At 58.2% G+C, this 274,154-nt stretch overlaps 11 protein-coding genes and 1 long non-coding RNA gene across 35 annotated transcripts; 5 read left to right on the top strand and 7 right to left on the bottom strand.

The window, feature by feature from the left end:
* Nucleotides 1-108: 108 nt before the first annotated feature.
* On the bottom strand, nucleotides 109-21,161 carry TMCO3 (transmembrane and coiled-coil domains 3). 11 transcript variants are annotated; one of them, XM_055543070.1, is made up of 14 exons: nucleotides 19,956-21,158; nucleotides 18,670-18,749; nucleotides 15,476-16,045; nucleotides 14,577-14,756; nucleotides 14,068-14,259; nucleotides 13,710-13,838; nucleotides 11,571-11,663; nucleotides 9,463-9,649; nucleotides 9,265-9,382; nucleotides 3,593-3,788; nucleotides 2,263-2,413; nucleotides 1,634-1,713; nucleotides 880-1,016; nucleotides 109-716 (listed from the first exon to the last, which is right to left on the bottom strand). In XM_055543070.1, exons 3-14 carry the CDS (start codon nucleotides 15,917-15,919, stop codon nucleotides 698-700), a joined length of 1,926 nt encoding a protein of 641 aa, XP_055399045.1. In that variant the 5' UTR covers nucleotides 15,920-16,045; nucleotides 18,670-18,749; nucleotides 19,956-21,158; the 3' UTR covers nucleotides 109-697. The 11 variants fall into 11 exon arrangements, with proteins under 11 accessions (XP_055399045.1, XP_055399040.1, XP_055399041.1 ...); XM_055543065.1 differs by having other exon boundaries at nucleotides 880-1,029; nucleotides 19,956-21,156; XM_055543066.1 differs by having other exon boundaries at nucleotides 880-1,029; nucleotides 15,476-15,998; nucleotides 19,956-21,156.
* On the top strand, nucleotides 20,167-39,081 carry DCUN1D2 (defective in cullin neddylation 1 domain containing 2). 7 transcript variants are annotated; one of them, XM_055543080.1, is made up of 9 exons: nucleotides 20,170-20,394; nucleotides 21,686-21,821; nucleotides 23,120-23,337; nucleotides 24,206-24,289; nucleotides 25,269-25,437; nucleotides 32,072-32,202; nucleotides 36,246-36,328; nucleotides 37,608-37,704; nucleotides 38,371-39,081. In XM_055543080.1, exons 3-9 carry the CDS (start codon nucleotides 23,283-23,285, stop codon nucleotides 38,460-38,462), a joined length of 711 nt encoding a protein of 236 aa, XP_055399055.1. In that variant the 5' UTR covers nucleotides 20,170-20,394; nucleotides 21,686-21,821; nucleotides 23,120-23,282; the 3' UTR covers nucleotides 38,463-39,081. The 7 variants fall into 7 exon arrangements, 3 of the variants coding, with proteins under 3 accessions (XP_055399056.1, XP_055399055.1, XP_055399058.1); XM_055543081.1 differs by lacking the exon at nucleotides 24,206-24,289 and having other exon boundaries at nucleotides 20,167-20,394; XM_055543083.1 differs by having other exon boundaries at nucleotides 20,233-20,394; nucleotides 23,120-23,329; nucleotides 24,206-25,437.
* A 2,584-nt stretch (nucleotides 39,082-41,665) lies between these two features.
* On the top strand, nucleotides 41,666-63,930 carry ADPRHL1 (ADP-ribosylhydrolase like 1). Of its 3 annotated transcripts, XR_008701169.1 has the most exons (8): nucleotides 41,666-42,211; nucleotides 46,287-46,451; nucleotides 51,038-51,163; nucleotides 51,855-51,995; nucleotides 53,948-54,159; nucleotides 55,346-55,478; nucleotides 55,904-56,243; nucleotides 63,812-63,930. XR_008701169.1 is itself a non-coding variant. In XM_055543063.1 (7 exons), exons 1-7 carry the CDS (start codon nucleotides 41,998-42,000, stop codon nucleotides 56,059-56,061), a joined length of 1,149 nt encoding a protein of 382 aa, XP_055399038.1. In that variant the 5' UTR covers nucleotides 41,666-41,997; the 3' UTR covers nucleotides 56,062-63,804. The 3 variants fall into 3 exon arrangements, 2 of the variants coding, with proteins under 2 accessions (XP_055399038.1, XP_055399039.1); XM_055543063.1 differs by lacking the exon at nucleotides 63,812-63,930 and having other exon boundaries at nucleotides 55,904-63,804; XM_055543064.1 differs by lacking the exon at nucleotides 63,812-63,930 and having other exon boundaries at nucleotides 41,688-42,211; nucleotides 54,032-54,159; nucleotides 55,904-63,802.
* Nucleotides 63,931-80,572: 16,642 nt separating this feature from the next.
* Nucleotides 80,573-98,664, top strand: GRTP1 (growth hormone regulated TBC protein 1). Of its 2 annotated transcripts, none has more exons than XM_055543061.1 (8): nucleotides 80,573-80,724; nucleotides 80,970-81,121; nucleotides 86,127-86,285; nucleotides 88,813-88,937; nucleotides 90,268-90,364; nucleotides 95,160-95,335; nucleotides 95,404-95,589; nucleotides 98,382-98,664. In XM_055543061.1, the coding sequence occupies exons 1-8, from the start codon at nucleotides 80,678-80,680 to the stop codon at nucleotides 98,469-98,471; spliced, it is 1,032 nt and encodes a 343-aa protein (XP_055399036.1). In that variant the 5' UTR covers nucleotides 80,573-80,677; the 3' UTR covers nucleotides 98,472-98,664. The 2 variants fall into 2 exon arrangements, with proteins under 2 accessions (XP_055399036.1, XP_055399037.1); XM_055543062.1 differs by lacking the exon at nucleotides 98,382-98,664 and adding an exon at nucleotides 96,504-96,836.
* Nucleotides 98,665-99,449: 785 nt separating this feature from the next.
* Nucleotides 99,450-111,241, bottom strand: LAMP1 (lysosomal associated membrane protein 1). Its single transcript, XM_055543060.1, has 9 exons — nucleotides 111,031-111,241; nucleotides 106,158-106,279; nucleotides 104,324-104,540; nucleotides 104,052-104,210; nucleotides 101,891-102,066; nucleotides 101,301-101,426; nucleotides 100,723-100,789; nucleotides 100,479-100,649; nucleotides 99,450-100,300 (listed from the first exon to the last, which is right to left on the bottom strand). The coding sequence occupies exons 1-9, from the start codon at nucleotides 111,080-111,082 to the stop codon at nucleotides 100,161-100,163; spliced, it is 1,230 nt and encodes a 409-aa protein (XP_055399035.1). The 5' UTR covers nucleotides 111,083-111,241; the 3' UTR covers nucleotides 99,450-100,160.
* A 139-nt stretch (nucleotides 111,242-111,380) lies between these two features.
* On the top strand, nucleotides 111,381-126,117 carry LOC129624787 (uncharacterized). 2 transcript variants are annotated; one of them, XR_008701168.1, is made up of 4 exons: nucleotides 111,381-112,048; nucleotides 121,221-121,966; nucleotides 122,292-122,412; nucleotides 123,046-126,117. It is a non-coding gene; the product is annotated as an uncharacterized LOC129624787 (long non-coding RNA). The 2 variants fall into 2 exon arrangements; XR_008701167.1 differs by having other exon boundaries at nucleotides 122,292-126,117.
* A 136-nt stretch (nucleotides 126,118-126,253) lies between these two features.
* CUL4A (cullin 4A) lies at nucleotides 126,254-153,703 on the bottom strand. Of its 2 annotated transcripts, XM_055543053.1 has the most exons (19): nucleotides 153,550-153,703; nucleotides 152,862-152,977; nucleotides 143,356-143,459; nucleotides 142,548-142,617; nucleotides 141,605-141,678; nucleotides 140,546-140,708; nucleotides 140,229-140,318; nucleotides 139,129-139,211; nucleotides 137,434-137,501; nucleotides 136,866-136,984; nucleotides 135,222-135,414; nucleotides 133,954-134,058; nucleotides 133,603-133,713; nucleotides 133,442-133,527; nucleotides 132,778-132,885; nucleotides 131,459-131,572; nucleotides 130,678-130,956; nucleotides 128,276-128,428; nucleotides 126,254-127,466 (listed from the first exon to the last, which is right to left on the bottom strand). In XM_055543053.1, exons 1-19 carry the CDS (start codon nucleotides 153,701-153,703, stop codon nucleotides 127,371-127,373), a joined length of 2,286 nt encoding a protein of 761 aa, XP_055399028.1. In that variant the 3' UTR covers nucleotides 126,254-127,370. The 2 variants fall into 2 exon arrangements, with proteins under 2 accessions (XP_055399028.1, XP_055399029.1); XM_055543054.1 differs by lacking the exons at nucleotides 152,862-152,977; nucleotides 153,550-153,703 and adding an exon at nucleotides 146,038-147,284.
* A 364-nt stretch (nucleotides 153,704-154,067) lies between these two features.
* On the top strand, nucleotides 154,068-169,733 carry PCID2 (PCI domain containing 2). Of its 3 annotated transcripts, XM_055543057.1 has the most exons (14): nucleotides 154,068-154,242; nucleotides 157,128-157,217; nucleotides 158,610-158,683; nucleotides 159,684-159,751; nucleotides 160,847-160,886; nucleotides 161,986-162,040; nucleotides 164,051-164,154; nucleotides 164,686-164,761; nucleotides 165,404-165,545; nucleotides 166,867-166,967; nucleotides 167,923-167,996; nucleotides 168,136-168,261; nucleotides 168,998-169,121; nucleotides 169,345-169,733. In XM_055543057.1, the coding sequence occupies exons 1-14, from the start codon at nucleotides 154,207-154,209 to the stop codon at nucleotides 169,432-169,434; spliced, it is 1,200 nt and encodes a 399-aa protein (XP_055399032.1). In that variant the 5' UTR covers nucleotides 154,068-154,206; the 3' UTR covers nucleotides 169,435-169,733. The 3 variants fall into 3 exon arrangements, with proteins under 3 accessions (XP_055399032.1, XP_055399033.1, XP_055399034.1); XM_055543058.1 differs by lacking the exons at nucleotides 159,684-159,751; nucleotides 160,847-160,886; XM_055543059.1 differs by lacking the exons at nucleotides 159,684-159,751; nucleotides 160,847-160,886; nucleotides 161,986-162,040; nucleotides 164,051-164,154.
* Nucleotides 169,734-174,400: 4,667 nt separating this feature from the next.
* PROZ (protein Z, vitamin K dependent plasma glycoprotein) lies at nucleotides 174,401-184,112 on the bottom strand. The gene is made up of 8 exons (XM_055543056.1): nucleotides 183,648-184,112; nucleotides 181,276-181,439; nucleotides 179,007-179,031; nucleotides 178,506-178,619; nucleotides 177,317-177,448; nucleotides 176,950-177,035; nucleotides 175,692-175,809; nucleotides 174,401-175,055 (listed from the first exon to the last, which is right to left on the bottom strand). The coding sequence occupies exons 1-8, from the start codon at nucleotides 183,733-183,735 to the stop codon at nucleotides 174,454-174,456; spliced, it is 1,329 nt and encodes a 442-aa protein (XP_055399031.1). The 5' UTR covers nucleotides 183,736-184,112; the 3' UTR covers nucleotides 174,401-174,453.
* Nucleotides 184,113-186,503: 2,391 nt separating this feature from the next.
* F10 (coagulation factor X) lies at nucleotides 186,504-200,198 on the bottom strand. Its single transcript, XM_055541919.1, has 8 exons — nucleotides 199,542-200,198; nucleotides 197,340-197,500; nucleotides 193,329-193,353; nucleotides 192,276-192,389; nucleotides 190,912-191,043; nucleotides 189,105-189,346; nucleotides 187,850-187,967; nucleotides 186,504-187,165 (listed from the first exon to the last, which is right to left on the bottom strand). The coding sequence occupies exons 1-8, from the start codon at nucleotides 199,957-199,959 to the stop codon at nucleotides 186,504-186,506; spliced, it is 1,872 nt and encodes a 623-aa protein (XP_055397894.1). The 5' UTR covers nucleotides 199,960-200,198.
* Nucleotides 200,199-202,118: 1,920 nt separating this feature from the next.
* On the bottom strand, nucleotides 202,119-210,340 carry F7 (coagulation factor VII). Its single transcript, XM_055541888.1, has 8 exons — nucleotides 210,271-210,340; nucleotides 207,061-207,221; nucleotides 205,331-205,355; nucleotides 205,148-205,261; nucleotides 204,332-204,472; nucleotides 203,688-203,797; nucleotides 203,243-203,366; nucleotides 202,119-202,717 (listed from the first exon to the last, which is right to left on the bottom strand). The coding sequence occupies exons 1-8, from the start codon at nucleotides 210,338-210,340 to the stop codon at nucleotides 202,119-202,121; spliced, it is 1,344 nt and encodes a 447-aa protein (XP_055397863.1).
* Nucleotides 210,341-212,368: 2,028 nt separating this feature from the next.
* LOC129624782 (guanine nucleotide exchange factor DBS-like) lies at nucleotides 212,369-271,132 on the bottom strand. Its single transcript, XM_055543052.1, has 30 exons — nucleotides 270,635-271,132; nucleotides 251,716-251,799; nucleotides 251,108-251,222; nucleotides 241,249-241,339; nucleotides 235,777-235,896; nucleotides 234,001-234,117; nucleotides 233,474-233,623; nucleotides 232,911-233,035; nucleotides 232,492-232,606; nucleotides 231,402-231,521; nucleotides 230,876-231,067; nucleotides 230,292-230,483; nucleotides 229,795-229,954; nucleotides 229,074-229,147; nucleotides 228,382-228,455; nucleotides 227,078-227,144; nucleotides 226,464-226,579; nucleotides 225,309-225,378; nucleotides 224,198-224,290; nucleotides 223,956-224,048; nucleotides 223,395-223,520; nucleotides 222,404-222,625; nucleotides 222,232-222,324; nucleotides 220,617-220,695; nucleotides 220,413-220,479; nucleotides 219,512-219,630; nucleotides 215,651-215,772; nucleotides 214,499-214,611; nucleotides 214,330-214,433; nucleotides 212,369-213,900 (listed from the first exon to the last, which is right to left on the bottom strand). The coding sequence occupies exons 1-30, from the start codon at nucleotides 270,750-270,752 to the stop codon at nucleotides 213,815-213,817; spliced, it is 3,417 nt and encodes a 1,138-aa protein (XP_055399027.1). The 5' UTR covers nucleotides 270,753-271,132; the 3' UTR covers nucleotides 212,369-213,814.
* Between the last annotated feature and the right edge of the window lie 3,022 nt (nucleotides 271,133-274,154).

Genomic DNA, 274,154 nt, shown 5'->3' with positions numbered 1-274,154 from the left:
ATCTATGCGATCTCTCAAATAGTAAGGTAACAGGGGACACATCTTTATTTAAAAATATCAACGAAGATGAGCTCAACATAAAAATCTAATGAAATCAATAAATTTCAATTATTTATATTTTGGTCATAAATGATCTTTATTAAGAATGCATAGTCTCATGATTCAAAACAAAATACTTTAAAGGAATGGTATTCCTAATAAAAATTGACATGAAAGTGTTTTAAAATTGTAATAAAAAACAAACAGACATGTAAAAGACCTTTGTCTCTAGAAAACACAGACTTTAAGTATTAAAAGTAACTTTCCAAACTGTCAGAATTAAAAGCTCACATCACAGAAACATTTAATAAGTACTGACCAACAGATTACAACAAAAAGTTGTTCAATAAATAAAAAAGCCTCCTTAATTTTTTCCTTACCAAAAAAAACACACAAAGTGATGGAGTAACAACATGAAGTTAACGGTAATTTCAGGAGAAAAGGCACATCCAGGCACAACCGCCAAGTCAGCGTTACACGGAGGCAGCCTCCCCAGACTCTCCAGTGCGGGCACAGCAGGCCCAGGAGCGGTGACAGCCCCACCGGTCACCTGGCCGGGGTCCTCAGAGGCTGGACCGCCTCTCCGGCCGGGGCGCGCACCGGGCGACGGCAGCGCGCCAGAGCAGCGGGGCGAGGAGAAGGCTGAGCGTGGTCACGCTCAGGATGAGCAGGTACACCTGCGGGGGCGGGGCATCAGCGGGGAGGGGAGGGGCTTCCTGTGGTGGGGGCGGGGCACCAGTGGGTGGGCGGGGCTTCCCGCAGCAGGGGTGGGGCCATGGAGGGCCCGGGACCTCGACCTGCACCCCCAACCCCCGACCCCCAGCCCGGGGGCAGACTCACCTCTCGGGAGATGACTCGGGCTCTGCGTGCCCGGCTCCCCAGGACCAGTGCGAACTCGCTGACCTGGGCCAGCCCAGCGGCCACGATCCACTTGATGTACTGGCTTGTCTTGGGCAGGAGCAGGGACAGGACCAGGGCTGCCAAGACAAACTGCCGGGGAGGTGGGTCATGCGGCCCACCAGAGCGGCCTGCTCGGCCCCCACCACAGTGCCACGCGAGAGGACACTGAGCCACCCCCACCCCGGGGAGACCAGGCCTGCTGCCCAGGAGTATGGAGCAGCGGTCAGGATGGAACTGTCCTCTAAACACACTGTGAGGCCTGAGCAAAGCAGCCTGGGGGTGTGTGGCTCCTTCGCTGCAAACCCCTCCTCCGCCCTCCGCACCTGGGTCACATGTTAACACAGGCACTTCAAGAGTCTGAAGCCACAAAGGATACAAGTGGGAAGTGGCAAGATAGTTCTCCAGGGCCATTAAAATGCACATTTGGTACAAGACTGGGGTTTGTGGTTTATACTCAGGACAAGACAAAGTACAGAGTGAGGGTCCCCTGGAGAGTCCAGAGTTTCTCACTCCCAGCTTCTAAGACCCCATTTTCAACAGAGTCTGAGATGGAGGCTCACCCTGACCCAAGAAGCCCGAGCTATCCCAGTGGCGCAGGGTGAAGGAGGGGAGGCAGGGGTCACACAGGCAGGAAGCGGCGGGCGGGGTGTTGGGTAAACCAAAGACAGAGTGGACCTCACAAGCACGACCTCACCTTCATGACCACCACCGAGAGCGTGAGGACCAGCAGGACAGTGAGCTCGTAGAGCACGAAGGTGGGGAACACGTGAAGGCCTGCAGGGACAGGGCGGGTGACCCTCCAAGGCCAGGCGGTCAGACTCCCTGCACCTCTGCGTCCAAGACAGGAAGGGACAGGGGGTCTCCCCACCATCCCACCCAGAGCCCCGTGTGGCAGGCCTGGCCTTCAGGAACCAGGACCAAACCAGGAGCCCATTTACACAGCCACGCACTCGACGTCTCTGGGGCCGATCAGGCCCACCAAGCAGTGCCCGGCGTGAGTGAGGGGCCAGGCTGATTCCCCCATCCCACGGGTGTTCCCAGGGCAGCAGCCTGAACACCAGTTTGGGTTTTTTGTACTAAAATCAGAATTTCCCCCCACACTTGGTGTGGGTGCACTGATGTGGACCTGCCACCCTGCTAAGCAGGGGCCACGCAGGACCACCTGTTAAAAGCCCGTGTCCCTCAGCTCAGACCTGCCCTCCTCAGTGAAAGTCCCTCAGTCCCTAGCCTCCACAGGAACTGTTTTTGCCGCACAAATTGTTAGTAGAAACACGTGTGAGCAGACAAGACCCGGCGGGGGCATCAGCCCTGGAGGACAGTCACCTATGGACGCGAAGAACACAATGGCCAGAAAGTCGCGGACGGGCTCCACACAGGACACGACCTCCTCGGCGGCCGCGTGGCCCTGGGAGGACACCAGGGCTCCAGCCAGGAAGCAGCCCAGCTCCATGGACACACCCAGCAGCTCGGTGACCTGGGGGGAGGACACAGGCCATGCCGGGCACATGCGGCAGAGTCTCTGCCAGGAGGCTCACGCCAGAGGGGTCCCCATAGAACCCCACAAGCCAGTTCCTTGGCCCCTGCCCAGCATCCTGGGAGGACCCCGGGGAGGACACAGTGGCAAACGCCAGGCCACTGCCCACAGGCGAGGAGGAGCAGCCATAAACCAGGTGAAACCACCATTCGGGGAGACCGCTGTGGGATTTCTGAGTGAGAACAAGTATTTGTGATACATTTTCTCTATCCTGAATCAATAAACTGCCCGACTCCTGAGCATTAAAAACGTGGCATAGGAACCTGTGCCCACCCCCTGGCGCCTGCAGGAAGGGAGCAGACGTGTGTTTAACTCGGGTTAAACCAAGACAAGAGCAGCACAGGCCCTACAGACGACGATGCTGGAGCCCAAAACACGCCCGGGAGGGAGCAGACAAAGTGCTCACAGCCGCCACAGCTAACAGCGCGACACAGACGGCCGTGGACCAACAGCGCCCTCGGGCCTGGAGTCACGGGCCAGTCCCAGGACTGACTCCCTGCGCGTGAACGCTGACTGGCTGAACACGAGCTGGGTCGGCCCACGTTGAGGGGCGCAGCTGCTGTCCTGCAGGTAATGTCGCCACAACTCGGACTATTTACAGGGTCTCCTGGAACTCCGCCCTCCTTTACAAGAAGCCTGTCCCTCAGCTGGGACGTGTATGTGTAAGTCGTTCAGTCATGTCTGACTCTTTGCAACCCCATCGACTATACCGTCCATGGAATTCTCCATGCCAGAATACTGGAGTGGGTAGCCGTTCCCTTCTCCAAGAGATTTTCCCAACCCAGGGATCGAACCCAGGTCTCCCACATGGCAGGCGGATTCTTTACCAGCTGGAAAGGCTCCATCCAAAATCAGCCTCCATGCGAGCCTCTCACATCACAGCAGCAGAAGTTATGCTGCAAACTAGCTCGTTCTCATCAAACACGATGAAAACGATTTCACACTGACTCTTGCCTTAGGTGTAAGGCATGCAGGACAGACACTCGGGCACACCCCAGCCGGGAGCATGAGCACAACGGCGCACACATGAAAACAAGTGCCTCACACGTGCCAGCCGTGAGCAGCGTGAGCCAGAAAGCCCTGCCCCAACCACGCGCATGCCGAGAGGCCGGGTGTTACCGTCAGCATGAGGAAGGTGAAGGCGGAGACGCCCAGGACCAGGATCTCCTTGTTCCCTTTGCTCTCCACGTGCAGCTTCCGGCAGTAAGGGCCTACAAGATAGGTCCTCACCAGCAGACAGACGAGCAGAACGGCGGCGAGCGAGAAGAGGACCTGCCCGACCAGGGCCAGGAGCCGCAGGGCCTCCATGGCGACGCTGGGGAGAGAGATAGTCCTTATTCTCCCCAAGGCACACCCCAGTCCAGCGGAAAGACCTTCCGTTCCTTTTCAAGGTTACACAACAAATTACTCAGATCACACACATCTTTATTCCCAAATGCTGGAATAAAATCTATTTAACGTTAACCTCAGGAACTCAGTTACTTGAATCAAATATAGAGGCTGAATTGTATTGTGATCAACAAACACTCTGGAGCAGGTATGCTGTTCAGGATGCAAAGATCCACGGCTGACAGCTCATGTGTCCCTGCCAAGGGCAGGGGATAGAATTCCTCTCCAGGGTTAACCGCCACCTGAAATCCTGCATAAGGCAACCGCGCCCTGAACACCGCAGGCTTCCCGCCTGGGGGTGCCAGTCCTTCACCCCAAGCCAGAGCTCAGAGGCCCCTGTCACTCCGTCACAGAGAAAAGGGCTCTTCACAAAGCTCTTTAGAATAAAGGCAGTGTGACCAATGCTGCCATGAGCACTCACACATGAGCGTTTCTGTTTACTGCGGTAACACGTTCAGGTAGATTCATCCCCATCAGCGTGTGATTCAGGCAGGACCATGCTGCTGTCGCCCACAGGGGACGCCTGGGGACAGGTGCTCCCATTTCTGTGGGGCATACGCCCTGGCGTGGAGGGGCCGGGGCACATGGCAGCCCCAGCTTCACCCAAGAAACGCTGTACGTGCTGCTGCCGTTTCTACAGTCTTAACACAATGCAGGGGACTTTGCCTTGTCAGTAAAGTTCTCAGTCAACATAGCATCTCGTGACTAAACTGGAAGGAAATCAAGGGGACCAGGACCTGTACTGAATGAGCTTTAAATCAGGAAGATAGAAAAAGAACAGCTTTCCCAGTCTCTCTGCATGTGCTGTGGCTGTCTAGCCAGCAGGGGCCTGCTCCCAAGTGATGCCTGCGCTCTGCTGCGGCCCAGCACCCTCGGTTCTGCCTCCGTTTCGGGAGAAGGCCCCTCCTCTCCTGGGAGTGACTTACTGTACATCTCAAACAGAACTCAAGTGACCTCCAGCTAAAATTAAAATCCTTTTTCTGTCCAGAATTTTCTTCAGTTACCCTGAAAATCTGTAGCCAGAAGAAATAAGGTTGTGACTAAGGTTGCTCTTCTGACAGTTAAAGAACTTAGGGTCAAAGGGACAAACCAGTTAGCTTGCCTTCCTGCTAAACAGGCTCTGACGGCTGCATGTCCGAGGGTCGCGCTCGCGGCTCTGCGAGTCTCCCGTGGGCGACCCGCACACATCGCCCAGGAGGCAGGCTGCGCCCACCGCGGCGACCCGCACACACCGCCCAGGAGGCAGGCTGCGCCCACCGCGGCGCATCCTGCCAGTGAGGACACTGACGTCCCGCATGTGCAGGAAGATACCTCACCCAGGCTGTGCGGCTGGCTGATGGTGAGCTGGGGGCCTCCACCCCCTGGAATCTCAGGTAACCAGCTGCCCTTCCTACCCTCCCCATCGGGGTGAGCTACCTGGGAGTGGAGCAGATATCTGAATCACTTTTGGATTGCTGAGATTCAGTATAACATCTAGCGAAAGGCAAATACATAAAATATAAAATGCTTCCACCTGCCAACGGGCGATGAGGCAGGCTTGTCTGAGCTCCCCCAGGCCGGGCCCAGCCGGAGGATGTCCCCCCAGCCCCCACCACACCTCAACATGGGGCCTCTGGCTTTAAAATGAGTCAAGAATCAGAGACTCATCAGATACAAAACTCCAACAATCAGGAAAACCACAACTTGAGTGAGATTCCAACATCAAGACCCAGTCGTTGTTAGAATTATCTGACAAAGATTTTAAAGCAATTGTCATAAAAATGATTCAACAGTAATTAAAAATCCTCTTGAAACAAAGGGAAGAAAAAAACAGAAAATCTCAACAACAAAACGAAGTTTAAAAAAAAAGAATCAAATGGAAATTATACAGCTAAACAACATACTAACCAAAGCTGGATGAGCTGAAGAGCAGAGAGGCGACGCCGGGTGCTGGGACCCCGACAGAATCTACCCAGTCTGAACCAGACAGAAAACAGACTGATGAAGAAGCATCTCGGAGGCCCGTGAGGCAAGAGAAGAGCCGTGTTGGCCCCATGGGGTCCTGGGATGAGGGCTGAGGGGGACTGGAAAAGCACCTGAGGAAACCAGGGCTGAAATCCCCGAATCAGGCAAGAGACGGAAACCTGTGGCTGCAAGGAGCCGAACGAACGCCGTGCAGAGCAGACCCAGCGAGAGTCACAGACTCACAGGTTCATTGCTGCGGCCCCAGTGCATCCACGTAGAGGGAGGCCTCGTGCGGCAGGGCAGCAGTGGGATCAGCGGCCTCGCAAGAGAGGCCAGAGGGCGCCCGGGGACACGTGAGAGGCCAGCGGTCTGGGAGGACGCCAGCCTCAGAACCACGTGCGCCGTCAGCCCAACCGAGATGCCAGGACACGCTGTAAACCCATGTCTGAAAACTAAAACAAAAGAAGAACAGCTGGAGCGGAGCCATGCGCTGCTCCGGAGAAACGCAGCCCGAAGGAGCCAGTTCCCCGCTGGGCCGCCAGAGGGATGGGCAGCACGCACGACCAGGCCCTGGAAGGAAGACACCCCCCCGCAGACTAGATGGGAAACCGAGAGAGCCTGCTGCCCCCGGAAGGAAGACACCCACCCCGTGGACGGGCGCCCTCAGGACGAAGCGGGGAGATGCTCAGACGGGGAAACCGAGATAGCCTGCTGCCCGCAGCAGGCTAACAGCGAGACAGGGGCCAGAGTCCTCAAGCAGGAAGGAGACGCACAGAAGGGAGGAGAAGGAGGGTCAGATGGGTGAAAGACAGGAAGTATAGTCAGTAATACTTCTCATGAGCTTCAAAAATCCTATTTCAGGGGAATTCCCTGGCAGTCCAGGGCAGTCCCTGGACTGCAAGCTTTCACCGCCAGAGGCCCAGGATCAATCCCTAGCTGGGAACTAATATCCTGTAAGCTGCATGGCAAGGTAAAAAAAAATAAAATAAAACTTAAAAATCCTATTTAATTATTGAAGCAAAACTTTAAAAAGCCATCAGATAACAGTACTCAACGTAAGTAGAGAAAATACAAAATACAACAATTACATTTAAAAAGTAGGGGAGGAAAAAGCCCTAGAAGGAAACAGGATCCACATTTCACACAAGTCGTGGAACGTTCTCCAAGAAATGGTGAAATGCTAACAGCGGTGACCAAGTCCACGTGGGGACACTGACTCCCGAAGGGTCACAGAAGGGGTCACAGAAAGCAACACATTAAAAAGCACTCTAAACAAACTAAGACGGAACGCTTAAAAATAAGCAAGTGCCACTGGGATGCAAGGGAAATGGAAAAGGACAAGAAACAGAGACAACAAAATGAAACATCAAGACTTAAGCCCCAACGTGACAGTATTCACCTTAGACGTAAATGGTCTCAATACACCAACTGAGAGACAAAGACTTGCTGAGTTGATCACAAAAACATCATCCAAAAAAACATGGTCCATAAGAAACTTGCTTCAGATACAACAGTACAAGAGGCTGAAAGCTGAAGGAAAGAAAAGATGTACTGTGGTCTGCATGAATAAAAAAATAATCAGGAGGAACTATGTATATTAATATCAGATAAAGTGAATTTCAGAGCAAGAAAGATTACTAGAAACAAAATGACACTAAATATGAATATACCAAACAACAGAGCCCCAAACACATAAAGCAAAAGCTGATGGGGCTAAAAGGAGGAGCAGACAAGTGGGGTTACAACTGAGGTTTCCAACCACCTCCCTCAACAGGTGGCTGAACTACAGCAAGAATTCAGAAAGACTGAACAACGTGTGAACAAACAGGAATGACTGATACATGTGAGCACTCAACAGTGATAAAAAAATACACATTTTGTTTTCAAGCGACTCAGAAGCATTTACCAGATCATATCTGGGGCCAGAAGACAAACCTCAATAAATGAGAAAGAGCTGAAATCATACAAAGTGTGTGTTCTCTTGCCATGGTGGAATCAAACTAGAAATCAATAAAATAAAGACAACAAGAAAATCACCAAACACTTAGAAATTAAGCAACACATTTCTAAACAATCCAGAGATCAAATAGGAAGTATCAAAGGAAAAATCCTAAATGCATTTAACTGAATGAAAATAAAAATTCAACATGTTTAAATAAGTCAGTGCAGCCAATAGTGCTATGAGAGAAATTTATAGCACTAAATACTTATAGTAGAAAAGAAGAAAGGTTTCAAATCAATAATCTGAGTTCATACCAAGAACCTAGAAAAAGAAGAGCAGAATAAACCTAAAGCGAACAGAAGGGAAGAAATGATACTAAGGAGGGTAGAAAACAATGGAAGCGAAACCGCAGACAGACAGCAACCAGTGAAACAAAGAGCTGGTTCTGAGAAAGGGCTAATGCAGAATCAAAGAGAGGCAATCCCTGCAGACCTCAGACACCAAAGGGAGAGAAAGTACGACAAACGGCTCTACACTTATAAACTTGGCAGTTAAACGGAACGGACCAACTCCTCAAAAAACCAAACTAGCAAAATTCAACAATAGGAACAGATAATTCCAGCAGCCCTGTAATTATAAAGCAAACTGAATTTCTAATTCCAGAAAACTCTCAAAAAGGAACTCTCAAGACCCAGATGGTTTCACTGGAGAATTCTGCCAAACATTTAAAGAAGAAATAACAGCAATTTTATGCAATGTCTTCCAGAAAATAGCAAACAGAAGAGGAATGAACACCTCCCAAATAATTTCATAAGCCTAGTATTACTCTAATACCAAAAGCAGAAAAAGAGAATAAAAAAGAAAACGACATGCCAGTATCTTTCATGACACAAAAGTCCTCCACAAAATACTAGCAAATTACATGATGCAATGCATAGAAAGATTTATACACCAGAACCAAGTAGAATTTATTCTAGATATGCAATGCTGGTTCAACTTTCAAAAATTAATCAATGTAATCCACCATATAAACTGGGTAAAGAAGAAAAGCCATACAATCATATCAGTAGGTGCAGAAAAAGCATCTGACAAAATCCAACATGCACTCAAGACAGAACTTCCGAGCAACCCGGGAACTGATAAAGAATAACTACAAAAATCCCAGTTAGCATCACACTAAATGAAGAAAAGAATGAATGCTTTCCCTTTCAGATCAGGAAGAAGCAAGGACATCTACTCTTACCATCTTCATCAACAAAGTACTGGAAATTCTAGCCAGTGCAATAAGGCAAGAAAAAGAAAGAAAAAGCATACAGGTTAGAAAGGAAGAAATAAAGTGAATGCCCACAGCCATGGAGCTGGATCTGAGCCCAGGGGTGTGACGGCTGTCACTAAGCTCTGAGCCTGTGCTGCACAAGTTCCATGTCTTTGGGGAAAAGTGCTAAGCAGTGTTTCGATAAACAAATGATCTGAAGCCAGAAAAACAAACTGCGCTAAAGCACAGCATAAAGCATACCTGGCATGAGCACCAGCTCCCGCCTGGATGAGCGTGGGCAGGATGGCGATGAACAGCCCCAGCTGCACGTCCTGAGTCACCAGCATCCCCAGCAGCAACGCCCCATAGTCGATGTCGCCTGCTCGGGAAGACGCCACTAAGAGCGTGCGGACTCAGGTCAGTCAACTCCAGCATCACTCGGAACACACGCCCACCTACCTTCCTTGTCACTGCGCGCGCTGCCCACGAGGAACTTGGACACCAGAGGTGTGCTCGACAAGGACAGGCAGGCAGAGATAAAGACGCTCTGGGTGGGTCTGATCTGCAGAAGGTGGCCCCAGACCAAGCCGAAGGCCACCATGAGCAGAGTCATGTAGCAGGGCCCCTGCAGGGAGATCTTCCATACCTGGGGGAGCACAGGGGCGTGCACACACCTCAGCGCCCACGGCCCCGAGGAGCATGTGTGTACATGCCTCAGAGCCTATGGCCCCAAGAGACACGTGTGCACACGCCTCAGAGCACTTGCACGCACACCTCAGAGCCCACGGCCCCAAGGAGCACGCGCACACACGCCTCAGCGCCCACGGCCCCAAGCAGCAGAAGCGCCCCTGCTCAGGAACCAGCTGGCCCTGTAGAAAGCGATTCTGCAGTAAATGCAGGGCACAACACCAGGAAAACCGAGGTGCTCACACGTGACCCCTGAGCACTGGGCACTGCTGAGGACTAAGCACGCCCCCCCTCTCCGTGTGCACCCCATCCTCAGAACACAACTGGAGCTGAGGACCCCATGGCCCCTCTTCGAATGGCAACAGCGCCTGTCCCTGATCCTGGGGGTCAGGGTTGGGACACACCTGGGCGGCCCAGGTGGCTTAAGGATAAATGACACAATCCAGGGCACCCAACGGCAGAACAGAGATGTGTCCTCAGCCACAAGGTCCAGGAAGGAGCTCGCAGAGCCAGGCATCTCTGAACAGCCTCTAATCAGGCGTCTGGGAGAATTCACCCAAGGCTCGAGAGGGGCCTGCCCACAGTTACTAACACCTCAAAGCCCTACCAGTAATCTCCCACATGTACTCAACACAGCAAGAGAACTGTCAGCTCAGAGCCAACACACCGAGCCCCCAGCCTGCCTACGAACCAGTGGGCTGTGCCCCTGGTGCAGGTCAAGGGTCAGGGCCGCCAGGCGGGGAGCAGCCAGAGCTCAGTGGCGCTTGGGGATGTCGGAGCTGAGGGGCCGTCAGACCCCAGCTCACCCCAGACCCAAAGGCAGCCACTAGGGGCCAGTCCCACCCAGGCTCCTGCCCCAACTCAGGACACACACTTGCCCTGTAAGCCCTGCTTCAGGCTGCAGCGACAGGTGCAAAACCCCCAGAGCATCACAAACGTCACCCCGACAAAGACAGGGAAATGTCGCGGTGGGCGGCACCGCTCTCATTCAGCACTGAAGCCCTCAGTGCAGGAAGGGTAAATCGCAACACTCTGGAGCCAGAGGACGCCTGTGTCTCCCCAGTGTTCACGGCCTGGATGAGGACACCAGCGACTAAGACGGCCAAGCCAGGGACACGTGGGGGCCAGACGCTGGCCCCCTCGCTCCCACCTTCAAGGCAACACCATCTGCTGTGAACGTCTGTAAAACGAACACACGTGAAAACCCAGGGACCTGGGAGCTGCCCTTCCTGCAGCCAGTGGCGTCCATCACCACCCCATCCTGTCCCCATCAGCTTTTTCCTCCTACGTGATGTGTCTGTTCAAACACAAAGTGGCTTTTCATTAATTTACTTCTAATCTAACTCCATTTCCATTCTGGAATATGCCAGCTTTCCAAGTAATCGTTCTAGAAGCCAAGCCACTTAGGGGAACTGCAGCTTCCACTAATTTAATGCTTATTGATACACATGGTCCTAAACGTGCACTATTAATCTTTCAGATATTTTCATCTCACAGTGACAGAGCAGTTAAGTCAAAATCTGCCCCTCATTTAGGAATTAGAACCAGGAACTTCCCCTAGAGTAACACACTGAATTTTTAACCCCTATGGTATTTCAGCCTCTAGCAGAGTTGGACCCTCTTGGTGGGACCCATAAGTTAGTAAGTCTGAACGTATCCCTTCTAAGACCTGGTCTGGAATTAGACACATAAAAGCTAATTCCACTTATTCATTGTATTTTCACTTAAAAAAAAATTTATCTTTTGAAATTTATGTTCCAAAAATAACATCAAACTATAACATCATATTCTACTCTGCTGGGCAAGCACGAACGTGGACGCTGAGCACAAAGCATGTTAGGCTGGAGGGAACACCAGCACAAGCACACGGGCGCACTCACCTTCCTTAGCTTCTCCGGGGAAAATTCTAAGCCGACGAGGAACAGAGTAAAGAACACACCAAATTCTCCTAACGTCTCCACCTGCACAATCGACTGAAAAACAAGAGAGTTCAAAACCATGTAACTCAACGCATTTAAGATATTCACAGAATCGTCCTAACTCAGTGGGACTACCCCAAAAGCCTAGAATTTAAAGAAAAAAAAGAAAAATGAGTGACCTGGACTTCCTCTACATCTGAGAAGATCTGGGCTTCCTGAGTGTGGTGCTTTTCTTCCTTTTTTCTTGATCAGCTGGAGGAATATTTTTATTTATTTTCTAGGAACCAGCTCACAAATTCATGTGTTTTCAAGCTCATTAACTGCCACTACATTTCTATTACTTCCTCCCACTGGCTTCCTGTGGGGATGGGGAGGCACTAACGCTGAGGTTGAAGCTTAACTGATAAGAGTCTCACGTTCCCTGGGTCTGGTGAGAGGGAGTGTGGAATCCCCCTGGGCCACGGCGGGCACCCCCACAGGCCCTGATGGACGGGAGCATTCACCCCGTGTCCCTGCTCTATAGGAGAGAACACTGCTTTTGTATTTGGTGCTATACACATTATTTACATTTGAGGTTTTTGTGGCGGCCACCAACTGGTCAGTTTTTCCAGTGTTTCCTGAACACGTGACACTAGAGTCCGGGTGTTCGTGTGACAGTTGATGCCCTGGCCCCACTGGGCACGTCCATGGTCCACAGGCCGTGAACAGCAGCAACCCGGCCGCTTCTGCCAGCACCTTCCTCCTTTCACTCTCAACCTTCAGTCATTTTATTTTGAGTCAACCTTGTTTATGCTTTTTCCCGACACCATCTGCGAACCTGTGTCTTTTCATAGCGAAGTTTATTCCACGTATATTTGTTATAAAACATGTTTGCTCTTGCTTCTTTTACGTCTTCTGCTTTTCACACTTCTTTACTGCTACTATTTTTCCCCTTTTGAAAACTGGGCTCCAACCTGACTTTAAAGTAACATACTTAAACCTATATTCTTGACTTAGAAACTGAAAGTCTATTAACTCCCTATTAGGTAAGATAAATACTGGGGTACAGTTAAGTACAATTACACTTTCTCCATTACCCACTCCCACTTTTGGCTACTATGATCTTGGATTTTTATCTTACTATCTTTATCTATTATATTATTTTTCCATGGTATAGGTAATTTATCAAGAACAATTTTCAGAGTACCCAGTTGGATTTGATAGCCTTAATTCTTTGCTATTAAGAGAAAATGGAAAGGAAAATACGTCTGTGTCTCTACTGTTGGCAAGAGGGAGGAACAGGGCAGGAGGGGATTTTCCACCGACAGCCTTTATGCCGTCTCCTCACACGAAAACTGCCACTTAAAAGCCAAGTCATGAATGAAACCAGGCTCCCAGGAGGCGGCCACGCACGTCTCCCCACCGAGTCTGGGCTCTCGGCCGGCAGCACGGCCCTTCTCACCCGGCAGCCTGTCCGCGGTCAGGACTGCTCAGCGTGAAGGCCTCCCGCCTGGCCTGTGTGGTCTGCGGGGAGCCTGGGCTGAGGCGGGCGAGGCCGCAGGGCAGTGTCGGGCAGGGTGGGGACGGACGTGCCCTCCCATGCCCTGCGTTAGGGGTGCCGCGGCAGGGGGCCAGGATGCTGCTTCCTGGCTTTCTCTTTCCCTCGTGTCCACACTGTGCTTTCCTGAAAGGACACAAGGCCAGGGACTCTCTCCTCACTGCCAGAAGAGCCGCTTGTCGGCAAGCGGCCTCCACAGGGGCTGCCTGGGTCGCCCTATACGCCCCTGGTCGCACGACACCATGGCCTGATCACCGCTCAGCTCTCAGCTTCTCAGTGTGCAGAGTACTTAATCCAGCATATTCAGCTCCTTTCAGCATCTGAATAATCCAATCCACTGTATTACTGCACAGAGAATCTTTAAAACAAGTATCATTTTAAAGACGTGAACAGGGTCATTTTCTCTGGGCAACATGCTCACTCATTAATGAACAAAACGATGTTCCTATACTTTAGAGATTTCCTACTAAATTCTAAAGGACATCTCTGATGTGCTTTATAAGAAACGGCCACGTTCCTCGATTTAAGCTCAGCAGGCCCTGCACAGCAGATTCTGTTCTGACCTTGATGCTGTTGAGTCCGGAGGGCCCCAGCAGCACGCCGCAGATGATGTAGCCGAACATGGTGGGCAGTCCGATGGTGGTGCAGAGCCAGCCACAAGGCAGGGAGAGCATCACAATGCTGACGAGGTCCTGCACGAGGGCGAGACGCCGGTCAGCGGGGGAAAGGGGGCCGCCGGCCGTGGGGGACAGCGCCCTGCCTTCCCTGAAGGGGAGACGGAGGCAAGGAGGTGGGGTGTGGTTCGCGGCGCCTCCCGAGCATCCGGGGAGGAGCTGCGGCTCGCTCCCGGGGGTGTCTAACAACTACAGAACCAGAACACGTGAATCCGATCACGGGGGGCGGGGCGGGGGGCCAGGCTACCTTTATGAGGTGGTGGTCAGCCCGTGGGATGGTGGCATCCCGGGGACGCGTCAGGATGTACTGGTTGTTCTGGGAGTCGATGAGCATGCTCAGGCCCAGGTCCTCCTCCACCTCCCGCCTGCTGAGGTTCTGTTGAGGGTCGGCCTCCTCCTCCTCCACCCGCAGGACCGCCTCAAAATTGACCCCTTTGACCTTCAGGAAGGAACAATGTCACGTCACTGAAACCAGCCAGATGCGTTCAAATTCACGTATCCCACACAGAGAGAGACAGGAACGCCTCCAGGATTCTGTCAGGCGGGAGGCAGACGGGCCACCAGGGGCAGGGGTGCGGGGGTGCAATGATGGCCAGACGCCGGGCCAAGCAGGGGAACCAGTGCACGTCCCCGGGGCCACCCAAGTCCCTTTTGGGCACAGTGTTGCCCTCCCGCCTGCGCTTCCAGCCTGTGCCAGCACACACGTGCGAGCCAGCGCAGCCGCACACCCCTGCAGGGGGCACCGCGGCCACTCACCGACTTATTGTCATCGAAGGCATGCTCCTCGATCTCCAGCTCCAGACGGTCGGCTGCCCTCCGCACGTCTTCAAGGATCTCATCCAGCATGGACAGACTCTTGTTTCGATGCTGCATGTTTTTAAGGGCTTCAACTTGATGTTTTTCTGCTGCCAGAAGTTCCACATATTCTGTCTCCTCCTATTCATGCGTGAGAAATGAAGAGTGATGCTTATTAAGAAGGGAACCTGGCCAGCCCGCACACACCAGGAGCAAGCTCTCAGAGGTTCCCGGTCGCACACGGCAGGGAAGCACACAGGCAGGCAGGTCCTGGTCTGTGTCTCATAACAGACAGGCCACACCCGGGGGCTACGCACCCCATCACCTTACTGCTGGCAGAAATACCCACTTGGGTGAAAAAAAGCTTAATCATTTGTATCCTCTCACTTTTAAAGCTTGTAATAATATAGCCTTTCCAGGAAGATCAATAACAATACTTTGTATATTTAAAGTGTCTGCCACATAATAGATGGCGTAAATGATAGCTTTAAAATGTTATATAAATATTACATCTGATACAATAGTTTCTTTTAATTTTAAAAGTATCCTTTATCAAAGTCCTTAATTCAAGTGTATACATTTGTTTAAAGCTACCTTAACCCTTTGGTTTTCAGAGTGTGGGCCTTTAAGAAAATCAGCTTTTGCGCTAAAAGTTCTCATCAGAGACTTGAAACACGGCAGCAACACAGGGGGTTCTGCCTCCACGTGGGGTCACTGCAGAGCGCAAGCCGCTCTTCTCAGGACGCAGGGATTTCCCACGGGCAGGCGCCTGAGAGACCCAGCGAGCTCAGGTGTGGCCCTGCGCAGCGCGCTGGACCGGATCACAGCCCCGGGCGCGCCCGCCCCAGCCCTGGACCTGCCTTGATGGCCGCCTCCCGCAGGGCCTCCAGGCGCTGCCGGCTGCTCTCCTTCATGTTGGCCACGTCCCTGTAGTCACCTTGGAGCGCTCTCTGGAGGCCGTGCACGGCCTGGAAGACCGAGTTCTCGCTTTCATTCAGCTCTTTCTGGAAAATCTCAAGCGTGTGCACCCGGAACAGCTTCTCTTGGTCCGAGAGGCTGGCGTCCCTCTCCACCGCTCTGATCGCGTCCTCCAGCTTGTTCAGAACCACGGCCTTCTGGCGCAGGAGCCCGGAGAGCCTCCTGCAGCCATCCAGGACCCACGGCCTCCTCTGCGGGACGGCCGCCCCCCGGCCACGGGGCAGCTCGACGGCGGGCCCCGCCACGCCCTCCTGCTCCGCGCCGCTCGCCAGCAGCTGCAGGAACGGAAGCCACATCCAGAAGCGGCTCCTCCCCGGCACCTTCATGATCTAGCCTCAGGGACAGGGCCGGGCTGCCCAGGGACTCTGGCTACGCTGAGCGGGCATTTCAGATACACATGTTCAGCTGAAGAAGAGACGAACTGTCACATATAGTTGAAGGATGATTCATTGCTATTGAGATTAAAGTATTACATAATTACTAAAAGCTATCACTTTTCTGAGGAAAATGTTATTTTTCCTAGATGAATAGAAACACCTGAGTTATTTAAGGCATCTAGATTACAGTCAATACTGAATGTAGAGTACGGTGCCTGGAAGGTTACACCTGAATTTAAAAGCAATTTTTTAAGGGAAATTCAGCCTCATGTATGTACCACATCTACCACGTGCAAACGACACATACCAATTCCATTCAAGGCCCGGGGACACTACCCGCTTCCTCATCACAGACGAGGGGCCGGGAAGCAGCTCCAGGGCCAGAGGCGGCACTGAAGTGTCACCAGACGGCTTGGACCACCGTCCACGTCCCTGAGCCACCTGGACCTCGGTCCAATTTCCAGCCCGAGTCTACAGGTGCAAGCTAACAAAATGTCAAGGACAGAAAAGAAACAGTCATAAACCACAGCCACACTGGAGCATTTTCCCTGCCGCGGACCAGGCCCCTCCACTTCCTCCCTCAGGGGGGCCTCAGGCAGAAGCCTGGAACACCCCGCCTGTGGCGCGAGGGGCTGCACGGGGCCCGGTCTCAGCGCCGCCTGTGGGGTGAGGGGCTGGATGGGGCCCGGGTCTCAGCGCCGCCTGTGGGGCACATGGGACTGGACGGGGCCCGGTCTCAGCGCCGCCTGTGGGGTGAGGGGCTGGACGGGGCCCGGGTCTCAGCGCTGCCTGTGGGGCGAGGGGCTGGACGGGGCCCGGGTCTCAGCATCGCCTGTGGGGAGAGGGGCTTGGGGCCCGGGTCTCAGCGCCTCCTGTGGGGCGAGGGGCTGTGCCACCTCGAAGAGGCCTGGTGGAAGCGCGGGTGGAGGCTGTGCAGGAGGTGAGCAGAAAGGATGGCCACAGAGGCAGGCGGGCACAGGAGAGGTGCAGACGCGGGAGAACAGAAGGCGACCTGACACCCCTGAGCCGGGCAGCGAGGCCCGAGCTCTACACCAGGGAGAGCGCAAAGGCCTCTGTTTCCAGGACGCATGTGGTATTCTACAACGTGCAAATACTGTTCACTTCACTGGGAATCCTGGCTCTAATGAGTTTAATCTGGTTTCCCAGGCAAAGTAGATTAGACGCAGCAAAAATAAGAACATGCATTTCTAAGAATCCCAAACAAACCAAGAACTCAGAGCCAACAGAGAGCTCACGAAGGCACAAGAGGTTGCTGCAGGGCTGTGGCCTGTGGTCGAGTGGGGGCCGACTGTCCCAGGCAGACCCTGAAGAGGCCACCACTGAACAGGAGAGTGACCCACGTTCAGAATGACAGTCAGAAGTCACCCACTGAAAACTGCACGCTGGCCCAGTATTCTGATGAAGTCAGGAATCTTTTCAGTACGCATTTAGACCCTCTGGGTCCGCACGTCTCCCAGAGGACCACAGACTCTGGACAGCTCACTTTCCGACAAGCCAGGATACACAACTAGGGCTGTTTGCATTACTGTTTCCTGTGCAGTTTCAGTACAGCTTTAAGTAAATGTTACCACCTTAAACAAACCAACCACTGACCAATCACAGTGATACCAGCAATATGTGCTGATCTGTTATTTTATTGACTCACATGCTAAGATTCTACTGTTTCAAGGGAAGGAAATCAAGCTCAACTTCAGATGTGCACACATTCAGTATTTTTCAGAACCGAGACACAAATTTCAGATGCTGAGTTAATGGCACAGACCTAGACACACACGTTTTCTCCAAAGATCACAGAAAGCAAATCTCTTACAGATTTCAAACTTCAGAAAAATAAACTGCTGCACAGAGAGTTCGGGAATAACGCCCTTTGTCCACTGCGATGGCTCCTCCCGCGGACAAGTCCCTGAAGTTGGTTCTCCCTCCCCCAGCACCCAAGGGGCGCAGTCACTTTAAGGAGAAACCTTTGAGAATTTCAGTCGTAGTCATAGTGCCCACTGAAAAGAGCGTCTATCTTTTGATAGATGACTATGAACATGAAGCTGAAATTACCTATAGACCCTTAAAATGTGAACCAGGACTTCCCTGGTGGTCCAGTGACTGATACTCTGTGCTCCCAGAGAAAAGGGCCTGGGTTCAATCCCTGACCACAGGGATTGGTCCCCACAGGCCACAGCTAAAGGTCTCAGGCTGCAACAAAGGCTGAAGATCCCTCAAGCCACAGAGAGGACCCAGTGCAATCAAATAAATATTTTTTAAAAATATGAATCACTCCTTTTTCATAAACTTCTCATTTTACCTTCAAATTCAACTACCAAATCCTATGGACTACTAAATTGTAACATGTTTTCTCTTCAGTAAATGGTGTCATTTTGTTATTGCTATTTTTTTTAATAAATGGCATGTATTTTCCTTTTTAAAAAATTCTATTCACTTATTTGGCTGTCCCGGGTCTTAGTCGCAGCATGTGTGATCTAATTCATTGACCAAGGACAGAAGGTGGGTCCCCTGCATTGGGAGCCTGGAGTCTTAGCCATTGGACCACCAGGGAAGTCCCTGTTATTGCTATTTTTAATTATTAAAAACAGACACTTTGGACTAGTTTTGGTCTTATAATGAATTTTTAAAATTCCCACACCCAGCTGAACCCCTGGCCCTAAGTTGGGGGAGGGGGGCCTGACCTGGCACCAGAGCTCCAGGCAAGAATTCCAGAGCGAGCCTCCAGGGTCCAGTGGGATCAGGGTTGGCAGGTGCAGAACCTCTGGAAACAAGAAAGCAGGAGGGTTATTTGCAGTGGACGGTTTGTCATGAGCATTTTGGCCAGATTCCACCAGAGCGTCCAGGCAGAACACAGCGACAAAGAAGGAGGCAGAGACACCTGGGTGGGAGCGAGCTAACCCAACGGGACTCGCAGAGGATTTTACCCGAAAAGCCTATTTTACACTTTAACAAGTTAGATGATGTAAATTCTATTTGTTAAAAAATAAAGCACTTATAATCCTGTAAATACAACTCATGGTTCATTTCTAATCACTAAAAGAACTGGAAAATGAATTTAAAAAGCAAAACAGAAAGGAGAGAAAATTCTTACGGACAACAATAAATTTTAAAATATGTAACGCTAATTAAACTGTACAAAATCCAGTATTCTGGACAGGTATCAACCCAATCACTGGCACCTGACCTGTGGCTGGCAGCCACCCTCGACATCCCCTCCTCGGAGTAGCTCCCCGAAGTTGGGTTGGGGGCTGTCCCTGAGTCACGCGCTAACTGGGGGCCACGCTGTGCTTCCTTCTCAAGGGAGCCGGAGGCCGGGTGACCCCTGGACAAACACGTGTGAGCTCCCAGGTGAGGTCCCGCAGGAACCGGGGGTGCGGGGAGGGGGAGACTCCTCCGTACACCTGATCTGGCTGGGGTATGGGGGAGGGGGGGAGGGGGCTGTGGACCTTCCAAGCCCGCTATGTCCACAGCCCCCGCCCGCGTTCCCATCGCGCCCTCCCCGTCCCGCATCTGCCCTGCATCCGCCGCCAGGTGTGCGGGCAAGGAAAAGGCGCTCAGATGCAGCACCGTCCTCGGCACAAAGCCTGGGGGGGGCGGGACCCCGAGAATGGAGAGAGTGCTCAGGGGAGGAAGCGGGGAGACCGGAGACTCTGGGCGGGAGGAGCCCAGACCCCGGGGAGGGAGGAACCCAGACCCCCCGTGGAGGGAGGAGCCCAGACCCCCGGGGAGGGAGGAGCCCAGACCCCCCGGGGAGGGAGGAGCCCAGACCCCCCGGGCGGGGGAGCCCAGACCCCCGGGGAGGGGGAGCTCAGACCCCCCGGGCGGGGGAGCCCAGGCCCCGGGGAGGGAGGAGCCCAGACCCCCGAGGGGGAGCCCAAACCCTGGGGAGGGGGAGCCCAGACCCCCGGGCAGGGAGGGGAAGGAAGCCCTGAGGGCCGCACTAGAGGCCGCGCCGAGCAGCGCTCACCCGGACGTTCCGGCCGCGGCGCGTCCTGGGTCCGGCTCTCCGGAGAGGAGGACAGGGAGGCGACTTCTCCGCATCCCTTCCCAGGCGGCAGGGCCGCCCCCGGGGCGGGGCCCAGGTCAGGCGCCCAGAGGGCCCGCTCTGCCCGCCGTCTCCCGAACGCGCTCGGCGCCGACGCAGCCGAGAGGGCGTCCCGGCTCCTTTAAGGAGGTGGGGCGCGGTGTCCCCGGCCCGGGGCGGGGCGGCGTGGTGCACGCCGGGAGTCGGAGGCCGAGCGCGGCCTGGGTCCCGGCGGCCCCGGGCGGCGTGGTGCACGCCGGGAGTCGGAGGCCGAGCGCGGCCTGGGTCCCGGCGGCCCCCGGGCGGCGCGGGGCACGCCGGGAGTCGGAGTCCTGTGTCCCCGGACGTTGTCCGGGCTGAGGCCCAGGCGGGGACGGCGCAGGTGGCTTGGTGGGCGCGAGCCGGGGCGCTGTGGGGCGAGGGTAGATGGCGCTGGGGGTCGCCGGCGGGGGCAGGACTGGGTCGGAGACCGGCGGCGGTGCCCGGGGCGGGGGTCAGCGACGGAGGGGCTTCTGGAGCCTTCGGGTTGTGCTCTGAGGCGTCGTGGAGGCGCGGTAACAGAGGGGTCCCGTGTGCGGCAAGCGGGTCCCGGGCCGACGAGACAGACGCGGGTCCGGTGACGCTGGGGCCGAGGCCCGGCAGAGAGGCCGGCCCGGGCGCGGGGCCCCAGCCCCTTCTCCGCGGTCGGGGCCAGGCCGGGGGTCCGGCCCGGGAGCCGTGTGGCGGCGTCAGACGCTGAGCCCGTGGACGCTCAGCCGCGGCTCCTCGATACGAGCTGAGCGCTCCGCCGTGGGTGGGGCGGGGGGCGTCCAGAGGGGCGGGAGGGGCAGACCGGGGTGCCCTCAGGAGTCGGAAGGCGGCCAGGAGAGGACGCAGCCGGCTGCGCTGGGGCAGCCTTCGCCGTGCTGGCAGCGGGGTCCTGGGGAGAGGGCTCCGGGCAGGAGAGGGGGTCCAGGAGGGAGGTGCAGGGGCAGCGGCGGCGTGAGGACACCCTCCCGGTGGGGAGAGCCGCCGTGGAGGAGGAGATGGAGAATATCCGGTCAGAGCCGGGAGGGGTCCAGCAGGTCCAGAAAGCAGAGACCGCGCCCCAGCTCCCCGAGGGAAGGGGCTGCGTGGACAGGAGCCTGGCTTTCTGACGAGGTTGGAGGCGGGAGAGTGAACGGGGCACTTGGGTCTGACTCCTTGCCGCATTCCCCCCGCCCCCCCGCCCCCCACCACCGCCTGCTGAACCCAGAACCGTCAGGGTGACTCAGCTTACACCATTAACTGGGTCAGCCCCTTGGAAGCGACCCTAAGAGGAGATTTTGTTGTATTCGGTGTCTCTGGAAGGGTATTTTAAGGGCGTATCTTCATTCGATATATGGTCAGTCTTGATGTCCACATCACAGAAGTGGTTCTTCACAAGGTCACAGTTAAAAGGCTTCAGACCTTTTCCAGAGGTTAGAGAATTTATCTGATGTTTCTCCTAGATTATCCACATTTCTAATGAAAATTTTGGACATTTTAAGAGAGTAAGACAATGAAATGTAGGGAAAGCCCACCCACGTCCCTTAAAAGCCGTGGATAAGAATTTAATTTCCTTGGCATGGTGAGCCTTAGTGAAGTCCATCAGAGCTTGAAGTGTAGGCTTGTGGTCCTGCCAATTTATGAACCTTTATTAATTTATTTTTTAGGCATGACCTCCAAATGGCCCAGCTCCTCCTGGCACCAAAACTGAAGAAAGTGGTGACATGAACTGTCCCCTCTGTACTTTGCTTTGGCAACTGAGAAGCTCAAAGCTTAATTTTCAGCTTTCAGCTCATATATATGGTATGCGTGTCTGTATCTTATCTCTGGGTTTTTTGGTCTATTTTCCTCCTCCTAATTTCTTCATCTACATCTCGTTTTCCAGTTACACGTTTTTGTAAGTTACAACTTATTTTGTGTGCTTCTGTAAACTATGTCATCTTTTTTTGAACAAAACTGAGTATAAATCCTTTTAAAAGTAAAATTTTCCCCTTTGTCATATTGTTTTTTATAAAGTATTAGCATCTAGTAGATGGGTCTGGTTTTGTTTTGGGGGGACACTTTGTCCACACCATGCAGCACGTGGGATCTTAGTTCCCCGACCAGGGATCAAACCCGTGCCCCCTGCAGTTTAAGCGTGATGTCTTGGTCGCTGGACTGTCAGGGAAGGCCCTGGCGTCTGTTTTGATTTACAGCCTTGGTGAATCACTGTCATTTCTGCTGTCGTTTTCATCAGGTTACCTTCAATAAATAAAACCTTAACCATTCTGGTATCTGGAAGCATTGAAATACTATTTGGTTTCATCATGTGCTGTATATAGTGCAGTTACAGGGCAGTTTTGGTGCTCACTACCCATCCACAGCCTCTGCCCTATTTTTCCATTTTATTTTTGGTATTCACTACCCATCCACAGCCTCTGCCCTGTTTTTCCATTTTATTTCTGTCACATGTACATGAACTTCTCATTAGTATCTTTCCTTAATCACCAAAGGCTTTTTGTGCCTGCTTTTGAAACTTTTATAAGTTACTTTTCACACAATTTTTTGTTACCTGTGTGTGTTTTCATCAGTGTTCTGCTAATTTTAGACAGACGAAGGCTTAAAATAATGTTTCTAAATCTCAAGGGCCTTCTTCTGGTCATTAGGGCCTGAAATTAATTGAAGCTGAGGAGGACCCACAGATGGGCTGTGATGTTATGGTCAGACCTCAGGTTACTCTCTAGACTCACCTCATCAGATGGTACATGTGTGTTATAAAGGGGGATTTCACTGAGACTCGGAAAAAAAGCAGCATCTGACTTCCTGCAAAGGGAACCAGATAAAGATCAAAATGTATTTTGCATAGAATACTGATATTTCTAATCTGGGGGAGTTTAGACATTCCACATTTGTTACTATATAGATACTGTCGTTTGAATTTTCAGAAGGCTGTCCAGTGTTTTTATCCGATGGGCAACAAAGCTTTGTATTTCTGTAGTTCTGAAGTGCAGTCTGGTCACCCAGGAGAAGTTAAGTCCAGATACAATGTAGGTGCTGGTGATTGAGCCGTAACAGCTTTCTGGGCTGGCCTCATTGGCTTTCCTGCCTCTTTCGCTTCCCAGAGCATAAACTTAAATCATCTCAGAAGGACAAGGTCCGCCAGTTCATGGTATTTACTCAGGCTGGCAAGAGAAGTGCCGCCCACTGCTTAGAGCAGAGCAAGTAGACACCAGACCTGGCCACAGACAGCTGCTTCCAGTACCCGAGCTTGTTCACAGGGAATCCATGAGAACCTCCGTGGACAGGAAGAAACTGGAGCAGCTGTATAACAGGTACAGAGGTAAGGGCACCAAGGCGCCGCACGTCCAGGGCACAGGGGTGGTGATTGGGAGTTTCCCATGCCGTGTCCCAAGGCCTCCGACCGTGTGCCGTGTTAGGAGCACAGTCCTGTCCTTTGCTGATGGTCAGCTATACAGTTTAGTTAGTTTAATCGGAACGTGGCTGCTGATGGCTCAAGGCTGGGGTGGGACAAGGCGCACAGAGTCTAAAGGCTGATGGGCAGCGAGGCCTCCTATACGCAGCCTGGGTCAGCTGTGGGGAGTCACTGGTGGGAGGCTTGGTGTCCAGGTCAGGGGGCTACGCCCGCTACGAGAGTGCTTTTCCCCAGCACTTCCACTGGGCAGGAGTACCTGGTGAGAAGGCTGCTTGAGAACTAGTCCACATCATCCAAGTAGTTCTGACAGGAGGTGCAGGTCGCCCTGCCCGCCACGGTTGGTGGTGCCCGAGTCCTGCAGCAGTGCCAGTGGCAGAAGCTTCTGGAAGAGCTCTTGGCAGAGAACCTGGTGTTGTCAGTTGGAGACAGTGGTTGTTTTTATTGAGATCTAGATTAAAAAAATAACCAAAAATGGCATTCTTTTTTTTTTTTTAATCTTAGTTCAGAAACCTTCTGTGGTTAAAAAAAACAGGTTTGTACTTGTAGTTCTCCAAAAAGGAACATTGTTTTCTGTGTGCTTTAGATTTTTTGGCTAAGTTAATTACTAAGCTGATTTTGTAAGTTCTACGCCCTGCAGATTTTTTAAGTTATTCAGATATGTGCAGCTGCCTTTGCAAAAATATTTTTGTATGAAAGTTATCTTTGTCCTTTAGTTCAAGATTTAGGCCCTAAAAATAAATACATAGAGACTGTTGACAAACATCTGTCTTTGCAGAATGTGTGCACGTGGACAGGCGCTTCCAAGCTGCTGCAGCACGCCCAGAGGCGCCGCGCGTGACGCCTGTCAGGGTGGCGTCAGGTGAGGCCACGGGAGACCCAGTGGCCTGCCCTCCTGACCTGTGCCGTGCTAGGAGCACGGGCTTGAGTCGGAGCGTGGTGAGCCCCTCTGTGCCGTGAGCCCGCTCTCAACCTGGGAGCGTAGAGTTGGAGGGCCTTGGTGACTGCTGGAGCGGTGGGCCAGTGGTCTCCTTGGGTGACGACGTACGTTAGAGGTGGTGCTGAGCACTGAGGAGTCTGACCTTGTGTGGTGAAGAGTCTGCTGCACTTGACCTTGCTCCGAGTGAAGTGCCACGGCCTGCTCTGGCGCCTCCCGCAGCAGCAGGCGGACGTCACCGCCAGGCAGGCCGGGAGGCCGGTGACCTCGCAGGGCCTCACCCGTGTGCCCTTGCTGATGCTTTAGTGGGCTTCACTGTTTGGTTTTCCCATGGAAAATTGCTAACTTCCTTAGTTGTAGTTCTAAACTAGAAATTAGGGGAGGGGTAAGCCAGAATTTCTCAGCTGTTAAACGTGGGTGTATAAACTAAATGACCAAAAAACAAGTGCTGTGCAGTGGTATTAGCACTATAACAAATGAAATCCCTTTTGAAAAATACATTATCTTTCTTTCGCCGTGACAAGGTGGTAACAAAAACTTGAACTCCTGTGAATACTTCACTATGCAATGTTTTTCATAGCAGTTTGCCTTTGGGCAGGCTAAAATTCTGTAAACTTGAATTTTTATTTTACTCTAGGGAAATCAAAATTTTTATTCATGGTGACATTTTCAGAGAAGTTTCAGTGATTTTTTTTCCCCCCTGAAAACCCAGAAACCTAGATTTTAAAAATAGGAGTATTTTCTGGATAAATTATTATCTGTTACTATTTCTTTCATATATACTTGAAAATTGCAGTGCATTCATCAATTGATGCATTAAAAATACATTCTTTCCACCCATTTTAGTAATACTTTTCAAAATATCCAAGTTTTTAACTTATTTTTCCCTTAATGTTAACTGTAGACCCACAAGATGAAAATAAAATTGGAATTTATGGGATTCAACAGTTTTGTGATGATTTAAGCCTAGATCCTGCCAGTATCACAGTTTTGGTTATCGCGTGGAAATTCAGGGCTGCAACTCAATGTGAATTTAGCAAAAAGGAATTTGTAGACGGCATGACACAACTTGGGTAAGTAAACTGGTGTCAGTTTAAGCTTTTTCAGAAAGGAAAGTATTTTAAATGTTATTTTTCAGCGACCTGTAAATTTCATATCAATTTGTGTCCTTTGTATATTTTACAAATTTCTTGTGCATTTGTACTATTAAACCTTTAGTTTTCTTTTAAATTCCAATTAAGGTTTTGTTCAGTATTTTTATTCAGATTAATTCCTTTTGTTACACTTTCTCCTTTTTAATGTTTTCCTTCCAGTTTTGAGTTATCATAAACATCCAGGTGTTTTTGTTTGTTTTCAGCCATTTATTTCATAATACTGTGTACTAAGTGTATAATTTGCTGTGTTGCTGCATTAAGCATTAATAAAATGCCATTCTGTCTTTTGCGTGTAAAACTTCTCTGCTCTACCTATAGTTGGAGTAAAAGGTTCATTAATACCTTAAGATGTTTCTTACTTATTAGGTGAGTCAGAGAAGTACATGAAAGCACATAACATAAATAGCTTTTAACCATTAAGCTTACTGCACTGTTTCATGAAGTGTGTAGAAGCCGACCTGCTGACTTGCTGACACTCTGAGGTCTCAGTGTTGACAACTTAAACTCACTTATTTTTAGCTCCCAAAGGAGCTCGAAAGCCTTAGGTAAACATGTTCTAAGGCTGTGCAGACAGGGTGCTTGTTTTCAGTAAAACAAGAGGAGTCTGTCAAGATGATAAGTTCTATGAGACTTTATTTCTAATATCTTACCACATTCCAGGTAGTTGAATAAAACCAATTTAAAACCAACCAAACAGGTATCTTTATAACAGTGTTGTAACCGCACTTGTGTTCATATTCTTTGCACCTGGGAAAGCCTAGAAGAAGCTGCAGTGATCTTAGAACTGGCTGCTGCTGCTGCTGCTAAGTCGCTTCAGTTGTGTCCGACTCTGTGCGACCCCATAGACAGCAGCCCACCAGGCTCCTCTGTCCCTGGGATTCTCCAGGCAAGAACGCTGGAGTGGGTTGCCATTTCCTTCTCCAATGCAGGAAAGTGAAAAGTCAAAGTGAAGTCGCTCAGTCGTGCCCGACCCTCAGTGACCCCATGGACTGCAGCCTGCTGGGCTCCTCTGTCCGTGGGATTTTCCAGGCAAGAGTACCAGAAAGACTGGTTAAAAGAGCAGTCCATGACTGGTGGACCACAGTTACCCCACCTGTTAAAATTGCCCCCAAATAGGAGCTTTTGGAAATAAGTGCTTCTCACAGAGACAATTAATGGTATTTCTTAGACATTGCCTAGGAATACATCATACAAATAAAATTTTTAAGTTCCTATTAGCCTATGACGTGTCATAACTTTAAATACATATATTAACGATTTTGAGCATGGATCTTCCCAAAATGTTTTTAGATCATCTCACACCCTGTTATCTGGAGTTTACAGAATATAATTTAAGGTCACAAGTTAGTGATGGTCAGTGGCTTGCTCTCTCTCCACACCTCATGGGGCGGTTAAAGGTGAAAGTACCATTTAAAATATTAAACAAAAGTTTTATGAATGTATTAGTGAACTGTGCTGTGGAGAATAACCTGTGCTTCTAGGGACGTGAAGGACTATTTGCCTCTAAATAGTGCTGAGCTCTAGAAATACTCGGGCTTCTGTATCTGCTCTGTTATGATTTCCTCACACTTTTCCTGGCTGTTGACTCCTGACTGTGGTTAGAATACCTGCCTTTAACAGTTAATTCTACACCTTTTCTTTGGGTGCTTGAGGATTCTTAGATAAACTGAATAAACTTTATGAAATACCTTGACATTTTTAAAAACAAAAAATTGTGTGTGGGTCTTCCCTGCTGTACCCATGGGTCTTTTTATCTGTCTTTAACCCAGCACCACATATTCTTAATTGTTGCAGCTTTAGAATGAGTCTTGATGAGTTAGTAAAGTCTTCCCACATTGTTCATCCACTGCAAGACTGTTAGTGTCCTTATTTCAGCGGGGGAAGAAGAGTCTTTCCCACAAACGGTGCTGACACAGTGAGCAGCCTCGGCGCCTCCTTCATCCCGTGCCTGGAGGCTGCTGGGCGGACTGTGGCCCGTGCAAGACACTGAGGCCCAGAGCTTAGACAGAGGAAGAAACTATAACCTCGGGTTAAGCTTTTTCAGAAAAGACAGAAAAACTACTAACCATAAATGAAAAGAGTGGTAAGTTGGACTTGATCAAAGTTAAAAACAGCATCAAAAGATGCTGTTGGGAAAATGAAAAAGATAAAACAGTGGGAAAAAATATTTGTTCTCTCTTTGTGTATGTTATAATCACTATAAAAACATAAAATTCAATCTGAAAGAATCCAAGAAAAAAAGGACAAAAGGAAAATTAACTTGCGGTGGGACAGATAGCAAGCCCATGATAAAATGGAGGATTTAAGCTAAAAATGTTTGCATTTACATAATCACATTAAATGTAAGTGAACTAAATGCTAGGTGGGTTTTTAAAAGTCAGCTACTGTATATACTGTCTGCAGTAGATACAACTGAGACATAAGGGCACAGAACAGTTTGAGGGACAGAGTCTAAAGTAGTGTGCAAGCAGGAACCAAAAATAGGCTGGTGTGGCTGTTAATATGTTAGAACAAGCTTTAATGCAGAAAGTAATTCTACAGATAATGAAAGACATTTTCTTTTTTTTTTTTTTTGGTGGAAAAAGAAAAGGTGCTTTTACTCAGGAGGCCAGCAACCTGGGAAGATGGTGGGCTGGTGTCCTCAGACCACCTCTGAGTTGCTGGTTAGGGGACAGAAAATTGAAAGTGGAGTGCCAGTCAGCTCCAGCCACTCTCTGGAGGCTTGCCCTGCAGTGGTCGGGACATGTCATCTCCATGGTCTTCTGCCTCTGCCATCTATGGCCCTGGAGTCCTGTGGATACACATCCTGTGAGTTCCCGGCTCCCCAGCTCCAGCCCAAGGCAGGCAGAGCAGGATGGTATTAGCACCTGGATCACATTCCCTGAAGACCTCATATGATGTCTCAACTAGAGACATTTCGACACAGAGAAACCAACCGGCGTGTAGATGAGTGAGACAGCAAGGAGGGAAGGTCGTATGTAAGTGAATTAAAGAGCGAGGAGAAGAGGGAAGAGTGGAGGCAGGAGGAATCTGAAGACCATCTCTTAATGATAAAAGGTTTATCTTACCAGGACAGTACAGTTTATTTAAAGCAGAAATCAAAACTCTAAAGAAAATGATAGACATCTGCCAGCACAGTGGGGAATACATCTTCCTATCTTCTCATACACATCTTACCAACTGGTAGACTAAGTGGATGAAAAATCAGTAGTGAATAGAAGATTCGGAAAAGGAAATAGAACACTGCCCTTGATGTTGAGGAATACGTATTCTTTTCAAAAAGAACGCTTAGGAATATTGACATAAACAGGGCACAAGGTAAGATGCAAGTGTCCCAGAGTTGAAGTGATACAGCGTGTTTTCTGACCACAATAACAAAAAAGAGAGCTAGCTAGGTTGAAATCTGTATGGATACTGGACCTCTGAATAACCCTTGGGTTGAGAAAGAAGTTACGACAGAAATTAGAAAGCTTTTCGAGTGATGAAACTATGAGAACACGTGGGAGTCAGCCTCTGAGATGCATATTTTAGAAAGCTGAAACTCAGGAAGGAAAGCATCCATCTCAGCAAGTAGAGAAAAGAACAGGAGATTAAACTCAGAGTACAGACACAGGGAATTACAATTTTAAACAGGCAGTAATTTAATGATATTTTTAAAAAGCTATAAGTAGAAATGATTCATAAAGCCAAAACCTTGGTATTTGAGAAGACCAGTAAAGTAATGAATGCCACATATGGCATATAGAAAGAAAGGGGACGTCACTATAGACCCTGCAGATAAATGAGACTGTATTATGAACAACTTTATGTTTATAAATTTGAAAAATGAAATACAGCAGTTCTTTAAAAAATGACAACTTACTGAAATGGGAATGTGAAGACATAGTTCTGTAAATCTTAGAGAGTCAGAACCCATAATTTAAAATCTTTTCAAGGAGAACACTCGTGGCCATGATTGGTTCACTGGCACATCTTACCCAACTTTTAATAAAGAGAATAACACCAGTTTCACACCAGAGAAGAGTAAGGAAAAAAACACTCCTAGCATGTTTTGAGGCCAGCATAGCTTCGATAGTAAGACCTAGAAAGGACATGTTGAAAAGGGAAAATTATAAATCTCTCTCAGTCATAAGAATCAAAAGACACATATGATGAACAAAAATCCTAACCAGATTTTCAGCAAAATAAATCAAGCCTCCAGAACAAGTCAACCAAAAGTCAGGATAAATTGTGATGACAGGTCATTGTAGTCCAGGAGCGCGAGATCTGTTTCCCATCACACAGTCACCCAATGGGATTTCTTGCAGTAACAGAAAAGGGAGGACTGGCTGTTTTATCAGTGTGTAGCATGGCACTTGCAGTAATTAGCGGTACGTGGAGTGGGGCAGGATGAGAGCCGGGAAACACTTGGGTTTCCAGAACACTTGATTTATGGCAGAGGTAGCCTTTTAGAGATGTGGAGAAGGAATGGCTTTTCACAAAAGGGTCCTGAGGGAACTGGCTAGTTGTATGGGAAAACTCATATGGCTTCCCTGGTGGCTCAGATGGTAAAGAATTCGCCTGTAATGCAGGAGACCCAGGTTCAATTCCTTGGTTGGGAAGATCTCCTGGAGAAGGAAATGGCCACCCACTCCAGTATTCTTGCTTAGAGAATTCCATGGACAGAGGAGCCTGGCGGGCTGTAGGCAATGGGATCACAAAGAGCTGGACACGACTGAGCGACCAACAGTTTCGTGGGAGAAGGTTTGTCTTGGTCTCTGCCTCAGACTGTACATATAGTCAGTTCAGTGAGTTGTAGATCTCAGGGCAAAAGGCTGCAGGCAGAGAATACCTACAGCCGTACGGTAGCGCAGGTGGTAAAACGTCATCAGAAACCCCCGCAGACAAGACTAGTGAGTCAATTGTGCTGCCCTGAAATCAGAACTTCTGACCAGAAAGCACCAGGAGGCATTGGCATGGGGAAGGAGGGGCAGGGGCCGTGAGACGCTCTGCTGACCTGAGAACCCCCAAACAACAAAAAGGAGACCTGCTGAGAACGGACAGGAGACACGGCCACGCCCTTCACAGAGGACGCTTTCCAAGGGGCTAGTGAAGATACAGCAGGTACTCAGCCTCACTCACAGGGTGGGGTAGGGGGTGCAGACTAGGAGCACGTCAAACTAGGCCCTCCCAGGCCCTCTTCTAGGGCAGCTGGTGCGTCTCGCCGGTGGGCAGTCGCCCTGGAGAAGGGTTTGACAAGAATTGTGGACTTGTGGGTGGGTGTCTGCCTCACACATTCACGTGTGTGCCAGGATACACATACGGGAACCTTTAGCATTCTTCGTGACCAGAAAACTAGAAACAGCCAAAATGCTTCCCTGTAGCACAGCGGCTCGCAGTGTGACTGCGGTGGCTGAGACGGCGGCGATGAACCACCAGAGCCCACGTGTCGCACGCGTGAGCCTCCACACAACGTAGGCACAGAAACCCAGACACAAAGCAGAACTCGGGAGTTCCCATTTGTTAGCTGCAAAGCAGGGATAACTGATGGGCCCGCCAAGGAGCGCTAGTGCTGTGGTGGAGGCGCGGAGAAGAGCGGGGGTGACAGCCTGGAGGAGGAGGGCGGTGGTGGGAGGGGCTGGGGTCCCGCTCACCCGCCAGACGCCGAGCTCCACGCGGGCTCGGGGACCTGCCACACTGGGGCACGCGGGTCAGTGACGTGTGGCTCTCAGCCTCCTCCTTGCCCTGCAGTCAAACGACAGATTTTATGTTTCGTTGTTCTGAACCCTGCTTTAGTGAGGGCTTTTAATTATTCCTGAAGGTTGTTGACTTTTTGGAGGAAAATCCAGTTTTAAAGCGATAGAGTGCTTTTCCTGTGTTGGCTGTTCTAAGTCCAGCCCACTGTAATGAAGCATGCCCTGGACACTGGCCCGAGTCTGCGGGCCTGTCGCCTCCGGGATGGTACAGGCTGCAGGTCGGCTCAGCTCTGCCCTCAGCGAGGGCCCAGGTCTTCCCGCCCCGTCTCCATCATGCCCGGCTGCAGGGCTTATCCCTGGCTGTATTCCAGCCCACACAGCAAGGAGAGCCTTGCAGCTACTGTGGGTTTTCTTTACTTTTAATGACATCTCTGTGTGCGTGGTAAGTCTCTTCATTTATGTCCAACTCTTTGCGACCCCAGTGGGCCAGGCTCCTCTGTCCCTTAGATTCTCCAGGCAAGAACACTGGAGTGGGCTTCCATTTCATCCTCCAGGGGATCTTCCCGACCTAGGGATTGAACTTGGATCTCCTGTATCTCCTCCGCTGGCAGGTGGGTTCTTTAACCACTGCGCCCCCTGGGAAGCCCAGTGGCCTCTCTTCTAAGATGCAGTCCATGTGCCATATAAATCAGTGGGTTTGGTTCACAGAACGTGAGGTTATCACCACAAACAGGGCTAGCCCTTTCTAGCCCTTGTAGCCAGAGCAGGGACCTTAGCTCCGCCCTTAGGCCCGAGCCTCAGGCCGCATCGGAGCGCGGGGAGGCTGGAGGCCTGTCCGCCACCCGCGACGCCCACGTGAGGCTCTGTTCCTGTCCCAGGTGCGACAGCACAGAGCAGCTGAGAGCCCTACTGCCTGGACTGGAGCAGGAGCTGAAGGATGCGGTGAAGTTCAAGGCCCTTTACCAGTTCACCTTCACCTTTGCTAGGAGCCCGGGGCAGAAAGGGCTAGGTGAGTATACCTGCCAGACGCCAGTCAGCTCGAGAGGCCGCATGGGCATGGCCAGCGGGGCTCTGGGCGGGCCCCTCCTCTGGGGTCCCGACTGAGGGTGCCCCTTGCCACTGGGACAGTCCCACGTGCTCCAGCCCCTCAGCCTGCAGTCACTCCTGACGTGTGGAGCCAAAAATACGATTTTAAATGTGGAGTAATTTTCAGATGCTCTGCATTCTCTCCTATTGATGTGTAATTGTCTAATGGGTTAGAGACGCGGGCAGGTGACATTAATCTCGTCCTGGGCTGGGGATTTAACATTAACTTACTTAAACTAATTCTGATGCGTGTTGGATTATATTTTTCTTCTTCTTTCAGAGATGTATGATTTTGCCAAAATGTTACTTGCGCATTACCGTATGTGGTATATACAGAAAATCTTTAGCTTGTATTTCCGGTTTGAGGTTTTGGTTTATTTGAGGATTATAAAATCCGCTTATTTCTGTTGCCATGTCACAGAGAACCTCAAACTCAGGGTTTCGAGCAGCCATCATTTTTATGGCGTATGATCCTTTGGCTCAGGGCTCTGCAGGGCTCCGCCAGGCAGCCCTCTGTGCCACGCGGGTCGGCTCAGACGCCCAGCAGTGTTCCCGCTGCCGCTGGACGCCGCCCGCACTGGCTGACCGGGGCTCCCCTGCAGGGCGGTGATCCCGCTGGAAGGCTGCAGGGCTGCAGGCAGGGGAGGTGGGAGCTGCCTGGAAGTCCTCAGCATTGGTTCCATCTGAAGTCATCGCATTTGCCGTGCTTTTAAAATTCCACTGTAACTTCTAAGAGGTTGTAAATTAGTCCAAGTTAATCACCTGTTTTAAAGTTTTATAAATTTACTTTCTTTGGTCATGAAGTTCGGTGTGAGGAGAAGTATTTTGAAGCACTTTTGCAGCATGGAGCCCAGCATAGCCTCTATTTTAAGTAGCTTTGCCTGAGTATCAGGCAGCAGAAAAGGAGAAATTTATAGTTTATCCTGTAATTCCTTTACTGAGAGAAAAAAAAATCATTATCTTATCTACTTTATACCTATAGACAAATGAGATGTTTATCAGAAATCAGTCGCTGAAGAATTGGAACAGTTACTGATTTCGTGTCTGTGCTTCATGAGACTCATTGAAAGAACATAAAATCGTATTAAAGGGAACAATAGCTTCTTCAGGAAAATTATTACATACCTGGACACTTCACAGACATCACAGTTTATTTTAGAAGATTTTTTGAGGGTTTTTTACAAAAAGATAACAAAGCCGGTGAGTATAGGGGAGCAGAAGGGAGGCTTGAGGTGGGAGGGCAGCAACCCCAGAACTGATCCCCGTTGTTCTATCAAAGAAACGGGCACAAGGTTGTAAAGCAGCTGTTATTTGCTTTTGTTGCTCAGTGACTCAGTTGCTTCTGACTCTTTGCAACTCCATGGACTGCAGCATTCCAGGCTTCCCTGTCCTTCACTATCTCCCAAAGCAGCTGTACTTCAATTAAAAAAAAAAAAAAGTAATTTTACAGCTGTGAACCCCAGATGGAACAATTGATTTTACAGTTTCCAAAGTTTATGACATTGTCTGTCTTCTGAAGGGTTAAATATAATTTAAAGAGGTTGATTCAGGTGTTCCTGTAATTCCTAAAAAAGTGTGGACAGCAGTGGAAAGGGGTGGAAAAACAGCCTACAGGTCAAGGCTTCATCCCCTTCAGACCTGTGTGCCTGTTGTGTGGCAAGAGGGGCACGTGCCGTTTAGTGGCGGTTCCTTAGCCTAGCGCTGCTTCACTGCTGAGTCGTGTCCAACTCTTTGCCACCCCACGGACTGTACCTCGCCAGGATCCTCTGTGCATGAGGTTTTCCAGGCAAGAAAACTAGAGTGGGTTGCCATTTCCTCCTCTTTAGCCTAGTTAAAGTCACTCAGTCATGTCTGACTCTTTGTGACCCCAGAGACTATTCAGTCCATGCAGTTCTCCAGGCCAGAACACTGGAGTCGGTAGCCGTTCCCTCCTCCAGGGCATCTTCCTGACCCAGGGATCAAACTGGGGTTTCCTGCACTGCAGGCGGATTCTTTACCAGCTGAGCCACTAGGGACGCCCCCTAGTAGAGGAGGTGATTAACACTCCTTGACGCTTTGCTTTAATGTGAGATACTTGGCATGGCTTATACTGGCTAGAGTCTGTAATCAGCTGGCTTTGAGAAATCATAATTTTTGAGGAAGTAAAGTTTCATGATTATTAACTAATTTTTCCATCAGCCCAAAGATTCTTTTTTGACAGAATGATCATCTTTATGATCTAATTCTAAATGGAGCATCACAGACATAAATTTTACTTAGGAACATCTTATAATCATTTTCTTACTCAGGAGGTAGGGTTTTTCAGAGGTTATTAGAAAGAAAATAGCTGCTCTGATGATTCCTTTCATGGTCAGTAGATTTTGTTCTTGATCTCAGCTCTCACGTCTATCACTTGGAGTGTTGCGGTGGTTTTGCAAGCGGCCGGGTCCATCAGGACAGCACTCAGCGTGTTTACTGAGGTGATGCTGGGGCTCTGAAAATGCAGGCAGCTACTATGAGTTGTGTGCTTTACAAATATGCACATCGGGAACTTTATAAGAAGGGTTTCTAGGACCAAACGAACCCAAAGTTGACCAGATTTAATGTCTGCCATAAAGCTTTATTTTTCTCTCTTCCCCAGGTTTGCCTCCATTTCTCATTGTGAGACTTTCCCTCACTAAGATGAGTTTAGATTCTCCTCAGTGATAAGGAAGTAGACTCAGCAGGACGAGGGCCCACGGGCAAGGTCCAGCCAGCCTTCTCTCCTGCCTGTTCCTCAAGTTTTCTGACCACTGCTTTCTTGCTAGGACTCCAGGTTATTTCAGACTGAGTTATCTTGTGGACGTTAAACACACAGGAAATAGAGGCATTTTATTTGAGGTTGGCTACTACTCACGTATTCCTTGCTCATCCATTTCTAATGATTGACCTGGGAACCTCAGGTCAGAACTTCAGCTTTTATGACTTCTGTCCAAGTCGGGCCAAACCAGATTTAGATGAAAATCTTTTGGAAGGTGTTTAGTAGAATATTTTGCATTGAAAGCATTTGTTACCTTAAACATTTATTTATCGGCTTTTTACATTCATTCTCCTGGCACACACACATAAGCACTATTTCAGTGCAGGACTGTTGTATCATCTGAAAGCGATGAGCTCTAGCCAACCTAGTTGAAGGGTGTCAGCTTCAAAAAGTTACCTTCTCAGGCCCTTGATGTTCTGGTGTATCAATCACACAGAAATAAATCGACACCAGCCTTGCAGTGAGCAGAGAATGAGTCCCTCTCCTGCAGCCCTGACGCTCAGCTTCTGTGTCCGTGAACATCTCATCTCATGATGCAGCCCACGGCGTCAGTCTGTTTAGACATGAAATCGTTGCTACCGTCCAGCTGGGGGAAAATGAGGACATTGACTTTTACTAGTGACCAAACAACATGCTAATTTGTCTTGGCTTTATCTTAAGAAATCCCAAGAGTTTATGATACTTAACGGGATTGACTTTTGAATCAGATTCCATCTTAGTTCTTACCGTGGCAAGGAAGGTCTGTTTGGAAAGCACTGTGTCCCTTCCTTTCTAAACAAGTTTTTAACTTGTAGTTCATCACTTAGAAAGTGCGTGGGGCTGTTTTTTTTTTTTAATGGGTATATAAATGGTATGCATTAATCATATCCAGCTAATCATATCCAGGTCGGTCCAGGTGTCAAGAAAGCCCAGTACATGAGAAAAGCAGAGTCTTCATAATGGATTAATTAGGGGATAATTATTGACACATCCAGCTATACTAGTACACAAATCGTTTTCCAAAGCCATTTTCCCCAAGGTACCAAATAAGATTCAGCTTCAGGAGCTCTTCTATAAGCCTTAGACCTCATGCAACCATGGGTAAGACTGCCGAGTGTTACTAAGTGACACCAGCGTACCAAGAAGTGGTCACTGTGCTGTGTTAAAAGGAGTTGGGACTCACTGAGCGCTTTCTCTCTTTTTGCCAGATTTGGAAATGGCCGTCGCATACTGGAATCTGGTGTTATCTGGAAGGTTTAAGTTTCTAGATCTTTGGAACACCTTCTTGTTGGTAAGGGTCTTCCTGCTTGCCGGATCCCCATGTGAGGGATCAGCCAGGCCGGTTACTGTCCTAATAACCGATTGCTTGTCTGTGGGCCCAAGGAACCAGTGTCCCCAGCGGTGATCCCAGGGAGCCCACCCGCGGCCACACTCTGCCTCCCGCGGAAAGTGGTGCCCATGGGCTCGGGCCAGGCTGCTCGAGGCCACCTCCAGCCTGTGTGTCTGTGGTCCCCGCCCCAGGGTGTTCATGGGCTGAGACTGCTCAGTGACCATGGCCAAGGGGAGGGTGCGGGCTGCCAGGCCCGTCCCTGACTGCGGGAGGTGACTGTGTTGTCCTGCTCAGGGTCCCCCGCTCTGTGAGGACCAGTCCTTCTAGTGGAGGGGTGTGGGACAGCCCTCTAGCAGCAGCCTGGGGAAGGACCCCAGCATGTGCAGTGGGAGGCCCGGGGCATGTGGGGGGGCAGTGGGGGGTCCAGGGCACACGGCGGGGCAGCCAGAGGCCGGGCGTGCGGTGGGCAGCAGGAGGCCCGGGGCGTGCGGGGGGGCAGCAGGGGGGCCCGGGATGCACGGGGGGGTTAGCGCTGGGCCCGGAGTGCGCACAGGGGGCGCAGCGGGGGGGCCCGGGGCATGCGGGGGGCAGCAGGAGGCCCGTTCTGGGGGGACAGGCCTGCTGCGCGGGGGGACACACCTGCTGCGCTGAGGGACACGCCTGCTGCGCGGCAGGCAGCAGGAGCAGAAGAGTGATGCATCGCGTGCACGTGCTCTGGAGTGTGAGACGAGCTTGGGAGCCATCTGTGGACACACACACTCACGTGTGCAGAGACAGGCCTTAGGGGCCTGGGAGCCTCCGGGAGACCTGGGGCTGCTCTCCAGCTGGGGCCCCCGAGGAGCAGGGCGGGTCCTCCGGTGTCTGAAGCGTCCAGTGGCCGGGCGCGCCCACCCCTGCAGAGAGCCGCCTGGCTCACAGGAGGTGAGCACCTCCAGATGCTGCTTGCCCATGCTGTTTCTGAGCTGGTTTCAGGCTTGGACAAAGAGATTAAAAATGCTGCCTTTCTATTTGAAATAAAAGTCAATAATTTTTGTTTTATTTTGTGTTTCAATAAGTCTGCCTTCTGCAGCTGCACGTTGGCATCATGCAGCTCTTAACACTGACCCAAAGCGCTGTTGCTGGATTAACTTCCGACAGTGCTGGTCTGGTCCTCACGCCTGGTCACATTATGTCCTGAGATCACCAGGCTGAGAGCTCCGTCTGAGCCAGCGGTCTGCTGGTTTTTCCTCTTGTGTTTTAGGAGCATCACAAACGATCAATCCCAAGGAACACTTGGAACCTTCTTCTAGATTTTGGAAACATGATCGCAGATGACATGTCCAACTATGATGAAGAAGGTAGGCAAAGTCCACAGACCTCAGGAGATGGCCAGGGGGCAGGTGGGTCCCCGTTGACCCCTGCCCGACCCCATGTGTGAGACAGGAGTGATGAAGTGCCTAGTACTCACTTACTACGTCCTGTAAACCCCACAAGAGAAAATACCGCTCACATTAAAGTCAGGAGGACCTCTTCTGAGCTGAAGCTTTCACGGTGGGTGTGCAGAGGCCCCGAGGCAGGACCACAAGCAGGACGGTGACTGCGGCCCGCTGACCCCGTGTGGCCAGCGGTTATTCCATCACGCCGCCGAAGCACACAGCGGAGCCCCGCCTGTGTACTCACCTGAGCACGGCCACACCTGCTGCACTGTGGGCGCTGCCCGCTCGGAAAGAATGTCCACCCCGAGCCCCCTCTGCCCAGCGCGGACGTGACCGCGGACATGCTCAGCGGGGCTGGCAGTGGGTGCTGCTCACAGACGCGTGCACACCGGCACACAGCACCTGCCACTCCCGGCTGGCCAGAGCCGAGGAGGGTAATTCCAGCTGATCCATCACATGTAGAAGTTTAAAAAGTTTAAAATCATTTGAGTTCATGAGATATAAATGTTGGATTGTGAGAAAATCCTTTGACTATAAAAAATATTGTTCTAAAATGCCGATTTTTTCACACATTTTGCTTTCCTTTAGGAGCATGGCCTGTTCTCATAGATGATTTCGTAGAATATGCACGGCCAGTGGTCGCAGGTGATAAAGGCAGTCGTGTCTCGGCAGAAAATTGAGTTGGATTTAGATGAAAGGGAGCCTCGTCCTGCAGGAGATGCTGGCCAGCTGTGCCTGTCACCCATTTCCTCCTGACCAGTCGTGAGCCTGGAGACCCTCTTCCGCTGCTTAGAGAAGACGCCGCTGACTATTGGCGCCGCACGGAGACCCTCCGCGATCGCGGCCGGGCGCCTGGGGACGGGGCCCTAGCTCTGCTGTGGAGCCCTCCGCGTGACTGTGGAGGGGCGGGGCCTGTCTGCAGTCTCCCACCTTCAGATCACGGCGAGCCCTGCGCCCACACCCACTGGTTGTCTGGGAACCACACCTAAGAAACCGCCGGTCAGGCGGCCGGACACATGTCCTGAGAAGACAGTCGTAGACACTGAGGTTTTTAGATTTGGTGCCAGGATTAAGACATAAGTTTTTTGAATCATCCAGATTTATCAGCTCTGTTTCCTCTGGATGATCATGGGAATGATTTTACAGGTCGGCGGGCTGTTGAGGTTTGCACAGCAACTTCAGACCGTGTGCAAGTCAGCGGGTCTGCTTACTGCTAACAGTGTCAGTTCAGCTTCCTAAGAAGCTTCATAAAGTATGCAAGTATGCTTCTTTTTAAAAAATGTATTTTATTACATTTAAAAAGACATTTTTCTGTGAGAAATTATCTCTTTTGTGATAAATTTAAATTTAAAAATCAACTGTTGGCTCCTTTCTACGGTCTGTAATGTGAGCACTTGCTGTCCACCCTCCTGCCCTTCATGTGTGGTCACATTCAGAAGGTAAGACACACGTGGTTGTCCCCAAAATGCCACAAACCGAAAACCACATCACACGCACGTGGAGCGGAGAGTCAGCACCCTGAGCCGCTGGCCTCTGGCATGTGCCCCGCCACCCCCTTCCTTCCTGGGGGTCACGCCCAGCTCGGGGGCTGGGAGGGCGGCTGGCCTGCGTGCTGTCCAGGTGGGCGCCGTGACCCGCCTGCCCATCGTGGAAGTGGCTTCGTGTGGCTGTGTGAGAAGCGCTGGGTGGGCCACACCTCGAACACAGGTGATCACGTCACGGCACGCCCGTGGCCCCACTGCGGCCCCACTTATGAGACAGAAACTGCGGCAATTCACAGGAGAGGGGGTGCCCTCAGATTTGCAGAACGCGTGCCTAAAATGTGCGGTTTAGTTTGGCTTCCAGAAGCATGAGCCACCCAGACCTGTGTCCCGAGACCCAGCCGGGCGGGCGGTGTAGGGGTCAGCCCCTCTCAAGGTGCAGGGCCGAGAAGTCACTGACCTCTCCCAGCCCCACTGCTGTGGCCGCAAAGAAAACACAGGCTACCTCTACCCACAAGCCTGGGCTTCTTAGAGCTTTAACAGAAGCCTCAACAATCATTCAGGGTCCTTTGAGGGCTTTTGGGTTCTGACGTGTAAGAGTTCCAGAGAGGTTGCAGAACTCAGGCCTGTGAGACTCACGAGGTCCGCGGCACTGCTTCATCCTGAGGCTTAAGGCTGTGTGGGAAAGGCAGTCCGTGCACGAGGGCCTTCTTGTTCACCAGCAGACGCCAGACAGAGCTCAGTGACTGGACCGAGTCTCTCGCACACGGCCAGTGTCTGTCCTTCTATCATAAGCATTCCCGTCAGGCGTGCTGTGGAAGCGCCGAGCACTTGGAAACGCTGAAGTGCTTCTCTCTGGGGCCATGGTGGCTTTCTGCTCCGCCCCGGACACGCGGACACCATGCACTGGCTGTCCTCCTCCGCCCCACGTCGGGAGCAGCCGCCACACCCGGGGCCCTCCCAGCTGTGTCTGGCCTGCCGCCTCCTTACAGAATCGCGTCCCACGTGGACAGTCTGAACTCTCTCCTCTCCTTTCTTGGTGTCATGAGGCCTCTGCTGAGCATGCCTGCTTTAGGTGGGCATTACAGATCTCAGGACACAGAAACCTCAGGGTGCACAGAAGCCTCAGGATGCATAGGCGTTCCTTTGGCTGATAAGAACTGCGCCCGCCTTACCCACCGCCACACACACTGCACACACGCTGGAGACACACGGGCTCACCACCTGAGAGATGAACAAGCGTGGACGCCCCGTGCCCAACGAGATTCCTGGCCTGAGCGCCGCCTTCTGCTGTAGTGGTGAGGGCATGCGTGCCAGTCTGTGATGTCGGCTCAGTAGAGGCTCGCGAGGGCGGGTACGCACGTCTCTGGCTCCTGGCTCTGCGGGGCGGCCACCCCCACGCTCAAGGCACAAGGCCAGGGCTCACCTCCCTGCGTCCTCTCGGCTCACGTCGGCCGAACGGTGTGCAGTTGCCCTGAGCACCTCTGACGGTGCCTCTGCCTCAGCCACGAGTGTTTCTGCCCAGCGGTGCCCTTCTCCCCACAGCAGGCAGCTGGCAGAGGGCTGCCCTCAGGGAGGGAGCTTGCGTGCCCAGCAACCCGATGGCACTCACTGTGAGGCCCCTGGCTTCAGGGTCTCCCAGAACTGTGCCAGCTGGAGTCGTGTTCCAGAGCCTCACTCTCAACACGGGCTGCGAAGATGCCACCGTTCACTTATGGGCACCTTAGCATCTTAGCATCTTAGGATCTTAGCATCTTAGCATCTTAGCATCTTTCTGTTACCGAAACTTTATCAGATGTGTTCCTCACGTCCTGGTGCCCTGGTCTGACGTAGGACCGGGTCCTGTGGTACCATGGGCCTGGGGACACAGATGGCGGCTTTTCTGACCCTGGGCTTTAGGCCCAGACACCTGCTTTACACCTGGACCCCCCAGCCTCGGCACCGCCATGAACACTCCTCCCGTGGAACAGGGGTGGGGGCCCTGCATCCCACCCCACACGGAATGGCCTGTGTCTGTCAGGGAGGCATTGCCAGCGCTGGGCTGGGGGACACCCAGGTCACTGCAGCTCCATCTGCTTCTTCCTTCCCGCATGGCAGATTTCTATCATCAACACACTCCACAGTCACACGCCCTCCAGAAACCAAAGCCGCGCGCGTGACAGCTGAGTCCCAGCAGGGTGCTGGGTGCAGGAGCCAGGCATAGGGTGCTGAGGGCGACCCGTGTGATTGCGAGTCCAGGAAACGCAAAGACCCAGGGACAAGGCGGACGGGTGGAGGCCTGGGGGTGGGGGGTCGCGGGGGCAGAGGGGCCAGGGGACTAGGGGGTCTCAGCCTGGCTGCGGGAGGCCGACGCACAGTGTGGTTGACTGGATTGACCCTGGGTGTGGGGGTTCCACACCGGAGCTCTAGAAACGAGAGTGCTTCCTCCAGGTCACTGGGCAGACTTCCCCAGAGTAGCGGCTTCGCCTGCCCAGGGCTGTTCTGAGCCACAGACGCCTCCACGGAAGAGCCAGCTCAGTCCCGACCCTGTGGACAGACGCTGCTGCCCCACGTGGCTGGGGGAGGCTGTGAGCTGCAGTCCAGACGGTGTTCTCATTGGTGCCACCTGCAGAGACAGAGGAGGAGCGCCTGCCCCTCGGGAGGCTCCTGACAGCGGCACAATGAGCAGCCCGGAGGTCAGCAGGGCCGACTAAAGGCAGAGCAGCACGTCGGCCGCCCGCAGCCAGGGGCAGATATGGAGAAGTTTCAGGCTGCGATGCTGCTGGGGGCCGTCGGGGACGCGCTGGGGTTCGGGCACGCTGCCAGGGAGAGCAGCAGCTTGGGCACCAGGGTCCAGGAGGAGATGGGGAAGGGAGGTGGGCTGGACCACCTCGTGCTCTCGCCGGAGACGTGGCCGGTGAGCGACAACACCATCATGCACATGTCGACAGCGGGGGCCCTCATCACAGGTGAGGCTCTGCCCCGGGGGCGGGGGTGGTGGGGGGATCCCGAGGTGAGGGGCCCAGAGCCCGGGGGTCGCTTGCTGCTGCGGCCAAGACCGGCTCGTCACATGGGGTCCCCAGCAGACGGGGTGCGCCTCCACTGCGTTCCAAGACAGCCTCTTGGGCGACAGTGTCACTTTACTCTGCTCACCTGCAGACTCGGGTTCTTAAGCCAAGACTTTCCATCGTGTTTGTAAACATTCACTCGGCAAAGCCTGTTATTCAGAGTTAAATGCAATCAGAGGGCTCACTTTGGGCCCATTTGGGAGGAAACCTCAACTTCTCACTGTGAATAGTTAGCTTGCTTCTGAATTTATTTCAAAAAATATATAAAATAATAAGCCAGTTTGCAGTTGCGCTGATTAAGATGATATTTGGGGGGAGTTGCTTCTAAATCCCGATGAGTTGTGGTTAAAATGCCGTCTGCCAAACAGGGTTTAGCCTGGAGAGTTGCTGTAGGTTATCCTATGAAAATGCCATGAAGTGGTTGGATTTGGGGGAAACAGAGCTTCCCTAAGTAGCAGGTTGATTTCAGGAACACGTTTTTACTGAATTTCGGAAAAGCAGCGGGCGTCTGGGTGGGGCACAGTCTCCTTACAATTGCTGTTGAAAACCTGTCAGAGGGTGAGTGCGCCACTGCAAAATTAGAACCTGAGGCGGCTCTGAGTGGCTGGAATGTGTGTGTCACTGAGTGCTCACCCGCCAGCCGCGCGGGAGCCGGGTTTAGCCCGGATGTCACGGCACAGGAATGCCGTCGGCTCCAAATAGCAGGCGGAGGACGGAGCCTCAGATAAGATAGCGTCACAGCAGGTTGGCCTGACAAGCCGTCCTGAGTCTGCAGACTCTGAGATCCGGGGTGGGGCGGGGGGGGCAGGGTGTAATTGTGGGGCTTCCGGGCCATCTCTGGGAAGGCCCCAGGCCCCTCCGTGTCCCATCCCCGGGCCCTCCTCTGGTGCCCACCTGGCAGAGTCCCCGGCATGCCTCCAGCCTGCACTGTGGTCCCAGGACTCCCTGCCGTGGCTGCTGTCAAGAACGTGCTCCCCCGGGTTGGAGCAAGTCACATCCCCTTGGCAGGAATAGGGCGGAATCCGCCCGGGTGAAGCGTGTGGATCCGGAGCACATTGGTAGCAGGCCCAGTTCTGATGGGCTCGGGCGCAGCTGGACGCGGGCACCTCTGGACACATGCCCTCTGGCCCACGGGTGACCATGATGCACTCGGGCAAGTCTGTGCCCCAGAAATTGTTTTCACTCTCAAAACATCTAAGTTTAGTTTTCAAACAGCCCAACTTTTTTCTTTAATAACAAACTGTAGCTTGTGTAAGGGGCATGGCAAATAGATGGGGAAACAATGGAACCAGTGACAGGCTTTATTTGGCGGGGGGGCTCCAAAATCACTGCAGATGGTGACTGCAGCCATGAAATTAAAAGATACTTGCTCCTTGGAAGGAAAGCTATGACCAACCTAGACAGCATATTAAAAAGCAGAGACAGAGACATTACTTTGCCAACAAAGGTCCGTCTAGTCGAGGCTATGGTTTTTCCAGTGGTCATGTATGGATGTGAGAGTTGGACTGTGAAGAAAGCTGAGCGCCGAAGAATTGATGCTTTTGAACTGTAGTGCTGGAGAAGACTCTTGAGAGTCCCTTGGACTGCAGGGAGATCCAACCAGTCCATTCTAAAGGAGATCAGTCCTGAGTGTTCATTGGAAGGACTGATGCTGAAGCTGAAGCTCCAATACCTTGGCCACCTGATGTGAAGAGCTGACTCATTTGAAAAGACCCTGATGCTGGGAAAGACAGGGCAGGAGGAGAAGGGGACGACAGAGGATGAGATGGTTGGATGGCATCACTGACTCAATGGACATGAGTTTGAGCAAGCTCCAGGAGTTGGTGATGGACAGGGAGGCCTGGCGTGCTGCAGTCCATGGGGTCGCAAAGAGTCAGACACGACTGAGTGGACTGACTGAGCCACGTGCATCACGGCGCCAGTGGACCCTGACTGTGGGCCTGTCTCACCATGAGTGTTATCATCGATCCTCACGTCACCCTTCAGGTCAACTTTATTACAGCGGATTACACATAAAGGAGCTGACACAGAGGAGCTACGTCATCAGCCCAGTGCTGCCCAGCAAGTGCAGACAGAAGCCTGACAGTCTCGGCCTGCCTCTGGAGCCCTGACCCAACCCAGGGCTGCAGGACCTGCGCTGTTTCAGGGGCCCGACAGACCGTGGCTCTTCACATGATTTCCAAAGGCAGGTAGGGCTCGCTGCCCCAGGCGTGTGGCTGTGGGCTGGGCCCTGCGGAGCGGCGGGTGCGCCCAGCCATACCCACTCTGCCATGCCTCTGAGACAGGCAGTGCTGAACAGAAGTGGGCGCTGAGTGGAGAGTGGCGTCCAGGGCCCCGCAGGGCCGGCGGGCCCCGCAGAGTGGAGAGAAGTCCCGGCCCCACGATCCTCTCCCCCATGCTGCCTGTGGCGGCATTTGAAACGTCGGTATTACCAAGTGATCCAGATGGGTCTCCTGCCTTCGCTCCATCATGACTTCAGCCAGGAGGCTCACAGGGGGCTTTGTAGGTGGATCTGTCTAGTGGGGGAGACAGAGAAGTGAGTTCAATGGCCGCGTCAGCTCGCAGAGGAGCTCGGGCCAGAGGGCGCGAGGCTCTGTGGCTCTGAATTTGGTATCAGCTCCAGGATTTTGCTGCCGTTTTGCTTTTAAAGAACTTTTGTCTCTTCAAAAAGAAGTGATTCCAGAATAAAATGACTCATTTTAGGGGACCTGGAAGGGCCAGGCTTATTCTCCTTGGACTGAGACGGTAGAGGAGGTGACAGAGAGCCTGGTCTTGCCCCTCCCTGGCCAGGGCCACCCAGCACCACCTGCTGTCACCCGATGTCGCCAGGGTTACCCAGTGTCACCTGGCGTCACTGTCCATGGGCCAGACGGAATTCACACCCCCCAGCCCGGACCCCACCACACCCCCGCCTGGCTCAGAACTGAGGCAACATGGCGTGGCCCAGAGTCGAAACAGCGGCCAGACAGCACCAGGCCTCTGCCCCACTGCTGAGAGGTGGGGGTGGACAGGAGCCGCTCCCCCCGCAGCACAGCTCCCAGAGCAGCGCTGGGACCCGCGGTGCACCCCCACCCTGCCTGGACTCGGGCGTCTGCCCTGCCCGCCTGCACCAGGGCCGGAGGCAACCTGGGTTTTGTGCCAACCATGCTCCGCTGCCAGCTCTGTGTCCAGGGTGGGCAGGAGGGGGGCAACGTCCTTCTCCACCCCCATGGCCCCCAGAGACGGGGCTTCACCGGGAGGGCTGCACGCAGCCCTGCACAGACAGGGCCCGGTGCCGTCAGCCTCGCTGGCAGGCACGCCCTCTGCCTGCTCCATCCCATCTGCTCTCGTGTGACCAGGCCCCTGGGCCCCAGCTTTGGAGGGTGTGTGGTCTCTGTCCACCACGTTGTGGACTCACTTAATGGCAGAAATGCCCAGTTGTGATGAAAACCCATTCACGATCCCTCGCTGAGCCTACAGCAGGCAGACAGGGGCCTGACCCTGCAGTGGGGGCGCGTGAGGACATCTGGACACCGGTCAGCAAGCCCTCTGTGCCTGGCACCCCATCCTGGCACCCTGAGATCTCCAAGGACACACTCCAAGGACACGTCCCCAGACCGCCTTCCCAAGGGGTCGTGGTGGGGATGATGGGGATGGTGTGGGGGGGCGTGGCTGTTTGGCTGGAGCGGGGAGCAGGCAGCTGGGCTGGGAGAGCGGCTCTTGGCACCCTGGACAGGGGACACTGAGGGCCACAGAGCAGGTGGGTGTCGGCCCAGCAGGCCCCTCGTGGACAGAGCCATCGCTGTGCATGAAGACCCCAGGTCTTCCTAGACTCTTGTGTGTAACAACGAGAAACCGCAGCCTCTGAAATGAGATGAAATCCAAAGCGCACTGTGTCTGCAGTCAGGTCTCTCTGGGGAGCCGGTCCCAGGGCCTCCCTCCTGTGGTGGGGGCGGGCCGCGTGCTGGGGCTCATCTGATCCTCCCTTCCTCCCCAGACTTCTGGTGCCTGGATGACCTCTACCGTGAGATGGTGCGGCGCTACGTGGATGTCCTGGAGAAGCTCCCGGAGCAGCGGGCAGACCCAGCCACCCTGGAGGGCTGCTCCCAGCTGAAGCCAGACAACTACCTCCTAGCATGGCACACGCCGTTCAACGAGAAAGGTCAGGGGCTTCCCTCTTCCTCTGAGGAGGCGGGGCCAGAGGGCCTCTGGGACACGGCCCGGCTCGTCACCCCCAACAGGACCCCCGGGCATCCAGCCCCACCTGGGCACCAACCGGGGATGCAGGCATCTCAGTCACCACCCCTGGTTTGCCTTAAGGATAATCTCCCACTGCTTCCCTTTTAAATGTGTGCTCTTAGCCAAAACAAATGTCTGTGTCCATGATGATCCCATCTGGGGTGATGTTGGCAGGCAGCCTCTGCCCCTAGGGCTCTGCTGCTGGGGTCCTGGACCCGACCTCTGGGCTCACAGCAAGGGCAGGCCCAACCTCTGGGTTGATGCTGAAGGATACCATCAAGTCAAAGATCAGATCAGATTAGATCAGTCGCTCAGTCGTGTCTGACTCTTCGCGACCCCATGAATCGCAGCACGCCAGGCCTCCCTGTCCATCACCAACTCCCAGAGTTCACTCAGACTCACGTCCATCAAGTCAGTGATGCCATCCAGCCATCTCATCCTCTGTCGTCCCCTTCTCCTCTTGCCCCCAATCCCTCCCAGCATCAGAGTCTTTTCCAATGAGTCGACTCTTCACATGAGGTGGCCAAAGTACTGGAGTTTCAGCTTTAGCATCATTCCTTCCAAAGAAATCCCAGGGCTGATCTCCTTCAGAATGGACTGGTTGGATCTCCTTGCAGTCCAAGGGACTCTCAAGAGTCTTCTCCAACACCACAGTTCAAAAGCATCAATTCTTCGGCTCGATAAAGGACAGAAATGGCATGGACCTAACAGAAGCAGAAGATATTAAGAACAGATGGCAAGAATACACAGAAGAACTGTACAAAAAAGATCTTCACGACCAAGATAATCACGATGTTGTGATCACTGAATGTGAAGTCAAGTTTTCAGGTTCTTTCTTCTCTGTGTGTCCGGGTTTTTATGTCCCAGTTTTATGTGGACAGTTTTTATCGCTCTGCCTTTCAAACTCACTCATCTTTTTTCTGAAATGTCTAATCTGCTGTGTATCTCAGTCAGTGAGTTTCACTCAGACATTGCAGTGTTTTCTCTAGAACTGAGATGTAGGTCTTTTGTGTACCTACATGTCCCTACTTAACTTTTCAAAAGTATAGAAAAGAAAAGTGAAAGTGAAGTCGCTTAGTCATGTCCGACTCTTTGTGACCCCATGGACTGTAGCCCACCAGGCTCCTCCGTCCATGGAGGGGCATCAGGGAGCCATGGGACAGGTCGGAGCACTGGGTCCTTAAAAGAGGAGGGAGAATAGAAACGATGTGGAGAAACAGTTGCCAGAATTGTCCAAAGTAGATTTTAAAAGATGTGAACGCACATGGCCCAGAAACTCAATAAATTCCAAGCATAAGAAACAAACAAAAACCTCCAACAAGACCCACAGCCATCAAATCACTCAGAACTGTCAACAAAGACGGAGCGCGCCTCCCGTGTGGACCGCCAAGGTGAGGGCGGCGGGTTCCACCGGAAGCAACCTCCGGGTGCAGAGAAACCCAGTCAGACCGACGCCCAGAGCAGCGAGGCCTGAGCAGCCTCTGTGGGTGGAGCGGAGGAGTCCATGCCCGAGGGTGCCGGGGAGAGACGCCCGCACGTCCTGACCACCTGCACAGGCCACGCGGGCAACATTTCATCTGTGAAGGAAATGATGATGGGAACGCAGGCCCAGCGTGCTCACAGGGAGGCTGCCGACTTCATGGGTTCACTCCCAACCTCATAGCCTCACCCCCAACCTCATGGGCTCACCCCCAACCTCACAGGCTCACCCCCAAATTCACGGGCTCACCCCCAACCTCACGGGCTCACCCCCAACCTCATAGGCTCACCCTCAACTTCACGGGTTCACTCCCAACCTCATAGGCTCACCCCCAACCTCACGGGCTCACCCCCAACTTCACAGGCTCACCCCCAAATTCACGGGCTCACCTCCAACCTCACGGGCTCACCCCCAACTTCACAGGCTCACCCCAACCTCACAGGCTCACCCCCAACCTCACAGGCTCACCCCCAACCTCACGGGCTCACCCCCAACCTCAAGGGTTCACCCCCAATCTCACAGGCTCACCCCCAACCTCACGGGCTCACCCCCAATCTCACGGGCTCACCCCCAACCTCACGGGCTCAGCCCCAACCTCACGGGTTCACCCCCAATCTCACGGGCTCACCCCCAACCTCACGGGCTCACCCCCAATCTCACGGGCTCACCCCCAACCTCATGGGCTCACCCCCAACCTCACGGGCTCACCCTAACCTCACGGGCTCACCCCCAACTTCACAGGTTCACCCTAACCTCACGGGCTCACCCCCAACTACACGGGTTCACTCCCAATCTCACAGGCTCACCTCTAACCTCAGGGCTCACCCCCAACCTCACAGGCTCACCCCCAACTTCACGGGTTCACCCCCAACCTCATGGGCTCACCCCCAACCTCACAGGCTCACCCCCAAATTCACGGGCTCACCCCCAACCTCACGGGCTCACCCCCAACCTCATAGGCTCACCCTCAACTTCACGGGTTCACTCCCAACCTCATAGGCTCAGCCCCAACCTCACGGGCTCACCCCCAACTTCACAGGCTCACCCCCAAATTCACGGGCTCACCTCCAACCTCACGGGCTCACCCCCAACTTCACAGGCTCACCCCAACCTCACAGGCTCACCCCCAACCTCACAGGCTCACCCCCAACCTCATGGGCTCACCCCCAACCTCACGGGTTCACCCCCAATCTCACGGGCTCACCCCCAACCTCACGGGCTCACCCCCAATCTCACGGGCTCACCCCCAACCTCAAGGGTTCACCCCCAACCTCACGGGCTCACCCCCAACCTCACGGGCTCACCCCCAACCTCATGGGCTCACCCCCAACCTCAAGGGTTCACCCCCAATCTCACAGGCTCACCCCCAACCTCACGGGCTCACCCCCAACCTCACAGGCTCACCCCCAACCTCATGGGCTCACCCCCAACCTCACGGGTTCACCCCCAATCTCACGGGCTCACCCCCAACCTCACGGGCTCACCCCCAATCTCACGGGCTCACCCCCAACCTCATGGGCTCACCCCCAACCTCACAGGCTCACCCTAACCTCATAGGCTCACCCCCAACTTCACAGGTTCACCCTAACCTCACGGGCTCACCCTCAACTTCACGGGTTCACTCCCAATCTCACAGGCTCACCTCTAACCTCAGGGCTCACCCCCAACCTCACAGACTCACCCCCAACTTCACGGGCTCACCCCCAACCTCATTGGCTCACCCTCAACTTCACAGGCTCACCCCCAACTTCACTGGCTCACTCCAACCTCACAGGCTCACCCCCAACCTCATGAGCTCACCCCAACCTCACAGGCTCACCCCCAACCTCATGGGCTCACCCCAACCTCACAGGCTCACTCCAACCTCACAGGCTCACCCTCAACTTCACGGGTTCACTCCCAACCTCATAGGCTCACCCCCAACTTCACGGGCTCACCCCAACCTCATAGGCTCACCCTGAACTTCACGGGTTCACTCCCAACCTCATAGGCTCACCACCAACCTCACAGGCTCACCCCCAACTTCACGGGCTCACCCCAAACCTCACGGGCTCACCCCCAACTTCACGGGCTCACCCCCGACCTCACGGGCTCACCCCCAACTTCACGGGCTCACCCCCGACCTCACGGGCTCACCCCCAAACTCACGGGCTCACCCCCAACCTCACGGGCGAGCTTGCGTTGGCAGCGGTGTCCGGATGTGGCGGAGATTCCAGGGTGGGGGGTGTGCAGCGGTGTGGCCACTTCAGAACCTGGTTCCGCAGTTTCTCACAATGCTGAACATTCATGCGATGTATGAGCTCAGCGTTCCTCTCAGAGATGTTTACCCAAGAGAAGAGAAAGCGCCCATCCGCACGAGACTTGGTCATCAATGCTCATAGCACCTTTATTTGTATTAGCCTCAGACTGGAGACAACTCAATCGTGCATCAGCTGGAAGTGGACCAACCAGCTGAGGTCCCTCCACCCACACGGTGGAGCCCAGCTACGGACACACAGCGCAGACAAGTCTCAGCAGTTACGCTGCGTGAAGGGAGCCGGGCAAAAAAGGCTACTTTCTACATGACTCTGTTTGTATACGTTTCTGAAGGGGGCAGAGGCACACTTTGGGGTGACAGATGCGTGTGCAGTTTTTCCTTGGGTACCGGTTTCCGGGGAGTATCATGTAAGACAACATGCATTTGTTAAATACACGTGGCCGGTTGTCCGTCAGCTGTAGCTCAGGGAAGCAGCTTTTAGGAAGGGGGCAGACATGGCTGGGCGTGCACCGTGGGCGGTTCTGGCTCCTGCGTTTCCCAGCCGGGGCACACTGGGAGCGGTCCCCACCCCAGCTGAGAGCCTCTTTCGTGGCTGCGTCTGTTCCAACACGTGCCCCTATGCAATTTCTTTCGTCTCTCATCTTTGTCAGGAATGTGGGCGGGGTCCCTGTCTCTGAGTCACCGACACTGATAAGCGTGGGCACAGACCGCTGTGCACGTCCAGGTTAGGCGGGGTTGCAGGCAGAGGTCTGAACGCGGGTTCCCCACGCAGGCTCGGGGTTCGGCGCTGCCACCAAGGCGATGTGCGTGGGGATGCGGTACTGGCAGCCGGAGCGGCTGGAGACGCTGGTGGAGGTCAGCGTGGAGTGCGGCAGGATGACGCACAACCACCCCACAGGTGACGGCGCGGGGGCGGCGGGCGGGGCTCGGGGTGCCCGGGAGCCACGCTCTGGAGTGTGCCCCAGCGGGGGGTGGGGCATCCATCCTGCCTCTGTCCTGAGCGTGGCCCTGGTGGGCAGGGGCAGGGGGTTCATCCTGGGCCTCTGTCCCGAGCGTGGCCCTGGTGGACTGACAGGGGGTCCATCCTGGCCTCTGTCCTGAGCGTGGCCCTGGTGGGCAGGGGTGGGGGGGGTCCATCCTGGGCCTCTGTCCCGAGCGTGGCCCCGGCAGGCTGACAGGGGGGTCCATTCTGGGCCTCTGTCCCAAGCATGGCCCCGGTGGGCCGGGGGTCCATCCTGGCCTCTGTCCCGAGCATGGCCCTGGTGGGCAGGGGTGGGGTGGTCCATCCTGGGCCTCTGTCCCGAGCGTGGCCCCAGCGGATGGACGGGGGGTCCATCCTGGCTTCTGTCCCAAGCATGGCCCCAGTGGACAGGGGGTCCATCCTAGCCTCTGTCCCGAGCGTGGCCCCGGCGGGCGGGGGTTCCATCCTGGGGCCTCTGTCCCGAGTGTGGCCCTGGCAGGCGGGAGTCCATCCTGGCCTCTGTCCCGAGCGAGGCCCCAGCAGGCGGGGGTCCATCCTGGCCTGTGTCCCGAGTGTGGCCCCAGCGGGCGGGCATGGGGTCCATCCTGGCCTCTGTCCCGCATCCCAGGCTTCCTTGGGTCCCTGTGCACTGCCCTCTTTGCGTCATACGCTGTCCAGGGAAAGCGGCTGGAGCAGTGGGGGCGAGACATGCTTCAGACGGTGCCACTGGCCGAGGAGTACTGCAAGAAGACCATCCGGCACCTGGCAGGTGAGCCGGCCCCCAGCAGCTCCATCCACACACAGGGTGAAGTGGCCAGGCCCAGAGGGAGGGGGCTCCGTGTGACAGGCGGACCTCAGGTCTGTGGTCTGTGGTGCCCCCCGGCCGCAGGGCTGGAGGCCTGGTGTGGGGACCCTCTCTGGCTTCTTGAGACGCAGGTCCCCTCACCCCCAGCATCATCCATGAGCCAATGCCCCCCGGCCGCAGGGCTGGAGGCCTGGTGTGGGGACCCTCTCTGGGTTCTTGAGACGCAGGTCCCCCTCACCCCCAGCATCATCCATGAGCCAATGCCCCCCGGCCGCAGGGCTGGAGGCCTGGTGTGGGGACCCTCTCTGGCTTCTTGAGACGCAGGTTCCCCTCACCCCCAGCATCATCCATGAGCCAATGCCCCCCGGCCGCAGGGCTGGAGGCCTGGTGTGGGGACCCTCTCTGGCTTCTTGAGACACAGGTTCCCCTCACCCCCAGCATCATCCATGAGCCAATGCACCCGGACGCAGGGCTGGAGGCCTGGTGTGGGGACCCTCTCTGGCTTCTTGAGACGCGGGTTCCCCCTCACCCCCAGCATCATCCATGAGCCAATGCACCCGGCCGCAGGGCTGGAGGCCTGGTGTGGGGACCCTCTCTGGGTTCTTGAGACGCAGGTCCCCCCTCACCCCCAGCATCATCCATGAGCCCATGCACCCGGCCGCAGGGCTGGAGGCCTGGTGTGGGGACCCTCTCTGGCTTCTTGAGACGCAGGTTCCCCTCACCCCCAGCATCATCCATGAGCCAATGCACCCGGCCGCAGGGCTGGAGGCCTGGTGTGGGGACCCTCTCTGGCTTCTTGAGACGTAGGTCCCCTCACCCCCAGCATCATCCATGAGCCCGTGCACCCGGCCACAGGGCTGGAGGCCTGGTGTGGGGACCCTCTCTGGCTTCTTGAGACGCAGGTTCCCCTCACCCCCAGCATCATCCATGAGCCCATGCACCCGGCCGCAGGGCTGGAGGCCTGGTGTGGGGACCCTCTCTGGCTTCTTGAGACGCAGGTTCCCCTCACCCCCAGCATCATCCATGAGCCAATGCACCCGGCCGCAGGGCTGGAGGCCTGGTGTGGGGACCCTCTCTGGCTTCTTGAGACGTAGGTCCCCTCACCCCCAGCATCATCCATGAGCCCGTGCACCCGGCCGCAGGGCTGGAGGCCTGGTGTGGGGACCCTCTCTGGCTTCTTGAGACGCAGGTTCCCCTCACCCCCAGCATCATCCATGAGCCCATGCACCCGGCCGCAGGGCTGGAGGCCTGGTGTGGAGACCCTCTCTGGCTTCTTGAGACGTAGGTCCCCTCACCCCCAGCATCATCCATGAGCCCGTGCACCCGGCCGCAGGGCTGGAGGCCTGGTGTGGGGACCCTCTCTGGCTTCTTGAGACGCAGGTTCCCCTCACCCCCAGCATCATCCATGAGCGAATGCAGCTGCACAACGATTCAGAAAAGCTACCAGCGCCTCTGGAGCTTGGATGTCAGGCCATTAATTAGGGGCAATGAATGTCCTGTCTCCTGACTTTGCAGGCACAGCATTGAGTTAATAAAAACACTCATGTTCAGAATTTCCATGAGAAGCCACTTTGATCTTGCGATGGCTGCCTTACTTCAGCCCATCATCAAGCATCATTTCCCCTCTCCATCTTCCCTGCTAGTGTCTCAAAGCAGCTACAATGTGAGCATCTTTTAATTTTGGGAGCCATCGCTAAAGCCCCAGGCCCTCCTCCAAGCCCATCTGGGCTGGGGCACGGGCTCTGCCTCTGGCCCTCCCCATCGCTGCCCATGGCGCCCGGCTAGACGGCCAGCACAGCCTGCTTCCTGCTCTTTGTGTTTAGAATACCGGGCTCTGCCTCTGGCCCTCCCCGTCGCTGTCCACGGCGGCCAGCTGGACGGCCGGCACAGCCTGCTTCCCCGCTCTTTGTGTTTAGAATACCGGGCTCTGCCTCTGGCCCTCTGCCCACAGCACCCGGCTGGACAGCCGGCACATCCTGCTTCCCGCTCTTTGTGTCTAGAGTACCAGGAACACTGGTTTTACTTTGAAGCTAAGTGGCAGTTCTACCTGGAGGAGAGAAAAATCATCGAGGACACGGAGAACGAGGCCAGCTTTCCCGACCGCTACGACGCAGAGGAGAGGGAAAAAGTAGGCTCTTGGGCCCGAGATGGATGGGGTGGGAGAAGTGGGGGCCACTGCCCTGGGTCCCAGGCCAAGTCCTGCCTACCGCCCCCACCTGTGGGGAACCAGGGAGGTGAGCTGAGGGAGCGTTTGGGGGGCTGTGGAAAACTTCATGCAGGAAGCCCGTTTGAAATGGCTACTGCTTTTATCATTTCATCTTCTTGAATACAAACACAATTTGTGCAAAAATAGTCCATCTCACTTCATCTCTTCTGAAGACCAGGGATATAGGGTTGTCTAGGATGAATAAATTGGTGCAAACCAGTGGCATTCCCCATGCTGAGAAAACCCCTGAAGTGGCTGAAATCACCGGGATCATGATTGGCAACACAAGAGAAAGCCTGTGTAGCTACAGTTTAACCAAGACAGACATTTATTATCCTCACATAAAGGGTATTCAGAGCTGGTCAGAAGTCTCTTACAGTGAGGAACTGAGGATCTTCCTGTTTGGCTGCTCTGCTATTCTGAGAACTTGCCTCATAGTCCAAACCGGCTGCTCCGCTCCAGCCAGCACACCTGTATTCCAGGTGTCAGGAAGGTGTGGAGGAAGAAGCCGCATCCGCCCTTTTCTTTTCAAGTGCTTCCTACTGCCCTTTCATTTATCTCTCATGGGTCCCCTGATGCAGAAAGACTCAGTCACACTGTTCTGGAGACGCTGCTGCCTCCAACCAACCTGGCTTTGTTGCCAAGGTGCAGCAGTGTGACCTGCCCATGTCCATCTCCCTGGCTGTGTCTGGCCCCTGCCCCTTATCAGTTTTCTCTCCCAGACAGAGGGACCTGCCCTGAGGCCCCAGCCGCTTGAGCCACCGTTGCTCCCACTGTGTCCACCGACTGGTCTGCAGCCCAGAAAACACCCACGACCCGCCCAGCCTCACTTGTCCCCTGCCCCGCGCAGGCCGCAGTGACGCCCGGCCACAACATTCCAGGCCCCTTGCCAGCCGTCTGCATCACAGAATTCACCGCCTTTGTCTGCGGGACGGCTGGGGCGTGAGAGCCCTGGGAAGCAGGCCTTTCCTGCCCACTGTCCACCCGCAGCTGGGGGCGGGGCCTGGACACAGGGGTGTCACATCAGTGCAGGGGTGGGCCGGGAACTGTGCCCCGAGGCCCTCGGCATGGCCCGGGCCAGGCCTCTGACCCGTGGTGCCTTCCCCAGACCTACAGGAAATGGAGCTCTGAGGGTCGCGGGGGCCGGCGGGGCCACGACGCCCCCATGATCGCCTACGACGCCCTCCTGGGAGCCAAGGGCAGCTGGACGGAGCTGTGCTGCCGCGCCATGTTCCATGGAGGTAAGGGGCCGCCTGCGGGCCTCCTGCTGGGAGGAGCACCCACCTCCCCAGCACCAGGGGGCCTCTCCGAGCGCCCAGGGGTGCCCAGTGGCACCTCTCAGGGCAGGCAGAGGGGAGAAGGGGGCAGCGACCTGGGGCCTCGGGCGGGTAGGGAGGAGGAGGCTGGGAGGAGAGGTCAGCGGGTGGGGGGCACCGTGAGGACATCACCCCTTCAAGGCTGTCCCCTGAGTGCTGGGCCCTGGGCTGGGAAGACCTCTGCATGCCGGGGGTCCAGCCGTCCAAGGAGCAGGAGGGGACACCCCGCCCCCTCACTGGGCTACAGCCGAGGTCAGGGCAGAGGCTGAGACGGCTCAGCCCCCTGGTGAGGGGATGCGGGGCTGGGGGCGGGGACCACGGGGCAGCTCTGAGGGTCCTGCCTCTTCCAGGTGAGAGCGGGGCCACCGGGGCCATCGCCGGCTGTCTGTTCGGGCTGCTGCACGGCCTGGACGCCGTCCCCGCGGGCCTGTACCGCGAGCTGGAGCACCAGGAGGAGCTGAGGCGCCTGGGCGAGGCACTGCACCGCCTGTCCTCGCAGGAGAAGTAAAGCCTTCCCCGCGGGGCACACGCAGCCCCGTGTCGTCTTAACCCGCCCTCCGGGTTCCCGGGGCCTAACTGCTGCGTAAAATGCATTGTTTGTCCGATGAGCGTGTCCTCCCTGCCCTGGCCGAGCCTCGTGCCTTACTGATGTCACTCTGCGTTCAACAGCCTCAGACCTCCGAATACAAGGTCACGAAGGGCCTCTTGGACACTCGGTGTATTTTATTCTGTTGCAAAACTAACGCTCTCTGCTCACTGACTGGACAGCACTAACCGCCACGGCTCAGCTAGGACGGCCTCGGGCTGCAGGGCGTCCCGCACGGCCGCTTTCTAGCTCTTAGCGGGGCCTGTCCACCCCACACACCGCTGGGTTCCCAGGCCCGGGGGGCAGCCGCTGCGTCTGCATCCTCGCCTCAGTGTGTCCAGACCAGGCGGAAGAGCGGCCCCCAGCCCGAGCCTTCGGGGCGCCCCACACGCTCGTCTAACCGCCAGCCCACGTGTTTAATCACATCAGCGCTTAACACCAACCCCTCTGGGAACAAGTAACCGAGGACGCCTGGAAACGGGACGCCCGTCCCCAGGCTCGCAGATGAGGACAGAGCTGGGCCTGCTCCCTGTGGTCGGGCTTCTCCCCGAGGACACTCGCTCTTGTTAAAAATAACCCTGACCACAGCCTTGGTGAAGCAGCGGCTAGTGTGAGCAGAACAGTGGGTGGCGGCTGACACATAACACGTGCTTCACCAGCTTGGCGGGCCCGTCATGGGGTGGCAGTCCCCATGGGGCGAAGGCTTGCTGCGGAGCAGTCAGGCGTGTCCCCTCCAGACACGCGCGGCACTCACCCCAAGCCCCGGGCCGCGGTGACCCGGGGCGTGTTTCCAGCCGAGGCCACGGGTGGTGCTCCACGGGCCCGCAGGCCCCTGGCTGTGCTGACAAGCCCGTGGCCTCACGCGCATCGCGACACGGGGGCTCCACGCCGCAGCTCTGAGCCACCGAACTAACCTCGCTGCTCAGGACACTCAGCAGTCAGAGTCGGGGGAGGGCAGGTGCCCCGCCGTGTGGGTGCAGGCAGGGCTGGGGGTGTGGAGATTAACAGAGTCATCTTCCAGGAAGGGAAGCCGGCTAAGGTGAGTCGACCCTGGCCCAGGTGCACAGGACGTGTTGGGCTTCCACGTGGCCTCTATGCCACGTGCCCCGCCCTCCCGTCAGAGCCGCGTGCCCGCGCCCCTGTGCCCAGGGACTGGGAGCCCCTGGGCTGGAGCCGTGGGGCCTCCACTCTCCTGACGATGCAGGAGAACTAATCGCCTCCATGGGAGTCAGGCAGCGAGTCTACTTACAGACTGATTATAAACTAAAACACAGTGATTCTCAGGCTCATAAAATTAGAGAGAAATTCGTTCCCCCCACTTCCTTTTCCTATTCCAGGGAAACGCAAATCTTGAAAAGAAAAAAATCATAAAAGGAAAGAGAATCCCATATGTACTCAGATGTTCTAAAATGTAATAGTTGCTGATTTCATTTTTATTAGAAGGGGGATACGTACACAGCTTTAGAAACCCAGTCCATAAATTGGGGTGTGGGACCCAGGATCCCTCAGACCCTCACCCAACTGGTGTCACCAGGGTGAGAGGTCACGGTGCCTACACGTCCTTCCAGAAGGCTCTGCACACATACAGTGAGGGTAAGCGGGGTGCCACACACGTGCATTTGTGTGATACACACACACACGACTTCTCTGCACAAATAGGAATCACACATTACCTGTGACTTGTTTTGGGTGTTTTTCACTTGACACTTTTCTGGACATTTTCCTAGACCATCACAGATACATCACTCTCCATCTCTTCAGCTCTTGCCTGAAATTCCATTGCCCTGAATTTGGTGGCCATTTCCCTCCTGCATTTGTACTGCACGCCTGTGTTACGGCCCCACGGCCGGTCAGGACGTGGGTGTGAGAACCACAGGTTCACACCCTGCACCACAGCTTCAGGGAGGGACCCTCCAACAAGCCGACCCCCACCCCCAGCCCCCTGCCTCCCTGACCGCCCCATCAGTTATGAACCCAGCACCCGGACCAGACGGAGGGAAATACCAACCAGATGCCAACTGACAGAGCAGGAAGCCTCCAACTTTGTGCTCCACCGAAAAGTGGAGTTTGAAAACTCCATCCCCGAGACTCACCCCGAAGGTGTGAGGGACTCCTGGGGCGACAGGGGCAGCGCTGACCACCTGGGTTAAGACGCCCCCTGTCTTGACCTGTTCCCGGTGAAGGAGTAGATATGACGTGAGCGCCCAGTGTGGCGGAAGGAAGCCAGCCTTGAGCCTTTCGGGGGCTCCAGCGGCCAGCCACCCGCTCAGCCTCGGCTTCCCTGGACGGGGCTTACGTTCCGGGGCCGAGCTGCAGACAGGTGATGGCCAGGCTAAGCCCACGTCAGCTCCTTGGGCTTCTCCTCTCCCCTGCCCGCCCCCACACACAAGCGAGAAGATGCTGGGCCCCAGATGCAAGCAAGGAGACGCAGGCCCCCACACGCGAACGAGGAGACGCGGGCTGGTCCCCCCAGACACCAGCGAGGAGACACGGGCCCCCAGACGCCAGAGAGGAGACGTGGGCCGGTCCCCCCAGACATGAGGGAGGAGACGCTGGGCCCCAGACGTGAGCAAGGAGACGCGGGCTGGTCCCCCCAGACGCCAGCGAAGAGACATGGCCCGGTCCCCCAAGATGCGAGCGAGGAGACGTTGGGCCCCCAGACGCGAGCGAGGAGACGCGGGCTGGCCAGAGCCTGACCACAGGCCAGCCCTGCAGCACAGGCAGCGGCAGGTTACCCTCGACCCAGAGCCTCACCCACCCCGCCAGGGCTCACGCGTCCCCCTGGCCCGGGGTGGTCTGCTTTCAGGGCCCTGGAGGCCCTTGTCAAAGCCAGTGGCTTTTCTTCCTCCCTGTCCTTTCCCATTTGTTTTCAAGCACTTCAAGCACAGAATCGCAAACAGCTCAAGGAATCCACGTTCCCTTCGCCCAGCTTCACCCACTGTTACTGTGCTCACACTGGACCCCATTTACTGCAGGGACTTCTCTCCCTCTCACGACATGCAGACACACAGAGACACCGGCAGAGATACACACAGACAGACAGATAGACACACAGACACACAGATAGACACACAGACACACACAGACATGTCTAGAGACACACAGAGACACACAGACACACAGACACACCTAGAGATACAGACACGCATAGAGACACACAGGCATGCACAGAGACACGGACAGACACAGAGACACACACAGACACACGGACACACAGACACACACAGACGCACACACAGACACACACAGCAGCCGTGGTCGCTAGGCATGAGGGGTGCGTCCCCACAGCACTCTGCTATTTAACTCTCAGATCCTGAAATAGTATCCGGCCCTCAGGGCTGGAGGCAGCCTGTGCCCAGGAAACCTTTCTCTCAGCGGGGGACGCGGGGGCGGGGCCCTCCAGTCGCTGCCCCAACACACGCCCACGTGCGGGGAGCCGGCCCAGGCCAGGCAGGACAGGGGCCCTGGTCGGGGGCGTGGCCCCGCGGGCGCTGGACGCCGCTGCCTTTTAGGACAAGGAGCGGGTGCAGGACCCCGGCGTCCTGCCCATCTGTGACGGCCGCGGGGGCCCGGCACTGGCCAGGGGGGCGCAGTGTCGCCGGCGGTGACTGGTGATCCTGTGTTTCAAGTGACCTCTCGGGAGCCTGAGTTCCTGACAGGACCACACTGGGCATGTCTACTGCGGCCCTACTGCTTCCACTGGCCCCCGGAGAAACGTGCTCCGCTCTCCTCCTGGGATGGGCTTGCTCACGCCCACCCCGGGGCTGTCCTCCGGGCAGCGCTGGGCGGGCCCCTGTGATAGGCAGGCTGCAGAGGTCCTGGGCTGGGAGCTGGGGGCCGGGGGCGGGCCGCGGGAGGGCGCGGGCAGGCGCAAGCGCAGAGCGCGGCCCCTCCGGCGGGCTCGGAGCTCAGACGCCGGTGCCGCCCCGCCCCGCCCCGCCGTCTCTGCTTTCAGCCGCCGTCCCTGTGCCCACTCGGGCCTCGGTGCCTTCAGGGCTGGCCTGTTGAGGAGCCTCGCCCCCTACGTCGGGGTCTGAGGCTGGAGAGGCCCCGCTCCACGAGGTTCTCTCGGTGGGTCCTGGGCAGCTGCGTCCGCTCCGGGAACCTGCCGGAAACGCAAGTCCAGCGCCTGAGACCAGCCTCTCTGGGTCCTGGGGCCCGAGGCGAACGCGCGGAGACGCGCTCTGTGAGAGTTCACGGCGCCGCGGTGAACACAGGGTTCCCAGGAGAGGTCCGCGGACGCGTCCAGCCCCCTCCGCCTGGACCGGAGCAACTCAGCCCGAGATCCGCTCCCAGGCAGTGGGCGTGCGCCCGGCTCACGGAGGACCCCACGGCTGTCACACCGCTATGGAAGCCCCCCTAACGGCCCCTTAAGAGAAGTTTGTGTGCAGCTTCTGAAAATAGAGCTCTCGCTTCTGCAAAAATAATAGAAGTACGAAAAGAAAGTGTGTTCGCAGGCTTGCGTCCAGCCTCTGTGTCTCTGCCCGCTGTGTGTCCAGCACTTTCCCGCCGCAGCCTTCTCCCAGCAGACTCAGAAGTGCTGGTTTCCGAGGCTGTGCCCGCCGCCCCCAGCGTCAGCCACTTAGCGTGTGTCCCGGCCCAGTAATCTTCGCCCTGTGCAGATCATCTCCGGGAATGAGCGGCCAGCGGGGGAGGGCTGGGCTGCGATTCTGGGCCGTCTTTTCCAAACGACCAACTGTAGAGGCTGGGGCCCCACCAGGGAGGAGGCTTCAGCAGCACTCAGCGGACAGGCTCAGGGGAAAGTGTCCCGTCTGGACGTCAGACTGAGACCCCCACCCCAGGAATCCTGTAGAGGCACCGCCTGCAGGTGGCCAGGCTGGGGTGAAGGGTCCTTGGGGACAGGGCTGCAGGGTAGGGCTCAGGCCTTTCAGTCTCGGGGTTTCTCTGGGAGTGTTTCTTAGGGGCTCGGGAAGGCGGCCCCCGTGGTGACCTCAGCCCTCCTCCCTTGACGCACAGCGAAGTCCACCCACTCCAGCTCTGCGGCCACCACTCCATCATCCCCGCCCCCATCACTCCCACCCTAGTGAGACCCTCCAGCACCTGAGTCCCACTGTCCACAGCGGGCAGAGTCTCAGACCTGAGGACGTTCCCCTTGGGGCTGTGTCAAGGCACGGTGCGGTTAGAGGAACCAACAGAACCACAGAATAGAAACTCCTTTTGCTTTTTCCTACCTTATGCAAACAAAGCTCATCCAATTCAGTCACTCAGTCACATCTGACTCTTTGTGACCCCTTGGACTGCAGCACACCAGGCCTCCCTGTCCATCTCCAACTCCTGGAGTTTACTCAAACTCATGTTCATTAAGTCAGTCATGGAGTCCGTGATGCCATCCAACCATCTCATCCCCTGTCATCCCCTTCTCCTCCTACCTTCAATCTTTCCCAGCATCAGGGTCTTTTCAAATGAGTCAGTTCTTTACATCAGGTGGCCAAAGTATTGGAGTTTCAGCTTCAGCATCAGTCCTTCCAATGAATATTCAGAACTGATTTCCTTTAGACTGGTTGGATTTCCTTGCAGCCCAAGGGACTCTCAAGAGTCTTCTCCAACACCACAGTTCAAAAGCATCAATTCTTCAGTGCTCAGCTTTTTTTATGGTCCACCTCTCACATCCATACATGACCACTGCAAAAGCCATAGCCTTGACTAGACGGACCTTTGTTGGTAATGTCTCTGCTTTTTAATATGCTGTCTAGGTTGCCGCTGCTAAGTTGCTTCAGTCGTGTCCGACTCTGCAACCCCATAGACGGCAACCCACCAGGCTCCTCTGTCCATGGGATTATACAGGCAAGAACACTGGAGTGGGTTGCCATTTCCTCTTCCAATGCATGAAAGTGAAAAGTCAAAGTGAAGTCACTCAGTCGTGTCCGACTCTTAGCGACCCCATGGACTGTAGCCTACCAGGCTCCTCCATCCATGGGATTTTCCAGGCAAGAGTACTGGAGTGGGGTGCCATTGCCTTCTCCAGCTGTCTAGGTTGGTCGTAGCTTTTCTTCCAAGGAGCAAGCATCTTTTAATTTCATGGCTGCAGTCACCATCTGCAGTGATTTTGGACCCCCCCCAAAATAAAGTCTGTCATTGTTTCCATTGTTTCCCCATCTATTTGTCATGAAGTGATGGGACCAGATGCCATGATCTTAGTTTTCTGAATGTTGGGTTTTAAGCCAACTTTTTCACTCTCCTCTTTCACGTTAATCAAGAGGTTCTTTAGTTCTTCACTTTCTGCCATAAGGGTGGTGTCATCTGCATATCTGAAGTTATTGCTATTTCTCCCGGCAATCTTGATTCCAGCTTGTGCTTCATCCAGCCCGGCATTTTGCATGATGTGCTCTGCATACAAGTTAAATAAGCAGGGTGAAAATATACAGCCTTAATGTACTCCTTTCCCAATTTGGAACCAGTCTGTTGTTCCATGTCCAGTTCTAACTGTTGCTTCTTGACCTGCATACAGATTTCTCAGGAGGCAGGTCAGGTGGTCTGGTATTCCCATCTCTTTCAGAATTTTCCACAGTTTATTGTGATCCACAGAGTCAAAGGCTTTGGCATAGTCAATAAAGCAGAAATAGATGTTTTTCTGGAACTCTCTTGCTTTTTTAATGATCCAGCGGACGTTGGCAATTTGATCTCTGGTTCCTCTGCCTTTTCTAAATCCAGCTTGAACATCTGGAAGTTCATGGTTCATGTACTGTTAAAGCCTAGCTTGGAGAATTTTGAGCATTACTTTACTAGCATGTGAGATGAGTGCAATTGTGCAGTAGTTTGAGCATTTCTTTGGGATTGGGATTGGAACGAAAACTGACCTTTTCCAGTCCTGTGGCCACTGCTGAGTTTTCCAAATTTGCTGGCACATTGAGTGCAGCACTTTCACAGCTTCATCTTTTAGGATTTGAAAATAGCTCAACTGGAATTCCATTACCTCCACTAGCTTTGTTCACAGTGATGCTTCCTAAGGCCCACTTGACTTCACATTCCAGGATATCCGGCTCTAGGTGAGTGATCACACACACCATTGTGGTTATCTGGGTCATGAACAGCTTTTTGGTATAGTTCTTCTGTGTATTCTTGCCACCTCTTAATATCTTCTGCTTCTGTTAGGTCCATACCACTTCTGTCCTTTATTGTGCCCATCTTTGCATGAAATGTTCCCTTGGTATCTCTAATTTTCTTGAAGAGATCTCTAGTCTTTCTCATTCTATTGTTTTCATCTATTTCTTTGCATTGATCACTGAGGAAGGCTTTCTTATCTCTCTTTGCTATTCTTTGGAACTCTGCATTCAAATGGGTATATCTTTCCGTTTCTCCTTTGCCTTTAGCTTCAAACAAGGAAGGCCCGCGTTAAAAAAAAAGAAGAAGAAAGTGTGAAGACCGCAGGTGCAAGCAGGTTTTCCAAAGCGCTCTCTCCAAGCTCTGCAGAGGGCCGGGTCAGAACAATGGCCAGTTAACAGACAGGGACGCAGTGGCCCAGAGGGGCCCTGGCGACCCTGACTCTTGAAGCAGAAGCAGGGACGACTAGAAGCCAAGCCCCTCGGCACCCAGGCCCCATTCCTGGGCTTCTTGGGGTGTTTTAAATGGGATCGTCCCATAAGAAATGTTGTACGGGCTCACCCTAGAAAAACGAAGATAAAATCTGTGACGATTCATTCTTTCCCTGCAGCCCCAGGAGCAGCAAGGTTTGCAGCAACAAGACGCCCATCGACGTCCAAACCCTGAAAAAGAAGGTGGGCCGGGTTACGTGCAACCCGGCGGCGCGCGCCGTCCTCAGCAGCCTGCTGCTCTACCTGACCGACCGCGAGGACGCGGCCCCGGGGCCTCTTGCCGCCCGGAGGGCAGAGGGCAAGGCTAACCGGGCCCCCGAGCCCCAGGACGCGCAGCGGCGGCCCACGCGCTTCCAGCTGCTCCAGGCCAGGTTCATGGGCAGCGGCCGCGAGCCCCGCCTCAAGAGGACCCGCGAGGTGGGGCGGCTGATCTTCAAGGACAAGCAGGGCCCTGGAAGGAGCCTGGTGGCCGCCACCATCCACAAGCTGCTGGAGAAGGCCGGGGAGGCGGCCGGCCGCCCGGCCCCCGGCAGGGAGCCACCGGGCCGCGAGAAGCCGCGGGCCCTCCCGGCTGGGAGGAGCTCGGTGAAGAGCATCCTGAAGATGTTCCTGGCCGCGGAGGAGAAGCAGGCCGCGGAGCAGCCTCCCGCGGAGCCGCCCGCAGCCGCGGGGGGCCTGGCCGCGAAGGCGAAGGTGAAGGCGGGTGGGCGGAGCGCGGCGCTGGCCAGGCTGCGGGAGAAGTTTGCGCAGAGCGGCGGCCTGTGCGCGGAGGCCGGACTCCTGCCGCGGCGCGCGGAGGAGCGCTCGAAGAAGCGCCCACCGCGGAGGCCGCTGCACCGGCCGGAGCCGCGCGTATTCCGCGTGGCCACCCTGGCCAGCAGCTGCCTCCGCGCGCCGGCCGCCCGCCTTCTGGCCTGCTCCACCGAGCCCGCGCTGCCCTTCAGCGTCGCCACCGTGGTCTGTGGGCCCCGGAGCTGGCTGTCCCACGGCACCCGAGTAACCCACACGGGCGTGGGCCGTGCGCCCCGAGGGGAGACGGGCACCTCCGCCGACGCGGCAGAGACCCCCGGAGAGAGCAGAGAGCCGGGGTGGCGGCCCCCGCCGCCCTCCACACGCCCGCTCGCAGCTTCCAGGGACGGCCTGGAGACAGGGCTCCCAGGTGTGGAGGCCGAATGTGTCCCCCCGGCAGCCCCCGCTGCCGCCTCCCCCGGGGGCGAAGCCCATCCTGGCCGCAAGCCTGCGAGCTCCGCGCTGGGCCCAGCCCGCCCAGGTGGTCAGGGGGCTGCTCAGGGGGCCAGGGGAGTAAGCCTGGGGTCGCAACCAGGACTCTCCGGAGGCCACGCGGGGGCTGGCCCCGAGGTCACCTTGACCGTGTGCAGCTCAGAGGACGAGATGGACACAGCGAGTGTGGACTGGGTGCCGGAGCCCCTCTTCGCCGTCCAGGAGAGTTTCCCAGAAGAGAAGGCGCCGGGACACATCCCCCCACTGGCCGCACTCACCGCACCCTCCGCCCAGGCCGCGCGGCGCACACAGCCGGCCATGGAGCCCCCACAGGTCACAGTCAGACTCCCGGTGGTCCACACGATGCCGCCCCCTCCCGCCACCCCACAAAGGGCATTAGGAGACCAAGGCTGGGGTCCTCTGAGCGGGGTCAGTGAGACGGGAAACCCAAGCGCCCCACATTCCCCCACGGCCGAGAGCAGGAGCCGGGGTGCGCCGCCTCAGGGCGCAGGGGCGGAGCCGAGGCTCGCAGCCGCACAGGGTACTGCTGCCCGCGGTCCAGACCTCCCCGCAGCCGTCTCCACGACGGAGCCACAGAACAGCTCCCTGGGAGGAAAGGACACCAGACCTGGGCCTGGGGCCTTACAATGGCTCCTGAAGCCCAAGGACGTGCGTGGGGAGGACGCGTCCCCCCTGAGTTCTGAGCCGTCTCGGCCGTCAGAACTGCAGGAACGGCCAGGCAGCGACGCCAGTGCCTGGGAGAACCGTCAGAGGGGCCACACGAGCTGTGCACCCGGCGGCCAGCAAGCACCGGTGCCCAACAGCAAGAGCGGGACGCGTGTCCCCACGTGGCCAGCGGCACCAGCTGGGGCTGGAACGAGGCCCGAGAGCCTGAGGCCCGTGCACAGGAGCCCCCCGAGGGAGCAGGAAGGACCCCGGGGGGCCCCGCCACGCCTGGAGTCAGCTGGGCACGTGCCTATAGCTGCAGGGAGCGCCGGCCGTGATCTTGGTGAGAAGAGAGCCTCCTCCTCAAATGAAAAGACACCGCCCGGTGTCAGAGCCCCCAGGCGGGAGCCGGTGGGCAGCCGCTCCCAGAGTCCCCCAGCCCCGAGCCCCAGAAACTTGGCAGCTGGGCAGCGGGAGGGTGGGGGGGCTGGGCGGCCTGCAGGCCCGGGTCTCGTGGGTGTCGTGGCCGAGGAGGCTGCTCACCAGCCCGGTGGCCACAGCTCAGCCTTGGGGTCCCCGCCCGGTCCCCCTCAGGAGGCCCCCGGTGCACCGACCCTGGCTGTCCAGCCCCACCTGGCAGCTCCGGGTGAACTGGCCACTGGTGGAGTGGCCACAGGCGGAGTGAAGGTGGAGGCGGGAGGCAGGGTCGCCGGCACCGCGCGGCAGAGGCCTCAGGGGGACAGCCTGGAGCGCCCAGCTCCAGTCCCAGGCCTGCCGGTGCCCCAGGGGAGCCACGGGGCAGGGACTGCGAGGCCTCAGCTTCCTGAGCAGCAGCAGGCAGCGCGCAGGGCGGGCCCCTCGTCCAGTGAACAGCTTCCCCTCGGTGCTGGGCCTTCCCGCCAGCCCGGCCCCTCGTCCACAGCAGTGGACGGGCCATGGGGGGACAGGGCGGCCCCGAAGCACCCTGACCTCCAGGCTTCCGGGCAAGTGGAGGGAGGAGAGCAGGCTGGTCTGGGCACGGGAGAAAGGCGCCGTGGACGAGAGGAGGGGTGCCCAGGGGCTGTGAGTCGGGATGGTTCTGGAAGGAAGGGAGAAGGCCTTCGGGGTGAGAGGTCCGGCTTGCAAGGGGCCAGGGAGGCTGGGAGTAGGCCCCGGGAGGAGGCTCTCGGCAGGCGTGCCGGGAAGGGCCCAGAGCTCCCGCGGAGGCAGCAAGCGGGGCACGCCGGGGGTCTCCTGGAGGAGTGGAGGGCCCCGACTGCGGAGAGCCAGGCCCTGTCCCCCTCGGGGAGCCCCACGATCCCAGCAAAGGCCCAGGCGAGCCAGACGGTGCCCCCCAACTCAGCACGGCCCGCGAGAGGCTCGGGGGGAGTGACACTCACAGTGGGCAGAAACGAGGCACCCCAGGTTCCAGCCCCCAGGGGTGGTCAGGGGGGCCCCCGAGCGCTACTGGGAGAGGAGCAGAGTCCAGCATCCCCCAGCCCCAGGGAGGGGGAGATCCAGGCACCCTCCAATATCCAGGAGGGGCAGAGCCCAGCAGCCCCCAGCCCCCAGGAGAGGGAGATCCAGGCACCCTCCAGCATCCAGAAAGGGCAAACCTGGGTGGCCCCCAGTCTTAAGAAGGGGCGGAGCCAGGCGGCTCCCAGCCCCGGGGAGAGAGAGATCCAGGCACTCTCCAGCATCCAGGAGGGGCGGAGCCAGGCAGCCCCCAGCCCCCAGGAGAGGGAGAGCCAGGCACCCTCCAGCATCCAGGAGGGGCGGAGCCAGGCAGCCCCCAGCCCCCGGGAGGGGGAGATCCAGGCACCCTTCAGCATCCAGGAGGGGCGGAGCTGGGTGGCCCCCAGTCTCAGGAAGGGGCAGAGCTTGGAGGGGCAGAGTCCGGCAGCCCCCAGCCCCCGGGAGGGGGAAATCCAGGCACCTTTCAGCATCCAGGAGGGGCGGAGCTGGGCGTCCCCCAGTCTCAGGAAGGGGCAGATCCAGGCGGCCCCCAGCTACAGGGAGAGAGAGATCCAGGCACCCGTCAGCATCCAGGAGGGGCGGAGCCAGGCAGCCCCCAGCCCCCAGGAGGGGGAAATCCAGGCACCTTTCAGCATCCAGGAGGGGCAGAGCTGGGTGTCCCCCAGTCTCAGGAAGGGGCAGATCCAGGCGGCCCCCAGCTCCAGGGAGAGAGAGATCCAGGCACCCTTCAGCATCCAGGAGGGGCGGAGCCAGGCAGCCCCCAGCCCCCGGGAGGGGGAGATCCAGGCACCCTCCAGCATCCAGGAGGGGCGGAGCTGGGTGGCCCCCAGTCTCAGGAAAGGGCAGAGCTTGGAGGGGCAGAGTCCGGCAGCCCCCAGCCCCCGGAAGGGGGAGATCCAGGCACCCTACAGCATCCAGAAGGGGCAGAGTCCGGTGGCCCCCAGCCTCCGGCCAGCACAAGGCTCTGCAGTGCCCACACCCAAGCTGGGGAGCAGCCTTGCGCCCCTTGGCCCTGCCCAGGAGGGGCCCCCAGAGGCCCCCGGGCTGGGGCGCAGCCGGCGCAGGCCACACCTGGCCAAGTACCGAGCCCAGAGCTTCAGTGACCAGAGGTCCTTTGAGCTGTCTTTTAGGCCAACCATCCTCAGGGCCAGCGACAAGTACAGGCCTCCGAAGTGACCCCGAGTGGCGTCAGGGGTCCAGGCCTCATGGGGTCCGGGCACGGCTGCTCCAGCCCCCCCAGCCTGGCCAGAGCCAACAGACACGGGGAGACAGCTCCCTTGGACGCTGACCCTCAGAGCCGTGAAAGGCCGTTTCCAGTGCTGCTTCCAGGTGACTCCAAGGGCGCTTTCCCTCAGGACCTGCTGAGGAGCGGGACCCGTCACCAGCCCATCTCTCCCACGGCCGTCAGAGCAGCATTCGCGGGCCTGTGAGTCCTGCTGGGGCCTGGGCAGGCACTGGCCCTGGGGCCGCCCACCTGCAGGGGCTGGGGTCAGAGGAGGCGTGCGCTGGGCTTGGGGTCAGCCCCCCGAGCTACAGACCCTGCAGGCCCCTTAGCAGAGGTGTGGGGAGCCCAGCAGAGCCCCGGCCTGACCCTTCTCCCACAGGCCCACCTGCTCAGACCCAGCGCCTCGGCTGGGGTTGGGGGGTGCCCGCCCCCTACTGCGCCTGGTGGCACCATCTGATTTATCCTTTTTATTGATTTATACTTTGGTCCACAAAGGATCTGAGGCAACGGTTGGCAAAGACAGACGGAGGAGATAAAAACGCTGTGTACACTCTGTGTTCCCTTTTTAAAACGAGAAGCAGGAGGGGTTTGTCACTATTTTTAAACAGGCCAGAACGGCCACTGAGATGCCGCCAGTCACGTCCCTTTGAGTCGTGGAAACACGACCTGAACCCCCAACCCCACCCCAAGCCTGTGACCCGAGGGGCCGCCTCCCACGGCCCCCACTGCCGGCAACACCGTCCTCCCAGCAGCCCCCCAGAAAAGAACAGAGAGACCCCCGAGGACTTGCTGGGGGTCAGTGTTCAGCTGGCCCTGGACCCCCGCCTGGACCCCCAGGTCCTTCAAGCTTGGCTGGTGGAGGAAGTGTTCGCACTGCAGGCGTGATGTCTTTTCTACAGAAGAAAGACCCTCGAGACCCCTGGGCTGAAATAACCATTGCGGCAGCGGGTGGGCGGACGGGTGGCCGACATTTGTATCCGCGTTTTAGCTGACGTGCTTTCTTACATTGAAGTAGCTCGTCTACTTTGACCTCGATTCGGCGCTTTCAGGCTCTGTTTACAGACCCGCCTGTGAACCCCATGCGTGTATCCGCGCCCTGCTCGCGGAGAAGACGCTGGTGCAGGATCTCGGGCGTGCGCTTTTATTTCAGGCACCCGTGGGAACAGCATCGCTCAGGAGTTTACGGATTCAGCACCTGTATTTGTGTAGCGAGGGCACCTTTGCCCTTTGGTCCTGATTTTTTAAATATTTGATTACATATTAACCGTCAGCTGTTGATTCAGTGTTCCTTATTTTATCCTCCTTTGTATACAACTTAACTCTCAAATGATCCATTAGGCAAGAATTAACTAAATATATTTTGTAGTATTGTTTCCTTTGAATCTCTACTAACTTTATTCAGCTGGAAATCATCTTGAGAAAGGAAATAAAACACGTGGCTCGTCACACACCTGGTCCTCACTTTTCTGACAGCTGTGGGGGAGGTGGGTCTCAGGTCAGGAAGCAGGAGCAGAGGCTTCTCGGAGGGGGGTGCCCTGGGGGCTCAGACGAGGCCAGCGGCCATCCCAGGATGTGCAGGGGGGTCCTGGGGGCCTGGATGAGGCCAGCGGCCATCCCAGGACGTGCATGAGGGTCCCGGGGGCCCAGACGAGGCCAGAGGCTGTCCCGGGACTCAAAGGGGGGTCCTGGGGGCCCGGATGAGGCCAGCGGCCGTCCCAGGATGTGCAGGGGAGCCCCGGGGTCCCGGACGAGGCCAGCGGCCATCCCAGGACGTGCATGGGGGTCCCGCGGGCCCGGACGAGGCCAGCACCTTCCTGGGACTTGCAGGGGGCCCCCGGGGGCTCAGACGAGGCCAGCGGCTGTCCCGGGATGCACAGATGCCCGGTGGGCTGGGCAGAGCCCAGGTAGAGGAAGGGCCGCCCCCGGGAAGCGGGGCCCTGGGCAGGCAGTGGCCACTCCCCTGGGACATCCAGGGAGGCTGCAGTGCCCAGAGCAGGGCCTGGGGTCACCACCAGGGTTGGCAGGGAGGCCACCAGTGGGAGCCGGGCCCGGTGGTCCAGAGCCCAGTGCCGCGCGTGGGGGCCGGCCTGTGTCCAGCCTCTCCTGACGCGCTCCTTGGTGCCTGGAGACGCAGGAGACAGGGTCCCCGTGTCCCCCTCCTTCTGCACAGGAAGGGCTTCTCAGAAGAGCAGGTGTGACCATCCCCGAGGCCTGGCCTGGCTCAGGGGGTGCCCCCAGGGCACTCAGTGTGTGGATCCCCCTGCGGCCTGTGAAGGCACCGGGCCTTTTCCCTGAAAGAACCGAGAGCCTAAGGAAACTGGCTTTTCTCATATCCACAGAAAAACCTGATCAAGCGTTGATCCAAGAAAACAAGTGGGAGATTCCATTGGAACCACCCGAGGACTGTGGTCTTTCAGAAAGCTCTAGGACTCCGCCTGTTAGAGGTCAGAGCACACGTGGGGAAGCTTTTGAGACAAAGGGTCATGGTCACAGGACCCAGCTTTGCAGGTCGGGAGCGTCACCGTGACCCCACACGCGTGCGCGCAGGGGGCTCTCCTGGAGGTCTGCTCAGAGCAGATGCTCGGCCTGGACCGCAGGGACGGAGGAGCCCCAAACCTGTGAAGCAGGAACCCCACTCCCCCCGCCACACTGAGAGCCGGCGTGGTTTCCCGCGCGGCCCGCCACCCCGCGGTTCCCTGGACGCCGGCTGGGTCCTGCAGTAGGTTCATTTCGTCCACTATCCACCCCACAGATTCGGGCTCAGCCCCAGGGTCAGCAGGCAGTGCTGGACCCCCAACACCCCCACTTCTGTAAACTGGGGTTCCCACCACCCAGGGGCAGCTCCCGAAGCCGACAGAACACCTTGCTCCCACAGCCCGCTTTCTAGAAAGGTGGTGGGTGAGTGGCCGACGACGAGGCCGGCGGGCCCAGACGGGACAGTCCTGACCGGCGGGCCTCCTGCCCCCGTGCAGCGTCGGCCCCCGAGTCCCCAGCGCGGCGCTCTCAGCCCCACGTCTCGGGCTCCTGCAGGTGGTCCGATCCCAGGCAGGACGGGTGAACTCACTGGCCGCTGGTGATTAACTCAGCCTCCGTCCCCCCGAGGTCAGGGCTGGGACCACACTCTCCGAGCCTCTGAGGGGAGCAGTGCTCCATATCCACGTTTGGGGAGACCCTCCGGCTCAGCCACAAGTTAACCTGGGCTCGATGCCTCTAAAACAGCCCACCTGCCACACATCAGACACACAGTACGTCTGCTTTAACTGGTAAAGAAAGAGATGCTTTGACCAGATGGAGAAGGCAATGGCACCCCACTCCAGTACTCTTGCCTGGAAAATCCCATGGGTGGAGGAGCCTGATAGGCTGCAGTCCATGGGGTCATGAAGAGTTGGACATGACTGAGTGACTTCACTTTCACTTCTCACTTTCATGCATTGGAGAAGGAAATGGCAACCCACTCCAGTGTTCTTACCTGGAGAAAACCAGGGACGAGGAGCCTGGTGGGCTGCTGTCTGTGGGGTCGCACAGAGTTGGACACGACTGAAGCGACTTAGCAGCAGCAGCAGCAGCAGCTTTGACCAGAAGTAAAGAGCATCCGTGTTGGATTCCGTCTGCTGGAGGTCCAGTGGTTAAGATGCTGCACTTCCAATGGAGGGGTCGAAGGTTCAATCCCTCATCAGGGAACTAAGATACCACAGGCTGCTTTTTTTTTTCACCCGTGGAAGAATGGATCCCTGACTTGTTTGACGTTCTTTGTTCTGACAAGCCACAAAACTGCAGAAAACTGTGCTTCTCCAGGACGGATTCCTAGCATAACCCGGGAGGATGGCTCCCACCTACAGTCTTCAGCTGGCTCAGGCAAAACTCTGCTCCTGTTACAGGTTCCATGTTGGTTATATGAGACACCTCTGACCAGGGGGCGGGTCTCCCCCACCTCCAGGGTCGCCGCCTTGGCAGAAACCCGGGTGAGGCCCAAAGGGGTTTAACCGGGGCAAAATCAGAGGGTCGTGGGTGCTCAAGCCAGGAACCTGGATGGAGCCCAGGCACACTCGTGCCACTCATCACCAAGCCGCAGGCCAGGTGGGGTCATGGCAGAGGTGTGGACGCACTGGAAACACTCGGCCAGGGAAGAATTTCAAGTCTTTCAGAAACAGCCTGAAGGAGCCAGACAATAAATGCTGGCCTCCATGCTCGCTCTGCCAATGGACGCCAACAGTGAGACAAGAAGTTCTGACTTTCTGGGCCCCGGCGGCCGTGGTGACCGTGGAAGATCACAGGCACCCGTCTGTGTCACTGTTTCCTAAGTCAACCTAAATTCACCTGAGACTCTCACTTCTTTGTCTCCCAGTGTCGGGAGGCAGGGAGAGGATGCCCTGCCCGCGTCCCAGTGACGCTGCTGACCTGCGAGTCCTGGTGACCTGCTCCAGAGCCCACAGTCCCCGCCAACCCACTCCGTTGCCCACGGTCCCCGCTGACCCGCCCCGGCGCCCATGGTCCCCGCTGACCCACGGTCCCTGCTGACCCACCCCCGCGCCCGCAGTCCCCGCTGACCAGCCCCAGCACCCACCAGCCCTCCTCATCTGCCCGTCCCCGAGTCTCGGGCTGAGGTCACTGGGCGGAGGGAAGGCTCAGACCCGCTGGGCACAGACTCAGCTCTGGGACGGATGGCCAGCGTCACCAGAGGGCACTGCAGGCCCAGGAACTCTGCAGGGTCTGGGTCCCACCGCCCCCCAGGGCGTGCAGATGCAGGGGGCTTGTGGGGTGGGCGACGGCCGGGGTGCTCGAAGCTCATCTGCTCGTCGCACAGGGTGCAGGGAACCCCCTCCCTGCAGCTGATCCTGCTCGGGGCCAGGACTGGCCCCCGCTTGGTGAGGGGCCACCCCAGTGTGCCCACAGGGCGGGTGGGGGCAGAGCGGGGGTCCCTGCCTCTGGGGGTCGTGTGGACACAGTCACTGCTCCCCTGCAGCCCCTGTGCATAAGGGTCTTGTCCATAGATGGGCCGTAAGGATGGACTCCTGCGGGGGGGCACCTCCTCCTGTGATTAACTCCAGATCTCACTGAGGCGCATGGAGGCGGGTCATCTGACACTTACTCCCGTTCTGAGAGGGGCCAGGACAGGCAGGGCTGGGCGATGCGTGAGGGTGGCTTGAGGATTCAAGAGTGGCTCCAACGTCGTATAGAATGACAGCCCGTTAAATAGAGTGTGTGTGTGCACGTGTACACGCATGTACAGATGTGTAGGGTATATGTGCATTGTACATGTGTGTGCATGCATACCTGCTGTTCTATTCCCTACACGGGTTACAAAGTCTGGAAGGAAATATGCTCCAAAGTCCAGCCCGTCGGGGCTTCTGGGAAGTCGGAGCAGGAGGGGTTGGAGAAGACACAGGACCAGAGCCCACAGGGGGCAGGGTCTCAGCCCTGCAGGCAGGGAGGTGGTCTCGGGGCCACCACAAGCTCTAGCAGAGGTGTCGCTCCCCCGGGACTGCGAGTCTGTGCTCCCCCAAACCCCCAAGCCGCACCCCAGCCTCACAACAAACCCAACAACCAAGCGTTCTCCAGCCCCGGAAACCTCCCGCAAAGGTGGGTGGCCAAGAGAGCAGTTTCCTTCTCCGGGATCTGTGGGCAGAACGTCCAGCTCCGGGAACTTGCCGGGAATCTGGAAGGAAGACCCCAGCACAGGCCTTGAGACACACAGGAGAAGTGAAACTCCTGTCTTCTCCACGAGAGGAAGTGGCATCGTGCAGACCGGCTCCCGGGGGACATTCCCCACAAGGGGACCCTCCTCCACATCCGCACTTCAGAGACGGGTGCAACCCCAAGAAGGCATCGGAATGCAAACCTGCCCAGAGGCTTCAGAGAGTCTCCCAGCATCTCAGAGAGGGAGGGACACACCCTCTCTGTGCTAGGGAAATTTTATTTATTAAATTTAACTTACTGGAGTGAAGTCGGTCACAGTGTTAATTTCTGCTGTGCAGTAAGGGGATTCAGTTACACACACATTCTTTTTCACGCTCTTTCCCATGATGATTTATCCCAGGACGCTGAATACAGCTCCCTGAGCTGTGCGGTAGGCCCTTGTGGTTCACCCACTCTGCTTATAATAGTTTGCACCTGCTAACCCCAGCTTCCAGTCCTCCCCTCCCCGCAGAGGAAACTCTTCCAGTAAAACGTATGGTCCAGACTTGCTTTCGCCCTTCCGGCCATCACCATGTCCCGGATGAGACCCGGTGGCTAATGACCACTCACAGAGGCCCCGCAGGACCTGCTCTTGTGTCTGCCTGAAATCCTGGTGTGACCCTGGCTCCGGCACCTGTGTGTCTCTTAAAGTGAACGCTCTGGGGTCGGCTCCTGGCGTGGGGCGCTGACACGCACCAGGACATCCCACGGCCTCAGGGTGCCCACACCTGACCAGCTCCTGACCTGGGACGTCCCGAGGCCCTCACCCTGAGACCTGAGTGGAGAGCAAAGTGGGACCTGGGTTCGAGCTGCTGCCACGGTGCAGACGGCAGAGGCTGCGCTCAGACCGTCAGGACAGAGCTCAAGACTGTCCTTCCTGGAAGAACAGCCTTCAGAGAAACCCTCAAGGCAGAAAGATCACCTTTCCTCTCGGCCAGAGGGAACCAGGTCACAGTTCCAGAGGCTTTTGGGACAGGGCTGCCAGCCGGGACACCAGTCACACCTGCATGCAGACACACGTGAGCACGCGTGAGCTGGCGTGAACGTCAGCAGGCCCCACACTCAGTGACAAGCACGCCAGCCCTGTCCCAGGTGTATGCGCATTGGGTTTCTCCGAATGCCGTGCATCTGGGGTATTTTCTCTTTATATTATTGCTCTGAAATCCCAAAGTTGAGAGCCTTGCCATTTTTCAAGAGTAGAAATATTTTTGAACGTGACCATGTTTGGAGATGGGGCCTCTAAAGCGGGGATTAAGGTCAGATGAGATCATTAGGGTGGCCCTAATCCCATCTGACCTGTGTCCTCGTGAGAGGGGATCGGGACACAGACGTGCCTAGGGGCCCACCACGTGGGCACACGGGGAGGCGGCCGGGTATGGACCAGACAAGGGGTCTGCCTCCACTGCGGCCGTGGGCCCGGCCTCCAGGGTGGGGAGAAATGAGCTCCTGTTGTTTAAGCCACTGGTCAGTGGGGCTCCTGTGATGGAAGGAAGATGAGGAGGATGGGCCAGGGACGCCTGCCTGGCCTGAAGTTGGGTCTGCCAGTTCCCCAGCACCTCCCAGAGGGCCTCCCAAAGCTGCTCCCTCTCACCTCCTGGGGGGGCCTCCTAAACCTGCTCCCTCTCCTAGCCGTCACATCTGCTACAAAAGCTCCCTGTGGTCCCTGTGTGTCCAGGGGCTTCACGACATGGTCCTTCAAGATGCTCATTGTATCTGACAAAGATGTGTCTTATTTAGAAGCAACACTCTTAGAAACTCATCTCCTGAAGCAAATCCCGAGCTCAGGACACAGCCCAGAGCCCCAAAATGCCATCTGTAGTCAGAGAGGGAGGAGGCAAAACAAACAGCAGCGGGTGACCAGACAGGACGCCCGCAAGGGCCTCAGCTTTACAGTCACTGCCCCCCACCCTGCCCTGCCCCCCACCCCTTCCCCCACGCACCGCCCCCCTCCCCCGCCCCTCCCCTCCAGCGCCTGCGTAATTACCCAGCAGGGCAGGAGCACTTTGGACCTGTCAGCTCCCTAGACCTGTTTTTCTTCTTCAAAGGACAGGGATAGGACTTGCTGCCCGGCTTGTGGGCCCCTGGGGGTGGGGTGGGGGGTGTGGTGGCCTCAGCTCTGACCGAGCAGCTTGGGCGCTGGCTCAGCCTGAGGTTTTCTCCCCTTTTCTCCCCATCGTCCTGCGCACGAGCTGGCATGGCCGGACCAGCGGCTGCTGTTCAGTAGCTCAGTCATGGGCCCTGGCACCAAATCAGCCTGAGGTTTTCTCCCTGTCTTTCCGTGCACGAGCTGGCATGGCCGGGCCAGCAGCTGCTGTTCAGTAGCTCAGTCACGGGCACCGGCACCAGCTCAGCCCAAGGTTTTCTCCCCCATCCTGTGCACGAGCTGGCATGGTCGGGCCAGCGGCTGCGGTCCAGTAGCTCAGTCGCGTTCAACTCCTTTGCGACCCCACGGACTGCAGCCCGCCCGGCCCCTCTGTGCACGGTCCCCACCTACAAGGCGAGCTTCCAGGACCTGAATCCCACCCCTGCAGCCCTGGGGAGGGTGCTTTGCCCTGAAAAGAGGCCCACTCAGGGAGACCGTGTGGCCTGCTGTGCCTGGGACAGTCCAGTGCCCCTGTGGTCCTGCAGCGGGAGGCTGATGGCCCAGCCCCTGGGGGAAAGCAGTTGGAGGTTCATTTCCCTGTTGAACAAACTCCAAGACAGGATCAACAGAACAATTAAGGGAGGAGGCTGGGCCCTGCCAGACCACACGTCTCTGATTCCTGAAGTCAGGAGACCTCTGGACCACACGTGCACAGAAAGTCTCCCTGGAGACCAAAGGGGGGGGTCATGTCAAGGGATGTTCTACCCAGACGCCTCTGCGGTAAAACCACCTTGTCTGAGAGATGTGGGCACACGTGGAAGGATCCTGAGACAGACCAAGTGTGGACTGTGAACCAGGCAAATCAAAATGGCCACAGGAAACCCAGAAGAAAGAGCCCGTGAAAGTAATTCAGATCACGACGAGGGCCCACTCAGTGCCTCTGAGTGCCTCCCTGAGTCCCCCACGTGTCTGTCCACGCGTACTGGACTCTTTTTCCTCTTAACAAACATTTTACTTACGTAACTGCTTTCTGTCTTTGTGGGAATTCTTTTTGCAAAGCCGAAGGGCCAGGGCCTTGTCACTGACCCCGGGGCTAGTGGTTAGGATCTGGTGCTCACTGCTGGGACCCAGCCTCAGTCTCTGGCTGGGAACTCAAGCCTTGCTCCAAGCTGCCGCAGGCTGAGGCCCCCGAGATCAGTCACCCCAGACCCCACGCGCAGGGATGAGGAAAGGGTGGAGGGGACGTGGAGATGACATGCCCTGAAGTCCAGGCTCCCAGGCTGGTGCTACGTGGAGATGGGGTGTCTGGTGGGGTCACTGTAAGCCTTGAGGCTGCCTCACATGGGTCTTTTCTATGCCCACCACCCAGTCCCTAATTGTGTATCTGTGACCCTGCCAGGGACCCACATAAGCACCTCTGAGGACCCTCTGAGCACGTCTGTCCTGCTGTCCCCACAGGCCTGGCCCTGGAACAGTCCTCTGCTGCCCCAGTGGCTGGGACACGAAGTCTCTTCTTTACCTTTCCAAGCCAATATGAAATATTCAAACCGACATGAAAAGACCCCTCTTCAGTGATTCTGCCTGTGATCCCAGCCATGGTTTCCTTTTCCCTCTTGCTGGAGTCTATTTAAAGCCAACTCCAAATATCATATCATTTCACCCATAACTATTCTTCAGCCAAAAATAAACAAAACTTCGTACTTTGTGGGAAAGGGTGTGAGCAGCGTGCTGCGACGCTTCCCGTGGGCGGTCTGGGCGCTGGTGGCTGGCCCACCCCGACCTGTGGGGACCCTCCACCATCCCCGGGGCTTCACTGTGATCAGTGCTGCTGCCTGAACACCCCGTCAGTCCTGGGGGGACAGGCACCCCCAGAACTAAAGCGCTCAGACAGCACATCTTATCCAAGCGGCAGCAGCTCCTGCAATCAGGCAACAAGAACTGGGAGTCCCGCAGGAAGACAGGGGCCTGGGGTGGTGCGTGCACACCCGGGTGGGGGCCCTCGGGCCTCTTGCTGAGCCTCTGCCGAGGAGCCAGGCCTCGGGCCAGTGGTTCTCACGTGGGGCCTGCAACCTCAGCGCTGCAAAGCTGGCTCCTCACACAGCCCGGCCGTGGGACGCCGGGGGCCCTGTGGGCGTGCGCCGGCTTGGGGGGCCGTGCGGGCACACCCCCGCCCTGGGGGAACGACTGGGCGCAGCCACCTCCCTGGCTGCAGACGTGACCTGCCCTTGCGGACAATCATCGGCTTTGAAGGAAGGGCGTCTGGCCAGCGAGGGTACCCAGGACACTCAGGGCAGCGGGTATTTGGAGTTTGGTGGAGGGGCACCAAGGACACGGGTCTGGCTGCCTCTTGCTCCTGAGGAGGGGGCTCGGGCAGGTGCTGGCGGCAGGGCTGGCAGCCCTTGAAGGGCCTTCTGGCCGTGACCGCTGGCTGCCTGAGGAGGGGTCCTTCCTCTCTGTATCTCTCCTGCCACGCTTCCTGGACAGGCCTCCTCTTGTCTAACGCTCACCCCCGTCTCATCTGGCCCCAGCTGCCCCGGTCGGGGTACTATCACGTTCAAGTCCAAGAGCATGTGTCCGTGGTCTGCGTTTCCTGTGGGGCTGGGATCAGGCCGGTGTGCGGATGTGGCAGGACACAGCGGCTGGAACCCACCAGAGACGGCAGCCGTCAGGAGGAGAGGCCGCGGGAGCCTGCACCACCAAGGCTGTGGGGGCGCCTGGGCCCGGGGCAGGGGGCACGTGCCAGACGTGCTCTTGGAGACGGGGAGGAGGAACGTGTGGGCCCCACAGAAAGGACTGGAGAGGGTGCAGGGAGCCACCTGCCCCGGCCAGAAGCTGCCCCGTCCAGGGGCACAGGGGCTGGGATGGGCGGAAACAGGGGCTTGGGGGCACCGGTGGGCGGTGGGCTGCGTGCCCCATGATTTCTAAGACCAGGATGGGTCGATGCCAGGCCCCGCGCTGGGGAAAGGGCCAGTCACCATGCCTGTGGACTGGAGTCTGCAGGAGGCACCTGGGGCGAAAGCCGAGGAGGGGTCTTAAAAGGGTTCTTTCAAAAGCAAAGCCAACTAGGCTGAGGGCCTGGAGAACTTCCCCAGAAGCAGCGAACGGGGGGCCTTTGTGGGCATGTTTCCCAAATTACTTTCCAGGCTCCTTGCTCAGCCCTCCGACGGGATGCTCCGGAAAAACCAATGCTAAGGGCCGGGCAAGTTCACAACAGCCCAGCAGGCACTCGCCACCGGAAACGACATCAGAGTCCCAGGGAGACACTGTCCCCAAGGGGCCGGGCCTGGTGGAGTGGGCCTTGCAGCCCATGGGTCCATGGCGTCAGTAGGGTGGTGCCTTTCCAACGCGCCTGACTTCTGCTGTTCGGAGCCCAGTTCTTAAAAAGAACTCTTGGGATGCCAGGGAGGCTATGAAAGTCCCTTAAATCTTAAAGGACCTTAAAACCCTCTTATCCCACCACGTTTCCAAAGTAAAACTCAAAATGCAGTTTGTGCACATTCTCGTGGCCTCCCAGTATGAGAAGCGGTTTTCAGGCCATCCAAGGAAACACCAGGACGCCGCGGGGCCTGGGCCAGGGCTGCCCTGCGGGCACGGTGGGCACGGCGTGGTGACCACCGTGTTGGTGTCTGCAGGCGGGTCCCTCGGAGTAAAAGGTGCGCAGGCCAGGCGGCAAGTCTGTTCCCTCCAGCCATGACTCACGCTCCCCAGATCCTGCGCATCTGTGGGGAGAGGCCTGGGGGGCGCCTCTGCCTCCTCTGGGACCGGAGGGGACGCGGGCACTGTCAGCCCTGGTCGCCCCAGACGGCCACCGGGCAGGGCATGCCCACCCTCCCGTGTGCCCAGCCGCCGGCTCAGTGCGGGGGGGTCAGCTAGGGCAGCGCCTGCACCCCTCCTTCCGAGCCTGGTTTGGGGCGGTGGGAGGCAGGGACAGGCTGATTCCGCCGGGGTGGGGGAGGGGACGGTGGCGCTCATTAAGATCCACTTATTTGCGTGTTATTTTCAGGAGGAAAGTGTAGGCTGAAAGACAGCAAGTTAAAAATAAGACTCGTTTTCTGTAAAAAGAACATTAAACCAGCGGTCACAGGTCAGGACGCCGGCCTTTGGACCCGCGGGGCACGGAGGCCTGAACGGCTGTCAGAAGAATCTAAGCTGGACTCACCTCCTCCCACCTTGGCTGCGGCAGAGAAGCCCCGGGGTGCGGAGCGGCGGGACCCGACGCGCCGGCCGGGCCGTCAGCCTCGCCGGGCCCAGGTCCCTCTCCCCGCCGGGGGCCATCCCCGCGCCCCTGCCCCGCCCTCCCCGCCGGGGGCCCATCCCTCCTCCCGCGCCCCCTCCCCCCGCCCGGGGCCCCCATCCCCCTCCCTCCCCGCCCCGGGGGCCGGGGCCCGGCTCGGCCGCGCCCCTCCCAGGCTCCGGGCTCCGGGCTCCGCGCGCAGGAGCAGGTGCAGCCCCTCCCGCCCCCTCCCTCCGGGCCGCGCCCCGCTCTCCGGGTCCCCAGACGTTCCCACCCCTCCCCTCCCCCGCCCTCCTTCCCCGCCCCCAGCCCCGCCTCCCGGCGCCCGCGGCCCGGCGGAAGGACGCGAGGCGCCCCGAGTCCTGGGAGGTGAACCTGGCACCCCCAGCCCCGCGGCCCGGGCGCCGCCTCCCGCCCCTCTCGGCATGGAGGCCGCGGGGCGCGCGCAGACGGCGCGGGACCGTGTCCCCAGGTAGGCGCGCGGGGTCGGTGCGCCCCTGGCCCGGGCGCGGGCGCGGGCGGCGGTGCGGGCGCCTGCGCGCCCCTGGGCGGCCCCTGCGCTGCGTGCGCGCCCGCGCTCGGCCCGCCGCCTCTGCTGCGGGGCCGGGTGGGGGGCAGGGAGCCCGCGCGCCCCGCGCAGGGATCGGGCGGCTGGGTGCCGAGGGTCCCACGTCCACGTGCGCGCGGAACTTGACTCTGGGCCTTTTTGTGCGGTAGGATCGATCCGTATGGGTTTGAAAGGCCTGAGGACTTTGATTATGCAGCTTACGAAGAATTTTTTTCCACCTACCTGGTGATCCTCACCAGGAGAGCCATCAAATGGTCCAAACTTCTAAAGGGCGGCGGTGGTGTCCAGAGGAGCATGACCGGTGAGTTCGGCGCCTGACCCAGCGGGCACGCAACAAGTCATCCGGTCCTCGGTGCCGTGCGCTCGGGGGAGCTCAGGACTTGGGGTTCCTTCGAGGCCAGGGGCGCTGTCCCCATCCCAGCCGTGCCCCGCGCAGACGCACAGGTGAGGGCGCTGCGCGGTCCAGGTGCGAGGCCCTCTTTCCTCGCCTGGACGTGGGGCCTGCTCGCCTTTTGAGACGCTTGGCGCCCGTGGCCCTCTTTCCACAAGAAGCCGGGTTTCCTGCTCCTCAGAGCGAGCGGCCAAGGTGGTGCTCCCGCCGGCCTCCCTGCCCCCTTCAGAGAGAAAGCGGGGTGGGGGGTGCTTCGTGGACCCCTCAGCTCCTCCCCTGCTTCTTCCCCGCGCCAGGCTGTGCCCCGGGGCCTCCTTCAGGTCTGGATTGGAGCGCCTCCTCCGGGAAGCCTTCCAGTCTCACCCCGCAGCTCCACACTTCCTGCCCTCTCCTTGCCTCTCTCTGGTCCTCCACATGTGGGTCTTACTTATTTTATCCTTAGTTTTCCGCCCTGGGGTCAAAGATCCCTCTGTGCCGGCTGGGTTGGCTGGATGGTCCCTTAGCTGTTTGTTGAATGAATGAATGAACTGTTTGCCTGCCTGCTCCCTAGCTGAGGATACAGAGGCCAGACCTGGCCACAGGAGGTGAGGAGTGGGCAGGAGTGTGCCCCCGGGGGCCTCCTGACACAGGGCGTTAATGACAATGAAGGGGTGAGGATAGGGGTCCCAGCCGCAGGGGGCTGAGCTGTGTGACCAGAGCATTGGGGTGAGAAGAGGAGGGCCAGAGGTGGAGCAGGGCCCGCGCCAGCTCACAGTGGGCACACGGGGCATGGCCAGGGGAAAGAAGTCAGTTTTTAAGCAAGCGTTGGGGGGAGGGGGTCAGATCAAGCTTTATCTGTAAAGAGCCACCCGTCGTTGAAAGGCAGGTGTCTTTAGTTGTATCGAGAGCCATGCCCCCCTTGCTGCTGGGCATTAACGTGCTTCCCAGCCGACTTTGGCTTCATTTTTTTGTTGTGATTTGTTTTTTAAAGTTATGTACAACTATGTAAAAATACAAAAACAGACTTAACTTTTGCACGTGGGAGAACATCTTGGTCACACTCGAAGGTGTGAAGTGACCTGAGTTTCTCAGCTGCCCAGGCCCCGGGGGTGGCTGGTGACTGTCCCCCGTACCCCCAGGAACAGGGTGCACGATTTGCTTCCATGCAGGAGGAGGCCTCCTGTCCAACAGGGACCCAGAGGCCAGTTAACGCCGCAGAAAGTCACTGCAAGACGTGAAGGCGCTCGCGAACCTTTGCACGTGACACACGCGTGGACGTGCTCTCCCCTTCGATTCTGTCACTTGCGTCTTGCCGTCTTTTCTTTGTACAGTGACAGTACTCTAGTTCTGTGTCTTTCCTGCAGAAACCGTTGCTGCTCAGTCGCCAAGTCGCATCCGACTCTTTGCAACCCCATGGACTGCAGCACGCCAGGCTTCCCTGTCCATCACCAACTCCCGGAGTTTACCCAAACTCACGTCCGTTGAGTTGGTGATGCCATCCAACCATCTCACCCTCTGTCGTCCCCTTTTCCCGCCTTCAGTCTTTCCCAGCATCAGGGTCTTTTCCAATGAGTCAGCTCTTTGCATCAGGTGGCCAAAGTATTGGAGCTTCAGCATCAGTCCTTCCAATGAATATTCAGGACTAATATTTCCTTTAGGATGGACTGGTTGGATCTCCTTGCAGTCCAGGGGACTCTCAAGAGTCTTCTCCAACACCACAGTTCAAAAGCATCAGTTTTGGCGTCCAGCCTTCTTTATGGCCCAGCTCTCACGTCCATGCCTGACCGCTGTGGAGACTGCTGAACGCTGTGTCTGTTTCCAGTGTTGCTCTCCCAGTGGGCTGGGAGTGGAAGCCATCTCAGTGCAGAGCCTCCCGGACCTCAGCTCTCTCCCTGGACTTCTGTGGTCACCTAATATGACGGTTCTGTTTTGTTTCTGCTTTTGCCCAGGGCTCCCCTGTGACTCAGCTAGTAAAGAATCCGCCTGCAATGCTGGAGACCTGGGTTTGATCCCTGGGTTGGAAAGATCCTCTGGAGAAGGGAAAGGCTACCCACTCCAGTGTTCTGGCCTGGAGAATTCCATAGACTGTATAGGCCATGGGGTCGCAAAGAGTTGGACAGGACTGAGTGACTTTCACTTTCACTTCACTTGCCTTTTTGGAGCACATATGGACTCTTTCTGAAAATTTAATTTGGCTTTATTGAAACTGCCATTGTTTCTTTTTTTGTTTTACGTTTTTAAATTTATGTAATGTTTGTTAAACTTTGTAATTATGGCGTAACAGGTTTAGGAGCAAATATACTTGATTCCTGGTGAGCCTTGGCCTGGGGGTGGGGTTCGCTGCCAGGTGAGCTGGAGGGCATAGTGGCCTGGTGTTCTTTCAGGAAATCTGGTGAGGCGCCTGTGGGCTCACCCGGTTCTGTGGTCCGGGGTGTTGCCGCTGAGCTGGTGCGGCTTCCGGGTGTGAAGGCCGGGGTTCCCACAGCACCCGTGGCACTCCAGGGGAGTGGTCAGGCGTAACCAGGAGTGGATTTGTTAGTCAGGAAGCGGGAATACAGTTTCTTCCTGCCAGATGCTCTGGGCTGGCCAGAGTGTCCACGGCTGTGTGACGTCCCGTGGGAGGGAGGCCGTGAGGGCCATGGGCCCCGGGCGGGCAGTGGGAGCTCCATCTGGGGCCCCGACCGTGACCCCGGCGACCGCACCTGGAGGGCCGCCTTCGCCCCGGCTCCTCAGCCGTGTCGGGCCTTCAGGCTCTGCTGTGTGTGAGCTCTTCTGAGAGGACTTGTGTCCACGTCTGCAGACGAGTGTTGAACCTCAGCCTGCTTGAGGGTGCTAGCTGTGGGTCCGTGTTTTCTTTTTGTCAGTGAGCAGGTCCACCAGGAGCTGCGATCGCTCGCTCACTCTCAGCACTCGACCTGGCTGGCCGGACCCGGGGAGCTGCCTCTGGGCCTCTGTCCATCCTGGCCTGGAGGGACGTGATGGGAGGAGCTCTTCCGGTTTGCTTCCTCTCCTGCCCCGTGGGTGAGGGGGTTAGCACCATCTGAATGAGAATGAAATTGCAAGACATGTTTAAAGACAAATATAAAAAAAGCCCTGAGAACCTGCTTAAATCCTGGGGCAGACAGCTGGGAGTTAATTCTTTGGGGTCGAGCTTCTCTTTAAAAAAAATTTCCCACCTGTTTCTGCGGCATAGTTTACACTCCTCCGAATGTCGGAATGAGGGGTGCATCAGTCCTGCCCTTGCTCTGAGGATGGGAGGACCATTTTCTTTCTCTTCCAGAGAAACTGAGTAAAGTCAGATAACAGGCAGTGAAAGTAGCAGAAGCCCTGATCCTCTGAAACTTCTGGACGTTGTTGCTGTTCTTACAACCTCCCGGGAGTCTGGAGCCCTGACTGTATTCCAGGCCCTGGGCTTTGTTTCCATTTTGCAGGAAATTTTCCATTTTCCTTCCATTTTGGAAGGAAACCGAGGCATGATCGAGGTGTGGTCTGCCTAGCCACGTCCGACGCCAGAGTTGGGGGTTTAACCAGCTCGCACTTCTTTTTTTAGACTCTTTGCAACCCCATGGACTGCAGCCCACCAGGCTCCCCTGTCCCTGGGGTTCTCCAGGCAAGAACACTGGAGTGGGGTGCCATTTCCTTCTCCACACTTTTTATACTTTATATTAATTTTTTAAAACTTTGCAAATGAAGTTCACTGTACTTGGCGTGCAGCCCTGTGAGTGTGGACAGACGCACAGTCAGATAATCCCCACCATGTGCAAGGTTTAGAACAGCCGGTCGCCTTCAGGGTCCCCTCCTGTGTGGTTCTGGGCGCTGACCTGCAGGCCCGGACGTGGGTGAAGGCCTCGGCTGGGGGAGCAGGCACTGGGAAAGGCCACAGGGCTGCAGAGGGGTCCCGAAGGTGTGCTGGCCTCGCTCTCCCTTCTTCTGGTTCTTTGGCTTCTCGCAGGTGTTCTCTCAGAGCGACGCCCAGTAGTTCTGCTCGTGGCAGCGTTCGTGGTGCTGTGCCGTCTCGTTGTTTTTATTTCCACTCTTTGACGTCCGTCCGTGGAGTTTCCGTGAATGTCTGTACGTCTTTTCCTTCTCCTCCATCTCAGTGGGAGCGGTCCCTGCCCAAAGCTAGGACTGACCCTCCCCTTGCAGTTGAGAGAGGATTAATTCAGGGCACCCCTGGGCATGCCGAGCCCTGAGATGGTGTGTAAATAGTAGGAGGCTGGAGGGACGGTCCGGCTGAATGATTGCTGTGTTTGATAGACGGAAATATCACGTCCAGTAGCGGGGTGACCACGTCACGCTGGCCGAGACATTCTGGCCACGCGTGATCCTCCGGCTGCATGGGTGCCTCCGAGTTGCAGAGGGTTCTTGGCTTTCTCTGCCTCTGGCGGGTGGTGTTCACGTCTGTCCTTCCCTTCCTCTGCACCTTCCTCGTCATCCCCCAGCCTCTGCAAACTCCCATCCCGCGCGCCCTCCCTAGAGCGGCGGGTGCACGCGGCCTGGCCTCTGGGAGGCGCTCTCAAGAGCTCGTGGACTGGTGGCTGTCAGCTTGAGTTACAAGACTTCAGCAGCAGCGCCTTTTTCACTTGTAACCTAGGACACTGTCCTGTAATTTTTTTCTGTTCAGTACAGCTGGTGCCTGAGCCAGTGCCGACCTGCGTTCAGGGCCGTGGCGTCCTCCCAGGCTGCGGGGCGGGCCGAGTGGGGGGGACGGGAGGTGGCCTGCATCCCCGCACTGCTGCTGAGGTGGAGGCTGGGCTGCTGCGGCCCCCCGACCACTCAGCAGGAGGGGAGAGCGGACTTCTGTAGGGAGGACCTGTACCTGTTGTCGAAACATTCCTGTATTGCCTCTTTCGTGTCTGACTTACTGATTTGTGAGAGCTGTCCATGGAAACTCTTGGAGGGGGGCCCGTCTGAAACTGCCCTTTCCCTATCTCAGTGAAGCGCTACATCCGCAAGGGTGTCCCGCTGGAGCACCGGGCCCGTGTCTGGATGGGGGTGAGCGGAGCCCAGGCCCGGATGGACCGGAACCCTGGCTACTACCAGCGCCTCCTGCAGGGGGAGCGGAGCGCCAGCCTGGAGGAGGCCATCCGGACAGGTGACGTGGCCCCCGGGTGGGGGAGGCCCCCGGGGTGGGGCGGCCCTGGGGTGGGGGTGCCTCCCCCAGGGGAAGTGTGTCTGCACCCAGACTCCCGGTCGTGATGGGGATGAGAAAACCTGCGCTGTCAAAGGCGCACCCCTGATTCCCATTTTCTCAAAGGACAAGCAAAACGGGGGCTTATTTGACGGGAGGACAATGATCAGAATTGGTTCAGAAAATCCTCGAGCGGGCAGCTAGGTGGTAAGGAAAGTGGTAGAAAGGGTGGGTTTCTTCTGCGAAGAATCTGTCCAGGGGTGTGAGGAGGCCGCTGCAGAGCGAGCCCTCTGAACAGACGTGGGCTGGGTGGCCCTGAGGACTCGAGATGCAGCTGCAGGAAGCTGCGCGCTGCGTCCGCTCTTTGTGCCGATGCCGAGTGTCCAGAGGCGTTCACGCCCTGGGCGCCGTCTCGTGACCCCAGCTTCCTCGCTGGCCACAGGCTCTCACAAGTGCAGAGTCCTCAGAAAAATGGTTAACCTGCGTTGAACAACTAGATCTTTAGGAGAGACATCTGCTTGTCCGATTTTGCCGGCTTCTGAGAACGACAGAACTAAACACACAGGACTTCATTAAGTGGTTGGTCACCGTACACGTCTGGGAGGTTGGATTGACTGGGGACAGCGAGGAAGCGGAGTGTCCCCAGCGTAAGGAGCAGGGGTCTCGGATCCCAGCACCGCCGCTGAGCCTGCCGGCCGCACCCTGACCCCCCAGAAAACCGTGGCCGGAGGGCTTGGGACAGACGCTGTCGTGACCTGCGGGGAGCGTGGGTTCCCTCCGCAAGCCCAGCAGTGCTCACGTGGGCAGGGAGAGACCACAAGCGACAGGTGGCTGTTTGTCTGGAAAATGAATTTTAAAGACTCTACTTGGTGCAGAGTTTTTGGATACTTTTATTTTTAATTATGGTGAAACATACACAACGTGCAGTTCACCATTTTATTTTTCCAAGGGGAGCCTCTGTCCCTGTTACACACTAAGCCCCCAGCCCTGGCTCCACCGTCTGCTCCCTGTCTCTGACTCTCCTGGACTTCACGTGGGTGGAATCAGGCTGTGTCTGTCCTTCTGTGTCTGGTTGATTTCACGGAGCACAGTGTCCGAGAGGCCCAGCCGGGTTGTGTGTGCGTCAGAGCTTCCGCCCTTCCTGAGGCTGAACCAGATCCTGGGTGTGTCCGTCTTCTGTCCATGGACACCCGGGCTGCTTCCACCCCCTGGCTACAGTGAATTCTGCCTGAACCGGGTGTCAAGTAATTCTCCGAGACCCGCGTTCAGTGCTTTGGGGACAGAGCCCGAGGTGGAGTTGCTGGGTCACGCAGCCGCTCTGGCCTGCGGTCGGGGAGCCTGCCTCAGTCCTGGTGCAGGCTCAGTAGAGCAGGTGCATCGTGCACCTGAGCCCAGACGGGACGTCCAGCATGCCTGCCTCCGGTGCAGGGGCCAGGGAGAAAGATTTCAACATCTGCTAAAGCGTCTCATCATAAAGATCGTTACACAGGCGTGAGCACAGTCGGTCAGTCTACTCTGAATTAGTGAAAAACTCATTTCCCCCTGATAGGTGCCAGTTTGGGGAATGTTCAGATTTCCAGGGAAAAGAAATCTTTTTTTTTAAAACATATGATTGGAAATTCCAAGCTTGGAGGCAACCAGTTTGCTGTTTGGCTCAGATCTGGTCTTTGTGGGCAGGTGCAGGGCTGGGGGCCCGAGCTTGGGGGCAGAATCCCCGTGGCCACCGGGAGGCCTTGCGTTATCAACGGTGTCCACGAGTGTCCCTTCGCCGACACCGCCACTCTGCTCAAGGCGGGGTCAGAGGGTCTCCATCAGCCACCCAACTCTGCCCTGGACACAGGTTCACAGGAATGTAATGGGGGGCAGGGAGAGGGTGGCGGAGGTGGGAGAGGCCGCCAGGCACCCTCCTGCAGACAGAAGTTGGTGGTGATGAGTTTATCTGTGCTGTGCCAAGTCACTTCAGTCGTGTCCGACTCTTTGCGACCCCATGGACTGTAGCCCACCAGGCCCCTCTGTCCATGGGATTCTCCAGGCAAGAGCCCTCCCCCAGGGGACCTTCCGGACCCAGGATCGCCCCGCGTCTCTTAGGTCTCCTGCGCTGCAGCTGGTTCTTTAGCGCTAGAATCTTCCGGGTACTTTTCCGTTTTGTCTCTTTGTCTCCAAACGGGGCTCTCAGGTGTCCTGCCTGCTTCTGTTTTCAGTCATAAGAATTGGGGAGAATTTCCAAAGCTTTACGTAAAGTGCTCACGCTTCACCCACACTTCGGGGCGTGGGGACCGGAGGAGACGCTGGGGACCCAGCAGCCTGGCCTCGTCAGAGGAGCTGATGTTGTTGCTGATTGGAGAGTAAGGGCTGCGGGGCAGTGGGGGCCCTGGCCGGGCTGCTTGGGGCCCTGAGCCACCTCTGCTCCTGAGTCCAGTCGACGGTGGAGGCTGCTGGGGGCCCAGGGTGGCCTCTGCTCGTGCCCTGAGCGCTCTGTGGGTCCCCACAGACATGAACAGGACCTTCCCTGACAACGTGCAGTTCCGGAAGGACGCGGAGCCCTGCCTGCAGGGGCCCCTGTACAACGTGCTGCTGGCCTATGGGCACCACAACCACGGCGTGGGCTACTGCCAGGTAAACCCCGGGCCCCCCACAGACCCCGGTCCCCCAACAGACCCCGGGGCCTCGCCCAGCCGGGGCTCCCACATCCCACACAGACTCCGGGGCCTCTCCCAGCCGGGGCTCCCACATCCCGCACAGACTCCGGGGCCTTGCCCAGCCAGGGCTCCCACATCCCGCACAGACCCCAGGGCCTCGCCCAGCCGGGGTTCCCGGGCCCCCCCCACAGACCCCGGTTCCTCGCCCAGCTGGGGCTCCCACATCCCGCACAGACCCCGGGGCCTCACCCAGCCGGGGTTCCCGGGCCCCCCCACAGACCCTGGGGCCTCGCCCAGCCGGGGCTCCCACATCCCGCACAGACCCCGGGGCCTTGCCCAGCCGGGGCTCCCACATCCCGCACAGACACCAGGGCCTTGCCCAGCCGGGGCTCCCACATCCCGCACAGACCCCAGGGTCTCGCCCAGCCTGGGCTCCCAGGCCCCCCCACAGGCCCCGGTTCCTCGCCCAGCCGGGGCTCCCACGTCCCCCACAACCCGGGCTGGGCCTCTCGGTGGGGGCAGGAGGGAGCAGCTGTGGACGTGTACACAGGCTGTGTTTACAGGACGTGGGTGACCAGTACCCTGTCGCCTTGGAGCTGATGGTGTGCGTGTGTCCACGTGTGTACGTGTGTGTATGCACATGTGGGGAGTGCATGCAGTGGGCCGGCCCGGAATGCAGGGCCTCCTCCGGAAGCTGGGCCTCTGGGCAGCGGGGCGGCGCGTCAGGTGGCGGGGATCGGTTCTCGTGCCCCCGGAGGTGCTCTTTCTGCAGCATCGCAGGGACACGCGTCCACAGCCCAGACCGTGAGCGGAGCTGGGTCGGGAGCCGATCCTTGGGCTGCCGTGCGCTCTGGGGGCTGTGGTGTCTGGGGGTGTGTGGGCAGGAGGGCGGGGCTTGGGGGTGGGGTCCCCACACTCCAGGCCCCTAAGCCAGAGGCCAGGCCTCCTGAGAGGACGGCTGGGTATTCAGAGCCGTGGGAGGCGGTGCCCGAGCAGCCCGTGTGGTTTCTCCTGGTGAGAATTTCACGAGGACGTGCCCTGCCCGGTTCTAAGGCAGAATCTAAGAGTCAAGCCTGAGTGCACATGTCTGTCGATGGCAGAGCCGGCGAGGCCAACGCTGCCCTGGACAGCCATTCCAGAATCACGCGCGTTCTAGGGAAGGACAAGGAAGGCGGGGAGCTGGCGGGCGGCAGCTGCACGGCTGCAGGGCCTGGGGGTGCAGCCGGTGTCAGCGCGGCCTCCTCTGAGTCCAGGGGATGAGCGTCGGCGCGGGGTGTCTCATCCTGGCGACGTGTGTCTGATTCCAGGGGATGAACTTCATCGCGGGGTATCTGATCCTGGTGACTAAGAGTGAAGAAGAAGCCTTCTGGCTGTTGGACGCCCTGGTGGGCAGAATACTCCCAGGTGTGTGGAGTCCCGCGGTAAGAGTGACTTGCTTTCTGGTGTTGCCGTAACGATCCTGCTGACAAGTCGGGGCGTGATGAAACATAAGGCGTCGTTTGAGAGCTGAGGTTCTCAGTCTTCCTGCAGTTGAGTTGAGGTGAGACGCTCACAAGATGTGGGGGCCCAGCGGAGCGGCAACCTCTCCCCCCACCACCACCACCCCGCGGGCAGCGCTGTCTCAGCCTGGACACCGCTGAGCCATCTGCTCAGTTATATCAGAGACCGAATGACGATGGAGGTGTCCGCCGTGACCACTTCCAGGCGTCGTCTGGGGATTTGGGGAACTTCAGGGAATGAAGCCTAAAAGCCTGGCAGCGACAGTAACTGAGAGACGCAGGTTGGGGCTGGGAAGGGCTGACCTCAAGAAACAGAAGCAAGGCTCCAGGTGCTCCCACCTAGTGGTTCATCACAGACTTAAAGTCAGAACATGTCGTTTCCAGTGGTCATTAGATTCAGTCAATACAGCAAAATGGGTCTTGCTTCAAAAACAAAGGAAACCTCCAGATGAGCAGGCAGGACTCGGGGGGGATCACCGTCTCACTGGGCTGGGGGTGGGCAGGGCTGTGTGAGTCCCCGGGCCTCTGGGTGCACAAGCAAGGTCATTTTGGCACGTGCTCATCCTGCAGTTAGCTGCTTCTGTCTTCATTACGCCAAAGCTGCACAGACACATCCTCGTCTCAGAAGTTCCGAGTGCAGCGCTGACGGAGGGTGAGCTGTGGCCGCTCTCCTCAGGGGTCCCCGTCCCTCGCGTGCTCGCTGCCCATGCTCAGCAGGGTGGTGTGTGGGTGTCCAGCTTCTTGCTCTGCGTTTGCGGGCATACAGGTGTGCAAGCACTCACACGGAAGAGTGGAAGTTAATGACGGAGAATGACAGAAAGATGAGCTGAGACGGAAGCTGGTTCTTTGGGAAAACTGTTGAAATGCACAGACGTCTGACAAGAGTGATAAAGAAGGGGGTGAGGAATCTAGAAGTGGAAAGGGCGCCGGGATTGGAACCTGCAGGGACTCCCAGGAACCGCAAGACAGCCTGAGTACAGTGACGAGAAGAATGGATGGTTTGAGAATACAGGCCAGCAGAGCTGGAAAGAGGACATCTGAAAGGCCAAATGCAGAGAAAAACATCTCAGTAAAACTCGAACAGATAATTCCCGATCTTTAAAAAGTAAATCCTGAAAACAGAGACAGATGAACTCATCAACTCGTGTCGTGAGGCTGGTGTAGCCTTCCTGTCGTACAGACCGATCTCAGGAAGAACACGAACACAGATCTCGTTGAAATAATACTGATGTCAGCCTCTGGCGTCGAGCAATGGTTATAGAGTAGTATTTTTTTAAATATATGACTCAACATGTGGATGGATTAATTCATATATTAAGGATGGATAGTGGCCTAATCACATGGAAGGGTCACTGGCAGGGCCAAGCCAGGAAGGGCTGGAAAGAAGTGGTGGTGTTTAGCCCCTCAATCCCGTCTGACTGCGACCCCACGGACTGTAGCCCACCAGGCTCCTCTGTACTCCAGGCAAGAGTACTGGAGTGGGTGGCCATGCCCCTCTCCAGAGCATCTTCCCGACCCAGGGATCAAACCAGGGTCTCCTGCACTGCAGGCGGGTTCTTTGCCACTAGGCCCTGGGGAAGTCTGGAGGGGAGGGTGCTCGAGTTGCATTAGGTGCTGTGACGGTCGTTAGGTTATCGAGGGATAATCAGGTGTGTCCATCTGTTGTACTCGGTACATGAGTTCTATTGAGGAAAAGACTGTTAAAACATCATTCCGTGACAGTTGATTGCCTATAGAGAAGAAAACAAAACTAGACCCTTATTTCAATCCCAGGTAGATTCTAGACGTGTGAAAAAGCAAAACTTTGAAACTCGAAACGAGTCAGAGAACAGTATGATTCCAGAGTAGGAAACAAGTCCTTGAACAAAATTCAGAATCATTTTAATTACGTTAAAATTGAAAACTGATTTTGACACAAGACCCAGTCTGCAGAGTAAAAAGGGATCCATAGAATTAACGTGTAAAGAATTCCCAAAAGTCTAGGTGGATACAGGTCGACAGAAAAGAAGGTGAAGAATAGGCGTGACAGGCAGTTCACAAAATAGAGACCTGCGTGGTCTCCGAGTCGGGGCGAGGCCACCGTGGTCTCCCAGGAGCGGGGAGGCCAGGTCTCAGTGCCGAACGAAGCTGGACGTCTGCAGCGTGGGCACGGCCACCGGAGGCCGCCCCCCAGTGCCCACGACACTGCAATTCAGAGCCGTCAAGTCGAAGCAGAGGCGGGGAGAGCGCAGCTCTAACGAGGTGGGGACTGCAGGGTCCCAGGCCGCCTTGCTGGGCCCCCGGGCTCTGCCACCCCCAGAGCAGCATCGGTGTCTGTGTTTGATCTGTCGCTTGTCAGTCCCCGCAGACCTTCACGTTTCCCCTCTTGTCCCGAGTCGGCAGAGGCCTAGCCGCCCACCCGCAGACACGCCGTTTCCCCGCAACTGCTCGCCTGGCGGTGGGTGAGGAGCCCAGAGACAGGCCAGGCTGGGGGCGGGAGGAGAGGTCCTCACGGGAGTGCGGGGGCCTCTCCCAGACCTGTGACTCCCCAGCAGTGAATAGTCGTGTTAACCTAAGCGTCCAAGCATCGTCCTGCTGGGGCTGGAGGCGGGAGGATCGGCAGGGACCTGGGCCCAGACCCACAGCCCATGGGCAGCAGGGGTCAGCACCGCCGGCCCTTGGCTTCCCTGCGACCTGCTGGTCGAGCGCTCCAGGGGGTCGGAGTTCGGGACCAGCTCAAGATGGTGCGTCCGGCTCGTCTTTACCTTGGAGACAGGTAGCAGCCTGCACTTGGTCGCCTCTGCTGCGGGGCAGTTGGCACCCCAGCCTGGCTGTCGCTGTGCGTGTTGACCCTTTGTTCCCTTAAAATCTATACCTGGGCTTCCTGGGTGCCTCAGTGGCAAGGAATCCGCTTGCCAATGCAGGAGACCCAGGAGACACAGGTTCGATTCCTGGATCAGGAAGATCCCCTGGAGAAGGGAATGGCAGCTCACGCCAGTGTTCTTGCTGGGAGAATCCCAGGGACGGAGGAGCCTGGTGGGCTGCCGTCCACGGGGTCACACACAGTCGGACAGGACTGTGCGACTGAACCACCACAAAATCTCTAGCGACTGAGACCTTTGTTTCTGCAAAGGCCTAGATCACAGGATGACCTAGACCTAAAATGGCTTGTCTTACATCAAAAAAGTTATGCCCGAGTCTCTTCCTCCAGGGACGCCTGTCTGTCCTCCGACTCCTGAGCCTGCAGAAAAGCCCTGCTGCACCCACCCCCAACGTCAGGGACGGTGGGGGGGCGTCTGGGATGTCACACCAGGGAGGAGTCCGTCCCTTAATGAACGAATGCATCTGCGTCCTGAAGAGCTGGTCCCACCTGTTTGCCCTGTGACATGGGAAGTGGGTGGCTCCCCCGCCGCAGCTGGACAGCGAGGCCCAGGGCGGGCGGCGGGGCTCATCCTGGGGTGGTGACTCTTGGGGCACCGCCCCAAGCCCTGCAGCCGCGCTCATCCCCCTGACCCCGGGCTGACACCTCCAGGCTGTGTGCAAAGGGGGCCCCTGGGAGAGGCCTGACTCGGGCCCTGGAGGGGAGCCTGGACTAGGGACCCCTGAGAAGTTTCTGTCTCTGTGCACAGACGGGAACCCGCAGATGGGGCTGGCCGTCGGGGTTTGTCTGCGTTCTTGGCCGACCGGCAGGAGGGTTAAGTGACCCTCCAGTGACCGGCTCGGGCCCGTGGCAGCTTTGGGGGGTGACCTTGCCTCTTCTGGGAGCTGCCATAAGCCTCTGTAGCGAAAGTGAGAATGTGCTGGGCTCGCACTCTGCAAATCCGCTCGTCTGCCCCGCTGAGCCACTCAGGACTGCCCCCCACCCCCACCCGCCGACCGCCTCCGGGGCCAGACTGGGCGCCACTGCTCAGGGGCGGAGGGGGCGGCGGGCTGGACTTGCGGCCAGGCGGGGTGGGGCTGTGGGGGCAGGGGGCGTGGCAGGGAGGGGCGCCCCAGGCCCCATGTGTTAATGACCCAACAGCTTCTCCAGCCTTGGGCTCAGTTTAGCCTTGAAAACCGGTGATGTGACTGTCATGTCCGTGCTCATGATGATTCTGTTTTAACGAAAACACTGAGCAAGAATGTCTGTCCCTTTGCCTCAGTGAATGGGCAAGCTTCATTATACAGATCGCTTGCCAAGCTCTTACGGCAAAGGTCAAGCATGAGGTTAAATACAGATCACTTGCCGAGCTCTTACGGCAAAGCTCAAGCATGAGGTTAGATACACCATGATGATGATCCACCACGATGAGAAGCCAGAAAGTTCCTTGGCAAGAGAACGTCCATTTCAACAGACAGACGGGCCGCGGGCGTGATGGGTACCAGCAGGGGCCTCACCATCCGCTTGCTGGCCCGGCTCCCGCTCTGGGCGGGTGGTCCTCTGGAAAGGGTCCCAGGGGCCCCCACCACCACCTGGCCCGGGGGGCACAAGCTTGCGGCCATCCGGCTGTGAGACCCGCGTCCCTGCCCCGCCGCCCCCACAGCCGATCACTACGGCCCCTCGATGCTGGGCCTGTGAGACCCACGTCCCTGCCCCCTCGCCCCCACAGCCGATCACTACGGCCCCTCGATGCTGGGCCTGTGAGACCCACGTCCCTGCCCCGCCGCCCCCACAGCCGATTACTACGGCCCCTCGATGCTGGGCCTGTGAGACCCACGTCCCTGCCCCCTCGCCCCCACAGCCGATTACTACAGCCCCTCGATGCTGGGCTTGAAGACGGACCAGGAGGTGCTCGGGGAGCTGGTGCGGACAAAGCTGCCGGCAGTGGCAGCGCTGATGGACGGCCACGGCGTGCTGTGGACCCTGGTCGCGTCCCGCTGGTTCATCTGCCTGTTCGTGGACGTCCTGCCCGTGGAGGTGAGGGCGCGTGGCTGGGCCTGGGGTCGGCCGCACGGCCGTGCGCTGACCCGCCCCTCCCTCCGCAGACGGTGCTGCGTGTCTGGGACTGCCTGTTCAGCGAGGGGTCCAAGATCATCTTCCGGGTGGCACTGACCCTCCTCAAGCATCACCAGGCCTCCATCCTGGAGGCCACCAGCGTCCCCGACCTCTGTGAGAAGTTCAAGGAGATCACCAGGGGCCGCTTCGTCACCGAGTGCCACAGTTTCATGCAGGTGGGTGTCAGCCACGCTGGGCCGCCGGGAGACCGGCACGCTCGCCCCGCGCCGTCGGCTGTGGGGGTTGCCACCTGGGACCCCACCTGAGCACATCAGGCCTGCTCCTTGGCTTCTCCTGGGCCTCCCTGACGTCCCCGTCGACGCTGGGCCCACCCTCCTCAGCCCTCCCCGTTGCCTTCTCTCCCGACCTGGTGGGGTCACACCTGTCTGTCCCCTCTCGTTGGGTTCCAGGCCGGTGCAGGCTGTGTAGGCAGCTCACCTGAGTTGATGACCTGGGTGCTGCATCCCACAGGCCCGTGGGGGAGGGGCGGGCACTGACCCCGATGCCTGGCCCATAGTGCCCTCAGCCGCCCTGTGGAACGGTGGTGGCGTGCCTGCCGCCCCTAGGCTGGCAGCCTCTGAGCCTCCCTGGGCCCGATTTCCTCAGAACCAGCCCCTCAGCCCTCAGGTGGCCTTACTGCTTGTGTGGCTGAAGCCCTGGGCCCAGGCGTGGTTGCCTCCGAGAAGGGAGCCTGCCGTCCCCACGGGAGCCCAGCCCGGCACATGCCGCCCATGGCCCCATGGCCCCATGGCCCGGCCTCTGCTGGACCGCGGTGTGGACACTCAGACCGTGTGGCTTTGGTGTCTGGCTCTTGGGCTCAGTGCGACGCTTCCGAGGAGCAGCAGAGGGCTTCCAAGGAGGAGCCGGGGGCTCCCGAGTGCAGCGGGTGCCCAGTGAGGGCAGGCGGCCGGCCTGCCTATCCCTGACAGCTGCGTGTCCACTGTGGGGTGGCTGGTGTTCTGGCCTGGACGTGCTCTGGGCCCTGTGAGCCGAGTGGACGCAAGGGGATCGCAGAGAGTGAGGCGGGGGAGAGTCTCCCCACACAGCAGAGAAAGTGCTGCATAAAGAAACTTGTCTTTACACACAGCAGGTGTGACCGCTCCCTGCACGCTGATGGGAAGCGACCCTGCTCTTGTTTCCTTGGGGGTCTCTACGAACTTGTGTATTTCTGCAACACTGCAGTTTATGCATCAGAGTGCTCTCAAGTCCTGTCCCAGAACATCTAGAATCTCCTAGATCCCACGTGGAAGCTAGGAGCACTGTAATGGGAAGAGGTCAGCTGAACCCTCCAGAGTCTGTTCTCTGGCCTGAGTCACCCGAGACTTGCTCCCAGGGTCCCCCCCCGGCCCCCAGGCACCCTTCCTTCTCCTTGTTGTCAGGCAGTTTCTCTCTCACTGGAGACAAGTCTGAGCCCCTTCCTGCTTCCGCTTCTCGAGTCTGGTCTCTCCAGGCCCCGAGTAGGCTTCAGGGCTGCTAGGAGAGTCAGCAGTTACAGGGTCGGAACTCAAAGAACTCAGCACAGACAAGAAAAGCGAAAATAGCCAACTGGACCACGTGGGGCTCGACAGCGTCTGTGCAGCAAAGGGAAGCGGTGGTGGATGAAAAGCTGACCCCCCCGAACTGGAGAGTGCGTGTGCAGGCCACATCCAGACACACGGAGACCTCAGCTGGACACGGAGCTGAGGGATCCCGTTTAAAAATGGGCAGAGGGCCCAAGCAGACAGTTGTCCAAAGACATACAGGTAGCCAGCAGGTACGTGAAAGGGTGCTCACTTCCCTCATCATCAGGGAAACGCAGATCAAAACCCCGTGTGACCTCACACCCGTCAGAACGGCTGGCATCCAGAAGACCACAGACAGTGACTATCGGTGAGCGTGTGACCAGGGAACCCTGGCGCAGCGTTGGCTGGAGCGTAAGATGGCACGGCCACCGTGGGGAAGCGTGGAGGCTCCTCAGAAACTGGACAGAGCGCCGCTGTCTGACGCAGCCGTCCCACTGCGTGTTTCCCGAGAGGAAACGGGAGCAGGACCCGGGGGGGCCGCCCACCCGCGTTCCTGCCGTCACAGCAGCCGCAGCGTGGACGCAGCCTGCAAGGCCGCGCGGTGCATGGGGAGCCAGTGTGGCCCACCCACACGGCGGGCTTCCCCTCAGCCTCCAGAGGGAGGGAGAGCCCGGCACCTGCTCCACCCGGGAGGAACCTGCAGACGTCATGTTCAGCGATCGTCATAAGAGGACAAAACCCGATTCCACCAACGCTTGGCCCCTCGAGGAGCCAGGTTTATAGAGATGGAAGGGGGCTGGGGACGCAGTGGGCTGGGGGAGGAGGAGCCGGAAGGTGACGCCAAGGGCACAGAGCTGACCTCAGCCCACACCTCGCGCGGCTCAGGCGCAAATGGGGTGGCTTGAGCACACGCGCGCACAAAACTAGTGGAAGAGTGGAAACGGGATGTCACCCTACTTTGATTCTGTGGCTCAGAGCCTCTGACTTCGGAATCAGATGTTTCCTTCACGGACTGGACACAGCGTTTAAAAAGTGACTCAAGTGTAAGCGGGCAGGAGCCCGTGTGCTGTCTGGCAGACGTCCCGTCTCAGGCACTTTCCTGAGCTTTGCAGCGGCTGAAACCAAGACGTGGCCCAGCCTGAGGCCTGACATTCAGGGCTGGGCCAGCTGCACGCACACCGCGGGACCCCCTCCCTCCCCTCCCTGGTCCTCAGAGCGCTCTGCTGAAGTCCCGGGGGGCGTTTGGGGGGCACCAGCGGCCTGCTCTTGCTCAACCCTGCAGTAAGCCCTTCTCTGCTCCCTTTGCCCTGCCCTCCAAGGAGGAGGGCTCCCCTTGCCCTCGTCCTCCTGGTGGAAGGGCTGCCCTCGCCCTGCACAAGTGACCTTCCTCTGCTCACTAACCGCTGGCCTCAGCCTGGCCAGCACCAGGAGCTGGGAAGGTCTAAACGAACCTGTTTCTGTTTCAGAGAATATTCTCGGAGCCCGGGAGCCTGTCCAGGGCCAGCATCGCCCGGCTGCGGGAGCACTGCAGGGCGCGGCTGCTGGCGCAGGGCTGAGGCCTCGAGCCGTGCCTCTGGCTGGCGTGGTCACTGACGACTGAGCGGCCCTCCTGTGCTCTTCCCTGCGAGCTGTCGTGTTGTTTTTAAATATATATTTTTACCTGAGACGCTGATGTATATAAAACGTGAGGTGCGTGTCTTGTGTTCGTTACACCAGCTCTTGTGAGCCTGCAATCTAACAACGTTTATAAATGACTTTTTGAAATTGTTCTACGAGCGGCATGTAAACCAGGTGAGAGACTGAGGGGCTGCGAGTCAGGCCTGGGCCGTCACCCCTGACCCCGGGGAGGAGGCGCCCCAACGAGGCCCCTCCCCTTGGGGCTGGAGGCCACGGCGCTCCACCCTGCCCCGGCCCTGTCTCTCTTCCTCTGGAGATGCCACCTCTGGTGAGAAACCCCACCCAAGCCAGCTGTGCCCTGCACAGAACACAGGGACGGGGGCACAGGCAGGGGTGGGGGAACACTGGCGTTTCCTGGGAGACCAGCTGACAGGTTCGCCTTCCTGGGAGCCGACCAGCGGCACGTCCCCCAGCAGAGGCTCCAAACCCCACTGTCCTGCGGAGACTGACCCTGCAGACAGGAGCTGCTGGGCTCTGCTTGGCTCAGCCCAGTGCCGCCCACCTCAGGGAAACAGGTGTGTTGGGAGCTTTGCTGCAGGGCAGCCGGGCTCTGCCCTGCCCTGCACGTGTAAGGGGCCGCTGCCCAAGGCCACCCACACGCAGGCTGCCCTCAGCCTCGCCCCCGAGGCCAGCCTCTGCCTACCCTGGCCTGCGCGCCCCTCCTCGGCCACCAATTCGTAGGACCAGGTAAGGAACCGTCTTACACAGAGATCTGTCCCCAGAAAGTGGGCTCCCCTGCTGTGTCTTAACCGAATACCGACTTTCTCGAGTCGCTGGCCTTGGGGCAGCCCCCCAGGCTGACCTGCTGACCCAGCTCACCTGCCACTTCTCACGGGAGCCAACAAAAGCACGAGGAAGCCCAGACAAACACGTTTTATTAGCATCGTTACGGCATCGCGTCCCAGAGGGGATCCTTGGCACATAGCCCACTGAGCTGCAAGTGATGAGCAGAGCAGAACGACTACTGAACACGGTGCGGACAGAGGATCACCCCAAACCTCCAACAGAAAACGGAAAATCACTTTACAAAAAAGTAAAAATAACACCCATTTTTCTATTTTAAAAAGTGCCAGCTCTCAAGAGGCAAAGCGTGGGGCCCAGGACCCAACGCCGGGCACCCTGAGGTTTGCGGGCTGGGCCGGGTGCCGAGTTTGAACTCAGGAGCCAGGTCTGCGTCTCGCCCTCCACACTCACCACTCGGCCGCCGCCTTCACCAAAGCCTTGGACCAGACCCTCCCTCTGTGAGGCTTGTGTCTGAGTGAAAAGCCCCAACACCAGGGTCTCGAGAAGCCAAACCAAAGTGGAGCCTGTGCCCATTTAGAAAAGCTCTTACCCCCCCACCCCCTTAAGAGTCCTACTTTGGTAAATATTAACGTTTAACCAGTTAGCAAAATAGTTAACCCAGTTAGCAAAATTAACACCATCATTTCCATAGTTACTCTCTTGTGCATAGTAAGTGTTGCCAGATGAACTTCATGTTGGATAAAGCAGATTTGAAAACCAGTTTGCAAGGAAGTGCCCCCGACAGTGATCTAAGCCCAGGGAAGCGGCCGGGGCTGTGCCCGCGGCTAGATGGTCTGGTAGCCGGCGTGGCTCCTCTTCCGGCCGATCAGGTAGGCGAGGAGCACAATGAGGACCAGCCCCGCCAGGGCGCCGCCCACGGCGATGGGGATCAGCATGCTGTTCTCATCCAGCTGGCACTCCTCCACTGCAGGGCGGACAGACAGACAGCCGATTCGCCCTGCTGCGCCCACAGCTCTCGCGGGGAGGCCTCCCCAGCCCTGCTCAGAGGGTGGTGGGAGCACCGCGGCCGGGCTGGCCCTGCGGAGTCAGGGACGCAGGCAGAGGACGCCAGGGGCCCTGCTCCTGACCGGCCCCCTACTCACCAGGCCCAAACTTGTCCCCGTCCACACGGAAGGCCTGCAGCCACACTCGGAACATGTTGAGGGAGAAGGTGCTAGTGACCTGCAGGCGCTGCTCGGCGTTGCACTTGTACGAGTTCCCCGCCGTGGCCTGCAGCGCCCTCAGCGAGCTGTTGGTGGCCGTGAAGCTGCCTTCTGCAAAGGCAGAGGGGTGAGCACCCTGGGCACCTGCAGGGCACATGGGGTGGGGTGGGGCTGGGGGTCTCACCTTTGGCGTCGGGCAGGGTCAGGTTCAGCTGGACTCCTTGAAGGAAGACCCTGCTGGAGCTCTCGTTCTAGAGAAGAGGACAAGCACATGGGCCCCATCAGACCGGGGGGGCGCCCCCAGCCGCAGGAGACCGCACGGTGCTCGGGAGTGACAAGGCAGCCTGTGGTCTCAGGAACAGAGCTCCAGTCGGCTCCTTACAGTCCCTGCCCAGAGCAGAGCCTGCTAGGATAGGGGCTGACAGAGCCACACTCCCCAAAAGCCAACACTGAACTTTCTGGGAAAGCTTTCTCGGGAGAAGCGCCGCCCACCGCAGTGAGGCGCGCATCCTCCAGGGCCACGTCTGCACGTCCCCACGCTCCTGCTGACTGGACTCGTCCCGGGCAGGTGTCCAGAGCAAGGGCGCGGGGACAGCACCCGAGGCCTCAGGTCTCCCCGGCCCCTGCAGCGCTACCAGGTACCGTGAGGTTTCTGCTGATGGACGCGGGCTAGGGGGCTAGGGGTCCTGCAGACGGGGGGGCCTCACCACTGCTGCAGGGCCAGGGGTCCCACACACGAGGGAGCGGTGGGGGGGCCCTCACCATCACGAACTGGAGCGCCAGGAGCAGGAGGTTCTCGCTGTGGAGCTCCAGAGTTGCCAGCGTGGCGGAGCAATTCCCCCCGAAGGTGGTCTTGTTGGGGTTGACATTGAACTCTCTGGTCACCGTCTGCAAGAAGAACAAGAGGTCAGCTCCCCTCCCACCAGCCCCCGGGCTGTGAGCAGAGAGAGGCAGTGGCTTCAAGGCCTGTTCACAGGAACAAATCAGAAGGAAGACACAAGTCCGCGCAGGGAAGACCACTGCATGCAGACGGCTTCTGGTACTTCCGGCAGCCTTCCCCGGCTCTCATCCCTGCAGAAGGGACGGGCCTCCATCTCCCAAAGCCACCCCAGACACTTGGCCTCGAGGAGATCGTCATCTCCAAGAATGACCCGAGACCCCTGAGTACCTGGTGGACACTCGGAGAGCCCGCCCCCTCTCAGGGCTGACACACCTGCCCTGAGGAGATGGCAGCTCCAGACTCTGTGGCCTCAGGACAGCCGTTGGATGGGGTCCAGCCGAGCACCGCAGGACACACTGCCCACGACCCGCCCCAGGACCCAGTGCGGGGAGCGGGGCTCTGGCCGGCCCACCTTGCTGTCCACCGTCCTGTAGGTGACGTTCAGCTGCAGCCCCATGCTGGCCAGCAAGCAGGTCCCGTTACTGCCAGAAACGTTGTACCTGGACACGGCGGGGCTCGCGGGGGCTGGGCTGGGCGTGGGCTGGGGTGGCGTGGTTGGAGTGGGCAGGTCCTGTGCACAGCGCGTCTCTGCGGGGACAGTGGGGTGAGTGTGCGCACCCTCCAGGGAGGCGGGGCTCCAGAAACGCTGGGCAGGAGCAGGCTGCCCCCGGCCTGGTAGGCGCTTGGCCGCCCGACCCCTGCCTGCACTCCCAGCTCCTCCTGCTCCTGGAACCCTCAGGCCTCAGCGGCCCCTCACCCACAAGAACATCCTCTCCAGCAGAACAAACCTCCCATGAGGCCAGGAACAAAACCTCAACTGTGTCCTATGCTGTTGGGACGGTGTCTCCAAGACCATTTGAAACGGTGACAGTTCACACACACTGAGCGCCTGTGCGCCGCCGGGCTGGACACGGCCCCAAGGCAGCAGCGCCCAGGCCAGGCGGGGACAGACAGCGGACACGCACCACAGGCTGGCACCAGCCCGTGTCCCGCAGAGGCAGCACGGGCAGCCCCCGCGCCAGGCTCGGAGCCGAGACCCGTGCCCAGGCCACCACTGCCGCAGGCCCGGGCGGGGCAGGAGGGGCCGGCAGGGCAGGGCAGGAGGTCACACCTGGCGGACGAGGGGGCCACAGGTGGGCCTGGTGACCCCAGCGGGGAGAGAAGCCTGTGTGGGGGGCTGGTGGCGGGGCCTCACGCCTGTGCCATCCGTCCCTGGAGAGAGTCCGCCACGGGACCGCTGACAGAGGGGGCAGGCCCTGCGTGGGGACCAGGCTACGTGTGGAATCTGTACCCTCTGCCGTTCTGCTGTGAACCTAAAACCGCTCTGAAACCAGTACTCTAAACACAAGGCAAGTGTTCACCTTAACAACAACATCAGTCTCTGTGCCTGTGTTCAGAGGCCTCAGGAGCAGAAGGCGGCCATGAGGTGAAGCGTGTCCAGGCCGGGCAGGTCAGGGGACCAGACGCCGCTGCCCAGCCTGACCTCCCAGGTCCGCGCTGCTTCCCTCTGCTGAGGCCCACGCTCAGCTGCTAACTGCAAACCCGGGCTCCTGAGAGCACGTGACCCACTGCCTCGGGCGCCCCCGAGCCCCCTGGACCCTGGCTCGTGCCCACAGCCTCACGCGCTTGCTGCCGTAGGAGCAGCCAGGACCCTCCGGGCTGGCCTGACCGGGGCCACGTGGAGGCCTCAGGATCTGCCCCTCGGCCCTGTGACTGGGCCTCTGGCCACACATCTCCCGGTCACGTGGGGCTTCCTTCAGCCCCCGCCCCGCCACGAGCGTGCCTGTGGGGTCAGGGGCTGGCAGGCTCCTCTGAGGGCCAGGCGGTGGCTGCTGCGGGCGCTGGCTGTGGGTGCCGGGCCCCACCTGGCTCCACTACGCAAGCGCAGGAGCGGGAGCGGGAGGGCGAAGGCCCGTGGCTGCTCCCTGCAAAAGCTCAGTCCCAGGCGCGGAACCTTATTTTCACCTGTGGTGAAACAGTCTTTGGATTTTTTTTTAACCTTAGATTTCTGATCACAAACAGCAACCTTCGTTCCTTGGCTGTGCAGAGCCCAGAAGGCCTCGCAGCCCCACTGGAAACAGGAGGGCCCAGGCCTGCTGCCGGCCACAGAGAGGGCCACGGGGTTGCCAGGCAGTCCAGAACCCGGCCACTCTGAGCCACCAGGCAAGGCTGGCACATGGAGCAGGGTGGGGGGATGCCACCCTCCCCCCAGGCAGTGATGGTGACCTGTGAGCTGAGCGGCAGGATGTGGGGAGTCGGCAGCAGAAGACAGCGTGCTGTGCAGCGCCCAGGGTACTCTCGCAGACTCCTAGGCCCCCACGACTCCCGAGAGGCCAGCACCGTCACCTCACAGGAGGAGGACGCAGTCTTCCTGAGTGGCACCCTGGGCCCACCTGCCTGAGTGGGACTGTGGTGGGCGAGGCCTCTGTGTGGAGACCGCCGCCCCGACCCCATCCACTCCATGACGAAGGCAGAGGGTCCACCTGCTTTGCCCTGGACCCTGCTTGAACCCATCCTCAGGGAGGAGGGCACCTTCCCCACAGTGGGGGCCGGGGCCTCGGCGGGGTCCTCACCCTCTCTGCTGAAGTTGCTGCTGGACAGGTAGGCCTGGATGGTGGCGTCTCGGAGCGTGACCGTCACGCTGTCCATGTTGACCTGAGTCTCGCTCACACACCGGTACGTCTTATTGATGTCGGCCTTGATGTCGGTCGCCGACGCCACAGTCTTGACTCCTGTATTTTAAAAAATCAGTTTTTAACGCCCCGAACTGCTTGCTTAAAAAGCAGTTTAGATATTCCCCAACCCAATTCTCTTCACCTTATCACCGGTTCACACTGGTTCTTACCTGTGGAGCTCGAATTGGGGAAAGTGTCTGTGTCTGACAAGTTATAAGCAAAGCGCATCAGCTGGACCTCGTAACGTGTTGCATTTCTGGTGAAAATGAGGGTCAGCGTGTGGCCTCTTCCAAAAGTGATCACGAGACTGGAGTCAGAAGCATTCTCTTTTCCACAAGAGCTGCTATTTGACACTTCCGCACCAACTGGGAGGTCAAAGGACTTGTTCTGGAACCAACACGACGATGGGTCACTTACTACAGGGTTCAGAAACAACCACAGCTTGGAACCCAGACCCTCTCCGCCTCAGATGCCACTACCAACGCATACACTTGTCATAAAAACAAAAGACAAAGCATTTTATGTCAAGTGACAGCCCGAAAAGTAGTTCAAGTGTAAGATAAGGATGACCTAATTACTAACATTTGCTTCACCGATGTAATTTTACTTCACACGAGAACGAAAATAAAGCTATCACATAAACTGAAATAACTCATGCTAGGCTCCAGGATGAGCTGATACTCTCAGACCTTCGTGACTGCTACAGAGCTTATTTAAAGAGCATGTCTCTCTAAACAGAGAGAAGATGAAGTTTACTGCAGAATTGTTTGAGTGAACTATTATAAGCAAAACAAACAACTACAAAACCACCAAAGCCCATCTCCATGATGTGAAGTGGACGAGTGGCCAGCGAGCAGCTGTCCTGCAGACAGACCACGCTGTGACAAAGACACGGTTCGTGAGGTGGGAGTCACGTTACTGCAAACAGATGACCCCACTTGTGTAACATGAATAACACATAACGAAACAATACTTAAAAATTCTAACCCAAAAAAAGCGAAGTAGAAATTCAAAGGTGCCCGGACGAATCTTTACAATGAGAGGCAGCTCCATGGACAAGTCCTGCAGAGCTCCCTTCTGTCTGACAAACATCATTTACATCAAGAGGAGTCGGCAGCTGGCATGTCCAGGCGGCTCCAAAGGACCCGCTTGTCCTCCTGGCAGTCCTGGGCCCCCACTGCTCTCCAGGCACCAGCAGACAGCGTGCCGTGGACGTGGGGATGGGTAAGGAAGAACAGTGCTTCAACAAAGCACTGACAGCAAAATCTCATGGAAGGACATATGTACAAGAGCAAATGTAAATGGAAGAAGTGCTGCAAAGCCCACAAACAGGTGATTAACAGAGGAAGGATCAACAGAGAGGGAGAAGGGAAGGGCTCCCCGCTCCGGTGTTCTTGTCTGGAGAACACCATGGACAGAGGAGCCTGGCGGGCTACAGTCCATGGGGTCGCAGAGAGTTGGACGCGACTAAGCACGGCACAAAAAACAGAGAAGCGCTGCGTATCTGTCAGAGAAGCGCTGCGTATCTGTCAGGGGCCTCGGACAGCAGCGAGCAGCCTCACTCTGCAGGAGCACAGTGCTGTCTTAACAAAACCACAGGGACGCCCCCGTCAGACCAGTGCAGTCACGCTGCACCTCCCACGCGCATGCGCGTGTGATTCCTGCAGCGTGACAGTTCATCTAAAGCCGAGCCAACAGAGCCGCACACCAGGCTCAAAAAGAACACGAGGGCTCGGGTCCAGGCGATGGGCGAGCGCTCAGTGCGGCTGACACAATACAGCGCTGCGTCCTGGCGATAAAATACAATCGTGAGGAAAACTGAAAAAGGCTCAAAATGAAACAGCGAAAGCAGTGCTCACGACGTCTGTGTGACTGCAGCCGCAGCGTGCACAGAGCACCCAGGCAGCAAGGGGCGCCGCAGTATGCGACACGGAGCACGCACGCGTGTCGAGGAGCAGGCCCAGTGCGCGCGCACAGCGGGGTGCGGGGCCCGGGCTCTCCTACCTGGGGCCCACTCTTGGTGTCGTAGCTGGTCAGGAAGGTGGCAGAGAAGTCGGCCATGATGCAGGCGGTCCCGTTGCCATTCTTCACCACAAACACTGCCGATGCGCCGTGCACGAGGCCTGCTGACTCCCAAACAGAGAAACCCCCACGTGACTCTTTGGAAGTGTCTGTGGCTTACAGTTGCAGCAGCGTGGCTGTTACTGGGAAAGCCGCTTAACTGCCAAAGAGACTGGGACATGCAGGTCCCAAGGGCTGGGTCCGCAGGGCTCTGTGCCCCCACACCACCGTGACACTGCCCTCTCGAAAGCCACCCCCTGTGTGTGCCAATCTGGGGTCACCCCGGGCCTAGGCGGCCTCACGCCGGTTCCTCAGAGGACCTCTGGGAGGCGGGGCAGGGTCCTGGAGGAAGGACTTGAATTTGGAACCAAACGCTCACATTCTACAGAAATGGTGGACCCACACTGCAGCTCAAGAGCTGCCTGATTTACCTGCTGACAGGGCAGGAAAAGCCACAGACTCTAAGATCAGAGTTCTTTACCCACTTCCAGAAGGGCCTCAAAACACAGTAACTCCATTGGCTCTGGACTTGGCTGTGCGACCTTAGGACCCCACACCACCTCTGCAGGCGCTGCCAAGTGCCCGAGGGAAGGGTGGAAGGAGCTGTCGCGCGGGGCCTCCAGCCTGTGCGTGACCGTGGCTCTGAGCCAGGGCCAGGACCACAGGCCACAACCCGAGCAGGCAGCTTAGCAACAAGTGCATCTGATCAGGGGCACAAAGGTTAAGTTTACAGCCATGCACTTCAGCACCTGGTTCTCTCACAGATGGGCAGGAACAGATGTTCTGACCCTTCTAAACCCAAACAGCTTTCAGCCAGCACAGCTGTGGCCACGTGCCAAGAGACACACCTCCGTGTTTCTGCAGCACAGGCCCCTGCACGCCCTTCACCAGGACAGGACACACCCACCTGCCTCCGACGGCTCTAAGGGTGAAGGCAACCCAGGCGGTGCACTCCGGAGCAGCAGCTAGCTTCCCACATGTGGCCCCTGCTGCTCATGTGTAAGTGACTCCAGTGAACCCAGTTCCCTCCACCCTTGTGACTGGCACCAAATAAAATCCTCAGAGCAACTACTGCTTAGGCCTAAAGCAGGGAGAACAGACAGAATCCCCACACTCCGCCTGTAAGCCTCAGGTAGAAGAAACGTCAGGCTGGAGCCACAGGGAAAAGCTGCTGCACAAGGACGAAGCCAACCAGGGCATCAAGGACACTCTCGTCTGTGTTGATTCACAAATTTTTAAGCTACTCCTCAGAATACTCAAGGAAGATGACACTAAAATCATTTCCAACGAATGAATACTGCTTTTTTAAAAGGAGAGAAAACCCCACGATTCACTTCTGACACAGTGACGGTTTTAAAGATGCCTCTGAGAGTGACAGAGTAAATGCACAAGAGCCGCTGAGACACCAGCCAGGCAAACGCAGGTCCAGCAGCAGAAGCAAAGCCCGGGCACAGAAGAGGGGCAGACACGGGACACCGACCAGCGCCCGGCGCACAGAGACGCCCCAGGCCTGGGCGGCCCTGCCCGGCCCGGCCCCAGAGTCACGTGCCACTACGCGCTCCACAGGCTCGCAGGCCAGGCCACTGCTTCCCTCGTCAGCTCCTACCACGCCGCTCTCCTGTACGAGTTCCTTAAATCACCAAACGCTTCCTACTGACTCAAAGCCCTTCACTAGAAAACACTTCACGTTAAATACCTTTTCAATCACATAATTCCCTCATTTAGTAATAAACAGGCTGAGGGCCTGAGCTTTCAAAGAACAAATAAATATTACTAAACAAACCTCAAACAGCCTTCAGCAGCGCTAGAGACCCACATGTATTCTGGAGAGACCCAAAAATTTTTCAATTAAAACAAGAAACCACAAGCCAATTTTGGTCAAAAGAAAAATGTCTGCGACAGCATTATAGCATAAAATTGTAAGAGAATGCGTGTATGCGAATGATCAGAAGTTTCTTTTTAACTCTATAAAAATACCACTTTCTCAAGTCCGAATGTGTCAGTAACTTGAGGAGTGTCCCTCCTGAAGGTCAGAACCTGCACCACCAGCAGCCCTTCACTCAGGACTCGCCGCCATCCTCTCTCCAGGGTCCCATGAGGAGTAAGCACCTTATTCCTTCAGAAAACTTCCATCCGGAGACATTCCAGTCTCTAAAACAAGCTGTGGGAACACGCCTGCCTGAGTTGAGAGCTCAATCTTGAAGCGAGTCCTCCGCCACTCCCGGCCCGATGAGCTGGGCTCAGAGGAACCACCAAACCCTCAGTTTAGGCACCGGTAGAGTGGAAGTAAGTGAGCCGGCACGAGCGCCGTCAGAGCATCAGGTTAGCTGAAGCCAGCGCAGCACTGAGGACGGGGCCAGGGCCTGTTCCTACCGGCGTGTTCAGCGCCACAAGGCTTCGCCTATCAAGCTCATCGCTGAGCCCGTGGCACCTGACACAGACCGTCACTAAGTGTTGTATTTAATGAGCGCCTGTGCTGTGCTCTGCAGGTAACTGAGTTACTGTGACCATTTTGATAGATAGACACTATCAGGACTCCCTTTCACAGATGGGGAGTCCAAAGCAGGGAGCAGGTGACCGTCATGCTCGAGGTCACACTGCCACGACAGAGCAGAGCCAATCTGGAACTGGGCCTGCTGACTCAGACCACGTGCCTGCCGAGCTCACCACACCTGAACACTTTCTCTCCAACACTCAGTGAGCAATGATTATGTTTCAAATTACAACATACTCACTTGAGATGTGAAAGAGATTGCCATCTGGAGGAACAAGTCAATAAATTCTTCATTAACTTTTTAAAAGAAATCACTTTCTAATCTAAGATCAATTCTTTTTATAATCAGTGATACATAACCATGTATGAAGACTTAAAAGAAGAAAAAGACAGACGGAGGACCCATCCCTGACACAGAATCACAACCTCTAAGACTACTGTGTACATTTCCGCACACCTGACATGCATGTTCTGCTAGGGGCGCTGCTGTCAAACTGGACGTCTCTTCGTGTAGGTCCTGAGCACTTAATGTGACGCCCAAGATAGGCTGTAGGATAAGGAAGATACAGGCATAAAAATAATCACAACAGTAGTGTAGGTCATACACGCATGGAGTCAAGTCTTTCAGGACACACAAGCAAAGGACTACCATAGCCTGGCATGGATCTAACAATATAAATCCAAAATTATGGACCTAAAACATTTAAACTTCCAACCTAGTGAAGAATTCGATCGCCAGCCAGCCTGGGTAACTGACAAACTCCCACAATCGACAGTAACAGTATTGGTAAAAAAAAAAAAAAAAAAAATTTCCCTCTATTTTGTAAGCAACAGCTCATCATTTTGAAAGCGGAAGGTCATCCGGTGACATCAACGGTCAAGAGTCCCATTACATAATACTTGATCTGTGTATCGAAAAGTTTCAGTTCACACTTGCCTAGCTTTCTACAAAGTTATCAAATGAAGCTTAAATTTCTAGTTACTAATGCAGGATGACTTTGTAATTTAGAACTCAGAAACATCTTTAGAAAATGCTTTTTGGTGAAGTGTATTAAAATAAACATTACTTTAAACAGATCCAAATCCAAGCTCTTAACAAACCTTTTTTAAAAAATGGATTTTTAATCAAATATAAAATTTAAAAGACATGACAAAATGGATATCAAAAAAGTAATTGTATGCACGATACTCCAAGCTATCAATGTAGGGAAGTTACGGATTTTTCTCTTCATCAGGTGAGTTTTTAAAACATGAAACACAGTAACAAACTTGTAAGGCTGGCAAGCTCTTCTCATAAAGAAAAGCCAGTCGTCCTGACACGACCAGACCCGTCCCAGCAGCTCCTCACCTAACTCAGGACACCTGCCAGGGCGCGCAAGGCTCCAAGTTTGCTGCTGAAATAAGGTCAACCTTTTCGGCTGGTCTTGCAGCTCAAAGAATGCATTTTACAACAACAAGCAAAACAAGAACCTGAAACCAAAATTCATTCTGTCACCAGCAACAGGATTTCGGGCAGATGTCTCGAATTCCCAGCAGGTAGGGGTGGAAAGTGCCTCTGTGTCTGCTGAACTCTAGGGCGCTCCGCCGCCACTTCTCAAACCCTAGCACGTTCATCTTCCCGTCCCATGGGAACCAGGAGACAAAGTGCCACACAGAGTGTTCTCAACAGCCCTAACGTCAGAGCAAACCAGGCAGTGATTCCTGTTCAAGTCAACACGGTTTCTCTCTCATTAGGACAAATAAATGAGAGCAAAATCCCTCAACGGCGAAAACACCCGCAGCCACGCACGCCGCTCTTCTGACGACGCCTGGCTAGAAAGGAGCACGTCCACTGTGACGCCCAGGCCCTTTGTCCACTGCTGGGTCCCTGAAACTCCGCGGGGTAACGAGGTCGTTATAACCTAATGAGAACGCCCGGCGGGCGAGCGACGTCAGAGCACAGGTCAGCGCTCCGTGCCGGCCCGCAGGGCCAAGGGGAAAGCCCGCAGGACGGGCTCCCGAGGCCGGGGTCGCCGCCCGCCCCGTCCCCCGCGGGGACCGAGGCCCGCGCCGTCCTCGTCGCGGCTGCAGCCGCTCGCAGCCCTCCGCGACCACCGGAGCCCCCAAATGAGGGGGCGAGCCGCAGCGCAGAGAAGCCGCCAAGTCTCCGCCAACGGCCCCCAGAAGCGGGCTCCGGGGACCCGGGCCGACGCCGCCCCCGGCAGCCGGCCCCTCCGGACGGACAGCGCTCCTGGAGCCCCCGCCCCCGGGGCCGCCGCGGCCCCTCACAGCCGCCCCTCAGCCGGCGGACCCCGAGCCCTGGGCCCCCGCCCGGCCTCTCACCGAACAGCAGCAGGAGCAGCGGCCGTCGCCGGGCGCCGCCGGGGGCCGCCATGGGCGCGAGCGGGAGCCGGGCGGGGCGGGGGCGGTTGGGCCGGGCCGGGGACTGACCGGGCTGGCGAGAGGGCAGCAGGTCCCGGCGCTGCGCCCGCGGCGAGAAAGAGACCCCGCAGCCGGCGGCGCCCGTCACGTGAGGCCGCACCGCTCCCGCGCCGTCACGTGACCCCCGCGATCTCGCGAGAGTGCGCGAGCTCGGGCCCCGCCCCGCGTCCTCCTCGCACGTGACCAGCCCACGGCACGTGACCGCTGCGCCACGTGACGCGGGTCACGCCCACGACCCCGGTCTGGTCTCGGGTCGCCGAAAGCGGCGGGCGGGCGGGACGCGGCCGGTCACCTGCCCACGGAGCCGCCGGGCCCGGCCCGAGCCTGCGGGAGGACCAGACTGCGGCTCCCCGCCGCGGGCCGGGGGTGGGCGCGCCTCGGCGTCGGGGGCGCTCCTGGAGGAGGGCAGGGAAGTGAACACTTCCTGAACGTCTCCACGAGGGCGGGGTCTTCCTGAGGGTCTCCACGAGGGCGGGGAAGTGGACCCTCTTCCTGAGCGTCGTCTCCACGAGGGCGGGGAAGTGGGCACACCGGGAAGCACTCAGAGCTCGGGCGTAAGGAAGGCTGACACAGTCCGGGGTGAAGGGGCCGCGGAGGGCTCGGTGACTGCCAGCTGCGACCCCTCCTAGAGCGTCCCAGAGAGGCCGGGCGGGGCAGCCCTAATCCGCCCAGAAAAAGAAGCCCCAGCCCGCCGCTTCCACAGCTTTCCCCAAGTTCCTCTCTCCGACGCCCTGGTTCCCCGCTCGTGTCGGGACTGCAGGGTCCTCTTTGCTGGACTGCTGTCCGGCTGCGCCGGCCCTTTGCGGAGAGGCGGCCGTCCTGCTCTGTCCACCCCGCCCGCTGCGGCCTCAGCGCCTCGGACCACCAGCTCGGGAGCCGCCTACCATCACCCCGCTCAACAGGCTGTGATTCCCGTGAGGTTGTGTTGTTGACTTGTCTGCTTTTTTGTAGGTTTTGTTTTTTCCTTGTCATTTCTTCCTTTCCGGTTTTCCCGCGCTTCCCTACCAGCGTCTAACACACAGCTGAGAAAGTCTGGCACTGAAGGGCTTGAAGACTGCAGTGTGGCTTCGCTGATGTCTTGTTTAGGCGCTTAGGGGCCGTTCTGGATCTTTGCTGCTCTTTCGCACAGGGAAGAGTTTCAGCGGGGCCTCAAGAGAAAGGACATTAGGAGGCTGACGGAGCCCCAAGCTTGTTGCGTTTTTGTTGGCTAAAGAAAAGATGCGCAAGCTAGAAGTTGAGAGCTGTGCTTTATGCCTCTGACATTTTTAGGACCTCAAGCTTGGGGGACATCATCTCAAATAGCCCAGAGAAAAAGCCAGGGTATATTGGAGTTTTTGCAACAAAGGGCAGGTAGTCCAAAGGTCAGAAGATTATTGTTAATTAAGGAAAACCAGATAAGCCAAGTTAAGGAACTTAAGTGCCTTTTTCTGTGAGGAGATGCAAGAGTCTGGCCTCACTGAAGTCTTGCCTTGATCTCCACCCCAGCTCTCTGGGGCCAGTGTCCTGTGCTTTGCCATGCTGCGTTCCCTCAGGACTCATCGGGCTGGTTGCAGTGCAGGATTGTGGGGTGGTGGGCGTGTCCCCAGGCTGCACCGTCGGGGGTGGCTGCAGTCACAGAAGGGTGACGGCTGAGACATCCTTCATTGCTGATTTGGCAGGCTGCGTTCTTAGTCCACGGTTTGTTCTGCTCTTCGGGGCAGGAATCTACTGCTACTGAAGAGTCGATTCGCTCGCGGAGGTCTTGTTAGGTGTTTGGCAGCTTTCCGGGTTCTTGTTAGTTGCTGTTCTGGGGGGGGCAGAGTCTCAGCGGCATTGCTTGAGAGAAGTGCTGTCTGGCCAGGCGCGCCGTGGAAAAGAGCTGCTGATCTTCCGTCTCTGTGGCATCACGGTGACGTCCTTCAGCAGCAAGTTTGTAACCGGATGTTCCTCCAGTAGGTCGTCATTTGCACTCACGTTGTCCTTATGAAATAGAGTGCTAAGCTCAGGAGTAATTGGTTAATTCTAGAACATTGCCCTTTTCTCTTGAACTTCCTGATGGTGAGAAACTACCAAGTAATCTTAGTATGAAAACAAAAAGACCTATCAATTGTTGCTTTCCTGGCTTGGAAGCCTCTTCCAGTGTTGAGATAACGTTTTACCCTCTGAATGTGGGTGCAGAGAAGCTGGCTGCCCAGGAACCGGTGTTGGGTGGTGAAGGGCCTGCCCTGCCCTCGCGGGTCGGGTTGGTGGTGAAGGGCCAGCGCCGCCCTCAGGGGGTCGGGTTCGCACCCTCAGCTGTGGCTCCCTCTGCCCCCTCGTGCCTGCACTCTCCTCGCATCGTTCTCTGCTCCTTTTGGAAACTGTGCGCTACCCAGAGTCCTTTCAGCAGGCAGTTTTATTTTCTTAGACCCTTCAGAGCCCATTTTTTCTGGGTCCAAATGCATAATACATGCTGCGTTTAAAATCTTCTTTTTAAAGACCCAAAGAAGTTTGTTTCAGCCAAAGGACAGAGCTTTTAAAAACAGCAGAAAATGAAAGACTTGTCAAAAATTCTATGGTGCTATGTTTTTATACAGTATGGGAAATAATATGGAGGGATTTTCTTGTTTGGTATTGTTTTTTGTTTGAATCCTTAATTAGGGCTGGATCTGTTTTTTTTTGTTTTGTTTTGTTTTCTTTTTGGCTGAGCCCGGAGGCTCTTGGGATCTTAGTTCCTCAACTAGGGATCAAACCCATGCCTCCTGCAGTGGACACACAGAGGCCTAGCCAGTGGACCGTCAGGGACCCTGATCTATTCTGGTTGAAGGAAGGATGTGGAAAACCACAAAGGACTCCACACCTTGTGAATTCTTTTGGACACAGCCTTTTTATTTTTGTTATTTTTAAAAAGTATGTATTTGGCTCTACCAGGTCTTAGTTGCAGCATGCAGGATCTAGTTCCCTGACCAGGGATCAAACCCAGGCCCCCTGCGTTGAAGCACAGGGTCCTGACCACTGGACCCGAGGGAGGTCTCAGGATGACGGCTTTAAGGATCGGCTTTGGTAACAATGAGCCGTGTAAGCTCCCAGCTGAAAGGCAGGGCCTCTTCACCCGTGAAATGACCCGCCTCCAGCACTGGGAGGGCCAGTTTCCCGGAGGTGTGGGTTCCATGTCTGAAGGAGAGGAGCGATGGTTGAAAGAACGTGGAATCTGTGCCTTTTTTCTCTTTTGCTCTAGGCTATACTATTTCTTGAGCTTCCCAGGTGGTGCTAGTGGGTAAAGAATCTGCCTGCCAGTGCAGGAGACTCCGCTTTGATCCCTGGGGTGGGAAGATCCCCTGGAGGAGAGCATGGCAACCCACTCCAGTATTGTTGCCTGGAGAAGCCCATGGGCAGAGGAGCCTGGTGGCTACAGTCCATGGGGTCGCAAAGAGTTGGACACAACTAAGCATGTACAGTTTATTGTGATCCACACAGTCAAAAAAAAAAAATTCTGAAGGAGATGGGAATACCAGACCACCTGACCTGCCTCTTGAGAAACCTGTATGCAGGTCAGAAAGCAACAATTAGAACTGGACATGGAACAACAGACTGGTTCCAAATTGGGAAAGGAGTACATTAAGGCTGTATATTTTCACCCTGCCTATTTAACTTGTATGCAGAGTACATCATGTAAAATGCTGGGCTGGATGAAGCACAAGCTGGAATCAAGATTGCCGGGAGAAATATCAATAACTTCAGATATGCAGATGACACCACCCTTATGGCAGAAAGTGAAAAACTAAAGAGCCTGTTGATGAAAGTGAAAGAGGAGAGTGAAAAAGTTGGCTTAAAGCTCAACATTCAGAAAACGAAGATCATGGCATCTGGTCCCATCACTTCATGGGAAATAGATGTGGAAATAGTGTCAGACTTTATTTTTTTGGGCTCCAAAATCACTGCAGATGGTGACTGCAGCCATGAAATTAAAAGACGCTTACTCCTTGGAGGAAAGGTTATGGACCAATCTAGATAGCATATTGAAAAGCAGAGACATTACTTTGCCAATAAAGGTCCGTCTAGTCAAGGCTGTGGTTTTTCCTGTGGTCATGTATGGATGTGAGAGTTGGACTGTGAAGAAAGATGAGCACCGAAGAATTGATGCTTTTGAACTGTGGTGTTGGAGAAGACTCTTGAGAGTCCCTTGGACTACAAGGAGATCCAACCAGTCCATTCTGAAGGAGATCAGTCCTGGGTATTTGGAAGGAATGATGCTAAAGCTGAAACTCCAGTACTTTGGCCACCTCATGCGAAGAGTTGACTCATTGGAAAAGACTCTGATGCTGGGAGGGATTGGGGACAGGAGGAGAAGGGGACGACAGAGGATGAGATGGCTGGATGGCATCACCGACTCGGTGGACGTGAGTCTGAGTGAACTCCGGGAGTTGGTGATGGACAGGGAGGCCTGGCGTGCTGCGACTCATGGGGTGGCAAAGAGTCGGCCACAACTGATCGACTGATCTGATCTGATCTGATAAAAGGCAAGAGACTTGGGGCTGCTGGATGTGAGATTAGTGTTAACGAATAACACGTCAGAAAAACAGCAAACCGCTTTCAGCTCAAAGCTATGCTAACAAGCGGGGAAAGAGGTAAGACTCCTACCCCGAGATCCTTTAAAAAATCCACCTCTGGACGCTGTGGGAGAGGGAGAGGGTGGGAAGATTTGGGAGAATGGCATTGAAACATGTAAAATATCATGTATGAAACGAGTTGCCAGTCCAGGTTCGATGCACGATACTGGATGCTTGGGGCTGGTACACTGGGACGACCCAGAGGGATGGAATGGGGAGGGAGGAGGGAGGAGGGTTCAGGATGGGGAACACATGTGTACCTGTGGTGGATTCATTTTGATATTTGGCAAAACTAATACAATTATGTAAAGTTTAAAAATAAAATAAAATTAAAAAAAAAATCCACCTCTGCTTGGGGATACTCTGGGTGCTCACAGCTTCTCTCTGCTTAACGCAATGAGAACAACTTTTGGACACGTCCGGGTGCCTCTCAGAGAACTTCTTTTCGATGGATCCCTTGAAATTTTTCAAGCACGATAGGCTTCCTTTTAGACAGTTACAAAAGAGGAACTCTCCTGAAAAAGAACCAAAACTTGCTTTCTTAGAAAGCAGATTCAGTCCAGCAGTCCCAGGTCATCTGCAGCAGAGAACATGTGTGACTCCAGTCACGGTGGGTTTCCAGTTCCATGCCCCTGGTCTCGGTGGGCGGTCCTCGAGCCTCAGCTTGTTGGAGAAACGAGACGTGGCCTCCCAGGGCCTCTTCCTAGTCACAGACGCCACAGGTCGGGAGCTGAAGTCCATGTGAAGTCGCTTCTGCGCTTGTAACTCCTGGTTTTAACTCACATCGGTTCTGTGAGGCCGGCCTGCAGCACAGTGGCCGGGAGGGCTGACTGTGGGAGAGGGTGTGGCCCCGGAGCCTTGGGGAGAGCTCGCGTTCCAGACAGATGCCCACTGTCCTTCTGAAAGCATCAGTCACTCAGTCGTGTCTGACTCTGCAACCCCATGGACTGTAGCCCTCCAGGCTCCTTTGTCCATGGGATTCTCCAGGAAAAAGTACTGGAGTGGGCTGTCATGCCCTCCTCCAGGGAACCTTCCCCACCCAGGGATCAAACCAGGGTTTCCTGATTACAGGCATATTCTTTACTATCTGAGTCACCTGGAAAGATCCTTCAGAAGGCGATCGTATCAACCAGCTAATCCAGCGCTATCTGCTCTTAATGACAAAAGGGAAGGTTAGGACCAAGATGGAAACCTTAAGATCACAGTGACCAGGGACTTCCCTGGAAGTGCAGTGGTTGAGACTCCGCGCGTCCACTGCAGGAAGCATGGGTTCAATCCTTGGTTGAGGAAGTGGGTTCCCACAGGCCTCACAGTGCAGCTAAAAAACCCCACGAATCAAAAGAGACGAAACATAGTGAAGACAAATCCCTGTCTCCTCCATGACAAAAGGTAGTTAACACGGATAGTTGGGTGTTTCTACACATTACCAAGACTTGAAAATAAAATGAGCAAGAATTTATGTAAGAAAAGACCATGATTCCATCTAAAAAGAAGCCTAAGGCCAAGGTGCTGATGCCTTTTGTTTCTCCAGGTGGAGCCAGCTGAAGGTGACTCATTCATTTCCTTTTTCCTTGTAACCTCTGCTTTTTCAAATCAACTTTTTGAAAATTAGGGTATATGAAATACACAAACCACTTTAGGTGTGCGGTTTGATGAGTTTTGACAAATGCCCTGTGAATGGAAGTCAGAATGGCTCCAGTCTTGCCAGGAGAGCCTCCAATGGACTGGAGGCCTAGGAGGAAGGGGAGCTTGCGCTCGTCTCAGCCCTGATGGGGTCTGAACTCTGACCTCTCCTGGTCTTGACCCAGGCCTCCAGAACGTCTGCACAAGGTTCCAGAAACTCAGGACACTCATCGAACGCCCACCCTGAATGACTGTGACAGCCGATCGCTCACAGACACGCCCTTCCTCCTTCTGTCGGTCAGTCTTAACTCGTGCCGAGCAAGCTTGTGACTTTCCGCGCCTGTAAGCCTTCTGCGGTTTCTTGGTCGACAGCAGACACCCATGAAACCAGCACCCTAGTCAAGACAGAAAGCATTTTCTTCACCCAGAGGCCCTCCTGTCCCCGTGTGCTTGTCTGCTTCTGCCACTGTTCTTCAGGCGTGTACCTTGCAGAGTTTCATGCAGATGGAATCACGCGGTCCCTGTTTTTCCGTATCTGGATCCGTCTGCGCTGTGTGAACCACCAGTTCATTCCTCTCGTTGCTAACAGCGGCTTATTCCAGAAGGATCTGCCAGTCTCCTACCCGTTCACCTGTGGAAGGACCTTGGTTGCTCCCGGTGGTTTGGTGGCGTTATACCTCGGAAAGGAGCGGCTGGGTCATGTGCTCACCGTACGTTTAGCTTTAAAAACAAACTGTCCGGTGCTTTCCCCAGGTCTCTGTACACCGTGTTCCTAAGTTCCCACCAAGAGTGGCTCCACACCCTTGCCGATACTTGGTATGATTAGTCTTTTAAATTTTAAAGAATTGGAGAAGGAAATGGCAACCCACTCCAGTATTCTTGCCTAGAAAATCCCGTGGACACAGGAGCTTGGAGGGCTACAGTCCATGGGGTTGCAAAAGAGTTGGACATGACTTCGTGACTAAACAACAATATTTTAACATTCTGAAAGTTGTCTAATGCTATCTCATCGTGACTGTAATTTGCATTTTGTTGATGATTACTGAAGTCATGGGTCTTTTCTTATGCCTATTAATTCACATACCTTCTTTGGGTAAATATTCAAACTTTCTCCTGTTTTTAAAAATAGATTACTGGTTTTCTTGTTATTGAATTACAAGTGTTCTTATATATTCTGGATACAGATACTTTGATGTATTGTAAATATTTACCCCATTATATGGCTTGCCTTTTTATTTTTAAATAGAAATAGTACCTTTTAAAAAGCTTTACATTTAATGAAAACTCAGTTTATCAGTATTTTTTATGCTTCATGCTTATTGTATCCTAAGAAATGTTTGCATATCCCAACATCATAAATATTTTTCTGTCATTTTTTTTTCTAGAAGGTTCATGGTTTTAGCTTCTACAGTTAGGCATATGATCAAATTAAATTTTGAAGGTAGTGTGAGATAAGAGTTACTGTTCATTCTCCCCATGTGATGAATGAAAAGACTTTTCTTAACCTACTAAGTCACCTTGGCATCTCTGTTGAAAACAAGTGGACGTACTGTGATGCTCCCTGTTCCATTCAGACGATGTAAGTGTCTTCTTGTCACCAACACCACGACGTCTTCACTACAGTAGCCTTATAATTAAAGTCTTGAAATTAGGTAGAGTAAGTTCTCCAACTGTTCTTGTACAAAATTGCTTTTGCTATTTGAATTTCCATAATCATTTTCCATAATTCCATAAGCACTTCCATAATTCATAAACATTATTCCATAAGCATAATTCCATAATTATGCTTATTCCATAAGCATTAAAAAGCAGAGACATTAGTTGGCCAATAAAAGACATTACTTTGCCAACAAAGGTCCATCTAGTCAAAGCTATGGTTTTTCCAGTAGTCATGTATGCGTGTGAGAGTTGGGCTCTAAAGAAAGCTGAGCACTGAAGAATTGATGCTTTTGAACTGTGATGTTGGAGAAGGCTCTTGAGAGTCCCTTGGACTGCAAGGAGATCCAACCAGTCCATCCTAAAGGAAATCAGTCCTGAATATTCATTGGAAGGATGGATGCTGAAGCTGACCCTGATGCTGGGAAAGATTGAAGGCAGGAGGAGAAGGGGACGACAGAGGATGAGATGGCCGGATGGCATCACCAACTCAATGGACATGAGTTTGAGTAAACTCTGGGAGTTGGTGATGGACAGGGAGGCCTGGTGTGCTGCAGTCCATGGGGTTGCAAAGAGTTGGACACGACTCAGCAACCGAACTGAAACTGAACTGATGCTGTGCTTAGTCGCTCAGTCGTGTCCAACTCTTTGTGATGCCATGGACTGTAGCCCACCAGGCTCCTCTGTCCATGGGATTCTCCAGGCAAGAAGGCTGGAGTGGGTTGCATGCCCTCCTCCAGGGGGTCTTCCTGACCATTTGTAATGTCCTTTCTCAAGTTAAGGAAATTCCCTTCTATTCCTACTTTCCTGAGCATCATTTTTAAAATCAACAAGTGTTGAATTTCATCAAAATCTTCTTAATCTATTGAGATGATTTTACGTTTTGCTTCTTTGTTTTTTAGATTTTCAAATGTTAAACCAATCTTGCATTCTTGAGGAAAACTTCACTTGTTTTGTATATTATTGATTTTATATATTGCTGTATTCAAATTGCTAATATTTGATTGAAGGATATTGGTCTGTATTTTCTTGTGATATTTTTGTCTGAGTTTTCAATCAGGGCAATGCTGGGCTCAGTAGTTGTGAGCTAGTCCCTCTTCAGTTTCTGAAAGGCTGTGTGAGATTCTTTCTTTCTTGACAGTTAAATGGAATTCACCAGTATGGTCTCTGGAGTTTTATTAGTGGAAAGGTTTAAAATGACAAATTCAATACCTTTAATGGATATGGATCTATTTTTATTTTCTATTTCTTATTGCGTCCACTTGGATAATTTGCAGATGTTGTGGAATTTGACCATGTGATGTAAGATGTACAATTATTGGTGTAAATCGATTCATAATGTTCTCGGTAGGATCTGCTGTCTTCTCCTTTCATTCCTGATATCGATAATTTTTTTTTCTCTTTATAATTAGTCTAGCTAAAGGTTTATCGGTTTTGTTGGTCTTTTCAAACAACCAGATTTTGGTTTCATTGATTTCTCTATTTGTCCTTTTTCTGTTTTTGATTTCTTCTTTTACCTTTATTATTTTTTTCTTCTATTTACTTTGGATTTAAATTGCTCTCCTTTTTCTAGCTTTTTCAGGCTTAGGTCATTGTATTTAAAACTTTCATCTTTTAAAATGTAAGCACCTGAAGCTACGAATGTCCCCTAGGCACTTCTTAAGCTGTATCTTACAGATTTTTGGTCTGTTGTTTTCTTATTCATTCAATTCAAAGTATGTTCTAATTTTCCTTGTGATTTTTCTTTGACTCATAGATATGTAAAGTGTGTTGTTTATATTATCTGTTTATGTCAGAATTATTGGATTATTTATTTAGAAGTGCATTGCTTAAGTTCCAAACAGTTATTCACCACTTAGCTCCCTGTTGGACTTCTCCCTGACTGTCATTGTGATCTAGGACATGTTCTGCACAGCTTCAGCCCTCTTGCTGCAGTGGGACTGGCTCTGTGACACCGCGTGCTCCCCTGGGTGAGAGCCCCCGCACCATTTGAAGAGCGTGGTTCAGTGTAACGTCCTGCAGTTACCAAGGTTGGGTCGGTTGACGATGTTTCGCGTCCTTCCTGTTTTTCTGTCTCCTTATCAGCCACTGTAGGGAGAGTGTTGAAACCCTGGCTGTTGCTGGGCTGTCTGCTGCTTCCCTCGCTCTCGCCTGTGCTGGGAAGCTCCGTCACCGGAGATCTATGGTCTTAGACACGCTCTGACGAGTGCCTGTCTTTATGAAATGCCTTCTTTGTCTCTGCAGACACTCCGTGTCCTGATGAGACGGGGAACCGAGCTCTGTTCACAGAGCGGAAGAATGGACTCTGCAAACTCGCAAACATTCAAGCGGGCAAAGTTTATTTCAAAGGATAGAGATACAAAGCCCTCAGCATAGACACTGAGAGAAGGTGAAGAGCCCCCAGAGGCGGGAATAGCAGCAGCTTTTCTGTCTTCATCAGACTTGATCTGTCCGTCCTTGGCTGGCCCGGGGCCCGACGCCTGTGATTTCTGACCAGTGAGTGTAAGCGTGACATCCAGTTTGTTGTCTTTATGGCTCTCTTTTGGGTCCCAGTTCCTCACTTTCTCCCGACATAGTGACGCCACCCCTTGACCCTTTCTCAGGACCACACACCATTACTGAGGAGCCTGGCGTGCTGCGATTCATGGGGTTGCAAAGAGTCGGACACGACTGAGCGACTGATCTGATCTGCATGTTTAAGAGCTGACGATCCACCAGGAGTTTCTCTCCTTGATAAACTGGACAGCAGTTAATGATTGTCTTGCCCTGGGTCTGAAGGTTTTATGACCCTGCAGACCAGGGAGCCGTTCCTCTGAATGTGTAGGAGCTGAAAGAAATGCAGCTTTAGGCCAGTGGAGCCAAAAACGTTTGTGCGTGAGACCTGGAATTGAAACGGAAACTAGAGGAAGAGCCAGGCTCTAACTTCTGCACTAAGACTGCCTGACACTGAAGCCTGCTGGATACCAAGCTCGCCACGCAGCTTTGCGGGGGTGTGTACTTGTGGGCATTTATGTGTGTTCGCACAGCTGCCTGCATGTGTGTGCTCTTGCTTTCTGTGTGATTTCATGTGATTAGCTCTCATGGTAAAGCTTTTTTCACCTTTTACTTTGAACCCATCTGTCTTTATGTGTTAAATGACTTTCTTGTAGTGACATATACCTGTCTGGGTCTTAATTTTCTATCCGGTCTGAAAGCCTTTGTCTTTTAACTGACGTGTTTAGATAATGTGATTTGTTCATTATTCCTGTTCTCCCACTTTCCTGGTCCACTTTGGGCAGATTTAAGATTTATACCAAATTTGTTCTTCTTACCCAGGAACGGCCAGTGTCTGTCCCATCCGTTGGCCGGTGGCTCTGTGGCAAGCACCGTTGTGCTGACTGGAACGACCCCACAAGAAGCAAGCGTTATTATCTTTTAGAAGATAAGAAAATTAAGGGTGAGAGCACAGGAGTAGTTTTCTTAAGGGCACCAGATGGAGCAGAGCCAGGCTTGACCCCTGGGCCACCTGAACCAGCAGCCCCAGCCCATGACCCCTGCTCTCTGCCACCCTGGGGCCTCCGTGTGGGAGGCTGGCGGCCTGTGCAGCTCGGTCGCCATTTGCAGAGCGTTGATTCCTCAGTAGGGGCCCTTAAAAACTTCCTCAGCTTTTTATCTCGCAGCTTCCCATGTGTCTGTGTCTGCACCTACTTTTATACACTGCCCTCCTGTCTTTGCAGGAACACATACAGGCACACAGGTAACACTCATGCAAACACACATACATGCCCATGAGTACATACACACACACTCAGACACACAAACTCGCATACATGCAGATACACAAATACACACCAGTCACAGGTACTGCAGCAACCAAGAGACGTGGGGGCATCCTGTGCTGGGAGCCAGGGGGGACGCACAGGACCACCCACCCGATTCCAGAGAGGGTTGGTAAAGCCTCAGCACACGGTGGCTGTGGAAGAACGAAGGATGGCTTTTATGTAAAGTTTTTTAAAAAATAACAGACAGCAAGTAACTGACTCCAGGCAGCTCATGAAGCAGGAGCTCTTTACCGTCTCTCTCTTCACAGAAAAAGTTACAACCTGCCCTGTACTCGGTGAAAGAGGAGAGGACTCCAGACACGTGTATTAGTGCCCTCAGAACTTCAAGAAAGTATCATAGCCATAAAAAAAAAAAAGAAAACAAAACAACAGTCTTATTAAAACTGTGAGCACCAGGACAGAGCTGACTCACTGGAAAAGCCCCTGATGCTGGGAAAGACTGAAGGTGGGAAGAGAAGGGGGTGGCAGAGGATGAGATGGTTGGATGGCATCATCGATTCGATGGACACGAGTTTGAGCGAGCTCTGGGAGACGGGAGGACAGAGGAGCCTGGTGTGCGGCAGTCAGTGGGTTTGTAGAGAGACAGGACTTAGCAACTGAAGAACAGCAGCCAGAAAACAGGAAATGACACCCTGATCTAGAGGCCACTGTGGGGAAGGCTGACCAGAAACAGTGGGAAGTTCACGGAGCGGAGGTGGCGGGCGGGCAGGCCTGTGGTTTTCCATTCAGGATCTCCTGACCCATGCACTGCACAGATTCCTCTTACAGAAAGTGAGAGCAGGACGATGCAGGGGAAGGCGCCTGGCAGGACGTGAGTCAGGAGTCTTCACTGAGTCCTGTCGGCACAAAGGAAAACAAGCCCCACTGGAGTCTTGTGAAACAGAGAAACTTGGGACAGGATTTCAAAAGTTCTGTGGGAAAAAGCCCAGGTTACACAACGCAGTCAACCTCAGAGCTGGAGGCCAGCAGGCCGGGGAGCCAGGCCTTCTGCGTGCTGAGGGTCAGGGCTTCAGCGGGAGCTTCATGGGCAGCCCGCTCTCAGGACAAGTGCAGCGGCCAGCAAACCAGACGAGCAGCGATTCAGGATGCCGTCCTCTCATGCCTTCCGGCCGATAAAGCCCTGGAAGGGCCACCTCAGTGTAACGAACCAGGAAGACAAGGGGAAGGCAGGCTGGGGTTCGGGGAGGGGGACCCCAGCCGAGGAGGGAGGGTCGCATGGAGGGAGTTCTGAGGAAAAGGTCTTTAAGGAGGAGCTGGGTTTGTGCAGATTGTTTAATAAGAAAATTGCTGATCATGGTGATAAGACAAAGTTCTGTGGGGTTTTTTTGTTGTTGTTAACAACAACAGCATTAAAACTTGCTGTATTTTTATTTTAAAATGCCCAGGGAAGACAAAAGGCTGGACAGCAGTCTGAATACAAAGCAAGTTAACAGGTGACAAGAACTTGGCGTGTCTGCTGGTGTTTGGGAGGAGACCCACTCGTCTCTGTGCCCAGAGCCTCAGCTGTCCCGAGTCGGAACAGCACTTCACTCCTGGGCTCAGGGGAGCGAACAGGCCACAGACGCTGTCTGTGTGTTTGCAGCTTTGAGACCAGACGTGCAAAGTCTATTATATATACACACAGTCTGACAAGCTGTTGGAAACTGGAAGGGAGGAATCACGGGGAAGAGCGTGAGTCTTCATTTCTTCATTTTCAGAGCAGACGTTCTTGAGAAGCAGTAAGTTCATGAGCCAAGAAGACGGAGGTTTGTATGACTCATGATAAAGATCCCTGTGAAGCAAGCAGGGAGGACACAGCTGGCTGGGCTGGGGGCCCTGGGCTCCCTGGGGTGGGCCGACCCGCACTCCCGGGGCAGGGTGTGGCCGGTGGGCTCCTTCTGTTTTCTCAACAATCCGTGAGTAATTTTATTTACGCATGTTGTTTTGACAAAAAAATGCAGGAGGCGTGAAGGGTGTGCAGCCAACAGGTTCCCTTGGCTTTGCAAGTCCACCATGGGGCACAGCTGCTGTTACACACACGTGACTCTGCACACGTACACACACACACACACACACACGTGTGCGGGGGTGCTGTGCCCCCTCCATGGCCCTCCCGTCACGGTGGCTGTGACGTCCGCCCCATCACGTCTGGACCCGTCCAGGGGACACAGCACCACACTCCCTTGCGTCCTGTCAAAGGACGTTCAGGACTTTTTTCTGAACGTGCTGTTCCGGCATCAGAACTCCCTCCCCGCAAGTGTCAGGGCATCGCGGGGACGTGGATTTTGGTGGGTCAGAGACACAGGCGTCTTGGAACACTGTGCTGGTCAGTTTCCCTGAGGGACCATCACCCTGGTGGCTGCGGGCCAAGCACCGGAGTCCAGGGGCAGCACGGTCGCTCGGTGGTCCTCCTCCTCTTGACCCATCCGGTCCAGCCTCCAGCTCTGACCCCATTTCAGCTCCCGCTCCAGACCAGCCCCTGCACACCTGCGCCCCAGGAGCGCCCCCCAGACCAGCCTCTTCATGCCTTGCGCCCTCCAGGAGCGCCCACCTCCCAGCCCCCCTGACTCACCATCACACCGGGCTGGCTTGTAGTTCTGTGCACAATGAAATATTCAGCACTGCCTTATTTTTACTCTCAAATTTGCCAATGTTTACTTAAAAGCTTTTCCCCATGTAGATTTTTAAGAATGCCATTTACCTTTGTTTTTTAAAAGAGGGATCTTATAAGTCATTAGGCTTTTTTCCACTCCAAATAAGATGCACCTCAGATATTCTTATTCCACATCCAGTTTCTTTCCTGCTGTAACTTGGGAATCATCATGTCTTTTTAAAGGGGCTATCTTTTTTAAAAAACATTACTTGGCCGTGCGGGGTCTCCGTCCCGGCACGCGGTCTCTGCTGCGGCACGCACGACCTAGTTCTGAGCAAGGATGGAACTGGGCCTCCGCGTCGGGAGTCTCAGCCTCTGGCCCCCACTGGGACGTCCTACCGAGTCTGTTTTAAAGGGGACACCTTCCTTCGAGTTCAGGGGGTTTTCTGCCTACCTTTCCCTTCTCAATCGTTTCCTCCGTGTGTTTCACTTCGCTGGCCTTTAAGTACAGTAGACAGGGCCAGACGCGGGGCACCGCGGGTGAGACTGAGCTCGGGCGGAGGCGCCAGGTGCCATCACCGTCCTGGGGGGGCTTTAAGGGCTGAAGGGCGGGGAGCGACATGTCGGGTGCATACCACAGCTTTATTAATGTGATTTTAAGGCCAATTGAAACTACTTTTATTCAGAGTAAGTCTACATTAAATTACAGTATCAACAATTGAGAGACATCGAACTTAAAAGTCTAAGAAGCAGAAGCTACTGGTCTCTGATGAACCATGTGTGATGAACTCACAACTGAAAATTTACAAAGAGGGAAGAGGGCACGCAGAGAGGGAGGGCTTCCATCTGGAAACCCACGAGATGTCATGTTTTAAACACGCGTGTTTCAAAAAGGGAGAATCTTTTAATAATTTAGCACAAAAATCAAATGATATAAACTTGGTATATTCCAGAAAATATTGCTTTCAACACTTACACCATGATCAAAATTCCTTTGGTAGCTTTTAATCAAAACAAAACATGCTATTATGTAAAATATAAAGTACTTTTAAATGTTCTCACAAAAGTATCTTTGTTGTGGTTCCCACATGAACCAGCGTCCGCAGCGTGGGTCCCCTATGCACACGCATGACGGCAGGGCCCACAGGGCCACCTCTGCGCCGCGTCGCTCTCCTCGAGGCGCTGACGTGGTCACACGGAGGACAGCCGCCGCCCAGGGCCGCAAAAACAGAACCAGACTTGACTGTTGCCATCGTACAAACACGCGGTTAGAAAAAGTAAAACAGCAGTCGCCCCTGGGCCAAGAACAGGGGCTGCCAGGCGCAGCCTTAGGGCGGCAAAGACACAGCGCTCCCGCTAAACCCACACAGGGAGAGGACGCAAGCAACACAGTGGGAATGAAACAGAGACAGGGACGGGCTCGCGGCGTCACACACGCCAGAGCGACCTCCTCTCCACGAAGCAGAGGGCTCGCGAGGAGCCTCGTCCAGAAACCAGGCCTCACAGGTTAAAACTTGGTGCAAAGGAACAAACAGAAGCCACTGAGCGGGCTGCGGAATTCATCAGCTGGGACACTGCAGGTTCCCCCCCGACCACCAGTCAGGGGCACCCGCTCTGGGCCTAAGAGCTTGTGTCGGGAGCGCACAGTGGTCCTGCAGGGACGGGAAGCAGCACGGAGGGTCTCACGCCTGCACACACACGCGCGCACACACACAGGACATCGGCTCTGGCACAAGAACACTGCTTACAAAGGAGACTGCCTGCCCGCCCAACCTCAGCCACTCTGCGGAGCCCTGGAAATCCTTAAACGCCTAAAGGAACAGGAGGAAGCACTGGAGGGAAGACACGCCACCTGCGAGTCCCGGGGCCCCGAAAGTGGTCCAAGGACCGCCCTCTCCGAGTATCCCCGAGCGGCCGCACGGCTCGGCCCCGGGGCCTGGGCGCAGTGGAGTGGGCTTCTCCCTGAAGGGGCGTCCTGTGTGTCCTGGGCGCGGGCGGGCCTCAGGCCACGTAGTGGTACTGGTTTGGGCTGTCTTTGTCCCTCTCCATGTAGTCCCTGTCTATGAGAGACTCGATCCGCTTCTTCAGATCTCCAGGCTGGAAAAGAAGAACAAGGGCCCCAGTCACAGGGCGTCCAGCTCACCTTGAGTGAGTGGGTCAGGGTGCACGTCTGAAGCACGTGGGTCAGGGCACATGTCTACACACATCTGGGCAGGACCAGAAGCTCACAACAGAACGACTCAGACAAAGCTCCCTGTTTCAAAGAACGTCAACATCGTAGCGCGAGCCGATGTCTTCCGAGCAGGCAGCTGTTGGGGGCCCCTCAGCCTGCAGAGCGTCCTGTGAGGAGACTGCGCCCTACGCTGTGCTCTCGTCACCGGGGGACACCACACGCAGCCCGGTGCATGCTGTCCCCCTGAGAGAAGGGGAGGCCCGGCCCTCAGGGCGCAGCGCTCCGCCCCAACAGCTGCAGGCCTCGCCCTGTGGCCTCTGCTGGACGTCCGGGTCTCCTGGGCAGGGGACCCCGGCCCCCTCCCACCCGCCCTGGGCCTGCGGAAGCTCGGGGAACACACGGCCCTGCTGGCCCGTCCACGGCCTGGTCCACCTGAGCTCAACGCCACAGTCACCGAGAACCAGACGCCCGCTGGGAGCCCTCAGACACCGGCACTGGGGAAACTCCCGAGGCAGAGAGCCTGGGGCCGGGACCACGGCGGGAGGAGGGGAGGGCGCTGCAGCCACCGGGGCACCGGGAAAGCTGCTCTCTCTCCGCACTCAGAGGGAGGCCTCTGTGGCGAGTGACCAGCGACGGCGGGGAACAGACAGCCGACCCCAGAAGCCGTGAGACAGGGACGCGCGGTGCCAAGGGTATGCAAACGCAGCAACTCGACAAGCTGATGCCCGCTCACCTTGACTGGGAACTTGAGCTGATTGTACAGCTCGGAGACAAGCAGGTTGTGGCCCAGCGTCTTCCTCATCTTCATGATCCTGACGATGGCGGCGTCGATCTGGTACTGCCGGTCCTGGAACACGCGCTCCGTGGTGCTGACCTGCTCCTCCACCTGCGGGAGAGGGCCCGCCGCCCGGCTCAGCACCGGTGCCGCCTCTGGGGGGCTGCTGAGCTCAGGGCAGAGGGCAGGCCAGACTGCGGGGGCCCCTGTGCTGCTCTGCCGCTTTGTTCCAGTGAAACCACTGAACTTCAGCACCAAAATCAGTGAATTTATAGGAATAGTGACACCAATTAAAAGGCTTTGGGTGCTGGCTTTGAAACAGAACTTAAAAAACAGAAACGAGAAACTGCCCGGTAATATGTGACCCTGATTTCTAACAAAACTGACAGTTTAGTAGGTTGTGAGAGAACCCACTCATGTTTTAAAATAGGAGGGTGGCTGGAATGCTTTCTTGATGCTAAGATAACTTCTAGCTGCTCAGAGAACTATTTCAGGGGAAATTTGAAACATACAGACTACTGGAACAATAGAAGTAAACATTCTTTAAAATGTGGGTCAGAGGAAGGTCTTCCTTAAGCTGACCCTCAAGTCAGAAACTGCAGAGGAACAGATTGAAGCTCCCACTGTACTCACGTGGGGAGAACTCTCCCAGAGTGACAGAGCCACCTGCCACCAGTCCCCTCCCTTCAATGTAAACAGAGCACTCCCTACAAGCCAGAGGGGATGTTACAGTAAATGTGCCAGGGACTCGAGATCAAGAATTCATTAAAAAGACGAACGAGCACCAGCGGCGGCCCACGAACGAGCGGGGCAGGACCAGCGGGGCGCCGCAGGCGGGTGGCCGAGAGGCGGACGCGGCGGCCCACGAACGAGCGGGGCAGGACCAGCGGGGCACCGCAGGCAGGTGGCCAAGAGGCGGACGCGGTGACCCACGAACGAGCGGGGCAGGACCAGCGGGGCGCCGCAGGCGGGTGGCCGAGAGGCGGACGCTGGCACTCCCTCTCCAGTCTCAGCCCCGTAGTGCTGATATGGCCACGTTAAAAGACGAAAAACTGAGGATTGGGACGGCCACCTAATTTGTACGAGCTTCTAAATGGCATCAAGATGCTCCGGGGACTCAAAGATAGTCGCACTAACTTGGCCATGAACCACTCCCGTGCCCCCCCGGGGGGAGGACGCAGGCAGGTGGGAAGGTCAGGACCCCCAGGAGCTGGAGACTGGAGCCTGGCGCGTGCTCGTCAGCAAAGCTCACGTCCTCTAACCCGGCGAGTCCAGGGTGAGGAGCTGAGACTCGAGACAGCCAAACCAGGAGCTGAAAGCACGAGTGCGGCTGGGCGGGCACCTCAGCCGAAGGAAGGCCGGGCCCGAGGTGCTGCCAGGCTCTGCACAGGGGCTCCATGCTCTCGGAGTCAAGTCACACGACGTGCGACTCTGCACACGTAAAATCCCAGTCCTGACCTGGGAAGAGGCCCAGCTTAAAAACTGTGTGCGTGAACGTTACAGGGCATGGTCCCCAGAAGAGAGTTTATGTGTGTGCAGCGGAGGAAACGCTGCCAACTCCAGGAGAGCCAGCTGTGGACCATGGAGGTGACAGACAGGCCACCCGGGAAGGACCGCCTGAGTGCCCGCCAGCCCCTCGTCCTTCTGTGTGACTCAGTCGTGAGGAAGCCGGAAAAGGCTGAGGGCACCCCGTGACAGGCGTCTCAGGTCACCCACACAATCTCCACACCAGCCCAAACATCGCTCAAAAATAAAAACACAAAGAACATTTCTCTACGTGTGCTCTGAACGTACTCCCAACTAGGCAGCACAGAGCGTCCGGGGGACAGCACCCCCAGCCCCTGCAGCTGCGGGAGCAGCTGTGAGGCCCGTGCAGTCAGCGCTGGCGCTCCCTCTGGACGGAGCTGCTTCCCGACAAGGCCACGGTGCCCATCTGCTGGACCACAGCCCTGAGGTGCGAGGGCTCCTGCAGCAGGGTGCCCGAGGGCAGCGGCCTGGAGCCGTGACGCTGGGGAGCCTGATCAAAAGTACAGATGCTCGGCCTGAACACGGAGCCCAGTGGCAAGGCTGAGAGGATGGCGGGGGGTGGGCAGAGCTGTTAGGACAGGTCACCAGGTTTGGAATGAGGTGCTCCCTACGTGGACAGAAGGTGGGCTACCAAAGACCTCAATAGGACACGTTTGTGCAGACAGGAAGTTACCTGTTAGACGCGTATCCTTCTGAGTTTCACTCCTGAGTATAGAAGTAGTAAGAGCTATGCTAAAGCATCTCACAGACACAGGTGTGTAATGAGGGTCGAGAAGCTCTTATAGACCCACAGTCCCCTGTAATCGGGGAAGGCGGAGGAAGTGGATACGTACTGTCTCCTTCATCTGAATCTGGTTGATCTTTATGCGAAAGAGCTTGTGCTTGAACTCTGCGTTGAAGAGGAACTTGTCTCCATCCTCCACCTCCTTCCCTTTGGGGCTCTTGAGGAGGACGCGGGCTTTGCCGCAGGCCAGGGACTGCAGCGTCCTCCGCAGCTCGCTGTCCTCTATGCCTGTGGCCATCCTGATGTCCTCGAAGCTGAAGCCGTCCCCTTCATTGAACATGAGCAGCACCAGCGTCTGGAACAGGGACACCTGGAACTCCTTCTTCCCCTGAAAGAGCAGGAGCCACTCAAGTGTGTCTGCCAGCCTGCGGACACCTGGTGAGCCTGCCTGCAGGCGTGCTGGGACGGTACTGGCTAGTCACCAGGGGAGGAGGCGCCCTGATGAGCCTGCGTGCAGTGTGCTGAGATAGTTACTGGCTAGTCACCAGGGGAGGAGGCGCCCTGACGAGCCTGTGCGCGGGCGTGCTAAAACACTCCTAACGAGAAACCAGGTGAGAAGACATCCTGATTAGCCTGTGTGCGGGTGTGCTGAGACACTCCTAACTAGACATCAGGTGAGAATACATCATTAATTTTATTGATTAAAGTATTAGCCCTTCGACCACTTCATTTTACTGACTTTGAAAAGCCAGTATTGAGTTATATTGAATAATCCCTTCCTTTCTACCTTTCTTCCTTTCTACTTTTCTACCAAAGTCTAATGGCAATTTAAGAACATTCTTTTCACAAATGTGCTTCAAAACATAGAAAGTGACAGACAGAGGACTTGCCTCCTTGAACTCCGCTTTCAGCACCGCGTGGCCCAGCGTCGTCTGCCACTGAAGCTTCCGCCCACTGTGCTTCCCCAGATAAAACGTCTTAAACACTTCCTGGAGCTTGATCATCTGTCAGCAAAAGAAAACGAGTGTGATTTTGCTGCACACGCTTACTCTGACACCACCATCGGCTCAGTGTGCAAGTTCCTAAGCCACCGCTGGGCCGAATGAGGCCTGCTCCGTGCGCCGACAGCGGCCACCTGCACGCAGCCTCGTGCTGCCGTCATTTCAGCACCTCCTTCCGGGGCGGCGGGGCCTGCACCCCCTCCCGAGCCCCGCAGGCTCCCTCGGCCCCCTGCGGCCTCTGCGCCCAGGCGCACCATGGCCCACGTGGCCAGAGCCCATGCTCTTGTCCGGCCGCGTCTGGTGGGATGACCCTTGCTGCAGCTCCTCCTGTCCCAGGGAGGCCCTGGGACTCTGGCCCGTCCCTGCCACCCCTCCATGCCTGCCCAGTCCTGCAGCGCCCGCATGTGCAGGCATGCCCTGGGCGGAGAGAGGGGTGAGAGACGAGTGTCAACCAGCAGGGACAGACGGGGCGTGGAGGCTTTCCGGGGAAGAGCGTCTACTTGCAGGGTCACACCAGCCCCGGGAGTGTGAGAGCGCCGGGCTGAGTGTGGGGAAGGGTGCAGACCCGTCCCATCGCGTGGGGAGATGTGGGAGGGGGCGCTGAGTCTGGGACAGCCGCGACGGTCCTGGGGTGGGGGGACTGGAGACACAGGCTGGAGGCTGAGAGGGATGGAGCTGGGGCTTCCGGGGAACATGTGCATTTGGGGTGCAGGCAAGAGGAAACAAAGGAGAGGACGCAACAGACACTGGCTAGAGGGCCAGAAGCGGGAGACTCCAGGAGACTCTGCCCTGGGAACAGGAAGGGCGGATCCAGGCAGCAGCACGTCTGCCCGGGTGCCCGGGCCCTGGGCCCAGCTGTCCTCCCTGGAGGTCCTGGGCCCACGCCGGCAGGCACACCCCACCCCCCTCAAAGGGCCCATGTCAGCCACACACACGCTGTCCCTGCCCTCTCAGGGCCTGGCTCTGGTATGTCGGGTGGGAGCATCAGCCAGCCAAGGAAGCCCGAGGCTCCCACACAGGAGCTAAACCAGCGCCTTCGTGACAGGCAGCCGGCGGACAGAGACAAGGAGCGTGCACTGTGAACGCTGCTCCCAGAGATGACACAGATGGTCAGGGTTTTCAGCGAGCGTGTGACTCCCACACTCCCCGAGGTGCGTGGGCCCTGGGGCACCAGTGTGTGAAAGCCGGGCCGGCTGGAGAGCGCTCACCTCTGGAGTCAGGTGCACCTCCATGGGTGTGTATGTCGGCCAGTAGCCCATGGTCAGTATGTTCACGGTCAGGTCTATGGAGCCCGGGTCACTCTGATTCTGCATGTACTGCAAACACAAGAAACCAAGACACACGGTCACTTTAGAAGAGCACCCAAAAGAATTAACCTCTAGACACTGAGTGACCCCATTTCCAGGCTACAGCTCACCTTGTGTTTTCATTCGTTTGAGTCCCTGGAACACAGCCCACTGGAGCCACACACCCTGGTCTAACGCCACTGGGAAGGTTTTTCTTTAGTTTTGTCCCAAATATGGGTCATTAAACTCATTTAAGCCGGAGTTTCAAGTGCACTTTTAGGAATTACTTTTCTTTTCTTTTTTTCCAACTGCATCACACAGCTGGCAGGACCCTAGTTCCCAGACTGAGGATTGAATCTGGGCCCTCAGCAGTGGAAGCCTGGGGTCCTAACCACTGCACCGACAGGGAATCCCCAGGGGTTATGTTTCTTTTTCATTTTGAAGTGTTTTGAATATGTGAAACATTAACAGTGTAATTTTTAAAGACAAAGATTTTACATAGTTCGTATACTTAAGTACAAAATCACGTCACAGAATTTAAAATAGCGTATTTTTTAAAAAGCTGTTACACTTGAACACAACTTGCCTGCTTGAAATGAACCATGATGTCCTTGGAGAGCTCCATGTCCTTAAACATGCCCTCCAGCTTGCTGGTGAACGCGGCCCCGCACTCTGGACAAAGCGGATGGCGGGTGAGCATCAGGGAGGCCCTGCGTGCGGGCGCTCACCCCACCCCCAGGCGCTTACCGTGCTTCAGCTTCGACAACATAGATTTTTCAGCATCGACGGAGGCACTTTTTCCAACCAGGAGTCTTTTTGCTAAATCTTTTTTGTAAAATGCTTCAAACACATCTTTACCTATTTATAAGCAAGCAAGAACCACGTGAGACATTTGACAGTTGCCGTGAAAATGTTCACCTCAGCGGCTGACTAAGCCCAAGAGGCGACCGCATGCATGTGTGAGCCAGCTCTTCCCGCTGAATCCCCACAAACACCCTTGCTCCGTCCACAGCAGCCGCCACCCTGGCCCTGTGTCGATGGGCAGGGGAGAGACGGGCTGGCGGGGCACTGCGGATGCACGCCTGGAGCCCAGCTCACCGTGGATGAACCGGAACAGGATCATGACCTTGTCCAGCATCCGCTCCAGCTCCTCGTCCGTCGCCTCCTTATTCCCTGCTCTCAGTTTTGAGTCTACGTGCTTTGCTGTAAGAGATGAAGTTATTTGAAAAATAAGCATTCACTATACAATACAATATATATTCTAAATACAAAAAGGAAGATCTTTAATTTCTCCAAGAAAAAACTGAACATAACACTTGGAACTTTCCCAAAATGACATGTTATTATGTAACAAAAAGGCAAACACCTGATGTTCTAAGATCTGTGCTTTCAAGGCACCTGAGAACACACCCTGTGCTCCCACACTGGAGCTTCCTGGCACACGACTGCTCCAGAAACCGGAGCAGCCCACCAGCAGGATGTGCTGAGACGCGGGCAAGGTTTCCTTACGCGGAAGCACTCCTCTCAGGGCCGACCCCGCAGGGACAGAGTGGCTCTGCCTGCCCTCCTGCTTTTGAGACGCACAGGCCACCTCGACCTGCCCGAGGGGAGAATCCGAGCTCCCGAGGGTCTGAATGTGTCTTTAGAGAAACCAGAGTCTATAAAGTGGCCAAAGGCCAAATCAAACAGGTGCATTTGAGCGTCTCCTCCCGTTGGCTCTTCTTAGCTCTTCCCCTTATCGTTCTTTATCCTGCACGTTGCAAACGTGCACACTTGTATTGTGACCTCCACTTTCCCACCGGGCACCTCCAACAGCTCTGTACCACTGCCTCACACCTCCCTGCCCGCCGCCTCTGGACAACTCCAAAAAACTGCCTCACTGATGAGACTCCATGAATCCTGAGTATATTTTGATGCTATCATGAAATAAGTATACAAAGGGATCATTTAAAAGAGATGCCAATCAATCCCACCATATTTTACACTGACTGGAGGATACAAGGTCGGGACTGAATAGCCATCTCCTATCACACGCTGTCGAGAGGTCAACAGTTATCCTCCTAACATTCCTACACGACAAACCCAGGCCAGTTTCTGGGCAGGAGGAGCTCTGGGGCCGGGACTGTGCAGGCGAGGATAAAGCCGCTCGTCTCGTCCTGCTCCTGTGACGTCAGGCTCCATTTCATCACGAAACTACCAGCACACGCTCCCAGTGGAGACACCACGTGCTCACATGCGGATCCAACACGCAGAGCGCACGCTGCTGTCTGTGGTTTCCGGAAAGGCTGTCCCTTTAAGGCACAGTCCATCCTCCCCGCGAGGCGCCTGCTCTTGGGGAAGCCTCTGCGTGAGTTGTGCTTTCCTACCGATCAGCTCCGCAGGCTTATTGGGCCTCTTGTTGATGAACGTCTCGAAGGACTCTTTCATCAGGTTGATGAACTTCTCGCTCCGCTGGAAGCACACGTCTATCACGTGGTCCACTCGGTCCTTGAAGTCCAGCAGGTCCTGCACCATGTCTTTGTCCTTTTCAGGATTGATGACGATCGTTGTCCCAAAAGTCTGCAAAACACAGCAGGTCAGCAACAGGGCTCTGATACAGCAGCTTCTCTCCTGCTATCGAACAATCACGATGGCTTAACACATTAATCACTTCCAGTATTCAATGCTTGATCACTCCAGAAGTCTCACAAATGTAGTCCACATTCGAAAAGTTAAGTGGGTATGCCAACTAACCTTTAGGGTTACAATTCTGCTTCTGGAAGAACTTTTACTTATAACTCCCTCAGAAATTAATCCTCTTAACCGTCTACACCTATTTGGACTTTCTAACTATAGTTCTTTTTCTTTCACTTCTAACTGTGCTTTAGACTCTGCTTTTCAGCCTGCGTTTTTATTTAAGAAATGCTATTTAAACACGACTAGAAGTCTGTATGACAATAACAGCTGGCTATCGGACCACACAAACTGCTGGCTTCCACAGGACACACAAGGAGCTCCATGTCAGGGGCGCACATGGGGGCAGACACTGGCGGGAAGGCCCGGGTGAAGCGGCACAGAGGCTTGGGGAGAGGGCCCGGCACGGCCTGCAGGGGTGGGGGGTGTCACAGCTCACTGTCAGCAGACACTTGGGCAGGTTCACAATCCAACACGTCCTGCCCAGACTGGACGCTGCAAAGCTGCCCTCCTGTGTCAGGACCCGTGCCCACTCTTTCAGGACCCCTGGGCAGCAGAACCCTCAACCCCCACAGCCTCTCCTGGCATAAAGCCCAGCACTGGCCCGGCCTGAGTCACTCCTGCCTCTCAGCTCAATACAGCGGCACAAGATCTTGGGGGTGTGTGTGCGTGTACAAGCTTTCCACGCGCAGGCCCGACTGTTCCCGTCGTCTTTCTTACTGCGTTGAAGCTTCTTCCTGATGGTTACAGACCCGTGTGCAGTGAGAAGAGTGAGCGTGTGCCTGTGCGCTCAGCCTGGTCCCCAACGCTGACACACGGGCCCCAACCGAGCAGCAGCACGACCAGGCCTCGGCCCGACACAGTCTACGCCTGCTCGTCCAGATGGACCACAAGTCCACCTACACCTCGCCGGGTGTGCACCACCCAAGCCCAGCACCACACGGATCACTCCTGTTGCCTTTTTATAACCGAAACATGCATAAATCCCGGATTTGTAGGAAACAAAGCCGCATACACCCTGCCCAGACATACCAAACTGTGTAACAGTTCCCACTGAGCCATGCCTGAAATTATGTTTCAACAGTAGATTCACAAAGGCAACTTTCTGAAAATCACAAGCGCAGCATCCCACTAGTGCTTACGCTGACAGCAAAGCGCCAAACGGCAGCTTGTAAACGCTCGCCCGCTGCTACTCATCCCCAAGGCCGTGTGCGCAAGGGGCCCGGAAGGCGGTGGGCAGGTCAGCCAGGCCCCCCGACCGTGAAGGAGCCGAGGCCGCTCTGTGGCCCGGGGCCCAGGCGGCCCCACGAGCCCCGCCCGCCCAGGGCCGCACACACCTTGATGTAATCGCTCCAGTGCTGGAGCAGCGCCTGCTGGCCGCCCCGCACGCGGCTGAACAGCTGGAACATCTGCGTGAGGTCCGGCACTCGGTTCTCGTCCAGCAGGTGGTCCAGCCCTGAAACCACACGGCAGCGTGAGCTCTGGCGGCAGGTGGACGGGGCACTGAACCCGCACCGCCAGCCCCGGGTGTGCGGCCAGGTCTGCTCCCTCCCCGGGACCGCCGCGCAGGCAGGAGGCAGCCGTCAGGCCCGCTGGCTGTCCGCCACACGTCCACGCTTGTGGTCAGCCCAGGCCTGAGCACAGCGAGGCTGTCTGCCCGCCAGAGGCGGGGGTCTTTCAGCCCCGACAGACTCCTGTGACTTTAGCTCGAACGGTGCGTGCTCCCTGCCCACTCCTTCAACACAACTGGTAACCAAGGCCCCCCCGGGCTGAGGGCCACCCCCTTCGATGACTCATAGTGACTGTGTTACAGCCAATGGCCCCACGTTGTCACCGCGCTGCTCCAACCCTCTTACTGAATGCAGGACAAGCGGTCAGTGCACACACGAGCGGTGGGAAATCTACCTTTCTGCAGAATTGCTGTTAAATGTTCTCCCAAGAGCTGCTTCTCCACACAGGCGATCAGTGGTTTCCTGGGGGGTGGTGCACAAGGAGCCCATCAACCACGAGGGACGGGACCACGCCAGCGCTGACCCGGTCTCGGGCCGCTGAGTCCAGCGAGGAGGGCGGCAGCAGACGGGGCGACCACGCACAGAGGGGCTGCCGGCGGCCCTCACGCTCCGGCCAGCTGAGCTCCAGTCCCTGGGGCTCCTGGACTGCTGCCCTCAGTCGCACCCCACTGGGTCCCACAGCCCCCCCCGCCGCCCCAGCGGCCCCTCTGTTCTCACTTCCACCTGCGTCCTCCCAGGATCACACATCAAAACTCGACTCCCTACAGTCTGGGAGTGTCACATGCAACAGAGAACCTGACATTCTGGAGACAGGCGTGTGGGGCTGTCCCCTGCACAAGGGGACACAGCGCCCTTGTGGGGTCCAGGCCTCTGCTCGCTGAGCTCTGCTCTCAGAGATCAGAGCCCTACTGCAGTCCCAGGACTTACTAACCTTGGGCCCACTCGAGGGACTTCTCCCTGCACCACCTCACGTGGCCCTCACGGCAGCCCCGACAGAGAGAGGCCGCAGCCACCTGGGGTCCGGGCACCGAGGGCTCAGCTTCGAGCCGTCCCAACGCCCTGAGGAGGGGGCGTGCAGCCCGGGGCTCGTTTACTGGCCTCCTGAGTCTGCTTTCTATGAAAATCACCTTTTACTCGATGACCTTTGAGTCATCTGACGCTGCAGAAGCCACCTCAGTGCTCCTCAAAACCCTAAGTCAGGGAACCACCCTTCTCTACAAGTCCTCCGCTTAGCCTGCAGTCACTTCTCGGTGAGATGGGGAGAGTGGGGCTCTTCTGCAGCACCTGCACCCAGGGGCGCCTGAGCCTGCAGGAGCAGCCGTGGGGCCGGGCACCAGGCGCTGCAGGCTGAGGCGTCCCACCAGACAGTCTTCTGTCTCGCTGCACCCATCCCCGAGGTCCCGGCGGCACCTCCAGCTCCGCGTGTGGGGGCAGCATTTCTGCTCCGGCCCTCTGTGCTCTCGAGCTGTCACGCTGTCCCTTCCTTTCACTGCCCCCCCCCCCCCCCACAACCAGCCACCACAACGCACACAGTTTAGCACTTTCCCTCTTAAGACATCTCTCTTTTCCATCTCCCACGTTTATGCTCTGACCTTCCTCACTTAAATAAACATTATGTGCCTGACACAGACACTCAAAAAACTTTCCCTTGAACTTCTCCCTAGATACTCATCGATTTAGAGAAAAAAATTAAGTGAAATGAGAAAATAATGGGACTTAGTAGCAAAATAATTACAGCTACATCAGTACATCAGATATCCAACCAAAGTTTACAACCAAAACTGCCTACATTCAGTGATACCCCATTAACATTTTTATAAATGACAGATTCATAACGTAAATTAAAAATGGTAAAGAGACACCAAGTATCTCTGTCTGAATCACTCCTCTGGATAGGAACTCAAGACAGGCGACTTGGTCAGTGTAACTTACGACTGCTGAATAATCACGAGTAATAAGCTGCTCGAGGACCAAAAATACATCCAGGGTCAGAGAGCAGCGAGCGAGTCTGTGAGACACCTGTGTGTGGGGAAGTGGAGGGGACGTCGTCCCCAGGAGGCCACCAGATGGAGCCCGGAGCTGCACTCACTGTGTGCTGTGATCCAGGTATGTGATCACGCGGTCCGCCTCCTCCTCCAAGCGCTTACTCACGTGGTCAAGATACTCTGGAACCTTTCAGAAAGAACATTGAAACACATCAGCAACAAAACACATTCTTCATGTGACCCAAGAAGTTCAAACACTGCTTTAGTAAAACAAAAAGCAGAATTGCACACAAGCCAAACTGGAACACCGACTGATGGGAGTGGGGAAGGGACACGGGGCCCGGGCTAGGTCACAGCACCCCGTCCACGCACGGTGCGGCCAGCGAACACCAATCACACGCTTTCTCCAGAGGCCCCAGAGTGGTTGCAGATCTCAAACCACACTCTGAGTTTCCGGGGGTGAAGGGCGCCTGTGCTGCCCCCTGCCTGCACAGCAGGGGCCCCATGGCAGGGGTCCCTGAGGCCCTGGCGCGGGGTGGTGGCCAGGCCGCCCTCCGACGTGAACTGCCCCCCAGCCTGTGCTGGCCCCCGGGCTTCCTTTTGGGTTGGGCTCTAAGACCCGAGAAACCAGCTAGAGAGGTTTTGGGGTTTGATTACCATCACCTGGTATTCCCCCATGGCTTTTAGGGTCATTTTTTTCAATGTCTCACACAGATGAAAACTGTTAACATATCGGGTTTATCTTTCATATTTAAGCATTATCTTTAGAGAATTCCTGGCGTTCCAGTGGTTAGGACTCCACGCTTCCACTGCAGGGGGCACGGTTCAATCCTTGGTCTGGGAACTAAGATCCCGCAAACGGCTCAGCACAGGCACCCCGCCCCCCAACACACACACACACACACACAATTATATTTTATCATACTCTTTCATCTTGAGCTCCTTTAGGTAAATCAGAAGCTGCTTTTCTGGCTTTTTTAATGGGGGGACAACAATGGAAAAGTTTCTAAAATAGGGGGAGAAATTAAACCCTCAAAATACTAAGAAAGAACCTCATTACTGGGAATTGAAACTAGATTGTAGCTTTCAGGAGATTTTCAGTGGAATGTTCGCCTGTGTGAAAAGACAGACGCTTAGAAATCACACCTGGATACACATCTGTGAAAACAAAGTAAGGCGTTTCACAAACGTCTCGGCGACTCACCTCTCTTTCTTGCATTAACCTCTGGCCTTCTGCAGCATATAAACAATTCGTTTCTTCCAAAAATTTCAGTTCAAATGAGTCTTTATATACCTAAAAAATGAGCAGAGTTACTGGCCAATTATAGCAAAGCCTCTCATCCTGAAGGCTGACCCCACGGCGAGGGCGGCTGGCTGCATTGCCACGGCCCTGCTGGGGGTGGCTACGTTCTCGCCCCGGGTGGAAGGGAGAACACTTCTGCATTTTCAGCAACGTGTGAACGGTGTGGTCTCCACCGAGGTCTGACCCGTCTGTGGCGTGGGGTCGGTGGCTGGGCCCACCTGGAGGTCGGACAGCATGCCCAGCAGGCTCCGCAGCAGGCTCCGGTCCACCGCCTCGCCGCTCCGCTCCCGCTCGATCAGCAGCAGGATGCCATCAATGGTTTTCGTCTGGACCATTTTATCACTGATAATGTGGTTTCTAAACAGCTCTAACCCCATATCCCTGCACAAACAGAAAAAGCAAGACGTGTTAGGTTCACTCTTGACAAATTTTGGGTGAAGCTCCAGACACACTTACTTGCTAACTCGCTAGTGCACACGTCAACTTCTTTTAATTTTCCTCTTTGACAGTCTGGCGCACCTTGTGCTTCTTCCCTCATCCGGGTGGCCTGTTTCCTGCGTGAGTCAGTGGGTCCCCCCACCCTGCCCGGGGCCCCGGGGTCTCCTGTCCTCGGTGTCCCCCCAGCCCGTGCTCCAGCTGCTGCGTCTGTCTGCGCTGCAGGACCACAGAATGAGGATGCAAAGCAGAGCCCACCACCCGTCCTCTGCCCGTTGCCCAAGGAATCAGGAGGAAGTTTGGCCATGGCCGCAGGCACCCTCTTCTGGAAGCTGATATCTCGGCTCGGGCTCTAGCAACTCCCACTCAGCCAGCAGGACACGCCCTCACCCCCTCCGCCGCCCACAAGCCATGTGTCCCGGGCACAGCACCCGAATCAGGAGTGACTGTCTGTGTGGATGGAGGCCAGGAGGGCTGCGGATGAGCTGGGGCAGGCTCCCGCACAGGCTGAGCTGCTCGGGAGGCAGCAAGTGGGGACCCGGGCAACAGGGGCGCAGGGTCCCGCTCACAGGGCCCCCCAAAGGCCCCACGTGAGGAGCAGGGGGAAGTCAGGCCCCCGTGCTCAGCCTCCCCAGAGGAGAGTGAGTGGTGGAGACTGAGCCTGCTGGGCCTGTCCCGGGACTCCATCGCCCGCAGGAGACCACATGGGACTGCCAGCTGCCAGCTCGGTGGCCACCCCTCAGAGATGGATGCCCCGGGCTGAGGTCCACCAAGGGGCCCAGGAGGCGCGGAGGACAGACAGACGGTCGGGCACACGTGGCAGCCACAGTGCAGACACTCACCAGATGGAAGGCAGCGTGGAGTTCTGTAGCACGTACGTGCGGTCCAGGAACAGGAAGATGCTCCGGATCATGATCTGGGGGCAGAGGGCCAAGTCAGTCCACGCCAGGCCTCTGAGCGGTCATGCTGCTGTCTCAGATCTAACACGGCTGCCTCACCAAGACCCTCTCAGGATTGACATCCCTGAATCTAATTGTTCCCCTTGGTGCTGGCTTTTCCTCTTTCATCCAGAAAATCTGACGAGGGATTTCAGAGCACTCGGCCTCCGAGACACATGTGAGCTCAGTCCCTTCCTCACTGATGTGCTCAATGCCCTTAGCCTGGGCTCCAGCATTCCTTCCTGGCACGTGGGCATGCGGCCCTCAACTGGCTCTGCAGGCTCAGGGGGCGTGGGGGCCCAGGACTCTCCTCTCAGGGAGCTCCCCAGACTCTGTCCAGGAGCTTTGCTCACACAAGTAAACAGAACCTTCCTGACGGACATTCGCCCATTTCTACCACTCACGCAGTGCTTGGCCTGGAAGAGACTCTCTTGCTGTCACCACTTACCTCCGTTAGGAAACAAAAGCGTCCAACCCACTCGGGAGAGCTACTGACATTGCCCTTGCTCCCCCTCTCCTAACTCTCAGCCAGGCCACCCTGAAAACTCACACGCATAAAGCCAAATTAGAATCAACACAGCCACTAAGTCTAAGCCTGGCTGTCCATAGGTACTGGGAAGCCCTGGGATTCGGGCTTGATTCTCAGGCACAAACTGAGATCAAGGAAAACTTCAGAGGCTCACCAGAGTCCCAGGCCCGGGGCTACTGGTGTGTGTGGTCTGAAGGCCCTGAACAGGACAGACCCCAAGCCCCGCTCACGACCCGCCTGCCCTGCCCGTGCACCGAGGCCGGCACAGGGAGGAGGCGCCCAGGCCGCCAGCATCGCAGAGGCCGTTGGCAAGCTCACCATCTGTCTGCAGTGGTCCTGCCAGCACGTGTTAATCTTCTTGAGAAACAACACACTGTCTAGTGAGTCTGTGCAGGGCTGCTAAGGAAAGCTTCAGAAAACAGGCTGATTTATTGCAGTTTTTACCTCTTAATTTCAGCTCTCTTCACCACAGACTACCGCATCTATTTAGTACTCAGATTACTGAAAGACCAGAAGCTCAGAAGCCACAAGTGTGGTTTCTGAGTCCCCACATGCCCCTGCGAACCGTGATGCACCTGCCTCATCCCTTCACGCCCGCCCTGTACCCTTGCCCCCTGCCCGGGTCCGGCCCCGGAGGGAGGAAGCGGGCCTGCTGCCAACAGCAAAGGCCCAGGGGGGTCTCAGGCAGCGAGGCCCTGAGCTGAAGACCACTGCGCCCCCAGCTGCACACTGTGAGTAGACAGGCAAGGCTTGCTTCATGTGGCCAAGTTTGTGGCAACCGGTTATAAGCCACAGAAAATCAACAAGAGTTTTAAGAACAAGAATAAAGAATAGCAGAACTCAAACTTTAAGATATTTTTTAGAATGTTTCCTAAATACTTCAAACCAGTCTTAAGAAATGGACACTCTCACTTAATCAGCAAAGAAGTTTAAAGGTAAAAAATTCCACTTCAAAAAAATCTGTTTTGTATGATATAAATGCAAGGTTTTGTTTCCATAAATAAAAGATAATTTTAAAAGTTTTTGTTTTAATATTAAGGATGTTCGTTCATTCTTTATTCTATTAGCGTTCAGTTTCAAAATATTTAGGTAATGAACAGGAATCGCCTAAATAAAAAAAGGATATTCTCTGAACTGAAGGATCTGTGCTTGGACGTGGCCTTCGCAGGCCTGGCGCAGCTGCTGGTAGAGCGTGGGGGACACTTTGTGGGAACAAAGGTTTTCAACAGCCTGAAGACAAAAGGAATAACCAGTTATTCGCTACGAATGACAAACTTGTTCTTTAAAAAAGTGTATTTGTGCAAACAGCTATAATCGCAACAGAAAGGCGCCCTTCAGCACGCACACAGGCTGCACCGTCACAGTGGCTCAGGGCCACCGCTGCTGGGGCGCCGGAGACCAGCAGAGAGCTCCGCAGCAGCAGGGGCCCAGAGCACGGGCGCGGCGGCGCCCCGACGCCCGCCCGAGGATGGGGCCCCGAGGGGCCAGGCTTCTCCCGACGCCCCCAGGCTCCCTGCCCAGCAGCCTCTGGTCCTGGCTGCACTCCACTCACTTGAGGACCAAAATGGGCCTGAGCCCACAGGCCCTTGTCTGCGGTGGGGCTGCAGGGAGGAGTGAGCCAACCCCGAGGATCACAATGTGAAACCCGCCCAGAAACACCTGCTCCAGACTCCGAGACCACCCACGGCAGGGGAGGGGGCAGGAGACCCAGGGAGACGATCCCACGGCAGGGGCGGGGACAGGAGATCCAGGGCTCCAAACTCTGAGACCACCCCTGACAGAGGAGGGGACAGGAGACCCAGGGAGACCACCCATGGCAGGGGGGAGGGGACAGGAGACCCAGGGCTCCAGACTCTAAGACCACCCCTGACAGGGGAGGGGACAGGAGATCCAGGGCCCTTCAGGCTCACGAGTGGGTGACGGTCCAAAAGGAGCTCAAGGACCAAGGTCCCAAGTGTGGGGCGACTCTTAAATTTGGCTTAAATTAATGAAGAAACAAGTGTTTGTGGCGGAAACAATTTTCATAGAATATTATCGATCCACATCAAAGAAATAATACTTGTATATTCTTACCAGTTCTAATAAAATTTTCTTTCAAATCTCATGTACAAAATCAGCATCTGATCCAATCCAAATATGAAATACTATAAAGAGAAATGCAGTGTTTCTACTGCCTATTTCTGAACAGTTTAAAAAAGTATGTGGGATATACAGAACGGACACATTTTAGAATCTCTACTCAAATATAAGGGCAACTTACGTTTTTATAGCGATAATAACTATGTAAAGAAATACATAATATACAAAACACATGCATACTTATAAGGTTCAAAAGAGAACATGGAAAAAGAAAACAAGAATACCTTTCCCTTACATTCTGTGCGTTAATGAGAACAACGGGTTCCCATCCACGTTTTCTTTCTATATCCTTCACTTCCTTTCTCAAACTTAATGGTTTTATAATTCACTCCAAGATCTACTGTCCTTTTCCCTCTTAAAAAAAAAAGGGGGTATAATGTCCTAACAAAGACTTTTGTTCCAGTAGTCATTCAGTTCAGTCGCTCAGACGTGTCCGACTCTTGCAACCCCATGAATCGCAGCACGCCAGGCCTCCCTGTCCATCACCAACTCCCGGAGTTCACTCAGACTCATGTCCATCGAGTCAGTGATGCCATCCAGCCATCTCATCCTCTGTCGTCCCCTTCTCCTCTTGCCCCCAATCCCTCCCAGCATCAGAGTCTTTTCCAATGAGTCAACTCTTCGCATGAGGTGGCCAAAGTACTGGAGTTTCAGCTTCAGCATCATTCCTTCCAAAGAACACCCAGGGCTGATCTCCTTCAGAATGGACTGGTTGGATCTCCTTGCAGTCCAAGGGACTCTCAAGAGTCTTCTCCAACACCACAGTTCAAAAGCATCAATTCTTCGGCGCTCAGCCTTCTTCACAGTCCAACTCTCACATCCATACATGACCACAGGAAAAACCATAACCTTGACTAGACGAACCTTTGTCCGCAAAGTAATGTCTCTGCTTTTGAATAAGCTATCTAGGTTGGTCATAACTTTCCTTCCAAGGAGTAAGTGTCTTTTAATTTCATGGCTGCAGTCACCATCTGCAGTGATTTTGGAGCCCAAAAAAATAAAGTCTGACACTGTTTCCACTCTTTCCCCATCTATTTCCCATGAAGTGATGGGACCGGATGCCATGATCTTCGTTTTCTGAACGTTGAACTTTAAGCCAACTTTTTCACTCTCCACTTTCACTTTCATCAAGAAGCTTTTAGTTCCTCTTCACTTTTTGCCATAAAGGTGGTGTCATCTGCATATCTGAGGTTATTGATATTTCTCCTGGCAATCTTGATTCCAGTTTGTGTTTCTTTCAGTCCAGTGTTTCTCATGATGTGCTCTGCATAGAAGTTAAATAAACAGGGTGACAATATACAGCCTTGACGTACTCCTTTTCCTATTTGGAACCAGTCTGTTGTTCCATGTCCAGTTCTAACTGTTGCTTCCTGACCTACATACAGATTTCTCAAGAGGCAGGTCAGGTGGTCTGGTATTCCCATCTCTTTCAGAATTTTCCACAGTTTATTGTGATCCACACAGTCAAAGGCTTTGGCATAGTCAATAAAGCAGAAATAGATGTTTTTCTGGAACTCTCTTGCTTTTTCCATGATCCAGCGGATGTTGGCAATTTGATCTCTGGTTCCTCTGCCTTTTCTAAAACCAGCTTAAACATCAGGAAGTTCAAGGTTCACATACTGCTGAAGCCTGGCTTTACAAATATAATTATTAAAAATTAAGTTTTTACCTTAATACACGGAGAAAACATATTTCCTTTGGTAAAAATCAAGACACACTCAGTGGTGTGTGCCCTTCACGAAGGGCATCTTTTCGGGAGCACCTCTGAAGCTCCAGGTCCTGAGGCGCGTGTCAGTGTCCTCACAACGGCCTTTTCCGGGCTGGGAGCTGTTTGGCGGATTCTGTAACCAGCTAGCTCCCCCTCGTATGTGCCCTGTTTGGCATGTGCTCACTATTTACATAAAGTCCACTGAGGCTGTTTTTAACTTGGAATCTGGAGCCAAGCCCCGAGGCGCAGGCGGGCCGGGCGCCGTCACCCAGCCTCTGCTGACTCACTGCTGGCGTCCTCGTGTTACAGGAGCCCGTCACCTGCTCTGCCCCCGCGGGGGGGCCGGCGGGGCAGAGACGCTGCAGGCCCTTCTCCCTAGAACTAGTTCAGGAGGTTTAGTCACACTTGGAAATCTAGAAATCCCTCTCTGGGTGCACGAAGCCCCCTGTGGGGCCATGTGGGCAGCACAGGTCTAGGGGACGCAGCGCCCAGAGAGGGTGAGCAGGACCCGGGTCCCAAAGGCAGCAGACCGAAGGGGTTTTCCTCGGCCAGCTGGGCAGCCCGTCAATCTCCCAGCCCTGCCTCCCTCCCCACAGCGCCACACCCGCTCTGCACAGGCTTATCTGTGTCAGGACAGACGAGTGTCCCAGCAAAACACTTCCCCCGAGAGAGCGCCTCCCACATCCAGGAGCAAACCAGCTGGAAGGGGGAAAAGTGAAAAACAAACACTGCCCTCCAGGCCCGGGGGAGACCGCGCCCCCGACCCTTGCAAGGAAGGAGCGGCCTGGGGGAGACTGAGCCCCAGGCCCTTCCACTGGACGGAGCGGCCAGGGGGAGACTGCGCCCCCGGCCCTTCCACGGGACGGAGCGGCCCGGGGGAGACCGTGCCCCTGACCACTCCACCGGATGGAGCGGCCCAGGGGAGACTGCGCCCCCGGCCCTTCCACGGACAGAGCGGCCGGGGGAGACCGCGCCCCTGACCCTTCCACGGACGGAGCAGCCAGGCCCAGCCCTCGGCCTCGGCAGTGAGCTGCCTCCTCCAGCCGCCCCGCCCTGGTCACCGGAGTGGGTGCCAGGCGTGTCTGAACGCTACAAGCCCACCGCACGGGATGCTGTCTCCCCAGGTTCCTGCCCATGAGAAACCAGTGAAGAGCAGCGCAAAAATGGGCCTGAGTATGGAGCGAAGGATAGGGAGGCCCAGGAGACTCCAAGGGGACAGGACGCCCACCCTCCCAGCCCCAGTCCCAAGCCGGGATGTGATTCCCTCATACAGAAGACCGACTTCCAGGAGTGACCAAGTTGGTGAATTACAGAATCCTTGCTGTTAAGCCTAAGCTATCTGAACTTGAATACTGCGTTTCTGAGTAACTCGTGCACTAAACTCACTCTCCATTACTTCACGCTCTCCAACAGGCCATCAAGTAAAGTGTCCACCCATCTCCCACTTTCCGGGCTCCCTTGCTCTCTTGAATCCACCTTGTGGATACACCAGCACCCGAGTCCACCCCACTCTCCTTCCCCAAGCTCAGTAGGTACAGGGGTCACGGAGACTTCACTCCAGGACTCAGCACCAGCAGCGTGGCTTTTCTCAAGTGCAAGTTCCCTGTGACAGGTTTGAGTCTGAGCATCAAAACCAGCCTGAAATCCACACAGATCAGACTCAAGATTGCAGAGGGGGAGGGGGGATGAGAGGGATGCCCAGGAGCTGGCGGTCGGCAGATGCAAACTCTTACACTTAGGATGGATGAGCAACAAGGGCCGCTGTGGAGAGAGCCACAGCCAACCTCCTGGGACAGACCACAAGTGAAGGAACATTAAGAATACATATGTTACACACGTGTGTATATATAAGAATATATACATAACGCGTAAGACCGCGTGTGAACCTGGCTCGCCACGCTGCGCCGCAGTCAACAACATCTCCATTGTTTAAAAAATCAAAAGCAAAACAAAAATCTAGTCTGAAATCAACACACAGCCTTCCCCGAAACTCTTCTTGAAAACGTTCAGGTTCCCACGGTTTCACTGAGCTGACAGGTAGGACTAAGACACAGACACCCAGATACACTTTCTCCAGCGAGCTGGGATTTCACACCTAACTTCAGAGAAGATCTATGTATGCAAACTCTCCTCCTCCTCCTCGCGTCACAGGAAGAACTGAGTGGGGTGTGGATCTACTGGCTCATCATCATGGTCAGAACATCCCTTCCCAGCAAACAAAGGCCAAGTGAGGAGCGGCAGGTGGGCTGAAGCTGCCCTTGGCCTCCGCAGAGGCCTCTGCAGGCCTGGCTGCCTGCGAGGGGGAGGCCAGACCTGCTCTGGGGAAACTGGTCAACATCAAAACAAGAGGTGCTCCCTCCAACATCCCGAAAACCTCCTCAAACAGAACCAACCTTGCAAGCTCTGGTGAGGACCGTTAACAAACAAAAGATTCTGGCAAAGTGCGTCCCACCCCAGCACAGAAGCTGGGGCTCTATGCTGAGGCCCCAAGGCGAGCACTGTCCACGCCGCCAGAGCCCAGGGTAACGTCCCCACCACGCCACCGACTCTCCCCCCAACCTGCACCACATGACCTGAGCGGCTCACCCTGTAGACACACACCACTCCTAAGTTCGGAGCGGCCAGGTGCCCACCCGCGCACCTGCCTCCAAAGGGCGGCCACTGATCCCTCAGGCCCTCCAGAGATGCCCCCCAGGAGGAGTGGTGCCACTGTGGGGGGAAGCACCCCGAGCCTCAAGGTCCCAAGACACACCACCAGGACACCTGGAAACACCATCTGTGATGGTATCCAAGGTAACCACGATGAAACACATCCTGGGTAAAAGTCCAACCAAGAAAACACTGGGCAATTGATACCAGACAGTCAAATCTCCAGGAAAAGAGCAATAATGAGCCCTAGCTGGAAGATGTAATGCTTTACTAAATTAAAAGCCCCTGAGTTTGGCCACGTGGTGGGACACTTGCTTCTGGCCCAGACAAAGCAAAGGAACAAGCCTCACCTGCTACTGAAATAATACACAAAACTGCAGTTTTCAAAGCACTGCACACTGGGTTCTGAGAGGCAGTGACCTCGGCAGACAGAAGACAGACAAGCACTGACCACTCGGGCGTCCAGTGTCCAGGCCGCAGAGCGGGCGCCCTGAGCTGAGGACTCAGGAAGGTTCTGCGTTGGCAGCGGGGCGGTTAGTCCCGGACAAAACCATGCTCTAGTCCTGCCTGGCACACCTACAGGCAACAGTCTAAAAGGTCAAACTGACTCCAAATAAATTAACCAAGTCGGGAACAAAACTCAAGAATGTTCACAGGAACACTAAGCATCCAGCACACAAGTCAGAACCCACGGTGTCTGCATCTAGTCAGAGCTGCTGCACAGGCCAAAGGGAGGAACACAACTCACTGGGGAGAAAAAGCAACCATGCCAGGCAGCCGGAATGAAGGCTTGGCAGATCAGGACGCAGAGGAGATGGAACCACGTCCACACGCCAAAAAAGTTGAGTACAGACAGAGAAGATACAAACCAGATTCAAACTGAACACCTAGAGAGGAGAACAACGCAAGGGAAAATCACACTGGATGGCACGAACGGCAGACTAGACGCCGCAGCAGAAGAGTGAGCTCAAGCAGGTGGGTAAACTGAACAGTTTCATATCCACTAAGGAAACCTGTAGTTGAAAATCCTTCCACCAAGAAAGCCAAGATGGCTTCCCTGGGGAATTCTCTCAAACATTTAGGGAGAAATAATACCAACTCTATACAAAGTCTTCCAGAAAATGTAAAGGAGGGAATATTTCCGATTCATTTTTTGAGGCCAACATTACTCTGACAACAAAATCAGACACAGACATTACATGAATATCAATATCAATATCCTCTGTTATCACAGATACAAAAATTAACACACGGTTGGCAGACTGAATCTAACAATACATAAAAAAAAGGTAATACTCATGACCAAGCAGGATTTATTCCAGAATGAAAGACCAGTCTAAGATTTGAAAAATCAATCAATGTAATTAGCAAACTAAAATACAAAAATCAGACGACCACCTCGACAGTCACAGAAGAATTTATCAAAATCCAACATGTATTTCTGATAAAAGTGCTCAGCAAAATAGGAACAGAGAGGAACTTCCTCAACTTGATAATGCGTATTCCGGGAAAACCCACGGCTAGCATCGCATGATGTTAAATGATGAAAGACTAACAGCTTTTTTTCCCAAGACCGAGAACAAAACAAGTGTACCTGCTCTTCACATTCCTATTAGCCATCAGAGGCTCTACTCAGTGTAATCAGGCAAGAAAAGGAAATAAAAGGAATGTAGATTAGAAAGGGAGAAGGGAAGTTATTTCTATTCATAGGCGATGTGACTGTCAGTATAGAAAATCCAACGTTACCTACAAAAAAAGCTACAGAAAAAAGTGCAATCAGCAAGACATAGCACAACAGATCAATGTATAAAATCATTTGTATTTATACACACTATCAAGAAATCAAAATTTATACCACCTTTTATAACACTATAAAAATATGAACCGCTTTTAGGGATAAATTTCACAAGACCTATGCAATGAACTAGAACACACTGTTGAGACCCAACTAAGCGAGAGCTGCCCTTGTGAGCAGCTGGGGTCAGTGATGTCAAGATACAACTCTTCCCACGCTCACCTAGAATTCCACAGAATCCCACCCAAGATCCTAGAACGCTTTTCTGAGAAACTGGCAAACAGATTCTAAAATTCATACAGAAATACAATGGACCTAGAAGAGCCAAAACAAGTTTATCTAAAAAAGGATAAAGCTGGAGGGCCAGTGCTCCAGACTTTGAGGCTTCAGGCTCTCATCTGGACAGCAATTTCTGATGAAGGGACAGAGCAGCTCGCTGGGGGAAGCTCAGACGCCTCGCCACGCGGCACTGGACCAAGCGGACATCCACAGGGAGGACAATGAGCTTGGAGGTACAGCCCACAAGAGATACAACTACTCACCTGCAAACAGATAACACACCTAAGTGTGGAACTGAAACCCCTGAAATGTCCACAAAGAAATAAGAGAGAATCCACACCACCTTAGATTAGGCAAAGACTTCTCAGACAGACACTACAAGCACAATCCATAAAAGACCAAATTGATACAAAGACTTCCTCAGAATTTAAAACTTCTGCTCTCTGAAAGCCATAGCTAAGAGACTCAAAAGGCAAGTTGTAAACTGGGAGAACATAAGTGCAAGGCAAATATCTGAAATAAGATATGTACGCAGAATACATAATAACCCCAAACACTCGATGGTAAGAAAATAAACAAGACCATAAAAAATGAGCAGAAGATGTGAACACACACTTCAGTAAAGCAGGTATAAGGAATGGCAATGGGCACAAGAAAAGATACTTAATATCATTAGGGAATTGCAAATTAAAACCAAGGTGAAATTCTGCTGCATACCAAACTAGAACAGCAAAAATTAAAGACTGACAATACCAGACATTGGCATAGACATGGAGCATCTTAAACTCTCACACGGCACTGGCAGAGACAAAAACTCATGACACCACTGTGAAAAAGCTATGAAATGTCTTATGAAACCCAGATATTCATTAACTCACGATAACCAACTGTGGTACCCAGAGTATTCAGCGACAAAGAAACCAGTTACTGTCAAAAGGCCCACACCAAATGCAGAAGCACTACCCTAAGTGAAAGGAGCCAGGTACAAGAGACTGCAAGAGGCACAGTTCCATTCAGATGAGGTTCTAGAAACGGCAGAAGGTACCAACAGACAGCAAGTCAGTGATTGCCAAGGGCTGGGAGTGAGGAGGGGTGGCTGGCCGCACAGGGGCCTCCGGGCACTGTCTGTGGTGACGGAATGTTCTACAAGTGGACACATCTGTTAAAACTTACTCAAGGACACATTCCATATCTTAATAAAGTGGTTAAAACACACAACAGACTTAAAGTTAAGACAAAGAAGGCACATATGTTCATCAAACTGTCAACAGCAGTCTTCTTTGGGTGGCAGAAATATCGGGGATTTTCATTTTCTTCAATGCACTTTTTGCAGTGTCCATAATTTTTATAACATAATTGCTTATGTAAACATGAAAAGGTTTTTACTTATTTTTTACAATTATCGAACGTTAAGCTCTTTATGTCATATTGGGGTACAGCCAGTTAATGACGCTGTTGGAGTTTCAGGTTAACAGCAAAGGGACTTAGCCACACATACACATGTATCCACTCTCCCCCAAACCCTCCTAGAAAAAAAATTTAAACTCAAGTCTCTTAATAGAGAAGCTATATATCAATATAAATGCTATTCTATTACCTAAAACGTAGGTAAGAGTTTCGTATATAACATAATGGATAATAATTTGCTGCATATTTGGAAAATGTTAAAAGTCCTATGGCTCTTAGAAACACATTTCTCTCCTATAAATGGGTTAAATTTAAATACCTTTCAACAGCTTAAGCCTGAAAATGAAATAAAAATCCCACAACCACCAAAAACAGAAAACATTCCTTGACTCGGGACAGGATTCCGCAGAACTCCTACTGTTCCTGTTGGAGGCAGATACTCGGATTCTATTACCTCCTTCTCTATTGTCTCTGAAACAACACTGGGGACCACAAAATCCATGGCTGCGTCACGTTTCACCGGAGCTGGACTGTTGCGCTATTTAGACCACTATAAAAAAAGTCAGGTAAGTGGGAAACAGGATGCAGGGACGGTTTCCGTCTCAGTGAGCCTTCTGTAAAGCTCTGCTCTTAGCCGCCTGTGGACCTTACTTACCTGGTAGAGCTCTTCCAGGTTGTAGCGGATGGAGGTGCTGCTCTGTATGGCTCTCACCGCTTCATGAAGCTTCTGCCAGGTGTCCTGAGTGTAGTTATCAGGCAATTTAGGTCTGTCTGTAATTGCAGACAGAGTCAGTAGGTAACGGCACCCATGCCAACAATCACACGTCTTCAAAAAACCATTCTACAAAAAAAGTACTTCAAAGGCACACAGCTAAGGAACGCAGGACATTGTTTTCCCAGTACAAGGTACCGTGTTTATAAATCTCTCGGGTTACAGACTCTGCAACCATCCCACCTTCGTTTTGCTAAGTAAACACATCGAATACTGATGACCAGTGTAAGCGGATGTAGAAAACATAAAAATCTTGTTCTTTTACTTAACGAGTGGACTTCCCAAACGGGAGGACGCGGAATAGTTACACTCTACTCAACACTGGAAGTTGCCCGAAACTGCCCCCAGTTGGGAGGACGCTGAGGCGGGAGCTCCTGACCGGCCAGAGGCGCGGGCTTGGGGGCCGCGCCGCCGCAGGGCCGGGGCGAGCGGAGGGGGTGACCACGCCGCCCCGCCGAGAGCTCCGGTCCCGCCGCGCCCGGCCCGGCCCGGCCCGCCGCGACCGGGCGACCGCGGATCGCGGGGCGGCGGCCGAGGGCGCCCCCGGCCCGCCCGCCGGCCCCGCACCCACCTCGGAAATTCTTGATCACGAGCTTCTTGGAGCCGCCGGCACCGCCGGGCTTGGCGGTGACGGCGGCCGCGGCGAGGGACGCGGGCTTGGTGAGGCCGTTGGTGTGTCCGACGAGCGCCGAGAAGCTGCCCTTCCGGGGGGTCTCGTCAGCCATGGCCGCGGCCTCCGCCCGTCCGCCGCTCGCCCGGCCCGGCCTCCGCTCCGGCCTCCCTCGGCCGCGCTCCCTCGGCCCGGCCCGGCCCGGCCCAACCGCCGCCTGGCTCGCCTGCTATGCCCGCCCGGCCCGACCCCGCGCCTCAGGTCCCGGAGCGCGCAGGACCCCGACCCGAACCGACCCGGCCCGACCCGGCCGCAAGCGCTCTGGCGCCGCAGTCCGCGTCCGCCGCGGCCCGTGAGGAACCCGCAGCAGCCGAGGGAGCGGCGGGGCCGGGCACCCGCGCGCCAATGAGGCGGTCGCGCGAGGGGGTAAGGGAGTCGCAGCGCAGCCCCCGGCCGTCCTCAGCCCGGGCGCGCCGCCATGCCGGCCCGGGGCTCACGTTCCGGCGCACACACCGCCTCCGGAACCAACGCGCGCGGAAGGCGGGGCCGGGGGCGCGGGGTCGGGGCCGGACCGCGGCCCGGAAGTGACGTGCGGCGGCGGCGGCGGCGGGCGCGACCATGGCGCACATCACCATCAACCAGTACCTGCAGCAGGTAAGGTTCCCGGTCTGCGGACCGCCTGCCGCCTGCCCGCCCGCTGCCTTTTCTCGTGCGCTGCAGTGGGAGCTTGGGGGTTCTTTTCGCCGGCTGCGCCCGCGCCGTCGGCCACCGGGCGCAGGCAGACCCGATGTGTGTCCCGGGGGCCGGCCGCGCCCTCGGTGTAGGGGCGGTGGGAGCTGGGGACGGAGACAGCTGGGGTCCGCCTGCAAGCGGGCCGCGCCCCGCGGACTTGCGTCCTTCGGTAATTGTGTCTCAGGGCTGTGTCCACACAGCCTGTAAACGCAGGAGCACAGCGCGAACACAGGCATCGACAGATTCAAAGCATACAGTCTTTGCTGGAAGCAGGGCTTCCCTGATAGCTCAGACAGTAAAGAATCCGCCTGCGATGCAGGAAACCCAGGTTCGATCCCTGTATGGGGAAGATCCCCTGGAGGAGGGCATGGCAACCCACTCCAGTATTCTGGCCTGGAGAATCCCATGGACAGAGGAGCCTGGTGGGCTACTGTCCATAGGTCCCAAAGACTCAGACACGACTGAGCGACTAAGCACAGCATAGCATAAACACTGTAAGGGCTTCCCCGGTGGCTCAGACAGTAAAGAATCCACCTGCAATGCAGGAGACCCAGGTTTGATCCCTGGTTCAGAGAATCTCATGGACAGAGGGATCTGGCAGGCTACAGCCCATGGGGTCGCCAAAACTAGGACACGACTGAACGACTAACACAGCCTTTCCTCTGAGCTATGCTAATTCGCAGGGCTAGAAGCCTGGTAATAGGATTAAGGAAAGGCGGGGTGGGGGGCGGGGGGCGGTTGCGGGGGGCGGGGAAGGGGGTGCCGGGTGTGTGGACTTTAAAAAATATTTGAAGACTGCCAGGACTTAGGAAAGGTGTGTGTTTGGGGCACCGGAAGGAATCAAGACTGATTCCCAGGTTTCTAGCTTGACAATAGATGAACAGAGCCGATTTGGAAGTAAAAATAAATTATTCTGGACATGTTGTGTTGGAGGTGTTTGCTGACAACCAGGCAAAGATATCTAGTTGGCAGTTGAATATAGTATAACAAGATTGGAACCGTTAACTTAATGGTTAATGGTTCATTGAGAAAACTGGTTAAAACAAGAATCATGAAAATACAAATACATGCTTTTGTTTTAACTTAAAGTTTGCAAATATAATACATTCGTTTGCAGTCTTCTGGTTGATGCCTAAGACTTTTTCTTTAAGGATATGTCTACTTTGGCCTTATCTTTGCAGAGTTAACATTTTCCAATATCAGTTTTTATATGAAGTTGAATAAGAACACAGACATTGGAAAACCAGTGTGGATGTAGAATCTCTCTAGAAGTTTATGCTTTTTTATATCTTTTGCATATGAACATTTACTTTCTGTGCGTTTTATACCTCCCATGACTTCCGTGCGCACACCCAACTGCAGAGCTCATATTTTTATATCTCTCATGACTTCCGTGCGCACACCTAACTGCAGAGCTCATATTTTTATATCTCCCATGACTTCCGTGCGCACACCTCACACCTCACTGCATGGCTCATATTTCTGTACCTCCCGTGACTCCCGTGCGCACACCTCACACCTCACTGCATGGCTCATATTTCTATACCTCCCATGACTCCCGTGCGCACACCTCACACCTCACTGCAGGGCTCATATTTCTGTACCTCCCGTGACTCCCGTGCGCACTCCTCACTGCAGGGCTCACCCCACTGCAGGGCTCACCCCACTGCAGGGCTCACCCCACTGCAGGGCTCACCTCACTGCAGGGCTCACCTCACTGCAGGGCTCATGTTTCTGTACCTCCCGTGACTCCCGTGGGCACACCTCACTGCAGGGCTCACCTCACTGCAGGGCTCATATTTCTGTACCTCCCGTGACTCCCGTGGGCACACCTCACTGCAGGGCTCACCCCACTGCAGGGCTCACCCCACTGCAGGGCTCACCTCACTGCAGGGCACACCTCACTGCAGGGCTCACCTCACTGCAGGGCTCACCCCACTGCAGGGCTCATGTTTCTGTACCTCCCGTGACCCCCGTGCGCACACCCCACTGCAGGGCTGGGCAGCTAGCCTGCCACCACCACTATCCCTAGGAGGCCGATCCGTTACACATCCCACTTCACAGAGCAGCTTGAGTGACTCTGTAGGGTCACTGGGCAAGTAGGTGATACAGTCAGACCAGGAATCGTGGCCCCAGAGTCCATGCTCTGACACCAGGCTCACTATCTCTGTTAGCCCAGGGTTCACCCATTTCTTGTCTCAGTCAGAACCTGCCTATTCCTTTGCTTCCAAAGTTTATTGTATCTTGAATTTCAGGGACCCTGACAGCTTGGACTTAATTCACACCTTTGCAGCCTCCTGGGCCGGGGCCACCTGTGGACAAGTCGTGCGTCTTGCGTTTCCCGTGGTCTCTGATAACTTCCATTGGCTTTTGGGTCTGGGGTTTGATTTCACCTTCATAAGCTCATAAGATCTGTTCGTTTCTTGGATGCTGGCAGAACACATGCAGTTCCTTTCCGTTTTGGACATATGTGATCTTCAAGCATTTCTTTTTTGTAAGCTGTATAAGTGGATCTTCAAATGTTTATTAGTATGACTGAGTAAACTGGACTAATTAATCCTCTTTAGTAAGCAAATAATAAACCACTGGCTGATTCTGCTTTTTCATTGTTTTTAACGGTAAGTCACCTGTTTGCCTCCAGAAGATCTCATTTCGAGATGCAATGACTGTCCGCTCACTGTGGAAGGTGCTGGTCACGCCTCTGCCCTCTCACAGCAGGGGCAGTGCTGCAGCGTGTTGTCTCGGCCCTTCTGGGGTTAAGCGTTTCACTTTCCACGTAACAGCTCTTTTCTCTCCAAATGCTTCAGGTCTGTGAAGCCATTGACACCAGAGATGGGGCGTCCCTTGCAGAGCTGGTGTCTTTCAAGCATCCTCATGTTGCGAACCCACGGCTTCAGGTAGGTGGGAGGCCACGCACGCATGTGTCTGAGAGGGTCACTGGGTCACCACCTTCCTAAGTTTAGGGTGTGAGTGGGAAGAATACTGTTGCCACTCTTATTTGAAAATCGCCAGGTTCCTTCACAATTTACCTAATTTCAGTTCATTTATTGAACATTAATGGAGCACCGTGCCTCAGAGCCTGTGTTGAGGTTTGTGCTTCTTCCTGCCTGTAATTGCCGCAGGACTCTCCCGGGCTCAGACAAGCGCAGCAGGGTGGCGGGGTGATCAGCGGACAGGCCATGGGCTCGGACTCGGGCAGGCCTGTCTGTCCCTGAAGCCCACAGCTGTGCGGTGGTGCTCCCAGGGAGGTTTTACGCCGCCTGTGGCTATGGAGGCAGACCTGGGCCCACAGAGCCTGCAGCATTTCCTGGCTGGCTCTTTATGTGAATGTCTGCCAACCCCTGCTCTCAAATGTAAGCATCCTTGATTCGGATGATAGATGGCATCCAAGTAGAAGCTTCTGTGGAAAGCACTGTTGAAACCTTGTTGAAGTAATGCCCACTTCCTCGTCGATTGCCATTATGCATTGGAGTGTGTTCTATCCGGGAGCTAAACTTTTCTTTTGAAAGAAAGTGCGTGGAGTCTTGGTGGGTCTCAGGTTCAGCTTGCTGGCAGGTAGCCCCTGGAACACATCTGCTGGCCCATATGTGACCTGAGGCTGATCCCTTCATTACAGAACTCCGCCTAACCTCCCATCAGCAGCTCCCTTTACTGGCAGCCTTTGTCCACCCAGTCATTTCATCAGAGATTGTGGAGTGGTGACCTTTCCTGTGTTGTCATCGCCCCTCTCAGATTTATTGACATAGATAAGCAAATATAGTTACCGTGCCAGAGTAGCGTCCCCGAGTCCCTTTCTTGTTGTGTAAGCCGTCCTGTTACACATTATTGAAAATCTGGCCACTGAGAGGAGCGGGCAGGTGACAGGTGAGTGTCTGCCATCTCCCAGGATTCCTGAGTGGGCAGTCTGTCAGCAGGAGGTGAGGACCCCCCCATCTCCCCTCTCCCCAGGCATCATCTCCATCTCCTTCGACCTCACATGACCTACTTACCTTTGTTAGGCACGTAGTATCTGCCTAATAAATACACAAAGACATCTGTGAGCATGCCTGGAGTGCTTCCTGACCTATGGTAGACAAAGCAGACCATGTGCCTCTCCTGTGTGCAGGTTGGGCTTGATAGGCGTGTGGAGGTAATGAATCGCTTTTTGAATTGCTAAAGTGTGAAGAGCTTCTGCAACTATAAAGTGTAAATCCTCTAGAAACAAAGGTTTGTCTGAATCTCTTCCTTCGCATTGCATTCTTTCTGTCCCAGTTAAGTTTCTTTTTACCGTTTTTCTTATTGGCATGCAGATGGCCTCTCCAGAAGAGAAGTGTCAACAAGTCTTAGAACCGCCTTATGACGAAATGTTTGCAGCTCACTTAAGGTAAGCCATGGGTGAGGTAGGAAACAAGCCAGTCTGGAGGTTGCTGGCTTGATTAGGGGGGTTTTACACCGTCTTGAAGCATTGAAAAATTTCCTTTGAAAAAGTAGAAAAGTATGTTTGTAATTGCACTTTGGTAAAACCTGTGAAAATCTTGTGAGGCTTAAAAGACTTTAAAATTTAATAAACTTTTCCATCTCAGGGACCATGTGTGTTTTAAAAGTTAGTGAAATGGTGATCGTGTGTCTGTGTGTCTTCTGTGTGATGCTCGAAGAAGCATTTGATGCTCATTCCACTGGCTGGGTGGTGGGCGTTTATTCAGAAGGGTGTGCAGCCCACCATTGACTTGCATTTTTCATGGAAATGCCTGGTTTTTAACCTCTTTGCCTTGAACTGGAAAAGAAACTGGATCAGAGCGGAGCAAATGAAATTTTGCTTTTTATTTACACGTCATGTCTGCTATTTTCACCTCTGAAGCCTCGATTCAGGCCAAGCCGTGGGTCCTAAAGCGTGTGGTCTGGACTGCCCTCCTGCCGACATGGCCCGCCAGTGTCTCTGGCAGAGGACTGCAGGGGCGGAGCAGGCCTGGCCCCCCTGAGATCTCTGGACGAGTGGGAGTGCCACTGTGTTCCTGAAGTGTCTTCCTAGATCTGTGCCGTGTGCGATGAGGCTCGGGCTTGGGGAGGGACTGACTGATGCTGACGCTGCAAGCGGGCACCTGGGTGCAACAGCCTCGCCCACTGACGCCCGGGAAGGGCCACTGGCTCGTTAACAGCGGAACCTCTGCAGCTCAGCTTCTCCTTCTGGGACTTGAGAGGTTTCCTTTTTCACCCAGCGGCCTCCTGTGAGCTTCTCTGTGATCTGCTAGCAGGAGCTCCGGCTTCGCTCTGGGCCAGTAGAGAGCAGGGCGTCTGTGGCGGCCATGAGCGCTGTGGCCGCGTGGCTTGCACCCGGCTCTTGGCGCTCTGCCGCTCGTCCTCAGTCCCTGCTGCCCCCTCTGCAGGTGCACGTATGCGGTGGGGAACCACGACTTCATCGAGGCGTACAAGTGCCAGACCGTCATTGTCCAATATCTTTTGTCGCGTGCGTTACTGTTCGGTGTGGGACAGATGCAGCGGTTACCTGGGGGCTGAGATCTCGAAACATCAGACCAGTTTGAGTCATACCTTTAATCAGGGAGAATTAAAACCTTTTGGAAGAAAAACTCATTTAGCTGCTCCACTCAGGTACTTAAATTTAGTATGAGCTTCCACACTGGTGTCCATTCACTTGCATAGTAGGGAAGAACCTTGGTTATGGTTAAGAGTTTTATCTAATTCTATTGTGAAGAATAGTATTTTGTTGCCTTTAAAGCAATTGCGTGTAGTTAAGGGATGAGTTAGTCCCCTTGTGGAAATGGAAGAACTCCCAGATCCAGGCGGGCCCAGGGAGGAGTGGACCCTGCCGAGGCCTTGGTCAGGCGGCTCTGTCCCTCATTACTGCAGGGATGTCTCCTGGCTGCGGCTGTGGCCAGTGGGTCACATCTGGTCACGTTATGTGCCTCTCCAGACTTTAGTTGGTTTTTTTGGCCTCACTGCGTGGTTTGTGGGAACCTAGCTTCCTGACCAGGGATGGAGCCCAGGTCCTGGCAGTGAAGGTACTGGGCCCCAGCTGCTGGGCCAGCGGGGACTCCCTCTAGCCGCCTGCTCCGTGGTCGTCTTGTCTAGTACACACAGAACAGAATTGGTTACTGACCAACTGAGTCTCGTTTGAATTAAAGAATTTTGTAATGAACAAAATAGACTTTGTACTAGAGACCCTAACCACGTTATATGTAACTTATGATGATCGGGACTCAGAGAAACCAAGTAAAATGTGTGAAACTGCCAGTTTAAAAAATCTTCATACAATAGCATTTTGTCTTACTTTGGGGAAAAGCTGTGTAAAGTCAGTGTATTTACTTATCGCGAATGACACTCAGGTGTCTATAACGTGGCGCATGTGTTTCTCCCCTTCGAGAGCCTGCTGCTGTGGCGCACAGCCTCCTGAGTGGCGCACGGCCTCCTGAGTGGCGCACGGCCTCCTGAGTGGCGCGGGAGCCCTCCCAGTCAGAACGCGGCGTTCGCCATCCTTTCACTTGTAGCGCCGCCTGAGCTTTTTATTAGGACCTTCCTTAACATAGCACATCATTCCTGCGAGCATTTCAGGCCCACAAAGAAGAAAACTGGTAAGTACGAATAGAAAGAGCTGCAAATGAGCAAATGGCTTTCTTTATCAAAAGCAGAAGTTCTTAATAGATTTACTCTAAATAAATGTGTATTGTGTTTTCTGTGTTGGTATTTGATATTGGGTGTTGACATAGGATGATATCAACACAGATACTGGAATTTTAATAGTCAGTGTAAACTTAAATGGCAGGTCAGCCAGATTATTTCCAATGTTTTCCTGTAAATATGAAGTATTATTTCAGCCATTCCATGCCCCCAAATATGTATTAAATACTACTTTTTTTCTTTTGTCAATTTTGATCTTACTTGGGCTTCCCTGGTGGCTCAGCTGGTAAAGAATCGACCTGCAATGTGGGAAACCTGGGTTTGAACCCTCAACTGGGAAGATCCCTTGAAGGAGGGAACGGCTACCCACTCCAGTCTTCTGGCCTGGAGAAGTCCTTGGGGTTGCAAAAGGTCGGACGCGACTGAGCAACCTTCCCTTTCACTTTTCGGTTTTAAACTTGGATAAAAGACATAGATCAACTACAGTCCGTTTGGGATGACAGATACAGAATACTTGCGTTATCTTAAACTGTCTTGTGATTTATTAAAAGTCTTGGTAAATACTGAAATTTTGTTTATACTAAAGTAACTGAAGGCTTACAGATACCTTTTACAAAAAAAAAAGTTTTGACTGAAGATCTGTCTTACACATGAGGCTGACACCGCCAGCTGGATTCTAGAAGTCTTTTGACGACATCTGTCTGCTCCTTGCCTTGGGCTCTGTTAGGAGATCATTCTGAACCACGCGTCTTGTTTTCATGGAGCCGTTTAGGTGGTGGTGGGGTGACGGAGAATTCCTGGCCCAGCATGGGGTGGGGGGCAGTCAGGGTTGAGCCCCTGGCCTCTGGGGAGGCTGGGTCAGTGGGTGCGAAGCTCTTGCAGCCAGACGCACAGACCAGGAGGGGCCGCGGCTCCTGGAAGGAAGGGGACGGGAGGACCACGGCGCCGTGGGGGGGGGGACCTCTGTTGCAGGTGGGGGCCCTGGGTGTCCCCAGCTCTGGTGAGGGAGCCTCTGCCCTCAGAGCCTCACGCACACTTCCTTTTGCCCCATAGGGCTCTGCCTGTCATGTACGCGGTGGCCCTGGACCTTCGAATATTTGCCAATAATGTAAGTGCGGTTTCTGTCACTGTTGTTTTAAACCCAAACTCACTGTACCTGTTGCTTAATTTTACGTCACTCTTCCCACAAGTTTTGAGGGATGCGTGGGGTCGAGACACGCCTGGTGCAGAGCAGCAAAAGTGGGGCGGCTCGGCTTGCTGCTGAGGACCTGTCCTTGTCTGCTGTGAGGACACGCCCGGTGCCGCCTTGGCGGACGCTGGGGAGCCAAGGGCCTCGGCTGTGAGGAGGCAAAGGCCTAGACTTGACGTGTCCATTTCCTGGCAGCATCAGCCAGTCAGGGAGCAGCAATTCTTAACTCTTTGGTCCTCACATCGCTTTACCATTTCAAAGGCTGTTGCTAACTTCCAGTTCTGGACAAGTGGGTGTAGGCACGTGTTTCCTCTCCCCGCTGCTGGGAACTTTAAGGCTGGTGAGGCTCTGAGAGGTTAGAGGGGCAGAGCACCGAGCTCCCTGCATGTCCTTCTTGTCTTCTGGGCGTCCTGGGTCCAGGAACAGCAGGCCGGGTCCCAGATGGGACTCCACGCCAGCCGTCTTGTGGTAAAACCCCTGGAGCAAGTGCGAGTGCTGAAACAGACGTCTCCGCAGAGAAGTGGAAGACGTAAAACGGCCCCGAATGGAAGCCGTGGAACTGAAGGGACGTACACAGAAGCCGTCAAGGGTGCCCAAAGCTGCTGCTTGTGTAGTTTACATCGATCTTTAGTGTACTTACACCCCTCAAGTAACGAACCTTTCACACGGTAACATCACTGACTTCCTAAATAGAAGGGAGCCACTCGGATTCTCGCATCTGCTTCTGCGGTCCCTCTGCCAGGCATCGTTGTGGTTGAGTGTGTGAAGCCAGACTGCTTCACACAGACGTGGGTGGAAGCGAGAGGCCTGTTCTGATAGCCTTTCCAGGTGATGGCTGACGTCCTTGTCTGAGCGGCACCTTTTCAGGTGCCAGGAGTGGTTTTTACTGCTGGTCATGGTGTGGCCTCTGAGGCCGGCAGTGTGACCTCCAACCTCAGCGGTGCGGATGGATCTTCCAGCCCTGCCCGATTTTGTGATGTCCAAGACTGATCACCTGGAAACATTTCAGTCACTGAGCTGCTCAGACATTCCAAATGTTGACGTATTTCGTTATGTAAAAAACGAAAGCCAGGAAAACTCTACACTTGTTAGTCTCTCCAGTGACCTCCTCAGAGGCGTTTTGAAGTAATGCAAAGCTGCCAGGCTCTTGGTGGTCAGTACAAGTGTTCCGAAACTCTGAGTTGTCCTTGAAAGTGCAGATGTTGTCATTGGCAAGTACTGTCAGGGTTTCCCGGGGGACAGGCCTGTCTCCTTCACCTTCCAGAGACTCGTGCTGGCTGGGGGCCCACGCCGGCCGGCCAGGCTCTGCGGCTGTCTGTTCCCCGTCCAGCTCACAGGCCAAACAGCGGCCCTGGCGCTTTACCTTAAAAAGCAGGCTTGCTGTGTGCGTGCTTCCTGCTTCATCACGAGGAGCACTAACACCACGTGTGTATTCAGGGACCAAGACTCACTGACACATTCACTGCATCGTCACCGACTCTGAAGAGACGCTCGCTGTGCTGGTCGGTGGAGGGGGACGCGGGCCTGTGTGCTGCAGACGCAGCGGCCGAGCTGCTTGGGGCCACGGGAGGGCGCCCACAAGGCCTCCTGCTGCCTTCTCTGTGCCGCCCCCTCCGTGTTGTCTGTCGTCAGGGCGTTTGTGCCAAGTAAGAAAAGGCTTCTTAGCAGCACGTGGCTTGGGCAACGCAGGCTTAAAAGCTTGGTGACCAGTGCACTGGTTTGACTGGTTGAAGAGCGGTTTGGCCTGTAGGAAGTTGGCACGAGCAGTAGACGCCGCAGTTTCGAGAAGCTGCAGCACAGCCTGGGGGTCTCTTCGGAGCCTGGGGGCTGCCCCTAGGTTGTCCGTTTTCACTTCTGGCTGTGTGGTGATTTTCTTTCTAATTAAGAATCAAGAGGAGATGAAAAGTGAAGGCTTTTGCTTCCTGTCAGGCGGACCAGCAGCTGGTGAAGAAGGGGAAGAGCAAGGTGGGGGACATGCTGGAGAAGGCGGCCGAGCTGCTGATGGGCTGCTTCCGCGTCTGTGCCAGTGACACGTGAGTCTGGGGCGGGCGGCCACGGCTGTAACCCCATGGCCACGGTCGTTTCTGCTTTGAATAATCCATTGCTTGGTAAGGGATAAGAGAAAAGAATCATCTCTCATGCTCAGCACACATTGGGCACTGCGCCTCTGGGCCCACACGGCCGGTGCGCTGGGTCTCACGCTTTGTGAAATTCGTGTGTTGTGTCTCAGTGGTTCATGATGTTGTAATGACAAGAGAAAGTACTTTCACCACGTGTCACAAATGCTTGATAACAGTCTGCTCTTAGACAGCACCGCTGCAGACTGAGCAGTTTTCCTTTGCCGCCCGCCAGGTGCTCAGCCAGTGTCGGAACTCCTGGGCATCTCTCCAGGTTTACCTGTCAGAGGAGACGCCTTCTTTTGTAGTGTTAGGTTCTTTCATGACTTTGACTTGAACTGTGGGGTTTTTTCTCAGGATGCGAATTCGTTTTGGAAGTTTGCTTTGTGATTTGTACATAAGATTTTTGTTTCCTGTGTAACCTTTAAAACGTTCTTTTCCCTGCAGTCGTGCTGGCATAGAGGACTCCAAGAAGTGGGGAATGCTGTTCCTGGTGAACCAGCTATTCAAGATTTATTTTAAGGTAGAGTCTGCCTGAATTCTGCCTGTCTTCCCAGAGAGCGTTTCTGTCCCTTGTCAGCCGGCCTGCCAGGCCTGGCTTGAGAGTCAGTCCCCACCGGCCATACACCGTCCTGGGGCTGGTGTTGGTTGAGGGCCTCTGGGTGCAGGGACTGTTGTCTCTGCTCTGCATGCGTCATCTGTGTTCACCTCCACCCGTTGAGGCTCCAGGGAGCCGAGTGCTGGCACCTCACGCAGGTCCGGGGTGACGGCGGTGGGGTCAGTGCGGCGGGCGCCCGCGGCCTGGCCTGGGCAGCTCCAGGGAGCCGAGTGCTGGCGCCTCACGCAGGTCTGGGGTGACGGTGGTGGGGTCAGCTGGGGAGCGTGTGCGCCAGCGCCCTGCAGGCAGGCGCCCCACGGCCTGGCCTGGGCGGCTCCAGGGAGCCGAGTGCTGGCGCCTCACGCAGGTCAGGGGTGACGGCGGTGGGGTCAGTGCGGTGGGCGCCCGTGGCCTGGCCTGGGCGGGCGGTGGTGTGCTGTGTCCTTAGTGAGCCCTCAGGTCTGACCACGTGACCCCACCTCAGGAGGCGTGTCCTTAGCGACCAGGGGTTGGTGGCTGTCCTGCCTGTTTATCTGGAAGACCGTCTGGAGTAGATTCTTGTTCTAGATCAACAAGCTCCACCTGTGTAAACCGCTCATCAGGGCCATCGACAGCTCCAACCTGAAGGACGACTACAGCAGGGCCCAGAGGGTGACCTACAGGTACTACGTGGGGCGCAAGGCCATGTTCGACAGCGACTTCAAGCAAGGTGCGTGGCTGCCGCCCGCAGCTGGGGCCCAGAGCACCTTCCCGCCTTCCGGTGCGGAGGCGGGCGTGGTGTCCACCGCGCCAAGCAGCGCTGCTCCGACACCAAGTCCGTTCCATGAAGGAAACTCCCGTTTGTGTTTCTTGCTCGGCACCAGGCCCCTGAGCCCGTCACCGCTGTGTCCTTTCCTGGGGGAGGGACCCACGCACGTCTGTCCCACGTGTGGGCCGTGCTCCGTGCTTCCCTGCGGCCTCTGCGGGTCCTGGCGGCACAGCACGTGGGGACTGGGCAGCTCGTGGCTCGGCTCCAGCCTCGGGGGACGTGCCCTTGTGCTGGTGTCAGCCTCGGCGCCTGTGGCTGGGGCAGCGGGTCAGTGCCACATCCGAGCTGCCCTTCACGAAACCACGTAGTATGGTTTGTGTCCTTCTCTTTCTCAAGATCAGGTGGCCGTTTATTTTATTTTTCTGAAAGTTTGGAGTGGCCAGTATGTGGTGGTCCCTTAGGATTGTTCTCTTATTCTCAGATCAGACTTTTAAAACTCACTTCCTTGACAGTTACTCACACGCGAAGCCACGTGACTTCAGGCACCACATGAGACGTAAGAGCCTTTTCACTCCGCGTGTCAATAGCCACAGAGGCTCTGATGACAGAAAGAACAGCTCTTTCATAATGAGAGCTCTGTTTTCTTATTCCGTGGGGTTGTGCAGACCAACTTTTCATTTCCTTTCACAGAGTTTTCAATACATCAGTTCAGTTCAGTCTCTCAGTCGTGTCCAACTTTGCGACCCCATGAACTGCAGCATGCCAGGCTTTCCTGTCCATCACCAACTCCCAGAGTTTGCCTTCAATACGTATAACTTTTGAAAGACGACTTTCCTTGATCGGTCCCCCTACCTTTTTCTTTCCCCTAAAATATGAAGCGTTGGAATAGCTGAACAGCAAGAGAGTTAATCCACAGTTGACTCGTGGTCAGTCCAGTGTCCTTGGTTATTCTGCATTCGTGATCAGCAGTCACAGACGGAGCAATATCGTGGTGTTTACCATTGAGAACACCCATGTGCAGGGCACCCGTGCAGAGCAGACCTGCCCTGTTCAGGTCAGCTGTACACTCGGTTGCAGTCTCAGAAGGCATTGGTTAGCTTCTCCTCTGAATCTTCACTGAGTGCTCTCTTGGATATTTTTGCATAGCTGACCCTGTGGAAAATGATCTGTTAATGTTGATGGGAGACATTGTCGCCCCTGAAAGCTTTGGGCCCTTGTGTAAGGGTGGGTGTGGCACCAGGCATGGGCGGGGACTGCTGAGGTGTCTGTGGCGCCCCTGCAGCCGAGGAGTACCTGTCCTTTGCTTTTGAGCACTGCCATCGGTCCAGCCAGAAGAACAAAAGAATGGTCCTCATTTACCTGCTTCCTGTGAAGATGCTCCTGGTAAGTGGTCTGTCCAGCTCTCTGGGGGCCTGTCCCCTACAAGGAGTGCGTAGTCATTTCACAGCGTAGCCCATGTATGGTGGGTCTCGCGCCGAGCCACATGTGAGAGCACCCCCAGAACAGAGGAGGAACAAGCCTCGGGTGTGACCCGAACCACTGTCTCTGTGACTGACATTTCCAGATCCTTCTAGAAAGGCTTGACTGGTTTTGTTTCCTTTTTCCTAAGATTACCTCACTCAAAGGTTTAACATACGTGAGACAGGTAAAATACGCATGTTATGTCTGTTACTCCTGAAAATCTAGAATAATAGAGCTGGATTAACCAAGAGAGAGAAGATCATTCCAGCCTGTCTGGGTGTCTCACTTGCTCACTGAAAGTTGTTTTTGGCATTTGTATTAAAAAAAAAAAAAATAAAAAGACATGTAACTTGCAAGTTAATTGACTAAAACATTCTAACAGTGATAGAGCTTCATTTCCTCCCGTTGAAGTTTCTTAAAAACTGTCAAAGCAGCACACACACAGTTAAAACTCACCCAGCTCTGGACAGCGTGTGATGGGGAGGAGAGAGTGCCCCAGCCCTGCCCGTGGCTCACCCGACTTTGTGGAACAGCCAGTCTCGGGTTTTCAGCTTGTTGTTCTGGAAGCTGGGTCTGAATCCCTAAGTCGTAGCCTGGTTGTTCCCTCAGGGGCCACCTGTTCTGTGATCTCTAACAAGAAGGTCGAGGTCAGGGTCACACGTCACTGTTGGCAGAGCCGTGTTGCTCCAGGTTTTCTGATGTGTGCACCGGCGTTTGTCTGTTTCCAGTTGACTAGGAAGCATTTTTTGTTCAGTTACTTAGGAAGAAAGTCTGAGAAACACAGGTTAAAAGTTTTTAAAACTTGGTAAGGGTTTTCTCAAAGACAGTTCTGTTAAAAATGAGAAGGTTCTTATTCTGGAAAATTACTCTGTCTCAGGGCCACATGCCAACCATTGAGCTTCTGAGGAAGTACCATCTCATGCAGTTTGCGGAGGTGACCCGAGCTGTGAGGTAGTTTCTTCTCTTCCCCTGGGGACCGCTTAGAATATAAAGTCTGTGCAGAGGCCCGCGTGTTGCGAGGGAACTAATGGGGTCCTGTCTCCTGTCCTGGGCGGTGCCCTGCCTGCGTCTGCACGTCTCTGTGGCCCAGCGAAGGCAACCTCCTCCTTCTGAATGAGGCCCTGGCCGCGCATGAGACCTTCTTTATCCGCTGTGGCATCTTCCTCATCCTCGAGAAGCTGAAGATCATCACCTACAGGAATCTCTTTAAGAAAGTGTGAGCACAGCCTTCCTTCCTGATTCCATGGGATGAAGTTGATCTGCAGCCCTGGGCCTTGGTGCTGGTGCTGTCCAGGGGTAGGGCACAGGGTCCAGCTGAGGGAGGGGTAGCCCAGGGCCCAGGCGAGGGCGCACCCAGGTGAGGGAGCGCGCAGGCCCGGGGGAAGGAGTGTGCAGGCCTGAGGGAGCGCGCAGGCCCGGCTGAGGGAGTGGGGGCAGAAGCTCGGGCTGTGTGAAGAGAGGACTCGGACAGGAGTTCTGGCACCAGCCCTGAGCACGCACCTGCACGATGGTCAGAGCGTGGCACTGCTGCCTGTTTGCGTTACTCCTGGCCCGCTGAGCCTCCCGCCTCTCCTGTGCGCCAGGGAGTTGTTCTCTTTGTGGAACTCGGAAGTGGGCTCTTGTCCGAGGCCTGGTCGCAGCAGGATCTCGGTCAGACTTCTGGTCCAGGTTAGCGAGGCCCTCAGGGCATCAGATCCCTGACAGTCCCCTGTCAGGCGCATCCCCACTTGAGGGCTGTTGACGTGTGAGAATGGAATCGTCTGCGATTCGAGAAGGTGCTCAGGCAGGTGTGTTTGTACTGGCGGCTCTGTGAACGGGAACGAGTTTCACCCGGAAGCTTTGTTTTCCGAGGCTCCTGGCGGGCGGGAGGTGCTGTGTCCCTGAGCAGAGGTTCTCCTGCCCCCTCGGTCCTTCTGTCCCGCCAGCAACAGCCTGAGCTCTGCCTCTTCCAGGTACTTGCTGCTCAAGACCCACCAGCTGTCCCTGGACGCATTCCTGGTGGCCTTGAAGTTCATGCAGGTGGAGGACGTGGACATCGCTGAGGTCCAGTGCATCCTGGCCAACCTCATCTACATGGTGTGTGGGCTCCGTCCAGGCTGGGGGATCTGGTACCCGCCGTGTCCCCAGAGGCCATGGTGGGGCTGGTGTGTGTGTGTACACGTTCGTTTTCCTCTCGGCGAGCTGACTGCACCGTAGCTGGGGCGGTGGGGGTGGGGGGTGCTGTGCCCCGGCTCCAGTTCATTCTCCCTGACAGCCTTGACCTTCAGAATCATGAGCCCCCGTCTCTCCCGTCCCCCAGGGTCACATCAAAGGCTACATCTCACACCAGCACCAGAAGCTGGTCGTCAGCAAGCAGAACCCTTTCCCTCCGCTGTCCACGGTGTGCTGACGGCCCAGCCCGAGGACAGGGCAGGCTGGTCCTGGTCCTCCTCCCGCCCGGAGCGCGTGCTCTGCAGCAGAGCCTCTCGGGTCTCCTCCCGGGAATGGCGTCGCCGGCATCTCGGCTGATGAGCGTCCCGTCACCAAGGCCTGGGACTCGCCCCAGTGCTGCTGCCTCAGCTGCCGGGCTGCTGGCGACACCCCCTGAAGGCCACTCCATCTCCCAGGCAGCTGCCGTTCACTTCTCAAGAGGACTGTTTGTGAAGGCGTCTTTGTAATTGTTTCTATTAAAAAAAGGTGTTTATACAGATGGTGTATTCTTTATTGTATTATCCAGGATACATCTAATTTTATGTTAAATTTGAACACTTTGTGTGATCAGAATGTTTGGTTAACTTAATGTTCCTTTTTACAAGCTGAACTTGATTTAAATTTTCCAGGTACTATAGCTATTTTTTTTTCAGATTACACACGTTTCCTCTGTTTATGCAAAACTTACTAAAGAAGAAAACTTCAAAAAAAAAAAAAGAAGAAAACTTCATGGACTAGAGTGGCTCATCTTTGCAAAGGTGCCGAGTGTGGAGGGGGCTGTGGCCTTTGTGTGGAGAGGGGCCACCGTGGGACACGGACCCCCGTCCCTGAGGCCTGCCCGAGGCCTGCTGTTTGTGCCCCGCATCTGCCCCTCCAGAAGCCAGACCAAGCATCCCGGTTTGCTCTGAAGTCGGCAGCGTGTCCTTGGCTTCTCCATGCAGCCCGTCTGGCCCATCTGGAGGGCTCTTTGGGGCTGTGCGACCCACCCTGAAGGCGTGTCGGCCCCGGGCTCTCACCTGGTGCTTGGTGGCCTCTCCAGGCTGATGGAGCTGGGTTCCAAGAGCGAGGACCCCAAAGAACCAAGTGGAGCTGGATCCACTCTGAGCCGGTCTCCTGAGTCACAGGGTCACCTCCGCCCTGGGCATGTCCAGACTCGGGTGTGGGGATGGGGCGTGCTAGGGATGGCCTGCCGCCGGTGTCTGGCCACCAGCCTCCCTGGTCCCACCAGTCCCCTGAGCGGGAGAGCGTGGCCTGGGGGAGGCGCAGACGCCGGGCTGGGACAGTTGCTCCGTGTTTCCTGGGGTGCTGTCCTCACAGCGTCCCTGCTCCTCAAGGTTGGGCGCAGCCTCCAGCAAGGATGAGAGCCGCGTCCTCCCTGGAGGGGAGCCTGGACTTCTGTGAATGTGCCTGGATCTCGTAGTGTGGAAAGCTGGGTGTTCTCCACACTCTCAGGTACTTTCTTGACCAGTAAGTAGTGACACTGAACATCAAGGAGTGACAACAAACGATAACATGAGGTCAACGTCGTACTTGGCAAAACAATGAAAGAAACAGAACCTCAGGCACGGGTGTGCTGCGTTCCCACTGGTTTGGAAGCCCGTGCAGAGTGGTCGGCCTGGCCTTGAGAACACTGATGCCAAAGAAGCAGACAGTCTCTGCCATCTAATCACATTCCCTTTTCTTGAGTTTTATTGTTTTGATTTGCTTGCCTCACCTGATTTGTAACCATTTTATTAGGTTAACACGTGGTGGATGAGCAGTTTCCATTCTGTGTCTCAGCTGCCCTGCAGGCCTGCAGTGTTCTCAGCAGTGGACTTTGTGTTTAGTGGAAGTGAAAATGTTAGTCCCTCAGTCGTGTCTGACTCTTTGTGACCCCATAGACTGTAGCCCACCAGGCTCCTCTGTCCATGAAATTCTCCAGGCAAGAGTACTTGAGTGGGTAGCCATTCCTTTCTCTAGGGAATCTCCCCGACCCAGAAGTCAAACCCAGGTCTCCTATACTCTGCAGGCAGATTCTTTACCATGTGAGCCACCAGGGAGGTACAGCCCATAAATACTGCAGGGAGAGCCCTATGTCTGCCTGTGCTGTCTGTCATAATTTCCAGATATGGTTTCTCCTCCAGCAAATACAGATTGTATGGCAAATTAATGTCAGCAGCAAGACTGCAGGTGTTTTTGCAGGATTCATCATGAACTCCTTATTACCAAATTCAGACTTAAATTGAAGAAAGTAGGGAAAACCACTAGACCATTCACGTATGACTTAAATCAAATCCCTTATGATTATACAGTGGAAGTGAGAAATAGATTTAAGAGACTAGATCTGATAGATAGAGTGCCTGATGAACTATGGAATGAGGTTCGTGACATTGTACAGGAGACAGGGATCAAGACCATCCCCATGAAAAAGAAATGCAAAAAAGCAAAATGACTGTCTGGGGAGGCCTTACAAATAGCTGTGAAAAGAAGCGAAAAGCAAAGGAGAAAAGGAAAGATAAAAGCATCTGAATGCAGAGTTCCAAAGAAGAGCAAGAAGAGATAAGAAAGCCTTCCTCAGTGATCAATGCAAAGAAATAGAGGAAAACAACAGAATGGGAGACTAGAGATCTCTTCAAGAAAATTAGAGATACCAAGGGAACATTTCATGCAAAGATGGGCTCTATAAAGGACAGAAATGGTATGGACCTAACAGAAGCAGAAGATATTAAGAAGAGGTGGCAGGAATACACAGAAGAACCGTACAAAAAAGATCTTCACGACCCAGATAACAACAATGGTGTGATCACTCATCTAGAGCCAGACATCCTGGAATGTGAAGTCAAGTGGGCCTTAGAAAGCATCACTATGAACAAAGCTAGTGGAGGTGATGGAATTCCAGTTGAGCTACTTCTAATTCTGAAAGATGATGCTGTGAAAGTGCTGCACTCAATATGCCAGCGAATTTGGAAAACTCAGCAGTGGCCACAGGACTGGAAAAGGTCAGTTTTCATTGCAATCCTAAAGAAAGGCAATGCCAAAGAATGCTCAAACTACCGCACAATTGCACTCATCTCACATGCTAGTAAAGTAATGCTCAAAATTCTCCAAGCCAGGCTTCAGCAATACCGAACCATGAACTTCCTGATGTTCAAGCTGGTTTTAGAAAAGGCAGAGAAACCAGAGATCAAATTGCCAACATCTGCTGGATCATGGAAAAAGCAAGAGAGTTCCAGAAAAACATCTATTTCTGCTTTATTGACTATGCCTAAGCCTTTGACTGTGTGGATCACAATAAACTGTGGAAAATTCTGAAAGAGATGGGAATACCAGACCACCTGACCTGCCTCTTGAGAAATCTGTATGCAGGTCAGGAAGCAACAGTTAGAACTGGACATGGAACAACAGACTGGTTCCAAATAGGAAAAGGAGTACGCCAAGGCTGTATATTGTCACCCTGCTTATTTAACTTCTATGCAGAGTACATCATGAGAAACGCTGGACTGGAAGAAACACAAACTGGAATCAAGATTGCCAGGAGAAATATCAATAAGCTCAGATATGCAGATGACACCACCCTTATGGCAGAAAGCGAAGAGGAACTCAAAAGCCTCTTGATGAAAGTGAAAGTGGAGAGTGAAAAAGTTGGTTTAAAGCTCAACATTCAGAAAACGAAGATCATGGCATCCAGTCCCATCACTTCATGGGAAATAGATGGGGAAAGAGTGGAAACAGTGTCAGACTTTATTTTTTGGGGCTCCAAAATCACTGCAGATGGTGACAGCAGCCATGAAATTAAAAGACGCTTACTCCTTGGAAGGAAAGTTATGACCAACCTAGATAGCATATTCAAAAGCAGAGACATTACTTTGCCAACAAAGGTCCGTCTAATCAAGGCTATGGTTTTCCCTGTGGTCATGTATGGATGTGAGGATTGGACTGTGAAGAAGGCTGAGCGCCGAAGAATTGATGCTTTTGAACTGTGGTGTTGGAGAAGACTCTTGAGAGTCCCTTGGACTGCAAGGAGATCCAACCAGTCCATTCTGAAGGAGATCAGCCCTGGGATTTCTTTGGAAGGAATGATGCTAAAGCTGAAACTCCAGTACTTTGGCCACCTCATGCGAAGAGCTGACTCATTGGAAAAGACTCTGATGCTGGGAGGGATTGGGGACAGGAGGAGAAGGGGACGACAGAGGATGAGGTGGCTGGATGGCATCACTGACTCGATGGACATGAGTCTGAGTGAACTCCGGGAGTTGGTGATGGACAGGGAGGCCTGGCGTGCTGCGATTCATGGGGTCGCAAAGAGTCGGAGACGACTGAGCAACTAAACTGAACTGATTCATGTAAAACCACAGTTCTCCTTTGCTAGATTTCAAATCCTGGGCAGCTGATGGCCTTAGTTTGAAGAGAATATCACCGCACTTTGTGAGTTTAAACACAATTCAGATTTTTAAGTCTAACAATTCAAAAACACTTTCTTTCATTTCTGATATTACACTTGAACCCAAGAATTAACTTTTTTTGGTCAGTCTGCAGATGCACTGGCCCATTTCTCTGAAAGGACCTTGGCAAAAACAAAGGAAGGCAATGGAGGAACAGTAGACTGAAATCCTACCGATTTTCCTGTCAGAAGAATGTATACATCACAGTTGTAACCCTTAAAACAATCCCCCCTTCCCCAGCAGTGGGTCCGGGTGTGCATGAGCCTCTGGATCCCACCTGCCCTCAAGGTCCCACCCTGGCGTCCGCGGAGCTCAGCCGTGAGGGCCGCTCCATCCTCGGTGAGGCAGACACCTCCTGGCTTAGATATGGTGGCGGAAGTACACAGCACAGCCATCTACGCGCTCTTGCAGTCGCTTGGCGGCTCCTGTCTGTGGGGGAGGGCGGCTGCAGTCTGGGTGGGACTCCCTGGTGTGGACGCTGCAGGTTCGGGGCCGCTCCGCCCTCTTGGGGCCGGTGGACCCTCCACGCAGAACTGCTTGCCTGCTCCCGCCCCCGACGTGGGCCGTGCACAGGCCCTAGTTCGCCTTCCTCCCCTGCGCGCTGCCGGGTCCCTGACCTCCACACCCCCGCCCCCCGCCCCAAGTACAGCTGGGAGGTCGCTGTGCAACTACCCCCCCCCCCAACCCAGAGTCGATGCTGTTGGATTGAACCCCGGTTCCCCAGCAGGTTCAGGAAAGCACTGTTCGGGGTCCACTTTTATTGTTGGACGCGCCTCCCTCCCTCCTGTGGGCTCAGTTCAGACGAGGGGTCCCGGAGGAAAGGCTGTCGGCGCCCACCGCCCACCGCGGTCACCCGGCACCGGTTCCCCATCACGCCCCTGACCACGGTCGCCTCTCGGACTGGCTCGGCTCGGCTGCTGAGTGACTTGGCGGAGCCAGAGCGCGTATCTGGGGACCTTGATGAGCAGCAGCGGCCCGGGCCCCTCGGGGGGCGCGGCGCCCAGCAGGCCGGTGAGGAACCAGGCGCCCCGGTGCTCCCGGACCACCGCGCCGCCCGCCACCCACCGCGCCGCGCCGGCCGCCGCGCCCTGCTCGCAGCTGGTCCGCGTGGTCACCGTGGCATTGAGGGCCCGGCCGCACTCCGCGGGCTCCACGTGCGTGACCCGCAGCCGCAGGGGCACCATCTCGCGGCCGCGGAGTGTCCAGCCGCCCAGGACGCCCGGCTGCGGCAGGAGGACGCGCTCGGCGAAGTCAGCGTCGGCCGTGCAGACGGGCCGCCCGGCGTCGGGGCAGCGCACGGGCCGCGCCAGGTCCAGCAGGGCCACGTCGTTGTGCCCGGTGTCCGCCTCGAACCTCGTGTGCACGTGGACGCCCCTCACGTGCAGCCGGACGTGGGAACCTGGAAGGAGGCCGGGCAGGGGCTCAGGGCGACTCCGCCCGCCTCCCCCGCGTCCCCGCCCGCCCTGCGCCGTCGCTGCCCAGGGACCGGAGCGCCCCAGCGGGGGCCTCTCCCACACTCTTCTCTGCAAAACCAAGTGAGGCGTCCTGGGGGCGCAGCGGGGACTCAGTAAGGGCAGGTTGAACAGGTCAGAAGAAATTAGGAAGAACCTCTGGGAGTGAATCAGACTTGCCTGTTCAGGAGTCATTTTCTAGGCTGATGGGCTGGTGACTGAAAAATGTCTGAGGAAGGAGGGTAAAAATGCATTCAATATTGGCGGGTCCTAGGGAGCACTGTGGAGCAGTTCACAACACAGCCCCGGCGCAAGGACGGAGGTCCGAGTGCTCCACTTCAGTGTCAAACTAAGTGCCCCAGTCCTCGGCTGTCAGGTTCCGCGTTGCCGGCGTGCTGTGCCCAGAATTCCGCTAGCTAGTCCCTGTTGCTTTGCCTGTATGAGTGATCTCACCAGAGGGAAGCTAAACCGAGTCTGTATTTCATTAGAAGCAAGAATTCTAGATTAAAGGCTTCTTTTTATTTCTACACAGGATAGTTTTGTTTCCGGCGCCATCTTATAAAACCGAATGACAAGGTACTCACTCGTTCTCACGCTGATGTTCGCGTACAATAGCGAGCATGTTGCTGTTGTCAGCGCAAAGTTGTCCTGTATTAGAACACCCCCGCAGAAGTCTTTTCCTTCGGAATTTGTTAGTTTTACCTTTAAAAACCAGAACAGACAAGAAAGAGTTAGCCTGCCTTTGCAGCATTTGGGGCAGCACAGTGTTGTGGTTGAGATTGTGGGGCGCGCACCCTCCAGCCAGCCCAGCGCACCCCCCATTACTGAGGCCCCGTCAGCGCGCGGAGGGCGGTGGGGGCGAGAAGGGGAGAGATGAGCGAGGATGCGCGGGGTTGGGGGCGGGCAGTCAGCAAAGGTACAGTTCCGGGGAGACCAAGCCCCACCCCAGGCTCGCCCCTCACTTGAGCTCCCCACCCTCGACCCTTCCAGTCCTGGTGGTCACTGAGCTGTGGCTGTCGCTCGGCCAGGCCTCCACGTGCTTCCACCTGGCTGGACCCGCGTGTAAGCGTCAGGTGAGGGAGACGCGTTCCGCACCTGCACACATGTGCGCATGCGCACGGACAGGGGGCCGAGCGCAGCCCGGTTGCTAGAGCAACCTGTAAAGCTTTCTGTCAAGTGATGGTCGCTATGGTTACTGAGCACTTGTGATCCACTGGTCGAAGCCAGGATGTGCTGCAAGTGACAAATGCTGTACGCTGCACGTCCGAGAGCCGAGGCTTCGGTAGAAGGAGGAAACGCACATATCTCAGCTTTTAAACTATTCGTTGCGTGTTGAAATAATATGTAGACGTATTGAGGTAAGTAAAGCACATCATCAGAATTAATTTCACCCACTTTCTATGCACGTGGCTGCTAGAAAATTTAAGTCAGGTCTGTGGCCAACGTGGTGTTTCTCTTGACAGAGCTAAGGAAGAATGGGGTGATCTGTATTAGAGGCCTGGGATGCAAGGAAAACGCAAAATGTAGGTAAAACCAAACCCACATTGGTGGTATTACTAAAAATAGTGCTTATTTTGTGGAGTTACCAGAAAAGCAAGAAAAGAATAAAATACTGGTCAAAGTAGCAGATGAGCGTAAAAGTGCTTGAAATAGTTTGGGAGAAGGGTCAACATAACTTCGTGTGTTGCTAAGTTAAAACATAAGACACTGAAGCTGTGAGTTCAGCATGAGAAAGTGCTTTGAAGTGCAATGTGGAGGTTGTAGATAGTTCACCTAAATCAAAGAAAGGAGAGATGACAGACGGGTGAAACGTAACAAAAGATTAAAATGTGTTTCTCTTACCTGCCACGGGAAAGGCAGAAGGTTCTGCTGGCTTCGCTGGGGCCTCTGGCAGCACTCAGAACCGAGGGTTCCACACGCACACCTGTCTTCATTGTGGCGGCCACATGGAAAGAAAGGTCAGTGCCTCCCAGGGCAGGTGGTGGGGTGACGGCGGCGCTGACCCAGCCTACTCTGTGGTGCCCATTAGGTCGAGATACTTCGTGTATATGGTGGGATTCCATACCTGCTCTCAGACATGGTGGTGGGGGGGAGCAGGTAGGGAGCCTGGCAGGGGCTGGGAAGCCCCCTTCCCTGGCCCTGACCAGCCGCAGCAGGGGAAGTAGGCTTTCAGAGTCACTGCAGAGGAAGGCCCGGGGGGGAGGCTCACCGTGGGGGAGGCAGGACCTGCGGTCTTGGCCCAGTGTGTGGCCCCTTGCACAGCTGCACGTGTAGGACTCTGGTCCCGGGTAGCAGAAGTGCTGACACCCGTCCAGCCTCAAGGGGTGACATTCGCTTTCAGCTAAAAGGAGAAGAAGGGGAAAGCAGAAATGTTACCCTGGAAACAGCCATTCTGAAGTACCCTTTTTAGTCCATCCTAAAGGAAATCAGTCCTGAATGTTCATTGGAAGGACTGATGCTGAAGCTGAAACTCCAATACTTTGGCCACCTGATGCAAAGAACTGACTCATCTGAAAAGACCCTGATGCTGGGAAAGATTGAAGGTGGGAGGAGAAGGGGACGACAGAGGATGAGATGGTTGGATGGCATCACTGACTCAACGGATGTGTTTGAGCAAGCTCTGGGAGTTGGTGATGGACAGGGAGGCCTGGCGTGCTGCAGTCCATGAGGTCGAAAGAGTCGGACAGACTGAGCTGAACTGAACTGAACAACTATCCTTGAGCGTGGGGCTCTGGCTTTTCATTCCAAACGTGCTCATGTGAGCGCTTCCATTCAGTTTCAGGAACGAGCGGAGCGGGAGCCCGCCGGGCCCCTCACAAGGATCCTCGTGGCCCCTCTGTGGGCTCACTTCCCACCACGGCAGCCAGATTTCTTAAGGGGCTTCTTCGAGGTGGGGGTCGGGACGGGGAGGGGACGTGTGTGAGGTGAAGCTGGGAACCCTGCTCTGCGCGCTGTACTTGGGGTCTCCTCCCAGCACCGGGTTGAGCTCTCAGGGAGGCCGGTGGAGCAGAGCGCAGGCAGGTTCTGCGTTATCATCGAGGACGGAGTTCACTTCTGCATGGAGGGGTCTCTGGCTGCTTTGACCCCCGCTCCCCGCCGCCCCAACCCGCAACGTTTAAGGGACACCAGGTGATGAGCTGAGGACGGTCTTGCACCCACGACCCAGGAGTCGGGCCCTTGGGGGAGGAGCGGGGGTCCCGGGAAGGGGCGGGGGTCCCGGAGAGGGGCGGGGGTCCCGGGGCAAGGGTGGGGGTCCCGGGGAAGGGCCGGGGGTCCAGGGAAAGAAGCCCCGGGCGGGGTCCGGGGGAGGGGCGGGGGTCCGGAGGAGGGCCGATGGTCCCGGGAGCGGGAGGGTGTCTGAGGGAGGGGCGGGGGTCCCGGGGAGGGGCGGGGCTCACCGAAGGCGCAGTTGGGGCCCTCGAAGCCCGGCGCGCAGGTGCAGGCGTAGCCGCGGATGCTGTCCTGGCAGGACCCGTTGTTGAGGCAAGGCTGGGAGGCGCACGGGGAGCCGCCTGCGGAGAGGACGCCCCTCGTGGGTGACCCCCTGAGGCCCCCGGCTCAGTCAGTCCACCTGCCCCTCTAGGACCCATGTTCTTGCCGAGAGGCCTCCTGGAGACCCCCGGTCACCGTGGTCCCCAAATAGCACCCGCAAGCCTTGCCTTCCACAGCTTAATCGGCTTCTGGCCATCAGCACAAGGCCTACGGGAGCTGGGGGAGGGGGCGAGCTTCCCTCTCCCACGGATGGGAGCCCTTCCTTTGGGTCAAGGTCCAGGAGCCCAAGGCTGGGCACTGGGAATCCTCTGGCCTTGAGTTCTCAGCCCTGGAGAGCGGGGTTGATGCTTCCTCCCATCAAAGCAAAAAGCAGAGGAGGCGGCGAGCCGGGTGCAGGGGACACTCACCCATGTATGTCCTCCAGAATTCATCCTGTCCGAGGGAACATAAGGGTGTTAGAAATCAAACACCTGTTCTTCCACCTTCTCCTGCGGCTGAGCTTGAAGGTAAGAAAATGCTGACTCTGCTCACTTAGTAGAAAAATGCTGCTTGAAACGAGAATATGAACTTCTCTACATCTACTTCACTTAAGTGAAGAGAGGTCGCTTAGTCATGTCCGACTCTTTGTGACCCCATGGACTGTAGTCTGGCAGGGTCTTCCATCCATGGGATTCTCTAAGCAAGGGATTGAACCCAGGATTGAACCCAGGTCTCCCGCTTTGCAGGCAGACTCTAACCAGCTGAGCCACCTGGGAAGCTACAGCTACTTAATGCCCTCTTTAATATATGTTCTGGGCTTCCCAGGTGGCTCAGTGTAAAAAATCCACCTGCAATGCAGGAGATTCGGGTTTAATCCCTGGGTCAGGAAGATCCCCTGGAGGAGAGCATGGCAACCCACTCCAGTATTCTTGCTGGGAAATCCCATGGACAGAGGAGCCTGGCGGGCTGCAGTCCATCGAGTCACAAGAGTCAGACAGGACTGAGCGACTGAACATCCACCGCAGCGTGTGCTCCACGAGCTGCTTGGTGTGGATTTGCTGCGACCCACTTGGGGAAGGGAAAGTGTCAGTAGCTGAGATGCAGCGCAGACCCCACGGCCCCCCGGGCGCCTCCCACCCCGGTGGTCTCCAGGGCCCCACTCCGCAAGTGCCGGATGCAGGTGTGAGAAATTCCCACTCCTTTTTCTGTTTTATAAGCCAATTCAACAATGATGGAAATTTGCAAATTGCATATAGGAGGTGTTGTTTTCAGGCAGGGAATCTAAAGGTAGGAGACTACTCAGACTTAAAGCCTGGAGGTAAGTGCATGAGCAGGCCGCACACCATTCCCGGCTTCCAACAGCTCGAGTGGGCTTGCAGCCTCAGGGGACGAGCCCAGCTTTCCCTTCACCAGTTCTATGAAAAGTTTCTCCCAGTTCTATGAAAGATAGTCTATTTCAGAGGAGTTTTCTTATACATGGGCATCTGAGAAAATATATTTTAAAGCAGTTAAAAAATATATTAAAGAGAGGCTTCCCTGGTCCCATGGTAAAGAGTCTGCCTGCCGATGTAAAGGACACAGGTCCCATCCCTGGCCCAGGAAGATTCCACGCGCCTCGGAGCACCTAAGCCCACGTGCCCAGCGACTAAGCCAGTGCTCTGGCAGCCTCGGGCCGCAACTGCTGAGCCCAGGAGCCCAGAGCTGTGCTCAAGAGGAGCCACTGCGACGAGGAGCCTGAGCACCGCAAGGGAGAGGGGGCCCGCCTGCCACAAGAGAGAACTTCACTGCAGCCGTGAAGACCCGCCACAGCCAAAAATGAATGAATAAACAGACCTTAAAATATATGTGGTGGTGGTCTGATCGCTAAGTTGTGTCTGACTCTGTGACCCCATGGACTGTAGCCTGCCAGTCTCCTCTGTCCGTGGGATTCTCCACACCAGAATACTGGAGTGGGTTGCCTTTTCCCCTGGGATATTCGCAATCCAAGGATCAAACCCAGGTCTCCTGCACTGTAGGCAGATTCTTTACTGAGCTACGAGGGAAGCCCCCTAAAAAATATATATATGTGTGTGTGTGTGTGTGTATTCAAGAAACAGGTCAACATTTGTTCAGAATCAACTTTAAATATTGCTGCCTTGATATGTAAAGCATATTACATGTTTTGCTGTTCTGAGAATTTACGCACAAAAATTCAGCCCCTCTGTCTGCCTCTGGCAAGCCTCTGGGTAACCGAGACGGGCGAGGTCTTGGCCATGGTCTTTAGTGTACGTGTCTTCCCTTCTGATCCAAGGTGCCGATTAGGAGAGGTGCTCTTCCTGAGGCCGCGTCCTAAGGAGGGTTTTTGTGCTGTTCTTGGTACACTGAAACCACCTCATCTCTATTAAAAGTACTAAATTCTGTGAGTCCTGACAGGCTGAGCGACCTCTGTGAGGAGTCCGGCTGCTCGGGGTGCTAGCTTGCTGAATCTGAGGGGAGAGTTTAGGGACTTTAGGAGGACTGAGCTGCCCTCGGGGTGCCCCACTGACAGGCTGGGGAAAGTGAACTCCCTGCAGTGTCCGATTCCTCGTCTGTACAACTGGGTTAGATCAACCTCCCAAGTAGGTGAGTAGGTTCCTTAATGGAGTCTCTCTTGGAGAACACACCCCCCGAGGCAGCAAGTCATGGGAAAGCGGGTGAGTGTGTGGCGGGGATACGCACAGTGGACTCTTTGTCTTCAAACACTTCTCTCGCCTCCTCGTAGACGCAGATCTCCTCCCAGCACTCCTTCTCTAAATGCCCCTCGAAGAGCTCTTCCAAGAGGTAGGAGCCGGCTCGCCTCCACCTGGCCAGAAGCTCGTGCGCTTTCGATGCAGGAAGAAAGACTGCAGGGCGAGACGGGAGTGCAGGTGCCTCAGCGAGCGGGGCTGAGGCCCGGGGGCCAGGCTCCAGGCGATGGCATGCAGACCCACGAGTGGCCCTTTCCTCCTGCTCCTGACGACACCGGGCCCCAGCCCTCCATGTGCAGCCGGATGAGCAGGACAGAGCTTAAAACAGGAGGGCGGGAGCCCGAGAGGACGAGGCGGAGAGCAGGCTGTGTCCTCCGGGCATCCTCTGCCAGGACGGGGGCCCTCCACTTCTAGCTGGCCACACGGCTGCATGGCCAGACTCTCCTGGTGCTAAAGGAGGCTGAGTGACTGAACGCTGGCCACCAAGATGCAAACAGAAGGCCCAGGCTGCACCTCCTGGGAACCTTCTTGAAAAAAGACAACTGGTGTGGCCCTTGGCCATTGCTTTCTCCCTCCCCTCATCCTGCTGCCTGGGACACAGATGTGATGGCTGGAGCTCTAAGCACCATTCTGAAATATGGGGACCAGGGCCACGTCAGGGAGGACTGTGTGGAACCTTCTTATAAAGACTGTGGTTATTGGATTTAGGGCTTCCCTGGTGGCTCAGCTGGTAAAAAATCTGCCTGCAATGTGGGAGACCTGGGTTCGATCCCTGGGTTGGGAAGATCCCCTGGAGGAGGGAACGGCTACCCACTGTAGTATTCTGGCCTGGAGAATTCCATGGACCATATAGTCCATGGGGTCGCAGAGAGTAGGACACGACTGAGCAACTTTCACATTCCCTAATTGAGGATGATGTGCAAAGACCCTATTCCCAACTAAAGGTCACACTCTGAGGTTCTGAGAGAACATGAAGTTTAGGGGCCACTGCATAGATGGCGTCCACAGGTGAGAAGATGCTTTGTGACGTGATGTCCTGCCTCCCCAACAGTCTTTAGCCGAACGTTTTCCACATCAGTGAAGTAGTTCTCCTGAATCAGTCATTACCATTTTAGCTGTGGAATAACACCTTTCCAATTTACCTTCTTCTGTCCTTACTTGTTGGCATTCTGCTGTGAAGGAGAACTCTTCTCCAAATGCTTTGTGTTGATTCGTTTGTTTAATGGATTTTAGAGTGAATATACCTTAAAGTGAATACTTTATTTTCACTTTATATTTAATGGGTTTTATATATTAAAATCCATACTTACTGGGTTTTAAAGTGAATAGTCAAAAAAAAAATAAATAAATAAAGTGAATAGTCAAGCGAATACACTTCCATTCCAGAAGTCCTCTCCGATTCCTTTTCACGTTGCCTGAGCACCTTGATGTCTCTTGTTTCCTCCTCGTATCTGTATTGCACGTCTTCTGTGTTCTCTGCCTGGTAGCAAGGTTTTCGTGGGTCTGATTCTATTCTTTTTCCCGCAGATTCACGGCTGTCTTGTTTCCTTGTGTGTTGGTGGTTTCCTTTTACCATGTTTGGCCCGCGGGTTTAGACAGGAGCCCCATTTGAGAAAGACCACGTCTCTGCCATCGAGGTGGATGGGACACGAGATTACTGCCGTTTCCAGACCCCAGTCCGACAGCAGTGACTGAATCTCAGGAGGAGGTTCTCTACCAGTGGCCCTGTCCCCTCGGGGACTGTGTCTCTTTCCTCCGAGTGGTGCCAAGGGTGGCCTAGGCTGGGCGGGCGTCTCTTCCTGGGTCCACTCGGGCCATGAGGAGGTTATGATCATTTTAATAATATACTTATCTAACTGACAGATCCAGAATACTACTGTTTCAACACACAATGATTGTTAAAAGAAACTAAATTTGCGTTCTGATTTCTGTGCTAAAGCTGTGCAGTCGGGTGTATTTTGAACTCCCAGCAACCTGACTTTGGCCACCAGTTGGGGGGAGGCATCATGGCCACATGGGCGGCGGGGGTCCAGGGTCCCCCATCTGCAGTCGCTGGTTTGGGTTCAGAGGTTAGTATAGGAAGGTTGGGGTGGGGGGGAAGGGGCCCTGAGCAGGGGCTGTGGAGGGGCTGGGGTCCCCTCGGGACTCCCCGGAAGCTGTGCCGCATCCTGTCCTGAGCCCCAGACCTGGCGGCTAGCTCTGTCTGAGCCCCTGGGGACCCCAGAGGACATGTTTACTTCCGACATACTCGTCACAAACAGCACTGAGACCAGGAGCTGGACGCAGACCACCCTGGTCCTGCCGGGGCCCCTCGGCTCCCAGAGAAAGCCCCCGAGTGCCCACCCGCTGCCCGAGAGCACCTACCTGTCGGCCAGGCGGCGTGTGGGGCGAGGAGGGCCAGGAGCCCAAGGACGGCGAGCGGTGGTGGGACGCAGCCGGCCATGGTCAGCATCGGCCAAAGTCCCCGCCGGCTCCACGCGCAGGGCGGCCGCGTGGGGGCAGGGAGCCCGCCCCGCAGAGAGAGCCTGCCCTCGGAAGACCCTGCGTCAGCGCGTTCAGGGTCCTGCGTGCAGGCTCCACTCCCGCGTTTCTCTGTTTAAAGCAGAGAGGGGAAAAGACGGAGAAATGGAGTCCAAGGCAGAGGGACGCGGCGCTGGCTCGTGGGGGCGGAAGTGGAGCGGTCAGCGTTCCCGCGAGGGTGGGGGGAGGCGTCACCTCCGCCTGGTGCTGAGAATGAGGGCTGGCAGAGCGCAGAGCCCTGGGAGGACCCGAGCACAGTGGGCGAGCAGACTGCGCCCCCCGGGGAGGGGGCTAGGCAGACCCTCGGGGCAGGGCCGGTGGCCTCACGAGGTCCACAAGGCCGGGCCGGGCCCGGGTGGGGAGGCCGGGACTGCGGGTCTTCTGTCAGGGGCGGGGGAGCCCAGCACCGCCTCCCGGGGAGACCAGCTCCCCTGGGGTGCCAAGTGCCATGTGGGGACACGTGCTGAGAAGCACGCTCAGCACCGCGCGGGCACCAGCACGCTGACTATCCCAGGGGACAGCAAGCGCACAGAGTGGTCAGCCCGGAGTCCACCCGGGGACACTGTCTGTCCGTCTCAGTCCCCGTCTCCATCTCTGGGTCTCTCTCTCTCTCTGGCTGCCGGTCTCTCCTTCCGTCCCTGCATGCCCGGGTGTCGGGTTTGGCCTGGTAAGGTCCCTGGAGAGAACCCCACGCACCCCACCCTGCACCCTCTGTGTCTCCCTCAGACTCTCCTGCTGGGTATTTCCCGGGCTGTCCCGTTCTCGGATGCGGGCACCGTGGAGGCCCCGCAGAACCTGCTCTGGGCGTCGTCTTGGAGGGCACACCCCCACGTGGTGATGACGTAGCCTGGGGCCAGAGCTACGCTGTCCTGCCTGAAGTTTGGGACGACCTTCCTCGGGGCTCTGGCCCCTGTCGGGGTGGCACGGCGGCTGTCATGAGGGCCCATCTAGAATGGAGCCCACCCTGCGGCCCGGAGGGCAGGGGCTGCACCTGCTGCAGGCTGGCCCCTGGAGGCCTCAGGGACCCTGCAAGTACCAGTCCCTGGCTCTGGGCCCCTCCACACCCCTCTGTGCTCCTGTGTCCCCTCCATGGGACCGTGGGTGCAGTCGAGGGTGCCCCACTCTCGGGAGGGCGGTCAGACCCTGTTCCCCATGTTTCCTCTCTGTCAGCTTCCTGCTCCTCTCCATCCCAGAGGAGACTTCCTCGGAGACGCCCGGTGGACCGGCTGTCCTGGGGCGCAGGCCTGGCTCGGGTCCACCTTGAGACCAGCCTCGTCTCCCTCCAGAGGGAGACGCTCAGACCCGGAGGCGGGTCCTCCCAGGCCCAGAGTCAGCCCTGTGAGGCCCAGAGCATGCTCCCCACAGCGTGGCCCGAGCCTCCACTGACTCTCCTGTTCCTGCAGGGATGGCTTGGCCTGCAGGTGGTGAGGGCCCTCCCTTCCCAGGGCCTAGCCCCCTGCCCGCTAACCTGCGGGCTCAGCCCCAACAGGGGGAGATGCAAGTGTGACAGGAGCCAGGTGTCCCCGAGCCGTCCTGGGACTCTGAACTCCACTGTCCAAGAAACCCGGGTTCACTCTGCCGAGAGGCCCTGCCCCCACCATGCCAGCCTGGCCTCCACCGCCCTCTCTGTGGGGCCTCCCTTTGCGGAGGTCAAGGCGGGACACTTGGGAACAAACCCTCTGGTTTGACCATTTCTGGGAAGCCTGGTCCCACCGATTTTTCCAAACTTGCAATATCTCCTGTTTACAAAACTGTCTGGTGACCCCTGGGGACTTTTGGGATGGAACTTTGGAACTTTGCTTCGTTGGGTTACGCAAAAGGCAGATGGCTCGGGAAACACACAGGCCCCGCTGAGCTGCCGTATCTCTGAGAAGCATGTCTGACTTTCCTGACTGTTTGGGTGGCCCCGCTGAGGTGCCATGTCTCTGAGAAGCGTGTCTGACTTTCCTGACTGTTTGGGTGGCCCCGCTGAGGTGCCGTGTCTCTGAGAAGCGTGTCTGCCTTTCCTGACTGTTTGGGTGGCCCCGCTGAGGTGCCGTGTCTCTGAGAAGCGTGTCTGCCTTTCCTGACGGTTGGGGTTGAGGGCCTGGAGCTGGTGCAGGTGGGTGGGCTTGGCCTGGGGACGTGACCATTAGAGGAAGGGCCCCCCTCTCGCAGACCCCGGCATGCGCCCTGCATGAAGGGGCCCTGGGGGGCAGCAAGGACTCATCAGAGCCGGGTTAGTGCTCTGGACACTGCCTGGACCCGGGACTTCAGAGCCCCAGCTAGGGACAGTCACCCTGGGGGCATGTATGGGACTCCAGAGTCTGTGGGGCCTGGCTCGGGGAATGCGATGCTGAAGCCGGTCAAGAACAGGCCGACAGGTCAACGGCAAAGCATCCTTGCAACAGGAGGCCCTCTGAGCCCCTCTTCCCAGGGTGCCTGCCTTTCCTGGGAGGGCCCGTGAGGGGAGACCCCGCCCGACCCAGCCCCCAGCCCAGCTTCCAGATCCTCTGGAGAGTCCTGAGTGGCCTGGACGGCAGCTTGGGGCCTCTGAGGACAGAGAGATGCACTGGAGACAGGACAGGCTTTGAGGCTCCTTCCCGGAGCTGGGCCGTCCTTCCCGAATCCCAGGGGCACTCCCAGCGGGGGATGGGAGGGAGCCCGGGGCTGGTCCCTGGAATCTCATTTCCGCTACCGAGGGGCAAGAACAGACCCAGACTAAGGAGAGGACACAGGTCTAATCAGGCAGGGAGGGAGCCCGCTCAGAGCGGAAGGGGGGGGCGGGACCGTCCAGGTGGCGGGGGCTTCGCTGTGGCTGTGGCTGCCCGCGGCCCCCACTCTGGCCTTCATGATCTTGTCGATCCACTTGAGGAAGTTGGAGACCTTGGTGTAGACGCCGAACTTCCCCTTGCGCGCGCACCCTTCGCCCCAGCTGACGATGCCCGTGACGAAGTAGGTGTCCTTGAAACGGGTGACGTGGGGGCCGCCGCTGTCGCCCTGGCAGGCGTCCTCGGGCTGGGTGTCGTAGCCCGCACAGAACATGTTGGGCGTGATGGTGAAGCTGCTGGACAGCTTGCAGGTGTTGCGGTCCACGTAGGGCACCTCCAGCATCTTGAGCGTGGACGACAGGCGGCCCTTCTCGTGCGTGCGCCCGAAGCCGCTGACGATGCCCGTCTTCTGGGTCATCAGTGTGGCCTCCGCCCAGTCTTTCTCGGGCAGGCAGGCGGGCGCCACGTTCCGGCGGAACTGGATGGGCGTCTTGAGCCTCAGCACCGCGATGTCGAAGTCATAGGTCTCCTTGACAAAGCGGCTGTGCTTCACAGTCATCTGCACCTCGTGTGCCATCTCATCGCCCTCCTCCTGCTCCGTGTTCCGGTCGCCTGAGGACGGGACAGGGCCATCAGCTCGGGGCCAGCACATCGCTGACACCTTAAAGTAGTCGTGATAGTTTCTGCTTAAAGACTGGCACGTGGTCACTAGACAATGTGAAATATAGGCGAGAAGCACGAGGCGGGGCTTCCCAGCCGGTGTCAGCGGTCACCCTTGTCCACGCGTGGGTGGGACCAGCCACCTGGTCTGAACTGCCAGACCCCTCCAGGCCACAGGGCCAGGTGGGCACGGGTCAGAACCCATATGTGCTGTTCTCAGACTCAGAATGAAGAAAATAACTGAAAATCTCTCCTGAGTATTGCAAAAACTGATTACATGTGGAGCTGACAGTATCTAACATTACCGAAATGAGGTTCACCTGTAAACTTGTAAAATGTGTAATGAAAAGGCAATGTAACTAGCAAGTTAGGAATCATGGATGTGGCTTTCACCGGGTGCTCACGGAGCAGCTGAGACCTGGCGGAGAAGGGGGGTGATCAGAATTAACCCCCAGACGGGATATGCAGGCCACTCAGACCGCTGGGGGTGCTGGCGGGCTTCCTGCAGGAGGGGGCCCCTCTTCCCCTTTCTCCCCCCGCCCAGGGTTTCAGGGCTTTAACGCCCCGTGTTTCCAGCGTCTGTCGGTCCCAGTGTCTGACCAGGAGGAGGGCGCTGGGGGCGTGGGCGGCACTCACCGACCCTCACCGTGAACCTCTTGGCCTGGTGCAGGCAGTGGGCAGCCGTGAGGATGTAGAACTCGTTCAGGATGGTGCCCCCGCAGAATCCCTCGTTCTCCTCGTTGACCAGCAGAGCCTGGGGAGGGGCAGGTGCCGGGGAGCGTTACCCTTAACCGGCCTCCTCCACGCCTCCGCCTGCAGTGGGCCTCCCCGCAGAAGGGCTTGTGGGGTTTTCAGGCTGGAACAAGGCCCTGGGCAGTGCCCCCGTGCCCACCCCCACGGGCTGTCCTGCCCAGTTCTGCTGGTTCTCGGAGTGGGCCCACCGTGGACCCCAAGGTCCTGCCAAGTGCCCAGTGCTTTGGGCTCCAGACTTGCCTGCCAGGCCCTCCTGGTCTTTATTCTCCCCGCCCTTCCTGGGTGGCAACATTACACTCTGGAGAAAACGCCCTGGTGCCTTCAGACTGACACTCAAAATGCCCAAAGCCGCTGTGACCCACAGCACGCTCTCTGGGGATGGTGGCTGGTGTGGCGTGTCCTTCCACGGGGTCGTGACACGTCAGACAGACGCAGACCCAGCATGCAGCTGTGGGCCAGTGGACGTCATCACTGAGGACTGTCGCAGCTCTGGGAACGTCACTTGTAGGAGAAGCCATCCTGGCTCTGGACACTAAAACCCCGAGGTCCAGGCAAGGGATCCGGGTAGATCGAGGCCCCAGTGAAACCCACTCAAGTGAACAGCAAGTCGTCTTCAGTGCGTGTCCGGCGTGGTGTTTGGGACACGAGCTGCTAACCCTCGCTCACTGTTTACCTGAAATTCATATGTGAGGGGAGGCCTGTGCTTTCACTTGCTAAGTCTGGCAACTTTAGTCCAAATTAACAACCAAAGAGTGATTTTTTTACCTTTGGAAACAAATGGATATACGTTTCGCTAAGGCACCATCTGCCTCATCAGGACTTAGGTGTTTGGGTAAAAGAATCTTTCAAATTAGAAGTGAAACAAGGAGAGAGACTCTTTTTGCCTCCTGTCAAACCCAAGAGCACACACCAGCCTCGGGGGCCTCCCCTGTGCCCACAGACCCCACCCTATGGCCCAGACTGGAGCCCCTCCTCTGCCTGGTGGGGGGCGTGGCGACCGAGAGGCCGGAGGCCCAGCCTTTGCAGCCCAGGCTCCTCAGGCAGGGCCCGATTGCCCGCAGCAGGCCCTCAACCACCTGCAGTGCCCAGCAGACGCCTCCCCCGCCCCAGCCACCTGGCCTCCAAGCCCCGCAGTTACCTGCCAGGGGCACTCGCCCTCCGCGCAGTCCCTGCCGCCCACTATCCGGATCAACTTGCTGTCGTCCTCCCTGGCGCTGGGCTCGGTCCTGTTGAGGCCCAGCAGGTGCAAGGAGCTCTCTGTAGGGCTCAGGTCTGTAGGGCCGTACTGCTCCAGCTCGCTGGCGTCAAGCGCGTCCTCGCTGGCGTGCATGGCCCACCGCCGGCTGCGTCCCTGCGTGAACTTCCCACAGGGGAAGGGCTCTGAAAAAAGCGCATGAGCTCAGCCAGGCGAGGAGGACACAGTCCACTCCATGGGAGGAGCGGGCGGAGGAGCGTGCCTGGGGATAAGGCAGGGCCCACAAGGAGTCTTTGTGGAGTGGGGTGCCCTGTGTCCTGCTGGGTGGGGGTGGGTCATGGGTGGAAGCCCTGACCTCTGGCTGGTCAGTGCTGAGGGGTCTCAGGGCCTCTGCAATCTGCTGGGATGCGTGCAAAAGTCTGTGGGCTGTGGATGAACAGAGGACCATGGGGCAGCGGGTGACATGGCTGGTGTTAATAAATCTAGACCATGATGGCAGAGCAGGGGAGCTGGGGGGCACAGTGCCCCGAACCCTGTCAACTCTGCCATGTGTGTTAAACATAAGGAGATCCAACCCGTCCATCCTAAAGGAGATCAGTCCTGAATAATCACTGGAAGGACTGATGCTGAAGCTGAAACTCCAATACTTTGGCCACCTGATGTGAAGAACTGACTTATTGGAAAAGACACTGATGCTGGGAAAGATTGAAGGCGGGAGGACAAGCGGACGACAGAGGATGAGATGGCGTGCTGCAGTCCATGGGGTCACAGAGTCAGACACAACTGAGTGACTTCACTTTTTTTTTTTTTAACCAACAGAAATGTCATCTCACTGTCCTCCAACTGCTGAGAGGCTCGGTTGGCACAGTTGCCTCTGCCCTGAAGTTGCCCACCACCCCAGCCTGCGGCTGGACTCTGCATTCCTAACCACCCCCGGTGGTCAGGGCTACGGGGCCAGTGGGAAGCCTGCTGGAGGCCGGGCTGACCGGGGCCATGGCCTCTCAGGTGCTCTGGCCCAACCCCACCCCACATGAGGGGAGTCCCAGTCAGACAGGACTTCCCCCGGGGTGTGAGACGGTGGGGAGCAGCTCGCCCACCCCCAGGACCCCCAGGACCCGGGCCCTCACTCAGCCCTGCCTGAGCTCCTGGGCCGGATGCGTGGTGTCCGGCTTTATCGAGGGAAAAGACATTTCCGTCTGACCCACTGCAGCCAAATCGGTTCTGGATGGCCCCGGGTTCTCCCCTGGCCCTTGCACCCCATCCGAGGCTCCTTGGCCGGCCCACAGGTCTGGTGCTGGTAACTCTAGCCTCCCAAACACACGTCCTTCCCAGGGTTCCGGGCACCATGACAGCAGCTCCGCAGTGTGCTGGGGCCGGACCGTGTGCAGCCTCGCACACCACTGTCTCCAGAACACGCTCCCCACCTGGGGGCTGGCCCTCACCACCCCACACACCTGTGCACCCCCCTCCCTGCACCCCCTCTCTGCACCTGTGCACCCCTCCCCACACCCCACTCCCCGCACCCCCACTCCCTGCCCCCCAGTCCACTCCTGAGTACCCCCTCCCCGCACCCCCACTCCCTCCCTCCCTGCACCCCCCTCCTTGCAACCCCCACTCTGCACCTGTGCATCCCCCTCCCCACACCCCCCTCCCCGCACCCCCACTCCCCCCTCCCTGCACCCCCAGTCCACACCTGAGTACCCCCCACTCCCCACAGCTGTGCGCCCCCTCCCCGCACCCCCCCACCCACCTGTGGACACGCAGGACTTGCTGTCGTCGCCCAGCATGTAGCCGTGGGCGCAGGAGCACCGTACCTCGCTGCGCTCCTCCCTGCAGAACTGGTCACAGCCCCCGTTGTCCAGGCTGCAGATCTCACGCGTGGCTGCGGGGAGGCGCGCAGCTGAGGGTGCTGCCCGGCCAACGGGCTGGGGGGCCCCGAGGCCAGGCCAGCACCCTGGGCAGACCCTGTCCCTCGCACCGCTTCCCGTGGGGTGGGGGGCCTGGCTTCCTGAGGCCCCGGGGAGCTGCCGAGAAGGCCTAGGGGCAGAAGGTCTCAGGTTCAGCCCTCAGAGGGGCGGGGGCCTCTGAGCAGAGCTGGCGGGGCCGGGGGGTCCCCTCTGAGGCCTCTCTCCCCCGCGGCATAAAGGCCCTGGGGTCCGGCCTCCATGTGGTGGGAGGAGGTGCGGCAGCCGGCTCCTGGACTCAAGCCAGCTCCAGCGGGCCGTTCATCGTGACTGAGTGACCCGGGCGGGTTACCTAGACCCGCAGTCTGTTTACCTGCTGGTGAAGGGGTGGAGGCCACACGCCTCCCAGGAGAGCGCCCAGGTCTCGAGAGGCGCTGGGCACAAGGCACCTCACAGCCGGGCGGAGGGGCATCACCCGGCCTCCAGTGTGCTGGGCATCAGACTCCTGACACCCATCAGCCCTGCTGTCCTGGCACCTGGCTTTACACCTCACCCTGGGCTTTGATGAGAAGCTGCTCACAGGGCAAACGTTACAGAAACTTCAGAAAACATGCCCGCCAGCCCCTGGGTCAGCCAAACGGTTTGGGGCGTGGGGCAGGGGGGCCCCCTGGACAGCAGAGGGGCGGAGGCACGACTGATATTCCCGCTGGGGAAGTTCTAAAGTGTCCAGTCTGAGAGCGTGCTCTCAGGATTATATGTTCAGAAATGAAAAGCAGACGTTCAAAGCTTTCTCCTTAGGGAAAACTGGTCTACTACTCACCCAATTTTTGTTAAAAAGTAATCCCTGTATTAGGAAAACTCAGCGATTTTTCCATGTAGTATTACTCGTGTCAGATTTGGATAATCCCGGGCACTCAGCACTCACATCGCTCGAATTTCCAGAATCACAAGAAGCAGGAGAGACGTCAGTTCCCACATTAAGGGGCCCGCCCTGCACGAATGTTCACTCCGCAGCTGCTCAGAGGAGCAGGGACTTGCCTGGGGTGCCCTGTCCCCCACCCAGGGGCCGTGATGCGCTTCCCGCTGCTGCGGGCAGAACCTGCAGAGCCAGGCTGAGCCACGGTGGCCGCGGGGCCTCCCGGGGCCTCTGGCCCCCGCTCTCCACCCCACCAGGCAGCTCTGACCGGAAGGCACAGCAAGAGGAACTCACAGAACTCGCAGTTTTTGCCTTCAAACCCTTCCGCACAGGTGCAGGTGTGGTCCCCGATGCCGTCTTTACAGCGGCCCTGATTCAGGCAAGGGTGGCCTTCACACTGGTCTCCATCTGCAAAGGAAGCACTTGGAGACCAGCGCTCGCAGCCAACGCCCCATGTCAGGGAAGCGAGCGCGCTGTGCTGGTCTTGGCACACGTTTTCGGGCAACTCGAGTGAACCTGGGGCTCTTCCTGTTTTCCTGCAAACAAGTTGTCCTGTCTGGACTTTGTTACCCAGCCCTCTTTGCGGCCACACGTGCGTGGGGCATTTATCTAGCTAGATTTATCTAGCTAGACTGAGTGTTCCAATTCGTGCTGGGACATTTGACAGTGCTTTTCCGAGCAGTGACAGCATTTTTACATCAGGGAGAGGAGCCCTGGGCTGGGGAGTGGGTACCGCAAAAGGAGGCTGGAGGCTAGGTGATCGCCGGACACTTGTTCTGGACTGAGCATCAACAGGCAGGGTGTCTGGTTGCGTGAGCCAAACGTCTGGGTGTGAAAGGAGAAGAGAGACCCCTGCCCAGTGCTAACACGGCTCTGCATTTCTCGGCACATGTGTACACTGTAATCCAGGGATAGGTCCAGTGGTCATTGTGAGAAATCTGAACACGGTCAGCAGAATGAGAACGTTATTATAACTCATACCACTTCAGATGCTACAAGCATTACATCAAGATGGTTACCTTATGAGAGGACCCAATATTTCAGATTCTCTTCTTTTGTTTCTACCTAATATACTTAATTGCCATGGAATTTGGTATCCTCAGATGGGAATGAACTGATTTAAATGTATATAATTAACAAAACTAGAATTAAATAAAGTTACCGTAAAAACTATTTTACAATAACTATTCGGGAAGCACTCAGAAGGGAAAAGTCTCAGACGAGTAAAATTTACACCTGAAAGGAAAGGAAACTCAGGAACCATCTTCAAAATTTGAATACAGTCTCTCCCGTCTAACTACCCTGATGAGTCCTTCTCAATTAGGATTAAAATAGAAAAGTTCTCACCTTTATATTTACTCCAGAATTCATCCTAAAAGGGAGAAAAGATTTTAAAGTGCATTAGGGAAAACAGGCATTTCATACCAGTAGCAGCCATAATCTGATAACTCAAGTGAATGGCCTATTTCCCAAACAGAGACCATTTTGTGGGGCAAACTGCTCTAGAACTATTCAATCTTAAAGGGATTTTTCTTTCCAGATCTCCTGTATTTGTAAAGCTGTGGCTTCGAACACTTTTTTTTTTTAATGCATGTTGGTGTAATACATTATTCTATCCTAGCATCCATCTTCTTGCTTGCTAACAATTGAACCCCAGTGGCTGGAAAACACTTTGTAACACTAACTTACTTTCCTAGCTTTCATTGTAGCAAAATCACTAATTCTGTGATCACAATCAAGGTTTTCACATCATTTGTTTCAACTGTAATTCGAAATTACTTTTCTTGAACCGTAGAAGTTTCTATATGTTTTGTTTGTTTGTTTTCCACTAATTTCCGTTTGGAGAAACTTTGCTGAAACAAGAGCAACTGAAGTAAAATCTCTAAAGCAAGGACTTAGGTTCAGAAGCAGATCAGAAACTTTATGCATCACATTCAAACTCTGTAACAAATTCACGAGGACGAGCGCCCGCAGCGCTAAGGCTTCCTTCCAGCCGCAGCGCGTGTCGGGAGCTCGCTCTGCAGCGCCGAGTCACGCCGAGCGTCTCCCGGGCTCACCTGCCGTTCACATGCCCTCTCCGCTGAGAGGTCTGCTCGAATCTCTCGCTCACTGTATTTTATTGGACTGTTTATTTTCTTCTCTTGTGTTGTGGGAGTTCTTTATAAAGTCTGAGTGCAAATCTTTTGGCAGATATGAGACTTGCAAATATTTTCTTAGTCAGCAGCCTGTATCTTCATTCTGTTAACAATGTTTTCACAGAGCAAAGGTTTTAAATTTAGCGTAAGTCCAGTCTACCTATATTTTCCTTCATGGATTATGCTTTTGGTGTCACATCTAATAATTTTTGCCTAACTTTGTGTCATGAACATTTTCTCCTAAAAGTTTCCTGTTTTATCCTTAGAGCTATGTGATGCATTTTGAGTTAACTTTGTGTAGTTGTGAGAAAAAGCTGACCTTTTTTTTTTGCATATAGATGTACAATTACTCCAATACCATTTTTGAAAAAGATTTCTTTTCCCCCTGAAATGCTTATGCACCTTTGTCAAAGATCAATTGGCCATATTTGTGTGGGTCTATTTATGGGCTTTCTATTCTGTTCTATTGATCTGTATTTACTCCTTTACCAGTACCACACATCAGTATCTCTGTGAGTAATGTATAATACATCTTTAAATCAGGTAGTGTGATTCCTCCAACTTTATCTTCTTTCTCAAAACTGTTTCAGTTATTCTAATTCCTTTGCTTTCCCATATTTCAAATTTTAGAATCAGCTTGTCTAAATCTGATGGAAGTTTGATTTGCATTGCATTAAATCTATATATCAAATTGGGAGGAATCAATCTCTTAATATATTGTCTTTCAAACCATGAGCAGTCTATGTCTACTTATTTAGGTTCTCTTTCTTTCAACAGCATTTTGTAGATTTCAGCATATAGATCGTGTATGTTTTATTAGATTTACACATGGATATTTTTCTTTGGGCCAATACTAAGTAGCATTAATTTTTTTTAATCTTTAGTTTCTAACTGTACATTACTTGGGGAAGGAAATGGAAACCCACCCACTCCAGTAATCTTGCCTGGAAAGTTCTTTGGACAGAGGAGCCTGGCCGGCTGCAAGGAATCAGACGTGACTGAGCACGCACACATGTAAGTTACCACTACATAGAAATATGATTAATATTTGTGTGCTGACCTTGTATTTTGTGACCTTGCTAGACACATACATTTTAGGAGTTTTTTTTAGATTCCATGGGATTTTCTATGTAGATTGTCATGTCACTGACCAATAGGGATAGTTTTATTTCTTCTTCTTAACTAATTGTTAAACCTTCCGCATGGCTAGGGCTTCCAGCGCAGTGATGGATTAGGAGTATTGGGAGTGGACATCCTTGCCTTCTTCCAGTATCAGGGAAAGCACTCAACTTTTGGTGCGGTTAATAGTCTTCATCTTGTTGAAAAAGGTCCTTTTTAGCTGTAATTTGGTGAAAGTCTTTGCAGTTATGAATGGCTGTTGCGTCCTCGCTGCAGCTTCTCTGTATCAGGTGACACGACAATGTGGGCTTTCCAGGCGGATTACACCGAGCGAGTGAGGGAAAGCTGCTCAGTCACGTCCAACTCTTTGCGATCCCAAGGACTGCACAGTCCATGGTATTCTCCAGGCCAGGATACTGGGGTGGGGAGCCATTCCCTTCTCTAGCGGATCTTCCCAACCAAGGAATCTTACTGGGGTCACCTGCATTGCAGGCAGATTCTTTGCCAGCTGAGCCACCAGGGAAGCCCCAGAATACCGGAATGCATAGCCTATCCTTTCTCCAGTAGATCTTCCTGACCCAGGAATTGAACCCAGGTCTCCTGCATTGCAGAAAGATTCTTTATATATATATATATATATATATATATATATATTTTTTTTTTTAACAGCAGGTGGGACAAGGCAGCGTGCCCATCCTGCTCTCCAGGGTTGGGAACAAGATTTAAAAGGAGAGGCCCATTCCAGGGCCTGCTCCCTTTCCTTATCCACTAGGGTGAAAAGCAGCGGCTGCAGGCAGATTCTTCACCAGCGGAGCCGCCAGGGAAGTCCGCACGACTGATCTTAAATGTTGAGCCAGACTTGTGTGCCCTAGATAAACCCACTTGGTCATCATCTAGCCTTATAAATCTGTATCTGTATTTATTCTGTATGCATATCTGTATCTGCTTTATTCAACTTGCTAATAATTTGTTGAGAATTTTTATGAGAGGCTCATGTGAAGTGCTGTTATATAGTTTTCTTCCTTTCTTTCTCCCTCCCTCCTTCTTCTGTCTTTGTGGGGTTTGGTATCAGAGTAAAGCTGATTGAAAACTAACTTACAAGTGTTTCCTTTTCTTTTCTAGAAACGAATACACAGAATTGGTGTTATTTCTTCTTTAAATGTTGGTGAAACACCCAGTGACGCCATCTGGGCCCTGACATTTCCTATTCAAAGGCTTTTAACTAAGAAGTGGAATCTGCAGATACCTCCGTCATATTATGTGCTTTGGTAATTCAAGGTTTTGAGGAATTGGTCCATTTCCTCCAGATTGTCCAAATTCCATCCAAATTCGTGCATAGAATTTTTCATAGTATTCACCTATTATTCTTTTACCATATACAAGGCCTGTAGTAATGTCCCCTCTTTCATTCTTGATATAATTTGTGTTCTTTTTTTATCCATCTTGTTAAATCTTACCAGTTTTATTTATTTTCTCTGTTATTTTGCATGTCTTTAATTTTACTGATTTCTCCTCTTTGGGGTTTGCCTTTTTGTGTGTGTGTCTTAAGGTGGAAGCTTAAAGTGTCATTGTGAGAACTTCTTTCCCAGTAAGCACAGTGATTCTATAAACTTCCGCGTAAGCGCTGTTTAGCGGCTTCCCACAGATTCTGTTGTACACCCACTTTGTTCAGCTGAAAGTATTTTCTAACTTCACTTGAGACTTCTCCTTTAACGTGTGGATTACTCAGGGAACTCCCTGGTGGTCCAGTGGTCAGGATGAGCTTTCACTGCCGAGGGTGCAGGTTCAGTCCCTGGTTGGGGAATTAAGATGCCAGAGGCAGTGGGGCATGGGCAAAGCAGACGAGCAGCTCGACACTGTGAGAGTGTAAGGCTGGCAGCTGTCGGGAAGTACGGAAGCGCGTTTGGGGAACGAGGCTGAGAAGTGCAGAGCGTGCGCGCCTGCTGCTGTCAGCCGCCCTTGTCACTTAAAGGGCTGCCTGGACCCCTGGCATCCGCCTGGCAAACGCCCGGGGACCCTGTGTGCAGCCCGGCCCCTGAGCTCATGCCAAGACCCAATGCCTCGCATTTCACCGGCCCCGCGCCCGGGCCTCACGGCCCCTCACCGTCTGCTCTGCGTCCTCGAAGACCTCGCGGGCCTCCTCGAACGAGCAGGTCTCCTCCAGGCACTCTCGCTCCAGGTTTCCCTGCTTCACCTCCTCCAAGAATGAGTTGGCCCTGCGGGCTCTCTGCAGGACACGGTGGGCCTGGTCCCGGGGCAGGAACACTGGGGCGGGAGAACAAGGCTGCCACGGGCTCGCCACGTGGCCACGCACCGCCTCCCGTGAGCAGCGGGTCAAACGGTGCCTGGAGCCGCTGCCGCCGGGGGCCCGCCCGCCCCGCGCAGAGCTCCGCACCTGCTGGAACTCTGCCCTCCTGGAGGCCTTGGGCCTGCCCCTCCTGGGCCGCCCCTCCGTTCTGGCCTGGGCTCAGCCGTGCCCTCTGCCCCTCCCCAGGCCTGAGCTCTGTGCTAGATGGGGAGTTGTGACTTGCTTTTGCACCATCTACAGTTGAAAGCGTGACTTGTTTCAAGCGCCAGGACACACAAACCCACGAGTAAAACAAGTTTCAAGAAATGGTGCTTACTATTATTTTCTACAAAATAGTACCTGTTACAAAATTTCCTGCTTGAGTCTGTCCCGTTTCATTAAAAAACAGCTAACTTGATTTCGTGACTCACAAAGGAGTCGTGACCTGCCCATGACAGGGTCTGGGGGTCCCTGGTCCTCCCTGCATATCTGTGCTCAGCCGTCCCCACGCTCCCGCCACGTCTGCCCCCTCACCCGCTCCGCCCCCTCTCCACGGGAGGCCCTTGGCTCCTTCCCCTGGCGCTCTGCCTGGGCTCTCTACCTCTGTTCTGCTGAAGAATTTAGTTTCTCACTAAGACAGATGACTCAGGGTCATATATTTGATATGTTTCTAGTCCCAGCTGATATTTCCAGTCCCAGCTCATGTCCTGAGCTCTGTGTTGGCAACTCTCCCCGCAGTGACTGTCCCCCTAGTCTGTCTCAGAGTTCCAAGCTCCGCGTGTCGGAAACTGAAGCGCAGGACTGCAGAGTCAGCCGTCTCAGGCGGCAAATACATCTTGGTCACCGACTACCGGGTACTGGTGAGTGGAGGTTGCAACCCCTCTCTCTTAGGGTTATTTTAGAGAGTGTATGGAACTCCTAAGTGTTTGGTTGTCCTATCTCCAACTACTTTCTCTTCCAACCCCGCCCCCTTCCTTTAATGACAGCTGGTTTTCCTAGTGGGGCCAGGCTCAGCCTTGTTCTCTGTGGGCCCCTCCCCACACTCCAGACCTCTCCACCAGCAAGTGGCTGCTTGGAGATACACCCCCCCTTCCCCTGCGTGGCCACCCTCCTGCGCCACTTGCCTCTTTCTCTCTCTTCCCTCTTTCCCAGCCTCCTGGGCTCCTGGACTTCTGCCTCACCCAGCAGGCAAGCACGCAGGCAGGTCTGGGGCTGCTTCTACGCTCTCTGCTCTCTGGCCTCCAGGATGGGCCCGGGTCCTGGGAGGCCCAGAACCCCCTCTGTGCAGTCTCAGGTCAGGCAGCCCCTCCCCGGGCAGAGCCAGCCTGAGGGGCTGGCACTGGCCCTTGTCTCTTCCCTGCCTTGGAAGCCCCTCTCTGCCTGTGACCCCTCTGTTCCCCCAGACAGAGGGTCGCCTCCCTGCCTCTGCCTGTGACCCCTCTGCTCCCCCAGACGAGGGGCTCCTCCCTGCCTCTGCCTGTGACCCCTCTGCTCCCCCAGACGAGGGGCTCCTCCCTGCCTCTGCCTGTGACCCCTCTGCTCCCCCAGACAAGGGGCTCCTCCCTGCCTCTGCCTGTGATCCCCCTCTGCTCCCCCAGACGAGGGGCTCCTCCCTGCCTCTGCCTGTGATCCCCCTCTGCTCCCCCAGACGAGGGGCTCCTCCCTGCCTCTGCCTGTGATCCCCCTCTGCTCCCCCAGACGAGGGGCTCCTCCCTGCCTCTGCCTGCTGCTACCCCTCCCCGGGTTCCTGTCCTCCCCCCCGCCCCTGTTTCTCTCTGTCTCTCCCCCTCTCTTTCTGTCCACGTTTCCCTGTGCTCTGATCCGCGACTGACTTCCCACCCACGGGGAGACACACCTGGCCCTGAGCCCCCCAGGCTGAAACCACAGCCAGCATCTCAGGCCGAGCTTACACAGGGGCCGTGCACCCACTCTCCACTCAGGAAGTTCAAGGGCATCGCCCAGATCCTCTCCTCCCCTCCCCTGGGGCCACCTGCAGTCCGCAGGGTGAGGGCCACTTACCGCTCCCCGCTGGCCGCAGGAGGCCGCCCAGGGCGGTGCTGAGCAGGACGAGACACAGCAGACCCGCCATGGTGGGGCCCTTCCGAGGACAGCCGTGAGTCCCCGCAGCAACAGGCCTCCGGGGCAAGGTCCGCTCGCCCAGGCTGGAAGGTGGCTGGCGCCCAGCCTGCTTATCACAGCCGCCGGTTGGAGCCCAGGCCTGTGGGGGCGGGGGGCGGCTCTGGGGGCCTGGCTGCCCTGCCCCTGCAGCCCCGGGGAGGTCCCGGCCGAGCTCACTCTCATCCTGAGCCGTGTCCAGGGGCCTGGCGTGCGCGCAGAGCACTTTGTTCTGAGAACAGGCGCGTCGTTGTGTGGTTCCCAGATGTCTACATCCAGCTCTGTTCTCATCTTTACGACTGTGATAAAAGTCATGTCTCATTTCCCCATCTGTTTTTCTAGGATGGAAAACTGAGCTTTAGAGAGAGGCGGGGTGCCATCTACGGCCATGGGTGTGGGCGTGGGGTTAGGACCCAGGGCTTTCTGCCCAGGCTGGGTGGGAGGTGAGGGCACCACGCTGGGCCGGGGGCTGCTCTCCCAGCCAGGAAGCACCCCTCTGGGGAGCAGCAGGGGTGGGACGCGACTGCCGCGGCTGAGTGGGGCTCCGCAGGGAGACGTCTGCGAGCTGCCAACGGGCGGTCTTGGGAAGCGAGGGGGTCACGCTCTGTCGTTGGCTGAGCATGCCTGCCCCACCCCACGTGGGACGCCTGCTCACCAGGCCTGTGTCCGGCGCGGAGAGAAGCTCTGCACACAGCAGGTGTGGGGTAAACACCAGCTCGCTGAACGGACTGTGATGTCCTCAGACGCTCCTGCTGGACACCCAGGCAGGGCTGGTCTTTGGCAGAGAGGTCGCCGTGGTAAAGTGATGTCTCCCCTGTTCTCTGTGTTGTCCCTGCCCTGCAGGGCGTGTGGGGTTAGGCTGGACTCCGCGTCAGCCCCTGCCCCGTGCCTGCACCCAGCGGTCTGGGTGGGAGATGCTCCCCAACATTGCTGGGTGTGGTGAGGCCCACCCAGGACCCGGTCAGTCCCTTCAGCCCCCTCCCTTCCTCTTCCAGGAAGAGGAGCCCAGCCAGCTTTCGATTCAGGAAGAAACAGCAGGCTCTGGGCTTGGGGTCTCTGGGGGCCTGGGACATCTTGGCTAGAGTCTCCTGAGTGTCTGTAGCCTAAGCTGCGAGCTGGGGTTGCATGAATGCTGGACAACCCGCTTCACGGTCCACAGCCAGGTGACCCATCCTCCCCACACCTCATTCTGTCTGCTCCAGTTTCATGGAAGCAGGACCCCATTTACAGATGAAATGGGGGGCAGAGAGGGTTAGTGGTGAGGCTGCGGGCACCTGCCAGAGCTGGAGCCGGAGTGGCCCCAGGGGGCCCAGCCCAGGGTCGGGGTGCTTGACGTGTGTGCTCAGTGAGAACCCCAAAGACTACCGCCTGCCCGGGGCAGCGGAGGCCAGGCGGTGGGCACACGAGTCTGCAAGTCAGATGACCTCTTCCTCCGCCCGGGGTCCTCTGACCCAGCAACTCAGCACTGCTGTTTTGGGCAGCCTGAGTGATGGGTATGTCCAGACACATGGCCAGGCTCTCCCAGCCCTGCTCGGGACATGAGGCGTAGCTGGACCGTCTGGCTGGGCATGGCCCAAAAACCCTAAGCGTGGTGTGCCAGGCTGGACAGATGAGACCCGAGGGTGCAGGCACCCACTGGGCCAGGCTCGGGTGGGGTCTGGAGCTCCCTGCCCTGGTTCCTCATTCCTTCCCCCCTGCAGCCTGTGTGACTGTCACCTGAGAGACTCCATAAAAAGTAGGTTGAGGACCCTGCCCCCCCCACTGAGCTGGGAGGGACCTGGGAGCCTGCATCCTGCGGAGGGCCCCTGCCGGTCCTCAGGCTTGTGTCGTCTCCTGGGGCCTCAGCTGGGAGAAACACGCAGCCCCCAAACCCAGGAGAGCGTCTGCTTTGGAAATGGCTTCATGTGAGAGTTCACTTCAGCAAAGCTGGTGACTGTGGAGGAGCCCGGCTCAGGGACCGCATGAGGGTCTCTGAGAGATGACTCTGGGCCGTGCAGGGAGAGCAGGAGGGGGCGGGCCTGCCTGTGGTCAGGGGGCAGGGGAGGGACAGGCGTGCAGCGTGCGAGGCTGCGTGTGCCGCACACTCAGAGGGACGTGGAAGGCTGATCACCATGGGGAGTGGGGGTGCTCACATTTACCCGGAACGAAGACACAACGCTAGGGTGAGTGACAAGCCAGACTGGAAGTGGCGCAGGTCACAGCGAGGACGGCACCGAGCTTGTGCTGCCCGTGTGCTTGGCCTCCGGTCCGGTCCGGACACTTCCAACGCCTCCAGCGCCTCCAGCGCCTCCAGGGCCCCTTTGCCACCCTCCTCGTCTGTCTCTGACTCTGGGTCTTTCTCTCTCCCGCCCTCCGTCTCTCCCTCCCTCTCTGTGTCTCTCCATCTCCCAGTCTCCATTTCTGTTTCCCTCCCCCCGCTTCCCTGCCCCAGGAACCACAGGAGAATCTCCGCCTTTGGCGCCTTTATTTGCAGGGCAGGGGCTAGGGCAGCAGCGGCACCCGGAAGAAGCCCTGCCTGGGCGGCGGGTGGCCCATCAGCCTCCGAAGCCAGGCCGTGTAGCGGGAGACCCGCGTGTAGACCCCAAAGTGGCCAGCTGCCGCGCAGCCCTCGCCCCAGCTGACGACGCCAGTCAGGAACCAGGTGCCGCGGAAGCGCGTGGCGTGCGGGCCCCCGCTGTCCCCCTTGCAGGCGTCCTTGCTGCCGTCGCTGTAGCCAGCGCAGAACATGTTGTCTGTGACCACAGGCCCGCCGGGCCTCCGTTGCGACTGCTGCAGGCAGTCCTGGGTCAGCAGCCGGGGCACCAGCACCACCATGAGCTTGCGGGCGGTGACCCCGCGCTCCAGGAGCTGGCCCCAGCCACTGACGGCAGAGAAGCGCACGAAGGCCAGCGTCTGGTCCGCAAAGTCCGGGTCGGGTAGGCAGAGGGGCGCCACGTGGTCACCCAGGGCCACGGGCTGGGCCAGCTGCAGCAGGGCCACGTCGTGGTCCGTCTTGCCCGGCACGTACTGCTCAGGGACGATGATCTGCGCCACCCGCCGCTCCTGCTCTGGGCCCTCCACGCGGTTGAGGTCGTGCTCGCCTGCAGGGTACCAGGACCGGCTGCTGTTGTGCCCCTCGCCACGCGGGCCACGGGCTCCTTTCCTGGGAGCGAGGGGCACACGTTCCGCCCCCCAGGGTGGGCGGGCATCCTCCCAGGGCTGCCGGCAGGAGAGTTGGGGCGAATCCGGACCCAGGGGTGCTGGACGTGCGAGTGGGGTTTGGGCGGGCAGCATGGTGGATGAGGAGGGGCGCCCCAGTTCCCCTGCCCCCTGGGGCCCCAGTCATCCCGTAAGCCCGCCAGGCAGAGCACCTGGGGAGGGCACCCCCGCGGGGCTCCTGGTGGGAGTGGAGTCACCCGGGGCTGCGTCTGGGCGGGAGAGGCTGCGGGGGGTGGGCACAGGGGCCCTGGGCTGTGGGGCCTGCCCACACGCTGCCTGCATGCGTCTCTCCCTGGGAAAGTCACCGCTGCTCGTGGGAGCAGTGATTGGAAGCCCGGAATCTCGGCCCGGAGACTGTCCTCTGAAGGCCTGCTCTGCAGGGTGGGGAAGGCGCCTGCACCACCTACCCAGCACGGCTGTCAGGTTCCACCTGCTCCGGAGCCTGTCAAAGCAGTGGGCAGCGGAGACCACCCAGGCCGGGCCGACCAGGGTGCCCCCGCACAGCAGCACCCCGTTCAGCTTCAGCATGGCCTGGAGGGCATGGCACACAGCGGGGATGACGTCATGGTCACGGCCACCTGGGGCTCCCCTCCCTGCACCAGCGTGGGGGCGGCCGGGGACTCTGCGTCCATCCAGGTAAGGGGAGAGGGAGCAAGTGGGCCCCGGCCAGAGGGTGGAAATGCCAGGCTGGGGTCCTCTGCTCTGGCAGAGCGTCAGCCAGGCCCAACCCAGCGGGCCTGGAGATTCACCTGCTGGGCGACCCTCCCCTCCCTCCCCCAGGCCTGATGACCCTCCCCTCCCCTCCCCCAGGCCTGACGACCCTCCCCTCCCTCCCCCGCCCTGCAGCCTCACCTGCCAGGGGCACTCCCCTTTGGGGCAGACGTGGCCCCCCACGATTCGCCCTTGGGGCTTGCTACCATTTCTTTTTTCCAGAACAGGTATTTTCCCGCATGGATATTCCACTGTGTGAGACAGAAGCAGCAGGACGTGGGTGAGATGGAGGCTGTGCGGCTGCACCAGCGAGTGCCCCGTGTTGGCTGCACCTGCTCCTGGCCAGGGTTTCGGGGGCCCCGGGGGAGCTGCTGGGGCCGGGCGGCAGGGCCCGTGGGCCTGGGTCCTGCTGGTGTATCCAGGGGTGGAAACAGGCAGCCCGACGCCACCAAAGGGCCCGGGACGTGCTGCACGGGGTGAGCAGCGTCTCAGGCAGCCTGGCTGCTCTCCACCCCCGCTCTTGGTTCCCACCCGCCTCCAGGAAAGCCCCAGGCCAGAGGGGACAGCATTTGAGGTGGCCGCTCTCTGGGCTCCTGGATGAGGCCGCCCGCACGATCCTCGGGAGACCAGGGCTGGCGGGGGCGCCTGCTCCCTCCGCCCAGAGCACCCCCTCGCCCTGGTGAGGCTCAGGGATGCTCCCCCGGGGCCCACCTTTTAGCCACAGAGGACACACAGCAGGGTGGTGGCGCTCATCGGGAGTGGAAGCACTCGGCCCGGGGCCTTACCTGTGGGCGCACAGGACATCCCGTCTGCCTGGAGCGCGTAGCCCTCGTGGCACCAGCAGAAGCGCCCGGCCCCTGGGTCGGCCCCACAATACTGCTCGCAGTGGCCATTGTCGTTGGCGCAAATCAGCTGGCTCTGCTTGTCTGCGGACACAGGGCACAGCTGACACGGCCACTGGTCAGGGCAGGAAGCCTGGTGGCTGCCCCTCCCTGGGCCAGGGGTCAGGCCTGCACGGAGGAAGGGGACACCCTGCAGACAATCCAGGAGGGTGAGACCGGGCCTGGGGGTCCCGGCTCAGGGGACACCCTGCAGACAATCCAGGAGGGTGAGACCGGGCCTGGGGGTCCCGGCTCAGGGGACACCCTGCAGACAATCCAGGAGGGTGAGACCGGGCCTGGGGGTCCCGGCTCAGGGGACACCCTGCAGACAATCCAGGAGGGTGAGACCGGGCCTGGGGGTCCCGGGTCAGGGGACACCCTGCAGACAATCCAGGAGGGTGAGACCGGGCCTAGGGGTTCCGGGTCAGGGGACACCCCGCAGACGACCCAGGAGGGTGAGACCCGGGCCTGGGGGTCCCGGGTCTGAGCACATTGGCCACTGGGGCTGTGGGACCCCTGTGCCAGGGAGCAGGGTACCCCGTGGCAGAGATGAGTGGCCCCCCCAGCCTTGCCCCGCACCCAGAGCCCAGAAGCGGACAGGGTATCCAGCGGGTCAGCATGCAGAACCCCGCACCCAAGACACCCAGGTGGAAGCCTGCGAGGGCGCCGAGGCCCCCCTCCCGCCTGGTGAGTCGGCGGCCTCCCGGCCCCGCTCCTCACCTGTCTCACAGTTCCGGCCCTCGAAGCCGTCCGGGCAGAAGCAGATGTAGGACTGGAGCTGGTCCTCACAGGAGCCCCCATTCTGGCAGGGGCTGGAGGCGCACTGGTCCCCATCTGCGGGCGAGTCGCTGTTACAAGGCTGACGGGGGCTGGCGGCAGATGGGGTCGGAGTCACCTACTCACCATTGTAGGAAACCCAGAACTGCCTCTGAGGGAGCAAGAGGAAGCCGCGTGAGACGTGGGCGCCAGGGCAAGCGTTCACGTCCCTGCGGGGGAGGCGCCAGGCGGCTGGGGCGTCTGACCAGCCCTCCCTGTGGGCTCTGGAAGCCACAGCGCTCTATGGGGACAGGTGGGTTCATCTAGGGAAGCGAGTTTTTCTCTAATACCTGCCCCTCCCATTGCTAAGGCCACAGAGGTCCGAATGTCCTCTCCCAAGTCCCAACCCCAGGCTTCAGCACCAGCCCTGCCATGGAGCTGTGAACACGGACGAGACCCCATGCTCCCCAAGCCTCTGGGGCTGCTCCCGACGCTGTGCTGACCGTCCAGACACCCGCTGACCGAGGAGAATGTGGGAAAGACACGCACGAGTGCCCTGCCAGTTTCAGGGGCCTCGTCAGAAGCAGTGATTCCCCAGGGATCTTTAGGCCAGTGAGAAACAACTCAGTGTTACTGTGAGAATAAAACAAGGTGAAAACGGCTGGAAGGTTCTGAAAACCACAACCCACTCCAGCACTCTTGCCTGAGAATCATGGACAGGGGAGCCTGGTGGCTAGAGTGCATGGGGTCACAGAGAGTCAGACATGACTGAGCAACTCAGCACAGCACAGCACGCTCCCCGAGGGCTTCGCAGGTGGCGCTAGTGGTAAATAAGCTGCCCGCCAATGCAGGGGACGTAAGAGACGCTGGTTCAGTCCTTGGCGGGGGAAGATCCCTGGAGGAGGGCATGGCAACCCACTCTGGTGTTCTCGCCTGGAGAAACCCCATGGACAGAGGAGCCTGGCGGGCTACAGTCCATGGGGTCGCAAAGGGTTGGACACGACTGAGCAACTAACACACACACAGACTCAAGGGGTGACAATCCTTAGCACGCCTGGGAAGGGTCGTGCGAGCCCTGCCTGCGAGTACAGAGTGTGTGCTATGCCAGGTGTGTGTCCCATGCGTGTGAGACATGCATCCTGTGTGTGATGTGTGTCTGTGCCAGGCGTGTGTTCTATGCGTGTGAGACGTGTGTCCTGTGTGTGATGCATGTCCTGTGTCAGATGCGTGTCCTGTGCGTGTGACACGTGTGTCCTGTGTGGGGTGTCCTATGTGTGTCCCATGTCGGGTATGTGTCCCGTGCATGTGAGACATGTGTCCTGTGTGTGTGATGCGTGTCCCGTGCCAGGCACGTGTTCTATGCATGTGAGATGTGTGTCCTGTGTGTGTGATTCGTGTCCCATGACAGATGTGTGTCCCACGCGTGTGAGATGTGTGTCCTGTGTGGGGTGTCCCTTGAGTGTGCAGAGAGAGGGGGTCCTGTCTCCTGGCCTCCTGATCCTCAGCCCCCTGGAAGGAGACGATTTCAGCGGGCATCTCTCTGCTCGTGGACGGGAGGGGAGGCCCGCTCTACCTGCTCAGCCCCACTGGGGGAGGAACAGGCTCCCTAGGTGTGCCCTCACTTGAGCATCCCTGAGGCGGCCCTGGCCAGGGTCTCCGATGGCTCCCATGGGTCTCTGAGGGCTGCTGGACAGGTGGCCCTGCCCGGAGCCTAGACGGCTTACGGGGTCGGGGGGCCATCCTTGGGGGCATGGGGGCACAGGAAACTGTGCTTCTGGATGAGGAGTGAGGATGTGTAGGGGGTCTCAGCATGGGGAGACCCCAGCCCCCGGCGCCCAGAGGCCGCCGCCTGCCCCCAGTGCACCGGGCGAGCTCACCGTCCTCTCCTCGTTGCGGAAGATCTCGCGGGCCTCCTCGAAGGAGCAGAGCTCCTCCTTGCACTCCCGCTCCAGTGAGCCCGGCCGCAGCTCCTCCAGGAACCCGTTGGCACGCCGAGGCCGATGCAGGATGCTCAGGGCCTGCTCCTGGGGCAGGAAGACTGTGGGGTATGCTGTGAGATGCGGGGGCGCCGGCACCGTCCCACCTGTAACAGCACCTCCCCACTACCCTGCCCCCCCCCCGTGATGGGACCACAGGCCCCCTGCCCCCCACCCCCGTGATGGGACCACAGGCCCCCTGCCCCCCACCCCGGTGATGGGACCACAGGCCCCCTGCCCCCCACCCCGGTGATGGGACCACAGGCCCCCTGCCCACCCCCGTGATGGGACCACAGGCCCCTGCCCCCCCCCCGTGATGGGACCACAGGCCCCCTGCCCACCCCACGTGATGGGACCACAGGCCCCCTGCCCCCCCCCCGTGATGGGACCACAGGCCCCCTGCCCCCCACCCCCGTGATGGGACCACAGGCCCCCTGCCCACCCCCCGTGATGGGACCACAGGCCCCCTGCCCCCCCCCCCGTGATGGGACCACAGGCCCCCTGCCCACCCCCCGTGATGGGACCACAGGCCCCCTGCCCACCCCCCGTGATGGGACCACAGGCCCCCTGCCCACCCCCCGTGATGGGACCACAGGCCCCCTGCCCCCCACCCCCGTGATGGGACCACAGGCCCCCTGCCCACCCCCCGTGATGGGACCACAGGCCCCCTGCCCACCCCCCGTGATGGGACCACAGGCCCCCTGCCCCCCACCCCGGTGATGGGACCACAGGCCCCCTGTCCCCCACCCCGGTGATGGGACCACAGGCCCCCTGCCCCCCACCCCGGTGATGGGACCACAGGCCCCCTGCCCCCACCCCGGTGATGGGACCACAGGCCCCCTGCCCACCCCCGTGATGGGACCACAGGCCCCCTGCCCACCCCCGTGATGGGACCACAGGCCCCCTGCCCACCCCCCGTGATGGGACCACAGGCCCCCTGCCCCCACCCCGTGATGGGACCACAGGCCCCCTGCCCCCCCCCGTGATGGGACCACAGGCCCCCTGCCCCCCCCCGTGATGGGACCACAGGCCCCCTGCCCCCCCCCGTGATGGGACCACAGGCCCCCTGCCCACCCCCGTGATGGGACCACAGGCCCCCTGCCCCCCCCCGTGATGGGACCACAGGCCCCCTGCCCACCCCCGTGATGGGACCACAGGCCCCCTGCCCCCCCCCGTGATGGGACCACAGGCCCCCTGCCCACCCCCGTGATGGGACCACAGGCCCCCTGCCCCCCCCCGTGATGGGACCACAGGCCCCCTGCCCCCCCCCCCGTGATGGGACCACAGGCCCCCTGCCCCCCACCCCCGTGATGGGACCACAGGCCCCCTGCCCCCCATCCCGGTGATGGGACCACAGGCCCCCTGCCCCCCACCCCCGTGATGGGACCACAGGCCCCCTGCCCACCCCCGTGATGGGACCACAGGCCCCCTGCCCCCCATCCCGGTGATGGGACCACAGGCCCCCTGCCCCCCACCCCCGTGATGGGACCACAGGCCCCCTGCCCACCCCCGTGATGGGACCACAGGCCCCCTGCCCCCCATCCCGGTGATGGGACCACAGGCCCCCTGCCCCCCACCCCCGTGATGGGATCACAGGCCCCCTGCCCCCCACCCTGGTGATGGGGTCACAGGCCCCCTGCCCACCCCCCGTGATGGGACCACAGGCCCCCTGCCCCCCACCCCGGTGATGGGATCACAGGCCCCCTGCCCCCCACCCTGGTGATGGGGTCACAGGTCCCCTGCCCACCCCCCGTGATGGGACCACAGGCCCCCTGCCCCCCATCCCGGTGATGGGACCACAGGCCCCCTGCCCCCCGCCCCGGTGATGGGACCACAGGCCCCCTGCCCCCCACCCCGGTGATGGGACCACAGGCCCCCTGCCCCCTCCCTGGTGATGGGACCACAGGCCCCCTGCCCACCCCCCGTGATGGGACCACAGGCCCCCTGCCCCCCACCCCGGTGATGGGACCACAGGCCCCCTGCCCACCCCCCGTGATGGGACCACAGGCCCCCTGCCCCCCACCCCAGTGATGGGACCACAGGCCCCCTGCCCCCACCCTGGTGATGGGACCACAGGCCCCCTGCCCCCCACCCCGGTGATGGGATCACAGGCCCCCTGCCCCCCACCCTGGTGATGGGGTCACAGGTCCCCTGCCCCCCATGCTGGTGATGGGACCACAGGCCCCCTGCCCCCCGCCCCGGTGATGGGACCACAGGCCCCCTGCCCCCACCCCGGTGATGGGACCACAGGCCTCCCACCCACGGGCCCGCTGGTTTGCAGCAGGAGAGTTCCTCACGGCTGCCAACGGGCAACACTGCATAAGCTTCATATGCGAGGAGAAGGCGATGTGTTTGTTAAATTATAACATGTCCATGCCCTTGACCGGGTCTCTTCACTTCCAGTTTCTCCTAAGGAGATGCTCTGAGCCCCGCAGACACCGGGCCACTGGGAGAGCTGAAGACACGCCACTGGCAACATTAATGACCCAGCCCAGCGACGCCAGGTGAACAAAGACGGTTAAACAGGAAGGACCCGGGGGCCACGGCACTGGAGCAGGACTGCGGGCAGGGCCGCCGCGGCCGGCGTGGGCGCTGGGGCAGATGTGGACGGGTTTCAGGGGACAGTGTTGGTGCCTGGCTTCCGCCTCGGCCACCCCTCGGGGCTGGAGATTCACGGTGGTGACCGCTCACAGAGCCGCCCGCCCGTGTTCCCACTCAGGCCCCTCCACGTCCGCAGGTGGGGGGTCATGTTCACCGCCGCAGTGGCCGAGCATCAAGGCGCAGCGTCTGTGCCCTGTCCCTTGGGGTGGGGGTCCACCCGCGAGGGGCTGAGAGCAGAGCGGGAGACGGGTAACCTCTGAGCCCGCGTCTGGGCCTGGGGGGTGGTGGAGGCAGGGGAGGGCCCGCCGTGGCCAGGGAGCCTGCCCCCAGACGTCTGGGAGGGGACTCCCGTGGCCTGTGCTCCAGGAGCTCTGCTCATCTTTTGAAAGACAGGTAAGTCAGAGAGGACCCCCCAGCCAGGCTCCCAGCAGATGGGAGTGCCCACCACGCAGGCCAGCTTTCGGGGTGGCTGGCCTTCCACGGGGTTAATGGGGAACTTCCCCCACTTACCTGCCGGCAGGGACCCCCGCAGGCCGAGCAGAAAGCAGAGGAGGGCCAGAGCTCGGGCCTGGGACAGCATGGCCAGATCCTAGGTTGCTCAGTCTGTTGACTTTCCGGGGGGCAGGGGACGGGCAAAGTTCTCCCAGAGCCGGAGACCGTGGGGGAGGGGGCTGGCCTCCCGACCGCGCTGCAGTCCTGGCCCGGGGCCTGCGGACGAGGGCTGGCCGGGCCACCCCAAGGGCTCTGTCCCCAAGACTCGGCTCCGGGGTGCGTGTCTGGCATGCGCCACTCCAGTGTGGCTGCCGGGGGAGAGCAGTGCCCGCCGCCCTGTGATGGCCCCGGCAGGGTGGCGGGCTGCCGTGTGGCTGTCAGCGTGGTGCAGAGCTGGCCTCCTGGCTTGGGGGGCACAGGGGAGGGGCGTGACCCGGAGGAGCCCCTGCAGCGTCTTGGCCCCTGGCTGGTCCCTTGGGCCCTCCTGCCCCCAGGGCCGCAGCGGGGGTGACCAGCTGCCCTGGCTGCTGGGCACGGGTAGGTTTCTCAGGACCCCGGACTTTTAGGACGAAATCGGGATGCCCGAGGCCACTGGGCTGGCAGTCTCCCTGTGGGGCTCCCTTGGGTGTCCAGCCTCCTTGGAAGGCTCCCCTTTCCTATAAATGGTGGGTACCTACCCTGTGCCTTCCTCTGTGCAGGGGTGACGGGGCCCAGCTGTCCCTGCAGGTCCCAGGCGCTCCCTCCCCAAGAGGAAGACTGATGGCCTCTGGACTCTCTGCTTGTCACTATCAGTAACTGTCGGTTGCTCAGGACCCAGGTGTAGTGGAATTTGTGAAGGAGGCTGGGGGGTACTCCGAGCCCCATGGGGACACGTGAGGTAGGCTCAGCCCCCTGGGAGTCCTGGCTCTGTCTTCTCCAGCTTTAGAGGGGCTCACCCCTCTGAGCCTCGCTCTCCTCACGGGGCAGGGGGGCTGGCGAGGCCTGCCGACAGTTGGGGGGGCCCTGTGTCCTGTGAAGGCTCCAGAAGGGCCCCCGCCACCCCCCCATGAGTGGCCAGCATCCCAGCTTCCTCCTCCTGGCCACCACCTTCTCAGGCCAAGTGCCTTGCAGTCACTGGAGTCCTTGTGTGCCCTTCTAGCTGCCCACCCAGCCCCGCGCCCAGCAGCTCCCAGCCACAGGATCTAGCCTGTCCCAGGTCTGGGTGCCGGTGTCGGAGGGCTGTGCTCCCTCCGAGGCTCTGGGGAGGGTCCTTCTCACCTCTTCCAGCTGCCGAGGCACCAGTGGCCTTTGGGCCTGGCCACACTGAGCAGTTTCTGCCTCCGCTGCCCTCTGTGTGTGTGAATCTCCTGCTTCTTCTAAGGACACGAGTCACTGGACGGGAGACACTGCGCCCCGTCTCATCCCGCTGCACCTGCGGTGCCCGTCTAAGCGGGCTCCCTCTGTGTTCTGGATAGAGGGCATCTTAGGGGCTGCTCTCTGCCCGGAGCCCCTGGTTGCCCTTGAGCAGAGCTGAGCTCAGCCTGTGTTTGGAGCCACACACGCGGCATCCTGAGCACAGGACCAGCGGGAACAAGGCTCCTTCTATGGCTTCTCCAAGCATCACCACTGAGCCGGTTTCCACAGACAGATGCCCTGCGGGCACGGGTGTCAGCAGGCATCAAGTGAATGAGAGGGGCAGAGGCGCTCAGGTCTGGGGGATGGGCCCCACAGGGGTGGAGGGGACACGGCAGCCCAGGGCGACTTGGCTTTGAGGAGCCTCTGCTCCCCCTGGCGTTGCACCCTTTCTCCTGGCAGCCAGGTCTTCTCAGTGACCAGTGGCTGAGCAGGGGCAGACCTCACATTGTCCTGCTCCTGCAGGAGGGCGAGGGGGCACAGGCGCTGGGGTCCAGTGGGGAGAAAGGCGGCCATTGTGAAGAGCCTGGGGCCTGCTCACTCGCGTTGGTCTGGAGGCACTCCAGTGAGGGCAGCCCCCCCAGTGAGGGCGGCCCCCCCAGTGAGGGTGGCCCCCCAGTGAGGGCAGCCCCCCCAGTGAGGGCAGCCCCCCCAGTGAGGGCAGCCCTAGCATCACCGCCCAGTTTCAGGCCCTGAGCCTCTACAGATGAAGGCAGACTGCAAGAGTTGCCGATATTTATTTCAAACTCCATCCATACAATAAAGAATTCTGACTTTTAAATTTCATTTACATCAGAAGGTTAAAAAACAAAACAGTGGCTGAAACACGAGGTTTTAAAGTGCCTTTATGAGAAAGAGATCACAGAAACGGGGCCAATCCCAGGCGGGGACGGCAGGAAGGGTGTCTGAACAGTCAATATATTAAGTAAATTATGTGACTCATCGTTTTCCAAATAACTTACACACTTCCAGAAAGAGCTGCGGACCTTGCCCGCCGCCCACTACACGGTTCAGAGAGGCCTGACCCGCCCGCCGACCGGGGCCACGGCGGGGCTGCAGCGGCCTGGGGCTGGCCGTACAGTGACCCCCTGCCAGCAGCCTGGAGGCTATAGACACACGGCCCACGCTGGGCGCGTGTGCACACACACGACACACACACGCACACACAGAAACGTCTGCCCCAACCAGACAAAGAAGCACTTCCAGACAACAGGATCTGATTCTGAAACACACACAAACAGTAAAACAGAAAAGTTTTCTTTCCAGTTTTGCCTTGAGTAGAATAAAATAAATTCTGCTCCCGTGCTCACGGCACTGCCACGTGGGACCCGGGGCGGGGGCGGCCAAGCGCAGGGCTTCCCTGGCCCCGCGTCGGCTCGGGTGACGCCTGCGGAAACGGCATCTTCACGTGGAAAAGCAACAAAAATACCCTAAGTCAGTGAGGAGTGTTAAAAAATCAGGAGTCCCCTCATTTTTCTGTAGAAAAGAAGGTTAACCTCTTATAGTTTACATGTTCTTTTGAAAATTAACCTACACAGATGAAGGAATTTCCTTGGTTTTGCACCGCCGGTCTGTAGCAACTCTGCCTGACTCTCCCGGGGGACCCCCTGCCCTGCACCTGGGACCAGGTGGCCTCAGAGAGTGCTGACAAGTTCCCCGAGAGCGTGCCCCCCAAGTCACCCAGTGCCATGTAAACCCCGGTAGCAAAAAATAGTTTTATATCAAATACAGTATCAAATTGTCATTTCATGTAAACACAGTGATTCCTGGTAAAGATCAGAGGCCAAAGTACCACAAAAAAATGGCCGTAGGATTAATCCCTGCTTAAAAAAAATGTGTAAAAGACCAACTATCCCCACCCCCATCTCCAGCCTTCGGCCGGGGCCTCGGGCGCTCCTCGGGACACAGCTCCACAGGATGCATGCTCTTGCCGTCAGAGGCAGAGACGTGGAAACCGAGGCAGCGGCTGGGGCCCTTCCCCTGGAGGTCTGTCCGTCAGCTCCGTCGGTCCGCCCCTTCCTAGGGGATCCGGTGCTGCACTCTGCTCTGCGCCCGGGAAGGCGTCCCGTCCTCGGGGGCCGTGGCGGCGCTGGGTTCCGGGCGCAGCTCTGTGGGCAGGTGGCCCCAGCAGAGGCCAGCTCCTCGCGCTGCGGGCAGGGTGGCCGTGGCGCTACCCCTGCAGGTCGGCAAGGGCGGCCGTGCAGCTCTCACTGCAGCTGGACGAGGGGCTCAGCACCGCGGACCCCGCACTGGACTCTGAGGGCAAGCAGGCGAGGGCTGCAGCACGGTGCACGGGCAGACTCGCTGGCCCCCGAGCTGCCCGCGCCACCGCAGGCCTCGCCTGGCGCTCACGGGGCCGGGGGCATTCACACGACTAGGGGGCGCTCACGGGGGTGAGGGCGCTCACAGGGGTGGGGGGCGCTCATGGGGGTGGGGAAGCATTCACGGGAGTGGGGGGCACTCACATGACTAGGGGGCACTCATGGGAGTGGGGAAGCATTCACGGGGGTGGGGGGCGTTCACAGGGGTGGGGGGCACTGACGGGGGTGGGGGGCACCCACGGGGGTCGGGGGGTTGCTCACGGTGGTGGGGGGTGCTCACGGGGGTGGGGGGTGCCCATGGGGCTGGGGGGCACTCACGGGGGTGGGGGCACTCACGGGGGGTGGGGAGGGGCACAGGGCTCACCTGGGCTGCTCAGGCACCCCACGGGGCCACCCTGGCAGAGGAGCACAGACAGGCTGCGGGCGGGCACCCAGCCCTCGGCGCCGGAGCTCAGGTTCCGCACGCACCTGCAAGGGGCTGGGTGAGGGCGCAGTCAGGCGCAGGCGAGGGGCACGTGGGGTGGGGGTCTTACCAGAGGCCCTCGTCTCCCTCCTGCACGAGCTCCACCTCGTCCCCGCTTCTCAGGGCGAGCGCGTCGGAGACCCCCTTCTCGTCCAGCCTGGTGATGGTGTACCTCCCAGGGACCTGGGGGAGGCATGGCAGGGCACCCCATGCACCGCAGCCCTCAGCTGGGGGAGCCTCGTGCAGACCCCTGAGGGCCCCCCGGCCCGCCCTGCCCCTCTGGGCCCGCACGCCTGCTACCGTGGCCCTGCTGCCCCCTGCCTGGGCCACACCTGCGGGCACGGAACGAGCTCGGCTGGGGGCTCGTCTTTCACCCGTGAGAGGGGGCTCCTGTCCCCCGTCTGCGTTCAGAGCCCGGCGGCCAGCGCCTCACACACCAGATGCTCAGCACCTCTGTGGATGGAGTTGCCGAGCAGCGCGGACTCAAGGGGGAGGCTGTGCTGCGGGAGCGCGGGGGCTCCAGCCTCGTGTGACCGAGCTGCGCCGGTGTCGCACCGCCTGGCGAGGGAGCAGGCAGAGCTGGGCCGGGCCCCGCGTCCTCACGGGGGGCCAACATCGTCCTCCCTGGACACCCTGCCCAGCCCCGCCCTGGCCTGGGGCAGCACCTCCCACCCTCTGGCCACCCCGAGAGCAGGAGGCACCCCCCAAGGCTTGCCTGCCCACTGAGGTTCCCCCGCTGACCCCCGGAGTCCTGGCCGGCTCCGCTCACTCTTAGGCCTCCTCGGGAAGGGCTGCCGGGCCCCCTGAGACGTGCCTGCTTTCCCCCACCTATGCGTGTCTGCCCCCTCCTTCTCTGGGGTGCTCTGTGTGCTGCAAACAGCTGGTATGAACCAGGGCAGCAGCCAGCGGCAGCGAATAACTGCTGTGCGTCCTGATGCTGAGGGCTTATGCTTCCCTCGGGGCTCATGCTAAAGCAGAACTTTGTCTTGAAGGCAAGTTCGCACCTCAAACAGCGCGCAATTCGATTCTCTTAAACGCTGGGGTGGAGATGCGCAGCGTTAGCAAAGCTCCCCTACTGGGCAGAGCGGGCAGGTGTGCGCTGTGGGCCAGGCTGATGTGAACTAACAAAGGGCAGGCACAGGAAGACCCTCCCGTGGCCCCGGGGCCCCGGCCCCCTGAGGGTGCAGCAGGGAGCAGCCGGCCAGGTGAGAGCCCAAGTTACCAGCTTCCCGGGGCCCACTCTGCCCTCCTCCTCTGCATCCGAGGAGTTGACGGGCTCCTCAGTGCTGGACCAGCCATCGTTGTCCTCAGGCGTCTCTGATGGGTGGGATGTTTTGCTCCAGCCTAGAGAGAAACAGGCTCCGGTGAGGATCCCCTCATGATCTGCTGCCAAGGGAAGGCCCTTTCTGTGACCACCGGCAAGCACAGCACCCCTCACCGCACGGCGGGCAGCGGCCAGGAGGAGGGCTCCTTGCCGGGGCTAGGCGGAGAGCACCACGGCTACGGAGGGCGAGGGGAGTGGCTGGGAGGTCACCGGATGATGCTTCTTCGGGGCTTTATAAACCACGCGAACGCTCCTCGGCAAGTATTTCCACTACCCTGTGTCCCCAAGGGCAGCCACCGCGAGCACGACCCATGGCCCCACAGGGGCCGTGTGAGGAGCAGGACCTGCGAGTTTACAGCCACAGACGCCCCCTCCCTGCCCGCTGGGGCACGTCCGCAGTCGCCCAGCGCAGGAAGTGCAGAGGGGCACTGGGCTCGGTCACCAGGGGCCCTGGCGCCAGGCAGCTGGCCACAAATGTCTGCTCGCCCCGCCCAGCATCGACAGGGGCTCCTGGCCAAACGGAAGCAGGAGTGTGACGGGGGACAGTGCGGGCAGACGACGCTGCTGCTGCGCAGAGCACTGGCCCTGGGACGCGGGCGCCCGTAAACCCGGCTGGGGCCACAGGGGTGGGCACTGCCCTTCGGCCACGCCCGGCTGCCCGAGGCCTCTGAGGGACCCTCTGTGCCAGGCGAGGTGGTCCCTGTGTCCACACTGGCGGGAATAGGGGGAAATGCTGGGCCCACAGCCGTGTAGGAGCTGGGGGCTTGGAGGAGGACATCGGACCAAGGTGACCGTGAGTCTGGTCACCTGTCGTCCCTGTAAAACAGCCACTGGTATTGACACTGGAGAAAGAGGGGCTGATGGAGCTCCAGGAAGCAGACACTTGGTGTTGGCAAGGGTGGAAGCCAAGAAAACCTCACTGCGCCCTGATGTGGACTGAAGTGACTCACCACAGGGGAGGAGGGGGAGCAGAGGGGAGGTGAAGGAGAGAGGGGGAGGGGAGGAGGGGGAGCAGGGGGAGGGGAAGAAGAGAGGGGGAGGGGAGGAGGGGGATGGGGAAGGGGAGGAGGAGAGGGGAGGAGGGGGAGCAGGGGGGAGGCAAAGGAGAGAGGGTGAGGGGGGAGGAAGAGAGAGGAGGGGGAGAGGAAGGGGAGGGGAGGGGGAGGGAAGGAGGGGTGGAGGGGAAGAAGGGGGAGGAGACGGAGGGAGGGGGAGAGGGAGAGGGCAGGAGGGGAGGGGCCTGGCCGCGCTGGGCTTGCTCCAGGCTCTAACACCCCGCTGTGGATGCGAGGTCACCTCATTGTCTCATAGGTAAGCGGGGAAGCTCAGAGATGACGCTGCTGGGCTCAGAGGCCGTGCACAGCGTCTGAGCTGCATGGGGCAGGGGCCCCGGACCAGGAGAGTTGGCAGAGCAGGGAGGTGCCTCGGATGCCCCTGGTCTTAAGCGGGAACCCAAAGGGCCCTCAGCGGCCTCTCCCAGGAGCCCTGCGGGAGGTGGCTCCTTTCCCCAGCCTGGGGCTCCGCAGGGCTGAGTGTGCAGGGCTGGCCTCAGGCTGGCCTGCCTGGGTCGTTCGAGGGTGTGGCCCGGGTCCCTGGGGCACAGACTGTCCTTGGAGGCTGGGGAGGGCCCGGTGACCCTGAGTGGTCTGAGCACGGGGTAGGGTTCAGCCACACCCCTGAGGGACCATCACGCTGTCTGGGAAACGCAGGATGAATCACACAGTGGAATCCTCTCTGGGAACCTCAGACTCTCAACCTGGGCCAGGGGTCTTGGGGTCTCCTGGGCCGCGAGGGCGACGGAGGCCAAGATCTGAGCTTCAGTGCGGAGCCAACCCTGTGCGTCTGCACAGCGGGAGCCCCCAGGAGACTCGCAGTGGGAGGGCTCCGCTGGCTGCTGTCCCCAGAAGTGTGGGGACCAACAGCAAGGCAAATCGGGCCTGGGGCGCGGAGCCCCGCAGCCCCACAGCCTCTGCGGAAACAGCCCTGCCCATCCCAGATGCCGGCCAGTGTCCCCAGCCGCTGCCTGGCGCTCGGCGGTCAGCTCTGCGGCGCTGGGCACGCCCAGCCTGAGGCCCAGAAGCCAGATGTCACCAGGGCTGTCGTGGGGGCGTCAGGTTTTGAACAAAACACCTACTCTGCCCCTGGATGGGAGGGACCTACTTGGCCGGGCAGCTCAGATGACAGGTGAGGGTGAGACAGGGTCCCTAATCGGATGGGGAGGCAGGCGTCAGGCCTCGTCCAGAAGGTGAGCCACTCTACCTCGTAACCCAAAAGGCGTGGGGTCGCTCTTTACTTGGTGTCGCTTAGCTTTTTTGTCAGGACTGGTGGGAGAAGCTGCAGAGAGGCGAGAGGCAGAGAGAACAGGAGAGCGTGAGGTGCGGCGGCTGAGCGCATGGGCGGTGACGTGGATTGCGAGCTGCAATGAGACCCGCGGCCAGAGCTGCCTTCCGGGGACTCCGAGCCGAGCGCGGGCGGAGGGACCCAGGGGTGCACCTTCCGGGGACTCCGAGCCGAGCGCGCAGGCGGAGGGACCCAGGGGTGCACCTTCCGGGGACTCCGAGCCGAGCGCACAGGCGGAGGGACCCAGGGGTGCAAGGGGAGCCCCGCGGGAGGGCGGGAAGGGCTGCAGATGCCGCGGCGTGGGCGTCGTGGGTCTGTGTCCTGGGCCCCGCGTGCAGCATGCACCGAGCACGTGCTCTGCAAACCCGGCGAACGTGAGGACCAGGATGTGTCCACCTTTTCGTTTGTTTGTTTGAAGCCAATTTAAAATGATTTTGTAAATTGGAAAAAAAAAAAAAAGCTCCAATTTTCGGGACCCATAAAAAGAGCTCCAGTCTTTTAGGGTCTGGCGGGGAGCCCTCTAACGACCCTCCTGCAGCTTCTGGGCATGTTTCTCGCGTATATCCGCTGCCCGGGCGCCCCAGTGGGCTTTGAGACCCACCTTGGGACACTCTGAACCTGCCTGTGTGTTCGAACAGCCCAGAGGGAAGTGAAAGCCTCGCTCTCTGGCAGGCGGGGGCCTGACAGGGAATGGTGGGAGAGGATGGGCTCGCGGGAGGAGCTGGGCCAGAAGGCAGGCAAAGGACACTTGGGCCTCCAAGACAGGCCTCCATCAGAAGCGCAGGCCTCCTCCTTCCCAAAGAAAAGGCCCCGAAAAGAGCTCTGGCCGCACGGATGACAGACACACCAGCGTTGGGGACAGAGAGCGACGGGGTGGAAGATGCTCCCCGGTGATGAAGGAGGCAGACGCCCTCCCGAGACGGTCCACACGGATGAACATGGCACCGCGGGTGATGACAGACAACCAGGGCGCGAGCCGCCCCGAGGCTGGGGGTGGCGAGCGCCTTTACCTTTCTGGGCTTTGAGGGCAGCAAAGCTCTGCAGGGTGAAGCGCTTTTTAGAAAGGGCAGAGCTTTCTGAGGTAGAGCTAGTGACCGCGTCATCTGCGGGGAGAGAGGGTGGTGCAGGGGGTGCTGGGCGGTCACACCCGGGTCCCCCCCAGGCCTCACGCTTGCCACGGACCTGCCCGGGGCCACGGGGTGTGCATACGACCCTCCTGCTGTGGGCACCCACAACTGTCCTGGCGCTGTGGGCTCAGCCCAGCACCCACCTTTGCCCTTCTCGGGGAACCCGGAACTCGGGGCTCAGCCCAGCACCCACCTTTGCCCTTCTTGGGGGGCCCGGCGCTCCGGGCTTAGCCCAGCACCCACCTCGCCCTTCTTGGGGGGCCCGGTGCTCCGGGCTCAGCCCAGCACCCACCTTTGCCCTTCTCGGGAGCCCTCTGCGGTGGTGTCGGCCCCCCATATCCCTCCAGGCTCAGCGGGTCCATTTTTCTTTCTTCTAACTTTTTGATGTTTCTTGTGCTCGCTTTCGAAGGACTAATGACGTCATACGCGTGGAAAAAGGAAGAGAACATTGCCGTTAGCATTCACAGGCCCCTGAGGGTGGGGAGGGGATGACCCTGAGCTCCTCCCCAGCACTCGGGCCACATGTCTCCCGCTGCGGGGCCGTGGCCACGGGCCTCCAGACTCTGGGTGTAGCCAGGGGGGACACCCACCTCCACAGCTGCTAAGTAAGAGGTGGTTTTGTTGTTTTTTTCTCCCACAGGGTAACCTTTCTCGTTTAAAGCTATTGTTCTGTGGTTTATTTATTTAGACTATATCCTACTCCAGAGACGATTATACTTGGCTTACATAAAAAACAGTAAACAAATAAATAGTGGATGGATAAAGCAACAGAGGAAAAAGGAGGGCAGAAGACACGTAATGAGGCCAGTGTGAAATGGGTCCCCTCGTCCCCATCTGCCCGTGAGCCGTGGGCCCCACGGCTCTGAGCCAGCGAGCTCCTAGGACCCGGCCACCCGGGCGCTGCCAGCTCTGGCACGTGGGTGTGGGGCTGCTCTCGGGGTGCCACCCGCCGCGCGCTGATCGTGATGGGGTTTCTGCCCCCTCCCCAGGAGAAAACAGGGACAGAGGGACTGGCCTCTGCCTGAGGCTGGGGCAAGAGGCACAGGCCTTGATGCTGACCTGCTGGGACTGACCAGCAGCGTGTGAGCCCGGGACACATCCCCGGGCCCTGGGCAGTGGGCTTGGGGACCAGGAGACACGGTGGCGCGGGTTGGCTGGCTCCCACTTGGAACCCCGCATGCGGCGGGCCTCACCTGGTGCCAGCTGGTGTGGGCAGGGGCAGGCTCTGGGACTGCTCGAGGGCGCGGTGCTGGCTGGCCTCTGTGGGGAGAGGGGCCCGGTGCGGTCAGGATCTGGGGCTGTGTGCCCTCCCCTCCAGGAGCCTGGAGGGCCAAGGGTTGGGGCTGCTCCGAGGGACCAAACGCGCCCCGGGGGCAGCCCAGAGAACAGGCCCTCACCTCTGCACGCCTGCAGCTGGCTGGTCAGCACCTTCCGGATCTCGCTCACCCAGGCGGCCTTGATTTCAGGAGTGGGTGCCTGTGCCCCAGAGCAGACCAGGGGTGAGTGCGTGCCCACCGTGATGTGCGCCAGTGTATCCCTCTGCAGGTGCCCGGGACCCGTGGGAACCAGGGAACAGTGCTGCACTGGGGGTGCAGGAAGGAGCCCCTCGGGCGAGGGCGCGCTGGCTGCCGGGCCCGCACCCTGCGGCTCTGACTCAGCGGGAACCCTCAGGAGGGCGCGCTGGCTGCCGGGCCCGCACCCTGCGGCTCTGCCTGACTCAGCGGGAACCCTCAGGAGGGCGCGCTGGCTGCCGGGCCCGAGCCCTGCGGCTCTGCCTGACTCAGCGGGAACCCTCAGGAGGGCGCGCTGGCTGCCGGGCCCGCACCCTGCGGCTCTGACTCAGCGGGAACCCTCAGGAGGGTGCGCTGGCTGCCGGGCCCGAGCCCTGCGGCTCTGCCTGACTCAGCGGGAACCCTCAGGAGGGCGCGCTGGCTGCCGGGCCCGCACCCTGCGGCTCTGACTGACTCAGCGGGAACCCTCAGGAGGGCGCGCTGGCTGCCGGGCCCGCACCCTGCGGCTCTGCCTGACTCAGCGGGAACCCTCAGGAGGGCGCGCTGGCTGCCGGGCCCGCACCCTGCGGCTCTGCCTGACTCAGCGGGAACCCTCAGGAGGGCGCGCTGGCTGCCGGGCCCGAGCCCTGCGGCTCTGACTCAGCGGGAACCCTCAGGAGGGCGCGCTGGCTGCCGGGCCCGAGCCCTGCGGCTCTGACTCAGCGGGAACCCTCAGGAGGGCGCGCTGGCTGCCGGGCCCGCACCCTGCGGCTCTGCCTGACTCAGCGGGAACCCTCAGGAGGGCGCGCTGGCTGCCGGGCCCGCACCCTGCGGCTCTGCCTGACTCAGCGGGAACCCTCAGGAGAGGGTGCGCTGACCACTGGCTGTGCTGGTAAGCGCTGGACTCTGAGTACCCCAGGCTGGTGCAGAGCCGGGCGCTGGCTGAGGCCGCTCCCGCTGCAGCTCTGCGGGCCCTTGGCTGGCCGAGCCGGCTGGTGTGTTGTGAGCTGTGACCAGGTTGCCAGGGCCTCCTCGCTGCCCTGGGGCCATATCCCCCAGGGTCGCCAGGGCCCAGACCACCAAGGGTGTCAGAGCTGTGGCGGGCAACGTGGTGAGGCGCCTCCCGGGCTGAGCCGCTCTCTCGGGGTCTCTGTCAGACACGTGGACACCCCAACAGCTCCACCACCTCCCACCCCCTTGGTGACGTGAGGACACGCTTCTCGCACGAGAGCCGGGCACACGCGTGCCAGTGTGCACGTGTGACATGGGCCGCCCGCGTTGCCCCGCCGTCCCGGCACTCAGGAACCTGCTGCCCTGCCTCCAGAGCCCCTCTGCCCTGCAGGGTCCCTGCTCCCCGTCAGGGCTCGGCTCCATCACCGACAGCCCAGGGCAGCCCCACACGAACGGGGCAGGAGTGTGGGCTGGCCTCTGGGAGACAAAACCTCAGAAAGTCCTAGACGGCGGCCCTCAGCCGAAACTGCTCACGGGCATCTGCACAGGCCAGGCAGATCCCGGGGCCCACCTGGATGATGTACACCTCCTCCCGCGCGTTGTACCAGATCTCGAACTTCTTGGCGTCTCCTTTCACATTCTCGGTAATGCCAACGGCTGTCATCTGTGAGGGCAGAGAAAGTGGGTGGGCCTCCGGCGGGGTGCCCTCCTCGGAAGGCAGGTGCCCAGCCTGGGGTGCTCACGTTCAGGGACTGCTTGTAGCTGTAGGAGGGCGCCTTCTCATAGCCTTCGCCGTTCTCCTCCCGCCGCTTACAGAAGAGCACGGCCTTCTCGTGCAGGAACAGGTGGCGCTGCATGGGCTTGAAGCGGGCCAGGTCCTTCACCTTGGCGTGGCCCCTCTTGTGGTCGGTCCACACGCTGAAGGAGCCCTGCATGAGCAGCCTCCCCAGGTCGCTCAGGTTCCCCTGAGGGGCGGAAGGAGGCCCGATGAACGCCAGCGTGGGCCTGAGGCCTCGGACGCGGCCAAGCAGAAGCCCCGTCTGGGAGCCGGGCTGCGGCCCGTGGGGCCCAACGGCCAACACTGGCGAAGAGTCAAGGGTACTGGGGAGAGTCGAGTAGTGGGAAGGTCAGGGGTCGCGGGGACGAACAGGGAATGTTTGGGGCAGGGAACTGCTCTGTGGGACGCTATCATGGTGGACGCTGGTCACCCACTTGTCCAAACCCAGAGCGTGACCCCGACGTGCGCTGTGGACCCTGGGTGAAGGGTCAGTGGGGACCCGTAGGCTGTGACGGGCGCTGACTGCGACGGGAGGGGGCAGCGCTGTGGGGGCCGATGTGCACCCGGGGCGTGGGGAGGCCTGTGTGCTCCCTTACATTTCGCCATGAACCCAGAACTGCTCCAAAAAGAAAGTTGATTAAAGGGAAAAGCAAAGAGAGGGCGAGTGCTTAAGGGATTTACAAAGCGGAGAGGAACCAGGGAGCGGCCTGAGCGCGCAGCGGGTGGAGGGGCGGCATCCGGCTGTCAGACGCTGCCTGGGCGAGAAGGGGAGGGCCAGGAGGGGTGGTGCCCGAGCCCGGCCGCGCTGAGACGCGCCCTGGGGTGGGAACGTCCTGGGCTCCCGCCTGCACGGCGGCCGCGCACGGGATTCTGGGTGACGTGCGTGCAGGCCGCCCCCGGCCCGTGATGGGCCCCTCAGGCCCCGCCCCGGGCTGGCAGGGTGGGCGGAGCCTCACCTCGTAGCCGGTGATGGCGATCAGGTGCATGGAGTCGTTCACTGCCTTGAGGATGCCCAGGATGGAGCTCAGGGCCTCCTGCAGGTCCTCGGCCCCCTCGCAGGTCTTGCTGTATTTAAGCATCTCCTGGGGGGGCGCGGGGGGGGTCACTGCCCGTCTGGACTCTGAGCCCCACCCCTGGGGAGCGGCTGGGACGCCCTGGGACAAGGGTGTGGCTCCTGTGCGGTTGTCACTGGTGGGGGAAGACCAATGTGCCCTGGGGCACTCACCCCCCGCCTAGATGCAGGGTTGGGGGGATGGTCTTGCCTGCCTGTGTCCCCGACCCCGGCCCCTGATGATAGGCAGTGCACAGGAGGCTCTCACAAAGGCGTGTGGGGAGCCAGGGCCCCGCAGACATGGGAGGAAAGTGTCCAGAGACCACGGAGCTCAGGGATGGGCTGGGGCGACTGCCACTGTGTGGTATGCGGCTGGGAGGGTGGCCAGACCAGAGCCAGGCTCCGGGGAGGGGGCATCAGGCCAGGCGGGGGGCGGGGGGGCTCCAAGGGATGCCCGGCCTCTCACCTTGAGCAGTAGCTGATACTTGGTGATCCTCTGGACTGGCTTCAGCAGATAGGAGTCCAGGCTCAGCTTGTGGTCCAGCTTCTTCTGGCACTCCTGCACCCACCACACCCCCTTAGACGGCTGTCACCCTCCCTTGGAGCGTCAGCCTGTGGAGGACCATCCCCACCACAACCTCCTTAAGACGGCTGCCGCCCTCCCCCAAAGCTCAGCGTTTGAGGACCGCCCACATGGCCGGGACACACCTGGAAGAAGGGGCAGTCGGAGCACTGTCTCCACAGGCTCTCGGAGCGCGGCTTGTTCTGACAGTACTTCTCGTAGATCTGGAACTCCTCCATCTGCCAGGGAGCGGGGCCGCGTCACGGGGGTCGCGGAGCCCACCTCCGAGTCACAGCCCTCCGGGTGGGGACGCCCGGTTCCCTGGGCCAGCCCAACTCCGGGCCCCCACTCTGTCTCAGATGCCACGGCTGTGGCCGGTCAGCCAGGTGACCGCAGCCCAGAAGCTCCATCTCAGGGCTGCCCTAGCCCTGGCACCTCTCTTAGAAACATTCGGTCCGTGTGGCCGTCTTTGGCCTTAGGGAACAGACAAATAGACACAGGACCGACAGACTTTGTGAAGGACTCAGCTGCACGTGCATGGGGGTCGGGACGGCCGGGGGGCCGATGAACGGTAACTGCTGCCCCCACTGAGGCCCACATTCCACAGGTGGGGGGTGCGGCCTGAGCACCTGCACTGCCCCTCGGTCCCCAGGAGGGGCCGATGCTGGCGACACTCCCCACCCCAGTTCTCAGCACCGGGAGGTGCGCCAGACTGAGTGCAGCACAAACAGGGCTCCTCTGCCTCTTCTGCCCGCCGGCGCTGGCTCCTGCCTGATGTCTGCGTGCTGCTGGGTCCGGGTCACCGGGGACGGCATCCTGCATCCCATCCTCCTGTTGCCAGAGCCTGTGCACGGCCCCCAGCCCACTGATGGTCCTGCGTCTGTGACTGATACCTCAGAGCACGCGTGACCACCCAGGGTCAGCTGGTGCGCTAGGGACCAGCAGGGAACTAACGCCGGCAAGGACAGTCAGCACGCCACACTCGTGCTCAGAACTCAGATGCCCTGCGATTCTGCCGGCTCTCAAAGCTGAGGTCCTAGGTCTCTCTTTTTTGAGCTAGTTACTGGGCTTTAGGGAAACTGTGCTGTTCCGGCCCTAACGAAAAGCATCACAGCATCTCAGCCAAACTGGAAACATCTGTCCTTGTAATCTCGGTTGGCCAGATGGGGACCGTGACAGAACTTAAAGCCACTGTGGCTTTAAGGAGCAACTTCAAGGTGTCAGGCCTGCAGAAGGACACGTTTGAGAAGCACGCACCCGCTCCAGAAAGCACCTGCCAACCAGCTCCGGGCAGTCCGTGTAGTTCTCCAGCTCCCTCAGGAATATCCTAGACGAGGAAGTGTGTGCCAGGTCACGTGAACATAGCCAGAATACGATGGCAGCGTCACCAAGTATTAGATGTTCTTTTACAGACGCCTATCCCGACTCTGGACGGTGCCCGAGACCATAAGCAGGCATGCGCCGTCTGACTTAAGGGCCTGCAGCCCACGCCTGTCCCTCCCAGGGTCCTGACTGCACCGAACGCTCAGGGACACGCAGCCGTGGCCCCGTGGGGACGCCTTGTTTCTGGAGAACATGGACACAGAGCGAGGGGCTGCAGCAGCAGATGGGGCCTCTTGAGGCACAGCAGCCCAAGTGCTCAGTGGGTTTTCTGCAGATTCAAGGGTCCTGCCCTCAGGACCCTCCACTCTGTGGTGCTGACCCTGAGCCTGGGGCTGAGTTTTTGTCTGGGTTTCCAACTTCCATCTGTCTATCAGGTAAATCCTGGCACCGAGGGCAGCTGAGAGCCAGGGCCGAGGATGCGGAAGGATGGGACGGCCCAGGCCCCCTGCTTACCCTAACCTCTCAGGGAGGTGCACCTGAAACCTGCTGCTTCCTTTACAAGCTGCAGATGATGGAGGCTATGGACAGGGGCAAAAGCATGTGGTCAGACAGAAGTCCCAGTGCCCCTGGCATCCAGGGAGATGGGGCTGATCCCACGGCCACGGGCCTGTCCCCGGGCATGCTGGAGGGACCCGTGCACAGCGACCTTCCTCAGGACCACAGGCTTCTGCCCCCATCTGATTCCCTCTGCATCGCTATTCATCTTCCCACGAGCCCCTGAGACCGCTGAGGGTGAGCGGCCCCAGAAGGACTGCCCATGTCTCCCCAAAGCCACACAGAGGCCATTGGCCCTCCCACGAAGGGGGGATAGGCAGAAAGGAGAGTGCGCTGTGCCCATCCCTTACGGGAACGGGCTTCGCCCTGTGGGCGCGCGGCCCCTTTGTAGCTCCCTGCCGCTCGGGGTCTACCCTGGGCTCGTCCCGTCTGAGCCTGCTGCCCATCTGCTTATCCCCCTTGACAGGAGGAAAGGCTCTCCCCCAGCAAAGCTCCGGCAGGCAGGGCCTCCAGCCACCCAAGGGAAGGCCCAACCTGTTATGAAAGTGGTAAATTTCTTCCATGTTTCCAAACAGGATGTCCTTCTTGTTCTGAAGGCCAGTGGAGATGAGATGAGTCATTAATGGGTTGTCCATCTCCGAGGCGTAGCCCTGCGAAGGAGGGAGCGGTCAGCGCTGGAGGCGGGCTCCACAACGCCACCAAGTGGGGAAGTGATGCTGCTTGGATTTAGGAATCAAGTCTACTTGAATTCATTCTGGACGGACAAGCACAAACATGTGAGTTACAAGCACCATCAGTTACTTATTTTTGTGTGTGTGTGTGGGGGGCCTCCATCCATTTCTTCACCTTTCAACCTTTCTAAACGCAGGCACATCTCCTACGAAGGGGACAAAGCTTACACGTGCGTTCTGACGGATTATCTCTATGCCCGCACCCTCGTGACCACGGCCCAGACCCTGGGGCAGAGAGTCCCCGCACCCAGAAGCCCCTCCGCCATCCCTAGGCAATAGCCTCTCCCTCTTCCTGCAAACACATCCCAGCGCAGCTGTGCCTGCGTCCACATGCCCTGGTCCTGAGGATGGACAGCCGATGGGTTTCCAGCTCCTGGCCGGCTCAGCAGGGCTGTTGTAGGACGAGACCACCCTCACCTCCAGGACGCACAGCAGCTCCTCCACGTAGACCCGCTCTGTGTCCAGAAGCTCCTTCATCACGTGCCTGTGGGCAGGCGTGCTCTCATGCACGAGCTGCTTCCTACTGCCTCCCAGCTACCACGGGCCACCTCCAAAGGAGCCCCGACTCCCAGACCACGCACAGTTCCAAGTCCCCGACCCCCAGGCCTCCCCACACTCCCAGGCCACAGTTCCAAGTCCCCTGCCCAGACCCCTCCAGGAGAAGACCCTGCTCCACGGCCCCCCCCAGCCTCCCACAGGAAGTGGGCCTGTGTGACCTCTGGGGCCCTGCTATGTGCTGTCAGGTTAGGGACGCCCAGGAGGGCACAGGCTAACAAACGGGCAGGCCAGACCTCGCTTTGTAGACCAGGATCACCTTTTAACTGCCTATGACCAAGATTCCCATTTTTAAACAGAAAACAGAGCTTGGGTTGGGACCATGAGCAGATGACGGCTAGCCCGTCGCCAGGCCCTGTGCGGTTCTAAGTGCCCGTCCTCCACACAGGGCAGCGAGGGGCGTGGAGCAAAAGGCTCGGGCTCCCTGGCCACCAGGGGCAGAGGGTAGTGTGGACTGGCGAGGAGGCTGTCCCCGTGGATGGAGGGCAGCGTGGAGCCTGGGCAGTTTCTCTGAGTAGACAGGAGGGCCGAGGGCAGTCCTGGGGGCAGGGGTGGGGGGGTCTGTGGGAGAGTGACGACCACTAGAGTAGGGACATGGGCAGGGCCTTCCTGTGAAGTCCAGAGTTTGGTGGCCAAGGGCATGTTTATACAGGTGCTATCCTGGCAGGGGGGGCAGTGTGTGGGGCGAGGGGGGCTGTGGGCCGAGCAGACCCTCCACAGAGTGGGGGGGTGCAGGAAGAGACGGTGAGGGGAGCCAAGAAAGAAGAGTGACACCCAGCACCCAGTGGAGCCGGAGTCAGGAAAGGCTGTGGGCAGGGCTGGCGGGGTCGGGTCCAAGGCTGGCCCTGCACATGTGGCCTGAGAGTCAGGGCCGTGCCCCCGAGTCATGTCTCCTGGGCTCAGGGAGGGAGAATGTCCCTGTTTCAAGCCCCAGGGCCACCAGCCGGGTGGAGGCAAACGTGGCCTTCCTGAGGAACACGCAGAGGGACACCAGCACCCGCCAAGTGACCCTCGAGGTCAGCTCTGCTCTGAGCTGCTCCTCCCGGGGGCAGGGGTCCGGCCACCTCTGCTCCTCAGCGTGCAGACCCTCTCGGGGGGCGGGGTGGGGGCTGAGATCCGGGTGGGCTGCGCTCCCCCTCGGAGTGGCCAGGGAGGCAGCCACCCACCTCCGCAGGACGGCCAGGCTCTCTTCGTCCCCCGTGGAGCCGCCACGGCCCTGCCGGCCCTCGCTCACCTCACTCTGCGAAGACAGAAGCCGGCCAAGCAGCGCACTTTCAGAGACAGAAGGTGAGGCCTAAGGCCCGGCTCCAGAGCCTGACCTCCTGGTCCCTCTGGGGAGGACAGGAGGTCCCATGGGTGGAGCAGGAGGGGAGAGGGCCCAGAGAAGGCGGGGAAGTTGGGGTAGGGCCGGGTAGTGAGGGGGTGGGGTCAGGAGCGAGGGGCGGGGCTGGGGACAGAGGGGCGGGGTCAGGAGGGCCTGGAGGGGAGAGGGCGGGGGAGGCGGGGGAGTGGGGGCGGGGCGGGGTCAGGGGAGTGAGGGGGCGGGGTCAGGGAGTGAGGGGGCGGGGTCAGGAAGGCCTGGGGGAGAGAGGGCGGAGGAGCGAGGGGGCGGGGCTGAGGAATAAGGGAGAATGGCAGGGAGAGGGGCGGGGCTGGGGAGTGAGGGAGCCAGGCAGGGAGAGTGAGGGGGCGGGGCAGGAGGACCTGGAGGGGAGAGGGCGGGCGGAGGCATGGGAGTGAGGGCCGGGGCGGGGCGAGGGGCGTGGCCAAGGTGTGTAGGGCTGAGGAGTTGGAGGCAGGGACGGAGGAGTGAGGGGCGGCGCCGCGGAGTAGGGGTGGGGCCGCGGCCGGGGCTCACCTTGGCCCTCCTGTAAGGCCCCCTCCGGAGTGCACTGCCCTCGGAACTGTGGTTCTCAGAACCCCTCCGGATGCCTGGTTTAGGAAGGCGAGAAGGAGGGGAGCGACCTCGCATCTCACGGCCTGGAGATGGAACGCTCGTGCAGGGATACGGAGGAAATGCCGAGAGCAGCCCAGCGTCGAGGAGGGAAGCACGGGAACATGAAGGAGGCAGTGGGAGATGGGCCGGGAGCCCCCGGGCTCGCCACTCGCAGCGGGGCCCGGCTCCCAGTGACAGGGGAGAACTCTGTGCCTGGAGTCTGAATGGGCCCACGAGCTGGGCTCAGAGGCTCTTGGCGTGGACAGGCAACACTGGCCAGGGCTGCAAAAAACGGCAGGAGCCATGCCGGCTGCTGGAGCCGTGTGTTTTGGGGACAGGAGGTGACAGGAAGGGCCCAGCCCTGCCTTCCAGAGGGGATGCGCCTGGGGAACCAGGAGGTTTCAGGGGTGGAGGGCAGAGCCACACAAGGGGAAAGCCATTCCAGCTACGGCGCTGAGGACAGCCGGCTGGGACAAGCCCAGGCAAGGCCCTCGAGGCCATGGTGGACCCAGCCCAGCCACCACAACGGGAGCAGCATGGCCGAGAGGGACCGAGGGAGGGGCCCAAGTGCCAATAAAGCTTTATTTACACAATGGGCTGGATGGAAGGGGGCGTTCCCCGGGGTGAGAGGTGCTGCTCGTACCTGGGGAGGGGCAGGGAGACTTGGTGAGTGCTTCTGGCCGCGGGGCCACGGGCTGCACGGGCCGCGTCTGCTTGGCCGCCAGCTTCTTGAGGCTGGCCTGCCTGCGGTGGAACATCTCCTCCACGCTCTCCTGCTTCTGGAAGACCCTCTGCACATGCTCCTGTAGAAGGGGACCGCATGTTGGACTCAGCAGGACATCTCGGTGATGCTCCGAGTGTCACCGTGACACCTGTGGGCCCCGCTCCGCCCTGGGGGGGGCGGTGCCAAGGGAGGAGGTGGCTGGCGGGGGTCTGTGGACAGCCGGCAGGAGCAAGCAGTCGGGGTCCAGCAGCATCCAGAGGCTGGTGGAAGCGGGGCCCAGAGGGCGGCCAGGGCATGGAGCACAGATCCTGCTGGGAAGCAGGGACCCCCGTGGGGTGGGAAGGGAGGGGGACAGCATCCGTCCTGAAATGCCCTCGCTCTCTGCCTCCCGAGTGTCCAGGGATTTGTCCCCTCACCAGCAGGTCTTTGGTGAGGATGGGCTCGTAGTCCTGGAAGATCTTGCTGAGCTCCTGGATTTTATTTTGTGCCCCCGTCTCCAGAAACCTCTCGAGCTCCTGGAGGGCGGCCTCCGCGCCATCCTGGGACTGGCACTTGTCCACAGGCTGCGATGCCAGCAGGTAGATGCCCTCGTCACACCACTTCATGGACTGCGGGGGGAGAAGGCGCCTTGGAGGCTGTTCTGGTGTCTCAGGCGGCCCGCCGACCGCTGTGCTCTGAGACCATCCGCAGGACAAAGCATGCAGGTCCTGTCCAGGTCTAGAGGGCTCCCCAGGGATGCAGGCCTGAAACCAGGGGCCTTGCCCAGGACGGGACGCAGCCACACTGAGGACAAAGTGCAGGGACCTGGCTGGATGGTCGCCTCTGGGTTTTTGTGGCAGGTGAGCCCTTGAATCACCGGTGTTGGTGCGGGGCCATCTGGGTCTCAGGAGAAGCCCTCGGGAGGCCGGGGGCCACTGTCCACCCAGCACCTGTGGTCTGGCCCCGGTAAGAGTGGCCCTGCAGGACCAGGGGCGGGGTCAGGGTTGGGGGTCGGGCCTACCGCCTCCAGGAGGCCGTGCAGCTCCAGCGACTTGCCCAGCAGCCCCCTCCTCCGCTCCACGTCGGCCGCAAACTGGTCGCACAGGTGGCGGAGCTCGTGACACTTGGGGCGGATGGAGTCCACGGCATAGTGCTTGTGCTCGATGAGCCGCTCACCCTCCTGGGACAGCGTGCGGGCCCGCTGCACGGCGGCCTGCAGGGCCGCCAGAGACCAGCTCAGCTTCTCGGGGCAGAGAGCACCTCCTGCTTCTGGGTCGGCGGGGGCGGGCTGGGGGCAGGTTGGGGGTGGGCTGGGGGCGGGCTGGGGGTCGGCGGGGGCGGGCTGGGGGCGGGCTGGGGGTCGGCGGGGGCGGGCTGGGGGCGGGCTGGGGGTCGGCGGGGGCGGGCTGTGGGCGGGTTGGGGGTGGGCTGGGGGCGGGCTGAGGATCGGCGGGGGCAGGCTGGGGGTGGGCTGGGGGTCGGCGGGGTGGGCTGGTGACACCGGGGCGTGGTGTCCCAGCGGTCCCGCCGCCCACGTCCACGCTTACACTGGACTTCTCCTCGAAGCCAGCCAGGTCCTTCAGGAGGTGCTGCACGTGTGCCAGGCTGTTGCCCACGTCGGTGAAGGTCGTGACCTTCTGGGCCAGCACGTCCAGGGCCGATTTGACCTGAGATGGGGCAGCGGGGTGAGAGGCCATGCAGTGAGATCAGTGGGAAGGCACAGCTGGGGGACGGAGGGGCTGCCGTGGAAACTGGCTTCAGGGAGGGGAGAGGGCCCGGGCCTCCCCTCAGAAGGGGGACTAGAGGGAAGCTTCCTTGATCTGAAAGAGGACATCCACAAAACCCTCCTGCCAACACCCCAGGTGTAACACCGGCGATGGACACCTTCCCCCGAGACCACGCCCCACAGGGAGGGCCATCCACTCTTGCCACCGTGATCCCAGTGGTGGGCGCTCCAGGGCACCAGGGCAGACAAAGAATAGACACAGAGACACGCAGACAGAGAAGGAGGAGATCAAGCCGTTTCTGTTTGCACGTGGCCTGATGATCTGTGTGCAAACGCTACCAAACAGTGCCTGGATTGAGCTTGGCAAGGTTTCAGGGCACAAGATAAGTACACAACAGCCTGTTGTGTCTCTACAGACAGCAAAGCACACACAAGACACCGGAAGAAAAAGCATGACACTGTCTACTGTTGCTTAAAAAATGAAACGTGTACGTGTAAACCCAACCAAACACGTGCTGAACTCGCGCGAATGACACGCACTGGTGAAGGACACCGAAAAAAATCTAAACAGATGGACAGACAGAGGTGTTTACTGACGGAAGAGTCAGTGAAGTCAAGTGCCGCCTCTCCCCAGAGCAAGGCACAAGTTCAACACAATTCCTGACAAAACCCAGTGGGACTTTCTTGGAGAGACAGATCAGGTCATCTGACATTTACATGGGAGGCGAAGGAACTGGAACAGCTAGGACAACTGTGAAGCAGGAGGGTAAACAGCTGGGGATCCCGTCTGGAAGGATGTACCATCGGCACTGAGGTTCCAACCAGACCCCCGGCTCCTCGAGGCTGCGAGTGGTTCCCACGGGGTGCATCACCCATGCCAGAGCCCCCCTGCAGCCCCCCAGGCCACTCACCTCCCGGAAGTCCTGCTCGAAATGCCGGAGCTGCAGGCACTGCTCCAGTTTTTGCTGATGTTTTGCCCAAAACTCGTCAAAGGCGGCCTCGGTCTCGTTCAGCTGGGCCAGGAGCCTGGGGAAGGGGCGGCAGCCATGCTGGTGTGGGACTGTGAAGCCCCCCTCCTGGCAGTGCCAAGCGGTGGGGGGCTGGTCCGCCCTCCTCATTGGAGAGGACGTGTCGGGGGTCCTGTGTGTCTCCCCAGAGCCTGGCCTCACCTCCGCACGGTGGAGGGCACGCTGGGGCGGGGCCACGTGTCTCCCTGCCTCACCTCTGCACGGTGGAGGGCAGGCTGGGGCGGGGCCGCATGTCCCCCCAGAGCCCAGCCTCCCTCCGCACGGTGGAGGGCGTGGCCGGGCTGCGTGTCTCCCCGCCTCACCTGTGCACGGTGCTCTGACTGTCCAGCTGGTCCTGGTTGGGGCTCTGATCCGGGCTCCGGGCCAGTGGCTCGCGGATGCCCTCCAGGACGCGCCGCCCCTCGACAAGCGCCAGCCTCATATCCTCCTGTGGGACGTCCGGGCTCGTCATCCAGGCCGCCAGCCCCAGACTTGGCCCCGAGTGGGGCCCCGAGGGGTCAGAAGGCACCGCAACGAACCCCGCCTGCCCCCCCCAGACCCTCTGCTGCCCGCCCACCCGGTGCCCCCAGGAGGGGGTGCTGGGAGGCACCGGTGTGCGGTGAGCGGGCGGGGTAGGGTTACGGGTCTCCCAGGCAGCGGGCAGGAGTAACAGGAAACCGGGGCCCCATGTGTCTGCTCTGCGTTCAGAGGGAGCGGGGGGCTCTCATGGGGGTACCCAAGGACCATCAGCGGGTCGGGGAGCCCACAGTGTGCGGCTGCCTCAGCCGACCCTGTCACGTTCATTAAGAGGCCAGTGTGTGCTGTGGCCGCTGGTCAGCTCAGCCATCCGGGTCAGCTCCCGCCTCCCGCCATCTCCCACACACACCTTGGCTCTGTCCTTCTTCTCCGTGTGGGTGAGGAGCACGGAGCTCGTGGACTGCACGTCATTGGGCAGCTCCGTCTCGGCCAGCTCGGTCCCAAAGGTCTGCAGCATCTGCGCCGTTTGTTTGACCAGAAGGGCGAAGCTCTCGATGGCCTATGTAGGGGGGAGACCATCAGCCCGAAGCCTGCGCACTGTGCCCTCCTGGGCTTGGAAGCCGGGCTGCAGCCCAGCCCCTCGGGAGGCCCCCAGCCTCAGCCCCAGCCTCAGCCTCAGCTCCTGCACAGACGTGGGCTCTGCACCTGCCTGAGGGCGATGCCAAGAACCCAGCTGGAGCTTTTCTCTGTCCCCGTGTTCCTGAGCCCCAGAAAGCCACTCCCGACAGGACTCACGTTTCTCCTTCAGATGCCGAGGTCCACTGAGACCGTCGGCTCATGCTCAGGGAGAAAGCTCGGGAAACGGCACCAGGTCCTTGGAGCAGGCGGGGGCCGCGCGGCTGGGCGGCCTGGGGCCATCGGGGGTGGGGCACTCACTGTGCGGTGGCGGAGCCACCTGGAGTGGCAGTAGGCCAGCGTCCCGCCCAGGTCCTCCGTCAGCTGGGACTTGTCGATGTAGCCGTGTAGTTCTGGGACTGAGCTCAGCATTATGACCTGGGGGCACGAGACCACCCGTAAGCAGACTGCCCCGCAGACCCAGACGGAGGGGCCTCCCAGCTCCTCCCACGGCAGGCACGGTGCAATGCTCCCTGGGCCTCAGCTCTCCCGTCCATGAAATGGGTGCACGGTCCCAGCAGATGACAGCCATTGGGAATAAGCAAAGGCCTGGACAGAGCCGGGCACTCTGCTGACATGGGGCATCTGAAGGGTGAGGGGGCCTGCATGTTCAAAGAGCCACACAGATTCCAAAGCTGCCCATCTCTCTGCATTCCTGGCGAAACCCAGCAGGCTGCATGGGGGTGGAGGCAGGCACTGGGCATGGCCATCATGGAGAACAGGGGCCTGGGGGCTCTTCCACCTGGGAGGGTTTTGTTTCCTGTCTTGCTCTTGCCCTTCTGAGGTCACTGCATCCGTGAGCTTTGGATAAAAATACCACCTTTGCTTTGCAAACTGTCAGGCGCTGCCGCCGAGGTCCTGGAGGCTCAGTCCCTGTGCCACTTGACACACCTCGTGTTTTCTTAACCACCGAGCCTGCTCCAGGCCAAGGGGCCATCCGACACGCCCCTGGTCAACGCTGACTGTCTCCATGTGGGGGCGGGTGGAGGGGACAGGGTGCCGCTAAGACCACAGAGGACCGCCCACCCAGCCATCTGGGGGCCCACGTTGAGACTCTTGACTGAGATGTCATCTTCTCTTAAGAACAGGCTACGGTGCCAGCTTTCAGCAGAGACATCCAGTCTCTCTTTGCCGTCCAACAAGGCCGTTCGCCCAGAACACCCTGATTCACGCCAATAGGAGTGGAGACGGGTCGGTCAGCTATTCAAGGACTTAAGGCTCTTCTGTGATTTCCGTCTGCTGTGTGTCAACTAAACCACCATGGAAAAGGCTGGAGCCCACCAGCCGTCTTAACGTTTTCTGCTCAGCGCTGCATCCGCACAGGCCCAGGGCACCAACACGGACCCACTGCAGCAGCCGCCCTCCCCGGACGGTGCTTCCTGAGTATCGAAGGGTGACCGAGACGGGCCGGGGAAGGGGCGTCCTGGGCGATGGATCCTGTGAACCTGGCTTCTGAGAACTCATGGGTTTGGTCCCACGTGGCCGGGTGCAGGGCGACCACTGTACGCAGGGTGGAGACCCCTGCCCTCGGCGTCAGAAACTGAGGCTTTTTGATGCTACAGAGATGGGTGCACTCATTTCCCTCCAAAGCCTGGGTGCTGCACCCCTGGGCCCTGGCCGGTGAAGGCCCTCCGTCGACGCAGGAGAGCCAACCTCGGGAACGGTGGCCCACACTGGGGTGCTCAGGTTTCAAGAGCAACCTGGCAGGTCCTGCTGGGGAGGTCACGAGGTGCCGGGCACGAGCCCCTGCGCTCCCAGGGTCCTCTGCCGGCAGCCCCTCCCAGCCCTGCTCCAGGAACCTGACTCGACATGGCCTGGCCTCCCCAAGGGAATGCAGCTTCCCGGGTGAGCAGCCTCTAAGGGAACCACACAGCCTTGGCTTTCCGAGGACAGCTGGCAGCTGCCGGGGCTGCCCTGTGCCAGCTGGAGTGAGGAGGTGAGGCAGAGTCCTGCCGCAGCCGGGGGGTCACTCACACCCACTTCCCTGCCCCATGCCCTGGGCAGAGTGGGCGCTCCCCACAGGAGGTAGGCACTTACCGGCACCTTCATCTTAAAGTCATCTCTGTTGAACCTGAAGGCGAGGTCGGAGAGTGTCCTCTGGAAGAACCCGGTTGGCCGCAGGACGAGGACAAGCTGCAGGTTTGCAGGGAAGGATGCCTGCAGGGACACAGACCGCTCTCCGTCTGGGGTCCGCATGCCCACAGCGGCCCGCGGCCCCACGGAGAGGACTGAGTGCCTCCCCCACACCAGCGCCAGCCTGGGGCGGAGCCGGGTACAGACACCGCACTCGGAGCATCGCCACCCCTCACGGAGAAAGAGAAGAGCCACACTGCTTGGAACAACTGTGTTACATGGCTTGTGGTCTTAAAGGTCAAAAGCTCTGACCTTTTGGGGAACTACGCTCAATACCTTGTAATGACCTGCAAAGGAAGAGAACGTAAAGATACACATATTCATATACGCGTAACTGAATCCCTTTGCTGTGCATCTGAAACTAACATGACGTTATAAATCGACTTCAATACAAACTTAAAAATAAAACAGCAACTGCAGGAAGAGCTTTGGCCTTCCCTTCTGGCTGAGTCATGCGTCCCCACACTCTTATTTTGGAGTCCAAGCCCCCAGCACCTCAGAAGGGCTTTAGGGTCTTCACAGAGGTGACCGAGTCAGGATGAGGTCGTCAGGCTGGGCCCTGACCGGACATGCCCCGTAAAGGTGACATTTGGACATCGAGACCCACAGAAGGCGCCTGTGGGGTGGAAGCGGATTGGGGGAGCTTCCAGAGACCCCCTCGCAGCTGCAGAGGCTCCAGCCGGCTCAGACTCCCCATCCAGATGGGGAGACAGGAGGCCCTGCCACCTGAGCCCTGCTGTGGTCTATGGTGTCTGTTAGGATGGTCCCCAGAAACTAGGACACCGGTGGTGTGAAAACAGACACACACACACACGACAGAGAAAGGAGACGCGAGCTCACACCCAGGGCAGGCGCACACACGGGTGTGAACTGACTTGCACGTGCACCTGAGCTGTGTGCGGGACGTCTGGCCCCGGACGAGTCGCCCTCTGCGCCCCGGGTTCCCGTCGGCAATGGGGGGAATGGAGTGCCGTCCTCGCCGGGCCAGGCCGAGCTCCATGCCGTCCACAGAATTCACACCCAGCTCCAGGTTGAGGCCGTGACGGCCACTTGGTCAGCCCAGGCCCGGTGCCCTGTCCCCTGGCCTCTGCCTGAAAGTAAGCCCCTCCCGTGAGACGGAAGCGAGGAGAGGCCACGGGGCCGCCCCCGGCACGGGGCAGGCGAGCAGTGCCCCCGGGCACAGACATGACCAGTGTCCTGTGGCTCCTCTCCTGCCTCGCCTGGACATGATGCCGCCCCGCTCTCCCACGTGGAAGCTCTGGGACCCTCCTGAGCTGTCCACAGTCAGGACGGGCCCCTGCCCAGGACATCTGGAGACGATCCGCACCCGCCCACACACCCCAGGTCCTGAGCATGGCCCACAGGGGCCCCTGACCCCTGGGCTGCCCAATGTGGCTTGCACGCATGCCCTTCCTGGCCTCCTTGCCCAGGCCCCCGCCGGCACGTCAGGGGCATCACAGAGGCCTGGGGCGGGCTCCGTGTCTGAGGGCCCAGCCAGCATGTCCCTGAAGCCCATGCCTCAGGAGCCGCCCTCCCACCGTCTCTGGGGGCCCCTGACTCCCCGCAGCCTCCGCGTCCCCCCAGGGGCACCACTGCATCGTCCAGGCTCCAAACAAGACATCTCTTCAGGCTGAACCTTGCTGTCCCCTCCTGCTCAGACCCCAACATCCAAGCGCGAGCTCCCCTTGCCAGGGCTTGCCAGGGTTCCTGGCCCCTGCCCCGAGTCTCAGCCCTGAGAGTCACGCATGGGCCGGACGTCTGCTCAGGGATGCTCTGTTCTACCCGCGGCCGCCTGGGGCCTGGGAGGTCCCCAAACCCTGCCTCCCCCCAGGCCCTCCTCTTCCTCCCCCAGAAGCTCTGCACGCCAGGACTCCCCGCTGGTCATACCCCACTGGTCACCCCCCACAATCCCAAGCTGTGCCTCCGGCCTGGCCACCCTGACCTCCTGCCTGCCAGCCCCCTTCCTGTGTCACACCTCCTGTGGCCCCAGGCGCATCTGCCCCGCAGTCCCCAGTCACAGCCCTGGAGGGCAGGACCGTGTGGCCCCCATGTCAGCCCCGGAGCAGCCCCGCTGGGTGCCGTGGGCAGTACCGCATGGCCCCGTGTCAGCCCCGTGTCAGCCCCGCTGGGCGCCGTGGGCAGGACTGCGTGGCCCCATGTCAGCCCTGGAGCAGCCCCGCTGGGCGCTGTGGGCAGGACTGTGTGGCCCCATGTCAGCCTCGGAGAAGCCCCGCTGGGCGCCGTGGGCAGTACCGTGTGGCCCTGTGTCAGCCCCGGACCAGACCTGCTGGGTGCCATGGGCAGGACCGTGTGGCCCCCGTGTCAGCCCCGGAGAAGGCCAGCTCAGAGCTGCGGTGGGCTCTGCCCTCAGTGGGGACATGGCAGGTCTGAGCTTGGGGACACTGGACTGTGGACCCTCCAATGTCGTATTTTCCAAGCCGAGCTGAAGGCATCCAAACAAGGAGAAAGAGCACCCCGAAGGCGAGAACGTGCGGCTCACGAGACAGCACACAAGGCGGCTTAAAGCAGCCCGAGTTTCAGCGCTTACGTAAGCGCCAGGCCCACTCGAGCGGCCAAACACAGCTGGCCGCCGGCAGCACAGTGTGGCCATCCAGGCTGGAGCGCCAGAGCCTGCAGGGGCCCCTCACGGGCTCCGGCCCAGGGGTCTCCTCGTGGGCTCCAGCCCAGGGTCCCAGCAGATCTGGGTGGTCTCTCCCCTAACCCACCCTGGATGAAGCATAGGCTGGCGGGGATGGCAGTCCAGATGGGTCGACGACGGGGATGGCATCAGTGCGCCAGCTCTGCCCACCCCTGCGGAGCCAGGGAGGAGATGGACCCGAAAGCTGGCTCGGGGTGGGGCGGGGACAGGGGCCCTGGGAGCAGCAAGGCGGGGCCTGCAGTGTCCCCGCCCCCGTGGCCTCATCCGGCGCCCGGCCAGGTCTGGCACCTGGTCACAGGGTCAGCCGCCTGCAGCCTGTTTGTCTACAGGGTTCTTGCTTCCCCGTGTATCCGCAGCACCGCCCACCACGCCAGGCACACATCAGTGTCTCAATAAATGTGCTGAAAACATAAACAGGACTTATGGCATTACTACGATCAGTAAATTCTTGTAAGAAAAATCACTGGAGTTGAACGAGAATTTTTGACAATTTTGCTGGAAAATGTTCTCTTCTGGGGTTTCCAAAGCAATACTGGGTAACTATAAGGCTTACAGAAACAAACCTACATTTTTAATGCTGTCAGAATCAGTGCAAAAATCAGTCATGATTCTCACAAAACAAAGTTTTAAAGATGCACCAGCTCTCTTCGGAAGTTTGCCTGATTATCAGCTCGCTGAAGAAGACCATGTTCCCACTCAGCCTCAGGAGAGCACAACCGACAGCCGGTGTGCCCTGTGCCATCCTGCTGGCTCGCTGGGGACCTCAGGGACTGTTATTAAAAGTGATTTGTCTGTTTCTTAGCAAACAATCCTGCCTTTGATCAGCCTTGCTAACTGACCTGGGGTGGCTGATTAGCTGGAGAGGTATTTACAAGGCTCTTGTCGCGCCCAGGGCGCGGGATGGGTTGTTGGCCACACGAAGATGGACAGGGCTGGCCCTGACCTCGAGGGACCACAGTGTGCAGAGAGGGAGGGTGCCCCGCCGGGAGGGGAGGCCAGGCCGGGCCTGAGTGAGAGCTGCTCTGGGGGGCGCTGGGGGCTGCGGAGGGCGCAGTGGGAGCCACCCTGCCCTCGGAAGAGGGCACCCCAGGGGCAGGGAATGGCACGGACGTGAGGTCTGGAGGCCCATCCCCCCGAGAAGCAGCTGACTGATGGCCCTGCATATCAGTGCCCGTCCGAGACGCACACCAGTGAGACAGACGCACGCAAGAGACCTGGGCGATCACTAGACCTGAAAATGTTAGTCTAACCGTGTAACCTCTCAAAACAGCAGCACACTCGACTGGAGACCCGCTGCCATCCAGCCCGGGACTAACTTGCTGATTCCAGAATCACCTCTAGGAAGTCCTGTCACCTGACCCACTGGCTCTTACAGTTGAGTCCTTAATCTGGCCGGGCAGGTGACACCCATGTGCAAATCCACATTAAAACTTAAAGGGATGAAAGGGACACAGTGGCGGTCGGCTGGCAGTGCACGGCCCCTGTGAGCGGCTGAGGACGCAAAGGCACGGGAGAGCTGACGGTGGCGTCTGCACACTACGGCACTCTTCTGAAACACTCCCGAGTTTAGACCAGTTTCAGGTAAACAACAAGGCGGAGGGTGTGTGGCTGGCGCGGGGAGGGGGTGGGGAGGGAGACGACGTGTCAGGAGGACGAGGCTGGGCCGGCACCGGGACAGGTGAGCCCCAGGACCTCCAGTGGTGAGCCTCGGAGCAGGGCCCGAGCACTGGGAGGAGGAGTCGGATCTTCCGCCCCCAGACCCCAGCCCAGCAGCCTCAAAGGGGCCAGCGCAGGACGCAGAACAAGGGCCTGGGGGCGGGTCACCCATGGGGTCGGGAGAGCGCAGAGTCGCGGCCCGGACCCCAGCACAGGCGCTCCAGGCCACCCTGCCACAGACAAGCACACTTTCCATCCTGTCTGCAGGGAGAAGTGCTCCCCACCTCTCTACCCAGCTTGAGCGGGGGTGGAAGCCAGCGCCAAAAATAAGAGTGGGCTCTCTGCTGGCTGCACCGCCCTCTCCAGCTATCCCGCGGCTAAAAACAGCGCCCAGCGCTGCAGGCAGCCGTTCTTCTGTCCTGAAGGGCAGCCACGGTCTGCAGACTGGAGGCCTCCAGTGGCCACGAGGGCCACCAAGGATGACGGCTGATAATCTGACTTGGTCATGAGACTAAAGAAGAAACAGCCCGTTTGGAAGGAGAAAACAACACAGGAAAAGCTAGTCAACATAACCTCACACCCGCAGCCTGAAGGTGCCCTGTGACACGCTTGTCACCCTCAAGAATGGCCGCCCCGTAGGCCACTCAGGCGCTCACACGCTCAGCGTCAGACACAAACCGGAAGTGACATTGTTTTCAAGTTATAACACAGCCCCTGAGAGCTAACCCATGTGACTAGTTGCACACAACAGGTGCACACAAGTACACGCACACCCCCCCCACACACGCACACACTTGTACACGTATGCACAATGCGCACACATGCTTGTACACGCATGCACACATGTGCACATGCACACACACACGTGCCCGAGCAGCTCGAGGAGCCCAGGGAGGTGTGCGCTGGCCCTGCCCAGGCCCCAGCTGGAGTCCACCTCGGCCTTGGGCCCCACCGTGTATGCAGCCCCAGCTAGGACCCAAAGTGCCACTGGGCAGGAAAGGCCATGTCCCCTGCCCGGAGAAGGCGTGGAGGTCCCTGGCCCGGCAACAACCGACACTTACCGCTATTCTCAGGATGGACGCCTTGACCGAGGTCCATCTGTCCTGCCTGCGGTCTATGACCAGGATGAACCCGATGCCAGCGTCCTGCAGGCTGAAACGAGAGGGCACGGTCAGCATGCACCCGGAGGTCTGGCCATGGCTGCAGCGCGTCTCCGGGAAGAGCTCGGGGTGAACAGCCGCCCCTGAGACCCTCACACCGCTGCTGCTCCACCCAGCACCGCGGCCAGGGGAGGACGGAGCCGTCTGTGGTGCTGCCCCGAGCTTGCCGGGCACCTCCGACCGCGGGTGGACAGACCAGCGCCGCGTTACTTCCCGCCCTGACACCAACCAGGTCGCAGTGCAGAGAGGCGGGCCAGGCCCCTCCGTCCCGGAGCCCAGCTGCTCCACTCAGAGCCCAGCAGCTTCCCTCCACGTGGACTCGCCAGTGAGCCCGTCACAGAGAGCCTGTGGCCCGGGTGTTACGTCAGCCCCAGCATCTGGTCCCCCCGGCTCATCCACGGTCTACAATCACCGTCGAGGCTGATGGCACGGCTGCAGCTTGGGGAGAGTCCCCTGCGGGGCCCGGCAGTGCGCAAGCATCCGAGGGAGACGGGAGAGGAGAGGTGGCTTCTCGCAGCGGCAGCATCCGTGAGAAAGATGCTGAGGCCGGGAACGACAGCCCATCCCGCTCAGCCTGACGCGCCTGAGTCACCGCCGACCCGGAGGCGATTCTGCGGGACGACCCACCCCCAGCCCTGCCAGCCGGCGTGGGCAGCAGCGCCCGCCAGCCAATCCCGCGAAGGACTGAGAGTGCAGGCCTAGGCTCCAACTGGAGCGCTGATTGCCAAGTCTCTGCACATACCCGGGAGCCAAGGCCGTGCTTAAATAAAACCCAGAAATACATGGAATACATATAAATTATGTGGCCGTGGCAGTACTCTGCCTGCTGCAAACCTTATGTAACATGGTGAGAGCTGAAACAGCCCAAACCCTCCCTGATCTCAGAGCAGCGACAGAGACACAGTCACACCTGTGTGGGTATGCACACCTGTGCCTGCACACCTGTGTGGGACCGTGCACTCCTGCACAGGAGCAGGCACTCCTGTGAGGGTACATGCACTCCTGTACAGGAGCAGGCGTTCCTGTGTAGGTGCGTGCACGCCTGTGCAGGTATGCACACCTGTGTGGGTTAGGGTCCTCTGCTGAGACTGCCCATCCCCTAGTGGCCCCTCTTCTCTGGGGGGACAAGTCACAGGCTGTCCCCTGACAACCAGCACATGCCACTTCTGCACAGCCTCTGTCTGCAGTGCCCCCGATACTGACCGGCTGGCCCCTGGCCCCGCTCCTCCTGGGCCCGCAGTGTCTCCTTTGCGGCCCCTGTGCTGACGGCCTGTTCCGTTTAGAAACAGGCAGGGCGGGCGGCCTGGCCACAGGCGGGGGGACGTGGCCCGGGGCCTCCACTCCACCTCCTGCCTCACTCGCACGTCCCAGCCGCCCCCCACCGCCCAGTCCCTTGGGGTCTTTAACTCGCTCTGTGCGTTTGAACGCCAGACGGTAAAAACTCTGTGACATCAAAGCCTCCTGTTGCGCCTGCAGCGTGCACGCATCGTGACAACAGACAGCGGAGACGCGGAGGCGCCCTGCAAACAGCCGCTTCAGGTGAATGTAAGGAGCCTACCAGATTCACGAAAACGTGCCCTGGAGGGCCGGTTTTAGGACAGCAGGTGTGGAGCAGGCAGCTCAACTTCCTGGTTTAGGAAACACACAGACCCGAGCTTTGTGGTCACCTGGCCACTGCCCAGCAGGGGCTGGTGGGGCAGCTCGAGGGACGGGCCCCTCCCACCCATGGGCCCTGCACCGAAGCTTAGACTGTGCCTCCGTCAACCCTCGTAAGGACCCAGAGGCAGCCGGAGCCACGGACGGAGGCTCAGACAGACAAGTCATTTGCCCAGGGTCACAGCTGGTGAGCACAGACGGGACGCCCATGGTCTGGCTCCCCGTCCAGACAGCATCCACCGTGCAGGGTACAGCAGCCCCTCCGTCCCGCCCACCTGGGACTGTGTCGGGCCAGGCAGGGTCCTCCCTTTCAGGGGGCCCGGCCCCAGAAGCAGACGGCAAAGAGGCCCCACCCCAGGACCTGGCTCGACGCCACGAGTGGGCTCTCCCAGCCCTGTCTCATCTCCACCATGGCTCCACCGCCAGACGCAGCAGGAGGAGCCTCATGTGAGGACCCGGGGTCCCCCCGAGGCCCCTTCCACCCCTAGGACTACAGCCCCAGAGCCAGGCCGTGTGGCCTGCCCTGCCCCCAGGAGCCCAGGCCCAGCCCCCGGGGCCCATCCACCACCCTGTGCCCACAGAAGGGCCTGTCTATGACCTCAGGCGCCCAGGGGAGAGGGTGGGCGGCCCATGCTTGGTCACTGAAAAGACAGGTCCCCCGGGGTCCCTGTGCTCCAGGCCTGGGGCAGACTGCGCTGAAGGTGGCGGACGAGGGAACTGGAGCAAATAACCCGGAAGCTGCAGCCACGCGGACGAGCCCCCGGACCCAGGCACACGCGGGCATGCGGACACACAGACATAACCTGCAGCCTCCTGGCGGCTGCTCGGAGGGGCCCCAAGTGAGGCTGATAGTCACTTTTGGCCCAAAGAGTCCAACAGGCAGAGCGGTCTCGCAGACTCTGGTTCTGGGAGCCACACGTGCTCGGGTGTCCCCTCTAGCACCCCAGGCCTGCTAACTCCTCGGGGGGCCCGGGCACGGCCAGCTACGCTCTGACCTCCCGCTCGCGGCTGAGCAGCCTGAGGGCGGCCTCGAGACCAGGCCTGAGGTCCCCGTATCTCCCTGCCCAGCTCCGGGCCCTGTTCACACACCTGACACATCACAGAGCAGGGTCGGGCGGAGACTAGGAGACTCTGGGCCCAGCCTGGCCTCACCCCCGCCCACAGGGCTCACGGGGGGCCTTGACCCGGGGGAGGGTCAGTGTTCCCGGGGCCACGTGGACAGGGGCCTGCTCAGCCTGGCGCTGGGGCGGGGAAGCAAGCCCAGCAGTGGGGCTGGGGGGCCTAGTGGGCCCTTGTGGGAGGGGCCGGCAGGAGATGCAGGCAGGCTGGCGTCTGTCTCAGATCAGGCCTGGCAGGTGCAGACAGGAGTCAAGGAAGTGGGTCCCCAGGGCCCGTGGGAGGGAAGCTCTGGCCTCCCAGAGGGGCCCTGGATGAGCAGATGGGTCCTGGGGGCTGGGCCAGCCAGGGGGCAGGGGTGGGCGGGGAGGGGATGGGTGAGCCAGGCCGGGGATTAGGGTGATGGGGAGAGAATGGGGAGGAGATGGGGCCAGGTGGGGCGGGGGTTGGGGCGGGTGAGACACAGTCCGACTCGCAGGCCCCCTCCCCCAACCACACTGCTTTGCCCGTCTCTCTCTCTCTCTCTCCATCCCACCCTTGGACAGGGTCTGGGAGGCTGCGAACGTCACAGAGACGTGGCTGGGCCCTGTACTGGGCCTGGGCTCGCCCGCCGGGCCTGGGCGTGGGGCCACGGGGCAGGGCCACAGCGCTCAGGCCCAGCCCTGGTTCTGGCCGCCTCTTCTCCGTCCTCCCAACGCAAAGCTGCCCCGTTAAGCATCACGCGTGCAGCAGGGTCTCTTCCTGCTGGTCAGCTTGTCAGAGCTCGACGGCAAGAAAAGCCTCGGACGTTTCACAAAGCTCCGCGTGCGCTGACAGCACGCACCCACCCTCGGGCTCTGCCGCCGGCAGGGCCAGACGCGCGCCGCGCACGCAGGATGGGGCAGGCGCCCCAGGCGCGCACTGCGCGAGCCCCACGGCCCAGCGCGTGCTCAGCTGTGTCCGACTCTGCGAGCCCAGGGACTGCAGCCCACCAGGCTCCCCGGTCCATGGGCGTCTCCAGGCCAGAATACTGGAGTGGGTGGCCATTTCCTGCTCCAGGGGATCTTCCCAACCCAGGGATCAAACACAGGTCTCCTACACTGCAGGCAGATTCTTTACTATCTGAGCCACGAGGTGGGGGAGAAACCCCACCAAGCACATGCTGCTGCTGCTGCTAAGTCGCTTCAGTTGTGTCTGACTCTGCGCAACCCCACAGACGGCAGCCCACCAGGTTCCTACGTCCCTGGGATTCTCCAGGCAAGAACACTGGAGTGGGATGCCATTTCCTTCTCCAATGCATGAAACTGAAAAGTGAAAGTGAAGTCGCTCAGTAGGGTCCGACTCTTTGCGACCCCATGGACTGCAGCCTACCAGGCTCCTCTGTCCATGGATTTTCCAGGTAAGAGCACTGGAGTGGGGTGCCATTGCCTTCTCCGCCACCAAGCACATAGATTCCATAAATACATTAAACACACACACTCTGGGCCACCTCTTTGTAACCGGAGTGACTGCTCCCCTGAGGGTGTAAGCCCGGCGCCCCTCTGGAAGCCAGACTCCCGTGAGGACCCTCCGGGATCCATGTTACCTGTTTTGCGTGCAGGCTCCAAGTCAGGGCTGGCCCGTCCACCCACGCCCTCCGAGTGGGTCCTGGGCCCAGCCACGGTCCTCGCTGGAGCTGCTCAGGCACCTCCCTCCTCCCGGAGCTGAAACCCCAGCCGAGGCAGCCTCTGGGTGCGCAGCCCCACTGTGTGCACAGGCTGGTCGGTCAGCCTGGGCTCCCCAGGGAGGGGCTCCCCACACCCCTCACGGCAGCACAGGGCGAGCCCCCTCCTCCCGGGCGGGTCTCGTCCTCCTCCCGCAGGTGAAGGGCAGGGTTGGCCGCCCTGAGCTGGACACCAGCACATCACAGCTGCGTATCCCCCGGGTAGGGACAGCCCATGCTTGAACTGCACAATACGGCAGCCCCGGCCCCTGGGAACTGAAGGACGGCCAGCCCGGGCCGGGAACTGAACTTTTATGTTATTTAACTTTAATTTTTCAAGTTAAATGACACTGGGCAGCAGTGACAGGAAAAAGATGACAAGAAAGAAAGCAGGCTGAGACAGGTGGCCCCTGGCTCCCCAGGAGAACGAGATCGGGAGGACAGAGAGACAGAGCCCATGGGGAGAGGTTGCCCCGTGGGGAGGGGACCCTGAGCTTCAGACACACGGGCCAACGGGCTGGGGCCGGCCGCGGGCGGCAGTGAGAATGGTCTTCACTTGCTTCTTTCATGAGCCCGAGGGCCTGAGGGCGGCCACAGCAGAGCTCCCCACCTGCCTGACAGGGAGCAAGGCCGCTCTGACGGCAGGAAGCCGAGGGTGGCCCCGGCTGGGGCTCAGTGCCCAGTCCATCCACACCAGAGGCAGCTGCAGAAGGATAGGCAGGGCGCCCGCCACAGGCCATTGACAAGAAAGGGCTGGGACGGCACACGTGTGCAGTCCAGTTTCAGGAGATGTGCACAGGGACGCTGCCAGATGCTCCCTGTGGTTTCCTGTGGGGAGGGTGAGAGCTACTCCCTGTCCACAGATGTCTGGGGTGTTCGGGATGCGTTCACACGTTTTCTGTCTTTATGTGCAAAAGTCAACCGAAAATTCACGTGGACGTCACAGCCACTGCAAGAAGTGAGGTGATGCCAGGGGCCGAAGGCCAGACGATCTACAGCTTAGTGAGCCGACGGGGCAGCCCAGCGGCCACATGGGGTGGGCAGCAGCCTGGCTGCAGGACTCTGCATGAGGCATGGCCCGAACACAGGGCTGGAGCTTAAGAACAGCACTTAAACCCTGCTCCTTCCACAAGTGCCCTGCATTTCTGTCATGCAGCCCACACAAACTGCGTGTGGGGACATGTGTGCACGTGTGTGGTCTGCATGCCCGTGTGTGGTGTGTGCGCACAGGTGTGCAGTATACACTCACTCCTATGCATGAATGAGCATATGTGTGTGTGGTGTATGATGCATGCCTGTGTGTGCATGTGTGTGTGGTGAGTGCACACACACCTGTGTGTACCTGTGGTGAGTACACACACACACGTACCTATGTGTGCACATGTGTGGTGAGCACATGTTCCCCTGTGTGTACACACATTTGGTGCGTGCATGCACCCCTGTACCTGTGTGTACACGCATGTGTGAGCTTGTGTACACCTGTATCTGTGCACGTGTGATGAGCACACATATGCCTGTGTGTACACACGTGGTGTGTGCATGCACCCCTGCACCAGTGTGTACACACATGTGGTGAGCACACTCATGCCTGTGTGGTGGTGACCTGTGTGCGTGCACCTCTCCTTGGAGTGGCCCACCACGAAAACCACCTGGGTGAGGCTCCTCTGTCTCCAGCAGTGGGGGTGATCTGAGCCGGGTTCACAGAAAGTCCACATCCTTATCGGCCTCAAATCATCTGGGACCCAGGCCTGTGGTTCCCAGGCTGGGGAGGGGCAGCAGGTGTGCGGGAAGGTGACCCTTAGATGTTATCTTCCAAACATGGTGGGCAGGTATTGGGGGCCCCCAGGGATCCTGCAGGGCGGCTAAGTGGGTCCTTTAGAGAAAAGCCAGAAACCTGCCGTCTCAGTGTTGGCAACGCTGTGACCCTGCATGTGAGTGCGCATGTGTGTTCCTGTGTGTGTGCATGGGTGTGCACCTGTGCCCACAGGGCGGCCTCCGGTGACCACCTTCACTGGGAGAGGGTCAGCTTTTGCTGCAAGGAGGGAGGGAGGGGGGAGGGGCGTTTTCCAGGAGACCAGGAACAAGCTTCCTGTTCTCGTGTGTCTGCAGCGTCCAGGCAAGGCCTGTCCGGCAGCCAAGAGTTTCAGAATGACCCGCGACCGTGAACCAGACACAGCGGCCTGAGCTGGCTATGCTGTCCCTGTGTGAGATGACAGAGAGCTAAGAGCAGGGGAGAAAGGTTTCAGAGGACCAAGGGAAGCTTGTTTGGTGAGCGTGGAGTCAACGTCTGGGAAGCCGGGAGCTCGTCCACTGGACCTGCGTGGACTGTAGAGCCCGTCTAGTTGCAGATCGCCCCCGGCCTGCCTGGAGTCTGTGCCGCCTGGGGTTTCTAAAGGCGCCCCGCCCTGTCCCCGGCCTCCGGACTCCCTGGTTTAGGAGACTCGGGACCGCAGTACCGGCCGCGGCCACCAGGTGGCAGCCCGCCACACGCCGGGTCCCACACGTGGGAGGCCCCGCGGGCAGCGCCCCTTCCCTGCTTTACCCGCGGACACCGAGTGTCTCCCCACCTTTAAAGGTGCACCGACCCTTCCAGAAACGCAGCTGCATGTGAGCCGATGGGCGGCAGCAGTTCGGCTTCCCTCACTCAGGGCCGATCCCACCACGCCCCAGGAACTGCCCCTGACAGCACTGGGGGGCCGGGTGGGGGGCAGCGCTCGGCGTGCGGGGCCCCCCACAGCCCCGCCTGCTGGACAGCCTGTCGGGCAGCCCCTCCCCCGCTGGCCCTTCACGCAGCTGAGGAAAGACCAGTCGGTCCCAACGTGGGGTTTCACTCCGGGTGGAAGGGCAACGGGTCCACCGGATCCCCGCTACACCCTGCACCCGGAAGAGGAGACAGCGAACAGAACATGCGTGACCATCACGATACACTCTTCCGCCTAGAGACGGAGCAGCGGGCCTGCGCCGCACGCATGTCTACACACCACGGCCCCCCAGGGGCACAGTCACACTCTCCTCAGCTTCAACGGGAAGCATGTGCCGTGCTGGCAGGGACCCTGCGGACAACCCTGGAGGTCCGTCCCGCTGGGGTGAGAACCCCTTAAAAGGGGGAGAGACAAAGGTGCCAGTCCCCCTGAAGGGGCGGCAGGGGTGCTGGGGTGAGGGACGGGGCTGGGGGCCTGACCCCCAGGCCTAAGCTGATTTCACTCTGTGAACGAAGCGTGTCTGTACAGCAAACACTCACCAAGGAGCCGCTGTCTGACCTGCACGCGGGGCAGACACAGACCAACACCGAGCCCCGGCGAACGGGGACAGCCCAGGTGAGCGGGCCTGGGGGTGGGGGGCATAATGGAAAGCCCCCCAGAGGAGGGGGCCTGCACTCGAGAAGGAGCCACCCGGGCCGAGGGAGCGAGAGCAAGGGCCCCGAGGCCAGGAGGCCTGAGGGTCCGCAGCACCAGCGTGGGTGGTGACCCAAGGAGGGGAGACCAAGAGGGTGGGGGGTCGGCCCGCTGTGCCCAGAGAAGGCGCACCTCTGCCCTGCCAGAAAGAAAGGGACCTCTGCCCTTTCCACGCCTGGGAGTGACCTGAAACTGAGATTCCCACACTGGCAGGGAAGGTCGCCCCAATCATCTTAAGGGGGCAGTGGGAGACCACAGAAGCGCCCGTGCCCCTGGCTCGGCCGGCGCCGAGAGGTCACTGCAGATGGCTGCCCGCCGCGTGTGTGGTCCAGGACTCACCACTGCCTTGGCCGGGGCTGGGGAGCCAGAGATGGTTTGTGGCCACTTCCGGCCTCAGGACTCCGGCCGCACATCCCTGCACGGGGGCGCGAGGGGGACGGCCAGGGGATGGGGTTGCAACGCAGCGGCCGGGGCTCTCCAACCGCGGGAGGAGCACACAGCCCACCCGCCTTTGCAGACGCCTGCTAAGTCTCTGACTCCCCCGCCTACAGCCCAGGGAGGAGTAGCGGGCGCCTGGCTGGCTCCATGCAGGGACCTAACACGGGCATGGGCGACGTCTCCACCCGGGGCAGGTGGCACCGCTCTCAGCTCCCAGGTGAAGGACTGAGAACAGGGACTCAGACCCTCCGTAGGCAGCGTCCACATGGACCTTACTGTGCTGTGAGCTCCACTGCCCAACCTGGGACGGACTTGGGGTTCGCAGGCAATGGTGGGGGACAAGCCACAGGGAACGAGGGTCACAGGGGAGCACAGGAGTGGCATCACAGGGGGCCGAGGGCCACGCCCCTCCTGGACATGGAGCATCTACCCCGGAGACATCACGGAGGGGAGCTTGCCAAGCTGGCCAGAAGCCCACCCTCTGGAGGACCAGCGAGACCACTGGGGCCCACGGTCAGCAGCCCACAGCCAGCCATCTCCCTGTTAAAATCCTGGGCTTCCTGAAACCAGTGTAGCCGCCCTTCCTCTTACTGGCCTGTCCCCGGCGTCCCATCCCCAGGGCCGGGTGGCTTTTCCATGTCCCCCTGCTGGGAAGCCAAGAGCCAGACCTACCGTCCTGGGTCCCCACCCCAAACACCCCTTGGTGCCACTCCACATGGGCAGCCCCACCTCCTGCCCTCTCCAGACCCTTGAACCCACTCAAGCAACGTCCCCCTGAGGTCCAGGGCCCTCGTCCATGGGACAGGAGCAACGACTGCCTTCCTGGCTGGAAATCCAGGGGTGACGGTAAACAAGACGCAGGATCGCCGGCCTCCATGAAGTCCCTCACGGCTTGCCCGAGGGCCCTAAGGAAGACTGGTCACTCCCAGGACAGTGGCTGGACCACCCACCTCAGCTCGGCTGCTCGGAGCCTGGCCCAGCAAGTCGGGTCCACAGAAAGAGGGGACGGTGACCACAGACCCCCACCCCACCCTGTGGTGCCGTCTTGGTCTTTCTGCCAAGTGACCCTCACCACCAACGGCCTGCGGAAGGGCTCTTCCATCCTAACACCCCCACCCACGCTGCATGGTGAGGGGCCAGTGCTGACTGGGTCCTGGCAGTCACACCTGCTGTTCGGCTGGCCTCCTAGATTAGACCATCTCATCGCTCTGTGACCCGGAACCTGGCCGAGGGGGCATGCTGACCGCACCCTCGGGGCGAGCGTGCCCTCACTCATCTCCCCCTCGGGCACTTCGAAAAAGAGAAGCATCAGCCACCAGGCCACTCCCTGCGGCCCAGCGGGTTGGCCAGAGCAGGAGGTCCACACCTCACCCGTCCAAGGAGGGCACCCGGGCACCGCTGCATCCACCCCTGGCCCCCTGGCTGTGGAGGAATCGCTGCACCCCTCGGATGAGGGATCAGGGCCCTCACGCACCTGGGGATGCTGGTGAGGTAGGTCATGACATTCTGGAAGTCCTGGTCTGGGACGTCTCCGAAGGCCGGGTAGTCGGGAAAGGTAATGACCGGGCTGCCGTCCTGGCCCCGCCCGCCTGCGGAGAGCGCAGGGCAGCAGTCGGCACCCCTGGGGCCCCAGGGGCGGATGGCCCCAGATCCCACCGCGGGGCCACAGAGCCCCAGCGCTCCTGCACCCCGCCCAGCGCCCCGCTCCCCGAGCCCGGCCTCGCGGGATCACAGAGCCCCGGCAACCCTCCACACGTGCCCCGCCCCGCCCCGCCCCTGCCCCATAGCCCCGCCCCGCTCATGCTCCACCCACGCCCCCTGCACTCCGCCCACGCTCCTGAGCCCCGCCCCCTGCATCCAGCTCCGCCCGTGCCCGCCCACCACACCCAGTCCCGCCCACGAGACCCGCCCCTGCACCCAGCCCCGCCCACGTCCCACGCCCCTTAGCCCCGCCCCGCCCTTAGCTCCGCCCATGCCTGCGCCCCGCCCACGCTCCTGAGCCCCGCCCCTGCACCACGCCCCGCGCCCTGCCCACTACATCCAGCCGCGCCCCGCCCCGCCCCGCCCGGCCTCGGCACTCACCTGACAGGTAAGCGAAGCGCTTCTGCAGCTGGTCCCGGATGTCGGCGGCACAGAGCGGGCTGATGTCGTGGTGCATGATCTCATCTGCGGGAGGACAGAGCAGAGGGACATGCAGTCACCGGGGACCGCCCCCCGCTCCTCGCTGGGTCAGCCCCACCGCGGACACCAAGGGGACCAGCGCTCGCAGCCCGGCAAGGGGGCTCTGCTTTCCTGTACAGAAACCCTTGTTCCTCAGCGCAGAGAGCTGTGCGCGGAGTGAGTCATCAATATTTAACGTGTGGTGTGTGTCAGAGGCACACAGAGAGGCGCAGGGATCGACACAGAGGGAGGAAGGGACAGAGAGGGACAGGCAGGCAGAAGGGAGGCCGGGGGTGCAGAGCAGGGGCCGGGGCTTAGGACGGCCCGGGACAGCTGCTCAGGGAGCAGGCCGCTTTGGTCTGCAAGTGCACAGCCATGTCCTGGAAGTGGCCTAGGCCATCCCCAAGGCCCTCACCTGCTGTCTACACAATGACTCACTGGTCAGAATGGAAACCTGGCCACCGCAATGGGTCCAGACACACACCTGGTGCCTCACCCCTGCCAGACACTGACCCTGAGCAGGGCTCCGAGGCCGTCCACAGCCTGACGCCGATGCCTGCAAGTCCTAGACCAGGGCTGGCAGCGACCCAGTCACAGCCTGGAGGCATCGGCCAGAAACAAAGGATTAGCAAGACTCCTGGGAACGCAGACATGGACAGGGGTGTGAGGTGCTGGGGCGTCAGCGGGCGGCCACAGGGCCAGGGTGCTGGGCCCACAGGACCTGCATCTTAGTGCTTCCTGGCTGGTACCGCATGGCTGACATCCCGTGTTTGGTGTCTGAATGCCTGGGTGTCCTGGAGATTTCTCTACAGACACTCACGACTCACGCTGGTCACTGGCAAATGGCTTAAATCAGTTCTTCTATACCCGGATTAAGACACAGGCCCCTCACAGGCTGGAGATTTGGGCCACTGAGACCTTGAAGAGAGCTCAGTGGAGGTAGTGAAACGCCCTCCGCCCTCCGCGCGGCCAAGCCTCCATCCTGCAGACAGGCAGGCGGGAGCAGGGGGTGTGTTAGACGCACGGCGAGTCCCAGAACCCGGCTGTTGTCTGTGGACCTGCTGCCCCCACACCGGCTGCCCTGTGACTCTGACTGGTGCAGACGAGGAGGGGGTGGGGCCATGCCCCTGGCCTGCTGGACCCACAGAGCGGGCAACACTCCAGGTCTGGATCTGAGCGGGGGTTCACGCCCATCACACTCAGGGCCGGGGCTCTGGCAGTTGGGCCGGGGCTCTGGCAGTTGGCCCGTGGCAGCTCGGGGCAATGCAGCCTCCCTGTGCACGGAAACCTCTCAGCTCTGCTTCTTTTGTGGGAGAAAAACAGCTGGAAACGATTGTGCCAAGAGAACGTGAAATGTTTCTAATTCCAGACACGGTGGAGCACGGCCATTACACTGCATTTGTTTGGAACACGCATCGGGTGTGACAGACACGCAGCTATGAGGAGGCTGGGAGGCCAGGCTTCACGCTGCCCACACTGTCTGTCGAGCATGGACCCTGGGCTCCTCGAGGCCGGCTTCTGCCACCCAGGACAGGCGTTTCACAGAGACGTTCCCTGGGGCAGCAGTTCAGGTTTCAAAGCAGGGTGGCCTGCACGCTCCATTCAGACGAACAGACACGACTCCTCCATGTTCAGTGGCCGCTGGCTGCCCTGCAGAAAGCGGAGAATCCCCGAGCAGTTTCCAGCCACCTCGAGGCCCGCGGTGTGTGTCACGTGGCCCCCCGTGGATGGCGGGTGCTGGGGGGAGACACTCACTTCTTTATCCTGCACTCGAGGGGCCTCGGGTGGTTGAGAAGGAAGTGAGCTGCTGCCTGCCCCTTCTGTGGTCTGGGACGGGAAGTGGGGTCGCCCCGCCCACTAGCTCAGGGTCAGGGTCAGGGTCAGGGGACGCCCGGCTCCTCCACAGACCTGCTCTGTGTGTGCACAGTGCCTCACAGTTAACCACCAAGCCCAGCCTTCCTGTGGCCCAGACGTGCACGGAGACTCCAGGCTGTGACTTGTCACAGGGCCGTTGAGGCAGGAGGGGTGCAGGGGGGAGGTTGGGAGGGGCTGGGCGCCTGGCGGGGGGAGGGGATGCTCAGGGCCCCCAGGCACAGAGCCTGCTGCCCAGTCAGGGGCCAGTGGGAATGGCCCCTTGCTGAGCTCACGGCTCAGCCATCCGGAGACCCAGCTCAGCTGTACACAAGGACAAAGGGGAAGGACCCCCCCGCCCTGCCCCTCGCTGGAATCTCTGCCCACAGAGCTGTCCCCTGAGTCCCGGTTGGTCTGGGCAGCATCAGAGAGTTGGTGTGGGGGTGGGGGGGGGGCCACCCTTTCATCTTTATACCGCTTCATCTTAACACAATCAGACTCCGGCAGCAAACTTCCTTCCTCTGGCAAACTGACTCCCGGACTCTCTTTAGGACGAGGATTTCATAACATCGCGGGCGGCCTCTGGCCCGCCCTGTCCGCGGGAAGGGCCTCTGAGTAGCTGTGTTTGCCACCCCACCTCGGGCAGGGAACACACACAGGGGCAGGGCTGGCGAGATAGAGTGGACCCTGGTAACCCTGGAAACCCACCCCAGGTGGTGGTGGCCAGGGTCAAAGGGGCCCACAGACCCAGCAGGAGCCTGGCGTTCAGCTTCGGGGGCTGGCTCCTGCCTTGCGGGTGACTTGGACCTCACCGCGAGGAGAGAGGAGGCTGAGCAGGGCTCCTTAGAAGGGGTCCGCAGCTGGCGACAGGCCCTGGGCTGCGAAGTCCACTAAGTCCATCATGAGCTGATTCCCTTCCTTGTTTACATCTGGTTGAACGTCCACACCCAAGGCTTCCGTTTGTTTTCTATCAAAATGCACCCATGATGCCCTTTCAGAGTCCAAGGTGGAGAGTCCGTGGGGGCTTCCACCCGCTCACTCAGGTGGGAGTCCCAGCTCACCAGGACCCCTCCCACCCCAGGAATGGAGGGAGCAGTGTGCCTGGGGCTTCGAGCAGCTCTGGCCTGGCCCTCAGCTAGGGTGGACCAGATCAGCTCCCCAAGTGTCCGGTCCAGCAGGAGAGACATCTCCGTGGCGACCTGTGGTCTGGTCTATGGCTCCGTGGTTAACTCTCCGGGATGCTGGAGACCTATGTTCACCGGGGCTGAGTCTGCTCTCACAGCCCACCCGGGGTATTTTTAAGGAGTTATTTGTCACTGGATTAGGTACATACAGTTCCCATCATGTATGATGCGTCGTTAACTCAGGGCACCAACAGTCTCCTGATTTCCTGATCTCAGAAAGTGAATCCTCACGTATTTTAAAATAAAAGGCCCCATATGAGAAGGTGCTCGACCAAACTCGTCCTCAGGGAAGGGCAAGCACGTGCAGGTTTGAAAACCGAAGGGCAGGGACCAACGAGGATTCGAACGTCAGCACCCCGAGCGACTGGGAAGCAGGCCGCGGGCCCTGAAGACAGTGTGTGTGGCTGAGAAGCCAGCGAGGCGTCGGGGGAGCTGAGTGTCCAAGCCACCGCCCATGTGAAGAAGGGATGCAGCAGAGCCTTGCAGGGCCGCAGGCCTGCGGGCCACACCTCAGGGAGACGTGCATCCCTGGATGAAGCAGCACATCCAGGACTGAACGTATTCTCACGGACAGATAGCGGGGTCGACGGAGGCCACGGAGAGGCTTTGGGAGCTCCAACCACCCGGTGCCGGGGCTCCAAGGGAGCATGTCGGGAGCTGGTCCTGCCCGCCCGGCCGCCGCCCAGAGGGGACGCATGAGCGGCAGGCAGGCCCTGACTGCAGAGCTCCGATGGAGGGCCTCCCGGGCAAGGCCTCCCTGGGGAGGGGTCCTGATGAAGCAGGTCCAGACCTGGGGGTGGGGTGGGACCCAGAGGAGGCCTGGTGGCCACGATGGGGGCAGTTTAAACACACGGCACTCGGAGTGCCCGGCCTGGGCGGGATGGATGGGGTGGTTCACACACACCCGCCATGTGCCCACCAAGCAAGGAGTGGGGCTGCGGGCAGGCCAGGCACGGAGGGGAGGGAAGCCCAGGCTAGCCTGGGGGCCTTGGGTGTGGGGTCCGCGCGGAGTCTGGGCGCCAGGTCTCTGCAGACCTTTCCTCACCAACAAACGTGGCTCCTCCTGGGGACCCTGCTCCGTCCCGGCCTGCCAGGCAGGGCACCACACGCAGGGACCCGCTGTCAGTCACAGCGGGCAGAGCCCGTCGGGCCGCACGAGCCGGGCCAACCTCCACCCTGGGCCTGAGGCTTGGTCCTCGCCCAAATGTGCCGTCCTTCTCCAGGCACCCCGGGCTTGTGGCATCTGCCTGATGAGTGGAAGCCACACTTAAACACACGCCCACCGGCCCGAGCCCCTGGGCCAGCATACACCAGAGACGGGAAAGACAGAGACAGGTGAGAAAGACGTGGAGAGACAGAACACACAGAGGAGAGCGACAGAGGAAGGGAAGTGGGGTGACCTGTCTGCAAAAAGCAGTCGCGAGGGGAGGGGCGGGCCCCTGGGCTGGCGGGTCCAGGGCCTCATCGAGGGAGGGGACTCACAGCGCAGGTGCCAGCGACTGTGGGAAAAGGGACGGACACTCTCTCTGGTAGGAAAACAGATTGTTTCCAGAGACTGGGGGCGAAGCCCTCCAGCCCTTGGGTCCTCCGCAGTGAAATCACGTGGGCGCCAAGGGAGGACCCAGCAGCTGGCAGGGAGCTCGCTGCCCAGGGACCGGGACTGGGGGGAGACCGCGAAGCCCTGAGCCCGAGAAGCCTGCCTTCCGGGATTCCAGCCTTGTCACCCTGACGCCGCACACTGTCACCCCGGGACGAGCGTGACACCCCCATCCACGCTGTCACTCCAGGACGAGCCCTGTGATCTGGGTGTAAATGTGATGACTGAGGTTTCTGCCCCAGACCCCCAGCATTCACCCTCTGAACCTCATCCACCAGTAAATTCACACTCGCAGTCTCCTTTTTATGAAACTGGAAACTTCAGACACCAAGGCGAGGGTGTGGCTAATTAGTTACAATTTACAAAAGACCTATTTAACGAATTACTCCTCAATCCTCAGCAGAAATACCCATTGGAAGATGAACTCACAACAAAGCCCTCCATAAGGAGCACCTTCCATCCCTAGAAACGTGACCAGGAAACCCAGGCGCCTCCGCCCAGGCCCATCTCTTTGTTCTCGGTCACCATGGGCGCGACTCTCCCTGAGCTGGGCAGGTACGGGGACGCCGGCCGCAGACCGCCCCCTGCGGCGCCCCCCTGCCCAGCCCTGCTGGTCCTGCCCCTGCTGGCAGGGAGACCCCCACCCCCAACGTCCCTGGGAACGGAACAAAGGAGCTTCCAGGCTGAGCAGCAGCTGCGCCCCAGTGCCCAGCAGGCGCTGCTCAGGATGGGGGAGAGGACGGAGACAGGAGGGGAGGGGGCCGGTGGCCCGCCCACCCAGGAGGCCCCCTGCGAGCTCGCCACCCGCCAGGCTGGGCTCCCGAGCAGGTCCTGCGTCCAGGCCCCGGGCCCCCGCCCTCGTGCACCCCTCGGCCAGCCCACCTGTGCGGGTCTTCAGGCGCAGCCAGAGCGTGGACAGGTCCCGCGACAGCAGAGAGAGGAGGCTCAGGGTCATGCTGCCGCCCGCCGGCCGCGTCAGGACGCAGCGCCCCGCCGCCCGGCACGCCCGCGCTGGGCGCACAAAGCGAGGCGGCTGGGCTCCATGCCGGCCGCCCACCCGCGGGACGAGGTCCCGGCCCTGCCCGGAGCCCGCGGTCCGCCTGCCTGCCTGTTCCGCTCGCAGCCGACAAACTGCGCTCGGCGGGGTGGTGCTCTGGTGCTCGGGCTCCCTGGGGCCGGCTCCCTCCCTGTCGCCAGTCCCAGCCCTCCCTGCGGGGCCCCAGGACCAGCGGCTCCTAAGCCTGCGGGCGGGCCGGCCTGGGGGCTGGGACCACCAAGACCTCGCGGGGCGACCCCTCAGGTCCTCAAGAAGACCTCAGAATGAGGCAGCCCCGCCCCCCAGCCTTCCCGGGGAGTGGGGCCCGGGGGAGCTCGTTAAAGCGCAGGTTGGCTTCGCAGGTGGCGATGCTCCCGGGAGGCCCGGGGCTCCCCCCAGGACCGGGTCTCCAGCAGGAGGGACCCCAGGGGCTGAGCCCAGCCTGCAGGGCCTGGAGAGGATGGCGCTTGGGCCGGGCTAGGACCGGCTGTGGCCACACATCCTTGGGCATTGCAGCCCGTCCTTCCCATCCCGGGCATGCGGCCAACTGCGCCCGCCCAGTCTGGGCCCTGGGGCCTCAACCCCAAGTGGAGGCCCTGGAGTCCAGCCGCTTACGCCACGCGAGGCAGCGGTCACTGCACGCCAGGCGCCCCATCCACACCCCGCCTCCTGTCACATGGCTCGGGGTCTGAGCTGGTCTGAGCTGGATCGGCCCGTGTCCCCCTCTTCCTCTCTCGGCCTCCCACTCACTGGACAGGGTTTTTCCCTCAGGCTCTCACACGGGCACCCGGGGCACCGGGGCCGGGACCTTCCCTCGGAGCAGGGGCGACTCTGAGTGTCCCCCACGCCTGGCTCACATGGGCACCCGGGGCACGGGGACCAGGGACCTTCCCTTGGAGCAGGGGCGACTCTGAGCCCCCCCCGCCTGGCTCACATGGGCACCTGGGGCACCGGGGACCTTCCCTCGGAGCAGGGGCGACTCTGAGTGTCCCCTCCGCCTGGCTCACATGGGCACCCGGGGCACGGGGACCAGGGACCTTCCCTCGGAGCAGGGGCGACTCTGAGTGTCCCCCCCGCCTGGCTCACATGGGCACCCGGGGCACGGGGACCAGGGACCTTCCCTTGGAGCAGGGGCGACTCTGAGCCCCCCCTGCCTGGCTCACACGGGCACCCAGGGCACAGGGACCAGGGACCTTCCCTCGGAGCAGGGGCGACTCTGAGCCCCCCCCGCCTGGCTCACATGGGCACCTGGGGCACCGGGGACCTTCCCTCGGAGCGGGGGCGACTCTGAGTGTCCCCTCCGCCTGGCTCACATGGGCACCCGGGGCACGGGGACCAGGGACCTTCCCTTGGAGCAGGGGCGACTCTGAGCCCCCCCTGCCTGGCTCACAAGGGCACCCAGGGCACAGGGACCAGGGACCTTCCCTCGGAGCAGGGGCGACTCTGAGCCCCCCACCCCCAAGCCTGGCTTACACCGCAGGCGGTTCTAGTCTCAGCACAGCCTCCAGGGTCACGATCCAACTCCTCGGAGACGCAGAGACCATGATGGCCCAAGCGCAGTCCGCTCCAGCCCGAGGGACACCTCGGGCATCCGGCCTGTGGAGTTGGTGACTGCGAGCTGGACAGCGGCTGTTCAGAGGCCTGACATGCTTTGGCGAGGTCACGCTGTTGGGGCTCCATCCCCCTCTTCTCCTGTGGCCCTTTCTTCCCGACTCCACAGCAACTGGGGCCTGACCCATGCCCTCCCGACCCTACGTCAAGGGGAAGGCCTGATCTCCAGTCACTGTCTCAGGTGGGTTGCCGCGCTGCTCACCCAGCCGCTGGGCCCAAGCTCTGGGCTCCCGGGCTCCACTGTGGGTGCCCTTCTCCAGCCCACGACACAGCATCTGTTTTTCTCGTTTCCCTCCAGGCTGTGCTTGAACGCGAGAGGCATGCCCCGCCTGCTGTCTGAGGTCCGAGACCCGCCGCCTGGGGAGACTGGTGGACAGACTCCCAACGGCCGCACTGAGCTCCACCCTGAAGGCACTACGGTGCAGTCTGCACCGAACAAGCACGTGCCCCACCCCCTTTAAAACCAGATCCCTTCGGAACTCCAGCACGGAGTTCAAGAGGAGCTGGTGGTTTGGAGGTTTCCCCTCTAAAGACACGCGATCGGTTCCTCCCGTCATCAAACGCGCAGCAGCGGCTGGCAAGGCGTGGGGTCCAGCAGGAGCACCCAGGTTCCGGGGTCCCTGGAGCAGGCTGGGGGGGCTTCCCCACAGCGGCTGCGGTTGGGGAGGCGTGAGAACAGATCCCTCTTGGTGTCTCCAGCCTGAGGACCCACGGAGCCGAGGGCCACGGGCACACCCACGGGTCCCACACCTCAGCCTTCCCCCCACAGCCATGGAGCTCTGGTCCCCGTGGTGCGAGCCTCAGGCCATCTGGCCCCGCCCCAGGATGCACCCCAGGGCTGAGCTCCGCTCCCCAGGCTCAGCTGTGCCCCAGCGCGAGCACCCACCGTGAACGCACAGAATGCATATGACGGGAGAGGACGGGGGAGCGGCCGCCCCGTACCCTTGCCCCCCTCCACGCCCCCAAAGCCCACCGGCATGGCTCTCCTCGGCCTCAGACCTCTGCACCAGCTCCTGGGTGCCCCCGGTGCCCCCCTGTGCCCCGTGACCACAGCCCCCACCACCGAGTGGGGCTGCCGCCTCCCCCTGGAAGCCTGTCAGGCTTTCCTGCTCAGTGCGGATGGTTCTAAAGCCACGGATCCGGTCCCTGCTTTTCACGACGGCCCGATGCTGTGCTCTCCAGAGGGGGCCGAGCTCGGCGTGGGAGGGCGTGCAGGCCAGCTGGGGACCAAGGGCACGCACACTTCCTGCGGTCACTGGGGCAGTTCATTAGCTAGCGCCCTGCAGATCCTCGAGGATAGCCCTGGGCCAGGGGTGACACGCCACACTGGGGAACGGCTGAGCGGGATCCTGGGGTGGCAGCCAGACGCCCTGACGCACGGCTTCAGGCCTTCGAGCTCACCCAGGACCTGGCACAGGGCGCCAGGGGAGAGTGTGTTTAAGGCTCAAAGGTTCTCCAAGGTGGGAGAGGGCTGGTGATTTTTCAATTACTCACAGCTTTCTGATTGACAAAGAGGGCAGTTTTTTACGGCTCTGCCCAGCAGGCCACCAGCACAAGAAGCACAAGAACCAGTGGCAGGAGAGGCTGCAGAGAGTTGGGGACAAGCCCAGATGGTGGGAGAGGAGCTGGAGGCTGACCGCAGGCCTAGGAGGTGGGCAGGGGGCAGGGGGCCAGCGGGGCTCGGGGAGGGCAGGGGCAGGGCAGAACCTCTGTTCCCGAGGGGAAGGGTGTCCAGCACCCCGACTGCCCTGCAGGAGCTCCCTTAGCTGGAAGGCATTGCGGGCAGGGACCTGACTGTGAACAGGGTGTGTTGTTTGAGAAAACAGCATCCACGTCACAAAGCGCGTTCAGCACACGGTGTAGACGCGCCGCGCTCTGAGCACACGGCGTAGATGCGCCACGCTCTGAGCACACGGCGTAGACGGAGCCACGCTCTGAGCACACGGCGTAGACGGAGCCGCGCTCTGAGCACACGGCGTAGACGGAGCCGCGCTCTGAGCAGTGTTCGGGCCGCCCTGGTGCACCCGCCTCCCTCCCTGGCGGTCCGCCACAGTCACAGACACTCGGCGTTAATCCTTCCCTGTCCAGGGGCGCAAGACAAGCGGGGCAAGGACGGTCTCCCATGCGCGAGACAGCCCTCCCGGAACCCCATGAGAACATCCGGAGGTGTGACTTTATAGCCGGATCCAGGCCCTGGAAGGTGCAGGGCCCCGAGCAGCCTCAGGCAGCCACCCTCTGCAGCCACACCTGCTGGGAGGGAGGGGCCGTCGCTGACTCACTCAGCCTCCTGTTTGCTGAGGCCTCGCCACCTGGCCCTGGAGCATCGTCATGGCGACCTGTGCGGCAGGTGTCCCGGCTCTGCAAAGCCTCCCTAGGGCTCCTCATCCTCGCCCGGCCCAGCGGGCCCCTCCCCTCCACATTCACGTCCCCTCCTTCCCCCCGGGTCCCCCTCCTGGGTCCTCCCGTCCCTCTGAGGCTCTGTGGTCCTCAAGCCCGGGTCGCCCCCTCTTGGGGGAAGGTCCCCAGCTCTGTCCCGTCCGCTTGGCTCAGAGCCGAATGCGTGCTCCCAGCCCCAAGCTCACCCACGGCCACGGGATGAGAAACAGGCTTCCCGGAGTGACGGCAGGCCCTGAGGGGCCAGCCCGAGCTGTGGTCCTCTCCGCTGCCCGTCACATCCCCAGCCCCCAGGCTTCCCCTCGAGCTCCCGCCATGAACTGGGCAGTGAGACCCTGGGCCGGGTGTGCTGGGCCCCCTCATGGGCCATGTGCCACCAGCGCTCGGGGGACCCGCGCTGGGGCATCAGCAGCAGCACGGGGTCCCAGGAAAGCTCTCAGTTCACATGGGCGCCGCAGTCCACGCACGCACTCAGGAGCCTGGGCCGACAGCCCAGGCGGAGGCCAGCTCCCTCGGGGGACACCCCCACTGCCCCTCCCTCGTCTTGGCTCATCGTCTGTCGGGGTCCAGCCTGGCCCCGGCTCCTTGTGGTCCTTCCCCAGGGCTTTCCGATGGCTCTGGTTTTGTCTGGAGCCTGGACTCCAGTCTGCCGCCCACCCACCCTCCACGGATGCCCGGCAGGCCCTCAGCACTGTTCGTGAGCTCCAGACCCTCAGAAGGGCAGACCCCTCCTCACCTGCACCCGAGGCGGCTTAGCCCCCCGGCCCCGAGTCCACGGGGAGCCCGAGATGACAGCCCGCGGTCTGTGGTCGAGTTGCAGATGGCCACCATGGGGCCGCGCTCCAGGACCCAAGGCCCTTTCGGGGAAGGGAGTGGGCTCGCTGCTGTTGTGGCTGGAGCTGCCCAGCCAATGGCCACCTCTCTGCGCCCTGGGCCCCCCCTGCCTGCCTCGTCTGCAGCTAGAATGGCCACACCAGATCCCTTGACGGCGATGAGCACACACACCCCAGACACCCGCCTCCTGTGCTGCGGGGATCACGGGTGGAGGGCACGCGCCTGGGGGTGCGGGCTCGGCACGTCCGACCTCGGCCTGCGGGGGTCAAGTGCAAGGGTTCAGGGAGGCCTGACTGCCTCGTGGGCAGTGAAGACAGGGGCCCGTGAAGTCGGAGCGAAGCACAGCCCCCCAGCATCCATGACGAGCCGTGCTCAGAGCCTGCCAGGACGAGCCCCCACGGCCCCAGGGCAGGCGCTTCTTCCCGCTCTCTGGTGCCCCTTCCTTCTGACTACAGCCTGATTCTGGCGTCCGGTCACCCACCTGTCCAGCACACACCCAGCCCCGGAGCCCCCGGGGCCCGGACCCCGCCAGCCCCGGCGCCATGCTGCCTGTCCTGAACACCCCTGGGTCCCGCGGCTGACTGCCCCTCTGCATCCCGCATCCCCGCATCTTCCACAGACGTCCTCCCTTCCCAACAGCAGCCAGGACGGCCAGGCTCGCCCACCGAGGGGCCAGACACGGCCGAGGGAACTGCTCGGCCCTCACTTCCGCCCTGGCCTGTGTTTCTCACGTGCGTGGAGTCACACAGGGGGCGCCCGGCTGCTTAGATGGGAGGCGGAATGAGGCAGCTCGCCCTCCCGTGGGCTGCAGGGCAGACGTGCTGCCCGCGGGGCTGTGGGCAGGCCCGGGCGCCCCCACCCGCCTCCCCAAGCTACGCAGGAAGCCTCTCCCAGCAGATTGGAAAAACAGACACGGGAGCAGATAGCATCGCTGCCTCGTGGGCGGGGCGGGACAGTGTTTATCCGGCTCCCACTCTCGCAGCTCAGCTCGGGAACAACGCTCTGCTTGTTCTGCACAAGCCGCGGCCTGGACAGAGCGCAGGGAGGGCCGCCTCCCTGAAGATCAACGCCCTGGCGCTTCACGCACGGCAATTCCGGGCGCGCAGGGGCAGACGCAGGGCACAGCAAACACGGCTGGGCCTGGGCTCCGTCAACCACCGCCCAGCAAGGACGCCCGTGGGCCCCAGATACCCCTGGGGCTCGGCCTGTGGGCAGCAGGTGTGGGGACTCAGAGGGCTGCCCGGGCCCTGAGGAAAGTCTCCCCGACACACACACACACCTGGAATCACCAAGGAGCTTTTGTTGTGGGATCTGGGGTGGGGGGTGACTGGACCACGGTGGCCTCGGGAATTCTGGACGCTAAAGGTGACCGAGCTGGCTTGTTCCCTTAAAGCACAGCGGGACCCTGGGCACGGGCCTGCAGGAAGGCGGACTGCACCGGGATGCAGGGGACACCAAACCAGGCCTGGGTGTGCCCGCGGAGCTGGCGCAGTTTCAAGGGGGTGGTGGCTCAGAGGCACGGTGGGAGGCGCTGAGCTGTGGAGACATGCACCCCTGGGCCCCCGGGCAGGGCAGTCTGCAGAACCAGGGGGGTGGCACCAGGGGAGGGCGCCCAGGGCCCCTCAGACCCGCACGGGGGAGGAGACGACCCTCGAGGAGAAGACCCTGGGAGGGCGGCCTGCACGCCATTCACTTAAAGCCGTCCCGCCTTCCCGTCAGGGCCTCGGGCAGTCCACAGCTCCCAGCTCCCCGCTGCGGGGACGCAGGATGGGGAGGGCTCGGTCCAGGTGGGTGGCCGCAGCCGCTGATTTTTTTTGCTTTCTGGCTGCATGTGAGGCAGGCAGGATCTTAGTTGCTCAGCCAGGGGTCAACCCCGGCCCCTGCAGTGGAAGTACAGACTCTTAACCACTGGACCGCCGGGGAAGCCCCCTGGGAACATCTCTTACCTTTGTGCTAAAAATGTAACCACGGCTATAACTAAACTCACTTGGCGGCTTGGGCCAAATGCTCTGTGCTCAGAAGGGACGCCTGATTCTTCCAGGGGGGGAGGAGGGGGCGAGGTCCTGGATGTGACGTCTCGGTGGGAGGAGACAGGGTCTGGACTCGAGAGAGGACAGGCGGGACGTGCTGGACATTGCCTGGGCACCGGGACCGGGGGCACCTGGGGCCGGGGGGCTTCCCGGTCTGCCCCGGGCCCGGGGGGGACCCCCGCCATCTGCCGCCCCCAACTCACTGGTCCTGCACGCCCCCAGCAGCCCCTGGGGGCCCTCTGCTCTGTCCCCCCAGCTTGGGTGCCCCCGAGCTGGCGGGCAGGACGCGGAGGCCTAAGCGGAGGTGCCCACACTGGGCCGGGGGCGCGGACCCTCTTCCCTCCTGGAGCCCCGGGCAGAGACGCGCGTGAGCAGGCGGTCTCAGCACTGCTTTTCTCTCTGCCCTTCTGTGCGTCGAGACGCAGGTTTTTAAATCGCAGAGCTGCAGGCTCTTAACCTTTTCTGCTCCCACATCACGTTGTCCGTCTGCAAACACGGCAGCGATGCACAGAAGCAGCCCGCGTCCACGGCAAGCGGCTGCGTGTGGCCAGGCGCCCCCACGCCCCGCGGAACCGCACCAGACACGGCAGCGCTTCCCGGGGAGGCGTCCCACCGACTCACCCCCTGCGGCCCCCCAGACACAGACCCTTCACAGCCTGTCATCCGCCTGCCACCCTCGGCCCTCGGGCGGGCTGGCGCCGGGCGGGTCCCCCCGACAGCGATCGCTCCCCCACCAGGCCGGCCCTGACACGCCCACGCTCGCTGAGCGACGCCTGCAGCTGGGACGTGGCCCCAGCCCCCGCTCTGGGCCGCCAGCTCTTCTGGGCCGAGGCTGAGCTCTGAGACCCAGGAGGCAATGCCCGCGGCCCCAGGAGGCCGGGCCTCACTTCCCTGTGGCCGCTCTGACTCGTTTTAACCCACGAGTCGGGTACTTTCGGCCAAACATGAGACGGGCACCTGCTCTGCTGATGCTACTGTCATGGGACAGCGGTTCCGAGGGGGCCAGGAGGGGAAGCTGGACATTAAGCGAAAGAGGAAGGAGACGGAGAATCAAAACAGAAACCGCACGGCCCAGATTAACCTCGTGCCTGGCGGGCTCGGGGGCCTGGGCAGTGCCCACCCACCCAGGACTGCAGCGTCCGCCCTTCGGTGCCAACAGGACCAGCGTGTCCCCAGGAAGTGCTGGACGGGCGGGTGGAGACTGCATGGCCCCCGCGTGAGACCCGGGCCCCCGGCGCAGGCAGTCCCTGCCATCCCTGGGGCGAAGGCGGGGGGCTGGCGCCCAGAGGGCATCCAGCAAGAGTGACCGCCTGAGGTCGGGCCACTCGGGGACCGGACCTGAGCGTTGCGACAAGGACGCTTCTCAGCGCTGCGGCCTCGGGCATCTCGAGCTCAGGGCCCAGGCTGTCCGTCGACCCAAGGAGCTGATTCCACTGTCAGTCCTGACGACCGCCCAGGACAAGTGAGGCCGCTTCCAACGACTAGCACCTGGCCCTCCCCATCTGTAAAATGGGTGAGGTTCCTGCGAGGCAGGGATGCTACAGGTCACACACGCAGAGCTCTGGACCCGCTGGGAGTCAGAGCCACACCTGCACGAGCCCGCGGAAGCACCAGCCTGGGTCTTCACTGCGGACCAGGTCCGGATCACGGTGGCCCCCCAGTGTCCCTCACAGAGGCGCCGTGGCCCTCACCGCCTCCTGCAGAGGGGCACAGTCAGCACCTGGCCCGGGGGGACTGCCAGCCTCTGGAGACGGGGCAGCTGAACCGCAGAGGCACGAGGCTGCCGCTGTCACGGGCTCGAAGGCACCGCGCGACCTCCGGCTTTGCTGCGCCCTGCGCCTGAGGTGCACCTTCCCCACCAGGCGCCCTCGAGGGGGTCCAGCCGCTCTGCCAGCGGGGCTCAGACAGCGAGGCGTGGGCTTCTGGCCAAGGGAGGGTCATCTGAGGACAAGTGGGCGGAGGGCCATGTGCCCACAGCCCCGTCCCCGAGCTGTCCCAGACTCCCTCCCTCGCCACCACAAGGAGCCCGGGCACGCCGGGGCCTGTCCCAGCACATCGCCTGCACTCACCCTCGGCCACGGAGAGCAGCCAGGAGCACCACTCGCCGAAGAGGTAGTAGCTCTTCATCTCCGCCACAGAGATCCGGGCGGCCGCACCGTCCCCCATGGCCGAGGGCCCGCTGTGCCCGCGCTCTGTCTGCCTCCTCCTGCTGGACTTTGCTCCCAACTGCCTGCCCGGGGCCAGCTGGCTTTTCACTTTCAGTTCACCCTGCAACCACGGGGTGACCCAGCAGCGGCCGGCGCCTCCTCACCCTGCCCGCGGACTCACACACAGGCCAGCCCGGCCGCCCCACCTGGCTGCGGGGCAAGGCTGGGCCACCTCTGTGCTTCAGCTGGTGCCTTGAGGTCAGCACAGCCGTGCCAATCAGAGGACGCCGGCCCGGCCCGGCCGATAACACCCAGGGCGAGCGGGGGCTGTGCTTGTCTGAGGAGGCACATCCAAGGCCCCTTGACCCTCTAGATGTTGGCCAAGGCTGGCTCCTCTGGCCCCGTGAGGGCGAAGGGGCTCCCCACTCGGAGGCCCCTCAGATCCCGACACCTGCCCCACCGCACAAGGCGGACACCGCGGCCCTGCCCTGCCCAGCACGGGGACTGGGGGGACGGCTCCTCACCTGCGGTCCAGGGACCAGGAGGCAGGGCCCCTAGACCCAAGCAGCAGGTGCTCAGCGAGGCTCGGTTACTCACTGGAGCCCAGGCCAAGCCCCCAGGCCATGGGGCCCGTGGGGGCCGCAAGCTCACACAAACCCAGACACCTGACCCCCCAAAAATGGACCAAGACACCTGACCCCCCCACAGACCCACACATCTGACCCCCACAAACAGACCTGCATGCCTGACCCCACACAGACCCACACACCTGACCTCAGACCCATACCACCTGACCCCACACACACAGACCCACACGCCTGACCCCCCCACCACGTCCACCTCGAGTCTGGGGAAATTGGGGAGTTTAGCTCAGAGGCCAGAGCAGGGACTTCAACCAAGTTGCTTGAAATTCAAAATAACAGAAACACTAAGGATCACCAGATTTCCTCCGACTGTGCAGTGTCTCCTCACCACAGGTTTGAGTACAGCCCGCAGGGAGACCCCTTGAGGTGAGGACGTCCTCTGAGGAAGCACTTTGACTAAAACATGTCTTGTCTGTCTATGGAGCTCCCGCCAGCTCCCAGCCTGTTCTCCAAGAGCTAAACGGACGACCGTTGCCCTGGCGTCTGCCACTGCTGGATGAAAACCAGGCTCACAAACGATAGACCCGCTGTGGGAGAGACCCGCCTGCTGGCTGCATTCCCGAAACACGCGCACCCGAAGGAAACCAGGCTCCGGGCCACCCTCGCTGCCCACGTCCGGCCCCCCTCCCAGACCCACGGCACAGCAACCCCGCGGCCCTGACCTGGCGCCCGGAGCATGACGACCCTGAGCCTGCCCGGGCCCGGGTCAGACCCCGCGTCACAGGGCTCTCCCGAACAGGCAGAGGGCCCAGGCAGACGCCAGAACCTCGGCCGCGTCTGAAAGGGCCTTACCCACAGCCAGTGCCGTATTCAACAATTTCGGGTGCATTGATCTCCCAAAAGAAAGGAAACACCCCAAAGACACTCCCTTGAGGGTGTCAGTGCACCCGCCGGTCGGCTGTGCTCCTCTGGAATTCCTTCCGGAAGAACCTTTCGTTTTTTTGAGCGTGTGACCTTGCGTCCAAACGTTTCCCCTTTTTGCATCAGCTGCTGGGAAGCTCATAAGGGAAATTCTGGGCTCACTCAGCTCACCCACGTGCCTCACATGTATGTGTGTGAGGCCAGTCATGTCCAACTCTGTGTGACCCCATGGACTGTAGCCCACCAGGCTCCTCTTTCTATGGGATTCTCCAGGTGAGAACACTGCCTGGAGGTTTGCCATTCCCTTCTCCAGGGGATCTTCCCGACCCAGGGATGGAACCCATGTCCCTTGCATCTCCTGCATTGGCAGGCAGGTTCTTTACCACTGCGCCACCTGGGAAACCCCAGATGTGTTCACCGCTTTTTAAAAAATCAGTTCTGGTTCTGTGTAGAACAGTCCCTGACAACCTGGAACGTCCCTGTGGAGAACTTTCAAATTTGCAGGATACAGCTGGTTTCCCTGCTCGATGGGACTCAGTCCCAAGTGTCCGAGGTGAGTGGACGCCCCTCCCCACCACTCAACGGTGTCCTGCTTCTGAAAGGTGGCGGATCCTTGGAGGGACAGAGCAGATGCAGCAATCTGTCCCTGACTTCCTCTTCGCGAGCTGCTCATGTCCACTCTGGCGATCAAAGCACACCTCGCCTCACAGCCACTGTCTCCTGAGCCCTCACTTGCAGTGGGAAGCTGACTTGGACCATCCCCCAACCTGAAGGGCTTCTTTCCACCGGACGCAGAGAAGAGCCCAACCCAGACACTAGCGTGGAGGAGCCTGGGCAGACTCACAGGCGGGAGGAAAGCCGCGGGCAGAGCAGGAAAAGGGAGGTTGTGGGCACCCAGGCTCGGCACTATCCCTATAGGTGGAGGACACTTATCCCTAAGATGCCAGGCTGAGCAGTGCGGGCAGGGGGTGCACAGTGAGAGGAGGGGCGGGCAGTGAGGGAGGGGGAGGGGTGGACAGTGGGGGAAGGCTGGGCGGTGGGGGAGGGGTGAACAGTGGGGAGGGGGAGGGGTGGGCAGTGGGGAGGGGTGGGCATTGGGGGAGGGGTGGGCATTGGCAGGAGGGTGGACAGTGAGGGAGGGGGAGGGGTGGGCAGTGGGGAGGGGTGGACAGTGGAGGAGGGGTGGGCATTGGGGGAGAGGTGGACAGTGAGGGAGGGGGAGGGGTGGGCAGTGGGGAGGGGTGGGCATTGGGGGAGGGGTGGGCATTGGCGGGAGGGTGGACAGTGAGGGAGGGGGAGGGGCGGGCAGTGGGGGAAGGCTGGGCAGTGGGGAAGGGTGGCCAGTGCAGGAGGTGAGGCTGCATGGAACCACACCGCCTGGGGCTGCATGTGTCAGAGCCCGAAACTGCCCGTTGTCCACCCTGGTCTGAGTGCTGGTGGGCAGGGCACACCAGAGGCGTCTCCCATTGACCAGGAACCCAGCAGCTGCTCCAGCCGCATCCCCGCCCTCTCCCCCGGCCCGGGGCAGCTCTCTGCAGCTCACAGCCACCGCTGCTCTGCCCAGACGGGACCCTGGGGTCCCCACTTCTGAGAGAGGTGCTCTGGGGCCTCACTCCGAGGGGCCCCTGGAGCACTAGGTAGCCTGTCCTGCCCCCCCGCGCCTGGAGTCAGGGAGACTCAGCCCCCAGCCTCTCCTCCCCGCACAAGGCCTCCAAGCATCAAGGCAGTTCAGTCCTTCCAGGACTAGGGGGTCCTGGGCACCCCCAGCGGCTGGGGTGCAGATCCCCAAGGCCAGGGCACATCCGGTCAGGTGACTCAGGGACCCCCCACCGTGTGGAGTGCCCAGTGCACAGCAGACTTGGGAGGAGGATGGGAGAGGCTCGCCGCGCACGCACAGCCCTGGGCCAGGTGGGCACACAGGCCCCTGGTGACGACCCCCAGACCTGAGTCAGCGCAGGAGCCAGCAGACTCCTGGCGAAAGGCCCTGAGTCGTGCGCACGGATGGAGCCCAGCGCAGAACCACGGCCACGAGCGTCAGCGAGGAGCTGAGTCCACGGGGTCAGCCCCACCTGGCGCTCCCGGTGTCCTCCCCAGACGCTCTCCGCCTGCGCCAGGTGAGGTCGGCCCTGCCGGAGTAGGAGAGGACGCAGCCCGAGGGGCGGCTCTGACCTTCGCTCTGACGTCCTGCATGTGGCAGACACACGGGCGTCTGGGCACAGACTCCCCCTGATGCCCCGCGGGGCCCCGAGTGCCACCGCGGTCAGCACCACCCTCTGGCTCCCGGCCTCCAGAGGACGTGGGGGCTCCAGGCCGAGGGGCAGGACAGAGGGGTCAGCCCTGGGGGCGCTCTGCCCCTGCCGCAGCCAGCGTGAGCCCCGAGACCTCCCCGGCACTGTCCGCTGAGCCTTCTTCCCGCGTCCTCCCCAGCGTGCTCCTGGCCAGGGTCCAGGGCCCTGGGACCAGAGGGCAAAGTAAACCGAGGCGACCACGCTCCAGCCTTGGTTGGGGCGACCGAAACGGCGTCTCTAGCCTACCTTTCTTAACAGGCGTGTGAGTGGCACGAATTTTGGTAAAAGAAATATCCAGAGGTTGTCACCCACCGAGGGCCCCCCACCTCATGCCCGCAGATGGGGCCACCGCGTCCCCCCTCACCAGGCTGCGGGCGCATCGAGGCCGCCCGGCGATGCCTCCAGCGCTGCAGCAGGGGCGGCAGGCGGAGCCAGCGCTGGGGAGCCCCCCGGGCTCCGCGGGACGCTCCCCTCTTGGCCATGGTCCTGAAGTCTCCCCACCGAGGAGGAGGAGGCGGCGGCGGCGGCAGCTCCCGGTCTTCAGCCCTGGCTCCCCTGAGGGCCGCCCTGTAGGGCTCTGTGCGGGACGCTGGAGAGCCGGGCTGACCCCAGGATGTGCCAAGACGGAGACCTCGGGGCGATGTGAGCGTCCAGGCTGCGGCCCCCAGGACGCCGGGCGTCCAAGGGGCAGTGGAGGAACGCAGAGGGCACGCCTGGCCGTCAGAGAGGGGCTCCTGAGGCAGGCGAGGCGGTCTACGTGCAAGTCCTGGGCGTTTCCTTCCTCCTTCCTCAGGGGTGGGCTTGTGTGCAGAGCTCCCAGCCTCGGGGGCCGCGGAGCGAAAACCCTTCCAAGCTCAGGAAGCCTCGTGTCCAAACAGCAGGAGCGGGAGGGCCTCAGGGGACGTGGCCGGGCTCTGGAAATAAACTGGCAGTTCCGCCGCCCGGCACTGCAGCTCGCAGAGAGGAAACCGATTGCAGCTTTGTTTGGCCGGCGACACTTTCCACAGAGAGGCTCTGAGCCTGCCCCTCGACGAGGCCTTGGGGCAGCCCCGAACTGTCCCAGGGCGCGTGCTGCATCAGGCACATTGGGAGCAGCTGGGCCTCCCTTTCTGGGGCCGTGGGTCACCTCCTCGCACAGGCGTTCCCAACAGGACCGACCCCGAGGTGGAGCAGACGCCATCCACGCTTGCGTCTTCTCACTGGCTTCCCGAGAGGCTGGCCTGGCTCACGATCCGAGGAAACAGATGGTGCGTTTGATGTGGCAACTCTGGGATGCAGGCCACCCCGAGACCAGGGTGCGGGGCCTCAGGGCAGCCATGTGGAAATGGTCCCCGCGGCCCACAGGAGCAGCCCCCACAGGCTCTGGGACCCACAGTGAGCAGGACTTTGAGCCATGTCCCTCCCTGTGTGCGTGCCGTTGCCTCAAAGAACCCTGAATCCTCGGGGTCGGGCCGGCGAGTCAGAATGAGCACCCACCCAGATGGTTCATGACCAGACACGGGCCTCCTGCCAAGCCGCTGGGGTTAACCCGCTGTCTCCTAAATACCTGATTATGTTTTAAAACTGTTGCTAACTAAACTCTTCCCCAAAAGTCAGCTCTGTGTGGGACCTCGGTCACAACAGGCACGTTTCTGTCCTGCACGTTCACAGCCTCGAGTTCCCAAGCATCTGAGAGTCTGCAGGACTTTCCCGGCAGGCGGTGGGCACTTCCTCCCCAAGACCCTGTGAACCATCACACGCACCCAGGAGCCAGGGCTTCGCGCAGGACGCTGGCCACCCTTCTGTGTGAGCAGCCGGGGACGCTGAAGCCGCCTGAGAACTGGTCTTGCGCTTCTGGGCCCAGGGCTGCATGTCACACACCATGGCCTCAAATTAGCAGGCAATGCCTGTCAATAAGTGGGAGCAACTTAAGGCTCTTGGCAGTGAAACAGCCAAGCTGCTCACGCCAGGGGAGCAGAGGGTCACTTGGAGCCGGTCTGATGCCAAGTGAGACGCTGGGGGACTGAAGAATCAGTCCTTCCAGGGTACAGGCGGGCTGGGAGCGGTGCCGTCAGAGCCTGCGGACGGTCTGCCCCTCGTCTTCTCCAGACATGTGCACACAGCAGGCTCCCCAACGGGGCCAGCGAGTGCCCGGGAGGCTAGAACACAGGGGAGCAACCTGAGGCGCCCCGGCCCCCCAGCCCAGCAGGGCACGGGCAAGCAGCCCCTCCCGCCTTGTCCCTACCAGGCCTTCCCTTGAGTGGGCGCCTGGCCACATGGGGCAGGAGGCCCGCTGTCCTGCTGCCTGGCACCGACGTCTGCAGGGGCCACCCCGATGGCCCTCCTCTCTGCACACCTCAGCTCGTCCCTGGCTCCACTCTCGGCCACAGCCTGGGCCCCACCCGCCGACAGTTCCCAAGGCCGCCGGGCGACCAGCCCCTGCTAAATTGCTCTGCGTCTAGTAGGGCGTCGAGGGGTGACGCTTCCTGTTACTTCCAGGGACATGTCTTCCTTCTGACAAAGGAAGCTCTGGGGCTGGGCGATGGGGGTAACCTCGCTACGGCTCCCATGCTCGGAGGCTTCTGTAACCTGGAATAAAGCTGTCCATGGAGAAACAGGCCTGTAGAGTCTGGAACTGGTTACTCTTAACAACGAGCTTTTTAAATGATATGCTTACGTTCTTAAATAAAGGTTACAGCACAACTGAGGGACCAACCGTTGCGACATCTGGGATGATGCCCAGGTCACACGACTGCGCGTGTGTGTGAGGCGCTCAGTCGTGTCCCACTCTGCGCGACCCCATAGACCGCAGCCCACCAGGCTCCTCTGTCCATGGGATTCTCCAGGCAAGAACACTGGAGCGGGTAGCCATTCCCTTCTCCAAGGCAGCTTCCAGAACCAGGGATTGAAGCTGGGTCTCGGCATCTCCTGCGTTGGCAGGTGGATCCTTTACCACCAATGCCGCCTGGGTCTTAAAACACTGACCACGATGACAAGGTGATCCAGCTCCTCCCTAAGCATGTTTACAAAATTCTTTCCAAGACACAGGTTGTGGCCGAGCCAAATTTTACGTAAAGGTGTTCCTTTGTTTCCTTGGGAGCAAGCATGCCGCCCATGAACCGCTCGGTTCTGACACCGATCACAGTGAGTGACGGTCACATCCGAGGACTGCGCCCGGTGAAGCTTCCGGGTCCAGACAGAACCTCGCCGTCCACTCCACAAGGTGCTGGCCCGGCCTTGGTTCTGCGCCCTAAGCGTCCAGGAGTGACTGAATGAAAGAATCTGTAGGAACATGTGATCCTGTCAACAGTAAGGGAGGGTTTCAGATGGGAAGACAGTGAGAACTCCACTCCTCTCAGAACTGATGGAGGCGGACAGTCACATGACCGATAAAGCATGGAGCCCCACTGTCTCTGCGCGTTCAACAGCCTTCCGTATTTTGTTATCATTCAAATAGCAGGGCTTCCCTGATATCTCAGTTGGTAAAGAATCCACCTGCAATGCAGGAGACCCCAGCTCAATTTCTGGGTTGGGAAGATCTGCTGGAGAAGGGACAGGCTACTCACCCCAGTGTTCTTGGGCTTCCCTGGTGGCTCAGCTGGTAAAGAATCTGCCTGCAACGCAGGAGACCCAGGTTCGATCCTTGGGTTGGGAAGATCCCTTGGAGAAGGGAAAGGCCACCCACTCCAGTATTCCAGCCTGGAGAGTTCCATGGACTGTATAGTCCATGGGGTCCCAAACAGTTGGACATGACTGAGTGACTTTCACTTTTCAAATGTCAAATACATGTTACCCTTAAGAAGGATTTAGGAATCAAGAGGCTAAACAATTCTGTTTTTAAAGACAAAGCACTCTCGGAAAAGTAAGGTCATATGAAGGGCCCCAGCTCACCACACCTAGTATCT

This window comes from Bubalus kerabau, chromosome 12, assembly GCF_029407905.1.
Source record: "Bubalus kerabau isolate K-KA32 ecotype Philippines breed swamp buffalo chromosome 12, PCC_UOA_SB_1v2, whole genome shotgun sequence".
Taxonomy (NCBI): domain Eukaryota; kingdom Metazoa; phylum Chordata; class Mammalia; order Artiodactyla; family Bovidae; genus Bubalus; species Bubalus kerabau.
The sequence above is the reverse complement of the archived record's forward strand: the minus strand, read 5'-3'. Positions and strand labels throughout refer to the sequence as shown.

Bases quoted from the DNA above. Each gene is read 5' to 3' on its own strand.
- TMCO3 (XM_055543065.1), bottom strand. From the start codon at position 15,919: ATGAAGGTGCCGGGGAGGAGCCGCTTCTGGATGTGGCTTCCGTTCCTG. The intron at 14,757-15,475 runs GCAGGTCCAGGG...ACGCATGAATAG, and splicing joins TGCGGGAGGCGGCCATCAAG to GAGGAGACAGAATATGTGGA. The intron at 1,714-2,262 runs GTGACTGTCCTC...CTGTCCCTGCAG, and splicing joins TGTGTTCTTCGCGTCCATAG to GCCTTCACGTGTTCCCCACC.
- DCUN1D2 (XM_055543080.1), top strand. From the start codon at position 23,283: ATGAGAACCTCCGTGGACAGGAAGAAACTGGAGCAGCTGTATAACAGG. The intron at 32,203-36,245 runs GTGAGTATACCT...TCTTTTTGCCAG, and splicing joins CCCGGGGCAGAAAGGGCTAG to ATTTGGAAATGGCCGTCGCA. The intron at 37,705-38,370 runs GTAGGCAAAGTC...GCTTTCCTTTAG, and splicing joins GTCCAACTATGATGAAGAAG to GAGCATGGCCTGTTCTCATA.
- ADPRHL1 (XM_055543063.1), top strand. From the start codon at position 41,998: ATGGAGAAGTTTCAGGCTGCGATGCTGCTGGGGGCCGTCGGGGACGCG. The intron at 46,452-51,037 runs GTCAGGGGCTTC...TTCCCCACGCAG, and splicing joins CACGCCGTTCAACGAGAAAG to GCTCGGGGTTCGGCGCTGCC. The intron at 54,160-55,345 runs GTAGGCTCTTGG...TGCCTTCCCCAG, and splicing joins ACGCAGAGGAGAGGGAAAAA to ACCTACAGGAAATGGAGCTC.
- GRTP1 (XM_055543061.1), top strand. From the start codon at position 80,678: ATGGAGGCCGCGGGGCGCGCGCAGACGGCGCGGGACCGTGTCCCCAG. The intron at 81,122-86,126 runs GTGAGTTCGGCG...TCCCTATCTCAG, and splicing joins TGTCCAGAGGAGCATGACCG to TGAAGCGCTACATCCGCAAG. The intron at 95,590-98,381 runs GTGGGTGTCAGC...TTTCTGTTTCAG, and splicing joins AGTGCCACAGTTTCATGCAG to AGAATATTCTCGGAGCCCGG.
- LAMP1 (XM_055543060.1), bottom strand. From the start codon at position 111,082: ATGGCGGCCCCCGGCGGCGCCCGGCGACGGCCGCTGCTCCTGCTGCTG. The intron at 104,541-106,157 runs GTAGGAGAGCCC...TGTTGGTTCCAG, and splicing joins ACACCAAGAGTGGGCCCCAG to AACAAGTCCTTTGACCTCCC. The intron at 100,650-100,722 runs GTGAGACCCCCA...CTGCCTTTGCAG, and splicing joins GACCCTGCCCGACGCCAAAG to AAGGCAGCTTCACGGCCACC.
- CUL4A (XM_055543053.1), bottom strand. From the start codon at position 153,703: ATGGCTGACGAGACCCCCCGGAAGGGCAGCTTCTCGGCGCTCGTCGGA. The intron at 128,429-130,677 runs GTACGTATCCAC...CCTCTCCCGCAG, and splicing joins AGATTCAGATGAAGGAGACA to GTGGAGGAGCAGGTCAGCAC. The intron at 127,467-128,275 runs GTGAGCGGGCAT...CTTCTTTTCCAG, and splicing joins AGCTCAAGTTCCCAGTCAAG to CCTGGAGATCTGAAGAAGCG.
- PCID2 (XM_055543057.1), top strand. From the start codon at position 154,207: ATGGCGCACATCACCATCAACCAGTACCTGCAGCAG. The intron at 159,752-160,846 runs ATCTTTTGTCGC...AACATAGCACAT, and splicing joins CCAGACCGTCATTGTCCAAT to CATTCCTGCGAGCATTTCAG. The intron at 167,997-168,135 runs GTAGTTTCTTCT...TCTGTGGCCCAG, and splicing joins GAGGTGACCCGAGCTGTGAG to CGAAGGCAACCTCCTCCTTC.
- PROZ (XM_055543056.1), bottom strand. From the start codon at position 183,735: ATGCTGACCATGGCCGGCTGCGTCCCACCACCGCTCGCCGTCCTTGGG. The intron at 181,440-183,647 runs GTAGGTGCTCTC...CTCGCCCTGCAG, and splicing joins ACACGCCGCCTGGCCGACAG to TCTTTCTTCCTGCATCGAAA. The intron at 177,449-178,505 runs GTGAGCCCCGCC...TTCTCCTTTTAG, and splicing joins GGGCCCCAACTGCGCCTTCG to CTGAAAGCGAATGTCACCCC.
- F10 (XM_055541919.1), bottom strand. From the start codon at position 199,959: ATGAGACATGACTTTTATCACAGTCGTAAAGATGAGAACAGAGCTGGA. The intron at 187,968-189,104 runs GTAACTGCGGGG...GCCCCTCCCCAG, and splicing joins AGGGCGAGTGCCCCTGGCAG to GCTCTGCTGGTCAACGAGGA. The intron at 187,166-187,849 runs GTGAGTGCCGCC...TCCCGTCCTCAG, and splicing joins GAGGTTCACGGTGAGGGTCG to GCGACCGGAACACGGAGCAG.
- F7 (XM_055541888.1), bottom strand. From the start codon at position 210,340: ATGCTGTCCCAGGCCCGAGCTCTGGCCCTCCTCTGCTTTCTGCTCGGC. The intron at 205,356-207,060 runs GTGAGCTCGCCC...TTGCTCCCTCAG, and splicing joins TCCGCAACGAGGAGAGGACG to AGGCAGTTCTGGGTTTCCTA. The intron at 202,718-203,242 runs GTAGGTGGTGCA...GGTACCCTGCAG, and splicing joins GAACCTGACAGCCGTGCTGG to GCGAGCACGACCTCAACCGC.
- LOC129624782 (XM_055543052.1), bottom strand. From the start codon at position 270,752: ATGGCCAAGAGGGGAGCGTCCCGCGGAGCCCGGGGGGCTCCCCAGCGC. The intron at 241,340-251,107 runs GTGCGTGAGGGC...CTCTCGTTTCAG, and splicing joins TACCTCACCAGCATCCCCAG to CCTGCAGGACGCTGGCATCG. The intron at 223,521-223,955 runs GTGAGAGGCCGG...GCGCCCCCCCAG, and splicing joins AGTATCAGCTACTGCTCAAG to GAGATGCTTAAATACAGCAA.